At 31.9% G+C, this 209,305-nt stretch overlaps 2 protein-coding genes and 1 non-coding gene across 5 annotated transcripts; 2 read left to right on the top strand and 1 right to left on the bottom strand.

Moving 5' to 3' along the window:
- Positions 1–6,504: 6,504 nt before the first annotated feature.
- Positions 6,505–31,108, top strand: LOC124529743 (protein CLEC16A homolog). Its single transcript, XM_047103645.1, has 16 exons — positions 6,505–6,964; positions 7,292–7,431; positions 7,722–7,870; positions 8,774–8,916; positions 9,775–9,861; positions 10,406–11,484; positions 12,608–12,820; positions 13,463–13,649; positions 14,389–14,515; positions 15,149–15,287; positions 15,950–16,110; positions 16,462–16,620; positions 22,613–22,751; positions 24,984–25,086; positions 28,832–28,967; positions 30,851–31,108. The coding sequence occupies exons 1-16, from the start codon at positions 6,762–6,764 to the stop codon at positions 30,962–30,964; spliced, it is 3,279 nt and encodes a 1,092-aa protein (XP_046959601.1). The 5' UTR covers positions 6,505–6,761; the 3' UTR covers positions 30,965–31,108.
- Positions 31,109–36,313: 5,205 nt separating this feature from the next.
- LOC124529859 lies at positions 36,314–194,530 on the bottom strand. 3 transcript variants are annotated; one of them, XM_047103788.1, is made up of 8 exons: positions 194,432–194,530; positions 97,492–97,631; positions 94,663–95,986; positions 45,088–45,243; positions 44,377–44,529; positions 43,745–43,884; positions 42,874–43,090; positions 36,314–41,856 (listed from the first exon to the last, which is right to left on the bottom strand). In XM_047103788.1, exons 3-8 carry the CDS (start codon positions 94,801–94,803, stop codon positions 41,686–41,688), a joined length of 978 nt encoding a protein of 325 aa, XP_046959744.1. In that variant the 5' UTR covers positions 94,804–95,986; positions 97,492–97,631; positions 194,432–194,530; the 3' UTR covers positions 36,314–41,685. The 3 variants fall into 3 exon arrangements, with proteins under 3 accessions (XP_046959744.1, XP_046959746.1, XP_046959747.1); XM_047103790.1 differs by lacking the exons at positions 97,492–97,631; positions 194,432–194,530 and adding an exon at positions 114,888–115,076 and having other exon boundaries at positions 94,663–95,469; XM_047103791.1 differs by lacking the exons at positions 97,492–97,631; positions 194,432–194,530 and adding an exon at positions 114,888–115,076 and having other exon boundaries at positions 94,663–95,463.
- On the top strand, positions 162,459–162,531 carry Trnav-aac. The gene has a single exon. It is a non-coding gene; the product is annotated as a tRNA-Val (tRNA).
- Positions 194,531–209,305: the final 14,775 nt, after the last annotated feature.

The following is a 209,305-nucleotide window of genomic DNA, read 5'->3' as shown; positions in this document are numbered from 1 at the left end:
TCAGTATATTTTTAATAAGTCTAGTATGGTTCTAGTATCAAGTAGAATTAAGTTGGTAACAAATATTTTTATGCTTAATTATTAAAATTCTTATTTAAATAAAAATATAACGAATATTAATCAGTGTTTTATTTTAATCCCTACAACGAGAAGACACTATAATATCTCTATATCGATCATGTTATATAGCTTTTAAAAAAGCGAAGGGTTAATTTTCAGGTAGCCTACATAATAATTCAATTGTATCATATATTATAGAAACTATTAGAAAAAATCTCTACATATTTTCTTGCGATTCTTTTCAGGCGAGGGTATATTATTAATCATTGTTAACTTTTAATTTAGTGTCGGAAAATGACGATTCAATAGTGTTCGTATGATGAGCCTGACCAATGAGTTTGTGAGTTTGTTCGTCAAACTAAATTAGATGGTACCAACTTTCCGAGAGGATACCGCTAATGTTGCTATCACCAACATGAAATATCATATTATATACATAATGTACGATTCATTCTAAGCATTTGTTTATTAATAAAATTAATTGAATACATTTCGAAAAATCTTATTTAGTAAACAAATAATACGTAAATTATAAGTATAAAATAATTGTAACATCAAATTATTAAGTCAATGCTATGCTATATAAACTTATTATTTTGTATAATATTGATTTTCTTATTATTGGATTCCTCAATTCTTGGATGTCAATATTACTGGATTATAAAAATGGTTTCCGTAACATATTTAAAATTATTGTTTTACAGATTATATACCATTCGAACAGAAAATAATAGATAAATATTATGTATTATTCATATACTTAATATTTTTTAATTAAATACGTATGGTGTACGAATTTAATGTAAAATACTTTTTATCCGATTATTGCCAGCATTTTAATAATTCTCATATTATATCTAATTTAAGTCAACAAAATCTACAAGATGCATAGATGTAATGTCAAGATTGATTAATTAAAATTGTAAGCATACAAAAAATGTCCGTATTAATTAATATCTTTAGAATATTGGTTTTAAATATCGAAATTATAAACCATAATGTTTGTGATTGATATATTTTTTTTAATTTATTTCATGACTTATGAATAGGTTTTTAAGTTAATCGCAAGACTTTGTAGCCTACAATTTAGTCAAGCTAGTTTTTAAAATAGCAATTTTTAAAAGAACTTAAGATGTATTTATTTTTTAATTTAATTTATTTCTTAGAATTTAAGTACAATTTTTTAAATGGGAAACGATCCGTCCGATAATTATTAACGAGGTATATAATTATTACGATTAAGTATAATATCAGTGTGATTATAGTGATTAAATTGTCGAAAGGAAGCCTTAATTATAAGAACAAATTGTAAAAAACATTAAGTATTTAAATATTTTTGCATGAAAATTTGTCTCAAATTACAATCGAGTTTTGTAACATTATTTTATTATACTTTTAAGTTATAAATATTATATTTATTCCGTCCAATAAGAATAAGAACTCCTTAAACTATTAATTAAAAAAAAAACAGATGTACTTAATCTAAGGCCCAAATTCCAAACCGTTTTAGAAAAAGAATTTAAAAAAAAATGATAGCATGGTTGGAGTTTGCAATGCATTGTAACAAATATTTTATTTTAATATTAAGTCAAAACGCATAATAAAATACTCGTCAAATATTAGTATCTAAATAATAAAATTTTAAACAATCTTTATTTTAATAAAGGCTCAGTATATTTTTAATAAGTCTAGTATGGTTCTAGTATCAAGTAGAATTAAGTTGGTAACAAATATTTTTATGCTTAATTATTAAAATTCTTATTTAAATAAAAATATAACGAATATTAATCAGTGTTTTATTTTAATCCCTACAACGAGAAGACACTATAATATCTCTATATCGATCATGTTATATAGCTTTTAAAAAAGCGAAGGGTTAATTTTCAGGTAGCCTACATAATAATTCAATTGTATCATATATTATAGAAACTATTAGAAAAAATCTCTACATATTTTCTTGCGATTCTTTTCAGGCGAGGGTATATTATTAATCATTGTTAACTTTTAATTTAGTGTCGGAAAATGACGATTCAATAGTGTTCGTATGATGAGCCTGACCAATGAGTTTGTGAGTTTGTTCGTCAAACTAAATTAGATGGTACCAACTTTCCGAGAGGATACCGCTAATGTTGCTATCACCAACATGAAATATCATATTATATACATAATGTACGATTCATTCTAAGCATTTGTTTATTAATAAAATTAATTGAATACATTTCGAAAAATCTTATTTAGTAAACAAATAATACGTAAATTATAAGTATAAAATAATTGTAACATCAAATTATTAAGTCAATGCTATGCTATATAAACTTATTATTTTGTATAATATTGATTTTCTTATTATTGGATTCCTCAATTCTTGGATGTCAATATTACTGGATTATAAAAATGGTTTCCGTAACATATTTAAAATTATTGTTTTACAGATTATATACCATTCGAACAGAAAATAATAGATAAATATTATGTATTATTCATATACTTAATATTTTTTAATTAAATACGTATGGTGTACGAATTTAATGTAAAATACTTTTTATCCGATTATTGCCAGCATTTTAATAATTCTCATATTATATCTAATTTAAGTCAACAAAATCTACAAGATGCATAGATGTAATGTCAAGATTGATTAATTAAAATTGTAAGCATACAAAAAATGTCCGTATTAATTAATATCTTTAGAATATTGGTTTTAAATATCGAAATTATAAACCATAATGTTTGTGATTGATATATTTTTTTTAATTTATTTCATGACTTATGAATAGGTTTTTAAGTTAATCGCAAGACTTTGTAGCCTACAATTTAGTCAAGCTAGTTTTTAAAATAGCAATTTTTAAAAGAACTTAAGATGTATTTATTTTTTAATTTAATTTATTTCTTAGAATTTAAGTACAATTTTTTAAATGGGAAACGATCCGTCCGATAATTATTAACGAGGTATATAATTATTACGATTAAGTATAATATCAGTGTGATTATAGTGATTAAATTGTCGAAAGGAAGCCTTAATTATAAGAACAAATTGTAAAAAACATTAAGTATTTAAATATTTTTGCATGAAAATTTGTCTCAAATTACAATCGAGTTTTGTAACATTATTTTATTATACTTTTAAGTTATAAATATTATATTTATTCCGTCCAATAAGAATAAGAACTCCTTAAACTATTAATTAAAAAAAAAACAGATGTACTTAATCTAAGGCCCAAATTCCAAACCGTTTTAGAAAAAGAATTTAAAAAAAAATGATAGCATGGTTGGAGTTTGCAATGCATTGTAACAAATATTTTATTTTAATATTAAGTCAAAACGCATAATAAAATACTCGTCAAATATTAGTATCTAAATAATAAAATTTTAAACAATCTTTATTTTAATAAAGGCTCAGTATATTTTTAATAAGTCTAGTATGGTTCTAGTATCAAGTAGAATTAAGTTGGTAACAAATATTTTTATGCTTAATTATTAAAATTCTTATTTAAATAAAAATATAACGAATATTAATCAGTGTTTTATTTTAATCCCTACAACGAGAAGACACTATAATATCTCTATATCGATCATGTTATATAGCTTTTAAAAAAGCGAAGGGTTAATTTTCAGGTAGCCTACATAATAATTCAATTGTATCATATATTATAGAAACTATTAGAAAAAATCTCTACATATTTTCTTGCGATTCTTTTCAGGCGAGGGTATATTATTAATCATTGTTAACTTTTAATTTAGTGTCGGAAAATGACGATTCAATAGTGTTCGTATGATGAGCCTGTTATTATAAAACAAAAGGTAAATGGAGCACACGGAACGAACAATGTGCAGTGCACTTTACAATGTGTGCGTAACAACGCTTTTAAAATACTTGCGCTTGTGTGCGTCTAGGGCTGCCAGGACAACGTCAAAAAGACCCACTAATTTATTATTTGCAAAGCCTTTTTACTAACAGTCAAGTATATTCAAAACTAAAAGACTATTTATTTTTGTATAAATTATAGTTATCTTTGTTTATTAAAATAAGTGTTGGATATAAAAAGAAAAGGGAATATTATTTTCATATTTTCCTACGTTGGTTATTAGTATTCATAAACATATTTCTATAGTAAGATTTAAATAAGTTTTTTAAAATAATTATTACTTCATAATTTCATATGTTAAAACATATTTTTTTACTGATTTATTGGAGGTAATAAAGGAATCAAATGCTATAAAAAGAAGTTTATATAGTTATTATCCATGATTACAAAATAACTATAGCCATAATCAATTAACAGTTCTATCTAAAAAATGTAACTTCGCAACCACCTCATGGGTATTCAATTATTTTAGATTATATATATTGCAATCAATAAAATCTATATCCGTGAATTTCGTTGTAATCCAATTCACTCGAACTTCGATACTCTTTTACTGTAGCTTCCTAAAATTATAACTCAGACTTTAACTAAAAGCTATTATCGGTGAAAGAATTTAAAAGACATTGTTGATTCTAATTAAAATAAAAACAAAATTATATGTAGCAGACATTTTGATAATCGATACATTCTATGAGTATTATCACTCAGGCCGATAACGCCTATGTAGCGTTACCTATTCCACATCCATTGCTGGAGCAACGACATTTTGTGAAACATTAGTGCACAAATGTATGTGAAGAAAATTCAGCAAATTATTTGTAACGCCAAGAAAGCTCCTAAGTAAATCCAGGTTCACATTTGACTGGGGCGCACCATTTTGCCAAAGTTTTTGGATGTGGTAGACATCCATTGAAAGATTTTCTGACGTATTCATAGGCTTTTGAAGAACAAAAGTTTAATGTTAAGCAAAAATTTCGTATCGCTGGCGAATATTTAACTTCCTTCTTGCCGGCACTGTGTATATAAAAGATACGAAATAATTCAGTTGCTATTACATGTTGACTTAAACGATTATGAGCATCAAAAGTCATAAATTTTTTTACTAGTTTAAAAGAGTCGTTCTTTAAAATATTCTTTAATGTACAATTCCTTTCTTTTAAGCGCCGAACTGTTCCCTGCAATGTTTTCAACTTTCTCAGAGTACGGACTCTCAAAAACTTATGTTTCCTTAATTCTTTTTTTAAATTACTTTCCCGAGGAGTATCTGACACAGAATCCATATCCGGATCTTTAACCTTGCAATCCATAGGTGTATCTTGTTTTATTTCATTTATTACGCATGAATTAGAAACAGCAGTTTCATCTTCAAAAGATTCATTCTCAATTTTGCACTTAATACCATCAGTAGTAGCAGTAACATCTTTTTTATCGGTTGCTGGTGCTGAAATTGGTTTCTTATAAATTGTTGGTTTCGATTTTTTTTTAATTAACCGACGACCTTTTTCTGTGAAGTACATGTCTTCTTCTTTAAAGTGTAATGAACAGACAACACAAAATTTCGATGGGAGCCAATTTTTATCCTCTCTGCTTTCACGTATAATTTTTATCCATTCATCACGTATAACGAAATCTGTTGGAAATCTGCAAGCAAAACACATAATATGAATTGTTAAAAGTGGATATTACTATCAGTCACTGTCATAAGATAGCAAGAGGAATATTTTTTGGCTAAGTAATCAGGAAACTGGAAAATGCCATGGAAGTCAAGGAAAACAGAATATCTATATGTATATCCGTTGTCTTACTAAGAAAATCTAAACAATTGTGAAATAATCGGAATAATGAAACCAGTTTACATAATACGAGCATTTACATGTATATATGCAATTTCTTTTCATGTCTATAATTTTATGATTTCATCATTTTTAAATATAATTTCGGATGATCCTAATTCAGAGGAAAATATTTTACTGTAATCTGGCAACACTAACCGATTTCCGTCGAGGTTTTGTGTTCCTAGTCAATAGTAACAAATAATAATTGTAAATTCATTTCAAATTATTCTTAAACTTAAACTTACTTATGAAATGAAACGCCATCATCCTTTTTCAATTTTTGAGAACAGTTTTTACAATATTTAAATACACAAGACGGCATAATTAATAATTAAATTGACAGTGTTCGTGACGTATTATCAACAAGACGCTTCGTTTCGTACTACCCATAGATAATACATTGTTTGTATTTGCTTTGTTGGCCGCACTTTAGTGTTCTGTGCGCTCCATATTCATTTTTTTTAAATAAACTTGGTTGTTAGACTATTTAATATGTCAAAATATATATTTTATATGATAAGATTATATATCAAAACATGCGAAGCCTGAACAATGAAAATGGAAAAGTAATAGTTTAAAAACTTCTTTTTTTTATAATTTTTATATTCTTATATATCAAAAAGCAGATGGAAAACACATTTATTTAATTATATATTTTTTTTAATTAAGAACATTTAAGGATATGATGTCTACCTAATAATTTGTAATATCAAAACGCAAATTCATACAGTGTTGTCAAACAGCTGTCAAATTTAGATTAGCAAAAGCACGTACGAACGGGAAGTGTTAAAATAACAAGAAACATGAAAATAAAACAATAAACCATTAGGCAGATGTAGTTAATCGGGTTTGATATCAGTTTACGTATCCTAAGAAGACATTTAAGACTGTCCTTCAAAACATGCGAAGGTGCGCTCATTTGTGACGTATATTTTGACCAAACTTTATGAGTAAAATGTTTCTGATTTATTCCTAAACAGTGTGAGGAATTAGTGCCGTAATGTTTCGAAGTCGTAGTTGGTTCGGAGGTGGCTGGGGTCGACCCAAAAATCCTCATTCATTAGAAAGATTAAAATATTTGCACAATATACTTTGCAAAAACACAACTGTGTCTGAAAATAATCGAGGTATCTTAGTGGAATCTTTACGGTGCATAGCAGAAATCTTGATATGGGGTGATCAAAACGACAGTTCCGTTTTTGAGTAAGTATTGTATTATTTAAACAAATAAAATTAAGTTTTCACACAAAAAACTAAAGTAACAAGTTTGTGTGTATTGAGTACAAATCTATTTATCATATTTTCAAGGTTAATTGATTCTCTAGACAATAATAAGTGAACAGTAATCATATGTTAAGGTTACTAACAAAAAAAAATTGAGTTTAGATATTAGATTAGGGTAATGGCTTTAAACATTAGTAACATTATACATTAATAAACTTTGTTTTGTATTATGTATTTTTAATAAATTTAATACCAACAGTCTCAAAATAAATTTTAAACTTATTGTTATGATATTTATTATTACAGTTTTTTCCTAGAAAAAAATATGTTATCGTATTTCTTGAAGATTATGAGACAAAAATGTGGAGGCTCCTCGTATGTGTGTGTTCAGTTGTTACAAACACTAAACATACTCTTTGAAAACATAAGAAATGAAACATCATTATGTAAGTAATTACCATATCATTAATATCAAAAAATCATTTAAAAGAATATATGAGTTTTATTTAATTTCATTTCAAAATTGAAATTCCTTTAATTTTGCATGAAATCTGTATTTATAATTGATTTAAAAATATCTGCAATGTCCCTTCTTTCTTGAAAAGTAAAAAACAATTTTAGAAATGATTCATGAGCTTGATAGGTCTAACAATCATCACCAGCTCTGCTTAACATTATCTTGTATATCTTACATTAATTAGAAAGCCAGTATACATAATAATAATTTATATTTCAGATTATTTATTAAGCAACAATCATGTTAACTCGATAATAGTTCATAAGTTTGACATCTCCGATGAGGAAGTTATGGCGTATTATATATCGTTTCTCAAGACGCTAAGCCTTAAATTGAATAATCATACTATACACTTCTTCTATAATGAGGTATGAAGAATTCATATTTGATACACACACACACAACTTTTATGTGTGATATTATTTGATGAAAACTTTATGACCGTAAGGATAAATTAGTCTTAGTTTTATATTCATATAGTAATAATATTTCGTTATTTCCAATGTATATGTATATGTCTTGAGGTTTCACTACTTGATAGTATGTTTGAACAAGTGAGGATGAAACTATTGTAAGACTACAAATATGTGATATGGATCTTTATATAGATGGTTATATGTTTGAAATAAATTCTTATTATAAAAGCAAAAATATATCAGCATTAAAGGGCCTAAAGCTTTTCTAATCATTCAAATGGTTCATTTTTATGGGTTAAGTAACTTATACACATATAAATTATGTTGAAATAATTTCTAGGAAATGTAATTATTTATTGAATTTATATAACATACACTATATATGAATATGTAAATATGATTACATATATATTTTGTTATACTTAATAACTTTCTCTTCTTACAAGTGGCAATAACACTGTTTTAATTAAGATCTTTGCTATTCTATTTTCTTTTTTGTTTATGGTGACTCCAGAATGTGCATATATATTTTATAAACAAGCCACTTTGTAAAACCTTTAAAAAAATTAAACAAATTACATTAATATAATCTAAAGAAATTACAAATACGAATTGAATATGTATCCATATTAAATATGAATTGAGTTGTTCCATTTTTTACTTCAAACAGAGCAATGTATATTTTTGTAGAAAGGAACATATATTCTAAATAATAATCAAAGTACCTTATATCCTCCATTATCCATCTGATAAAAAGCATAATAGGATTTAACAATGGCATTAAGATATGATCAAAATATTATAATAATAATTTACATATACTTTAATTTAATTCTGATTTTTTTTTTATTACAGCATACAAAGGACTTTCCTCTTTACACAGAGGCTATAAAATTTTTCAATCATCCAGAGTCAATGGTTAGAATCGCAGTTCGTACGTTGACTCTTAATGTGTACAGAGTACAAGATGCGAGTATGCTGCGTTTCATCAGGGATAGGTAACAATAATTATTATGATTAATATAAAATTTTGTTATTTATACTATTATCTTATAGTCTATCTTATATTTTTCTTGTTGTTAGTCAAATTACGATTTGATTAGCAACAATTTAGCTGTTAATACTTAGTAATTTGTCTCTCAGTTTAAAAATATTGGTTCGGTTTATTAATTAATTATCTACTAGTTGTCGCCCCCAGCTTCTCTAAGTTTTAATTCCGGCCGTCAAATACCGGGGTTAGCAAAAATAACATAAAAAGTAGCCTGTGTCCGTCCTTAGAAGACTTCAAATCTAAAGCCTTTAGCCTAGCCAGACAGAGTTACTTTTTTAATATTAGTATAAATTATATTATTCATGTTCTCGACCTCGATTTCGCTTCCGTTTAGTTTTATATTGGTCGTCCGATGTTAGGTTAGGTTAGGTTTGATAGACCCCTTTTCTCGCTACTCAGACTATCTCCATAGCAAACTTCATCTGAATCGCTTCAGCCGTTTAAGCGTGACAGACAAGAGTTACTATCGCGTTTATAATACTATCGAGTCTAGATGGCCCAGTGGTTAGAACGCGTGCATCTAAACCGATGATTGGGTTCAAACCCAGGCAAGCACCGCTGTTTCATGTGCTTAATTTGTCTTTATAATTCATCTCGTGCTCAGCGGCGAAGGAAAACATCGTGAAATTCTGCCACATGTGTATTCCACCAACCCGCATTGGAACAGCGTGGTGGAATATGTTCCAAACCTTCTCCTCAAAGGGAGAGGAGGCCTTTAGCCCAGCAGTGGGAATTTACAGGCTGTTGTTGTTGTTGTTATAATATTAGTATAGGTGTAAATGTAACTGTTTTTATTTCAACACAGGACTGCAGCTCCATACTTCAGTAACCTTGTGTGGTTTATCGGCAAACATATACTGGAACTAGACGCGTGTGTCAGAAACGATGCTGAGTGAGTAATTTAATTTATCTTAATTTAATACTTAGCTCTCTTTGTACAGTAATAAATCATATTTATCGATTAATTAATTAAAATAATGTCTCAATAATGTCTCCAGTAAATTATATATGTACATACATATAAAGTATGGAGTTGTTACAACATTGAAATGACTTTTATTGTTTTAATTGTATCTTATTTATCTTATTTTATTTTGGAATTTTATCATATTTCAGTATTTTTTATGAAATATTAACTTGATAAATGTAGTCACTGTCACTACCACTGATCGGCACTGTCAAAAAAATTAACTACCAATATAACTTACCGGTTCCGTAAGAGAAGGGAACTAAGATGTTATGTATCTTGTGCCTGTAATGACACGAGCTCGGTTAGAGCCAGTTATGACCTTCATATCGGGACATAACAACTATTTTTGTGGTGGTATACGTGATTTTTTCCATAGAAAAATATATCTCGTAGACCTTTAAAGCCTCTATGAATTTGGACTTCAGATTTTTAGTTAGTAAACAAATTATTTTCGACAATTTTTCAGCCATCAGTCTCAACAGAAACTTGCCGATTTAGTGGCCGAACATTTGGACCACCTACACTACATCAACGACATCCTATGTCTAAACATTCCAGACCTCAATGACGTATTAACCGAGCACCTCCTGCACAAACTCCTGATACCCTTATATATTTATTCCCTAACATCGGAATCGACGAAGCGTCCCGTTACATCGTCTCCTTACAACAGAGACCATTTACAAAGCATCGAAGTTATTACGAGGAATCTGGAAGCGATATTAACAGGGAAAAGTTCGGACACGCCCCCGAGACTGAACTATCCGATGCAAAGACACGAATCTGAAGAGGAAACAAAGCCATCTGTGTCGTCAGTTGTCGCTCTCTTTCTGTTATCACAAGTTTTCTTAATAATAACTCACGGCCCAATAGTCCACGCTCTGGCTTGGATAATACTACAATCAAATTTGTCAGTATTCGAAGAGGGCGCCACTAAGATATTGGACGTGTATGTGAGTCACGCAAAGTCGAGCGTCAAATTAGAGTTTTCGAAGCCGCAATTGAGTTTGGAAAAGGCGTTGGAAAACACTTCTTGCTCTGAGAGAGATTATACGACCCCAGAATTTGCAGGTGCTAAATCGTTTGGGTATGATACCGATCATTCGAGCTGTGATCTCGATCCTGAGTTGGTTTCGAATTCTCTCCCGTCCACGTCTCATATAAGCGAAACGTCTAGCATCGCTCACGATTCCACCGAAGATTTGGTGACCCAAATTCAAACTGTCAAATCTGTTAGTTCAGTAACTCTCGTCAAAGAAAATATGCCCGATTCTCCTCTCCCCGATTCCGGCATTGAATCGAGTTCCTCAAAGGCTGTGTCGGATTTTAATAATATAACTGATGAGGAAAAACAAAAGTTGTTAGGCGCAAAAACAAGTTCTACTGAGCGCGTTACAACCGTTGAAAATGTTTTAGAAAGAGAAGCGAAGAACATAGACAAAAGACCGTTTCTGAAAACAATATTGGATTCCTTAGATTGTAGTGAAAACGATTATAAAGCGCTTTTTGCGCTGTGTTTGCTTTATGCTTTAATAAATAATAAAGGTAATTATTTTTTTTTTTAAATATAGAATACTGTTTTGTCTATAAAATTTGATTGATAATATTATATTAAGATAATGTGAAGTTGATGTTAACATTTATACTCTGTGTAATCTTGTTCCGCAAACGCATTTTTAAATAATTTTTTTTTTCTTTATTGCTGACCTGGTTATCAGTGGGTAAGATATGTTGTTTACTATATAACTTGGACATTTTAATTAATAATTTAACTTTACAGTTTTTATTTGAATAAACAATTCATTGATAGTCACAATAATATATTATCGTATCGTATTAATGAACATTCAGATAGTTTAAAGACTCATATAGGCACTTTTATAAACTTTTTTTAATCAGAATTTTTTAATAGGAATTTATTATGTATTTGTGTTTTTGTATCTGTATTTGTCCGTAACTAATGATCCAATCAAAAATTTATTCTTGCCATCGGGTATATTATATTTATATCATGTATTTTAGCTGAGATGTTCTCAATTTTAATGTAAAAATAAAACAAATTATCTCTAGAAGATATCACCGATTCTAAATTAATGGGAACCAAAAAGAACGTTCCCTGGCTGATATTTGTTGTATAAAAATTTAGATTTTTTTTTATAAATAAGATGCAAACATGCGAAGTAGAGGCGAGTTGCTAACACATAAAAATCGGTGGATTCAAGCCTTATTGTTTTTTAGAAGTATTTTTTACATTTTTTTTTATGTTATAGATTGGCGGACGAGCATATGAGTCACCTGACGGTAAGTGGTCGCCATCACCCATAGACAATGACGCTGTAAGAAATATTAACTATTCCTTACATCGTCAATGTGCCACCAACCTTGGGAACTAAAATGTTATGTCCCTTGTGCCTGTAGTTACACTGGCTCATTCACCCTTCAAACCGGAACACAACAAGAACGAGTACTGTTATTAGGCGGTAGAATAACTGATGAGTTGGTGGTACATACCCAGACGGGCTTGCACAAAGCCCTACCACCAAGTAAATACCACATTGCTAATAGTGTTATTCAATAACCCATCTTGACATGAGACCACGTGATCAGATTGAAATCTATATACATGTAGGTTTCGATATGATTTTCATATAATCTTTAATCCTTATAGGTGTAAATCCAGAACTACTGGATACATTGCTATACCCCGATATAGATGATGTTAGCAAATCAAATGCACCAACAAATTCTAATTCAAAACAAGAATCCACATCAAGTGATGATACGGAGGAGTGTAGTCAATCTGAGCAGAGGATGATTGATAGTTTCAACGCGCTTTTCATTTCCAAACTAATGGTTATAGCGAATTTGAGTTGTAAGCCTGGTGAGTTTGTATGGGTTTTTTCATAGTAAATTAAAGGTACTGTTATTAGTGCTCATATTATGTGATATCAACTTTACATCTATAACTTTCACTTCGAATGTTACCTACATCAAATATACATTTTAAGTGTATTGTGATAAATCGATGGTGTAACTATTACAATAAATGAATAAATTAGTGCTGTTCAACAGTATTCACTACATTATACTCTAATGTAAGAAAGAGATAGTTATATTTATTTCAGCTCATTTAGTTAAGATATTGTGTATGTATGTATAGATGTAGCACCGAAAAATACCCGTTGTTTTGGGCTAAATGTAAATGATTAAAATCACTTATATTGATTATACAAATTCTTATGTATATAAATATCATGTAACATCTAGTTTGTTTTCTATTACGAAGGTTGTAGTTAATTTTTCTATCCCCACCCTCATTCTGTGGACTTTTATTGTACCCAGGGAGTAGATTCGGTGTTCCAATTCTTCACACGCACACGCGCACGCACGCACGCAAACGCACACACACACACACACACACACACACGCACGCACGCACGCACACACACGCACACACACACGCACTCGGAAGCGATTTACTATAGTCATTATAAATAGTCTATTTATTAATAATCTATTTCAGCATCTAAAGTACGGCTTGTAACTTGCGAGTTAACTATTCGTCTGCTGCGAACAGCTATGCAGGGCAGCACTGGTGTTGCCAGCCCGAGGCATATTTCCACTGCAGATAATTTGCGAGGAAGAGCCGCAGCGTTAGCGCGTAACTTTTACAAGTGCGACGACATATTCCTGGATATGTTTGAAGATGAGTGAGTATTTTTTTACATACTAGTTATTGTTTTGGTTTTGCGAGTTGCGAATAAGTTAGCAGTCTTTGTAAAGGTAGAATATATGCAAGTATAGAATATTGTACGTTAATTGTTACTTTTTATAATTAGGGTAACAAAAATAATTAACCAAAAATGTTTACTAAAATCGAGTCGAGATGGCCCAGTGATTAGAACGCGTGCATCTTAACCGATGATTGCGGGTTCAAACCCAGGCAAGCACCGCTGATTCATGTGCTTAATTTGTCTTTATAATTCATCTCGTACTCGGCGGTGAAGGAAAACATCGTGAAGAAACCTGCATGTGACAAATTTCATAGAAATTCTGCCACATGTGTATTACACCAACCCGCATTGGAACAGCGTGGTGGAATATGTTCCAAACCTTCTTCTCAAAGGGAGAGGAGGCCTTTAGCCCAGCAGTGGGAATTTACAGGCTGTTGTTGTTGTTGTTGTTGTTTACTAAAATCACAGATAAAATTAATAAGTTCTAAAATTTGAACTTTACATAAGTAGAAACAAAAGTTTCTATATGATAATACTCAATACTTTATTTAAATATAAATCTTTATATGCATTATTATCCTGTCAAATTAAGATGGTGTGACAATTCTTCATGTTTGATAAGCTTATGTTCAGTTCAAGCTTCGGTGATAGTTTAACTAAGTGTTTCCACACTTATTAACATGATTTATTATTATATTATTACTTATTTTAATAGATATTGTGAGATGAGCAAACGTCCTTTGAACGTGGAATGGCTGTGTATGGACGCAGCTATACTCTTACCGCCCACACGCACGCCAATGTCTGGGATTGCATTCGAAAAACGATTACCCAGTGGAGAGGTACATTTCAAAGATTTATTAAAACATTTCTTTTTTGATTAAGTAGCTACAGAGCAATGTTACAGTTAGTGGTCATCATCGGCCATAGACTTTGGCGCTTTAAGAAAAATCTTCCTTGGGAACTAAGATGTTACGATCCTCGTGCCTGTTACACTGTGTTTATTAATTATTAAATTTAGTAAATTATTTCGTAGATCATTTTATGATATTATATGCAATTTAATACCGTACATTGCTTATATGGGTGAAGATAGGTATAGTACGACACAAATTAGATGTAGCATCGGAAAATGCAATTGAAATAAAACCGATTACTGCCGATTTACTCGACCAATAGAAATAGCTTCGAATTCGAATGGGGATTCGACGCTATTCGTCGCTATAGATTCACGAGTCAGAGAAAGCAAGTACATGTAAATCGATGCGTCAAATTGACGAATATATTAGGTCATATGATATTACAAGTTATTACGTTTGTGTAAAGATCATATTCGCATGAAAAATAAATATTGATAATTTGGGATAGCGTACTCGATTCGGATATGATCGGTTTACGAATTTTGCCGATACTACATCTATGTTGTGTCGTACTATAAATAGGTTTAAAGTATGATTTATTTCCATTACGTACAGATGGAAAGAGCCCGTCGTGCTATAAGGACGTTCTTCCTCATAAGAGATCTATACTTGAAATTAGCCGGGAAGACAGAAACTCAGCTGCCTCTCGCTAACCCCGCCCCATTCGTACCCGTTGGAGATACTTTGGATCTCAGTAAGTTGATACGACATTTCAATTTAATAATAATTACAAGAAATCTATTATTACTGATAAGCCATATAAGAAACTCAAGTTAAATTTCCAAAATATTATAATTATATTTAGAAGTTTGGTATATTCTTTCAGCAATTTTAGCTTCATTTATATTGTTTTTGTGTAATATTTTTATTTAATAATGTATCAAGAGAACTCAATCAAATGTTATGTCGCTAGACTGCCAATGATACAATAATGTCGTTTGACATACTCCATAGACTGAACTTCAGTTGAGGGGTTTTTATTTAAATTTTGGTTCAAAATGAGTTTACGGTTCATTCGTTTATATGCAATATTATTTAATACTAGTAGTCTCCCGCGGCTTCGCTTGCGCTATAGGGTGTTGATTGTCATGTGTTGGGCAAAAAACTAGCCTGTGTCCTTTCTTGGAAGTCAAGTTCGCTTCATAGCAAATTTCATCAAATTCGGTTTGGTCATGAAAGAACGGCAGACAGACAGACAGATAGAGTTACTTTTGCATTAATAATATGATTCTCAAATAACCAATATAATATCAGGACAACCTACAAATTTAAAACTATTCTTTTAATAATAGTAATACTGACGAGTAAGCATATAACTTAGACGGTATTATTAACAGTTTTCTTATTTTTTTATAGACGATTCGGATCTTATATCTTGCGATATAACACAGAAAGACGGAACATGGCATCACAGATTCCTCGCCGTTGATAATATCCAAGTGATCCTCGTTGAGCCGGATAAGCAAAGGCTCGGCTGGGGCGTTGCTAAGCTTGTCGGCAGCTTGCAGGATTTAGAGGTAATTTAAACCTCGAAAAGTTATAAGAACAATTTAAACAAACATAGAAAGTTAATTAAAATATGTTATATACGATGACACTACACGTGTTACTAATTAAAGATAATAATATTATTATCTACTCAATTGTTTTTGTTTGTATGTAAATTAGCCAAATTTTCAGAACTTATGATCTAATTAAAAAATAAGACTGGAAAAAAGCTACAAAATTTTAAAGCGCTGTAGGGCTTAAGTTATATTTCATAATTTTATATAATAATAATAATTTACACCCGCGTCAAACTGAGGTAGCTTTAGTTTATTATATATATGTATTAATGAGAAGTCGTTAGTTAGTAATTTTCATCACAGATCCAAGGCGATAAAGAAGATCCACGGTGCTTACACTTAACAATACACAAACCGCGAATCGGCGCGCACGGAGCCCTGCCTCGGACGGTTCTTTTGAGAGCCAAGTTCAAATTCGACGACCACATCCGAAGTATGGCTGCAAAACAAAGACTGACTAAGGTAATATTTATTTCGTATTTTATATTAAGAGCGCAGTCTGTAAGCGTGGGAATTTATTTTCGAACACACACATAGGTATTTTACAATAATACATTTGCATTTTTCGGTGTATCGTACGCATCCCCTGAAATACTTAGTTGCTTTTTGTCGATGCAACGAATAAATTATATTTTCATTGCGCATTCACAACGTAGGATTTATAATAATACATTTAAATACGAGCAATGTAATTAGCTATGAGGTTGTCACTCGCAAAATCAATTTTAAATTGTTTGTTAGCAAAGGGTGCGGTCCGAGTGCAATAAGATGCCTAATATACCTAATGATTTTTAGATTTTCAACTGCTTTTGTTGCTTCTAAATAAATAATTATTATTTTGAGAATATTTTAGACACATTAAATAATCACTTACTAATATTTAATAAAGAAAAATAACGGAAGCATATATTAATTATATTGTTTTTTTTTTCATTTCAATAAAATCTATTAAATAACCACAAAAAATATTACAATTTGACAATTATTACGATAACAGCGATATGAATAAAATATCTAAAACATTTTTTTTTATATAAATTACAATCAGAAGCAGAAAAAACTAATAATACATTTACAAAAAAATAAAACAAATTTTTTGGTGTTATGGGGGATAAAAAATCTTTGTCTTGGTTAAACAAGTCAATAACACAAGAAAATGCTTTTTATGAAATAATTCAATTAAAATTATTTTATATTAGGTATATAAAAATAAAGGGGTTGGGCCGTTGACGGGATCTGCTCATAAAAAGTACTAAGCATCAATACACAGAGGAATGTATATCAACATTTTTGCTTAGCACTATGTACTAACTAATGTATTAATAAAGCAGTTAAATATTTAAGAATTAAGCAGACTAACGTCATCAACATCATGAGCAATGGTATTTTAGTTACCGTTCGTTTTAAATTTGGAATTTAGAAAAAAAAATTAGGCAACTGTGAGGCAGCAAATCCTCCACAAAACAGCGGCTTCAAAGCAGTAAAACTCTCCAGTTAAGTCAACCGAGAAATATAATAATAGTTTGGAATATAATTTTAAAAATATATGACGATAGAGTGACTTTGATTAAATGATAGAGCCGTGTAGTTTTTTCTGTATGATCTGTTAGACGAGCATGTATGAGTTACTACTGTGATCACAGGTATTCCGTTAATGTCTACTGCGACGTCAAGTAACACTGAATCAAATTCCTGTGCAGCTTCTTCCATTCCATGTATAACATTAATCGTACAGGTTTTTAGATTTACAGGGTATTGCAAGATAAGCAGAAACCTGTTTTAATCCAGCATAACCAGTACCTTTCGACATAAAACCAGACACAGCAGTCTCATTTATATTCAGGTTTCCACAATTTTCATCATCACAATTTTGCATTTCTAATCCGACATTACAAATTTTGCACATTAATATTTAAGATTTTACAGAGGTAAATTCAGAATGCAAATCCTTTTTTTTCTTTTAAAAGTTGAAGATGCTTGAAATCATGTATCCAAATGCCGAATTGCGATTTGTGATTTTCTGTAATTACTCGTAAAAGTGTACCTAAAGGGGCGCAACTTCATATCAGTGCCCCAAGTCATCCACATCTGCATGTGGTGCACCCTGATCTACGAGGCGACCCTGGCGACCGATTGATGGTAGGATGAACATCTAAAACAGCGTAAATAAGTGATACAGACATAGTTACCTATGCGTGAGCGCCCTGCGATTTCCAGCCCGAAAGCCAAGCTTGGCGAGTATAGCATTTACTCCAAAAGAAGGACCAAAATGTCCACGGCTCCACTATTATACTATTCTTGATTACGGCGGTGGCCACAGTAACAGTAGGGCAGGCTCTGCCAAGAAACTCCGTGTTACGAACGGCCCCACAAACAAACTAACCCTACAACAACAACAGCCTGTAAATTCCCACTGCTGGGCTAAAGGCCTCCTCTCCTTTTGAGGAGAAGGTTTGGAACATATTCCACCACGCTGTTCTTCGGTTTCCTCACGATGTTAACCTTCACCGCAGAGCACGAGATAAATTATAAAGACAAATTAAGCTCATGAATCAGCGGTGCTTGTTGGGTTTGAACCCGCAATCATCGATTAAGATGCACGCGTTCTAATCACTGGGCCATCTCGACTCAACTAAACTTAGGTTTAGGTTTATCGTATTAACAAACGATTAGGTTTGATGAACATCTGGTGCAACTGGAAGAGGAACTGAAATATATAAGATAATACCTTTGAGGTATCTGCGAAGTCCGAAGAGAGGGAGAGGACAAAATCACTTAGATTCGGGTCCTCTTATGAACTTCAGGGAGGGAAACCAACAATCTCAAGGCGGGACCGGGTTTCTGGTGCTGAGGACCTCATTAATAACTTCAATACAAATGGGATATTTACCATATTTTTTATGTTTCTTAGATGCAGCTCCATATTTGGACATTATCTACGAATGTCTTGTGCATGAGTCTCATGATAAAAATAGACATGTTAATTTTAAATCTCATTAATAACGTTGTCGAAATCTCCAGAGAGTTGACAGGGGTTGCGTACTTCTTCAAAGTTGTACAGGTTACGCACCCAACAAGACACCTTCAGATGATGAAGAGGAAAATATGTACCAAGGCATATCAGGCAAAGCCCCGACGCAATGACCAAAAATTAGATAGATTTCATCATAAAGGACAAGCGACGCATACTAGGAGATGTCTCTTTGGTCACCGGGTCTAATACCGGAAGTGATCACCAACTCGTACGAGGCACTCTGGATATTCGTTTCAAGCTTGAACGTGCCTATTTGATGAAGTCTACGTTTAGACCTAACATGCTTCAAGCCGGAGATAGCAACCGATTCGCTGCCTTGGAAGCCACAAACGACGTTGACCAGAAACTTGCACAAGTGGTAGGAATTCTGCGAGTTGAAGGCAAGAAATTCCTTCAGCAGAGACTCTGCAGCTCATGCAGGAGCGACGAGGTAACCATCTACTTCATCAGATAGGGCTCAGACAAACTACAAAATCACGAGACTTGTGCAACATGATCTCCACAACTCGAATATCCATTCCAGCGAACGGGCGATCGAGCTACGCAATGCATCATACAAATTTTTCGATATTTATGACCAAAAATAAAAATTAAAACAAAAATTGTTGCTGAGTTTTTGACTTTTTTGATCGACATTTTCATAACGATGACGACGATGATGACGATAACGACGAACGCGAAAATGATTAAGATATCTTTGTAGAGCACAAAAAAAGGTACAAAAAAGGTTCTCGTAAAAATTTTCGAATCTCATCGGATTGCCGAGTTATTGCCGGGAACAAATTTTACCATTTTTTCAAGATGGCGGCCTGAGCGCCCCGGAATTCATGGCCTTTCATTGTCATTTATCTGCCTTTTTTTTCGACGAAATGACTGCACTAATAAGCAATGATAAGTTAAACATTAACCGATTAGCAATCATACTTGTTCAGTTCATCTGATTCCTTGAAAAGTTATGATATATCCCAATTTTGTTACTGATATATCCTGATCATTAGATGCAAGACGTGAAGTAGATGTCATTTATACGGACTTTAGCAGTGCTTTTGATAAAGTAGACCACTTAATTTTAGTTAAAAAGTTAAAGTCAATTGGTTTTGATGGTCCTGTTTTAAATTGGTTTAAGTCATATCTGACCGATCGTCCCCAAATAGTAACTATTAAAGGGTATGAATCAGCCGTATATTATGCTAAATCAGGAGTTCCTCAGGGTTCTCACTTGGGTCCACTGTTGTTTTTAGTATACATCAATGATATCACTCAATACATACGTCATAGCAAATATTCCCCTTTGCTGATGATCTTAAAATATATCAGACAGTTAAATCATGCTGTGACGTACAATTAATCCAAAAAGATTTGAATGGTATTCAGCATTGGTGTGCACTCAATAATATGAAATTAAATCCAAAAAAATGTTACCACATTCGTTTTACAAAAATGAAAATAAACGCTTGTCCAGCTGAATACACAATTAATGGAGAATCGGTTGAACAAGTTGATGACGTTCGTGATCTCGGGGTTATAATCGACAAAAAACTCACATTTGTTACTCATATTGAAACCATAGTCAAGAAGGCATCACAAATGATCGGTTTCATAAAAAGAAACACAAAAGCTTTTGACAGTAATACTAAGATTTCCCTATATAATGCTCTTGTACGAAGTCTTCTTGAATATGCGTCCCAAGTATGGAACCCCACGTATACAGTTCATTCAAAGAGAATAGAAAACTTACAACGTGCATTTTCAGATCTCTTGCTTTTAATTGCAGTCGATTATCACACAGAACACCATATGACACGCGTTTAAATTTCTTTAAAATGGAAACCTTGTCTAAACGTCGGCAAATGCATGACCTGATATTTTTATATAAAATTATTAACGGGGTAGTCAAAAGTGAGCACCTTCTGTCGTACATTAACATCTCAGTACCCGTTAGACCTCCTAGAAAGCCTATTTATAAAATATTTCATACAACGGTCTCTCGCACCAATGTCGGCAAACATTGTCCTATGAATAGACTTTGCTCTGAGTACAACCAACTATGTTTCAAGATCCCGCATCTTGACATATTTTCTGATGCCTTGCCCAGATTTAAGAATAAAATCTATCAATAAAAAATTTCGTCCGTAGTCACATTTTATCACTGTACTGTTCCTAAGATATAATTGTTCTATTTTTCATTTGTGGTTTTTTATTTGTGGTTTAACATATTTGTTTTGTTTATTATTATTTAGGTCTTATGATTTTTCTTTAATATATTTTTTTAATTATTACTTAAATTCAACAGGTAGACAATAAGTTTTATTTTTTTCTTTGTGTGAATGTTGTGTACATCTGTAATTGTCACTCATATCAGGTCCTAATTTTTTTTTGTTTTATATGTTATTTATAAGTGCTGAATATTTGTGATGTTGATGTACCTTTTAAATAAATAAATAAATAAAAGTAAAAATTAACAATTGCGTCCCACGACACTCGGGCCCCACCCTTATGTTCGCTTGTCTATGTGTGCGTAGACGTTTCGCGTAATTATAATGTTCGGCTCGAAATAAAATTGACGTGCTCTCACCTTGAGCTCTGGGGAGGGACTGAAGATTTATTGACAGCGATGTCGAATAAAAAATCAAAACCGTCAAATGATTTTCTCCATACTAAAATGTATGGACGACGAATGCAAAAAAGTAAGTAATATTTAAATAAAAAATACTAAAATATTGTGTAATATAATAAAAATGTAATGTGGTGAACTTATTATTTGCACTTTTGAGACCCTTTTTAAGCAAAAATACATGAATAAACTAGCAGCTAAATATCTCAGTAAAGCTAAATAAAAAAGGTCGATTTCAGTGTTTGGAGTCATGTTGGCGATGAATATGCTAGGTTATTGATGTATATTTTATATATATTAAGATGTAAAACTTGAGACATATCTATTAAGATACTGCATGTAATTTTTTATCCATATTCGATGCTCCAGTTTTCAGATATTTAAAAACTAGTAAGTGCTATTTTAGCGTTCCGTAAGGACGGCCCCCTTAATGGTTTTATGTTGGTGACTTTTGAAACATTAGAATTATATAATTGTTGAAATTGCTCGTAACATAAATAATTATGTTGCAGAATTATATTGCTAACCTCTTTTAGGCTTGACTTAAAAATAAAAACATATGAACTTACAAGTATTTTTATTGTCAAATCTAAAACGTGTCAACAATTTTACGTTTGTTATTGCTATTGTATATGCTTGATCTAATAACTAATTCATAACAAAAATGTGAAAAATCGGTAATGGGGTTCAGATGCAAGAAATATAAAAGGAATAATACATCCACGAGTAATGCGTATATAATATTACGTACAGTTAAATTATTAAAAAAATACGATGTTTCATGAGATTTCGTGAATCGTCTTTAGGGTCGGACGAAGTCTCGGCAAAAGAAGATGCAGCAGATCGGACGCCTACTGGAAGTGAGCGGCGTGTCCGCGCCCGCGCCCGCGCCGCGTCACCGACCGCTATTCGCGCGGCCCGCCCTCGCTGCCCGCCGACACTCGGGTAAGCCCCGCCCTCCCACAGCACGACCCCTCACGTGTCTTGAGCAAAAGATATATCTAAAAGTAAAGTAACAGCCTGTAAATTTCCCACTGCTGAGATAAGGCCTCTTCCATTAAGGAGAGGGTTTTGGAACATATTCAACCACGCTGTTCCAATGCGGGTTGGTGGAATGCACATGTGGCAGAATTTCTATGAAATTAGACACATGCAGGTTTCCTTACAAACACATCTCTCAAACAGTACTTAATACTGCTGCTTAAAAGTAGAATATATTCCATTAAAAACATAAATGTATGTGTAATGAGAACTAGCCAAGCCTTTAGACTAAGATATATTACCCTAAGTTATGGAAATAAATTATATTTTCTGTTATTAATACATTCAGGACTGGCCACTCACTTCTTTTGTCGTTGAAGTCAACAACCAAGGCCTATTACATTAATATTGTACTTGGCTCTCATTTTACATTTATGTTTTTGATGGGATATCATTACTTTTTGTGCATAAATTATTAGGACGTACTTATATCTAGTAAAATAAAAACCAAATGGTTTTCGTTAAACATCTTTTTTGTATCCGTTACGGGGTATAATTGTCATTTTGTGTTATTTTCTATAGTTTTTTTGTATCATTGAAATATTTGGAAGAATTGCCCATTTAGTATGCGGATTTTTACGCGATTTTTGTGTACATTAAATTTGACTAAGTCGGGCGGTATAATGTGCGCAGACGTTTATATTCTACCTTTGAGCTCTCTTGTGCCTTCATTTGATTTGGGTCTAAATTGATGAAATGTACTCCATCTAAGATTTTGACTCTGGAGAGTCCAACGTCAGCCTGATCTTTACTAAATATAGAGGAACCTATGAAATATATATTTTGGAGTAGTATATTTCGAATAGCTAGACGATCTTTATGGTCTTAACGTAAACGTATACTACGTTTTCAAGTTTTCGAGAATACAATACGTTATTAACGCATGAAGTATCGAAACTTACTCGAGGTACAGCTTCCATCAGAAGGCATTGGAATATTTCTAATGAGCGCGGTTGCCACTGGCTTGGACACGTTTGTGTCAACGTTTTATCGAAACGCTCCTATTCCTCTGCTCCAGCGTCGCATCGCACGCCGTGTACCGAGAGCCTATTATTTATTTATTTTATGGTTTGGCACCATTGATGTTAGCTAAATATTGAATATAATCAATACTGAATCCCAGTTAATATCGTAATAAATACGAAAATCGATTATATAAATACTAAAATAAAACTATTAGGATAAAAAAAGTAAAGGTAGTTTTTAACTCGTTATATATTCACGTGAAGACATAAGTTTAATTGAAGGTTCTTACATAATTTTTTTCACAGTTATCACAGTTGCAGGCACTACAAGTATATAAGTGTTACTAATAGAACTAATAAAATAAAAAATTATAATTAAATTATAAAAACTTACCAGTTTCAGATTTTTCCCCTTATATTCGCCTAATTATCTCCCTGTATGCCAAATTTGAACTTTCTAGGACACCTAGAAGTGGGAAATAGTTTTGATCTATAGGGTCAGTCAGTGATAAAAATGACGATTTTTGGACATTAATATCTAAACAACCGTTTGAGATATGTTTATGAAATGTGGAGTGCATATGTATCTTGCAAATCTAAATATGTGAGCCAAATTTGACACGTCAAATAGTTTTGGAGTTATAAGGGGGTTAAAAGTGGCTCCAAATGGTTCGTGTAAAATTACACACGGTGCTGCTCGCCGGTTCTCTTACTAGAACTTGGCTTGACGCGCTACCGCGTGTCTAGATGATGACCACCTATCCATATGGTTGCTATCCACGAAGCCATATTTAAATAATCTTTTTTTTATGGTATAGGTTTGCGGGCGAGCACATGGGCCACCTGATGGTAAGTTGTCACCATCACCCATAGACAATGAAGCTGTAAGAAATAGTAACTATTCCTTACATCGTCAATGTGCCACCAACCTTGGGAACTAAGATTTTATGACCCTTGTACCTGTAGTTACACGGGCTCACTCACCCTTCAAACCGGTACACAACAATACTGGGTACTGTTATTTGGCGGTAGAATAACTGATGAGTGGGTGGTACCTATCCAAACGGACTTGCACAAAGCCCTACCACCAAGTAAATCTTGTTTTATTTCGATCTTTATTGTTTTTGTGTTGCATTTTTAGATGTATGAAATGTATGGAAATATGTTCTAGGTCTCGACGGGGATGACACAGAGCGTCGCCTGCGTCGCCCGAGCGGACACGTGCTCAAGGACGGGATCGTTGTGTACCGAGAGCGTACCACCAGCAGAGAAAGGTATATAACAAATCCAGCGTCTAAATGTACCGTCGACAAAATATGATTGTATAGTAAAGCTGAAACTGCACTTTAGCGGCGCGGAGCGGCCTCGCCTAACCGCACTAGACTGCATTGCGGCTTTTTCACTAATCAGTGCGTAGCTAGACGACATTGAAGATGGACGAAACTTTTGAAAAAGTGATCGCGGTTTCTTTACTATGTGAAGAAGCAGAAAAATTAGAGAAAAGGAAATGTATGAAATCTACATGGATACATGACATCCCACGTTCTCGCTACAAAGATGGAGAATACCACAAACTTTTTCCACGGCTCTTGAAAGACACCGTTCGTTTTCATACTATTTTTAGAATGTCAAAAGAAAAATTCATATCGATATCAATTTCTCCTCGTCCATCGTGCGTCGTCTTGTTTGGCTGCTAGTTGAACTCGAACTGAGTATATTACATTCGGCCGCGCCGCGCCGCTAGCTATAGCGGTTAAGTTAGTGCCCGCTAAAGTGCGGTTTCAGCTTAAGACACAAATTAGATGTAGCATCGGAAAATGCAATGGAATGAAAATAAAACCGATTAGTGCCGATTTACACGACCAATAGAAATAGCTCCCTATCGCGCCATTCGACGCTATTCGTCGCTATAGATTCACGCGTCAGAGACAGCAAGTGCATGTAAATCGACGCGTCAAATTGACGAATATATTAGGTCATATGATATTACAAGTTATTACGTTTGTGCAAAGATATTACGTTTGTGCATATTCGCGTGAGAAATAAATATTGATAATTTGGTATAGCGTACTTAATTCGGATGTGATCGGTTTTACGAATTTTTCCGATGCGACATCTATGTTGTGTCGTACTATATTTAAGTCACATGTTATATCAAATATGTTAATATTATGACGTTATCGTAATTACAAATCTTTGTAAAGAATCAAAACAAACCTCTTACTATTAGTTACTCTAATGTGATAAAATAATTTCATATTCGCTCGTCATGTGTTTAAAATATGTGTGTCCAAGCTCGTAAACTTAGAACTAGCGCGCACTGGTAACTTTTGTCACGGTGACTTTAAAGTGTTTGTCACTGTCACGTCACGTTTCCAAAGTGGAGTGCGCTCATTAATAGAGACAGTGACAAAACATTTTCGAAATCGAAGTGTCATTTGCCACTATGGATTTCAAAGAGACGGTGGTTCTCTGTGAACTCGTGAGACACAGCAGAAAAAGACTTTAATTATCACGTGAATATCTGAATACTCTTTCAATTTTTTATCATCAAGAGCTGGTCTTTTTTCCACTTCTTCTATTAGAACATCATTATCAGTATCGTCTTCACGAATGTTTACGTTTTGTATAGATTGTACTTGTACTTGGTGGTAGGGCTTTGTGCGAGCCCGTCTGGGTAGGTACCACCCACTCATCAGTTATTCTACCGCCAAATAACAGTAGTCAGTATTGTTGTGTTCCGGTTTGAAGTGTGAGTGAGCCAGTGTAACTACAGGCACAAGGGACATAACATCTTAGTTCCCAAGGTTAGTGGCGCAGTGACGATGTAAGGAATAGTTAATATTTCTCACAGCGTCATTGTCTATGGGTGATGGTGACCACTTACCATCAGGTGGCCCATATGCTCGTCCGCCAACCTATACCATAAAAAAAAAAAAAAATTGTAACGCCATTTGCCCACGCCAAAGTCGGCAGTCAAAGTGCAGATAGCGCAATCCTGATGATGAGAGTGACAAATTTGTCGCTAGCGGACACAAATGTCACCCAATTGTCACGTCGTAACGTGCGCGCAACTCCATACATATTCATGGACTCGACAAGAGTGACGAAACAGTCACCGTGACAAAAATCACCCGTGCGCGCTAGTTCTTAGTCGTGTTTAATCTTGTATTGATGAGAATGATTTATAAATCGATAAACATGCACGCATGTAAAAGCATGACTTATTGTTACGTTCCGTCTGAGCCGAGCGTGCGAGCGAGAAGGCGAAACAAGCGATAGAGAGACACGATCGGTCTAAGTTTAGGCCTGTAATGCATCTCTCGTCCACACTAACGGCGGATGAGTCCTAGTAGTACGTTATCGCGGAAACAACGATGACACGACCGACTTTAAAAAGTAAAGTAACAACCTGTAAATTTCCCACGGCTGGGATAAGGCCTCCTCTTCCATTAGGAGAGGGTTTGAAACATATTCCACCATGCTGTTCCAATGCGGGTTGGTGGAATGCACATGGTGCAGAATTTTATTGAAATTAGACACATTCAGGTTTCCTCACGATGTTTTCCTTAACCGCCGAGCACGAGATGAATTATAAATACAAATTAAGCACATGTATACAGTGGTGCTTGCCTGGGTTTGAATCCGCAATCACCGGTTAAGATGCACGCGTTCTAACCACTGTGCCATCTCAGGTCTTTACAGACTAATGTTTTTTTTTATATTATTAATACATCATCTCTATAACTGAAAAATGTTGATGTGTTTTATATTGTATAAAAATTCACGTGAGCGACTTGTCGAGTGATTCGTTAAACTGTTCCTCTGAAGAAAAAATGTGTGATATTGCAATTCTATTTATTTTATATAAGATTTTAAATGAACATGGTTGTTTTTATTATTAAAGTTATTAATTTCGGGATATTTACCATGTTTTTTATTTTTGTTCGGTGGAGCTCGATATTTCGACATTGTCTACGAATGTCTTGTTCACGAGTAGTGTTGCCCAAATTCAGTCTTGGTCTTGCAGTCTTGGTCTTGTTCTTGCGTTTTTGCAAGACCAAGACCAAGAACAAGACCGCATAGTTTTAGCAAGACCAAGACCAAGACTGACCGTGCAAGACTTAAGCAAGAACAAGACTGCAAGACTCTTGCGTCTTGTAGCTAGGACTTAGCGCTATTTCACGGAGTAGTTAGGTATACCAGTTCGGTGTATAGGTACGCTTAGGAATTCTATGAGACGCAAAAAACTGTATCAAAGAATATGAAAAACTGAACCTATGCGCATTACGACTAATACCATAAAAATACCTACATAGCGAATAAAAAATATCCATTAAAATCAAACTGAGTGCATGCATAGTTATGTTTTAATCGTCGGCACTTTGATAATGCCGCATCACAGGTTTTGTACTTACTTCTCAAAGAAATTTGCCGTTTTTCGGAAGTACATGGTTATGATACACGCGCCGGCGGCTTCTTTTGAAATCATACACAACAATCGTTGCCGCCGCGTCGAAATCACAACATTTGACACTATAAGTAGGCTATATTTGGAGTCGGTGTCAGCCAAGAGAACCCTACAGAACAAATTTGTTTTTATAAATTACCTTTTATACAATAATATACTGGATCAATCAAGGGGCTTGTATCGCTTCTTTGTTTTGATTGTTGGGGCAAGGGCACTGTGGCTGACACCGGCTCCAAATATACCAATAACTATAACTACGTTATAGGTATAATCGTAAATCGACTTTTAAGTAGTCTAATATTTTTCATTTCATTTTACTTAGGAGGACTCTAAAAAATATGTTGAATACGCTATTATTTTTATTACTTTTAGTGCGTATTCATTTGTTTTAAAATAGTGATTTGTTTGAAGTCGGTATTTCTTTTTGTTAAAATTTTTATTTTACTTTTATAATTCTAACAATTTCTTTAAGATGTAATTTAATATCATTATAATGTCTCGAATGTTTTTTCCTTTCTAGAATGTCCAATGTGTTTAATTTCGTTCAGTAGTGTATCGCGTACCAGCAGCGCACACGCGTCACGCGAGGGCTCGCCTCGGGCGCGCTCGGAAGAAATACCGCTAGAGGATATCAGGAAAACGTCAGGGCTGGCCGCCGCCATACCTTCTACAAGCTCACAACAGGTAAGATATTCTTAAAAAAACATATTGTTTAGAATAATCACATATTAAATATTAAGCTTCAAAGGTATGCGTACTTTATTGTATTAATTCGTCGTGTTATGTGATTTGTTATAAAAGTTTGTTTGTGTGTGTGACGTTGTGTTTCTGAAATTCTATTAATTTTGTTAGTGAATTAAAATCGAACTGGATAACTTCTTCATATGTTATTTCTGGTATCGTTATATCAGTTAGAACTGACTTACTATTAAAATTCTTTGGAATTTTTTATTGTCTTTAACGCAACACACACTGTACATTTCACTAACAACAGAATATTATCCAAGCATCATTGGTTTTGTCTGTATGTAAATGTCATTTAAATGATTTTACTTGGTGGTAGGGCTTTGTGCAAGCCCGTCTGGGTACTCACAAACTCATCAGTTATTCTACCGCCAAATAACAGTACTCAGTATTGTTGTGTTGTGTAAAGGGTGAGTGAGCCAGTGTAACTACAGGCACCAGGGACATAACATCTTAGTTCCCTAGGTTGGTGGCATTGACGATGTAAGGAATAGCTAATATTTCTAACAGCGTCATTGTCTATGGATGATGGTGACCACTTACCATCAGGTGGTCCATATGCTCGTCCGCTAACCTATACCATAAAAAAAAAGAAAAAAGAAGACCAAGGTCAGTATTGAGAAAAAAAAACTATTAACCTGTACTGAATGTAAACCAATGTGGAACGATTTTCCTTGATGGGAAAATCGTCACGATTAGTCAAAAGCTATTACTAAAAGTGGGTATGAGTTTACGAAGGCTTGGGATCGAACCTGAGACCTATTCACACTAATCTAACTTCACAATCACCTCATGAGTTTGGTTAAGGTAAAATAACAAAAATGTGGAACTAATGTTACCTTTAAGCTTGTTTTAGAGCATGCTATGTTACGTGTTTTATTATCGTGTGTGTCAAAGCATACTCTCGTTTTACAGCCGCTAGAGGGCGATACTGGAGAGTGAGGTAATTATTGAGTAAAGTTCATGCTTTATCATTAACGCATATCAATAACAAAATTAATATTTATATAGTTATATCATTATAACATTTATTATCTTCATATTATCATTATTTAAATAAATATTAAATAATACCTCACTTGCCAGTGTAACCATTTAGCAGCGCATGCGCGAAATAACATAATGTAATAGTTTATTGTGTGCTATAAAAAAAACTATAAAATACATTTAAAGTATATTATTATAGATATTATATATGCAGCATAATATTGCATTTAGTCGGCATTGTATATCAGTGCTTTTTTTCTATTCATATACATGTAGTAATTTAACATTATACATATATTAGAAGTTGTTAATGTATTGCAGTATACATATAATAAAATTGTTTGTAATTAAGTATTTTTATATAATAATAGGTTCAAGTAACGCATAAAATAAAAGTTAACTCATAATTCTAATTTTGAATTTGTATTTTTTTTTCTTATTTATTAAAATACTAAAGTCTTTGAAAGTTTCACCACGGTGAAAGCCTGAATATGTGGTGTTCCTAGTATTATAAATACATACATCACATACACAAGTTATATTTAAAATTGTTACTTAAAATGTGTACTTATTTAATTTGACGACCTCCTTGGTCGATTAGTGTGTCGGTTTTCATGGGTATGCCACTCCGAGGGCCCGGGTTTGATTCCCGGCCGAGTCGATGTAGAAAAAGCTAATTTTCTAAGTTGTCTTGGGTCTGGGTGTTTGTTGTACCGTCGTTACTTCTGATTTTCCATAAGTACTTTAGCTACTTACTTTGGGATTTGAGTAATATATGTGATGTTGTATAATATTTATTTATTTATAATGATTTAATAAGTAATTATTATTTCCAGAGTGCACCCAGCACGTCACAGCATCCAAAGCTGACGAGTACGTCTTCAGAGGAAACGTCGTTCATATCAAGCGAACCGCGCTTTAAACGGAAGGGAATCGTCGAGACCATTTGATATTAGCCCAACTCTCGACAAGTGAAACTTGATTTGGTTCAATCCCGTTAAATTGATTTCTGAGGCTAGTGATGTACCATTATTTAATATTTTTCTTGTGATTCTCTATTTATATTAAAGGTAGATTTTTATTTTATCAGGTAACAGATTATTTTTTAATAATATGTATTGAACATTCTTTAGTGGGTATATAATGGTCCGGCTACACTTAACTTTTTTTTTGCACAAGTCAAAACAAGGCAACGCTTAAAGATATTGTTTGAATTTATGTATTAATTTGTGTGGGAACAAAATGATAATAATTTATAAAATTGGTATGCAAAAAAAAAAAAACAATGTAAATCGTGTTTTGCACAGGCTAACGTTTTACAGTCCGTGAGCAAACGCTTAAGTGCGCAAATAACGTGCGGCTATCATAATATCATAGATAATTTTTACAAGCTTGAGATATAGTTTAAAAAGACAGTTTACTAAATAATACCAAAATTGATAGAGAAAATTCTTAAAGAATATTAAAAATAAAAACATGATCATAATTAAACACTTATTCTAGTTCAATTGATTTTTATAATAGCGTTTATCTTGATCAAAATAAATAATACATTATTTTTAATTATTTTCCGTACATAAGAATGTTCATTTATCATTTAGAGTTTTACGAGAATCGACTAAGATGTACGAATGAATAACTCAATACTGACCGTTTAATAATATATTTTTAAATAGCAGAACATCTTGCGCAGAGCTCAGCCACATAATATAAATATTCGAGTTGAAAAAAAATCGATTAAAGATTTTTTTTTTTTACATCTTTTCCGTTCTCATGACATTCGGGCCTAGACATATAGCGTTGCTTGAAGATAAATCTATGGAAATAAAAATGTATTTAAACATAAATTAAGTTGGGAATCGCTTGGGCATTTGACGTATACTTTTGTCTCGAAAGATTATCGTTAAGTTGGTAATAAGTTAAGGTTAAATTCATAGCGTCCGTGTTAAAGTATTTTGACGTTCTGTCCTTGTCCTAGTTTCAATATATCTCTTAAATATATTAATATGATATGTAATACAGTAACGTGTATGTATGTATGTGCTAAAATATGTTGTAATATAGTATCGTAATATATATTTTTATACGGCGATTACGGCTCCGACTTTATCTCCAAAGCACCACAATGTCTTTCAAATTATAAACGCCATTCTCACATCGTCATAAGTGCTGGTGGATAATTGTTTAAAAACCTACGTGTTAGAAAATGACATATTTCTACAAATCCTCATTGAAGTAACATGGCGGGTTATAGGCTTTATTAAAAATAGATATTTGTCCAGTTATAACAAATACTCGGTATTTATACTAATACTATAAATGCGAAAGTAATTTGTATGTCTGTCTGTTACGCTTTTACGGCTAAACCAATTGAACTAGATTAGATTAAATTTGGTAAAGCATGTACCCCAAGGACGAACATAGACTACTTTTTATACCTAATATCTACGATAGTATGTTTATGTATCTATTATTAAAATTAAAATAGTAAAGTTTATGTAAATAAGTTCTTTATTATACATATGTATATTTAATATATAGACGGTATATTAAATATGCTTTGTGCGTTATATGCTGTCGCAATGTGTAGTTAAGTCATGAATCACAGTGTAATTACAGGCACAAGGGACATAACGTCTTAGTTCCCAAGGTTGGTAGCACATTGACGATGTAAGGAATAGTTAATATTGCTTACAGCGTCATTGTCTATGGGTGATGGTGACCACTTACCATCAGGTGGTCCATATGCTCGTCCGACAACCTATTCCATAAAAAAAAGAATATCGAGAGCGCTCACACTGACAGCAAGGAGTTTCGTTTGCTATTCAACCTTTGCAGATAAATTAAACTTTAATTGGTATCAACTGTTTGTTTATGATGTAAGTTTGTATAGTATAACGATCTTTTGTGATGACGTCATATAATACAGAGATCTGGGTTGATGGAAAATGTAATTGTATATTTGGTATCATTTTTACGGTTAGCTTTGACTTAACAAATAGTTATGCCAATAACATATAATATCACCTTTACTATAATACAGAGTATATAAAGTATTATACCTGAGACTCAACAAAAAAAAACTATGCAATGTTATTGAGCACAGCGGCGTTTAGCTCCGCAAACATTAAGAACATGTTATGTGTTTCAATTTTAAAGTTACGTAACTAAGAGGCAAAATAAAGTTTTTAAATAAATAAAGAATTTTGATAAATAGCGTACATCCCGTTCTGTGTGTATTTTAGAGTAAAATACCACGGAATAGGCTAATTGACTGGTTTTTAAAATCCATTCTATATTATTTAATAGAGGTTAAGGAACGCAGTAAAAGTAGATTTTTTTATTTCTAGTACATATTTGCCGAAAAATATCATATTAAAAATTCCATATTTAAATAACGCGCGAAAACGCTACTTGGATAATATGGCGCGGCAATGGGGTCGGTGACGTCACTTTGCTGTATTTTAATCTGTGGTACATATAGTAGAAAAGCAAGGTTTACAAGAAAGTGACTACATCATAAGCCCGGCCAATCGGGAGCGTTTTGTGTCACGTGACAAACGTTTGAAAAAATGCGTTTTTATTTATTTATTTTTGAATAAATTAAGTATTATTTTCAAGTTTCGTTAGTAAATAACCATTTTTAAACTCATAATATTATACACTGATTACAATAATTCACAATTTATTTTTCGCATTGTCAAATAGCCTATTATAATAATTAATTCTTTTTTTGTATATCTGTTTCAATAGTCACTTAACATACACTATTCTATTTAGTAAACCGTCCCATGGTATAATTCTATAAATTTTTGGTTATATTAAAATATAGTAAATTACATACAAATTATATTATTATAGTATAGTCTTCATAGTATCTGTGCTTATATGCTTTTGTGGTCTTTAAGGCTTATATTAGCCTCTCGTACGCTCAATATATATGTATGTGTTTGAGGTTTATATGACTTTAACAGTATTATATGATACAAATTAATGTTCAAATGTACAACGCATGTAACACAATAGAAACGTGTTCCCGTCAGAAACGCTTTCTTCGACCGTTATATAGGCCTAGGCTGCAGCGATATTTAACGCAAATTTTCGCTAAGGATTTAATCGCGATGAACTTCGCTTAGGAGGTCACACATCAATGTTCGATTAAACATTGAACGCAATAAATAGGATATCTATTACAACTTCAATTATTAGTAAATTCTCCTTGTAACTTCATATATAATATTTTTGTAAGGAGCTGTTTTCTTTAATATTATAGTAATAAGTGCGGCCTGGGCTAAGGAAAAGTTGCCAAATTTGACATTAGTTTAATTTCACGTCCAAGGGTCCACTTTAAAAGTGTGTATCCATTTACGGCTTTACCTTTTAAATGATATTTAGGGATGGACTAGTTAAACGAATCTGTCCTCTTCTTTCGAATGTAAAATCAATGCTGACAGAAAGAGATAGCTGTGTAACTAGACAACCTATGTGACCGGTAGAATTATTTATTTACAGATTTGATTATTCTTGAAGGCGCGCGTTCACATTTAATCTTTTTATATATTAATCTAATTCTTGCGAGACTTACGTACAGTGAGCGCCATAAGTCGTGACCACTTTGACTCGCGCAGTAGTACATTTTTGGTCTCATTGGTGGAATGAAGGAGCCATAGGCGCCGAGGCTGCACGCGATTGGTCAGTCAATCGACGCTTGTCGTCTATTGGACAAATTTGTCATTCAGCAACTGTGATTGGTCTAAAAGTGTACATGCACTATTGCTCAACTGTGCTCACGACCGACTCTTAAAAGAATAAACACAATAATGTTAGATCGTTTAATATGGAGGCGCGCTTTCTTATGTGAATATATTTATTATACGATTATTTTAGATTAAAATCTTATTTTTAGTTTCAATTTATTACTAGTTTGAATTGAATTTATTTAAATATGTAAATTATTTACCATTTCTAAAAGATGTTTTTTTTTTTATTTTTGATAATGTAGTCAATATTAAAATTGATTTGATTTATTTTATTATACAAAAATATATTTTTGTATAATGTTTTTTGATCTCCTTTGAATTGGCATATTATTTAAAATTTTCTTTTAAGGAAAAATAAATAACAACGTACCATATTTAAAATGGTTGGTAAATTTGCAAAATATCATTGATTAGAGTTCAAATTTGAAATAAGAATAATTTTGAATTTGATGTTTAAAAGTGTTTCATATGAAAGAGTGATTTTTCAGTCTCCCATTAGATGTATCTGTAAATATAAAAATTAAACGTAGCTAATGAGTAGTGAACAGTTTCAAAATATATTATTAAGGTTTCTGGCCAAGATATTAAAAGGAATAAATGAAACCTGTGCCTCTTTAAAGCCATAAAAAAATATATACATTATTATAGATTACTATCTCGTAGTTTCATTTTCTAACAAAACTAGATTTTTATCTACATTACTTACAGCAGTGTGCGGTTTGTGGCATGTATGGATACAAACACGTGTTCAAATGTGTGTGTAAATTATAATGCAAAGTAACACCAACGGCAGTAAATGTACCGCTAGTCTGGCACGTGACGTATCTTACCTTACACTACTGTGATTTGTAGTTGAACTTTGATCACTCCATTTATCGATTATACTAAATGCCTTAAACAATATTTTTTAAATAATAAATATTAAGTATATTATTTTAATGTTAACATCTAATTGTAGTTTAAAATTGATCTTTAAAAGTATAAATGGTTAGCCATAAATCTATGTTGTGATTTTTTTTTTAAGATTTGCAATAAATATTAACGATGTAAATAAAATATAATTGTTCACATAGTATTTAAATATTTTAGCGTTGGAATTAAATATATCAAGTGTTAAATCGTTGTTTTATTTTTTAATTACATTTTGTGTTTAGGATGCTGCTAAAAGTGTCGAAGCATCTGTGATAAAATCTGAAGCATATTATCATTAAACAAAAGAATATTGGTGTTATACTCTTAACATTACTAATACTGATAATAAAAAACAACCAGCATTACTTCATTGCATATTATTTTGACTAACAAAAGTAAGGGTTATATATATAATTATTACCTTTTAGCACCAATGATTCTGTAAGAATAATAACTTCATATCTCACTTGTAAAATATTAGCAACTGACATATGTAGATGCCACAAACCGCTCGGGTTTGCGGTGAGGTTCGAGTTTTACAGAATACCTCTACAGTATCCAGAATTATATTATAATTAAGACATACTTCATTTCGGTGGGAGGTGTTAAAGAAAAACAGACGTGAACTATATTTCTGTTCTAATTTATTTGATTAATCATCTGCTCTATACACATGATATGCACCAATGCCTATAAATAATATAAACGATGTATGACCAATAATGGTATGACAAAACAATTATATACACACCAAAACGAAACAATTGCATTCAATTTCACGTCATATAAAAACTTTTTTTTCATCATAACTCGTGTAACTTATTGAGCGCAATGACATACATTATTTTCAATTATTACAAAAAAGGTTTTATATAATTTACATATCAACACGTCATCGCTCAACGGTAAACTTTTCATAATCAACATTAAATCACAGAGATCATTCTATCAAATCGATTTCACTTGCACCGCAAGGACTACCTCGGACCGACAAAAATGTTTTAAGACACTACGATTTTGTGGCGACACCTAGAAGGAAACCATTAGTGTCCTAAGGCACTTTTGCTGGAAGGTACATAACTACACAGGACGCGTTCAAAGGCAACGACTGCTTAAGATGCAAGAAAATACATGAAATTTAAAATGTTTATCATTAGGACAATAAATTAAAAAAGAAAAATACATTTTATGTAGAGTTTGTTTTCTATACCTCTTGATATATATTTTAGTTCAAAATATTAGTTAAGTATATTATGAAGACTCAAGTAAAACCTATAATGTAGTCTAAATTGAAAACAATAACACTCAAAGGCATATTATTCGCATAAATTTACACATTGCAGAAACATCGTTGCTGATTATATCTTATTACACATTTATTTTGTTTTGAATCAGCAAATAAACTCGATTATAATTTAAAATATTGTTTAATTTAATTTATGCGTAAACTATAGACTAATCTTACAAAACTACAAATCATAAAATACACGTAAAGGAACGTTTGTACAATAATAGAGATAATCTTAGTCTTAACGAATCGTAATTTATTGTATATTGAACATTTCCTTGGTCTGCAACTTATAATAGTAGTTAATCGTCAGGCTACAAGCAGCCTTATTTAAAGAACGTAGCTACTTAAACATTTGCCTATTCGATAAAATAATTATTTAATTGCTATTACATCTAGCTTATCATTTGGAATAAATGAAATAAGTAATCAAGTGATTACCTAACCCCGTTTTGATCTGTACGAATGAAAAAAAATATTTAAATAAATCAATGAAAACGGACTCTCATTTCTTGCTTCAATCAAAACGAGGCAATTATTTAGGCCATGAAATATCTAGCCTAAATTATTGTAAGCTATACAAGCGAGTAATATTAGGAAAAGCCACTTCGCGAGCATTAAGTGGAAGCACATAATTTTTACGAACAAATAAAACACATGTTCCATGTTGTATGGTTCAAAATAATTCGAAGATTGGTGCATTAGTTTCGAATATAAATAAAAGAGTTTAAGGAGAATATATTCGTTAGACTGGTAAAGTTGTAAATCCAGTGTGATCTGTGTTTAAGACACTCAAAGCGGAGGTGTAGATAAATATGTTTCCTATAAAAGGTTATATCGTTCTATAAATAAGCAATTTTTGTAAAAATACATTTGATAAATGTGTGATATTCAAAATTTTCAGAGTCGATTTTAGGGTTTATTTACGATTTCGTGTTACGACTCTATAAAATTTAATAATTGTTCGGTGATGATTCAGATAAAAGATTTCTAGATCCAAAATACGTTTATTTGACCCTGAATACTATTTGGCGTCTGCTGGTAGACAAATATAAAATTTTCAACCCTGTCACCAGTTATGTGCGCTTGATATTAATAATAAAATATACATTGAAAGTTTGTCGTGAGATAAGCCTAAAGCAAGATATTGATAAATTGAACGTAACGGTGGCATGGTAATGAAATAATGACGTAAGATGACTTTTCTATGTACACAACACTGTTACACAAGCCAGTAAGTCTAAATAAAGCTCATAATTTTCCTTAACATCTATTTATATTGTTGATTTGATTTATACGTAGTGTTTTATAATCAGAAACGTTCGTGAGAGACACATATTTGAATATAGTCAATATACCGGCTTTATGTCAGAATTTTTTTTTTTAAATTATTTAAGAGACGTAGACTTGCGGAAAAGAGGATATTAAAGAAAATAATTTAATCATCATACTTATTAATACCGATTTCCTTTGCCATTTAAAAATGAATATTATGAATACTTATAATTGTGCTTCAGAACAGAAATCTTATGTTGTTCTAAATTTAAATAGTTTTTTTTAACAATTTGGATTGGTACGAGCGTACATTAAAATATAATAACCGTAACTAACGTACAATTAAACTATTTTAAACTTATTTGGAAAGGAAATCTGTATGAAAGTATGAATAAGTAACTCTAAATCGGAATATCACTTATTTCTTTAGACTCTTAGCAAGGTACATTTTTATATTGTATTGTAATATTTGAATGTTTCATACACATGTGTAATTATAGTACCTACTTTCATAAGGAAAAAAGTATATTTTGTTGTTATAGGCTAAAATAATGCAAAAATATCAACAAAATATTGGCAAGTATGTTACAGGTATTTAAATAATTTAGACAAATACAAAAAAGCCTTTCAACGAAAGAAGCCAATTATCAAATCTTATGCCAAAAATAATCAATAAGTAATTGACAATTCTTAGATTTAAATAATCCAAAACAACTACACATCTGATTACGAAGTTATAATTGACGAAACTAATCAAAATTTTTTACCACACGAATATTTCATTGATCATAGAAGTTTTTTTAAACCATTGAGTTATCACGGGACTATAATTTTAAAGCTGAGCCTCAAATATCGGAAAATTGACAACTTTGATGATGAACAAAAATTAGAATATCGATAATTTTGTTTCTATTTTTACTAAGTTCCTTCTGTTCTTCCTTAGATCGGTTAGAAATGTCAATTAATCAGCTACAAAATTTTAACTGATATACCTACGAATTATTGACGATTTATTTTTATTCGGCGTGTATAAAATTTAAACAATTTTATTTATTATTATTTTGGCTATTATTTATTGAGTTTCATAAGACTCTCAAACAAATTCAGTGAAAACAAACGATTACGATCTTTTCTTGGAATTAGATTTTAACTAAAATATATATAATTCTTTATTCGAAATCGATAAAGCAAATGTAAATTAAACGCCAGAAACAATGGCATAGACATAGAGTTCCGTGATAGCTCCACAGATAATAAATAGTTAATAAACACTTGTTTGAAGTGTCCCATCATAAATATATACTAGCTAAATCTGCCGATATACATTTAAATATTCACTACGAAGGGTGCAAATATTTCTAAAATATATAATATATTATATAAACAGTATTTGACTATAACGTGCCATATACATTGCACGTTCAAAGTCCAGTTATTTTGCTAAATATTATTAAGTGTCATCAAAACATGAACAAATTGTTTAAAAAAAATCGAATACTGAATTAATGATGTTAAAAAAAATGTGTTTACTTATAATTACACAAATAAACGAAATCAAATTCGAAACGTTCACATTACAGAATAGTTTTAGTCATTAGATTTTTGAACTAATTTCGATATTATAAATACTTATGAAGTATAAAATAATAACAATAGAAGTGCTTAATTACATATCAAATGATAAATCGCGATTATTTTTCGAATAGCAATACATCTAAACACGTAATAATGTACTAGAAGGTACATAGTCGTTTCTTACAAACAATAACATTACTGTCAAACAGTATTAATCACTATACACCGAATATTTTATCAGCTACTTATAAATAATTTTATATATATATTGGTGTCTTTGCGTAGTTCAGGCGCCAAGTAAAAATAAATATATCATCTGTTATAATTTCTGTTATTAGTAAATATGTCAAATCCGTGAAAATATCTATCAATTCCGTTTTATAGTATCGCGATTTTTTAATAATAAAGTTAAAATGATTTGTCAATATCTCGTATATCTTGTACAAAACGAAAACAATTTCGAATTAATTTATTTTATATAAATTGTTTGATAATTAACAATAAAATGTTCTTATTTAAATCTGAATAAATATCTTTAGATGAAAACTTTAAAAATAAAGAGTCCGGGAGATTATGAATAATATATATTGCAATTTTCTTTCGGTAAAACATAGACTAAATTGCCATAGACATTTGTATATTCAAACTTTTTTATGAACGCAAATTGAAAATATACGGTCCTCAAATTTGATGGCATAGACTTACGATTACTCAGCTGAGATTACCGCTCATGCTATGTTAATGGGTCACATGAATTTAAGCACTTGTTTCTTCAATTAATTTGTGAGCTTAGTGGGAAGTTGGACTAGATATATGACAAGTCATTGGAGGGAAAGTTCGTAAGTCAAATTTTCTTGTTGACGCGTATCAACTAACATAGAGAGGTTATGTAGAGACTTTTCTAATCGTTTTGCATAAATTATAGAATTAGCGAAGTCATAGGAAGTTACTTTATTAAAAAATAATAGTGCCAAATTATTATATCTTTGTTTTAAGTCACTTAGTTGTATCGTAAAATAGTTCATCATCAATCATAATTAAATAATTAAAATACGTGTAAAATAGAAATATACTTTAGGGATTTCAACTTTTGCCTCAAGGACATAATAATATAAATCTAATTTATCTATAAAATAAATATATGTATATTAAATATATTTAATATTATATACAAAACACTCGGCGAATGAACTACAGTCGTTTGTTTGACATAATTAAATAAAATCAACGCACATACGTCATAACACTTTATACATCAGTTAACAATCATTATTGTCAGTTATATAACTAGTTATGTATTTTTTTTATATTTAAATATAAATTCGCGCTAGTAATAGGCAGTTTTAACACAATTATGTTTATATTATATATTTACTATTTAATATCGAATTACGATAAGGTGCGGTCTTTAAAGAAATATTAATTTTGGTTCAATTGGTTTCATTAATTGAATCTTCGGTTCGAAATCATTCTTGTAAAATAAATTTCGAAGTGATGTATTAATTTGGATGTATTAAATATTAAAACGCAATAAAACCGCACCTCGTACCGTCTGAACGACGTTTGCGTTGCGATGGATGGAACTAGCACATTCAGTATTAAAACTCTACGGATTTACAAACAACGCTTAAAATACAACACGATTTCTATTAATAATTATTATGAATTATATTATCCGTTGCACTACCAACTAAAAATCAAACACTCGTTGCAAAACGCAGTCGTAATAACCGAAACTTATACATAAGAATATCAAACGTGCAAATCGAACTCGGTCTCACTTCACGCCGCGGGACGTCAGCGCTACGGGTCGAGTTAGTGATAGTTCGTATAAAAAGTATTGCGAGTGTTTATTGCTTGGTTAGGAGCGTAACTGCGCGGGGCTGAGGACGAGCTCGCCGTCGGGCGCGCCTGCGAAGGACACGTTCCGCGGGGGCGGCAGCTTGCCCCCTCCCGCTGGACCGGACCCCCCCGCGGACGGACCCGCCGCCGTCGACTGCAGCGACGGTGATGGCTTCGGCTGTGATCCCGCCTGTAATCGTAGATAGTAATAATGATCCCTTGATCGTTACTTACTATACTATATTACAACAACAACAGCCTGTAAATTCCCACTGCTGGGCTAAAGGCCTCCTCTCCCTTTGAGGAGAAACGTATTCCACTACGCTGTTCCAATGCGGGTTGGTAGAATACACATGTGGCAGAATTTCTATGAAATTTATCACAGCAGGTTTCCTCATGATGTTTTCCTTCACCGCTGAGCACGAGATGAATTATAAAGACAAATTAAGCACATGAATCAGCGGTGCTTGCCTGGGTCGAACCCGCAATCATCGGTTAAGATGCACGCGTTCTAACCACTGGGACATCTCGACTCTTTACTCTTTACTATATTAAAGTGAGCTTTAATTTGAATGGTCTGAGAACAAGACTATTCCTTAGGACCATAGAGAGAATTATAGTACTTAGATTATTTATAGTTAGATAGAATAGTTCACTATTCTCACCAGTTGTGGCGATATACGAGTATAACTTGAACTTGGGCTAAGATAATTAAATTGTTTTTTTTTTTTTTTTTTATTTAAAATACAACATCCACAGGCTCGCAGATGCCCGTGCCTTTTTTTACATTTTATATTCAATCACATTTTGGCGTTTTATATTTATACTAAACATCAGCAGATCTTCGCTGGAAATCATTTTTGTCGTCTTCTTGGGAGACGTGGCCCACACTGATTTTTTATTTTATTTTTTTTTTTTATTATTAAATAATATATACTAATGTATAATTAATAATACATAAACTATAATAAATAATATATAAATAAAAATATATAGCAGTATATGTGTTCGAATTACTACAATCCAGCGGGTCCTGGTCCGCGTTTGATCAGAGAGAGCACGGCCTCAGCGACTCTGATGTCGCGTTTATGTATAGATATCTTGAGGCTGTATTAAAATAGAATAGTTCACTATTCTCACCAGTTGTGGCGATATACGAGTATAACTTGGACTTGGGCTAAGATAATTAAATTGATAAATGTCGTACCGGCTGCACAAGCACCGTTTGCGGCTGTAGATGCGTCGTGGTCGCGTTGGCGGTGCGGTACCGGCGCAGACGCTCGTCCTCCTCGCCGCTGGAGAGGCTCGACACGTCGCAAGAGGACGCGTCGAGGCGCCTCGCGGGCGAGCATTGTGCTGGTCCAGCTCGTGCGCTTGCGCACCTCGCCAGTGGCATCTCTTCGCCTTCCACGCAACCGGACAGTCTAGAACACATTGTTATGAATGTTTATTTTTAATTTATTTAATAAAAGTGGAATTACCACCATCACACCACCGATTATAATTATCATATAATTGTGATTGAATAGTTTGAGGTATGCTATGATGAAAATATAAAACTTGTTAATTATATTATAAACTTTTCAGATCCCTAAATTTAATTAACGCTAAAATTAATTAATGTTTAGTCGATTGCTGTTATTATACATTTATTACTTAACATTGATTTCGTGTTTTATCATGAGTGATGACATCTTTTTGACCGATTTCGGCTTAGTTTGTTAATTGTCATCAGAGACTAACAACAGGATACCGTGCATAAGGGTATTATATATAAGGGCTCACAGATCCTGCAATGCTTATTCCTATTTTCAATATAAGATAAACTCAAATTTTTTTTATCTCTCTATTTAAACAACAAGAAATTCAATGTTAAATTATTTTTTATGATTTTTAATTATGAATCTCTCGTATATCCATTTATCTATTAAAATTCATAAAGTGTTATTAGACAATCATGACTACCATATAATAGTTAAATATTAAGTTAAATTTATCCCGATAGGAATCCGTGTACTAGACCAACAACAAAGTTAGTAATGTAAGTACTAGTATACGAATTTAAATACAAGTTTTACCTTCTGCTCTCCTTGTGGTTGGTCCTCCGTCTGCAGCAAGGCTTGGCAAATATACAGAACATAATACGTAGCAGGCAACACGCCAGCCCCGCCACGATAAGCGATGGGCCCACGAGTCGTAGTGCTGGCGTTTTGAAACCCTGGAACGACGCAAGTTAAAACTTTGAGGCGAATTGGCTCAGTGGTCAGAGCACGTATCTAAAACGATGATTACAGATTCAAACCCAGGCAAGCACAATTTTCATGTTCTTAATTATTTTTATAATTAATCTCGAGCTTGGCGGTAAATTTTATAATTCATTTCGAGCTCAGTGGTAAAGGAAAATCAATCAACCCACATTGGAGCAGCGTGGAGGAAAATGTTCCGAACCTTCTCCGCAAAGGAAGAGGCGGCCTTAGCCCAGCAGTAGGAAATTTACAGGCTGTTACTAAGCGACTACTACTATAAAAACTTTAAAATAAGAAATTTCTCTTTGATATTCCTATATGTTGGTCGTAAAAACTAGCAATTTATCAAAGCAATCTTGATATTTGCAACACAAATAAAATTCTGTCCCAGAATTTATGTCAAATATAAATCAAAAAGTCATATGACATTTTTGTCATTTTATAAATGTGGGTCTCCCACTAACCTTGTCTCCGGTGCCGACGAAATACACAACAAGGCCAAGAGCGAGTATTGCGAGACCTGCATACAGGAGTCTTGCAACTCCCCAGGGCTCCCCGCTCGCACCTTCCCCCTCCCCGTCGGAGTCCGACGATGAACCGTACGATGCATCGCGGACCTGTTATAATTAGTTTTATTAACTTTTCTAATATATAACGTTAATAATTGCTAGATAATTTTGTCATACATTATTATGGACTATTGTAATATAATCTAATTGTGTTTTATACATGACTGTAGGTCTGTATATCCGTAGAGAAAATATATAGATTACAGAAGAGACTGTTTTGGTCTTTTGGTATCATAACCTGGATAATTACTATTAAATTTATTTTTTATTTGATCTAATCGAAATTGCTCCTAAACGTTTTGATGTAAATTTATTATAACAAATAAGTAGGTAACTTGCTTGTATGTCGATTGAAATAGTGCTCATATTAATCTATTATTATCTTAGTAAATTAAGTAACTATAGTACAACTTATTTGTAACTATTATAGTTATTATTATGGCGTTGATTTTTTTTTCATTTTTTACGTTTTTTGATCAATAAATTTCACTAAACCCAAATAGATAAATATTTGATTCTGCTTAAATTTTTAAGTTATATTTTCATTTAACTGTGAATTTCTGATCTTAAATACACATAAATTAACTATATTAAAGAAAATCTTACTCGATTGGTACGATGCCATTTGCCGCGCGGGTCTCGTCTCGCGCCCGGGTGGTCGCCGAGCACGGAGCAGCGGCGGGCCGCGCCGCCCGCGCCGGCTCCGCCACCGCCCACCGACAGCGCCGCCGCCTCCTGCCAGGCGGCCCGCCCAGCTGCGCACTGAAACATAAACAATGAGAACTAAGTTTCAAACACATTTTTGTTATTTGCATTGTACTAGTATTTCATTCAAGAATCTAATAATTAGAAGGTAGAAGTCACTATTTTTGGAAGGAAGAGACTTATTTAGCGCAGGCAGGCAGATCAACAAATGCCATGTCTGCATTAAGGCATTGGCACTGTTGGAGCTGAAAGAGATATTAAAAATTAAGCTTGTTTGGTGTTTCATTGTATATAATAGAACTTTTCATCCAATTCTTCCCTATATTACATGCATATCTGAAGCCTAAATGAAAGTACGAAGAGACTGAACATCGTAACTAAAATTCTTCCTGTTCCGTATCTTGTACAAAAGAGATTTGATATCATTATCGAATAAATAAATTATTGTCACAGTACGACATTATCACTCGTCGTTGTAAAAACAAGTCACGATTTCGATAAACATCCAACGAGAAAATATTGGCCAATAACCAGTGGATTTGAAACATTACTCGCCTATTGGCTCATGACAATATTTCTTATTTTATTATTGTAGTCGTATTATAAGGTCGATACTTCACCGTCGTGTTTGCAGCTTAAGTAGAAATTTACGACTTTCACATATGCTTAATAAGAGCGGAGATGACCCATTGGTTAGAATACCTGAGTACACAGAATATTGTGGTTCAAATCTTGGATAATACTACTGTATTTTATGTGTCTTTTGGTCGGTGTTTCGGTGTTAATGTTATATGAAAGTTTGCGACATTTATTCACGGTCTTCACCATCGTTATCTTCGCTAACCATTTTTGACAGTTCCATTCATAACTTCATTGAGATATTTCATTGTGTCTAATCAAGAAATCTTGAGTTCCAGGTGTAATGTGTGTGAATATTTCCAGTTCTGGTATTTATCACAATCAGACGAGATTATGAGGCAGACGGAGGATATGTATGGGGATAGTAATAATAATATTTCACATATATGTAGTTATCTGAAATGACACTATGAAATAAATACTCGTTTTTCCACAAATGTGTGCCGATTTTAAGATTAACCCTTTAATTTGGAGACGTAAAACTTTAACGAAGATTACTATTTCTAAAGCCAGATAAAGCAATCAATCAACTAATCTAATTACCAGGGTTTTATCTTAATATGTGTGTGTAATAGTTTTCGTAACATTGAATAAATTGAATAGTAGGTACATTTCAACTAAATGTCAAATTAGATATATAAAAGTAACGTAGTGACGAGAAGCTTTACTCTTGGAGTAGGATTGACGTTACCGCTATAACCGTAGCGGTCACAAATAAAATCCTCTATAAGGGCGAAACACTCGTATAAACAATGTCGTCTAGCCAACGGAAACGACCACTGTCATTATTTGGAAGTCTTTCCGAATCTGTGGTGATTTATTTGGTTTTTATGATAATTTGTATTTGTTTCTCTTAAGCCCTTTGTATATCTCTAAGCTATTTGTGTACAAATTGCTTTTCTTTAGTGTGGAAAAAACGCTGCGAATTCACGCCATAAAATGATCAGTTGTTTTTACTGCATAGCAATCAATCATCTACTAATAAAGTGTTATGCTACTGAGAATTACTGAACTCAAAGTCCGATTCTATTTTTAAATCATTATCTTTGTAAAACCCCTTTTTCTAAAGTACCTTTTGTTTGGCTTACACCAATAAACGTTGTGACGGTAATTTTTTAAGATATTTACGTGGACTTGCAAATTGGCTTGATGGTAAGTAGTCACCACTAAACGTAGGGCACTATCTGCGTAAAGCACATAAAGCCACTGGTGATGCCATATTCTTTTCATTCGTGTCAGATTTGTCGTTCCATCGAGTTATGAGTTATGAATCTGTGTTTGCTTGTGACTTTCGTATTTGGTATGTCTCCCTTGAGAGGCCCGGCTGAGGCCGAATTTGACCAGCAGTGCGATTCTGTAAGAAATCATTTCGTATCTCACCTGTTTAATATTGACACGCCAATCTGATACGTGTATTCAATAAATTGTATAATTATTCAAGTCGATATCGTATAACACAATTTGTCATTTCAAGCTGGTGTTCTGCGGTGTTTTTTCTCGATAGAGAATAGCCCTTCTGGATGATAAAACTAGAATTTATTTAAAGACCCATTTTGCAGTATAATGTTTAATTATCTCATTAATCATTAATAACTTTATTGAAATGTTATAATGCACGCAAGTAACCAGTGTCTATTACATTATTAAATTGTAATTAATTAATTATCTGTGGTTAGTTTGCGAGTGAGAGTAACTGACCGAAAATAATTAATATTTACAACGGATTCGATTTAATGGCTAACTTTGTTATAAAGTTATTTTAATTAATAAGGAACTGTGTGTTATTATGATTGATGTTTTACAATTATATTGTAATAATCAACTTTATTAGATCGTCTTAGCTTAGAATTTCACTCGAAGTGTTCTTTAAATAGTTTTTTTTATGGTATAGGTTGGCGGACGATCATATCGGCCACCTAATGGTAAATGGTCACCATCACCCATAGATAATGAAGCTGTAAGAAATATTAACTGTTCCTAAGATATTATATCCCTTGTGCCCGTAGTTACGCTGGTTTACTCACCTTTCAAACCGGAACACAACAATACTGAGAACTGTTATTTGGCGGAAGAATAACTGATGAGTGGGTGGTACCTATCCAGACGGGCTAGCACATAACCCTACCACCAAGGCATAAAGCCCTACCACCAAGAAGCCCTACCACCAAGAGTTTACCTTAGGTACCAAAACATTTGACAATCTTAACACCAAAAAATGCCATGTTATGGAAGTTCATCTTCCAATAAACCTCCTTTGAATTGGCTCTTACCAGTACTGTTTAGTCGTCATATCACTTAGATTAATTAAAATTACCACAAATTCAGAATATTACCACCGCGAAGAACCAACAAGATAGAAGAGTCAGTAGTGATAGTTATTTAGTTAAGTAGTTCGATATATAATATAGTATAGGACATCGAATATCTGAATAGTATATGGCATCGACTGCGTTTCTATGAAAATTTCCAAAAACAAAATTGCTCTCTCCGGTTAAAAAATGATCTGGATTTATAGGTTGATAGCTGTTTAAGACTAAAAATTAAAACTGGTCATCGAGTGCACCTTAGAAGGATAATATAATAGAAGGTAAGATTGGGGAAAATCGCTGAACAAATTCTCATAAAAATGATAAAGAAAGTGTTGTAGACAATATTTATTCAATTATTGGTATTCGATATTACAAGTATCATAAATGTTTTTGGAAATAGTGCACAGGAGACCGACTCAAAGAATTTGTTAAATTAAATTTACAGTAAATGTAACAAGTTATGCGGAGCACATATGATAAACAGCCTATTAGATGCATGCCACTGATATGCGAACTAAAGTCCTACGGTTGCCAGCTCATAAAACAGAGCAGATGCAACAGGCGAACGGTGCTTTGAACGGTGTGCCATCATGTGCCAGATGACGCATACACTCAAATATTATTGATAAATTATAATATTCAATATTCTCTATGAATAATTAATAACTCTTCTTTTTAATAATAACCGGATACCAAACCTATTGTTTATTAAAAAAAAAGGGGACAAGTGCGAGTTGAACTCACGTGAAGAGGGTTCCGTACGATGTTACCTATCATGTTTTTTTAAATCTGAAATATTGGTCGTAGAATGCTCATTGTGGGCTTATTTTTTTCATTAAATATTCATCTACAAACCGATTCAACAAAACTTAACATTGGAGTTAAAAAATATGTTCTCCCACACATTCCACCTGCAAATGTAAGTTGATACGCACAATATTGAGTGATTTACCATGTTATTTTAATATCATGGACTTCTTATAGGTTTTCCTATAATCTATAAAGAGAAAACTAATTTCTGTATTTTTTTCAAAATTTAGGTACAGTAGTTTCGGAGATAAGGGGGGGGGGAATGGTCAATTTTCGTCTATTTTCTTGAATAACTTGGAAACTATTTATTTTAAAATTACAAAAAAATACATTTAAGATCTTCTCAACAAGACCTTTCATTTGATATGCCACACAATGCAGTTTTCAGAATTTTTTTTTAATTTTCCCCTTCCCCCCACAAATGACCCCCCATATACAGATTTCATCTGCTCACGTCACACCTCTGTATTTGGGTTACAGGAATTGATATGTATACCAAATTTCAACTTAATCGGTCTAATAGATTCGGAGATAATTGATTGTAAGCGACGGACGGACAGACACACGAGTGATCCTATAAGGGTTCCGTTTTTGTATTCAGACGTACGGAACCCTAAAAAATCAATGGCTTAGAGATAAAGGAAAAAATTGTGAAGAAAGCTTCGTCTTTCAGATATTAATCTGCTACATAATTTTATTTGCCTTTTGGATCAGCTCCTACTAGGAGAATGACAAAAGAAGAGGCCTAAGCCCAACTGTGTGATTTACATTTATAGATTAATATTTTTAATAAAGAGAAAACAAATAGCGTCGTCCCGGCTTCGCACGTCAAAACCTTTTAGTGTTTCTTTAGTTGTGCTTGTGTTGGATCAATTTATCTATTAAGAAAAAAACTATCAAAATCCGTTATGTAATTTTAAAGATCTAAGCATACATAGGGACAGACAGCAGTAAGCGACTTTTTATACTATGTGATGAATATAAAGTAAACAATGAAACAAGTCTGGGGTTTCAAGTACAGTGAAATGGATTTACCTTTTTTTAAAGAATAGGTACTAGATTAATGGCAATTGTCAAGTGTAATTACAATAGATTTACTATTCTAATTTGTATGTAAACGTAGGATAATTACATAAATAATTTATTGCTGCTAAGGGGCTAACTAAGTGAAGAACGATCGATTTGTGTATAAAAATAGTGCTAAAGTTGTACAATTAAAGAAGACTATGAAAAATAGTGTAGCTGGCAACAAGCTTGGAATACAGTTCTTCTGTATGGAGACTACCTTTAACCACGTGAATTAATCTCAAAGAAATTACCGTACAGCACAATTTATTACTATAATATTCGAACCCCTCTTTCCCATTGGGTACATTGGGCAAATGCCCAGGGTCTTGCGATCGATAGTACCTCCTTAGATCGAATAACTTAGTATAATATAAATATGTAATAGTTAATAAAAATAAATCTATAACCTTGCTTATCTAGAGATATTCTTAAGATGTCCAGTAGTTTAAAGACGGCACTGATATTAGTCCAATGAGATAACGCGACATGGGAATCGAACGTGGGACCGGAGCTATACTTGGTAAATGATCTGCAACCGTACAAGCTACGCGTTAAATCAAGGACGTAAACATTATTACGTTACAGTTATGGTATTTTTTAATATATGAATTGCGTGTGGATGTTAAAACTATCTAATATACTTAATTCATAATTATAATAAGATTAAGTTAGGCTTATTAACAGCTACCGATTAGTTTCCGAGACTGGATTTATGTAATAAAATAAGTCAATAAAAATTGAAATGTCAAAAAATATGAATTGTCAAAAAGAATCATATTTCATTATCGTTGTAATTGGTTATTTTGCAGCGCGTGCTGATTGAAACTCATGAGGTATGCATCGTTCCTCTCGCCGTCCATGGCCCGAAAACCTTGGTATTTAGTATGTGGTTTGTGTCTTAAATTTTAAGAATATAACACCATCTTATTTAAGTATTATATAGTACTTAAATAAGATGGTGAGATTAAGTAAGATTAAGATGGTGTTATATTCTTTATATTAGCTACTATAGATTATACTTGTTTATATTAGCTACAAATCTTGTGTTGTTTAGAACACTTAGAACTTCTGATAATTTGCTACTCATTCGTTTCTTGGTCCGATCTATGGTTTGAAAAAGATCTTCTGGTATATAAAATAGCGACCAAAATGACTCATGATTTAATTACTATCGAAATGAACTCAATCAAAGTCGAAAGTCGCTTAAAAGTTACGGGATAAGTAGCAAACGAAACAACGGTCATAAGTACATAAAGAATGGTAAAGGATGTCGTGTTTGTAACATGGCATTAACTCTGTGACGTTACGTTAATTTCAGCTCCTTCGTGATTATCATAGCACGATTTATAGCTCTAAAAATCCATGAAAATGACGCGTTGGGCGCGCCTCACGCCACATGAACCAAGTAGCTCCTTTAAATTCTACCTTTTTTTACTTACGTAGTATTAGTATGTACAGTGATTATGTACACCTTTCACGTGTTCACACTGCCTATGTAGTGTTTATACAACAATTTCTGAGGTGGTGAAATTGTACTGAATGTTATGCTAAATTTATGGCATATAGTTTCAACTCGTTGTATAATAAAAACGAAGCTTAACATTCTTCTAGATGTAAATTTATATATTTTACAATATTTTAAATGCGAATGGATAGAAATTTTTAAAAAATAAATCATTATATTTCGAATAAGTAATGAATAAATAAAGTAATATTTTACAAGACAAAATAAAATGTTTTTTATTCTACAAGTGCACTACAAAATGCTGTAGTCCATTCATTTTGTATTATTTTTGCCAGTTCTGTCCCAATTTTAAAAGTAAGACAAAGAAAATAAAGGCTGCTGTAGAAGGCTCTGAAATCTACAATTAATTGTTTTTACCTTAGTGCATCATAAAATCTTTTAACATTGATTGATGGGTAATAGGAAAATATTAGTTCTTAAAAATATATATCACGTTGCTTTGGGTATTCTTACTTTAGCTGTGGCCTTATGGGTACCATCCACTCACCAGATAGTCTACTACCACACGGTAATGGAATAGGATACATTGGTGATCACCAACTGTGGTCCCAATTAAATGACCATTCGGTATCAAAATAAATAGGTACTTAATATATTATGTCAAAATTAAACTATTTAAAATTTATTAAAGTTTTGAATTTTTATTTTATTATAAATGTTATGCTTATTTAATGAATGTTTTTCGTTCGAAAGAGTATTCTATCTATATTTGCATTAATGCGCCATTTTTAACGTTTATTTTTAATTGAAGCTCAACTAAGATGAACCTTTGCTTCGATTTCGAATAGCCTTCTCAATATTTATTTTATTATTTTTTAATTTGTATTATTTTTGTTGTTTTCGTATTCTACTTACATCATTATTTACATTAAACAAACCTAAATTACAAAGTCGAGTCAATTATGAGTCCGTTGTCCATATTATTTACTGTCTTACTTGAAAAATGTGTTTTAGACATGCGATGGAATTATGTTATTTCGAATTAAGAAAAAGGTTTGTAATTGTGTGGTCTAATTTACCCGGTAATGACCTATTTTCGTTCTTGTGTACTGTACTCTGGTCTTCGTATTAAAATTTTCTGTTTTGTTCAGTATCACTATATTATTCCTACTTATATCATTGTAATTATAGCATTAAATTTAAAGTTGAACTAAAATACTGATTGGGAAGTCACTGGCCCCTAAGATACGGGTTTTCCTAGTTTAGGGGTACAGGGCCTCTGTGAGATATGTACTTGATATGAGAACAATAAATATATTTTGATTTTGATTTGATTTGATTAATAAAAACAAGTGAATAAAAAAAATACTTTGATATATCTAAGAAGATTATATTTATTCAATTAAAATGGCTTAAATATTGCTACGTAATTTTTTTTTGCTATTAAATAAAACAAACTCCTACGCTGATGATAAAAAAAAATGTTTCATTAATGCCGTTGTATGATTCAATGTTGTTGCTTTTTCAAACAGAATTTTGTGAACTCGTTTTGAGCTAAAGACATTAGCGACAATCAAAGTGAAAAGGCCACACTAGAAAAATCGTGTTTTTTCACTACTTCAAAAAGATTTAATCGCTTTCAAAGCAATTCAGCTCTACTATGTTGATTAACGACTTCGAATTAATCAACAAATATTCCTAAATTAAAATAGTCTTATATGAAAGAGTGTTTATAATATAAACTGCATGTAAATTTAAGCGTATTGTTGAAGTCATAATAGCAACTATAACGATGTCAATTGAGTCAAAATTAAAAGAGCACCTTTTGCACACATTCATATCCCGAAGGAATGGCATTCCGATTCCACTTGCAAAATAAATTATGTAATTTTGGAATAAAAGGGTTATACACACTACAAACACTAGTTCTTGGATTTGACTATAAATTAAGGACTTAATGATAGATATTAAATGTTTTAATAGGAACATTTTCGTATGAGGAATAGATGGTTTCCAAATTGGAATATAATGATGATGATGCTGCCCAAACTCATTTCAACCATTCCGGGAATTTCCATAGAAGACTAAAAGAACAGGAATTACAGGGTACAAGTGTGTTTGCAATGACAATTACTCTCTATTCGCTCACTTATTATCTGTTAGGATGGCATATATGACACTAGTGGAATGATTTCAGACAAAGGATAAACGTCTATACATACGTGACAAATACTGGCAAGTTCCAAATTGACCGTGTTGACCAACATTTTTAACATTCCAACCCAGAATCAAGGATGTTCAAATGTATCGCTTAGCGACTACAAGATCATTAGTCTAAAGATATTCAAAATACGACAAAATATTTCTCAAATGTACAAATTCAATAAATGTAATAGCGATCCACCCCGGCTTCGCACGGATGCAATATTGATACTAAATACACTACACAGTGTTTTACAACGTTTATTTTTTTTTTATTACACATTACAAACTGCTATTTTTTATTTTAGTTTTATATATATTAAATAATCAATGTATTTAAGGTACTTCATTTGATAAAGATTGAAAATAGCTCATTATTTCTTCTAAAAAGTAAATAACAAAAATGGTTATTGGGTTATTCCTAAAAAATAGATATATATGATTGCAGAATTCTTTGAAGACCTTATTAAAATGTACAATACTGTAGTACATTATTTTGGTCTATCTCGTAGGGTTCATTCGGCATTTGCAATATAAGCCCAAATAATGTTTTATTTTGCGACATCACTTTAAAAACTTCTAATATTGTAAGTGTTTCTTCTATGCATATATTATACATACAAAATTTCCTCTTGAATCAATGTATCTATTGAAAAAAAACTTCATCAAAATCCATTGTGTAATTTAAAAGATCTAAGCATTCCTAGTGACAGACAGTGGTAAGCGACTCTGTTTGATATCTATGTACTACTATGTAATAATTATATACTATAAAATCATAATAACGTATAATTTTGTTTTCTATATATTTTAAAGTGTTAAAATAAACCAATTGCAAAGCTTTGTTTTGTAAAAGTAACAAGAACAAACTGCACGTCAGTTTATTTATGTAGCTATAGATTTTCCGCCGTACCAGCTATGTGCGGTTACTGATTGAAGATAACCCGGTATTGACTCGCGCTACAATCAAAGCGTATAAATACACAATGAGTGTATTTATTCCGGGTTTTTAGATAATACAGTATAACTAATGTTTGATTCAAAAAGAGTAACTACTGAGTTTGTTGCCGGTTCTTCTCGGTAGAATCTACTTTCCGAACCGGCGGTAGCTTCACTTAATTGTTAAATGCCGATTCAAAAGTGCTTGTAATAGCCCACAATAAAGTTTGTTTTTGATTTAGATTTTTGATTTTTCATAAAAAAAAACAGATTTAGAAATATGTATATGTATTTTACATAGTTAAATAAGTGGTTGTCGAAAAGCAGTTTACTAGAATATTGCCGAGGAAGTTACATTATGTTGAAGGATAATTATTATTGCTTTATTTTGAGACTCGAAATAAATTTTATAAGGTCACTAAAAGATTTACATGCTTATAAAAATCCTCTTAAAGTTATTGAAAACATGATATTTATTTTGTATTACTATAATTTGGAATTGAAATAATACAGTTATATTAATTTTTAGGTGAATTCAACATTGAAAGTTGAATAACATTTATTTTGTATTAAATAAATTCCTTAACACGCTATAAGTCAATTTCACATGAAACTCATTAATTTTACACGAAATATGAAATTTTGAACGATATTTATACGATCAATTTACCTACCATGATTTTATGAGTACCATACGACATTAAGATATTTTAGTAATTTCTCGCAGATTTATTAATTATTGACGTCGTACAGTTACATTGAAACATAATATGTAGCTCTAGCTCTTAAGTATATGACAATATAAATTTCAGCTACTTTAAACAAACTGATTGAAGGGCCATCTAGATGGATACGCCTCTCTCACGGTTATTGTACCGCGAAATAATGATAATTTGTATTGTTGGCTTCCTCTTTGAATTGTAAGCGAGCCGAGTTGGCCCTACTCCGAAATCTTAGTCCACCTTATTTCATAAAACCTTCTTCGTGAAATAATTTAATGTTTTTTTTTATAGTAGTCGGTCAAACGGTGCCAAAGAGTTTTAATATCAAAAATAAAATACGAGGAACATATATGTACGATCATTAGAATTTTTCATATGTACAATTTCATTGAAAAATCTTGAATGACGTAAAAAATTCACAGAAATATCGTGTATTATGTGAAAAATGTATGAAGTAAACAAATATGTTTGATTCAGTCGCGGCTCGGCGTCATTTAACCTGCGTCTTTTGCTAAGTAGTGCAGAGGATTACTTTCCAATTTGTGCTTTTGAAAAATGAATTTTTTCCTCCCGGGAAATATCAATACACGTAATCAGCAAACTAGAAGGTGAATGTATTTCGTAAAATGCGCTGTTCAGTTCGTATTATGCAGATGGGATGTTTGATTTTAGAATGGAATTTTGAATTCAAATTTAAACGTCTAGAAATCGAATTTTGAAATTAGAAGTTTTAATTTTTGTTCAATACTTTTTTGTCAATCGTTAAATTTTTAATAAGATATATAAAACAAAATGTAATTATAAAAATATATTTGATAGTGTGTAATGTCTTATATAACGTTTTATTTTATTTTTCTAGATTTTTTCCACTATTATTTGTTTATTTATAGATTTAGTTAGAGTGTCACACTGAAAAAGAAAAAAAAAAACAAACCAGTATTTTAGATACTACATCTTGGTGCGCATGATGGCTACGCTTGACACTTACAACGTCATACTTTATTAGTGTGCGTGTACTTAGTGATGCGTTTCAAGCTTTGGTAGTCTATCTATACATAGATATATCAAAGATAACAATAACTAAATTATTCAGAGCATTAAAATATAGTAAACTAGCCACTATTTTTAGCGAAAAATCTTTTTCGGTACATATTTGTAAGGCCTCCAATTAACCGAGAGCCGTGGCGTATTTACTGTTTCTATTTGCCTTATTCGTTCCGAACTCAGAATTCTTGATGATATTTTCCTATACGTATGCACGGAATCAGATATTTTGCTTGCATATTACAGTGATGCGCATCCTATCGATTTATCAATGTCAACACCTGAGCAAACTGCATATCGAAGAAGAATTTCAAATTTAAATTTATTTCAAATTTGTTTAACAATTTATTCGTCTTATCGATATTTCAAAAATGGAACGGAATGTTTGTTTAGATTACATTAGCACTAAAGCACACTGGTAACTTTTGTCACGGTGACTGTTTCGTCACTCTTGTCAAATCCGTGAATATGTACAGATGCAGACACAAATGTCACCCAATTGTCACGTCGTAAAGTGCGCGCACCTCCATACATATTCATGGACTCGATAAGAGTGACGAAACAGTCACCGTGACAAAAGTTACCAGTGCGCACTAGTTCTTAGAGTTACGACAGAATGGTTCGAGTATTCATTCTTCATTTGACTCTATATGTGTGTATGAACGATTGGTGTTTTCTTGCCAAATTCTCAAGACTGACTGACAACGTCGCTGGACATATATCTGTTCACAAGCGTGTGCGCGTACTTAAATGCACTCCCAATTTGTTGGATGGCAACGACTCGATTAGAAAGAATTCAGACGTTAGACCAGCGGCTTTTCACGTGCTTTCTAAAGCAGGGGAGTGTAAACACTTCCAATTTCCTGTATCCGGGCTTATACTGAAAAATTCTCGACGGAAAACCCAATAAATTTTTAAAAGCCCGACAGAGTTTTACCGTTGACTGACTCGGGATCTTCGGCCTTATTATCCCTTTCATGCTCTAATGATACGAAGAGTACTGAATATATTTTGGAATTAAGATAATCATCGTTATTTGCGTCGAAATCACAACGGCGATGTTGATTATTCAATAGTTATATTTTTCAATGATGTAGGTAGGCGAACGGAGGTAGATAAATGGGGCTATCTGGCGATAACGTCAGAACCGCCCATAGACATTGGCGCTGGGAGATATATTGCCCAAACTCAAACTCAAATTCCTATATATATATATATATATAAGTATTACACTTACTTATAGATTGTCAAATTAAACACTACCACCGTTTCGGAAAAGGAAACACCCTGACCTGAGAAGTTGAGCCGTACCTTACATCGCCAATGCGCCACCAACTTTGCGGAATAAATAAATGAACGAAATGATAATAATTTGCCAGCTAAGACATTATCTATCTTGTATCTGTATTAACGATGGCTAACTAACCTTTTATAAGTCAGTGTTGCTATTTTGCGGTAAAATAGCTATTTAGCGGGTGGTATCAACATTTACTTGTTCATAGCCCAACTAAGTGAATATTTATTGTTTTTTAAAAATGTCTATGTATGTATTTTCTTTTATAGTTTTATAGAAATCAATCAACAACCCATGTTCGTTCACTGCTGGATATAGGCCTCTCCAATTGCACGTCACTGTGATCGTTCTTGGGCTACTCGCATCCAGCTCCTGCCGTCTTGCGTGATTTTATATATAAGTATATATATTGTTATGTATAATAAATTATTAAGTACCGCATTTATAGTTTTCTGTTTGACCTAAAGGTTGAGAGAATGCCTCCGGACATTAAGCCTACCTTTTGTCCCATTTTTTTGCCAATATCTTTGGTCAATAAATTGTTTAAATAAAAGAAAAAATTATATAAAAATCCAAATGAAATCTGCTCTTTATTCTTTTGTCGCATGATTCTATTAAAATAAATTGATTCTCGACTGATTGGCGCTACGTTCATTGCAACTGGGTTGTGCTAAGCTCGCTATCGTTCGGTCAAATATTGGTTTCCCGTTCATAATAAATATTGGTATAACCAGCTGGGGTTACGTGTACCATATGTTTCTGGATCACTTGGTGCCCACTGGGTGTCAATAAAGGTTAACAAAATGTTTATTGAAGCAAATCTTCTTTTTGCGCGACGATTCCATATTTAATCTTTTTTACTCCATGTGCTGTATTAGATGTTTATTGTTATTAGCATGTATCCTTAACCTCAGTTTGAAAGAAATGCTAAAATATTAACTAAATTTAAATTTGTTTAATATTGTTGCTCTTATTTAAATTATTAGTAAGCCTTCGAATGTTTCAGCAATAAAATAAAATTATAATTCATAAAATTTATGAATTTGTCAGTAATTCTCAAATTGATTAAACCTTAATCTTTGAACTATTTTGACGTTTAGGCTACCTATAATAAATGTCTTAAAATTCTAAAATCAAATTAAAAAAATATCTTATTAAATTTGGTGGCAACTTTCCTATCCCTATAATGAATCCCGGCCTTTTTAGATTAGTTTCAGAAAACAATTCCTTAAAAAAGCATTATTATACTGTTGAGAAGTCTAGAACTCGTAACAAGTACCTAATTACTGTAACAAAAACTACTACGGTTTCGTTTTCGTTAGTACAATAGAAAAGTTTAAATGTACATTAATTGTTAAATTGCATGTAATGTAAATTTTTGTTTTGTAGTTCCGAATGCGATTTTTATGACCTTAAACAGCATAGAAGCATGTTGAATTTTTATTTGTATGTATAAAACTTAGTAAAAATTATTTAGTAATAATATTAATATGAGTATGGAAAAGAAACAAATAAATTGTAAATATGCGTTTTTTTATAATTTTTCTAGAATTATTGTTTTTGTAAGTTAATTTATTTAAATTTAGAATGTTACAATGTTAAACGTCAGTTTCGCTAACGTTTTAAAACAAATAAATACATTAAGTATTTTGATTTATATTAAATTAAGCACACTGTAAGTAATTACTAGCAAAAAGTATGTTCCAAAAAGGATTTATTACATTATAAAAAGAAAATTAACAGCATACACGAAAAATTGATATTTAAACTTTTTATATAAAACTGCACTTTTATAATTATACAAAATATATATTTAATGTGGTGAGTAATTTAGGTCAGAGGGCGTGAACAGTCAGGGTTGAAATCGAACACTAGTGGTATTTATGCAAATGTCTTTGGATGTTTTATTTAAATTCACTTGAAATTATATGAAATGCTATCCGCACTCTATACTTTAACGATTAAACAACATGAATATACAGATAACATCGGGAAATATTGCTATCAATCATGCAAAAAGTTTGACCTGCTTTTAGAGAATGTTTTTTTTTATGATACATTATAATGCTCTGCCTTTGCCTGGCTAAAATAAATTTATAATGCTCATAAAATTATTTTGAAGTTAAAAAATAAACAGGATTGTGATGTAACGTTTTATATTTTCTAAGTTGTATTCTATGTGTTGTGTGTTCTAGTCATATTTGGTTCTCAATGATACTTGCAATTTCGTTTAATGTTTTCACTCTATTAGAAGCATACTATTGCCAAAAATTAAGTTATTTTATTTGATGTACTTACTATCCCTTAAATGTTCAATTAAAACAAAACAGTTTTAGACGACCTCCGTGGTCGAGTAGTGTGTACACCGGTTTTCATGGGTACGCCACTCTGAGGTCCTGGGTTCGATTCCCGGCCGAGTCGATGTAGATTACCATAAGTTTTCTATGTTGTCTTGGGTCTGGGTGTTTGTGGTACCGTCGTTACTTCTGATTTCCATAACACAAGTGCTTCAGCTACTTACATTGGGATCAGAATAATGTATGTGATGTTGTCTCATATTTATTTATTTATTTATATTAGGAATACTAGCTATTCCAAATACAAATACAAACAAAACAGTTTCAATTGAACTTTATTTATTTTTTGTACATGTATCAGATTAGCTGGCAACTTGTAATTCTGTCGTTATTTTTTTAAAATATTTTACATACTTTTAAGTATTTTATATTACCTTATAATATTAATAAATTAAGTTTGTATTGCTTGCCTATGTATGTATTACATCATTTGGGCATGGCACCGACTTTTGACAATTTTGTAAAATATATAAAACCTTCAAGCATGAAACTCATTTGAGTGACCGTCACTTATGACTTCAGTTTTTTTTTAATTATTATCTATGCCATTAACGTTAAGGCTACTTCAGATGCTACATATCAAAATATGTATCTATAGCAAAATCTTATACTGTTCGAGGCAAATAAAATTAAAATACAATACTAGATAAATGTGAACATCTCGGTATTGCGGCATGAAGCGATTGTAAGTCACTTAACCGCGACTACAGTTACATACAAATAATACTCGTACATATAGTGTAATGTGTATTGTGTGGTTATAACCCTTTCTATTGTGACAGGAGGGCAGCGATTTAATTTAATTTAATTTTAATTTAAAATTCTTTATTGACCAACAACATAAGTTGTGACAAAAGGCGGACTTAATGCCTGAAGGCATTCTCTACCAGTCAACCTTTAGGCCAAACAGAAAGTCATGAAGGCGGTAACAATAAATTTTATAATAAATACGATAGTAATAATAATAAAACAAGAACATAGATGAAATATTGTATATATGCATAAGAATACACATTTATAATTATATATACATACATGATATAAAATAACAAAGTCGTAATAGAATTTATAAAAACACAGCGTAGTGAGAAAAAAAAGAGAAAATTAAGAGAGGTTTTTAATAAGATGATCCTGTAAACGACGCTTGAAGAATGTCTTAGTAGGAGCCTTTCTAATTTCTACCGGAAGTTTATTCCATAATCTGACAGCTTGGACAGAGAAAGCGTTGGTTACGAAACCAGAGAAGTGACAGGGAAAAGAGAGAATGAGAGAATCAATAGAGCGTAGCTGTCGATCGTGATTGTCAGAGAGAAATTTGAATTTATCTTTTAAGTAATCAGGGGAAAGAGGGTCAAAAAGAATAGAAAAAAGAGTACACAGTAGCCGTAAATCCCTGCGTTGGCGGATAGGGAGCCATTTGAGTTCGGCTCGACAGTGGGAAATGTGGTCGAATTTTCGAAGGCAGAAGATGAAACGCAGGGAATTATTTATGAGGCGATCGAGTTTGTTTAAAAAAATTTCATTGAGATCGAGATAACACACATCAGCGTAATCGATGATCGGATATATAAGGGCTTGCACTAGCAAAACTTTGGTTTTAATAGGGAGAAAATTTCTAAATCTATTGAGACACCTTAAGGTAGCGGTGACAGAGCGACTAACTTCATTAATGTGCACCTTCCAGCTCAAAGTTGAATCAATGTGCAGTCCGAGATCTTTAACATTTTGAGAGTAAGGTATGATATTATTATTAAACACGATATTTGGCAAAGAAGAAATATCGCACTTGGAAATGATACGCGAACTACCGACAATGATCGCCTGACACTTAGCTGGATTTACCATGATACCATATTTATTAGACCAGTCATATATATGAGTAAGGTTTCGATTAATTTTATTTACAGCTGAATCGATATCCTCCAACTTAGTATGAATATAGAGTTGCAGATCATCGGCGTAGAAATGGTAAGAACAGTCGATGTTATAAGTAAGAAAATTTATAAAAATAGAAAAAATAATAGGAGAAAGGATGCCACCCTGCGGCACACCAGCAGATAGATCAAGCCACCCGGAAAGAGATTGATCCAGCCTGACCGCTTGCTGGCGGCCGCGAAGATATGAGGAGAACCAGTCCAGAGCTGATGAAGAAAAGTTTAAATACTTAAAAATTCCAAGAACAATATCATGATCAACCAAGTTAAACGCGTTAGAAAAATCAATGAGGACCAGTATGGTGATCAATCTATTCTCCATACCAATCCGAATATCCTCAGTTACTTTGAGAAGAGCAGTAGCTGTACTATGGCCTGGTCGAAAACCTGACTGATAAGAGCTGAGAATATTATTGTTATAAACAAAGGAAGAAACTTGTTGGTAAATACTTAATTCTAAGACTTTTGACAAGAAAGGAAGAATGGAAATGGGTCTGTAGTGATTTAACTGGGAGGGGTTGGAAACTTTAGGAAGAGGAATAACATAAGCTCTACGCCATAGTACAGGGAACTCTCCTGATGAAATAGAAAAATTTACAATGTGAGTTATAGCTGGCAGTATATAGTCTAGAATAGATGTTATCATGTATCGATTAATGCCATCAACACCAGTAGCATTAGAAGAGATTGACAGTATAATTTTACGAATTTCTTCATCAGACACTGGAGAAAGGACGAAGTCGTTAAAAGAAGGAGAGGCCATGGATTCAATTACTGAAATAGTACGTAATTTAATATTAGGACATAATAGAGTACAAGAAGAAAAATGTAAGTTTAAACTATCAGGAGACAATGAAGGCAAAGAAAAATTATTGTTTCGCTTATTTATGCCTAATGTTTGTAGAAATTTCCATATTGAGGCCGGAGACGAGTTACTTACGTTAATATGACAATAGTGGCGTTTGGCTGTTCTTACCATTAAGTTACACCGGTTGCGTGCAGCCTTATATAACTCCCAATTTTCTTTGCACCTGTCATGTTTATATTTGCGGAAAGCACGATCACGACGAGACATAGCCATACGCACCCCTTTGGTAATCCAAGGAGCGGGCGGTCTTCTTATCTTGACAGGACTCATTGGTGCATGTTTATCAAAAAGTGATGAAATGGATGTATTGAAGTGAGAAACTTTATCATTAATTGTTGATGAATTATACACCAAAGACATTTCAAGCGATACTGCATCATTTTTTAGGTTTTCTAAGTTAATTTTAGCAAGATTGCGCATCCACACTGTAGGAGGTTTAATTTTAGGAGGCTTAAGCTTGTAGGACACATATAAAAGATCGTGACGAGAGAATCCGGGAGCTGATAATTGACCATATTTAATGACATCATTTATTGAGGAGACTATAATAACATCCAACCAAGTATCAGGCGAGTCAAAGTTATGATGTGTAGCTCCAGAAGGGAGAATGTTGAAATTAATAGAATTTAAGAGACTAGAAAGTTTTAAAGAACGTGGTGTCATTTTTAACATATCTGTATTCAGATCACCCATGATTACATGATGTGTGTAATCCGATGAAAGGGACTCAAGGACAGATTCAAGTGAAGAGAAATAGTCAACAGCAGGAGGACAATAAATAACTCCAAGAACCACTTTCACACCCCTGAGACGGATTTCAATGAATAAAAATTCAGCAGAGAACGAGAATGAAGAAGGAGATGAAAAAAGAATATAATAGGGAATCTCAGAGCGTAGGTAAATAGCCACACCTCCGCCACCTTTGCCTATACGGTCGTTCCGAATTAGCACAAATCCAGGAAGACTGTATAAGCAGGAACTAAGAGAAGGTTTTAACCAACTTTCGGATATTAAAATGGCGTCTACAGGGGCATTGGAAAAGGCTTCAAGAAAATCAGAAAAATGAGAAGGTAAGCTTTGAGCGTTAATATGACATACGTTAAAAAGGTGAGGAGAATTGAGAAGAGAACTACTAAGCAAGGACCCTAGCGTTTCAGGAACATGGAAAGAATCATCGTCTACGTCAGAGGAACAACTACTACTACATGCTGATAAAAATATATCATCATCTGTAGTGGACATAATTTTACAATTTTAATTGTAAGTTTCGAAAAATTTAATACAATATATAAAATATATATTAATATTATGAATAAGATATGCTGAATGATTTTATAAAAATAAGATAAATATGTATATACTCTTTCAATAAATATTAATACTATATCTACTAATCATTATTTCTGCACGTCCCGCCGGTTGACGGTTACATTAACACATTAACAAAATAATAAACACTGAATAAAAACAGGAAAAAAACAAACAATGTGGAAATGAAAATACAAAAATTTAAAGGGCCAAGGCAATAGGAACAAAAACAGACATAGTAAACATTAATTAATAACAGCAAGTACAAGGGTATTCTTATTTTGTTATCAAAAATATCGTGTGTTCTAAAATTAATAATTGAAATGAATACATGTTACATATAGACGGTAAAATACAGACGTTACATTTATAATCCATATTATTAGACATTGATTTCGACTTATATTCAAAGAACACCTCAACACAATAATAATTATAATGTTGATAAACGAATGACATGCTATTTAAAAGTATATAGATATTTCAAATAAAATTAAAAAAGCAAAAATATCTATTGCTTATGCTGCTAGGCTGTACAGTATAATACCTTTGCTTTCCCGACATGACCAAAGTCAACAAGTAGTTGTGTCAAATGTCAACGTCAACTTAATTATTGAAATACCGGGTTACCGGGAGTTCTTATTTGTAAACAACACATTGAAAAATGAAAATTAGTCACCACGTGAAATTAGAATTGAATTCAATTACAACATATTATCACGGAAAGCAACAAAAGTACAAAGAAATAACGTGATACGCTTAAAAATGACAAAAGAATACCCTTATTCATAAGATATGCAATGGCTCGAGAATTTTATAACAAGAAAACAAACATATGATACTATAAGTATAAGAAGGCAATAAGATTGAGGTTAATAATTATAAAAAAAAGATCATAATAATAAAATAATGAACACTATTTCTTAGCTCTCACTGCACGTTTGGGCTTGGAACTGAGACCGGTTGATGAGTTATCCTGGGTACCTGATGAAGATGCCTCACCAGCAACGTCGATTTTTCCAGTCAGCTTAGAAAGACTTTCTTCTGAGTCAATACGATGTCTGGAACCATCAGGCATCTTGACAAATATATTGCCATCTAAACTCCAACAATTCCTCATACCCAGTTTATTACGAGCAAGTAGAAATAGAGACTGGCGTTGGTGAGTTAAGAACTCTGATAGCACAAAAGAGGAGCCCTTAAGATTTGCCTTTTTCTTCCAGATGGCACTTTTTAAATTAAGGTCAACAAACCTTACAAGCACGGGACGATGCTTACCCTCAGAGTGTTTGCCGAGGCGATGACAGGCAATAATTTTATCCTTAGTTGCATCAGGAACATCAAGCTTGTTTGTACAGATCCCAGAAATAGTGTTTGTGAGATCCTCATTCGCCTCTTCAGGCACACCATTAAAGAGCAAATATTTCCTGCGATGTCTCATCTCCACATTATCAACAACTCGGCTGATTTCCATTATTTGCTGTCTGAGAAGGCTTAGAATTGACCAGACGTGATCTTTAAAGCAATTAAATTCATCAGCCAGAGCTGCGAGATTGATGTTACTCCCTGGGGTACTTGCCTTCAGCTGCTTCTCAAATTCCGACATCTTCTCCAGCAAGGAAGCTTCTAATGCCTTTTGTGTTTCCATTACAGTGTAATAGTTTGCCATGTTTGATGTAAATGGTACAAACTCAGTGTTTATAATGATGAAGTTTGTTGTGCCGGCAGGACAGTGCAGGTGATATGTTTAAATAAGCACTATATGCATATATTAAGCTGAGATAACACTTGTAAGTATATAATAGAACTTAAACTTTAATAAACTGATGAATATTGTTGACTTAGATTAAAAATAGATAATAAAATCGAAACTTATAATCCCAGAACAATGTTATAGTTTTCTTTGCCTACCGCCAAAAAAAAAAAAAAAACTGGAGGATTTAATTTAATCTGGAGGATTATCCTGAGGGTTCAGTATAAATCCGTCGGTAGTGTTTATATTTAATATTTGATTTATTTTTTGTTCCTCTGACAGTTTCGTAAAAGTTATATGCAATTTTATTGCCAATAATTATGTATGTGTAAAAAGTATTTTGTACTTTTTACACATACATAAAAAAATAAGGTTATTTTTTTCAAATTTAGAATGATTTATGATACCAAGGATTCATACGTTGCTAATTCGTATCTTGACACACGTAAAAAGTCCTTAATTGATATTTGATATATTTGAAAAATATATAAGTTTACACTGTTGACAATTATATATATATAAAAAATAATTAAAAAGTCATATTTTTATTGATACTATTGGGCACTGTAACGCACATTTCATATTTAAATTAGTTATTTTTTTTAATATTACATTTATATGTAATTTCCATGTGTAAATGTTCATTAATTTATCTCGTGTACGGTGGTGAAAGAAAACATCATAAGGCGACTTGTACTTGAAATTATCATCCTTTGCTGGCTGCTACCTCTTTTGCTACTTGTTATAATACCATCTTTAACAAATTATTGTTTATTTTTTCTACTATTTTCTTACATGTACATATACATGAATGTGTTATGCCTTCATTTAATTAGTTTATACTAATTAAATGAAGGCATAATTAATTTAATAGATACTATAAAAAATACACTACTAATATTTGAACATTCATGCAAATTACTCTATTTGATATTTAAATGCTTTCCGTTATTTTAAATGGCACATACGTCGTTAGTATTTGGAATTGTATAATTAAAGACCGATTTTGGTATGCGGTTAAATCTAATGTCGAGATAAAAAACTAATACGAGTTTCATTTCTTTTACAGCTTTAACCTAGTTTTAACAGGTCACTTGTATGTGGACCACTTAATGTATATATTACTTTTAGTTTTTGGGCTCTCAATTAATTCGAATATGGGTTGACAACATAAAAAGTTTTAGTAATCGTGATATCTATTTTAACTTAGTGTGTTTTCTTGGTTAGTGTGGTCAACTTTTTTAATCAAATTTGAATTTTTGTGAAATTTTGAGGTCATTAAATAATGAGTGCTTTGTCTTTTAAAATAGATTCTCAATACAATATATATATAATTTTTGGATCGATTTTAATTCCAACATCCAACAACAATTTTGTTCGAAAATGTATTGAAGATACATTCCATATTTTAAGAATCATGGATTTTATATTCTTATAAAATAATATTTAGGATTCTAAATAAAACTTAACAAATTTACCAAAAAATTAAAAGCAACAAAGGTAATAGGAAAGGGGAATTGATTTCATTTACATTTCTAATTACAAATAACGAACCCTCTTTGAAATAAATACTTTGCAACCAGATATTTTACGTTGAGAAAAAGCATTTCTTAAACTATTTCCAAATAATCTCCAATTTCTAAGGATTTATTTGATAATGTTTTATAAGGTTTTGTTACCAAAAAATAGTTGCTAAATACTCATAAATCATAAGTGATCATAACATAGGTGATAATAATATAGGTGATAGATGTAGATTAAAAATTAAGTCTATAGTAATATACAAAAATGTTATATAAGTCTGTATATGTATGTATATAAAAAAAATATCTCTATTTTTAAGTAAATTATATCATTATAATATTAATGTAAGTATATGTTATTATTGTAAAATTAGTTTACACGTTATAAGTTGTAAATGCTGTGTTTATTTTTATTTGATATACAAATCAGTGAATTTTAAAAAATCTATTTGTGTCTTAATAATGTAAAATATTTGTTGTAAATGTATGTTTTTAAGTAAACAAATATTAAATAAAGCTGTCTGTATTAAAACTGGTAAGATCAAAGATCAATTATAATAGAACAAACTGTTTAATACTTGTAATAGTTCTACGTAATGATATTCCTTGTAGCCGTATACAATTATGAAAATTCAACAATACTCGCTCAAACTAACAAATACAGTTTCATTTAACAATGAAAAATATTCAGAACGCTTTTAATTCACTTACATTGCTATAGCGAAAACTCTAAAATCAAATAGCGATTCCGTAAATCTACAACGTTTTCGATGACTGCTTCTAGTGCGAGTTTCAAACGCAAACTATTACGTTTGCGTTGCGTTTACGTTGGAATGGGCGTAGTCACGGGGAAGCGGTTTGGGCTCGTCCTTGGTTCATTTGTGAAATAAAAATGACAGAGTTTTTTTTTTAATTTAAGTAAATACTTATGTAGATTTTGGGAAATGCGTGTTCATAAAATGAGGTTTGAGGAAACAAGAAATGTTATTAAAATACTTTAACTTTAAATATTAAGTTAAAGTAGCTTAGTACATGATTTGATTAATTGTAATTAAATTTAGTATATATAGTGAGCCGAGATGGCCCAGTTGTTAGACTGCGTGCATCTTAACCGATGATTGCGGAATCAAATCCAGGCCAGCACCACTGAATAGTCATGTGCTTAATTTTTTTTTCTTACCAGCGGATATGATCCCGTGGATTAAGAATGTACATAGATTATATACATTATCTCGGGTTCGAAACTGGGTAAGCATCAATGAGTTTTACGTGCTTAATATGTATTTATAGTTCATTTAGGAAAATGTATCAGTGAAACATATACCCAGGCAAGCACACTACTGAATATTTATTTGCTTAATTTGTGTTTATAAGTCATATCGTGCTCGGCGGTGAAGGAAAACATTGTGAGGAAATCTGCATGTGTTCTTGTCTCCTCGTGGTGTTCCAAACCTCCTACTCTAAAAGAGAGGAGGTATTAGCCGTGGATTTGAAATGAAGAAGAGAAGCTGTAATGTAAAAACAAATGTAGATTTGGTATTTCAATATTATATAGCTATATCTATATACATAACTGCGTCTCTCTATTCTAAAAATTTTATAGATAATCGTTGAGAAATTCTAGTTGATAGTATGGCGTATAGTTGTCGTTGAACATTCGCATTGGGGGACGGTATAGAATGATGGCTAGGTCGTTCACTAAATGTCAACGGCACCACTATATAACCTTTAGCGAGTGTGCAAAGCAAAAAGGTGCGCAAAGCAAACAAAAGTTCACTAAATTATATTCTCTTTTGACGTAAAATAAATGAATGACTTGCATTTATATGACATTCCTTTTATCGATTGCATAACGTAACAAAAGTATCTCTTAATACTTTCGTAAATTCATGAACTCATACCAGTATTATTTATTACAAGTTGCTAATGGTAATTATGAAAATAAATATTGCAATACGAAATACTAATGTACGAAACATCCATTTGGCAAATGCACATGAGCTAAGGCAAACCATTATTTTCTTGTTTTTATTTTTGGTGTTTATCATATGGAAAATGTGTTATTTATAGCGAATTGAAAAATATACCTTCCTGGCTGGTTTCGCCGGAGCTATTAATGCAGGACAGCATCATTATACTGCCATAAATGTGTGCCTAAACCGTATTTATGTACTCTCTATAGTACGATTAATCACTGGTAGTTGGAGGATGGATTATACGCCTTCTATTAATAATTAAATTTAAATATCACATACATCACATACATTACTGTGATCGCAATGTAAGTGGATAAAGCACTTGTGTTATGGAAAATCAGAAGTAACGACGGGACCACAAAACCCAGACCCAAGACAACATAGAAAACTAATGATAATCTACATCGACTCCACCGGAAATCGAACCCGGGACCTTATAAAAACCCATGAAAACTGATGTACACACCACTCGACCACGGTTGTCGTATAAAAAAATATAAATATAATTAATTATATGTTATTTTGTGTAGATGCTTAAACCAATTTTGTAAATCATAAATTTGATATTTCAGGAAAGACAAAATAGTGTATTATTATTTAAATTGATTGTAAATAATATCTACTGTATAATACACTATAGTTAGTAGATAATTTTTTTATTGTATATTTTGTATTTGTCGAAAAGCCGCGGTTGCCTCAAATGACTCGCTCGAAGGGTGACACGCTTTACCCTTTGAGGGTGCTTTTTGTCAGCGTCTAATTGAAGGCTCGAAAGGCAGTTTTATTGCTAATCCGTTTTACCGAGTTTCAGCGGTATGAGGTTTTAGTATCCTTTTTGGAAAGTGTGAATTTTAATATCATTAAAAGCGTTATGTTAAAATTGAGTAAATATTTTAAATTTGATTATTTATTCAATACCACACTTATATGTCATATCTTATAGACCTTTAACAAACATTATAGTTTAAATTACAAATAATATCTTTATATAGTAGGAAAACTGAAAACATGTTTTATACTAATTAAGTACAACTCATGTATTACTTGGTTTTAAATCTTATTCTTAGTAATACTTTACACCAAAATTACTTGTATTAATGTATCATATTGAATATTTTTCCAGTAAATTAATTGAAATGAAACTAAAATTTGCACTAAACACATCTATGGGATAATAAATTTGTACAAAAACTTGTTTCCATGTATGTTTACTACAAATTATTCATTCGGACACAGCTAAAGCCGATTTTAATAGCTTTTATCAGACGAACATTATTGTATGTTTGATAAATTTTCAATATAATAACAGGCAAATATCTAAACTAATACTTCATATAAAAATCAAATAAGTTTAGAAACTAACTTTTCAAAAGCATTTATCTTATAGTGCTTCGTGTAATTTCTCAGTACGTGATATCAATGCACTAGGCATGGCTTTGATCTTGCTCCACAGAGCTTCAGAACATACGTACGATTTCATCTGCAGATTAAAGAGGTATTCGTGTGCTGTCTCAAAACATACGTAACAAATAGTCACAGTAAAACCGACAGCTTTAGATATTCAACGTAAACAAATAAATGGAGTCACAATTACAAAAACATTTGCTTAAAATCTCTATCAATTTATTAAATCGACTATTTATAGTTCTACTCACATATAGCAATATATTTTTCATTGCTGTTAAAAGGGTTGCCAGTGTTATTACAGGCACAATATCTTAGTCCTCAAGGTTGGAGAAACTGTGTATCTAAGGTAGTGGGGTAGTAAAGTACTGTAACTGGAATTATAGTGTATTTATTAGTTACAATGAAATTTTGCAAGCTGAATTGGAAATATTTTCTTTTATTCTATATAGTTGAATAATTACACCTTCTTTTCGTTTTCATCATAAATATAATACTGAATTGGCTCCATACGATGAAGCTTCTCAACGATCAACGGCATAATAATTAAATATCATATAATTGTTACGAAAGCTTGTGGTTTCAAATATTTTTTGTCATTAGATTAAATCAAATAATTACGAGTAAAAGTCAGTTCCTTGAACAACGTGTATTTTTTACTACAGTTATTGGTGACTTCAAAAGTCAAAATTGTGATGTGGTCGATAAATTTAACAATTTATATTTGTCATTCAATCGATCTACATTCAATAATAAATTCATATCTCGTTTGAATTTAGTTTTGTTTCGCGTAATTTCAAATCTATGCCTAGTTTATAGTTCGACGGTTGAATCAGAATTGTTAAGCTTAATGAAACTATATACCACTTATTAATATTCAACGCGTTTTCCTAGACAATACCATATAACATATAAACCTCAATAGCTTAACGGTTTCAAGTTTGCAGGTTCGGTGTCAATCCTTAGGCTATTTTAATCTCGAGCTGTGTATTTTAAAATTTGACATGAACTTCGGGGGTATAACATAGAATGAAATTTTTCAGGGAAGTTTGTTATAGAAAAATAATAAGTTTGAAAATTGGCGCTTAGTCTTATATTAATGATTAAAAGACGGATCTTGAGGCTTTTTTGTAAATCATCAATAAGCAGGGTGAAACTTAACATGATGGCTGTATGAAAGTGCAAATACCAAATATGGTTGCCAAAGTTGGTTTTTAGACAACGCCTAAAATATTTTTACTAATCTTAATACTAAAGCCAATTCGATGGTATTCTGTATATCGTTTCTAATGAGTTATAATATCGAGCACAACGCTAACACTTTGATAAAAAAATAGAGACGGTATTTTATGTATTAATCTGTTCCAACTTTTTCGCTTTATAAAAGAGATAAGAAGATGCACGACTTAGTGAACAATTAACATCTTAAATTTAGTTAATCTAAATAGAACATAATATGTACCTTATGGCCAACGGAAATAATGTACTTTTCAAATTCGTAATATACTTCGAATAGATGCTTGTCGATGTCAATTAGTCATTATGACTATAGATAGTAAACTCACAAAATTACCCCATACATTAGTACAGAATATGAAAGTAAAAAAGTTACATCATATTTTGTACGAACTATAAAGCTATTTTGTAAGCACAAACTCGAAACTCACCACTGAATAAAATCATGAAATTTCAATAAGTGATAAGCGAATCAAAATACCGTATTGATGTAGTCGATTTTGAACATTTTACAAGTAAGAGATGATGACAGTTTCCAACAAAATAGCAAGTATGTTGTGATCGTGATATCACAACTCTTTAACATTATTGTATAGTTTTACTAAATACGTAAGTCATTAAAACTGGCTAAGTTATTTGTTGATATCTCATTCAATTCCTGTTCCGAGGCCTACGACAACTAAGGAACTCCCCAGACTATCCACTAAAAAACCAGCGGTACCCTTTCCGCTTTTTCAGCGGGCGCCATAGGATCCGTTTCGCATGCCGCTGTAACGCCCTGATCACTCAAATATGCTGCCTAGGCTGGTCTCCTGTTGTGACTGGAAAATCGGTCACTTTTTAATTAATATATCATATGCATGAAAGTTGAATATTTTTACAGATTAACTTAAAATATTACGTTTGAGACCACTTTGTATTCAACATTGGTTCATTTCACCTCTGTAGAATATCCAAAAACCCTTAAACACGTATCTATTCATTTTCAATCAGCATCACAAAAATAAAGTTTCATGTACAAACTTTCAACCCATATTTTTTCTCCTTAGGGGTAGAATTTCTTATATTCCTTCTTCTTAGTAGATACCTGCTTAATAAAACGATACTACTCACCAAATTTCACGGCCCTATGATAAATAGTTAACGCTCAGTAATGATGAATCAGTCAGCCAGGGCATGTTATTTTATAAGCAAAGATAGATTGCTTAATTATGAAATGCAGCTATTTATAAACGGAATAATCTTTATCATTAGTTACGATCACGGCCGTCTAGAGTCTTCGGGTCACTGATGTTATTGCACGAGGGGCGGCCCCTTTGATGTCTGAAAGCTGAAGTAATTATATGATAACTTACAACTCGTATTGATTGTGGCAAAGATTATTTTATCCGACCAAGGTAAAATTGCGGTCGTATTACATGAACTTTTTTATTAGTCGTGGTTCACATCTTCGTCAATGGATCGTGTGTTCCTTTATTAATTAAGTAAATATAAAGATAATTAAAACAAACCAGCCAATTGCAAGTCTCACTCGCTTTTGAAGGATTCTATTATTTATAAAAAAAGGGAATAAAATTATGTCTCTTGTAAGGGGCCCCCAAGTTATAGCGGGAAAAGATATACATCACTTGTGAAAGATCCAACTCTTTACGTCTTTAAGACGGACGGACAGAAAATATCGATCTAATATAAAATAATAGTATTTTTAATAATATATATGTTGATATTATTTTAAAAATTAAATATCAATAATACATAGGTACGATAGGTTACTCCACTCCACCTGATGGTAAGCGGAAATGGAGTCCGGAAAAATAAACTGCGCTAGTCTCCAAGGAATCCAGATTAAAAGAGGAGGGGGATACTTCTGCTGGTAGAAAATTCCATTTTTTTGGCGTAAACATAGGAACAATTACTCTTTTCTTTTTGGCCTGTATAACGTGAAATAGTCAACAATATGCTATAAACCAATTAACACAAGATACGAGTACGTCCCATGCGGCACACGCATCCTTCATACACAAGTGTCATATAATTGTTATATCAATACATATAATTGTTGTTTGCCTGTCTTATAATTAGTATGAGGATAGGACTATTGACCTCGATGCCGAAACAGCAGATATAATACCTATCTACATACACCTATTACATGTACATGTTTTGTGCTATTATTAAAAATTAAATGAATATATTTTATTCATTTGAATCGTCAATTTATAAACGTGAATTTAATGTAATCCGAATTCACCAATTAAACGAACTTCGTATGTAAATTATATACAGATTTTTTCATTTTATAATATGTCTTGTTTAAATATTATTTTATTATAACTCCATGATTATCAATGCACGAAAGCACGAAAGATTAATTATTCATTTTACGTATAAATCATACGTTTTTGTATCTGAATCAAAACCATTAATTTTATACTAGACATAATATTAGGTTGTGTTGAAAATTTAGTAGATTTATATATTTGGCTTATTAATATTTAAACGATTGAATGTAGCTTTACATGCGGGAGTGTGACATGAAGGATACTTCATTTGTTAAAATATGATAAGCCCCTTAGGAGTTACTCTGGAACAAAATACACTAACACATATACTGTTAAAATATTAACCATTTTGCTTCACTGTAGTCGGATAAGCAGCCGGTATTTATATTTAATTCACATTTGCCTCTGATAAGATTAGGTAAGAAAAAATATCTTTTAATTTTCGTTAAATAAAAAAAGGCACCTTCGTTTTGATTAAATATTAATTTTAGAGTAAGCAATTAACATAAAGTACGCATGTTCATACATAAGATTCTAAAATCTAGTAACTATAATCATGTCTACATTGTATAAAACTTACCGAGGTCTATACGCTTCGGTCTTTTAAATTAATAGATTTTCTCCGAAAATAATCATTGATTAACCGAATGTTTAAAAAGGAGAGTGTATATGCCTAATATAACTCAGAATTTTAATGTTCATGGCTGAAAAAAGAAAAATGTTGTCAGTTTTAATTTTTTTTTAAATTTAATTTTTATATGACCCTTATTGATCAATGTAAAGCCGCGACGAGTAAATAGTTTTTATTTAAATTACAAATGTCATTACAAGTTTAGGTTACTAAACGTCACGTCATCGCTGTCAAGCGTGTAATATTTGTTGCCAATCAATCATCTCTGTTAATAATCCCATAGTTAATTACTCTGGCTCAGTTGTCATATACCTATGCTGTTACGGTTTGTAATGAGGATTTAGGTTAGGTTACCTGTGTTTAATGATTAATTAAAATCTATTCCGAAATTTACATTACGAAATTCATCATATAATACTAACTATTATAATTTAAATTTGAAGGTTACTTTTTGTAACTACCAATCAATACTAAATTGTTTATTAGGGATACAGAAAAGGTTTTCCCTTACGTCCACACGCGGGCGGAGCCTCAGGCGTTAACTAGTTATCTTGTGTCCTAATTGACTAACTATGAAGAGAGCCTAAACCTAAATTTACTTTAAGTGGACATTGACCCTTGTGACCTTGTCGTATTCTATTTTACAAAACATAATGAAATTATTGATAAGACGTATCAAGCTGAAAACTAAATTTTTTTTCGTTTTTCCAAGAAGGTAAAACTATTACAAGTTTTACTGAGTTGAAATATAAAATCAATTACTTAATTTGAAACTAAATAATACAAGAAAATAAAGGTAGTGCTTTAAATATTTTGTATTTGTTTGTTTCTCCTAAGTTATTTTAATAATATTGATTTGTGCTAATCACATTTAAATATTTGAAACCTTATTATGAGCCACTAATTAAAAATTTGTATCTACATTGATTCCTTACCTTTCAATGTAACAGAATTAAGAAACGAGCTATCAAACAAAATTTTCACATTTATAATATTAGAAAGACAACAATAAATTGATCTTATCAATTCTTCATTACATAATTCAAAGCCAATCACACAAATTAACCAATCTATACCCCAAAGACGCGCAAAAAGATGTTTAATACCAGAAATATTTGGCCATTACAAATACGGGCCTGTTAGCGAAATTAATTTTGATTAATGTTCATATCTGAGTTGTGACAATACTTGTGTGTTGTGACTTATCTCATGACGTTGAGATTCATTCCTTGGTTAATTAGTCACATCATCCTTATCCTTACTTATCGTTACATAGTATAAAACAGAGTCGTTTACCGCTGTCTTTCCCTATGTAAGCTTAGATCTTTAAAATTACGCAACGGATTTTGATGATTTATTTGATAGAATAACTCGAGGGGGCGGTTTTTGTATATAATATATTACATGGACAATATAGTAAAGAAACACTGATAATTGTAGAAGTTTCTGATGTGATGTTGAAAATAAACAAATTCTGTAGTATATTTAGTATCAGTATTGCTCCGGAGAAACCGATGCGGATCGCTAGTACGCAATAAAACACGTCACATACACCTCATGAGAATGAGATGAGATTGAGATTCACAAATGAGAATTTAATTACAATTATATTATTTATCACGTCGGTCTAAATACGAATTGAATACATAAGATAAGAAACTTTGTATTGTTCTGTTCCAGTTTAAAGGGTGAATAAATATGTATAACTACAGGCACAAGGGACGTAAAATTTTAATTCCCAATGTATTTGCAGTATTGATACGAGGTATGATTAATATTTCTTACAGTAATTATGTCTATAGGCAGTGGTGACCACTTACCCTTAGGTAGCTTATTTGCCAATCATCTTACATATTTGGCAAAAAATAAACTACAGTGAGATGTGACTGTTTGATAGATTTCAATATATTAGGTTGGGGAAAAAGTCTTTTCGCATATAGTATGTATTCATACATACTATATGCGAAAAGACTTTTTGTACTTTTGACTTGTAATAAAATCTCTTTGGCTGTACCATTTGTATCTGGCTGGTTTTGGTATCATTAAAAAGTTTTAATTTTAAAGAAGGCACTTCCAAATTCAAATTAGGAATTTGTGTGATTTTCATTTGTTTTTGTTGTTGTTAAAATGAGTGAATCTAAAGAAGAAATTCGATACTTTTATTTTTTTTTTATTTTCAAATTTTACTATAAAAAAGGTAAAAATGCAACTCAAGCCGCGAAAAAAATTTGTGATGTTTAAGGACCTAATGCAGTATCTGTGAGAGTAGCGCAAGTTTGGTTTAAGCGTTTTCAAGCCGGAAATTTTGATATCAAAGATGCATCTCGCTCTGGTCGCCCTGTTACGGACAAAATTGATGCCATTTTAAAAAAGTGGAGCAAGATCGGCATATTAGTAGTTACGATGTAGCTGAAGAACTGGCAATTGACCACAAAACGGTTTTGACTCATTTGAATAAAGCTGGGTACACAAAAAAACTCGATATATGGGTGCCTCATGAACTCACTGAAAGAAACCTAATGAACCGTGTACTCATTTGTGATTCTTTATTACGACGTAATGAAACCGAACCATTTTTGAAGAAGCTGATAACTGGTGATGAAAAGTGGATCACATACGACAAGAACGTGCGAAAAAGATCGTGGTCAAAGGCCGGTCAAGCTTCACAGACTGTGGCAAAACCCGGATTAACTCGCAATAAGGTAATGCTGTGTGTATGGTGGGATTGGAAGGGCATCATTCATTATGAGCTGTTACCGCCCGGCAGGACCATCGATTCAGAACTGTATTGCGAACAATTGATAAGATTGAAGCAAGAAATTGAGAGAAAGCGCCCAGAATTGATCAACAGAAGGGGTGTGGTTTTTCACCATGACAACGCTAGACCTCACACATCTTTAGCCACTCAACAAAAATGACGAGAGTTTGGCTGGGAGGTATTAATGCATCCGCCGTATAGTCCTGACCTTGCACCTTCAGATTTTCATCTGTTTCGGTCTCTGCAGAATTCCTTAGGCAGAGTCAGGTTAACATCACGAGAGGACTGCAAAAACCAGTTGTCGCAGTTTTTCGATCAGAAGCCCCAAAATTTTTACAGCAATGGGATCATGTCACTACCAACAAGATGGCAAAAAGTTATGGAACAAAATGGCACCTACATACTTTAGTCAAATGTAAATAAATTATAAAAAAAAACTTTTTGAATTTTCATATAAAATACGAAGAAACTTTTTCCCCAACCTATTAATTATTATCAATCCTTTTCTATACATGTTATCGCTGTTCTTATAAATACTCAATCATATTGTATTTATTATCGTAACTTGTTTTAGAAAATAGTTCAAATGAGGCTTGGATTTTTATTGTCAGTAGAATAATACTTGAGAAATATTTAGTATCGGACCAGGTGGATTTGAACAAAGCCCTAATAGCAAGCATAATTAATTATCCTTATTGTATTATTTGATACTAAGTGTATATATACTATGTTTATTAGTGGAAAGCAAATAAAAACTAGTATTATCAGCTAATCATATTGTGTTATTAATACATATGTATTCAATTCAAAAGAAGAATGTCCTTTTTTACGATACAGAAGGTATTTAAGAGAAAATATTTAGTAATAAGTCAGGCGACAGGTCGTTAGACTTAGCGACTGACCGAGTAACCAGGGCATGACCCCGACAATAATTTATTTCCTTCGTTTTTAATAAGACTGCATTTTTCATTGTTATTTTGTTTAATTAGTAAACACGTGTACGAAAAACATTTAAATAAATAATTAGTGTTTTATTCCATAGTAGATTTTTTTAAGTAAATTTCTTAATTAAATTCAAAATGACATTTAACAATGCCATAATTTGATACATTGAATTTTTACACTAAACGATACAGTTTTTGTAGTACATATATTTAAAACAATTCGAAATTCATTCATTTGATTAATTATTTTCAATAAATCCTACGGTTATTTTTTATTTATATATAATATGAAAAGGCGTTAAGGACTGCCTACACGTTAGGTAATTCCTTAAAAACCCTATAATAATGTTGGTACGAGTTCAAACCTCATTGCTGAATAACGCTTCCGCTTGTAGCGCACACGCATTTCAGTAATCGTTTGACGTGTAAACGTATGTATATATAGAGACCTAGAAGTCATCAATTGAACCTAATACTATAGACTGTCAAGTATAAGTTGGCGTTCCTGTGAAAGCACCTGCTACACCAGTGTTTTGCCACTTTTTTTTTATTTTACCAATATCTCACTAGAAAATAATTCTCTACGTCTCATTTTTAATAGATTTTGGGTAAGTTTTCTTAATAAGGGTAAATAAAACAAATAAAATATTAAATGAACCAAAAAATAATTAGTGCATGTTTTTGCCACACGCCAACTTACACTTGACGCGCTATATAAATGTATTATTGCTCTAATCAAAGAGTGAAGTTTTTGTTTGAGATTTAGGAATATATGTCTACTTATTGTCTTTCATTAAACGTTGACTCGATGGAAAGTAGGATCTACATTTCAAAATGGATATATAAAGCCCAAAATAAGTTTGTTATTTTTATCTCTTCCACAACTACATCTAATGAGACGATTATAACTGCATATACATTTCAGCATGTCTATCAAACAATTTTGGTCAATGGATAACTAACTACGCAATAATTGTAATATTCAAGTGTGTTTCCAAACATAGATACAATTCTTGTTTCTCACTCATGGTCCGATGGGACAACGTGACAGGGGATAGATAGCGGACTTTCATTTTTTTCAAACGAGACTCGACTGAGAGTCGAGTTGACCCAGTGGTTAGTACGCATCTTAACCGATGATTGCGGTTTCAAACCCAGGCAAGCACCGCTTATTCATGTGCTTAATTTGTCTTTATAATTCATCTCGTGCTCAGCGGTGAAGGAAAACATCGTGAGGAAACCTGCATCTGACAAATTTCATAGAAATTCTGCTACACGTGTATTCCATCAACCCGCATTGGAACAGCGTGGTGAAATATGTTCCAAACCTTCTCCTCAAAGGGAGAGGAGGCCTTTAGCCCAGCAGTGGGAATTTAGAGGCTGTTGTTGTTGTTGTTGTTGTTGAGCGTAGACTGTAGCTTCCACCTTGACGGAAATAATCGAATACATTTTAATGATCCAACTTATCATAAAAAACTAATATTAAATAAAGAAACAATCAAGGCGTCGCCTGCTCGTACGACATAAATCTCCGCTGTTTAAGCGCCGTGACGAAAATCTGATATATTATACACTAGCGATTCGCTCCGACTTCGCACGACCTAAACTTTCAGTGTTTCTTTAATATTTCGTGCGTGTATTATATAAACATTCCTCTTGAATCAATCTATCTATTAAAAAAACCGCATCAAAATCTGTCGTGTAATCTTAAAGGTATACAGTAAACTTAAGGACATACCACTGTGAAGGATTTATTTGTACCATGTAATGATAATATAACCTCAAAATGTCCACTTTTAAGGAATAACGTACTATACTTTACTCATATGTACGTTATATATTTTCATTGAAGCAATTTGTGCTATACGTAATAGATGGTCGTAAGCGCCACATCTAGAGTCGAACTGATGAGAAATCTACATCCTATATTAGTCGTACAAATAGCTACACAAGTCTAACTCCAAGTAACAGAATAGATTTAAAGTTCCTGTCAGTTCCGTTTAGTGTGATACATAAATAGAACTTAACAAACGTAACCGTTGTATATTAGTTTGTTTACATCGATTGCAATTGTCACAGATAAAAAATCCTAGAGAAACAGATTAAAAATATTTTTGGGTAAATGATGACCTTACTGTTCTGTTTTCAAAGAAACTTAACACACTTTTACGATATATCGCATTAAATACGAATAATACTTATATGTATATTTAGATATAAGTTTTTGCGGGAAATAATTTTAATCATTTTTTTTATATAGTGTAATTTCAGTAGTTTGGGATGGCCAAAATAATATTATCGTTTTACAATGATGCTCCAATCTCTCATCTTTTGGTAGAATGCCCCACTATCGTCCAATTATTTTCTAATGACAGCTCAATTATATTTAAAATAAGAAATAGTGTTACATGCCAGTATTAAATGGTATGCCATATGAAATACTATTCATTAAAGTTTTACAAATTATTGATCAATTAATCACAATAATAATTGTATATAATAAAGTAAATTTAATAGTCCCTGCTATATTCATAATATGTAATAGTAATGTGACATAAATTATGAAAAATCAAATCAATCAAATGTCATAGCCTTCAATACAGTGTGTATTGAAGGCTAAGGTCACTCTCGTACAGACTGTCAAGTATAAGTTGGCGTTCCTGTGGCAGCACCTGCTACACCCTTTGTCTTGCCAATTTTTTGTTTATTTTGCCAATATCTCCCTAGAAAATAATTCTCTACATCTCATTTTTAATAGATTTTGGGTAAGTTTTCTTAATAAGGGTAAATAATTCAAATAAGATGTAAATGAACAAAAAAAATTAGTACATGTTTTGCCACACGACAACTTACACTTGACGCGCTATAACAGTAGTCATTTGTTAGATAATAGCTGTTAGTTGCCCTTTTAATAAAACATTTTTAAAATAACAAAGCAAACAGTATTAATATATTAAATTTCAGATTGTCATAAGTTATCGTCATGTAGATTCTTCTAAGGGGTTTTCTATTCTGAGGTAGTGACGTCACACCGAAAACAGTTCCTGAGCTTAAGTAGGGACGCAAATTGAATTTGACTAGATTGAAAACAAATTTTAAGTGTATTAAGCGAAACTATATTTGTATTGTGAATTTCTTGAAAAGAAATCCTTGTAATGTACATAACATACCAAACAATACGTACTGTAACATTTTTGTAAGTTTTAAGTTTTTGTAAAGTATATCTTACTTGTATTTATGTTGCAGCGGAGGAGCATATGGGCCTCCTGATGGTAAGTGGTCACCACCGCCCATATACAATAGCGCTGTAAGAAAGATTGACCATTCCTTACATCGCCAATGGGCACTAACCAAGGAAACTGAGATATGCATGGCTCATTCGTCCTTTAAACCGGAACACAACAATACTAAGTAATGTTATTTGGCGGTGGAATATCTGATCAGTGAGTGGGATGGGACAGACAGGACTTGCACGAAGTCCTACCACCACGAAAGAAAAAAACCTTTTCGCTTGTCCACTTAAACATAATTAATTAAACTTATAAGTTATAGAGATTTGTCTTCTATTTGGGAAGGTTCGGTATATGATCTATCTGAAACAACTATATTCAGGTTGGAAAAGTTGGAAAATCAGTGTAATTACAGGTACAATATATAAAATGTTAAATAACTGCACTTAAATCATTTGATGAAATTTAGTATGAATCAAACACGAACTCCAAAAAAGAACACAGGCTACTTTTTTGCCTAACACATGACAACCAATACTTAATCTTTACTAAACGGATGATATATATAAATTTATAGTTTTCGTAAAAATTTAAATTAGATAAGCTGATTTTCTTTTCACCTTTTCGTTAATTAGTATTAACTTTACAAGCTTGTTAATAGCTAATGACATTAAATAGTTATATGAAAAAAAAACTTCTACTTGTGAGACTGTATTATTTATGGTTTTATACTTATTAAATTCTTTTCATGAGACATATACAAAAACTTAAAAGCATTTCGTAATGTATTTTGTCGGACTATGACCACTTAGATATATTATGGGTATATTAAAGATAAGATTATACTACTATTTATTTAAAAAATGATTACTTTAATAATAATCATTTATTCACATGAGGATTTTTACAGTATTTTAATTAACTACATTTTACAGTACAATCTGGTCAACTCAGTGTTACCAGCCATGAAATAAAAGCTATACAAATATTGGAAGCCTTCAATCCCAGGTCAAAAATGGAAGAGGTAAGAAACTACAATATTTAACACAAAAAAAACGTTAAATTGTATATATTTAACTTTACATGACTTTCCATTTTCTCTTTTTGGAAAACACATTTTTCAATAATTTTAAAATGTTCTCTATCAAGATAAAAACATCAAATACAAAAATAAGTTACATAGTATTTGTTCTCATTTTTCAAAGTATTCGTTGGTTATAATATTGCCAAATACTTTATTGTTGTGGCTTTTACAAGCACATTCCAATTATTGTTTTACAACACTGTCTTAAAGATAAATGAATGATAGATAAGATTGACATGAGCGAAATTATACGAGTATTAAACTTCGAAGTTTGCGTCATTGTATGTGAGTAGATCTATAACAATTTGCTGTCCAGCATTATTAAATCTAGTAAGCAAATTTCAAAAGATTCAGCTAAATTTTCTTATTTCAACGGATTGAGTGCACTCAATTAGCTATGGTCTTATTTTGTGCCGCAACGATTTTTATTTGACTTTTAATCGCCATCATTATATAAATTTATTTTATGATTGCATTGTTAATATAGATTTTTTTACGACAGTCACTAAAATAAATAACAGAAATAATATAATAATTTATTGAAAGCATTGAAACAAACGAAACGATAAAAAAAATTTTAACACGAAGCTTTCAATTACAGTAATGGTTGAAAATATTGTCACTTTAATTTTTTTTTTCTATAAGTATAATTGAGAATATTTCATGCAAACTTGACTAGACAAAGAATAATGTTACAATATAATTTTTCAAGGATTATTTCATAGTGATTAGACCTTTTACAAAGGACGTACGTATACGTCACCAGTCGGTAATCGATCGAGCACATTGATATCTGCATAGCGTAGAAGCCTTGACACGCCATCGGCTCAAGTATCACAGTTCGACTTATAACACTCGAAGATTAAACGTTGTAGGATGTTAGTGAGAAACTGAAACTGTTTACTAGCTGGTAGAGCTTTGTGAAATTCCGTCTGGGTAGTTTCACTCATCAGAGCTATTGCCGCCAAGAAGCAATACTTAGTATTGTTGTGTATCAGTTTATAGGTTGAGTGAGCCAGTGTAACTACAGGCATAGGGGACAGAACGACGCTTTGGCGATATAAGGTATGGTTAATATTTCTTACAGACAATGGTCTGTTGGCGATGGCGACCACTTAGCGTCAGTTGTCCCAATTGCCCGCCACCCTAAATCATAAATAAAATCAACTCCAAAAGAGAGTATGCTTTGAACATATATGTATATATTTCATAACAATAATCAGCGACATGAAACCTTAGTGGAAAAACGTCCAAAGATTGAACTAATGCTAAAGCGAAGTAGACTTTTTCGTTGTTACGTATTTATGATATCATTTTGTGGACGTACATATGTGACTCCTGATGGTGTAACTGAAACTGAAGTGGTAACTACCATACATAGACTTTACCACTGTAAGAAATATTAACCATTATAAGCGCATTGGAATTGGCGGAGTGTTGTGGAATATGTTCCAAACCAGAACCTCAATAGGAGAGGACGGTTTAGCCCCGCAGTGGAAAATTTACAGGCTCTTTTTGTTGTTTATACGAAGTAAATTCAATGGACTTTTAATGTTGAAAAGGGCTATATATAAGTTCTTGGAGCATTCCCGAGCTGACGAAACGGTTCACCTAACGAAATAAAATATTATCATAGTAATAGGTACATAAATATTCTTGTAAGCACATACAAATGCACATCAGCACATCCTTTGAAATCAAAAAGTCAGTCAGTCTCCGAGACTATAAATAGATTTGACAACTCTTATTCATGTAATAGAATCCATTTCAACATAATTTAGCTGTCTAACTTTCCAAATTGCGTTTACTGCGGGGCCTTGTCTTCTTTCTTTATTAGAAAAATATATCTGTAATAGACTTTTTTTTAATTAATAAAATATGGCATCCTCATCATCATTTATATAGCTGTGTCCGCGATTTGGCGCGAGTTTTAATTTAACAAATAGTTATTGTTCAGTTCGCAGTTATTACTACAACTTATTAATTCTGTATGAGACAGCCTTTGTGATATTATGTCGTTGGTAGGAGGCATCCAACGTGACGGCGGAGTATTGGCTGCGCGCGGTACTGGACAATATTTAAACTTTACAGCGTGATCTTATTATTATTTATATATAATTCTACAGTAAAAGTAGCCTTAGTTAATCCTTATTACATCAGCCAATAAAGGTCTCGTCAAAATCTATCCCACTGTTCTACAGATAAGCAAGAACAAACAGATACCAAAAAGCTGTTATTTTAATACTTCAAAACAGACATTCCAATTTTATTATATGTGTAGATTAATATTTATTAAGTATATTTATTCATGCTTTATTGTATTTACATATATATGTAGGTATGTTTTTGTATTTTATAAATCAGAATACATATATTAGATTGATTAATAGTGCCTTCCAACATATTATACAATTGGTCCTGTGCCCAGAGTTCGCCTGGAAGATCGCCGCTGGAGCGATAAGCCCGCCTGTTGCACTCAATTCAACTTTGTAAATTCTGATTTATTATCTACTTATGTCATGTATATAAATATCTCAATTGAAGTGCAATGAAGAGAAAATAAATATTTTATTTTGCATATATTTATGATATTTTTATTTAAATTTTATTGACTTGTTGAATATTTAAATAAAAATGTCAAAATATATTTAGATTTGAAATATTACGGTTTTTCTTATTGATATACATTTGTGAATATAAATATAAACAAGCGCGGGTACAAAACGTATCGCGGTTCTTTTCATATATATTTTTTATAGAATCTGTATGCAAAGGAATAAAATAAAACAAATGTACAAATAACAGCTGTTTTTTTTTCTCATTTAAAAACGTCCATTCATACTCTTTTAATCTATTTCACCCGACAAACTCTAACTTGTTGCAGAATATATTTAAAAATATAAAAATGTAAAGGAAATTAATTTATCTTGACGGTCGCGTCATCCTTTTGTAGTTCTATTTTTAAACTCAGACTTTCAACACTGAAGTTATACAGTTCACAAATTACAAACACAAGTGCACCAAATTCTCTATACAAATAATTGTCTGACAGGAGTATAAAGTAATCAAACGTACCACCAATAACGCACGTATATGACCTCTTTTTGTCTAAGAATTTCTGGACATTAACATGCAAAGAGGTTTGTTTAACGATTTGAATATGGAATTTTGGCGATTTGCTACCTGCTTTATGGTCTTTAATGATTTCATGGCTTACTTAAAAACGTGTTTTATCCTTAATGCCTTTTGAATCATGAATCGTGACTCGCCATTTCTCCGAAGTTGAAGGTTAATTATGATGTATTTCCATTATATTTTAGCGTTTTACTCATGGTCAAAATATGGTAACAATATTTTGTACAACATCATATTAAAAATACAGAATTACATCATTTTGTTCTTTAAATGTTTCTTATCTACATGGGAAATGTTTTGCTATGGAATGGATTTATAATATGAAGTGTAACATACAAATTGTCGATTAGGTATTCACGTCACAGGTGCTTAGACGTATAACCATACATATTTAAGTTTTCCCAATGTAGAAACTGGCATATTTATAGTATACCAATGGATAAATACTTGGTACTAGCTATGTAGTAACAACAAAACTCATTATATTTTGGCTAACGTTTAAATGATATAACTTTTTTTATTTGATTTGCTCGTAACTTTTTACCCATTATCCAAGATTTTATACAATAATTAAAATTATTGAACAACTCGCCTTTAAAATCGGAACATGAATACAAATTATCGATTTGTAGTGTATATTAAATAATGAATGGGTTTTACCCGACCTAGGCCTGCGCCAAACACTTCCAGCTGTTTCATAAGCGATCGCTTACATCGCTTTAATTATCATGACCAAGTCAGGCAAATGTATCCTGAAACTTAAACTATTACTATGCGAAAGTTTTATCGTCTTTTCAGTTATTCTGTGATTATGAAAACGTTTTTATGTACACATATAAGTGAAGTCTTAGTGTCGCGGACCATGCATTAGAAAGATGCCTGAATAAATATATAAAATTCGAATACTATTTGTCCCTTTCTATACCCCGTCAACGTGTATGAAAAAGCAGGACAAATATATAAACTTACATTCGCATGTACAACATTAGTCAAAATGAGTATTTCATAACAATTAATTTTGATTATTTGAACACAACGTTCTTCTGTAGTCTATATTTTCCCGAATATTATATAAAAGTAGCACGAAGTATCAAATTACAAACGTAGGCTGACTCTAACTAGATTTCTTAAGCAACGTCTTCAAAGTTTACCATTGAAAGTCTCATGAACTAAATTGTAATGAATCGTTCTTTTGTCTAATATTTATTTAAGTATAACCGATAACTTTTTTATTCATGTGTCCTATAGATTTCAACATCTATATAGTGTACAGGTTTTTTTTAAAGGTCAATATTTTTTCATGAAAAATGAGAGATTTTAATAAAATAATAATAAAATTGTACATAACATTCATGCCATTTGTAAAAAATCCTGATTTTAGTTTTATCTATATAGTTAGTATAAAGAGTTCATTTGTTTATTAATATGAAGGGATTAATCTCTTAAGCTAATCGTCTTATTATAAATGAAAAATGTTCAATATTAAAAAAAATGTATAACATCATTAATAGTAAACGTTTAAGGTTGCAATTTTCAACTACAAGTTTAAATAAATATGTATATCTAGCGGTAGTATGGGGCATAGAGAATAAGATAAAATAACAAGATTATATTAGTTAATATAACCTTTTTTTTTCTGAGTTTCTTTAGCCGGCTCTTCTCAGGTCAGGGTGTTTGTTTTTCCGAACCGGTGGTACTGTTTAATTTGAGCTTCAATAAGTAAGTGTAATGCTTCTACGTTGAATAAAGGAATTTGAGCTTGAGTGTGAGTTAATAGTTTTTAAAAATATTTCATATACATAATAATAAATATATACTTTCAAAAATGCTCGTACAATCAGATCAGAATCAGATTGATTGCTAAGTAAGTACATTATATTAATTAAGTCATGTCGAAAGCTACTTGAAGTATTTATCGATATCCTGTAATTAAAAATCATCCGAAGCATATAAAAATATAATTTCGTATGATAGACAATTTCAACTCTATTACTGAAATGTTAAGGTTCCATATTGTTTGCCTTTATAAAAAACCTATAACTATTTAAGCGTAAAACATTGAATTTTTCACCTCGACGCCTTATTATACGGTTGCAAATTGTTTTACTACGTTAAATGAAGATATCTGTCATTAAAGATGTGCAATGTTTATTCAATTTGCTACCGTAATTGTATGTAGTTAGAGTTAAAATTTATTTTGAATTTTTACAAAAGATATTAAGTATGGATATGGTGTGTTGTATGGGTACGTTTTGCGGCGACAGGGGCGGTAATGGTTTCCGCCTGATAGCTGAATGGGGTCTGTCAGCGCTCTTTCGCGCTGAATATTCGCTTAGTAATTGATTAAAGTAAATGTAATCGTTGGAAATGAAACCGGCATGTTTGTCGGTGATATCATTAGCGTATGAGATTTTTTTTGCATTGAATGAAATCATTTTGTACAAATGTTAAATTTGAATTAGGAATATTTGGCCGATTTCAAACAACAGCTCTGCTAATCTGTTTTTGAGTAATATTTAATAGTATTTCGAAATAGGCTTGGTATTAGTCACATGTATGGCATGGATGTTTTGTAATTCTACTAGTTTTGTGTTATTTGATTAATTACAAACTCTACTAGCGTTTCATTTTTTAATCTTTAATATGGCCAGAGTTTTTAAGACACCTTCACTTATAAATCCAGACTTTTGTACGTAATAAATTATACAATTTGGATACACAACTGTGACACAAATTATACTGGAACTAAACTAAACTAAAATCTTTCATTTCTTTCATAGTTTCAAACTACAATACGCACGTAGTAAAGGAAAACTAATTTTGGATTTTTTTTATATATACAATTTATTAAAACGTTTTATTTTCCATAAAAAATTCATTATAAAACTAGATTATATACGCTTTAAAAAATAATATTAAATGAACTATATGGGTAAAAATAACTGAAAAGAAATTCGAAAATATAGCAACATTTGGTTTAAATTATTATTGTACAGAATTTTATAAAACAAAGTAACAAATATAAATCAGAATATAAATAGACATTGAATTTTTAATTATATGTAATAGATTAGTGATTAAGTTTAATTTTTTTTATGGTATTGGTTGGAGCATATGGGCCACCTGATGGAAAGTGGTCATCATCGCCCATCCACCCAACCCACCCAAGCTTGTAAAGTTAATACTAATTAACGAAAAGGTGAAAAGAAAATCAGCTTATCTAAATTTAATTTTTTACGAAAACTTTAAATTTATATATTTCATCCATTTAGTGAAGACTAGGTGTTGGTTGTCATGTGTTAGGCAAAAATGTAGCCTGTGTTCTTTCTTGGAGTATGTTTGATTCATAGCAAATTTTATCAAATGGTTTCATTGCAATTATCTAAGATTTTATACATTGTACGTTTAATTCGTTGTTTTTCTAACTTTCCCGACGTGTACATGCTTGTTTCATATCCAATAAATAATATTCCTTATTTCCAATAAAAAAGCGAACAGAACAGAACAGCGACAAGAGAAAAGTTTAAAGGACGAATGAGCCAGTGTAACTACAGGCACATCTCAGTTTCCTTGTTTAGTACCCATTGGCTATGTAAGGAATGGTAATGACGCTGTAAGAAATATGAACTATTCCTTTCATCGTCAATGTGCCACCAACCTTGGGAACTAAGATGTTATGTCCTTTGTGCCTGTTGTTACACTGGCTCACTCACCCTTCAAACCGAAACACAACAATACTGAGTACTATTATTTGGCGGTAGAATAACTGATGAGTGGGTAGTACCTACCCAGACGGGCTTGCACAAAGCCCTACCACCAGGAATCCATACCACATTTTTAGGTTATAAATTTGACAAATTTGTACAAACATATGTGGGCCGTTTATTTTTCACGTTTAAATGTAATTATACTAGAATCAACAGAAAAATGTATTTTATTCAGAAAGGCTTTTAAAAACACTTTGAAATCGTCATTTTACGGTACTACGATATGTAAAGCTACTGGTTGAGAGCTTAGAAAACGAAAAGAACTAGCAAGAAACTCAATAATTATTACTGACAAGTTACCGACATCGGCACGAAACCAAAATTTTACTACCGTACAAAACCTACTAGAAAAATGAAACAAGATAAGTATATCTTTGTTTTTAAAAATAAATTCTACAACAAAAACTAACAACTTACTAATCGCTTTAATAGAACAATTGTAGGTTTAATAACGAAGCAGAAACGCGAAGTAATAATTTATACCACAAGCTCAACTTTAACCCTAAGTTATAACAGTCATTACGATTGATTATTAAAGGGTAGAAAAAATATTGGAAAATCAACATCACTATTATTTTTACATTAATTTAGTTTTTTTTTTAAATAATTTTATTTTATATCTAATCTCGATATCAGGCATTGTACATTATTTTATTTTTAAATACAATAATATTTCTTTGTATTTATTTATTATGATTATATCCGTTTTGCACACGCCTACCTCTTTCTGAATGTGTTTCTCCCCTCTACCTTAAGGTTGCCTGGAGATCGCTATTTTAGCATCTTGTGCATCTTTCTCAATCGTGTTTAAATTATTTATTTATTGGTGTAATAAAGGGTATGTTGATTTTGATTTGATCTCTCTGTCTCTGTCTGTCTGTCTGTTGCTCTCACGACCAAACCGCTAAACCGAATTTCATGAAAATTAGGTATGAAGCATATTTGCAAGCTAAAAAGGACATAGGCTACTTTTTTGTGTAACTGAAGACAAGCTACACTCTAAAACGCAAGCGACTACTAGCATTTAATAACGGTTTCCAACAGTCGAACGTTGTTAGAAACGTGAATGGGCTTATCTAACCAATGTACTGAGGGCCTCTAGACCGATCTTGACGTCGACCATTGTCCCTCGTAGGTCGCCCGTCTCTCAGTCAGCTGAGGGACCTAATATAGGACAAGTGTATAAGACACAAGTGTACTTTCCACCTAAATTGTTACACCCGGCTTGAGTATTTTAACTCGGTTCAAAAATAAAACTCTAGACTGTCATAATTTCCAAGGCACGAATAATAATAAAACCAACATCAATATACTCAGAATTTCTCTATAGAAAAAGTTTTTATTGGCCCAACTCGACAACGAAAAAGTAATTTATAGTTCTCTAATTAAGTACTAATGATCTTTTTAAAGTGGACTGTTTGTTCAATCGATAGTCAATCGAAAAAAGATTCACTATAGAAATGACAAATAAAACAATTGTACAAAGTTACACGGAAACTTTATCTATATTAAAAAATCCTGGCTGAAGTAAACGAAAAAACAATTTTTTATTAATATTTTATAAGATTAATAGTTTATATACATTGCTTTAATTATTTGTCTTTTTATTTCAAAGGTTTATTTATAATCTGTGCAATTTCGAAAAAGAAGAATAGAGACTTTTTATATCAAACCAGTGGTTGTCGTGCTGACTATAGGATTTTTTCTTCAGACCATTTGCAAAAACATGTCCAATGTTGGTTGTGTTAGGCAGGCGGCTTACCCAAATACCGAATAAATAGCGAGCTTAAATTCAGGCAAGTGTGTCTTATTTTTATAATAAAAATAGAGCCTAATATTATCATAATATTAGGGCATATAATGTAATCAATAAAGCGTGGTTTAATCAACTGTAAATTCTCCTCCATTATTTATTTAATCAGTGGTAAATAGATAACCTGATGGTAAGTGGTCACCACCATCTATAGAAGTTTTTAGAAATGTTTGTTTTGTTTTTGTCTTTGTTTTTGTTTTTATGGAATAGGACGAGCATATGGGCCATTTAATAGTAAGTGGTCACCATTACCCATAGACAATGAAGCTGTAAGAAATATTAACTATTCCTTACATCGTCAATGTGCCACCAACCTTGGGAACTAAGATGTTATGTCCCTTGTGCCTGTAGTTACACTGGCTCACTCACCCTTCAAATTGGAACACAACAATACTGAGTACTGTTATTTGGCGGTAGAATAACTGGTGAGTGGGTGGTATCTATTATTAATCATTACTGACATCGGCAATCGCGACAACTCCAGGGAACTAAGAATTTATATCCCTCATGCCTCATACAGTAACTCAACTGTACAAATAATACTGCTAATCGGAAACTGAATAAGTAATAGTGGGAGGTATCTACCCAAAGAGGCTTGCACATCCAGCCCTACCACTAAGTCCTACAGAGGTGGCCTCTGCCCAATAACAAACACTTAGCTACACTAGGTACGTGTATTTTAGCTACACGTAACTACGTTCATTTTACTTAATAACTAATCTTGTAATATAAACTATTAGGTGTGAAATCAGGTCGTAGAACTAGTATTATCCCATAAGTAAATCAGGTTACGGCTATGAAACCTAACGAGGATAGTTAATCTTCTGATTAGGTTTTACGAGTATTAATACAATAATATTTATTTGCATTAATTATATTTAAATGTGCTGCTTTATTTAGCACTTCTTATGTATTAATTGCTTTAGCTGATTTTTGTCCCATTGATTTGGGACGAAAGCCGCACATAGAAAATTGGTTACGATCTCATTTTAAAGAGCTCTAATCATAGATGTGCAGAAAAATAAAGAGGATTCTTGATTGCTATGTACTAAATTGTTGCGATTTAACAAAGAATATTTATTAGAGACCGGAAAAAGTTACTGGCCGGTTAGAGAGCGGTATTTCGGCTTTATAAAAAAAATGAAAAACGTAAAAAAATTAAAAGTAAAATTGGAATAGAATTTTTGAAAAAAAGAACGCGAAGTTTCCACGGAGACCCTTAGTGGGTCTCTTTAAATAATTAGAAGAATAAATATAAAATTAAAATAAAATATAACTAAACGTATTATTAACAGAAAGAGAACCCAGATATACAAATTAGTATATACCTAGATTCTATAAATAGTTTGGGCAGATCGTATGATTGGAAAAAAAAATACTCGCGTGTTAAGAAAAAATTAAAGTGAGCTAATAAAAGTGAGCAGAAACATTCTCGCTCGGTAAGTTACGTCTTTCCTGTAATTTAATATTCGTTAGTAAAAACTTCGTGAAGTTCGTGTTACAATATAAAGAAACTTTCGTATGTTTTAAATGAAACGATGTTTTGGATTATAAACTCCTTACAATCGAATGGTCCGATTTGAATTAAACTGACTAAATATTTTAGAAGCTGTGTTTAAACTTGATATTACAAACTCTTTTGTAAATAATATAGTTTACTAGCTGTTACTCGCGGCTTTGCTGGCGTAGAAATTGCTTATATTACCTGAAATTTGAAACCCTACTTCACCCCCTTAGGGGGAGAATTTCCAAAATTCCTTCCTTATTGGGTGTCTACTTAATAAATCCATCTTACTCACTAAATTTCAAGGCCCTAACTTTACTAGTTTACACTCCGCGATGATGAATCAGTCAGTCGGGACTGGTTATTTTATGTATACAGAATATTAATCATTTTTGAAGTATGACTTTGTTCTCGAGGCCAACCTACGGCGCGGTGGTTCTTCTTACGAACCAATGATATAAGATATTATAGCGGAAGCACAAGTGCTCTCCATGTTGCTTCAGTCTAATAACTTGGGTGTACGGCGCTCTTACACGAACGGTTCGAAATTTATGCGAAGGATCAACGGTTCAATAAGTATGTAAGTTGACACTTTCGTTGTGTGTTTCGTTTGTGACTAATGAAAATTTATTAACAGAATAATACTTTTTATTTTATTTCATTCCGAGTTGAGGTTCGAGTCGGGGACTGCATTTTTGATTTTTAGATTTATATTTTATGATACATAATTGATCAAAATGCACCGGATAAATGTTTTTGTGTACTGTACAAGCGTTTTTATAGTTGATCTCGTATAAATGTTCGAAACTACATTGTAAAATGAATTACCATCGAATACGTGTCAAAAGCGAACTCTCATATTAATCCATATGGAACAAATGCAAATTTATGACCTTGTCAAAAGCCGGAATCATCTGTTGAAATTCATAAATCGTATTTAGTCTGACGAATATGCAAGAAGCTGCCATGTACAAGTTGTCATAAATATTCTGGCACAATGGCTCCATAGAATATTGTATAGTATTGTTATATGGAGGGAAATGAAAACAATAGCGCGTTGAATGCAGCGGACAGCGAGAGTAACTGATGAATTACATGAGAGAGAGCATTCGCCGAACATTTAATGTAGAAACTAGGCTGAAGTTGGGAGGTTTTTGTTAAAAAATAAGGGTCAGATAGGACAATAGTGACACAATAGATTAAACAGTAGAAGCACATCGTCGTGCAATTTGAATGCTGCGAAATTTAACGAAAGAATTGCTTACCAAAATAGGGGTGTTACAGATGAGCTCCAGAAAATAGGTGACGGCTTATTTACGAGCTAACACATTATTCAACGGTCGTTTAAACAGAACGAATACATTCACATTGCGTCATGAATACAAGATAGTCGCATTCATCTATCAAAGCACGATGACATCAACGAGCACGGATCAGTACATGCAAGGTAATTAGCAAATGCAAATCTACTACGTACCCAAGAGGCTGGCGGGTATCTCGGGAACGGCGCGATCGGCTTCGTCGCCACATTGCTCGGCAGTTCGTGCTTGATCCCACGCTTCAGTCGTTGTTTTCTTCTCTCCCGCGATTTTGCTCTTAGCATAAGAGCTGCCTGCATACTTGCCAGTTTTGTGGCGGTGTATGAACGCGGGTGAAAAACTCTTAGCTCCTAGGCTAAGATTTGATCACGTAATACACAACTCACTATGATACGATTTATCACGCACAGTTTTCGTTCGACGTTTATAACTTTATTTTAATTCGAGCAATTTAAAAATCTATGTCTAGCGTGACTATTCTAAACATCAGTATATTTCGAATAGCGGAAAGTTTCATTCAAGTTTACGATTGAAACAATTGTATCACTTTTGTATTAACCTCGTCACAGTATTACAAGAACGATTTACTCTCACTAGAGAAGTTTTAGAATTGGGTCGAGATAGGCACAAGAAAAGGCGCGAAACTATATTAAATTTTTACTCTAATTGAACTTTTTATAACCTTAAATACGATATGTTTTATAGTGAGAAATCGATTGGAAGCAAGCGCAATTTGGCGTTAATGTTATATTAGAATGTCTTCTTTAACGATCGTTAAGTATAATGATTACGATACACTCATGTCTCGTTCCGCACGTCGAGTCGCAGTCTCTGATTCTTCGACACCTGCCACCGAACGCTCTCCGACAGATGTCTCTGTTTCATGGCCGGCCTACTTTTATCACTTTGCGTATCAACACTGGCCCGTAACACATGTCACTGACGTCTTTTCAAACAAGCTGAAACTACTGTACTCGTAGTATCGATAGGATTACGCGTAATCGAATTAAAGGTGACCCCAAACATTGCATTGTCTCACTTGCTCATGCTTACACAAATTAAAATAAACGGGTACATCGAATGCTATATTTACCAAACTTATTACAAGAAGCTCAATACTTAATAGTAACAGCACATAAACCGTTGAAGCTACATACGCACTCGAGCGGCTTAATCTAGTGCAAATGCAAACTGTTTGAACATAAGTTAAGCCGCTGGATTAGTGTCGTGTGTGGCTCTTTTACATGACATGCTTAAACTAGATAACATCGACACGTAGGCACAGGCACAACATACAGGCAGTACCTCGACGACGTCGCATGGCGACTGCGGCTCGAGAGCGGAGAGGGTACGGGGCGGGGGCGCGAGCAGTCGCGACTCCCAGTGCTGGCAGGAGTAGGCGCGGACGCCGGTGGGCGCGGGATGGACCGGGCTGTGCGGGTGCGGGCTCGGCGGCGCGGGCTGGCGGCCGTGTTGGCGCGCCTGCACAACAACAATATATCTGTTCCTTTCTTCCTTGCACTAACGACTATATATTCATCTCTTTCTAGTGACATATTGACAATACTACAGCAAACTTTGTAACAACTCGAGTGCTTCAATGGTGGTCAATTACGTTCGCTTGTTATATTGAACGTTACAGTGCGATGACTGATGATTAGTATGTACTCCAGTTTTTCATGGTACAATGGTACTACATCAGCAAATAGATTAATAGTGGTAAAGCTTTTACGTAGGAATTGTGATATATGGCATTCTTTGATCTACTTTGGAAAGGGTAAGTAAGTAAGGTAAGTCGTAAGTAGTCAAATTAATTGTAATAAATAATAAAATAAAATTTACCTCGAATACGTAATATCACAATACACACTTTATAACTTTCGAATAAGATTTAAAATCGATTATCAAAAATTTAGAACATTGGTTATTCTGTCGCGTTTTCAATTATAAATATATTTTTTTTATTATAATTCAAGTCTAAAGTATCATCGAGCTTTATAATTGTATATCCCCTTTGAAAAAACATAGATAATAGAAAAGCCTTTAATTAATAAATAATTAATTGGATTGTTTATTTCCTATGCAGTGCTTAGACTTTGTTAAAGTGCAATTATAATATTCTCTTTTTATAACTCAATACGACATTTGTTTTGATAATTAATTAAATATTTCAACCAATGAAAACAGTTTAATCATGACGCTTCTGATACACTTACATATATATAAAGAGCTTGGGTAACAAGTTGCGTCCTAATTTTCCTTCAGTTTGGATACTTTTTGTTTCAGAAAAATGTTTCACTTACCAAACTAATACACAACCCTGAAATATAACAATGCAGTCTATAATACTTTTTCTGTAATTGTACTTAATTTTTTTTTAATATATATATACAAATTTGCTTTAGCAAATCGGTTTGCGGTGTCCTGCACGTAATCGCTTACAAACATGTCAACAGTAGAAAGAAAGAAAAGCTTAAGCGCCAAATAATACTTTCGGAAAGTGTGGTTAAATTTTCGTCAGTAAACCTCCTTTTCCAAAAGTAAAATTCTGGTACGAAATCCTATCTTTCATTCGAGTTATATATTCATACATATAAAATAAATATATACTTAATAATATTTTAACATAGATTTGTAACCTTATTCCATTATGACTTATTCTGTAAGAATATTTTTTTATTTTTTTCTCTGTAGGCTTACAACTGACACAATCATACGTATTCAGTTAAGATTGTTACTAAAAACAATTGAACGTCATATATCAAATGGAATAAGATATTGATAAGGAGCAACAGGACAGAACTGATAACCTTTACTTTCGAGAAAAGAGCGTACACCGTTCTTAAAAGCCGGCAACGCATCTGCTAACCCCCTGTGCTGCAGATGTCCATGAGTGGTAGTCACTTTCCATCAGGTGAGCCTCCTTCTCGTTTGCCACCTATCACATAAAAAAAAGAAAAATAATAATATAAGGACGGCGGTGGTACCTTTCGGCCCGCGAGCGACGCGCCGCCCGCCGCTGCGTACATGCACCGCGGGCGATGAGAGTCACCCTGCGCGCATCATCTAGCGGAGAGCGGACCGCTCCGCCGCCCCGATCCGCATCAGAGCCACTACCCACCTACACCTATAAAACCAACTTCTTTTAAATAAGGGTTATAGATTGTAGTAATACGAATTACACATATACTGCTACATATTTTTATTATAGATTATGTATAAAAAAAAAATGTCAGTGTGGGCCACGTCTCCCAAGAAGACTACAAGAATGATTTCCAGCGAAGATCTGCAGATGTTTAGTATAAAATATAAAACGCCAAAATGTTTAACATAAAATGTAAAAAAAGGCACGGGCATCTGTGAGCCTGTGGATGTAGTAAATTAAATAAAAAAAAAATAAGCGTTATACAAAATATTATATACTAAACTTTATTTATCATTAAACAAAATCCGTAGACCCTTGTATAAAAAAATATGATTTTTTTCCGTATACATGTACCTGTAATATCTAAATATATTCCATTTTCATTATTTCATAAACACATGTATTAAAATTATTAAAATTTATATAAGTAATGTAATGTTTATAGGTGGATAGTTTTTCATATAATAATACGTAATACTTTTCATATTTAAATAAAATAAGAAACATAACAATCAAAAACAATATTAAGTTATTATGAAATAGTTAAATCGAAACTAGCAATTATATTCATTTTACTAATTACGGTATGGATAATACCATATATTTTAACCCTTTACAAGTTTATATTTGTGTAAAAAATCATACATTATTTTATGCCTGCTACGTACACACAACCAATTGCAAAACATTTTAATTTCAAACACTTTTATTTTTAATGGCAACACTTAACTTATGCGTTCCATTTATAAAAATAAAACCTACAAAATATTTAGTCAATCTTATGACGATATTAATTTCGATTTTGACATGAAGTTTCATATTAAGACCCAGTGAGGAAGCAGGTCTTGATTCTAGTTGCCTTAAGCTAGGAATACATTGAAGACATAATTGATTTTATCTGCCGTAACAATGCCTTGATTAAATTCCTAAACACTGACCGCTACGTATATCACTGTAGGCTACATCGCCTTAAAGGCTTAAAGAAAAAGATTAATATGCGTTAGTTCGGCTTCATAATATAAATGTTTTATAAACTGTTATATTTCCCAATTAAAGAAGACAAATAATATTCATTCTTCAAGCTTACGGATGTTTTCAGTCCTGTGATTCTGGCTTCTTTTTTTATTTAACCCCTCGAGGAGGTAAAACAGGATTTGATGCTTTGTGTGCTATAGGCATTTTTTTTATAAATTAAGCGTGGTTAAAGCTGGTTTAGCTAGTATTCAATAATAGTTACACATACTGGTATACAGGAGATGAAAGTATTTACTAACGATATATCTTTTAAACAAGATACTTTTACCTGTTAAAGTGTTAATATCAGATGATAAATCGAACGTAAAGCTATTTCGTTGTATTTAATCAATATTACATAATTAAATCATTTTCAACATTGTATTTATTTCACTGTAAAATTAATTTAATCGATGTAATCTACAATCCGATCGAGCAGCTTTATTATCAATTAATCCTCTGCAATTAATATTTGACGAAAATAACTTTGTCTTTTTTTATTAATATTACAATTATTATATAAAACAATACTATAAGTATAATAAGTAAATGATATTTTAGAAATTACTAAAATTCATAATTAGAATGCATTGCTGATTTAAAATCTTAATTATTAGTTTTTAAAGTCATATCTGTACATTAGTATATGCTATAGTAATTTAATTATAACAAAGTTACTCTGCATGCTGTTTCATATTTTAAATGCATTTAAATGATACATCTCTATTCCCGTAAGGTTGAAATACAATTTGTTTTATTTACATTATTAATAGCCTCCTTGCAATGTCTAAGTAAAAGTATATTTTAATGAGTTACGTTAACGAGCTAGACCATTCTTCAGCCGGACTATCCTAATGAGAACTAGCGCACTTCTCTTATACGAAAACTAAAGCTAAAGCATTTTACACTCATGAGTTTTGAAACCGCCGGCAATAGCTTAAAAGAAAATGATTTCACACATTCAATTTTTTTTTCTAACAAAATTCTTTAAATTTCTCGAAATGTACGTGGAGTGAATTTTTAATATACCTTTAATTGTTTTTACACAATGTTTTGATTTATTTTCTTACTGGCGGAGATGCTACAGTAGATTGAAAATGTGGGTTATGATTTAACATCATGGGTTCGAAACTGGGTAAGCACTATTGAGTTTAACGTATTTAATATGTGTGTATAGTTATAACATATAAGGACAGATTAAATCATCGAATTAAAAGTGTTTTAAAACATTGTTTTCTTCTACTCTTAACCTGTATAAAAAATATTTTATACTTACGTCTTAATATAATAATGATAAAAATATATAAAATAAGATAAGAATTCATCTTGGTCATAAAAATGTTTCCACAAACCGGGGGTAAGAATATAAACAGTTTAGTAAATAAACGTAAAATAAGTTAACAATATTTTATTAAACCTACCTATCTATGCCTTAGCGTACCGTTTGGGAGGTGATAAAATATATGATGTCAGAAAAATATGACTTACAAAATAATATTACAGAAAATAACATAGCTAGAACAATAATATCGTAACAGATTTTAATTTTGTATATTCCCCACAAGCTATATTGTATTATAGCTTATGTGTGTACGATTTGAAATCCTTAAATTTTTTCGTATAATTTTCCTATACGACTAACGCCACCTTTTGTATATTGATGATATAATGCCGGAAAACTTCTCTTTAGTTTCAACAACAAATGTATAAAGTTTCACCTCGATCAGATAAACGATATTAACGCATAGAATACGAACGAAAACAAGCAATAATTTTAATATGAGATAGTAGTTTGGAAAACCATGTGACACGACTGAAGTTATCTCCTAGAAGTTATTAAGAAACTGAGTCATCTTGCAGCGAATGTATTTATGTTATGAATCATCAATTGGCCTGTTTTGGGAGTGAAAGCGCGTTGCTACATTTACAGTGTGTGGGTGTGTGCATGATACTAATAATTAATATTTGTACTACATTGTTTCTTTGTGTGATTACACGCACACTAAGGTAAACCTTCTTTTTAATTTATTTATAGTCTTTCTGTAATTTAAAATTCTCATCAGATTCGATGTTTAACATCTGACTCGTGATACTCATCTTTTGAAAGGCCTTTCTTCATGTGAGTGTAGTGCACACTAAGAAAAATATTATTTTTTTATTTATTTATAGTTTTTCTATATATATATGAAATTCTAATATTGCAATATCAATAACATTCCATGACATCATCTGATTCATAAGTTACCATGCAATTGAATAATAAATGAGTAATTATATACATTCGATCAATATTTTGTAGTAAACGGTTAAAATATGTGAAAAATTAATACAACGTTATCTATGTGTTTTGTAGAAATAGAATTGGTTTAAATCATAATACATTTCTCCTTATGTAGTGTTTGTATATTATATATAAGCATATAAAACAATTAATGGAATGTTGCATTTTTTTTTGTTATAAAGTTTACGTACTCGACAAATATTAAGAATATTTCTACGGAATATATTTAAGTACAAGCTTTAACAATCACGTGACGTATGTAAGCTAACTTCAGACTTTTCTATAATCGAATTTATTAAATCAAAATCGATTTTAAAAAACGAAGTTATATGCAATAAATATTAACTCGCTTTTACAGTTTTTAATATTTATAGTATTAATTATTTTCTATGTTAATTCAATCAAAATAATCAGTTTTAATTAGTAATTTTAAATTTAAAAGTAATCAATTGTTTCAACATATATGAATTTTGTTTTAGAATTAATTTTAAAATTACTTTATTCAAAATGTTTTGAAATAAATACTCAAACTTTTTTTCATTTACGACTGTATTCACTGTAGGATATTATTATAAGTTTTATTTTATACAATATTATTAAAAGTTTTCGATTTCAATGGAATAGTTTTGTAAATGAAATATATCACAACTGCGGTCTCTTGATGGTTATAAAATAAAACCTACTCATATATTTGCCGGTTCTTAGCGGAGTCGACGTTTCGAGTCTGCGAGTTTTCGACAAGTCATAAGAGCTTGCGAAAGCTTATCTAGCGAAACAAATTTTGAGTTTCAGTTTAGCGTGCTCTACTTCAGCTACGAGTATATTACATCATTATAAATAATCTTTTTTTAATAACATGAATTAATGTTATGCAGTTTTTTTCCAGTAATTATATTTGACACTTGTTCCACTTTTGCTTACTAAAATTGTTTACATATATACATATGTATTTATCTAATAGGATACTTATCTATTTTTAAATTAAATAAAGCTTACGACTAATACTGACACACTAAACAATTTCAACAAGAGTAATGACTCTCACAAACAACAATACTTTCAATAATAATTATGAGTGAGCAAGTAGAAAGGTAATTAAAATATATATTTATATATGTTATTGTGGCATTATAGGCATAGTGATTTTGGAGTAGGACAAATTTTATTTTATTGTTTTAATAAATTAATGTTTTTTATGTATTCCGGTAATTATAGTATATATATGTTTTTGATAGTAATCAATCTATTCTGTGAGAACCAAGATCATTAAGTTGGTTAAACCTGGGCAAACAACACTGAACTTTTATGTGTTTAATTTGTATTTATTATTCATCAAACGTACCTGTCTATGTAGCAAAACATCGTAAAGTAACCTGCACATATTTGTTAACTATCTACCACTAACCTAAATAATTAAGCTTCAAATTTCCTGGCTAGTGAGAGTTTCTTCTGGAAGGTGAGGAGAACCAAAAAAGGTGAAAAGTGGTAAGGCCCGCACTTCATTTACAGAGTGACTTTTAACTTTTTTACATTATATTTCTTGTTCTCGTTTCATAAACGGTGTAAATGAATATTTAAAAAGAGAAGTAGCTTAGATCGAAGCTGGAACAGATAGAACTGTTATTTTTTTATGAATATTTTATGAAATCGAGAATCCAAAGAATCGGAAGATTCGACACTACAATGCAGATCAAAGCATGTAACCAACTTACAACATTTACTAGCATATATGTATATAAATATTAAATGTCTTTAATTCGTTCAATGGCTATAATGTCCGGCATTCCTAGTAGAGATAACACCTGCTCACACTACACTAGTGTTGTCCAGCTTTATTAAAATATGCGAAACATTCCCACTGCCGCCCACGCAAGCGCTTTATATGAGTGACATTTTTGTTCGTTGACTTATATACAACGTATCCAGTGAAAGTTATGTATATAATATTTTCATTCAATTATATTACGCAATTATTTTAAAGGGAAATCTGAAATACTATACAAAATGGTACCACCAAATAGTATAGTACCAGAGCCAATATAAAACAAAATGTGCCCAATATGACAGGCTTAATATTGTGGTCAATTAAAAGGTTTGTCCCTAAGGATCCAGATTGCTTGCCAATCGGATCCCTTACTAATCGAGTAAGATATCCCTTCGAACTATATCAGAAAATAGAGATTGCTTTCGTGTTTGTGCACTGACTTTCAAAGGACACTGTGTGTGTCGTTGCGGTAGTTGAAATTCAGTCAAAATGGTGTTATTGTAATATGTGTATTTAATAAAAGTTCCTCAAAAAGTTATATTTATATAAAAGTGCGTATAACTCAGTAAACGTAACTTGAACACAGAATTATTCGATTAAATGATGCATATTTGAGTCCATCGTACTATAAGAAGTTTTACTTCAAAAGAAACTATAGATTAAAATATTCATATAATTTTCGAAAGCAATTACTTTAACATTGAATGGTAACATAGAAGCCATTATAAAATGCCTCTTAACGTGAATCGCGTTAAGTTTAATGGAATAAATGATCAAAACCCGAGGGCCTACGCCGCTCTGAATTAATACTATTACAGCCTTCTCCGTGTTTGCCAACTACAAGACCTGTGAGGATTGTGAAAGAGATAATTTGACAAAGTTTTCAAACGTCTCGTGTATAGCTAAGCAAGTTGGGAATTCATTGGAACCATGTCACAGCTTACGATGTTACTACATGTATTTGTGAATTTTATAACAATATTATAACAAACCGAGTGGGATATTTAAAGCGGAATGGCAAATAAACTTGTTGACGAAAACTGAATCGAATTGACGTACTGTGATACGTTTAAATAAATTTTCAATAATTTTTTAAATATAATATTTGTTTTTAATACACTTAGTATTAAATGTAATTAATAAAATCATATACAGGGTTATTGGTAATTCGACGTACATCCGCTACCTCCTAGCGGATGTACGTCGAATTACCAATAACCCTGTATAATAATCATTTTCAAAGTTAATATAAAATATTTTTAATATAACAGCTTGTTATTGTTTGTATACAAAACAAGTTGTCTGTCAACTCAGTGACAACATAAGAATTAAATAGTTTTAGTCAAGTTTAACAAAATCTTAACTACACTTGGCAATCGATGGTGAGAAAGTAAGAGGAAGTATTACCGGAATCTCAGCAAGTTTTATTTCGTATTTTAAACGTGAAAACAGCGCAGACGGATTTGGCAGTATTTTGCGATCGACAAGCCACCTGCCTAACTTCTCTTGTTAACGCTTTGGAGTCGGTTTCCGCTTTCAAAAAGATTTTTGAAGTCTTTGGTATCCAAGGATTCTCTTAAAAAACTCCCATAGTGATCTGGACACCCACGGAAAAGAATGAAATAACACTAAAATATTTCAAAACTTATTTCACAAAAAAAAAAAAGATTTCCGTTAACTGCAGTAATTAAATTGACACGAGCAATACATTTTAATAACCACGATAAATTAAAATGTTCCATTCAAATTTATTTCCATTGATTCTGAATTTCCTAAGAATTTAGTTGAAAGCCTTAAACCCAGCGAAAGGTTAAGAACTTAGATTGACCGATAAAAGAATATTATATAGCGTTCAAGTTGATGGAAACTTCTGAATCTAGTAATTATTTTATTAACACTGTGTTTAAAGGTCGTAACTGTGATTAGAACTATGAATATTTACAACGAATATTTTTGTTTGTATACTTTGTTATAATCTAATGTCACTTGCGGTGTTTTTTTTTATATAAATATGTTTAACAAACGCATATATTACAGTGAGATACTAATAAACCATTTCAACTCTTTATTATATTTAATCGTGAAATATAAGAAGAAAATATATTGAGCTACTACACATTACATAGCTAGTATAGTCTGAGAATATTTTATAACAAAGTGCAGTGGAAAGATTTTTAGGATATACGATATAATTGTTAAACTACTATAAATGCTATAACTTTTAAAATCAATGCAATATACACACTTTTATGTACAAAAGAGGCAACGTTATTTTTGAGAGTGAATATTTATATTTTAATAAGGTTCAAAAAATAGTAATTTACATAGATAACTCATTTATAATAAAGAAATTGCGTGACGTGGCGTTGCCGTAGCTATGCTACGACGAACCTACGACGTAGTACAGGGTCTACGAAGTCACTAATAATTTATGTTCCTGATTATTATAAATTTTAAAGCGATTTTAATACACCTGAATTATTTATTAATAAGCATTAGCTATAACACCGATTAATACATATAAACTAGTACAGGTGAGATGTTAAAAGTCATTGTTTTGTTATATGGCTACATTTGTATGTCGTATAAAAATGGATAAAAATAAAAAAATAAAATATGTTCTGGATTTAAATGTTGTTGTTTAAATATATTTATTATTTTTATAAAAATAAATAATTCCGAATCATTCCCTTGTCTACCATTTTTATATTACATGAAAGTTTTTAATTAATACGAACAATAAGCGCGTTGAAGGCTAAGGGTGTGCCCTCGAAACTGGGTTAAATGATTTCAAGTGACGATCGAACAAGCATTGGAGAAGGCTCCAACCGAAGGTGCTGAGCGAGGCATTTTGAGGGCCGAAACGTACTTATAAAGGCCTGTCTTACAAACCTGAAGGGTTTTCACGTGAAGAAACCTCTAAGCCTAGTCTGAGACCGTTCTTGAGAGCCAAATTTAGAACGTTGAAAAGTTCATGGATAACAGTGTTATATTATCTTAGATATCGTTGGACAAAAGATTTTTTAAGCATCGAGTTTAATTTTTACACCTTTAAAAAAATACAAGCATCTTCTTATGGGTTTAGTTGCTTAAAATATGCGATGTTCAACTGTTTATTTATTTTAATAATAACTATGTTTTAACCAGTACATTTGAAGTTGTTTGAGAATAACAAACTAACAATCCTTTTTTATTTTATATAAATACATATTATGTTTTTGACAAGAACTTTATTAATACACGTGATAAAATATAACGTGCGCGCAAACATACAAACTTTATTCGTTTTGTTTTGAACTACAAATCATTGTAGATGTTATTATCAGTATAGAAACATAAACATGTTGAAAATATCATTTCAGTGTCTGTTTAACTTCTTTTTCCTGTCTGTTTATTTCAGTCGTTATAATTACTACATAACACCATAGAATAACAAACTATTGAGTTTGAGAGTATTATAATAAGAATTTTATAGACTATTTTACTTAAGTAGCATTTTGTGTTTGACCACAGATAATTAAAGAATTTGTTTTTTAATCATTAACAAATAAAAATGTTTAATATTATTTTGTGACTATATATTAAGATTTTTTAGCTCTTTGACAGAGATTTAATAGAATTTAGTTAAAATTATATACAGTAAGATGTAGAGACTGTTTTTTTTATAATAATTTAAAAATATATTACCTTATTCGAATTCGATCAAATTTCGTCAGTGGTTATTCTCGACCGACACTATTGGCGAAGATGTCACAATGCACAAGTGTGAAGTTAAGTGGTCTTTCTATTGTTTCGCGTTCATAGAACGACGGAAGATCAGGCGCGTGACCAACGTCTTTACGTGATTGTCAGGGCATGAAATTCAAGTGAAGCGCATAGTATGACTATTAGTAGACTGAGTAACAGTAGTAAGAGTACCTTTCTTCACAACTTTAAGGGAAGGCTGATAGCTTATTTCAGCACGCTGTTTTCACGATGGATAAAGATAGAGAGAACAAATTGGCAATATAATAAAAAACATAATGTTTTTGAATATGATAAACGGTATATGGCACATAAAAAATGTTCAAAATGTAGAAGCTTATCACATGAGTTAATTTATTCAACTTTAAGAGAGCGAAACAGAGCTGGTCTTTGGATGGCCGCTACTTTCACTCTGATTTAATATTAAAATTGAAAAAGAAGCAAAGCAAGCTCGCAGAGCTATAGAAATATTAATGGCAGATCGCCGCTCGGCTAACCCGCGACCTATTCAATAGGATTTGTATTAAAGTTGTGAAATAAACCGAGCTCGCCGGGTCGCTTTTCAATAGTTCGTACGTTTAATAAAAATGTAACAATTCTTTTATAATCACTATTCCATCCAAGCCCCGCATGGATCGCTAAACTCGAATCCAAACTTTCTCTTTGCATTCGAAGCCCTTAAAACTATATATTACGAAATAGTCCTGAATTTTATCTTTGTATGATATTCGTTATGATATGTACAACTGTGTGCGTTATATTATATTATCTGTGATATGAATTCTTACGATATTTTTTTATTTATATTTGAAGTTGAAGTATGCTCGTATACTTTGAAATATTAAAGAGTTTAACATTCCCTTGCTTAATAACTTGTAAATTACATTAATCATTATATATTTTAATATCAAATATATATAATATGTATTATGTCATAGGCAGTGTTATCTCATATATCTATGACTATAGTAATTTAATTTAAGCGACATATATAACCAAAACAGTGAAATTGTAATGCTGCATTATTATATTTGTAATGGTGTTTTCTTGGAATTTTATATATAAATGTATTCAGTATTAAAATATGAATTTTTCATTTGAAATACATATATAAAATTAAATATCTCTCATAGTGTTTAAAAATATATAGCACAATGTATTGGGCATTTTTTAATAATCCTATGCTCTTAGAGCAACAAGCACAGATGAGTGTTCGTTAAACATTATTCTATAAAAACTGTGATTATTTAAAGCGTCTACATATTTATTTACTTTTAGACAATACGTTTTCATAATAATTCCATTAACCAGTTTTAGTAAACATTTATGTTTTTTACTTATTTTGTTTTTGTGAGAAACAAGTTTAACTTTATTAAATGTCATAAATAACAAGGTTATTACTTCGCTAATTTGTTTCGTTACGTCATGCATTTAAAATCATCACCATCACGTATTTTTAAATTACCTGATAAATGTAAATAAATATACTACTTATAATAATATATCTTTACGAATTCCACATATACATACATATGCTTGTAAATTGCAACGACAAGTAACAAAGTATTTATAATAATATTTTAAATACAAATATAGCCGATAAATATAGAAATTATAGCATTAAAAATACCGTTACACATAATATGCAAATGAAAAATGTTTATTTATGAGCATACCAGGGTTAAAAACGTTCCACAGTTTAATTGCCGGATTCCTTCCACCGACGCAAAAAGCAAGTGGTGTTTTGTATACGAAGTGAACTTTTTATAGAGCCACTAGAATCTATTAATGTGTAATAAAATGTTTAAACACAATTACTGTTTCAACATTTCCTTATATTAATTGATTTTGAGTTGTGATTATTTTAATTTGCATTATCTTATGTCTACTTATACACATATACAGGGTTATTGGTAATTCGACGTATATCCGCTAGGGGTGATAGAGGTGACTATTTGCAATAATTTTAGCCCCCATATGCATGGTGCAAAAATAGATTTTAATTGATACTTTTTGTTAAATAATTTTTTGAAAAAAAGAACATGTTGACTAAAAAATTGATAATTTTTGCATATGGGGGTAAATTATTGCAAATATTTACCTTTATCACCTCCTAGCGGATATACGTCGAATTACTAATAACCCTGTATATCATGCTTAAATAATGTACTCTACAGGTATTCAATCTCTGTTCCCGAGCTCTCTTCTTGACAGAGAGGCATCTCTACCGTACTTAACAAAGCAAGTTATTATAACAATTTATACAGCTTTCTCATGTTGGTTGTTCAGAATTCCGTGAGTGCAATCACCTTATTGTTTTATGATACTCGCTATTCGAAAAAAAAATTGCTACTTTAAAAACAAATCATTCCATTATCAGAGGTCTAAGTTACATGTACAATCTATGCTATTACGACAAATATTTGAAAATCGAAGTTGATTACTAACTCAATCTGTGTTAATCTATAATACAGCTTTATATACAAATATTGTAAAGGAGATTATAAGTTCGAATGAATCAATTATGGCACTTTATACGGTGTTTTAATAAAACCCCTGTGAACAAAGTTCAGTTACAATATTTTATTTACTATATAAAGTACCTACTAGACTATTATAAAGTAAATTATTTATTCAAAAGTTTTGTTTTATGAAAAGTCAATGTTTTATAACTGGACCACAGATTACAGATTAATAATAGCTTTGTAGTTTAATCGGTTAATACTTAATGGAAATATATTGGGCTCGTATTGAATTAAAAATTAAAGTTAATTCTAGCTGGATGATTATGAGTTCGTTTATTTCAGCAGTAATCATTTGGATCCTGCATTTAGCCATTTTTATTATTATCGAATGTTTATTTCCATTAATATGTATAATAGTTAATGAGGAGATGATTTATATTGTAATACCTAACTATTAGAAATTAATCTATATCAGGAGCATATGTACCATAACCTGCTACAGCTCATTTTTTAATGAAATTCACTAATGTAAAAACTTTAATAAGGGTTTCAACACAAGTAAGTGTTTAGTTATTTGTGGGTTTATTGTCCGAATGATTTACAAAAAAAGTTCCCTAACTAAGTTCTGCCACCCCTAAAGCCTACTCGGCCTAGAGAGATCCCTAATCAACATACGTAAAACTTTCATCAGAAGACGCAGTTTATGAGAATGTTTTAATAACTAATATATTCATATACATCCGTTTTAAATGTAGACTATTGATATGGAATAAAAAATGTTCTTGTAGCATATTATATTGAAATAGCTGTACATGCGACTTCCTGCACTTGACTTGAGTTACTCCCTATTACATCAGATATGTGCCAGTGAAAATCCCGTTGAAATCGGTTCAGCAATTCCAGAGATAAGTCGAAACAATCAGACAAAAATTGAAAAACATGTTAATTTGTATATGTACCGTGTATAAATAAGAATCGAATAGAAGTCTGTGAAAATATGAATAAAGTCCATAAAAAATATGCACCGCCAATGATGGGATTTATTTTATGCCCTTTGTGTTAACAAAAGCTCAATCAAATTTTATGTAAACTATTTAGGTGGTAGCGATAGTCACTAACACAGGGTTAACGGCCACAGTTTTTTCTTTCTAAAATAATGTCTACGTGTGTCACTGTACAATTAATGGTAAATAACCATCTTAAAGATAATAATAATAAAAAATTATCGTCATAAATATTGAAAATAGTAATGATTACAAAATATGATTGTACAATTGTATTCAAACCAGGTACGTTATAAATTAATCTGTCTTAAGGAGTAGCTATCCTGCTAGCTACATATTTGCGAAAAAAAATCATTATATGTATATGCAGTATGTAAACCAATTTACTTTCGTATTTGTGATATTAGTGGAGCTACTAACATAAAACATTTTACAATGTCACTCGAGAGATCGATTTAATATCACGTATTGTCAAACCAAGTGTAAGTGTACACTGTCGATGTTTATTAAACATTCAAACATAAAAAAGTTTTAACGATTTTGATCGAAGCATGCTTAATGTCATTTTAATAACAGTGATTAAAAAATGAACGCGATTGAGACATATAATGCTATTTTTACCTTGAATCAAAGAAGGATTCGATCGATTGTATTTCTACTTGGTATATTTACGTTATACTTGGCTGCGATCAGCGGTTTTACTCGCGTTAAATTTTGATAAAAAATTACTATATTTCATACATTATTATATGCTTTCTAAAGATTCTAAAGATTTCCTGATTGCTTAACGATAATTTTACTGCTTTCTTTATTACGCTATAGTTATACGCTATTTGATTGTAACTGCTTATGGTGCACACTAGTCTATCACCATAGAATCAAATAGTAAGGACTGTGCGAGCGACTCACTTTGAGAACTTCCCTTTGAGAAGTTGCTGAAGATGGTTTCGATTTTGTTTTCACGAATAAGAATGCCATAGTATAGAAGTTGCAACATATTCAGTTTTATTATGGAAGAACCCACTCGCTGAAATGTCCTTACAAATGACCTTACAAAGGATCCTTGATCTCGTTGGTCTAATTCGTGTGGTTCATCAAGATAAGAGTGTCTCTAAATACGGACGGAACACTGTCGACTCGTCTCAATAACGAATTTATTTAGACGAGTGTCCTCGTGATTGGATCAACTCATCTGGAAGGTCACATCGGTAAGGAGCTACAGAAGTTACGTACTTCAAAACTGCTTTAGTAAGTAAGAGTCTCACATACAAATTTATATACTGTTTATTTTATAACCATTTTCTTTACGTAATGATGATAATAATAAGCAATAAACATTTTCGCTATGTATGCAAAATATTATGAAATAGGTTAGGTTTTATAGATGATAAAAAAGCGTGGAGTTAATACCTCTTGACTTCCAAGCAGGATATATTAATTTAAATAATTGTATTTAACTAAATTGACATTGAATTTTTTAAATGTTGAAAAAGAGTAACTACTGATTTTATTGTCGGTTTTTCTCGGTAGAATCTACTTACCATACCGGTAGTAGCTTCACTTAATTGTATAATGACGATTCAAAAGTGCTTGTAAAAACCTACTTGAATAAAGTTTATTTTGATTTGATTTGATTTGTGTAGTAGTTTTTGAGATCACTGACAAACATACAGATATCTCTAATTTTGACATACATATAAATACGTATGAAAGCTGTTTGCATTCATGTTAAAGGTAATTCAACAATCAATCACAAATCAATGATAACAAATAATTCAATGTTTATTTTGCTTGCACCGATTTGACTGTAAACAAATATTGTTTGTATTGATTGTTTTGTATGACCACCCAATGTATGACCACTAGGAGCAATTGTTGATGGAATATCGAGTCTATGATTGTATGATTTTTAGCATTACTAATAAGTGCGAAAGGGACTTTGTAACTTTAACGTTTAAACAGTATTTATATGAGAGCCCAAAGCCTTTAATACATTAAAAATCACTTCGACAAAGTCACTCAAACCAAGTCGGTATCAATATATATTGTAATAATATAGAAAATAATCAGAATTATAATAATGTTATAAGAATAACCACTTATAGTAATAACTGAACGATTTAATCTTGCCTACATCGTTCGAAGTTTATTTTTAGCTGAACGCTTGTTATAGTTTAGTGTTTTATTGCTAATGCAAATAAGTATTCAATTATTTTTTGTTGTATATATTGTTTATTTTATATTCTAAATTTAAATTTAAAATATTTACTAGAAATACACATTTAACGGACAATGTTTTGTTCGATTATCTATTGATTTACAAACTAAATTATAATACGCAAATATAATTTTTAAGAGAGCACACCAATATCATATATAGAAAAACGTGCGTTAAAAAGTAACTAAAATTATTTTCTATCTTTTTATCTCCATACGTGATACATACATATTATAGTTAGCAGGTAGCTTAGAATAGGTATATAAAAAAAAAACATGTGTGCCTTTATTAAAAGTATAAAAATAGTTTCAAAAAGAGACACAATACAATAAATCAAATTTGTTCATCATTTTTCAACTTCCTTATGTCATAAAAACGCGACAGACATCAACTTCAGAACAATGCAGTTGAGCTTTGAAAATGTGAAAATAATAGTGGGAACATGACTAAATCAGGTTGTAGAATGTGATGCAGCGCTGTCACCGACAAACAGCGCTGCAACGGTTTAGGCTTCAGCGCGGCAAATAAAATAAAAGCGATTTTTTTTGCCTTAAAACACGTTTTCAATCTGTGAACCGTTTGTTCTAGTCATTTTGTAGTCGTATTTACTCACCTTGTAAATAATGCTTTTGAATTTCATGTTTTATTTTTCTATTCAAACAATAGTTTCTATCGTTAGTGTCGGCCTCTAAATATTCGACTAATGGTTTATTGCATATTTCGAATTAAATATATAATTAAAATACATTAAAAACTCAATTTCTTTCTGACCGTATTTCAACCCCAGTGGTTAGTCTTATAGCTCAGCAAAAAAATCTTTAACAAACACCCATTAACATTTTCTGTCTGAGTGTTCCAAGTATGTAGTCATACAAAAAAGATTAGTTACTGAATAGAATATTTCGACATCAAAAATCTCAAACTTTAAGTATATGTAGATATTTAGAGTTTAAAAGGTTTAAACTGTTTTGAACAATAAATCGTGCATTGTATTTATTGACAGTCTTGAGAAATAGACGTGTTATGAAAGGTTCTAGTTGATACAAACAGCTAAGATTTTTGATAAAATGCTAAAACGTGCCGGAAATATATATTAAAAGTTTCAAAATGTTAAAATGTTGTTGTTTATATATTGGGATGGAGATTGATTGTAAAAACTATTTTATATGATATATACTTATTAACAGCTTACGACTTGGTGATTTTTATTTGCTTTTAGTAATCGTTTAAACTTATTTATAAAGTTTATATTAGAGAAGAACCACATCGAATTCAGTCAGTGAATGTTTAAATTACTCACATTGAACGATACGTCTAAGACCTCACTAGAAAAGAAAAAAGTTTTTATATTTTATACTATTGTTGTTTTAGTGAACGTATAATTTATAAATAAAAAAAAAACAAACTTACATGTTACTTATCGTTCCTCAACACATTATCACATGGGGACACAGCACTATCCTTCGTAACTGACATGGCACTATGACTCTATGGCTATTTTCTCGGACCGACGTCAACCCCTTATATTCACAAATAAGAAAATGTAGGTTCCTATACATTTCACCTTCGCATTTGACTGCTGGAATTGCTAATCGATCCTAATCCAATCTCAATAGCTTGGCGTTGGCCCTTAGCATGAATTGGAAGAGGAACGACTTAAGTACAAAATTATACCAAATACTTTCGACCTTGTAAAAGTCAACGAATACACAGCAAATTTGCGACAGAGGTATTTATTACTATAGACCAAAAGTTCTTTACAGTATATTTAACACTTTTATTTTTATTTTACAATGTTATTAGTTGTATAAATTAAATTTAAACACTTCATATTATAGCTTAATAATATGTAAAATAAATATTTTAAAATTATTATCATTAAAACAGTTCGTACAAATCAGTCATTTCAATTATAACTAATATAATACGGACTGGTCATTGATTAATTTACTTTAGCTAACGAGATCCGACTGATGTTGATTAATGAATTACTGATATACGGCACACGTCGCAAAATTTTATACTCACAATTAATTTTATCAACACGACGAAAAAGTTCTTAATATTGAAACAATAATTGTCGAAATATGACTGGTGTCATATCATTATTTAAAAAAAATGACACGTTTTTAATTTTTGGACGCCCTTTATTCGAACATGTTTTTGCTTAAACTTGTAGCACATGACCGGTGAAGGTCAAAGTTTAATTAACTTTAATGTGATTAACTTAATTATAAACTATGACACGGTCCGTTTTACTTCGTTTCAATAAATTCAGTTATATAAAGTATGTTATTAACAAAATGGACATCGGACAATAATTTAGGACGAGAGGAAATGATACATCTTATCGATATAATTTATCGTTAACAAAAATATATGGCCTAATTGTACTTTATTTTGACTTGAGATACAACGATTTATTATTTTCCTGCTTTAGTTTACACAATATATTATCATTACTTATATCATTATAAGTATTTGTATTTTTTTTAAATATATATTTCACAGAGGTATTGTATTAAACTCTTGCAGTTTAAAAACAATGAAGTGAGACAGTGCAAGTTGATTCTTTGTTCAAAGTACGTTCGAAGTTATGATTAACAATTTCATAAGCGATCGAAAGTTTGCCGCGTCAATGACGTCACCTTTTAATAGAAAAAAGTACGAATTTATGTGGTAGGGCGACAAGCTGGCCCGTGATCGGGACGGCCGTTGCCAAACCCATAATCCGTTAATTAGCCCACCGATAACATTAAAAAAAAACAATTAAAATCACTGATCACTGGCCGGTTAAACTTCGAAACTATTTTTTATCGACGGCGCGCGATATTCGATATTTTCAAATTTGGAAGGTTGTGCCGAGCGAACACGACGCGGTGCACTGTTGGGCAGTCGGGCGCGCGCGGGCGCTGTGTGCGCGGTGCTCGCGCCGCGCCGCCTCAGCCTCGACTGCCGGCATGGAAATTCGATTTTTCTGACGTTTCCTCCGCGCCTTGCTTCACCACGATCGAACTGCACGCCACATGAATAGGTGCCCTCACTGATTTTGCACGTTCGTTTACCGTAATAATTCTGAATATTTATGCCACTTTTGAAGACAACAGACCCAAGGTATTTCGTGCGGAACTAGAGCACGCAATTTCGATTGTTTCGCTTAACAGGTCGAACCGTTTGACCTTGTTAAGGTAAGCTACATGCGTTATCTTCGAGAAATAGATATCAAAATTCAATATATCAATGTTGAACAATAAAGCGACACTATTTATATCCGTTTTAATGGAGTTAATGCATTATTGGAATCATAATTAAATGTGAATGAAATTGCAACGAGCGAGCGTTAAATATGGTAATTGAATGCCGTTTTTCATGCTTTACTGTCACGAAAAATTTACAATTTTCCAACTTAAAGGTTTTGGGGGTAATAAAATACTTGCGGCGATCATTAGAGCATATTAAGGAAATCGGTATCGCTCACATCACGAACACCTTAACATTACTGAACATGAAAACAAAATCAAAATTTCTATATTTATTTCTTTGAATATTAAATATTTCCACAAAATAATTTCTATTTAATGCTTTTCGTGTTCTTGAAGAACTTTTCAAACACGATACAATGTAACTTTTTTAAGTGAAACAAAACATACATTATTTATCTTTAGGTATATAATTTTTTTTACTATATCCAAGTTAAACATAAATCATGATATAAAACTACGTACAATTATCTAAAGTTGCCATTAACAAATGCTAATCGTGTGAAAAAAACTGTTTACACAAACTTTTTTAAGAGTTTGTGCAACGAAAGTCGGGCACTAATAGTCTACAGTATTAAACGTATTTGAATGCAATATATCTTAAAAAAACGTTAGTAATTAATCCATAATTGTTAATTTTATTAATATTTTTAAAAATGGAACATCATAGTTATCATATTTCATCTTGTACAGAAAAATAAGAATAAGTTTTAGTTCGATATGATTGCTTTTCGGATCGCAATTTTGATATCCGATATCTGTTTGTGATGAGTTCGATAACTTATTTTTAATGGACGATGCTCATTTCTAGATAGCTAGTTCAGACTTAGTTCATATTAACCTAAGTAGGTTAAGCTGCTACAACATATTAAACGGATTTTAATTTGAAAAAAACCCACACATACTATAGTAAATGAAAAAGACACGTATAAATAAATATGAACGTTCTCTTTCTATGCATTTCTAAGCTATATAGCCGGTTTTGATGGAACTTTGGCAAATTGTTCTGTGTAAGCCCGAGAAGGTTTTAATCCATTTAAAAAAAAATCGTGTAGACCATAAACATACACGCTTCACGTAAATTCTTCTTCTACTCATGTGAATTCAGTTTACTTTTAACAGGTAAACAAATAAATGTCACAAAACAAGATGACGTCACTAAAAACATAACAAGATCATAGTATTCATAAGAAATAACTTATTTACTAAGAAAATGTCTGCCTACAAAAATTATATAGGTCAAATGCTGCTCAGCTAGTTTGACCCATACTATTGTAGTGTTATAATAGCGGTGCCTTTATTATACATATCCACCTGGTAACAAAACCTCCGATAAATGCTTCAGAAAACTAGAAAATGAAACATATACCTGTACATGTATATTGTACATATAAAAGGATTATCTTGTGATGTATTTATACGAATTCAATCAGGATAATCCGGTATGTCCCAACGTTGGGCAAAATTTATTTATACTATATTATATGCTTTCTCTTTCTGATATGTCATTTGTTTGCATTAATTTTAAGTGGAAACTTGATTGATTTATGTTTTTCTTATATTTGTTTTTTTTACTATTAAGTGTATTTATAATTGTTTGTTTCCCAAATAAATAAAAAATAAATTAATTTATATAGGTTAAGAAATATTTCCACAAGCTACCGAAGTATGGGCTAATTTTCTTTGTTTGAATTAGTATTCAATGAGATAAAAACTCGTTCGATAAAAAATAATCTGTTTATTATAATACATGTTTATATTTATACGCCCCGTGGATAATGTTAAATGAGTTTTAATAAAATTCATTGTGTAGAGTTAATAATTTACTCGAACGTTAAAATTGTTTTAGAATTCGTAAAAGTGATAATTAAAAAGTTTCAATACTAAATTTCAACCATTAAGGCAAGTCATGTAGTTTATACTTTGTACATTATTAACACTATAAATATATATTACACATACAATATATTAACACTGTAAATTAATATGTATATGTTATGTACTAGCTATGGCTCGGGGCTTCGCCCTCATTATTCATTCGAAATTACTCATTTATAATATTAATATAGATTATTATAGCTTGTAAAGTTAAACAATCTTTTACTTGGTGGTAGGGCTTTGTGCAAGCCCGTCTGGGCAGGTACCACCCACTCATCGGTTATTCTACCGTCAAGTAACTGTACTCAGTATTGTTGTGTTCCGGTTTGAAGGGTGAGTGAGCCAGTGTAACTACAAGCACAAGGGACATAACATCTAAGTTCCCAAGGTTGGTGGCACATTGACGATGTAAGGAATAGTTAATATTTCTTACAGCGTCATTGTCTATGGGTGATGGTGACCACTTACCATCAGGTGGCCCATATGCTCGTCCGCCAACCTATACCATAAAAAAATGAACAAATAAATAAATCATGAGGTTACTTTAAAATCAGTGAATGAGTATACCTTACTTATTCTCAAAGTTCAAAATAATCTAAACGTATACACCGCCTGTCTATTGAATATCATTTTTGTTTATTAAAACTTAATAATAAAATGTTCCTATATTTTATTTATTTAAAGGATAATAAACAGATTACGTCAACGAAAATACATTAAATATGTTTTAATTACAATTTTATAAGATATAAAAAGAATAAAAAAACACTTCTAACATTTAACAAAAAATCTAAATATACATATTATCTAAATACTAGCAATGAACGTTTCAAATATTACTTCATAAAACATCTTAAATCTCTAATAAAATCTGTGTTAACAGCCAGTTGGAATAGTTCTTGGCACGGTTCGGTTACGGAGTTTTGAACTCCATGAGCTCGATACCACACAAGTTTTGATATCATCATTATATATAATAAGTTTATTAAAAATTGTATGCTCTAATACTTTAGAAACAGCACTATCGTTTTATGATTTGTTTTTAAACGAAACTACATCCTTTTATGCGATAAGATCTCTTTATTTTAATGTTTATTCAGTATGTTATTAGTTCAATAAATTTAAATTTTCTTGGTGATACGGCTTTGTGCAAGCCCACCTGGATTAGTATCACCCACTTATCAGATATTCTACCGCTAAACAACAGTACGCAGTATTGTTGTGTTCCGGTTTGAAGGGTGAGTGAGCCAGTGTAGCTACAAGCACAAGGGACATAACATCTAAGTTCCCAAGGTTGGTGGCACATTGACGATGTAAGGAATAGTTAATATTTCTTACAGCGTCATTGTCTATGGGTGATGGTGACCACTTACCATCAGGTGGCCCATATGCTCGTCCGCTTACTATAAATAAATTAATAAATAAATAAACTACGAATTCTGTATAAAACGTAAGTTACCGCTGCACATATGTAGATACATACATTACATACATTGGTGCTGTAAGAAATATTAACCATCCTTACATCGTCAATGCATCAACAACCTTGGAAACGGAGACGTTTTGTTCCTTGTCCGTAGTTACTTTAGCTCACTAAACTGGAACACAATAGTACAAAGTCTTACTGACTGACTGTGACGAGTGCTTACCCTGACAAGCTCGCACGAAGATTTACCACCAAGTCGGCGATAACTTTTGTAACACATATGCGATTTTGGAAGCTATGAAATATTAGTTATTAGGTTAGTTTTCAATTACGCTTCATAGACAAATATTCTATCTATACATATAATACAATTGGAGTGTCTGTTTGTAATATTAAAATAGCCCTTTTTTACTCAATGCATATATAAATATATATACGGTACATATACCAAAATTATATTTTTTACAATTTTCGTCGCTCTGTCTGTCTGTCTGTTTGTTCTGGCTAATCTCTGGAACGGCTGGACCGATTTTGACGGGACTTTCACTGGCAGATAACTGATATAATAGGGACTAACTTAGGCAACAATAGTATTACTTTTTTTGTAAATTCAAATGCGTGCAACGTCGCAGGCACAGCTAGTTCGTAATAAAAACGTACTGTTTCCTGTATAAAGTACCCAAACATGATTGTTACAATCGGTTCACTACCCATTATGATACTGTAATTGTTTACTAGAACCAATAAAATAATAAATTTACAAATAATCCGCCCTCGTGCCATTCCGGAAATATCTGCGCAGGGGTGAAACCGTATCCTAATTAGGAAAAGTATAGAAATTATTAACACAACGCAGTTTTCATGAGCCAATAAACATATAAATAATTTACTAATGTTCGTACTTGTGTTTGTAATGCTTAATAAGTAATACAGTACTGTTACATGTTTCATGTGAATGTTTATTTATGAAAATCAAAATATACCCGCGGTTTTGCTCGTATAGAATATGAATATATTTACAAATTAACCTAAAATATTACGTCGATGACTGGTAGAGGTCTTACCTCATTGTATAACAATATCTCCAAAAAAGTAGCCATGTCCTTTCTCAGACTCTAGTCTATTTGTGCACCAAATTTGTGAAAGCCAGACAGACAGAGCTACTTTCGCATTTATAATATTAGTATGCGTTCAAGTTTACAACCTTTTGAAAAGTCATTTTACAAACTATATTAAGTGAAGCTTTCACCGGTTTGGAACACAGTCACTCTTTTTCTACATATAAAAATAGAAAATGTCAGTACAATTAAATATGTATGTAATATATTCTGCCTAGAAGTCTTTTTTTCTAAGTATTAACTCTACGCTTTTCTATCATCTATATATCTATCACAATCTTGTATTGAATAATATGACTTCTTTACCAAAGAATTTTTTGAAATTATTTGAATTTATTTTAGAGAATGAAGCATTGAATAGATTTGAACTTGAAATCTCAATAGATGTTCTGTCAACTGAGCCGTATCGAAGCAACAGTTAATCTCGAGATACAATGTTATTGTTGTATGGATTCACTCAATATTCTTATCAGAATACAAATATTATTGCTTTATACATATTACGAATGGATTAGGGATGAATGGCGAATAATTATGGTACCAACAAAAAACTGTATTAAAATTATTTCTCTAGTATATTATAGTATCGAATTATAACGATAATTTTGTTCACAACATATTTAATATCGATTTGTCTTTCATATTAGTATTTTTTTTTCAGTAAAATTTTCATTCAATATGTTTATTTCATATCAATCTATTTATTTCAGTCCAGTGCAGGCCAAAAGCAGCTTCAGAAACTGTGGTCGACCTTGAAAGAGTCTTCTGCATTCAGTCTGCTGTCGCCATTTTATCCAAGTTATTGTGATGAAGATGGTGGAAGGGACGGGAAATGGACCACCTAATGGTGAATGGTCAACATCACCCACAGTTTGGAACTGTAAGAAATATTAACCATTTCTTACATTAACAATGCGCTACCCGTTAATAGGAACTAAGTCCCTTGTCGTAGCTTCACTGGTTTTAACAGGTCAGTCACCCTTCAAACCAAACCACAACAGTAATGAGTATTGCTGTTTGTAGTATTATATACTGTGGAAGAATATTTGATGAGTGGACGGTATTTACTCAGACGGTCTTGCACAAAGCTTTACCTTGCTTTGTGGCGGTAGGGGCCTCGTTTTTTATCGATTAAATTGTTATAGAAAATATTTAAAAAAAGTAATTTTAAATTTAGAACATGATTTACGATTAGTGGAGCTTGACCAAATTTATATGTGTAACCTTTGTTATAAATTAATTAAACTGGCAACATTGACTCCTAATATTGACATATAATAGATACATTAAATATTTATAATTATTGCGATTTTTAACACAATTCGTTATGTTTAAAGTCGTGAAAACTATAAGCATACATAATCTACATCTAATAGTCTTACGTGCATATCTCGGAACCACTAAAAGCCATCACTGGCAGATCGCCAAACATGTCCGGCGAACCTTAGGTTACGTTTTACATGACTAAATTTATATATAGAATGAGCATTTGAAAATTTTAAATGAATATTTGCCGAGTTTTTTTTATTATCTGTTCTATATTTTTAATTAAATGTGTACATATATGTTATTGTGGATAATTTATATATTTATATATAATTTGTTTGTATAATATCATGACTTTTAAGTGTCTTCTAAGTAAATGTATATTAAAATTATTATTTAACTTAATTGCTATTTAATTTTTGAATAAACAATAATCGATGAAGCTGTAACTATATTATTAATTACTGTATTAAATAAAATCCTACACATATTACTGGTATATGTTCGCTTTAAGCAAGGCTCCAGCCAGGACCTCTTTGTTGTTGACTACGCTACCTAACAGGTCATCCACCCAAATGTGTTCAAGAACATCATCTGAAGTGAAAATGTACTTCCTATCCATCGTCATATGAAAATGTGCTTCTTTTTTTTCAACTGTCATTAGAACATCGACATAGACTAAGCTTTAAACCTTCTCCTTAAAATATCATAAAATCTTACCGGTGGTAGGATATCTCAAGACATAATATCAAGATATACTTATTTACTTTAGAGTAAATACAATCAATTATAATCACTGGCTACATAGAATTCGTATCAAACGTATCATGCTTTTTTTATTTTAAAGGCCGTTTTTCAAGTAAATTTGTAACTAAAACGCGTACACTAATTTTTGCATCCGTATGTTTGCGAAGTAAAACGTGAACGAGTAAAGTGTACTCGAATCTCAAAAAGTTTGGGTCACAAACAGACTGAAAGCCGAGTGCACTAGATCAAATTTGATAGATACTTGATTTTTGTGAAAAACCATTTCTAAACAGTTCCGATTCATTTTTGATGAAGATTTTTTTTTTCGCCGTTTATCAAAGGAAAAAATAGTTTTCAAACTTTTCAAAGAAGGAGTTCGGATATATTTTAAATGAAATGTGAAAACATTAAAATTATATTATTCATTTTTCTTATTTTTTTCTTGATTATTGTTTCTATAATCGTCTTAACTTTAATTGCATAAATTCATCATCACATCAAGATTTAAGCATGTGAATATACAGTCGTTCTTGCCTAGGCTTGACCCTGCAATCATCGGTTATCCAGCGTCCGCTGTATCTGGGTAAACATTAACACTACTTGTATCTATAAAGAGAGGAATGTTCTTATGATTAGTTAAGAAAAATAGTCCTTTTTTATGGTATAGGTTGACGGACGAGCATATGGCCCTGGTAAGTGGTCACCATTACCCATAGACAATGACGCTGTAAGAAATATTAAGTATTCCTTAAATCGTCAATGCGCCACCAACCTTGAGAACTAAGATATTATGTCCCTTGTGCCTGTAGTTACACTGGCTCACTCAGCCTTCAAACCGGAACAACAACAATACCGAGTACTGTTGTTTGGCGGTAGAATAACTGTTGAGTGGGTGGTACCTACCCAGACGGGCACCAAACCCTACCACCAAGTGTAAATAATAGACTGATTATTTTAAACAGAAAACTTACACCATAGCAGAAACCCAATCACGTATGACCAGTGAGGTTGAATTATACTTGATAAGTAATTTTACTAATTTGTTTGTATACTCCCCACAGTAAACTAAGGTAGTTAGAGGCGTACAAGTCAATCTCCTGTCAAGTTTACAAGCTGGCCCATTGAGAATTTAATTGCCAAATAAAATTAAACCTTAATGCAAGTGCATAAATTTTATAACTCTTTATTGAGTAAAAAAATTGTACGAGTCTGAATTTTAATATATTATATTTCTTTTATATTATTTCACTTAAAATTTTATTGAAATTTTATTTTTATATAGTGAACAAAAAAGTTAACAAGCTAAGAACATATGAAAATTTAAATCTATTTATGTGACTTCAACATAATCAATAAAATAATATACCACATTTGAAATTACTTAATATTATTTATTCGCAGTTGATCGCATAAATGGTAAATAGTAATAAAAAAGACAGTTGTGCCTTGAAACGAATGCTTTTTGACAATTAAAAAATCTGCCATAAAAAAGCACTGATCTTGCCGAGCTCATAATCCATACTAATATCCATACTTAATGTTATAAATGCGAAAGTAAATCTGTCTGTCTGTCACGTATTCAAGCCAGAACATTTTGGTACACAATTAATCTACAGCTCGAGAAAGGACATAGGCTATTTACTTGGAAACAAAGGGGTAAGACTTCTTTGTATACCAGTCATCGACGTAATATTTTAAGTTAATTTGTAAATATATTCATAGTATACACTTGCAAAGCAGCGGGGAACAGCTAGTACTAATTAATTGTACAAAGCAACTGTAAGAAAGGTTATGTCCCTTGCCCACTAAAGTGGGTGGAATCTACCCAGTCTGAAATCCTACCGAAAAAGTATACTTTAATATTAATAAAGGATATCGAATTCGAGTTTAGTTCAATGACTGTTAGATTACTCCTCATGTAATATGCAGTTCATTCCTTTACATTACCTGTCCGTACATATGTAGTACATATAAATAGTTTACAATCAGCATCGCAGCCATCGATTTTCTCGTCTGCATCAAGTCGGCCTACCAACCGTAGCTAATACATCTTACCGCTCGTTTAAGGCTTTCTCGTATGAATAATTTCAAACGATTTATTTATTGTATGTACCTTATATTTCGTATTATTTTATCATAGTATTTTAATTTTAAAAATGTATGATTTAACAAATAGATGACGGATGAAAAATGAAAAAACGCATGTTCAGTTTTTTTTTTCATCAATAATATATATCTCATTGTCAAATTGATAAAAATATTATATCTTACTAATAGTAATAGAGGCATTATTTGTCAAAATCAAAGTTAAAAATGCTTTATTTAATATAGAAACGTCACACTGGCTTTGATAGTCAATAATCTACCACCGGTTCGGAAATTAACACCTCGGAAATAAAAACACCTTTTCTCTTTGAAAATATAATTTAAAAGAGTATTAAATTATTCTTTTCGTGTATTCATGTGCAGTAAAAATAAACCGATTTTGGTTATTTAAATCAGCAATGAGGTATGTCAGATATTAGGTATATCAAGATAGCTAATACTTATAGTTTAAGCTGGATTCATACTAAATTTCATCAATCGTAGTTCAGTGATTAGTTCGTGAAACAGCAATAAATAAACAGTTACTTTCGAAAATGTAAAGATCCTGATTCCTACAGGTCCTCAAAACCCTAATTTAAAGTTTACGTACGTACATTGCTTAAGTTTGCCAGGGAAGCTCAAGGATTGAGTTATATATTTTTGATTGTTAGCATTATACAGTAAATATAAGCACGGTAAGGAAACCTGCATTTCGCAGATCACATTGCCTCTTGTATAATGTTTATCCAAGACTTTGCAGTTGAGTTACGTGATAGTTACTTTACTTTTAAACGAGTCTTACGCAGAACAACGCTACAACAAACAAATAAAAACATATTACAGTCTTTTAATTTTTTTATTCGATATCAACACAATATTATAATTAGACCCGGCGCGTTAATGAAATTTCATTTAACCTGATGAATTTTTTAAACTACATCCCTTACTCGGATTTGAAAGTCAAATACGAATTCTTTTAAAGTGAAACTACGCCAAATAACGGGTAATACTATGGAGCTGTAAAAAGAATAACGCAGCTGTAAAAAGAATAACGCAGCTGTTAAACATAATTACAAGCTGCCCGGGGGACGCGACAGCTTAATTATGACACTTGACGACGCGTCACTGTCATTAAAGTACATAGTTTTCTAATAAAACTCGCTTTATATTGTTCTACCTACATACATACATATATACCAACTAGTAGTCACCCGTATCTTCGCCACGCATTTAGGGTGCTTTTTTTTTCTCGCTTGAAAAACGCATTAAGCGCTTCCCCCACGTGATGGAAAGTGGGGGGGGGTGTGGGACTTCCCGGAGCCTTGAACGCCGAGTGCGCCCCAGCACACCGGGTTTACCCACTAAAAAACCAGCAGTACTCTCTCCGTCTTTCGGCGGATCGCTTCCGCATGATACCGTGACGACGCATTTAGGGTACTGGTTGTCATGTGTTAGACAAAAAAAATAGCCGTAATCCTTTCTTGGAATTCAAATTAGCTTCATAATAAATTACATCAAATTCGGTTCAGCATTTTGGCCGTGAAAGAGCGACACACAGACAGAATTACTTTCACATTTATAATATTGATAAAGATTTGAATAGCAATCAGTTAAACGATATCGAAGTTGGTGTACTAGGGCGTCATCTAGCGAAGAGCTACATCAAATTGAATAAATTAAATCATTCGATATAAACATATGTCAATTTTCCTTGTGATTGGTCAAGCTTTGTCAAGGTATATTAATCTCGGTAATTTCTGAATATATAAGATTAGTTTTCGCCCGCATCTTCGCTCGCGTATTTGGGTGTTGGTATTGTCGGGTATTTGTCATGTGTTAGGAAAAAAAGTAGCCCATTTCCTTACTTGGTATTCAAGTTTGTTTAATATCAAATTTAATCAAGCTCGGCTAAGCGATTTGGTCGTGAAATATCGATAGACAGACAGACAGACAGATAGAGTTACTTTCACATTTATAATATTAATATAAATTTGTTATAATTATCGCATCATTGAATCCAAATATTGATAGTGATTCTTTCAAGTGGCCCAAATATTTGCCCAAAATTGTATTATATTTAGCTTTGCCACTTTTTTTTAAGAACTAATGCACGACTCTTATATATAAAAGAGCGTATATCTCATACGTTTTTTCAAACTATTGTATTTTTAATATCCAACTTTAAAGAATATATAACATTCAAATTACTGGCCTTGCCTCTTTGAACGGTCAAACTAATACTTTGAAAGAGAATATACCCTGCGGTCACTGGGGCTGTGGAGAGATAGACGACCATTTAAATAAAAACGAACGTATTACAAAGACTTTCATTACCATATTTATGATTAAAAGTTAACACACCATATACATGTACATGAGCGATTTTATCCTACGAATAGACGACAGACACTCATATATTTCAGTATTATATTCGGTTAAAAATCACTTATTTTTACGTTAATTTACGTAAGCGACTATTCATCTCTTGCTCGTAACTGAATTGTTAAGTAGAATTGAATTGTAATATTTTTGTATGTCTGCAAACCCGCAATGGAACAGCGTCGTGTAATAATCTCCAATATTTTACTTCAACAAGAGTGGAACACAACTACAATAAATCGCAGTCATCGCTTCTATCTCCCGTCGGTTCTCATTCCTTCTATCTAAACTATATTTGTGCTGCAGAAGAGGGCTATTCGCGCAATCTATAACCTAGGAGCCAAGGAATCATTAAGGTATAGATTTAAAGAAATTAAGATATTGACTGTTGCTTCTCAATACATATTTTGTAATGTTTTGTATGTACGGAAAAATATTAATGTTTTTATGAGAAAATATGATTCTCACAACATTGGTACAAGGAACAAACACAATCTTGTTACTCCTGTTACTCGACTGCATAGAGTCAGTAACTCTTTTGTGGGGCAATGTATACGCTTCTACAACAGGATCCCAGAAAGCGTTCAAAATGCTTCTGTTGCCAAATTTAAAAAAATTGTTAAGGAACGCTTGTGTGCAAAGGGTTACTATACAATTAGCGAGTTTATGTTTGATAGCACACCTTGGGAATGAAACGATCGCCTCCTGGCTATTTCTAATCATATACTACTATGTACCTTATAAATTTGACAAAAAAAATAACAGAAAAAAAAGACCCGCTGAGTTTCTTTCGCCGGTTCTTCTCAGGTCAGGGTGTTCCTTTTTCCGAACCGGTGGTAGTGTTTATTTGACAATCAATAAGTAAGTGTAATGCTTTTATATTGAATAAAGGAATTTGAGTTTGAGTTTGAGTTTTGAGTTTCCAAATTCAAATGTGACCAAAAATTTAGCATTTCAATCAGACATATTTAATCGTATTATACGCAGACAGCAATAGTAATAAGTTGAAATTCTGAATCGCGCAGGCAAGATTTTTTGATTCTGGATGTATATAGTTTACAAAAAATTGATATGATTAACAACCGATCTGTAGGCATCCTAAGCATGCCCTACATCCACTCGACAGACTAACTATCGCCAACATTAAATTTTTAGTTATGTTAATTCCTTACCATTCGTTGAAGCTTATATGATTCGACGTCAAATTCACACGTTATTCCCAACGTCGACGGCTTCCTACGCCGACATTCGGCCTCAAAAGAGGCTTACTTAGAACGCGATCGTGCTATGCTCTTAAATGGGCTCCCAAACCTATATACAGTATTTTAACTCACTCCCCGCTGACGTTATAGAGGCCATGGTCTTACAGCAGCCCAAAAAAAAAAAACGAATTATCCGCTATTATAAATCCGTTTTGAAATACCAACATTTTTCAAGAAACTTTCACGTATATAGGGCACCTAGGCAGTGTACAATAGTTATTGTAATAGAGAATAAGTAAACTCATACATCTTGTACGAGTCAACTTAATTATACAGTCATACCCTCATTATGACTGATATTAAAAGTGCCCATTACGCGTCTCCAGTTTCATTCTTTCATGAAAAGTATTTCCAGATTAATCTGGTTAGTATTGGTTACTTTCTGCTCGTTAGCTTGCTACTTCCTAATTAATAAATTTAATATTTGCTAGCGAGGAATATACGGATGAATGCTGAACTCTTTAATCGTAAAACTTTTTTCCAATGTGAAAAATCCTTTACAAAAAAATCAATATATGACGCAGTTAACAGTGGATTCGAGTTCGAAAAGTATATTTAAAGTTCGTAAATATCTTACGAACATTGTACTTGTTTTTATGTTATACATATTTCTTAATGAACTTACTGTCGATTACTATAAGAGCCATTAAAACTGAGTACTAAACTATTGAAAAGTTTACTTCTATTTTAAGTTAACTTTTCAGTTCTTTTTGGTAAACGGTAATAGCTTTACATTTATTTCAACACTATAACGTTACAATTTGATAGTTCTTTTATGAATAAACAATGTTTTAATTTTGATTGCGATCGAAAATAATTGTTTTTTTGTTTCAAATATGATTTTCCAAATTGTTTTAGCTTCGAAAGCATATCCTATCATTGGATAAGTATTACATTTCTACTGCTATGTTGTGTATATGTGTCTAATTTTAGAGGTCGGTAAGCAAGTGTATATTTAGGATATAATATCTTTATTTTCAGCATACATGTTACCATGATAACGTCATAATTAGATAATGTTCCTTACAGTTCCGAACCTATGAACAGTGACTTAAGTGTTCCGTTGTAAAATACTAGTGGTCGCCACCGGCTTCGGCTCTATTTTAAGGGTGTGGTTGTCATGTGTTAGACAAAGAGGTAAATTTTCTTGAAGTTCAAATTTACTGTTGTGAAAGAATGACAGACAGACAAACAGCCAGAGTTTCTTTCACATTTATAATATTAGTATAGAGTACTCTAATGACTAAATTTAAACAAAAAAAATACGTTCCACATTGATCAAAAGTTTACTAACCAAACGTTATCAATTCCTTTTAAAGCTAGACAATATATTTCATACTTAGAACCGACTCTTTCATAATCAGAGCGTTTAGTCAATTTAAAGGCTCTGCAGTTGATGCATTGAAGCATTCATTACAATGTTATTGACGTTCAGTACATACATAATACGATTACAAATACCGGAGGGTGAATGAGCTATTATGGAAGGCTTATTACGACGTATATATCAACGTATAATCAGAGTTATATTAGACAAACAATACGGATTCCTTTAAAACAACACAATAAAATAATGTTTGTACTTATGACGTCACCTCGCATGTCAATAATTTGTGTTTTACCAACCATATTTTTAATTTCTTTTTTCAGTTTATTATATGTGACGTAGTACATGACTTTTCATATTTTATTGATTCATAAATATGTAACGATAAAATCTTTATTTGACGCGTATGAAGTCTATATCCGAAGCTACTTCATAGTAAATGAGGAGGAAAAGACAACAATAGTAATTACCACAGCTTGACTATAAAATAGATAGATAGATATGGGACAACATCACATACATTACTCTGATCCCAATGTAAGTAGCTAAAGCACTTGTGTTATGGAAAATTAGAAGTATTGTCGATACCACAAACACCCAGACCCAATACAACATAGATAACTAATGAATTTTCTTCATTGACTCGGCCCGGAATCGAATCCGGGACCTCGAAGTGGCATACCCATGAAAACCGCTGTACACACTACTCGACCACGGAGGTCGTCAAATAGTTGATGAAGTAGCTAGCGTAGCTGTGAAAAAAGGCATTTGAAATAAAAATTTAATGCAAGTAATACCGCGGAACATATCTAGTTGATAGTATATGATAGTTGATTATTACAGCGGCTTAAAAATTATGTAATTACAATTTACACATGATTCTATTTTCTATTTTAAGATCTACGCTATCCACTTACGTGTATTATTAATTGTAAATTAAAACCGATATTGCCTTTATGTATGTAAATTCAGATACGTTCAGAATGTAACTTAATTGCATTCAGAATACACCCCCACCAACCCCCTGATAGACGCCACGATACGACTGAGATCCTTAAGCCTTTGTATATAATTAACGAATATCAATAGAGATATACATATATTTTTATATAATATACATCTGTACGGTCTAATTTGAATTGGGGTAAAATATTTTTTTTATTAATGAACAACAACAAAAGCCTCTAAATTTCCCACTGGTGGGCTAAGGCCCCCTCTCCGTTTTTGAGGAGAAGGTTCGGAACATATTCCACCACGTTGTTCCAATGCGGGTTGGTGGAATACACATGTGACAGGATTTCTATGGAATTAGACACATTCAGATTTCCTCACGATATATTCCTTCACCGCCGACCACGAGAAGAATTATAAACACAAATTAAGCAAATGAATTTTCAGTGGTGCTTGCCTGGGATTTAACCCGCAATCATCGGTCAAGATGCATGCGTTCTTACCTCTGGGCCTCGGCCCTTTTTTATTAATATTGGATGTAAACAAGCATCACTGCTTTAAAAGACTTTTTTTGCACACTTTTTGCATTTAGTTATTCATATATACTCATATATTTTAATACTTGTATGCCATGTACGGTGTAATTGTACAAGCCTTATTACGGAAGATAAGTGACCCACCCCCACTTCCGAGGGTTGAAATTTATAATAAACAAAAATTATATAATATATATAAACATGGTTACAATACTCCCGAGTGTTATACACTCGGGAGTATTGTAACTTTCTGCCAGTAATTATTTTATTTTATTAAACTACCATTAATCAAATCACTTAATAGAAACAAGCAAGTCTATATCTGTATATAATATTAATATAAATAAAAGTTCGTGCTAGTTGATTTATGATGGGAGATTTTTTTTATTTTACTATGTACAATTTACTTAAGGAAAGAGCAACGGCCAATTTCCATTCCATTTCAGATCGGTAGCCATCCATACACACAAGTCCAAACGTTACACGACGAATTAAAATTAAAATCATAATTTACCGAACCAATTTTCTGAATGTTGGTAATACTTGATTTTATTTCGGTCATGTCCATACTATCGTGTCGAAGGGTGCGTCCTGAGTGAAGGCGCATCGCGCATGCGGATTGTGCGGCGTATTAATAAGCGGATGGCCGTCTGTACTGCGTGTTGGAAAGCGCGTCCGTTTGCACAGGTAATAGTGTTGTGTTTCACATATTCGTATTAATAATTCCTTAACCAAAAATTAAATGATTATAGTATCACTGAATAACTGGCGGATAGTATAGTTAAGATTATCAAAGGGTTTTTTATAGTTTAGGTAGGTCACTACCACCGTGAGACATTGGCACTTTCACCAACCACGAACCAACCTTAAAAGCTTAGATATTTATTAGCTCTATTTTGGTTGTAGGTCACCCAGAAAATCGAGAATTACAGGTGGAAGATTTTGTCACGTCAGTGAGAAAAAATCCTTTTATTTCATTGTCCAGATATCTTGAGTCAGAAATTTAAAGACTTAGGCATCACCGATAGTGAGAAAGAATAAAATAAAATTTTAAGATGTCTTTTACATTTCCATTCAATGGTAAGTTTATTTTAATATAAGAGATGTTTCTTAAAAACAACGTAATAATAAATATTTTATGTATGTGCATAATCTATACACTGGACGCATTACAGTGCATTTATTCTATTTTTTCTTTCCAGATACTGTAAAGGTTTTAATTTATAGCGACATTGGTAACGCAGGCGCCCTTCATCGTCCCTTCTTCACAAGGGCGGTCGGTCCGCTTATGACTACACTCAGAAAACGAATGCGTGATGCGCTATCACTCAGGACGCACACTAATGGGGTATTCAGAACAACGCTTCAAACCTAACAAATGTGATCATTATTCAAGAGTCCTTTGGGCTTCTTTTAATCTTGAAGCTAAGGATACATTTCGAGATATATTAAACAAATTGAAGATACTTAAAGAGCTTGATGTATATTCACAATAACGTCGGTTATTTTAATAGAAACGACGACAAACATTTGTTTAAATACACGAAACAAGACTCCACAATGTTAATTCGTTCTTCCCGTAGCGTAAATATTCATAATCTCGTAAACAGTGCAGTTAATAATTAACAAATGCAAAGTTTGCATTATAAAAATCAGCTTTACGGTATCTGTACATGATTAAGATTCCTCTTTCGTAATTAGCAACATTAACATTTATTAATGAAACCACAAATTAAGTGTTTTAAAACAGACTAACTCTTTTATTGAGTTGGCATGTAATTTTATGTTAATCAATATTTATTTTTGGAAATGAGACAATTAATGTATAATATAATCATGAGTGTAAATATTTTGTATTACGGTAATGTATGTATGTGGATTACTAAATCTCAAAAAGCATTTACCTCTAAATTAAAAACAAAATGGTTATTGTAAACACTTTTCTTTAGAATTTTGGTAAATTTTGTACACATTGAGAATAAAACGAATATTTTTAATATTTATGTATTTTTATATTTTCTGTTAAAAATTGTAAATAATTAAATAAAATAAAAAGTAATCCAATTTGCTTCTTCGCAAGTCCTATCTAAAAGTTTATTTTTATTATACTTTATTTTGATTATCAATTAGTGTATTTCTTCTTTTATAAATAAAATAATATCGAATCAATATAAAACGTCGGTGAATGTAAAGCCGATTTATTCTGTATTACGTTGACTGGAACGTATCGTGTGCTCGTTTACAACGATATTTGATTTCACTTAGCATGAACTTTATTATTCTATAAAGATATTACGGATAAACTGCTTTACAATTTATTTAATTATATTTATCTTTCGCAAATATATTTGATACTTTGTTTATTTACTTAAACTTGTAAGATTTTCTTTGCAAATACACACATCATCACATCATTATCCCGTTTTTGTCCACTGCTGGACATAGACCTCTCCAAGTGCACGCCATTGTGGTCTTTCTCCGGCTACTCGCATCCAGCTCCTGCCTGCCGCCTTGCGTATATCGTCACTCCACCGTGACCTACGTAGTGTAGGACGTATTCAGGCACGGTGGATATTTTCTTTGCATATCCTAACAATTATTTTTATATGAAAATTATTAAATCTGTTGTCATCAGCAAGACTTTGATATAAACTATTTTTGAGTACGATTACTGAGTTGCTGTTATCTGTCATCGGTCTATAAATCATTCCATCAGTATTTTTTATTGAAAAACAATTTATACAATCAAACAATCGTTTTATTTATATTGTTTCAAAAAACTTTTAGTATTTCATTAACTTAGTTTAGTTCAGTTGAATACACGAACTGTGCAATCTAATTACATATTGAAGAACAGACCTCCAAGTTCTTGGATACGTTTTGTACTAACTTAAACATGTGTAAATAATTTAAACAGTTGATAATGTTACTCAGTATTTGGAGTTCACGTGTAAATATCAAGTAATTCACTATATGTACATTCCTTTGAATGTTGAACATTTTTTACTGGAACTACATACATATATATGTAGTTTAGTTAATAGATTTTCTAAATCCTAACCAGTGATAGCAGATTCCAACTCCGAACTGAACGATTTTTTTAATTTGATTGAATGATCAATGAAACATATACGATTTAAAATAAACCGATACGATTTGGGAACCTTCAAGTAAAGCTCAAAAGTAAAGTAAAGTAACAGCCTGTAAATTTCCCACTGCTGGGCTAATGGCCTCCTCTCCCATTAAGGAGAGGGCTTGGAACATATTCCACTACGCTGTTCCAATGCGGCTTGGTGGAATGAACATATGGCAGAATTTCAATGAAATTAGACAAATGCAAGTTTTCTCACGATGTTTTCCTTCACCGTCGAGCACGAGATGAATTATAAACAAAATAAAAGAAAAGCCTACTCCTTCCTTAAAGGCCTGCAACGCACCTGCAAGCCCCCCGGTGTTGCAGATATCCATGTCCGGTGGTAAACACTTTCCATATTTTGTTTGCCCCCAAAACATAAAAAAAAAATTAACAAAACCCATGCCGTTTTTGTGTTGGCTAGAACTCGTGTGTGAACGTTATGTATTAGTTCGCATTGGTATGGCGTGATGGAATGAACGCGACAACTTCTCGGGAGGATAGAATGAGGTATTTGAATATCGGTGGATATTAACGAACAAGTACAGTACGTTTTACTAGATGTCCATTGTGCTGTTGTGGACCTATTCAGTCACAAGCCCACTCCTCCTCATCAAATTGCTATAGGCATTAGTACGAATGAATGATGTGCGTGATACGATTGTATAGACAGAAAAAAAAATAAAAATTAGCTTATATTTCTTTTTTTAAAACGCCGATAATTTTATAGAGAGGCGTAGCCTTCGTGAGTGACTGCACCTAAATGCTTCTGTAAATTTTCAATCCATACGACGTCAAACAATATTTAGACATATGTATATGTATATTATGTACATGTATATACAACTATTTAAAGTCGACTTGATTTATTTATTTAATTATATAAAAAAAAAATAACACTTAGAAGACAATTATACTGTCCGTACGCAAAACAAATTGTTGAGTACAGCAGACTTTAAAAAATATATATTTAAAAAAAGAAACAATTTTTATAATTCGAAAAAGTATCTATATAACCTTTATGGTCACGAGTCTCCACCGATATTGGCAGGTTCATGAAATTTTCACACCACTAATTCACTGATCGCCAAACCGACGAGGTTTGTAAACACCATGAATCATCTATCAGGGCCGCGGTGTTAACGGTTTAACAATCAAAAACAATGTATAAGCAAAAATACGTCTTATACTCTCGTTATAGAATCGATTATAGCGTGAATTCTTCGTTTTATATTTTATTTAAAAATGATTGGATTGATCAATATAAAATGAAAAGCTTATTTTTCTATATTGATAACTGGGTTTATTGAAGCCTTATTGATCTAGTGACTATAAGGGCAGATCCTATGGTCCTAGGTTCAGTCATCAAGTTCGATTATATTATAGTTTTATATTGGTTTATTCTAACCGGAAATTCTCAATAGTCTAGCCCGTTGTTTGAAAGTAAATTATGTTTTACAATCGAGTGTCTAGACAGCATGTAATATTATGTGACATGGCCCATTGGATTGTGAAAGTAAGGGATAGAGAACGCGTTTACGTTTTGCAAACCGTTGTTTTAAATACTATTTTTGGCAAAGCATTAAAAAAGTTAACTGTAGGTTGTTCGACATGTCGTTAGACGGCTCATTTGCCATTGCAATAAAAAACAATATTCAATAATACGTACGGATATAAAATAATAATAGTTCAAACAATGAAGCAATGAAAACCTTTTATACTGGTTACTTATAGTTCGATTTCAAATTGAGCCAAAAGAAAGCACACCACATAGTAGACTTAACCGAAGAAGATAATGAGGAATCCTGGAATAAAAACAGCACCAGGATAATACTAGCGCTCATATTTTAACTTCTGATTTACGAAAATGTATCAGTAGTAAAAAAAATATAAAAAACAAAGATAAAAGTTTATTAAAAACCTAAATCAAAAACATGGAACGAAACTAAGTGTCTATTCATCCGTATCGATCAGGACCCTTGTCACTGAACAGTGAACGCGTGTTTATTATATTACACAGTTGACTTGACCGTTACAATTTTTCACAACATGACAACAAGTTATATTTTTATAATTTAACAGAGATGATATTTTATCGGCGTAGAGACATTCGCTGATTTGAAATTGTTACGTGTATCGTGTACATTTCGATATTCCTTATGTTGTCTGAAAAAGTTTTAAGTATTTTATTAGTTTAGTTGAATACACGAACTGTGCAATCTTATTAATATTTATTGAAGATACAGAATGTTCAAAATCATTAAGACGCAATTTTAGGGCCGGGCCGCCTGTATAAAAAATTTGCAGGATCGATCTTGACCGCTTGGGGTATAGTTGCCAATTCTAACACAAACTTTAAGCTTCGATCTAGTTTTTTTTTTATGGTATAGGTTGGCGGACGAGCATATGGGCCACCTAATGTTAAGTCGTTACCATTACCCATAGACTTCAATGCGCCACTAACCTTGGGACCTAAGATAATATGTCCCTTGTTGTTACACTGGCTCACTCACCCTTCAAACCGGAACACAACAATACTGAGTACTGTTGTTTGGCGGTAGAATAACTGATGAGTGGGTGGTACCTAACCAGACGGGCTTGCACAAAGCCCTACCATCAAGTATTAGTAATTCCTTATAATGTGGTAAAAAATAATAAGGATTACCTAGCAATCATTAAATCAAGATGACTTGGTAAAATTAACGTATGAATTGACCGGAGCCGAGTAAGCTCTGATTTTCCATGTGTTGAATATACATAAGTGTTCGAAATGTGTTTTAAAGCGACGTGAGTAATAAACTCCTAATCTTCTGTCCAAACAATGTGTGTAAAATCAAAAATTTATATAAACTAAAATAATATTCTAATAATCAAAGTCTAAAATAGTGAGATAGTTGAATCAACAGTTGAGCGCCTCTGACAAAAGTCCATCAATCACTGGTTCCACTGTATCCACGCCAATCGATTTACTGATCGTTTCCACATCACTATAGAATCACGGCCAGTGTTTTTATCTAAGCGGATGATCGGGTACGGGGTGAGAGGTTCCGACATGTTGACTGCTGTGATTTCAATTACGAGTACATTCTGATTTTAAATCGAATTTTTATTTTATATGAATATTTGATATTGTAACACGATTTTATGTCATTGTTTAAATGATGGTTGTAAATGTCATACGCAAATGTGCTAGGTTAAAGTCTCCTGTCCATTTGAAGTGCAGGTTAAGAACTTTGATACCAGTTCTTGTTCTACTTCAAGGCGGTTTGATACATGTGTTAGATTTTCATCCAAGATGTACTGGTTTCCGAATGAATCCGTTTTCCGCCAAGTACAAGATGAATAGCAATATAAAAACAAAAAAAGTATGAGAATTTGAAGGGGTGCCTGCCAGTCTTCGTTAAGGTGCAGGACTAACTACTGATCCATCTAGGCAAAGCGTGGTCGTCATTCGATAAATTAAAAAACTATTTATTAACAACATATTTAAACAATATTCTTTAATATTTTCCCAGTTTTATATTTGTATATGTTTATATTTTAAATATTAATAGATATTATTTCTCATAATTCATAATTGATCATATCTTTATATTGATACTATATTGTATTGTATAATATTATTGATTAAAACTTTAGAAACATCAAATAATAAACAACCAAAATTCAACAATATCCTTTTATACAATAAAACATAGAAAAAATCATACATTTTCATATATCATCATAAAATTGTACATTATATTTTATTTAAATTTGAAAGGAGATTATCAAGTAAAAATGAAATATTTGTTTGGTTTAAACTTTGATATAATAGAAATAATTAGATAGTAAAATAAACAGCTAATCACTTTAACCAATTTATCCTTGTGCTGTATACAGCAGAATCTTTGAGTCAGTCGGCTAAACAATTAAAAAAAATAAACTTGCAGTTTTATTGGCTACGTCAGTAACACGAGGCTGGTACATTTTTCGTACCGAGAATCGGAATTGCTATCTAACGGTAAAATACTGCTAGGATTCTGGCCACTATTTCACGCGGTCATGATTTATGTATTAATTATACTAAATTTTGATGTATGTTGGTCCGTGAAACTAGAAGTTTTGTATGTTTACACATATTACAGCATATAATAATGATTTAATAGTATATTTGACTCGTTGGTATAGCTCAAAAGAAGCGATCCCGAAATACAATGTCTCAAAGCCGGTCAGCTATAATTCATAAGGTTTTTCTTTGATTTTATCCTGGAGTTAAAACTGGCCTCAGACAAAGTTTCAATAACCTAATCTTTCTTCGTAGGACTATAAGTTGCTGACGATGCTGCGTTTCTTCTCAGATCAGGGTACCTTCTGAGAAGCGGTGGCGGCAGTGTTTAATTTCGAAATCAATAATTGAGTGTAAGGTTTTATTTATATAATAAACCAATTTGATTTCATTTGAATATGCAATGCACATGTATTTGCGCACACAAGCTTGCACAACAATTATGGAAAACAATATTTTATACACTGATACAAATAATCTGCTATGTATTAAAAAATCTCTGAAAATCATTCATTTCATATATATGTAATTGTAAGAGTTGACTTACTTACTTCCTCGTTTAATATTACTTTTTATGGTATAGGTTGGCGGACGAGCATATGGGCCAACTGATGGTAAGTGGTAACCATCACCCATAGTCAATGACGCTGTAAGAAATATTAACAATTCCTAACATCGTCAATGTACCACCAACCTTGGGAACTAAGATGTTATGTCCCTTGTGCCTGTATTTATACTGGCTCACTCACCCTTCAAACCGGAACACAACAATACTGAATACTGTTATTTGGCGGTAGAATAACTGATGATGGGTAGTAGCTACCCAGACAGGCTTGCACAACTCCCTGCCACCAAGTGAATATGTTCTTATTTTTTAAATGAATATATTATGTTTCTATTTTCAGTTAAATTTAATCGTAGTCGTGAATACTGAATATGTTATTATAAAATATATTAATACTCAACAACTTTCTTTATAAGTATGGAAACAAGATTCCAACTATATTTCTTTAAAGAAACTGCAAGAAAACTATTTTGCGTTCGAGTAATTTTTTTTTTTTTGCCATTCCTGGGTTCATTCATAATCTTAGTGTGTTGAATAATTTAATTTACAAATATACTTTTCTTTATAAATAATTTTCTTTTAAATTTATAATAGTTTTTACTCCAGCATTATATATTATATACTCTTAAGCTTTAAAGCAGTAGTGAGGAATGCTGCGTTCCGGTTTGAATGGTGAGTAAACCAGCGTAAACACATTTACAAGAAACTAAAAATTTTAATTCTTAAGTTGAGTAAGAATGTTTAATATTTCTTAAAGCACCATTGTCTACGAAAGTTGGCAACCATTTACGATCAGGTGGGTCAATCGTCAGCCTGCCTACCTATGTCATTAAAAAAATATCACTATACTCTATACTATTTATAAAATAATAACAAACCATGTTATATAAGATTTGGTAGGCTTTATATATAACATGTGTGCCTGTCTGGGCAGGTACAACTCACTTATTAGATATTCTTTCGAAAAAACAATAATACTTACTTATTGTTTTATCCCGGGTGAGTGAGCTAGTGTTATCACAGGTATAAGATACCTCAGTTCCAAAGGTTGGTGGTGCATTGCCGATATAAGGAATGACTAATGTTTCATGGATATAATACCTATGCTTACGATGTTGACTCAACATAATATGACCGAATTACCCCTTACGTTACTATAATGAATGGATTCATTTTATAATAATTATTCCTACATAATACAAGAAGTATAATATATGAAGAGAAGTATGGTTTCTGAAATCAAATTCTTTTAATTATTTCCTCTTCTATTACAAGAATTATTAACATTAAGTTTTTAAATTTGTACAAATATGAATTAAAAATAGTTTCTGTTCTTGACCGCGTGGAGTAAAAAACGAACCAGCCATTCTATTACCAGTAGAGGCAATAAGGCGAGGTGTTATACATTTAACGAAGCTTAAATCAAGTAGAACTATTTAGTTTTACTATCATTACATAGTATAAAACAAAGTCGCTTACCGCTGTCTGTCCCTGTGTATGCTTACATCTTTAAAATTACGCAACGTATTTTGAAGCGGTTTTTTTTTTAATAAAGTGATTCAAGAGAAATGTCTTTATATAGTACATGGACAATATAGTAAAAAATAAGAAAAATTCTGTAGTACATTTAGTATCAGCATCGTGCGAAGCCGAGGGAGGTCGTTAGTTAATAATTAAATCAAATTCAATTAATAAACAGTCATTACTTCAAAACAATCGAAACTGTACTATCGTATACATAGCCCTTTCTTAGCACTCAATAAAGCATTGCTTTATCGTTTAAGGCACCTGTACACACTTTACCGCGGTGTAAACAAGCGCGTGACCGGCTTGTAATTAATTGCATAATTAGCTTGCGATGTAAACGGTCTTGCGATACGGCTGTGGGCTTGCTAATTGTGACGTCACAGCTTGAATTATTAAGTAAACGTAACAAGCGTTTTAAACTATGCAAAGCACGTGTAGACTGAGAAAAGAAACATAGATATAAAACATGTGATATTTTACAAATTACTGCTAAAACTGTATTCAATTAAACACGAAAGCTATGTAAGTACATAATTCACTCAAATGTTTTTAATTAAAAGTTAAGTATGAGTATGCAATGTCTAGTTTGAATAAAAACATATGAACATTTAAGTTATGACTATTTCGTGAGTTGTTAGTTTGTTAGAATAATTTATAATAATAATAATAAATACATTTATCGTTTTAAATATTAGTCTAAAACAAGATTTATAACAATTTATATAGACACAATTATTGTAGCTATGTTTAATTAATATTTTTATATATTTAAAGACTTTTTGTTAATAATTCTTATTTTAAGAAATGTAATAAAGTTTAATTCAAACAAACAATTATGCTTTATAAATATATAATAATAGAACCTAAGATTACGTAACTGATTCGATACAATTCCTTACGATTTAGTGTTCGCGGTCAGTCTTTGTGTTTGTCTGCAGTCAAGCTACCACCCTCCCATTTATTGTACCATCAAACAGCAGTGAATAAACCAATGTTATTACATACACAATAATGGGAAAAAACTTGTTAGTTCCCATGGCTTGTCGTTGCATCATTGTCACTGTGATTTTTTTTTTATGGAATATATTGGCGGATGAGAATATGGGCCACCTGATGGTAAGTGGTCACCATCACCCATAGATAATGAAGCTGAAAGAAATATTAACTATTACCAACCTTGGTAACCAAGATGTTATGTTCCTTGTGCCTGTATTTACACTGGCTCACTCACCCTTCAAACCGGAACACAACAATACTGCGCAATGTTGTTTAGCGGTAGAATATCTGATGAGTGGACCAAGAAAATTTGTTTATACTTCTAATAGTACCAATTTCAGAGGGAAATATTATCGATTACCATAAAATGATAAATTTTGAAATCTCTCTAAAATGATTTAAAAAGTTATCCTTAAGTATTATATGTAAATATAAACACGCTATAATTAAAACCAATAATCTAAGTAGATTTATGTAAAATAATCAATTAAGTTCTCTTTCAAACAAAATTAGATGTCAGTTAATTTTTCCAGTAAAGTAAAGTCACAATAACAAGAAAGCTGTATTGTCGCAAGGCCTAATAAAATCCGGCCCCTTCCGTCCGCCCATTTCTGCCAATTACGCCGCGTCTACCTACAGTTGGCAGCCCTGCATTTTAACGCCCTTACACATAGGAGACTAGCAGTGCGACAAGCGTAGCGATTTGAATTTTTATTAATATTTATTTGTTGTACAAAACTCATCACTTTGTGTGTTTTAATGAGACAAATCCGCTTTTGGTATATTTTTGTAACATTCAAACTTTTTTTATTTATATATTTTTTTTAATATATTTTTCTTAAATTACATAAACACAAAGCTGAATATGATTGACTAATCGTTTTGTGTACGTATATATAAATAAAACTATAAAAAAATATGTAATGTTTGGAATAAAAATTGTATAATTAATAAACTATCAGTCCTGGCTTCGCAAGTAGTATAAGGATGTCTTCAAAAAAATGTTTATACCTAACATAATATATGTATATCTATTACACGTCCAAACGTGTCATATAAAATACGCTGACGAATGATTGTTGGTATCATCATTGAATTTTAGTCAATTTACTCAAAAATTTAGGTGGAATTGATGCTCTTGAGTCAATTCGTCTATTAGTAAACCATATATAAATCTTAATGGTAGTTTTTGAGTTTATCGCGCCTGGACGTGGCGGTTGAACTCTATATTATAATAAATAGTTTTGATGGCAGTGTTTGGTTTTACTAAAAAAAAAAACTTCGTCAGACATTATATTTTTGTTTGTAACCTTATTCACGCAGCTTGTTTTTATAGCATTTAGGAACAAAGTTGTTGCAGATATTCATGAAATTAGTATTTCAAGAGATTATAATTAATGTTTCTAATTGATGTCACCTGTTAGAGAACTTTTTAATACTCGTATATGTATGTGTATATGTCTTTTTGATGTCTTATTACATCTTAATTGCTTATTAAAACTCCTTTTTTTATTTCTACGTTAAAAGACTCAGAAGTTGTTTTGTCTGGAATTTTGTGGCTTTTATTATTTTAATGAAGCGTCATACACTAAAATCTGTTTTATTTAAAGGTATTATTTAAATTTTAATACTCATACGATATGACTTTTGATATTAATAACATTTCTTATATGTATTTATAAAAGTAATAATTATTTTGAATGAAAATTGTGCGGTAAATTAAATAAATATAAATACTTATAAGAATTATACGTTGAAATGCTGTTAGAATTATTACTTTTAATCCACGTGGTGCAGATTTATACACTAACTCATTCTCACACAACTCAAATAAAAAAATAATAATATTTGTATGAATTAGAGAATTCATTGTTAATAATAATTATAATGTAAATATATATAATACTTGATGATACTCAATTCATTTTTATAACATATACCTCCAATTTGTAGCCTTCATCCTATAAGTAAATTTTATATAAAATCGCTACGCTTCTCGCTAAGCGCATGAATATATTGTAGGCACAATTAAGGTCTACGCCCGAGGTCGAGCTACGTTCACGTTGTAGCAGCCAGTGCTACGCAGAGAGCTGTGGCGTTCAGTCACTCGCAACTTTCTTTACGAATAATTTGTGACTTGAGCCGTATCGTTATACTTATTATAATTTTTGTACTTAAATATCGACTAGCACGATCTTTTAAATATTTGTAATGAATATTTTTTATTAACATAATTTTATCATTGTATCGTCTTAATGTCATCAGTAGCAAAACCATTTGTAGCAAATACCTATTATTTAAAAATATAGATAAAAATTAACCAAAAAAAATAGAAGAAATAATACTCTATTCAGCTTTTACAGAAAAAAAACATTACATATGAATATTAAACAAATATACATTACGAAATAGTACTAGAAAACACAAGACGTGTATTCGTACAAAAGTATAACAAAAGAGAGCCATGTGTTGCATACAAAGCCAAAATTTATAATTGAACAGACTGGCCTTGTCTGTATACATGTATGTTCAGCAATTCGTATGAGCTAAGTGATTAAATTTAAGACAGTCTATTTTATATTTATTTAACATTAAAATTGTAAAACGTTATATGTTACGCGAGTTATTACTATTATTACACGGGTATTCCCGTGATGACGCTTTTTATTACCTTTTTCGAGACACAGTTTTCGAATATTTCCTTTCGAGGTTTCAAATATCCTTGAAACTAAAAAAAATAGTAGAAATGTATATCTAAACAATACGTATTCTTATAATCTATAATTATATTATAAATGTGAAAGTAGCTCTGTCTGTCTGTCGGTCTTTCACGACCGAACCAATGAATTTGATGAAATTTGGTGTGAAGCAAAGTTAACCTCTAAGGAGGGACACAGGCATTTTTCTTACGAAACACTTGACAACTAACACTCTAAAATGCAAGCGAAACCGCGGGCGGCAACTATTCTTCTATAATTTATTCGATACCTACGAGATCTAATTTAAATATTAACTGAAATTTAATTTGTATGGCCAAAAGTGTTTTATGTCTTAACTTGAATATTCCAAAAATTTGAATAACATCGCAGAACAACTTTTAAATTTAATTAATGTTTTATTTACATGAATAATATTTAAAATAAAACACCGTAAAACAATTATATTTTTAACTACAAATAAATTACGTTAAAATTATTAAAACATTTCATTGCAATTGTAATTCATGGCGTCATTCATTGGATAATTCATAGGGACATTAATGAAAGTCTGAATTAAACGGATTACATTTAATGATAAACAACAAATGATATCTTGTTTGTGCCAAATCCAAATCCACGTGTCAAAATAGAGCTACAATTAATTACAACCTTATTACATAAATAATAAGATATTTTTACGTTAAATAACATATAGTTGCATCTAGAAACCTAAAACTGTTACTGATTGCTAAATTCATTATTCGTAAAACTCTTCACACGCTCAATGGTACAGATTATAAAACCACAAACATTTGACGATCGCCGTTGTATAGTAAATCCTCTTTTAATGAATCTAAGTGTGTACGTGTGTATCTATTCCGTTTTTTATTCCACATCAAGAGCTTATAAACGTCGAGATGTAACTGATAAAACCTATACAAAATACTGACGACTAGGTACGTCATAATTAGATCTAACGTTGGTAGACAAGTCGCATTGATAAGTCTTATTAAGTCCCATTGACATATATAGCATTGTTGACGATTTTTAAAATGGTACCTCTATTTCAATACTACTCTAGAGACTTTCAAGTTATATTCAATATTATGGTTCTATAAGGAAATAGGAAAAACTTAGAAGTCTAGTTTTTTAAGAACACCAAAATTCGAATTTTCACAGGATTCGAATCTGAATAAGAATAATATCATATTTCATGAACGTTTTAACTGCATACTTTCTACAATGGCATGTACCAAACTTTAAAAATAATTAAATACAAATCTTGACCGCGTGGAATGTTTGCAAGAACACTGGCCGCATTGTTAAGGTGAATTACCATTCCGTGAGGTCGAAAAATGTTATGTCATCCTGTGACTGATTAATGTAATGCTTGTTTTACTATTATTTATATAATAAATGATCAGTTTTCACTAATACTATTTGTCGAGGAGTTCTCGATATGTTTCGGGAAGACGACAGTCCTTATCGTCGTCATTAGCATAGAATGCGCTCAATAATAATTGGAGGATGAAATAACTGCCCGTTCAGACTTCGTAGGAATGAAATAAGATTTTTATATAGTTTTGTAAAAAAATAAAATCATGAATCCGATTGCAGTACTACCAAGAGGGTCCAATTAAAAGTACCCAGAGATTCACTTAAAATTACATAACGTATTTGACCGAAATCATTCCAGTAACAACAGGATTACAGTGAAATACGTATAAAGATTCGAGATGGGCCAGTAGTTAGAACGCGTGCATCACAACCAATGAATGCGGGTTCAAACCCAGGCAAGCTACCACTACCACTGAATATTCATGTGCTAAATTTGTGTTTATATTTCATCTCGAGCTCGGTGGTGAAGGCAAACATGGTGTGGAAACCTGCATGTGTCTAATTTCATAGAAATTCTGCCACATGTGTATTCCATCAACTCGCATTCTAACAACGTGGTAGAATGTGTGTATATGTACCTAATAATTATAAGTACAGATTATAAAAAATATTTAAAAATGACTTAACAATAAAATAAATATTTAGGATATTCTCCCTGTGTTTAAATTAAACTTGACAAATACCCCCCCGTCTTAATTAGAATACCGTACAAATATTGGCACTAGGTAGGATTCCATATTTTCCGCATCAACTCTCGTCCTTCGCGTAATTTCTCTGATACGGGGCCAATGGGTCAACGCATGTGGCTTCCCACAAAAGGGCCAGTCCCTATTTAATCCATCGGGTCGCTCTGAATCATTACGACTAATTCTATAAGACTCTTTGAGGAAAGGAACGTCGTAGCGTGTATTCTTGTAATAGTAAGAAAGCCTTGATACTTTGGATTCAGACTTTCCATTTGCACATATGTATTTGTTAGAACTTATAGATACTTGTATGATTAATGACAAATGTTTTAATTTATGACATATTTTTTAAAGATTAAAGATTAAAGATTTAAGATTTTGCCCAATTGTGGAATATTGATAAATTATATATTATACATCGCACTACAGTAATTTCTTTTGTTGAATTTATAAAGTAAAAAATATGTATTAGTAATAAACGTTATGTTATTAATAATAAGAATTAATTATAATAAAGTGCATCTGGATGTTTTATCCTGGCATAAATTAACTTGTATTTGAAACTATATTAGTGCTGCTCTAAATAGCAATATTTTAATTCCCTTAAAAACATGTAGAAAACGAATCGAATTACAGAGCAACCTACTCCGTGCTTTTGTAGGTAACCATTGCATGTATGAAATACATAACTTTTCCTGCCACATTTAATATGATTTATGCGTTATCTGTATAATTATTTTATTATAAATGTCAAGGTACGTAATCTACATGTATGTCGGTGTTTTACGCATTCATTACTAACTACTGAATCGATTTTAATTAAATTTGGTGGAAGCAATCTTAATTTCAGGAATTACCCCTTCAAGGGTAAAAGATTAAAGATTTATATTCCCTGTATAGAAGTTCTTCAAGCATTTTCTTCACAAACTAAAACACTTTTTATACTATAGGGCAAGAAATAATTTGAAAATATTTATAAATCACCATTTTACTACTATATATTATTTTGAAAATTAATTATATAAAATTTAAATAAAAGAATTTTTTTGATTATCCAATATTATTACAAACAGTCATAGCCAAGCCCAAAATAATGTACTACATTTATGTGCTTCACTTAACTGTACAAACAATTTAAGTTACATTATTAACTGAGTAACTTTTTTAGAAGATAACTAACTCCACGAACTATTTTGCAGCTTGTAATATACAATAAAGAAAATTGCTTAGAAAACTTGGTGGTAGGAATTTGTGCAGGCCCGTCTCAGTTGCTGTCTGTAAGGAAGGGTATTTTATTTAAAGGCGCTATTGTCCAAAAAAATAATCCCTTTTTTTCTTATCAGGTCCGAGATGCTAATTTCCGAATCTATGGTAGAGTTTTAATTTTCAATAAGCAAATGTAACACTTTCATATTGAGTAAAGCTTTTTGCCTTTACTTTGTCTGTAGGCAATGACCTTAACTAACCATCGAACGGCCGATATGTCCTTTTAAAAATAGAATCATAGTACAATAGGTATATGTTTATTAAAATATTTTACCAGAATGTTCCCGCAGCTTTGCCTACGTGGAAATCAATTTGTCACAATGATTACCTACATACATCATACGTTTATACGCGCAAGCAAATAAACATTATTATGTATGCAGGTCGATAGCGCTTTTTGTCTAGCTTGCTTTACAAATACCATTATTTTTATCAGATTTTTCACCTATTCATTATTCACTACACTCTAATTAAAATATATTTACATTTGGATATAATTAATTACAGAATGTACAAAGTTGCATTTGGTGCAACAGGCGGCCTTATTGCTAAAGGCCTTCTTCAACGCTAAGAAGAATATAAGACATATGTATATAAACATATTAATATACGTTATATTTCTCTTTATAATAGTACAAGAATTATTAAAGTCGTTCCAGTATTGCTATCATTGCTATCTCAAAAACAATCCATGATTTCCTATTTATATTATAATAAAAGTAATTATATAGATATAATAAATAAAATATCTTTGCAATATCACCAAAGTATCTATATATGTATGATCATTATATAATATGCCAATAAATATGTTTTAAAAGCATTTCAACTACTTAAATACTTTCAGTTAAGTTAAGCGTAAATCCTGAAAAATAACCAAACTAATTAACAAACAAGATAACGTCCTTATAATATGTATTTATTAATTGATATTATTATATCCAAGGTTTACTAACTTTTTAACTAGATGGCGTTAGTAGTTGATTCAATTATACTATCCTTATTTCATTGTTATATACTAAATTACTAAAAAAAAACATACAAAGAAATAAACAGTAAACATCTTATTTCTTCTGTTTTTGTAGATCTCTAAACGATGAATCTGAGTAATAGAATTAATTTATATATTATGCTCTTAGTATCAGCAACGAAATTACTTAAAGCACGCAAACCAATTCCAACAATTTGTTATATTTTTGCACGTTGTAACTCCGAATTAAATTTATAAAACATAACATTTACCGCATAATATATTCAAGGTCAGCTGAATTGAAGTATTACATTACGAAAACCGTATTTTATCATAATGATATACACCGCTTCGAACCTTTGAGCAAAAATTTATAGCTAAAATGATTTCTAATAACTCAATCTTAAGATTCAAAGTTAAGTACAGAGATTAAAAACCGTTGATAGAAATGTCGATTAGATATTTTCAAACTTTTAATGAGTTGTTTTATGGTAATACAGCGTACCATCTCGACTTTGCCCGTTTGATAAACCGATTAAAGAGCTGTTCTTTCTTGAAAATGTTGGTAAGGATTAATTAAATTTCGATACTTGTTAGCCAACTCGAATCTCCTAACAACACTGATTCAATGCAGGTTAATACACACGTGGCAGGTTTTATCACAACATTTTCATTCACAATACAACAACAACAAGCTGTAAATTTTCTACTGCTGGGCTAAGGCCTCCTTTCCCTTTGACGAGAAGGTTTGGAACATATTCCACCACGCTGTTACAATGCGAGTTGGTGGAATACACATGAGGTAGAATTTCTAATAATTTTGACAAATGCAGGTTTCCTCTCGATGTTTTCTCTCACTGCCAAGCACGAGATGAATTATAAACACAAATTAAACAACCCTTGCCTGGGTCTAAACCCGCAATCATCGGTTAAGATGCACGCGTTCTATCCACCAGGCCATTTCATTCACAATAAAGGACATGATTTATTATTACCCATTTCACATCGTATTGCATATTAAATGCAACAAATAATAATTATATTTGTTTCGCAGTACTTCTGATCTAAATTCTATCATACCATCTACACTAAAATTCAAATAATAATAATTGCTATATAAAAAAAAAAAAATACATATTTTTTTCACGTATTGCAACCCTACCGCGCGTTTAATTGGTGATTTATCCAAGGGAAGCTAACGAGCGCTCTATGGGCACTGAATCTTCGCACTTCAAAATTTCGAATAGCATTTTTTACAATAAATTAACAAAGTAATTGATGTACCCGCGTTTTTATTCGCTTTAATTTTAAATATGGAATTACAAATTAAATGAAAGGAGTTTAAATAATGAGTTTTTATGGCAAAATATACAACTAGTTATCGTCCTCGGCTCCGCTTGCGTTTTGGATTGTTCGACAGGTATTAGGCCTAAAAGTGTACTTCCTGTGAGTATATTTTTAAATGCCGAATTTTCTTAGATTTGGTTCACTGATTTGGTGGTAGAAAAGCAACAGACAGATAAACTTAGAGTAACTTTCGCAATTATAATACATTTTGAACTAATAATCTTATTCGAATTTTTAGCTACATTATCCCTATTTGCTATCGAGTATAAATGATATTAATATGATATAATTATCTTTATGCGCCCATACAAAGTTGGGGCGACTCACTAGTTTAATTGCATACGACATATACCATTGAGTATAGGTAAGTGAGTGAATACACTCATATAGTCAGTGAAACGTAGTTGTGGGTCTAAAGTACATTAAAATGGGCTTGTGTTTTTCGGTCAATTGCAGTCCAAAATTAAAAAGTAAGCGTTGTTATTACGGTCAAATGTATTTCAAGTCGTTTTAGTCTTCAACCTAGTCTGACGTGTCGAAACTTCGTGTCGGGTATCTCTATGACACAAATAATAAAAACATTATTCGAAGTCTGTGTTTAACATATAATATTTACATATATTAAATTATAGTTTAGTGGTATGTATTCACTCTGCGAAATTCTACCACTACACAGCAATTCTCAGTATTATTGTTCCACGGGTTAAAAGATGATTGAGCCAGTGAACCTACATCGTTAATTTAAGGTATGGTTAATATTTCTTACAAGTGCCCTTTCACCGTTTGCTTACTTATTCACCATAAGGATCGAATCTGAATCTGTGGCATTGCTGCTACCAATGACGTTTCTACTGTCATCTCTAAAATTAAAACAAATTACGGTCGAAATTTGTTAAATTCAAAGTAAAATAATTTATATTTCATTTTATTCCCTTATATAAATATTATTTGCTACTTTTTTATGTACATCACTACAAAGTATGAAACAAAGTCGCCTACTCTGTCCCTATATCCTATATATGTATACTTGAAGCTTTAAAACTACGCAACGGATTTTAATGCGGTTTTTTTAATAGATAGAGTGATTCTAGAAAAAGGTTTTTGTATATAATACATGAAAAATGTAGTAAAGAAAGACCTAACAATTTTAAAAGTTTCTAATGTGATATCGTAAAAAAATAAATTCTGTAGTACATTTAGTATCAGTATACCACCTGTCCGAAGCCTTAGGCGGGTCGTTAGTAATATTTTAATAATATTGCGGATGACTAAATGTGCCACCTGATTTACATTCACCTACCGACAATCATAAATAATCACAATTGTTATAAATATGCACAAGTTGATATGAAATATTGTAAATATAATTTTGTATTGTAACTTCATCTGTGATTGGGAATCGTCTAGAAACGGGAACGAAACTCTTTTGCTTATTTTAATAATTCAAATTAAACATTATTTATATCGTAACATTCTGTTACCCCAATGTATGACTCTTGATCCTTATTTCTAAACAGATATCGAACAATGGAATAGTCATTCACTCATGACAACTCTATTGTGTCTATGTTCACTAAATAAACGTTTTCTCTTTAAATGGGAGGCTAAGTGAAACCAAAACCCCGAATTTTCACTCTATATTCCACAAAGCGGAACTCAGTCCCCTTTAGAGTGCCTAGAATAGTTCATTATTTTAAAAAGAATTTCATATAAAGTGGTTTTAAAGTTGCAAATGCAAACGCTACACCGCGGTTGGCACCGGAAACTACTGTATTGTTCTCCGACAGGGCTGTCGAATGTTCACGAATATTGTTTGAATTTGGAATATTTAAATATAACTGGCAACCCTCCCTATGTTGTATAACTATTAATAACAACATGTAAAACTTTATAGACATACAATTTTGATAAATATAATAAAATGAAATTTATAAAGTCTTACCTAATCCATTTTTAAGGATACACATATTATTTATATGCATAGTTAAATATAGCTAAAGTAGTATCTAAGCTTGCAACATTTATCTATTAAATCCAAGGATAAAAACCCCTTAGGAATATATTTGTATATTTTTTTATTGGAAAAATATTTTCAGTTAAGCTGAATTCGAATACATTTTAGCATAAGGTCAAGCTTACCTTACCTGTTATATATTATTTGGGTCATCGTAGTTATTTTAAATATATTGAAGTAAACTTAAGTTTCATTTTATAATAGTAAATACTAAGTAATCAAATTCACCATCAAGATATTGTAATAAATAATCACAATTTTATTTTGAACAATGACACAATATTTTTAACTCTGGTAACATTTATATTGCTTTGGCAAAATGACAATGTGACACTGACTCTCATCGCAGCCACATTCGAAATGAATAGATTAAGGGATTGAATAGTTATAAGGGTGATTGATATTTCTTTATGATATGGGTTTACGGACGAGCATATGGGCCACCTGCTGGTACGTGGTCACCATCACCCATAGACATTAACGCTGTTAGAAATATTAATCATTCCTTACATCGCCAATGCGCCACCAACCTTGGGAACTAAGATGTATGTCCCTTGTGCCTGTTGTAACACTGACTCACCTTTCAAACCGAAACACAACAATACCAAGTACTGTTGTTCGGCGGTAGAATATCTAATGAGTGAGTGTCACTACATAGACAAGCTTGCACAGAGCCCTACTACCAAATATATAATATTTTAATTGCAACGGACATAATATGTATGTTAAAGTAAAGTGTTATTCATATTGCACCGAATTTGCACCAAATAGTGGATCTATTCAAGCGATTTTTGATGAAATTTTTCGACACATTTCGTAATATATTTCTTCCGTAGCAATCGTGGCGCCATCTGTAGTGGAATATGTATAGAATATCTAACAACTAAAAGGTTTATATTGGAAATGATTTTTTCGACGAGCAACAGTTTCCTCGATATTTTTATTTTACCCATTGTCTTTTCTATCTATAAACGATTATTTTCTATCTTTCTAAATGTAAACTGTTAAGGTTGCTAACACATTTTAATATTACAAATTATTTGTTTCCAAACTTAAAACATTGTAATTTTTTATAGTTAATTAACATGATTTCAATAAAGATTATGTATGCCAAGACGTGATTGATTGGTCACGGCCTTCTCGAAGGGAAGGAGAATTGTGAACACACACACACACACACACACACACACACACAGGATAACATGTATAGTAAAGGAGTTTCTTGAGTTTTTAATAAAAAGGGAATATTGTAATGTTGGTGCTTATAAACGTGTTATTTCTTTATTATCTTAATAGCAATTTTATCTTTATAATCTCCACGTACGGAGCTGAACATTTTGCTAATATTGTATGAACTATGAGTCTTTTAAGAAAGGCACTTAGCAAATTGGTCGTTAACATAGTTGTACGCGCTTATGAATAAAGAGATATGGTATTGCTTTCCTTATATTCAAAAATTTTCAATTTTCTCGTATTTTTTTACTTTGTTTCATCGAAAATGTATATATTTTAATACGGTTTAGTTGGCTGTACACAAAGATCAAAAATCTAAGTACTGTTGGAATAAAGAAGCAAGATCTGCGTCAAGTCACACAACTTCCCTTTAAAAAAAAAGGCGGGAGATTCGTGGCTGACACATTGAGATCGCGATTATGATTATAACTGTGTATCTAATATGCATTATTGATGGTTATTTGTGTTGTATACTAAATGTTCTTCTTTTATGGTAGATTGATTCTTATTGTAAATTAAAGATAATTGTTTTAGAGGTTAGCCTACTTCCTACTTCGGTTCTAAAAATACATATTATTATGATTAAAAATAATTTTACAATATAATAAATATGTGCTTTGTTTGATGACTATGTTATTATAGATTAAGACAATGATGTTCTAGTAAACAGATATGTCATTAACGCGCAAAAATTGAAGACTAGAAAACGGCCTAATTGGGACGTTTGCCTTTAGTCGTTATCATCATAATTATGCCAATAATAAGTTACAATACATCATAATTATGTAGTTATATGTTTTGCGTAATTAAAACACGTAGTTATCCCTTTGACTTATTGTTTTTTATCAAGCTATCCTTTTTACTTGTAACGAAATGTAAAATAAACGGTCCCCGGCGCGGCACACTTTTTTCTGTTTTTTAGTATGGGTATATCATATCTGTTTATTAGAATATCATTGGATTGACACTATAATCGTAGTTCAACCATGTTATTGTGTATAAAGATTTTATTTTTGTGAAATAAATATTATTATTATTATTATACATAAAAGATGTTGAAAAAAAATTAGATATGAACTATTCTACTTATACCAATCAAACACAGATTATTAAGCACATTAAAAATACATAGATTAAAAATTCACGTTCTCCTTCAATTGAGTAATATCGTCATAGTTTAATAGATAATACTTTGTAGAATTCCGAATAAAATATTAAGTACTTAGTAATTATTATCTTGCAGTGTTTGCAATATCATTGTTTGCCAATTCGAATCCCTTGTTCTTTCTATCTCTTTCACTCTCATTGATTTCTTATCTTCTGTTGCATACTACAAGCACAATGCTCTGGACTATTTCTCTATGTCTCTGGACAAAGACTACTTATTATTTACAAATTTTTTGCTTGTCTTTCTGCTAAAAATAATAATATTGAAATAGTTATTGGGAGTGAAAATTGTTTAAGTACTAAATAAATTATCATTGATTATAAAATAATATATACTGCAATATTATCAATCAATGTTTTATATTAAGATGCTTGAGAAAACAAACGGTATTACGGCTCAATTATTATTAGACTTTTGACTTGGTAGTAGGCCTTAACCCTAGCTCTTCTGGGTACCACTCGGTCATCAAATGGTCTACCAACAAACAGGGTACCTAGGTATGCAGGGTGAATGAATCTGAAATGAAAGATTGGGGGGCGCCTTAGTTATGTAAGGAAAGAAAATTCTTACAGCGCCTATGTCTATGGGCGGTTACGACCTTTTTCCACCTGGCCGACCAGTCAAAATTCTTGTATAATTTACATAAGAACAATTTACTTTGAGGCTTCATATAAGCATCTACTCTTTATACGAAGCATCTGCTACTCCTTACGAGAAGTTAATTAACGTTTATTTTTTCAATAGATAGAAATTTAGAACGGGCTATCCAACACACTCAACACTAAATTAGGTTAAACGTCGTATGTGAGTTTCAAACTCACACATATACACGTGTAATATAAAATTAAACAGTGACAACTGCACTAAACATTCCCGTAGCAAAATACCAATCGTTTTAATAGCATGCACATTGAACATACAGAAATTTTTAGTATTCATTACACAAATAACTAAATAGGGAGATTGTTTTAAAATGCACCCCGCTCTAAAAGTAAAAACACATATGATATGATTAATTGGAGTTAGTACTTGCTCACTTCCAGGCAGGATGTATTACGTATACATATATGTATTTAACTAACATGACTTTGTTTAATGTTGAAAAAGAGTAACTACTGAGTTTCTTACCGGTTCTTCTAGATAGAACCTACATTCCGAATCAGTGGCAGCTGTACTTAATATAGTTGATAAATGTCGATTCAAAATTTTTGGAAAAGCCTTCTTGAATAAAGTATATTTTGATTTTGAATTATTATTATGTTTATGGTTGATTTAGAGTACGTATCTAACTAAATATTATTATGATGTTAATTAGGTTGAGGGCCAGATTTAGGGGTTGGAGGCCCTGAGGCAACAGTGTGGAAGTTAATAATAATAAGTTCACAACTGAATTTGAACAATTTCATTTCAAACTAGTAAAGTTTTTCAATACATTTTTATGAAGTGACATTTCTTTTCTTTACAATAATTTTTAAAACATTAATTACTAAATGTTTAAATCGAATATGTCTTACAATATTTTATTTTTAGTTTTAGTTCGTCGGAATTTTCTTTCTTCAGTATAGGCCTCGAGGCAGATGCTCTCCCGTCAATTTAGCATTAGACATGTTCTTATTTTTTTTTAGAATAGACAATTATAAAACGTGCCAAGGCTGCAGCTCCGACAGGATTTTCCACCTTAAGCACATGTCCCGTTGGCTATTGGATAAATTCACCACTGCAACTGACTTTACGAATGTAAACGCTCTAAAAGGAATAATCGTCCTAAAGGAAGTCTCCCCAAACAACACAATAATTAAATGAACATATCATCATGAAACAACTATGACTATGATTCACAGATTAGGGTATGTATAGTAGGAAATTAATAACAATAATAATACTACAATCACTAATTAATTGAACCGCGGCAGTGCTTTAGTTAAAATGACGAAATTTGCGGTTCCGTATCCAGGAAAGCATCACAGAGTCCGTGTGATACCATTTATAAGTTAATAATACTACATTTTTAAATTATTTACATCAAGGAATTAATTTAACACAAATAGTGATTTAAAATAGATAATACATAATTGTAAACCGCGTGGAGTTATGGCCACATTACTAGCATAACCCCGGCATTGAATTTTCGATTTTCAATTTCGATAATGTACGCTAAAAATAAATCACATCCTCCTATCACTATTATTACTTTAACTATATGAATTAGGATACATTGCATTCGAAAATAAACAAACCTTAAAAAAACATAAATTGAGCACTACGCTGTAGTCTTAAATATTAAAAAAAAAATTGTAAGTATAAGTTACAATGTTTGTTCTTATACATGTATAAGCTTATATATGTGAGTAGTTTGTACAGTTATGTTTGCTCTAGATTATTTAAAATGTTTGGCAAGCGCTTGTGTTTATCATGGCAATGGCTGTTGGTAACCAGGAACGGCAATCGTACTGTTGAATACATAACGTGTTTGGTTCGACCCTTTAAAGTTTTTAGAGGTCAATTGAAATGAAATTCGATTGCCTGTTCAATATCTTATCGTATAATCATCGGTAAGTCGTGTAAAATTTTGGTATTTATTAGACTTTTCCATTATGACAAGTAGGTAATGAAAATCACTCTTGTCACATACAACAACAACAGTCTGTAAATGCCCACTGCTGGGCGAAAGGCCTCCTCTCCCTTTTGAGGAGAAGGTTTGGAACATATTCCGCCACGCTGTTTCAATGCGGGTTGGTGGAATACACATTTGGCAGAATTTCTATGAAATTTGTCACATGCAGGTTTCCTCACGATGTTTTCCTTCATCGCTGAGCACGAGATGAATTATAAAGACAAATTAAGTAAATTAATCAGCGGTGCTTGCCTGGGTTTGAACCCGCAATCATCGGTTAAGATGCACGCGTTCTAACCACTGGGCCATCTCGACTCAATAAATAGTCACATAAATAGTATGAATTTCAATCGAGTGAAGCAAAGTGCTGCGTCATATAAAATAATACTATATATAAAAACATTCGTCAAAACGCGCTGCAAAATCAAAATCTAAGAACTTTTGACTAGTCGTGTTAAAGTGTTGAATTAAATGTATATAGCGTTTCGGAAAGTAGATTGCACCAAGAAGAACTAACAAAAAACTCAATAGTTACTAATTCTACCCATATAAATTATATTAATTTTTTTAATGTAAGTTTTATGTATATACGGATTAAATTTTTTCTGTATAGTATTAAATATAGTAAGAAAAATCGTATCATGTAGCAAATGTCAATGACGTCTAACTAAATATTTAAATTTGAATAATTAATTTCCGGTGTTTTTAGTACATTCTTTTCCAACATATAGTGTAAATTAACATTACTTAATATATTTTATTCAAACTTCACCTTGCCTTTGCTTACTCATTTCACAGGATTCAAATGTAAAGCTACGACGAAATGTAGGTTCTACAGATACGAGTAAGTACGACTAAGTACTACGAGTGTAGTTAGTCTTTTCCACCGAATAAATTACGTCACCACTTTTATTTAAATGAATCTAAATAATCTGTAACTATCAACTTTTAAAAAATGAACAAAGAAAAAATCAGAAACAGCTGAATCAAAAATATAATGTAAATATTCGTGTCTTATATCAAATTACTTTTTTGTCCCATTTGCTGTCGAAACACTTGGCGCCTTGGAGTAATGCTTCATTAAAAGTATAACACCTTGCGTTATTGCCTCCACTGGTGACAGGAGGGCTGGTTCGTTTTTTGCCCAGAGGATCGGAATTGCGATTCATCGGAGATATGCTGATAGCATTCTATGTAGCAAGGTTTATACAGTAACTATTTTAAATTCGTATTTGTATATATATAAGCACTTGATGTTAATCACCATTTGCTACCGTAACGTTAAATTGTATACATAATCAAGCATTAAAATCAACGCATATTATCATTCGCAAACCTTAATCGATTTTTTTATTAATACCATAATGTTAATACCTTCTAAGCCTAGACAAATTACAACAATTAATTACAAATGACTATCGCAGCTGATTACAAGATGTTAACAAGATCGAAACATACGTTCAGGCTTCAGTTCAAGGTACAAGGCGAAGTAATCGCATTACAAAATCGATTTCAATCGAAAAGTATTCGTCTCCTGTAATCGGATGGCATTTTCTTCGCAATATCGTTTTTATAATTTTGTTGAGGCTAGAAAATTGAAAATAGAACGTCGTCGAACGTCAAACTTTGAATGTATTTCTTTTACCTTGAGCTTTCTAGGCTTCAGTCCGTTCCGAATAGTTGTTTAGCGTGTATTATTTCGCCATAAAACGTAATTTACAGTAATTGAAAGCTATCGAAATCCTTAATTATAGTTTACACTGAGTAACTCTAGTTCACCCTCTGTTTATCCTTACCTATTTCAACATGAGCTAAAATTTTAACAAATTATTAACTTTTCGTCAAATTTGTCTAAGTATTGAACTAAAAACAGACGCATTGGCTTTTTTGAAATTAGAATGTATTAAAACTTCGTTGATATATGTTGTCTAAAGATGGGATGTTCTTGGATAATTATATTAGGGTTATATAAAATCAACCTGATTTTCCATATAAAAAAAAAAAATTCTTACTTTATAATCATTAACTTCTGATGAGTTGTTTTTTGAAATCAAATCTTATTTAATAAATATGATAACCAGCCCTCTGTCGCCTAATAGATTCTTAGGAAAATAGAATTTAAAACAAACGTGTCAATTACATTCATCATATTTGTTTCACGAAATAGACTCCATGTATAAATAAAACTTTCTCGCACTAGTGCAAAATAAACTCCTTAACAACTCGCTTTAAGCGCTAGATATTCACATTTGCAATTCACCGCGAAACGTAGAGTCAAATTAAAAACTAGTTTAAAGCACCCATTGTTCGTAATTATTTGGATCATAATGCACATATTAACTTGGTATTATATGATTTAAAAAAGAACATAACTGATCAGTACAAAGTTATTTTAAAAGATATATTTTATCTACAGTTCTATTTTTAAAATAAACAAACAAGCAAAGACTACTAACTATTATTCAAAAAAAAATTGTATCTTTTAACGATATTAAGTCGTGTTAATAATAAAATTGATCGAAATATGCAATTTCATTTGTAGGTTTATTTAATTTTCAATTATAATTAAGGTAAAATTTAGATGACTAGCTGTTTTAAATATTATGTACTTAAATAGTACACAGTGTATGTCAACCTTTATCCGTTTAACCAATAACTAACAATCTGTATTATGTTTCTTCCCTGGACTAAGGCCTCCTATACTATCTCGCTCCAACGAGGATTAATGAATACACGTGTCAGAATCTCATCCGCCACAGGCAGGTTTCCTCACGATATTTTCCTTCGCTGCCGAACGCGATATGAATTATAAACAAAAATTAAGTACATGCAAATTTACTTTTACCCAGATTTTAACTTAGAGGCATTGCCTAAAATTAACTTTTTCTTACTAATACTAGTAAATTTTTAAATTTAGAAAAGTAACAGCCTGTAAATTTACCACTGCTGGGTTATGGCCTCCTCTCCCATTAAGGAGAGGGTTTGGAACATATTCCACCACGTTGTTCCAATGCGGATTGGTGGAATGCACATGTGGCAGAATTTCGGTGAAATTAGACACATGAAGGTTTAATCACGATGTTTTCCTTCACCGCCGAGCACGAGATGAATTATAAACACAATTAAGCACATATATAGTGGTGCTTGCCTGGGTTTGAACCCGAAGTCATCGGTTAAGATGTCTGTCACGAGTTCTTACCACTGGGCCACCTGAGCTCTTAAATTTAGAAAGTTACTTTTATATATTTAATTGATCTTACTACATATGATTTATTAAATAACAAACATATGTACAACCAAAAGCACATTCATACTTATAATTTAATCAGTATTCAAAAATGATCATTAATCCACTTACCACCGAAATGTTACTCGACTTACATATGTACAAACAAAAGTGTCAAACACTTTTGACGCTGTAGTTAACAAGTGCATACAAGATGCGAAGAAGCGCATGAAAGCGTCGTTAGCGCTGAAAGGGCGCTAAACCGAGTGTAACGACAGTTTTATTCATTCAAGCCTGTTTTTGAAACTACTTTATTAAATGCTTTTTCCTTAATAAGTGCTAATGTGTTTCCAGTGAAATGTATGTGAGCTTACAAATGAAGGAATCTCTCGGGGTTTTTTTGCAAGTGTGCGTTTAAAAGGATTACAACGCTGAACTAGTGAAACTTTAAAGTTTTCATTACTGTAAAAAGAATTTTAACATTTTCTTAATTATGTGTATTATTTTTTATGCAAAAGTTATTCAAATCGAGCTCTGTAAGAGCCTAAAAATAGGAAAATTTGTTAAGTTTGTTTTATTTAAGTACAAAAATAACTAAAATTTAAATTTCTCACAGCTTAGGGAAAACTTGACTTTTCGGTGAGGGTTTGGACTTGTTCACACTGCACCCACCCACACATATGAAATAATTTCATCCAACACATTTATGTTACATCATGATGTTTTTTTTCATCATCGAACTCGAGAATAATTAAAAACACAAATAAAGCACATAAAAATTCAGTGGTGATTGCCTGGGTTTAAACCGGCAAGCTTCAGTTAATATACATGCGTTCCAACCACTGGGCCATTTCGGCTCTTCAAATACCGTAAGCTACATATATTTGAAAATGGAACCAGTATTAAACTCCAATAAGTAAAACAACACAATAAGGGCGTTACATTTTTAAGTCACTCGACCTCGTTGTAGATCAAAGTTATAAACGTATTCATCGTTAACATCAGCTACGTAATATATGCGGGGCCATGCTTGGACATCATTTATTCAACATATTGTCACACGGCGGGGGAATTTTCTGTTTGCACTCGTCGGAACGCGTAAACGACGAAAATGTACCATTTCTTATTGAAGGCAAGCATTCGTGACATTTTGTACAATAGGCTATTTGACTGGTTTTTAAAATCCATTTTATATTATTTAGTAGGAGTTAAGAAACCACGTACAAGTTGTTTTTTTTTTTTATTTCTAGTACATATTTACCGAAAGATCTCAAATCAAAAAATCCGTATTTAAATAGTGCGCGAAAACGTATGGACAATTTGGCGCTGCGATGGGGTCGGTGACGTCACTTGCCTGTATTGTAATCTGTAGTACATATAATCCATATGGATTATATGTACTACAGATTACAATACAGGCAAGGTGGTGTGTCTACTGTGTATTACAGTAGACACACCAGGTGAACAAGCAAAATCAAAATAAACTCTTTTCAAGTAGGCTTTTATATGTACTTTTGAATCGTCATTTTACAATTAAGTGAAGCTACCACGCACTAGCAAGTTAGCAAGTGACGTCACCACAAACCCGAGCAATCACGAGCGTTTGTGTCACGTGACAAACTTTTAAAAAAAGCATTATCATTTATGAATTTTTGAATAAAATGATTATTCACTATTTTTACACTCATAATATATACTGATTACAATATAATTGTCAATTTCTTTTTCGCATTGTCAAATAGCATATTACAGTACTATGATGGCTGGGTTTAGTTGTATATTCTTCGAGTCGGTTTTGAAATTCGAATGCAGTTTTAATGTAAAGGTTACGCGGTCGCATTTATAGTCGAACAATGGAAGTTGCTACTTTAAACTGCTCCGAGTATACAGTATTGTCGTTTTATTTGGTAGCATTATGAAAATAAAACTGAATCGAATCGAAAACAGTATAGCTCTCGCCCCTTTATTGATTTTAAAACGAATTCATTATTTTGAAATGCATTCAGATAAAAAATATAATATATGTATATTTACAAAAAAGTTATAATGATATTTCAAAATGTTTGCTTTCTTTTCAAATTATCATGAAAATTATAATACAACGTCTTATTGTCTCCAATAATGACAATCTGGTTATTTTTTTATTTATGGGATCGGAATTACGATAATTACAATTTAACATTGAAAGGCCCATAGTGTTCTTAACACCATTTGATCATGATTTCTACAACAACGTTCTTAATTTTTTTTTTATATATAATAAAAACCTTAATACAATTACTTCTTATGTAAATAATAAGTTCTGGTAATTTACACAAAGACAATTTGGAAATGTACTGTTTATAAATGAAGGTTTTTTGCAGAATTGACGAAAGTACACTGTTGCAATAATAAGTGCCCCAGAAATTGGAAGTAAAATAAAATGGCGCATAATTTAAATCCACATTGATAGTAATGAAATAATCGGTAAATAATAAATTTTAAAATAATCTGTAATCGCGTTCCTTCCTTGTATGAGCCTCGCAACTTTTTATCTTACATGAAAAAAAAAACAATATTTCGATGTATTAAAGAACTAGTAATGGATTTGTTCCTAAAACATAAACTTTTCCTTTAGACATTTTGAGATCTCGGAAGTTCCCACGCTAAGTTTCTGAATATCGATCATAGTTAAGCTAGCGTTCGTCAGCCATGCACATCATGAGGATAAATGGATACATTTGTATCTACAAATTTAGGTATGGTTATTGACAAATCATGGTCTCCTACTCCGAAAAGAACAGAACTCAGAACTCAAAATGTTGAGCGTATAAATTAAATAGAGTTCACTGTTCGCCCAATAATAATAATTATTAATATATTTAATAAATATTTTTTTAAAACAAACATATTTTTTTTTTTTATTGGTCACACCACACATAGGCCTGGATTAATGTCTATCAAGGAAAAAAAATGCGTTGATAAATAGAGAGAGAAGGTACTAAACAGTTTTATCTCTGTCTTTTTATTTTATTGTATTGAGATATGTTTTTCAATAATAAACTACTAAAATGTTATCTGTTGTAACAGTTCAATATAAATAAAAATATAAAATCAATTATTTATATTACCTAGATAATATAGTTATATTATACTACAAGTAGTAATCATTTAGAAAAAATATCTTTTGACTAAATTTGACTTATTAATCAATGTTTCCGTGGTGTAGCGGTTATCACATCTGCCTAACACGCAGAAGGCCCCCGGTTCGATCCCGGGCGGAAACAGTTATTTTTTATTAAAATAGAAAAAAAAGTAACTAGTGGCACGAGAAGAATATCAGCTTAGCTCCCACGATTGGTGGCACGTTGATTATTATGTAAGGAATTATTTTGACGTTAGTGACCATTTGCCATCAAGTGACGCATTTGCTCGTCCGCCAACTTATAATCAAAAATATTTTATATGTTTTATTTGAGAAGCTATTTTTTAATATTGAAACAAAAGTATACACGCCTAATATTCTAAATCAGAACAAAAAACAGTTATAAAGAGCATAAAAAAAATTAAAGAAACAAATGTTACAATCGTGTTCTAATTGGTGTACCACTCAAATTCAAAAACCCAATGCTGATTTTCAATGATACCCTTTTTAGCCGTGACAGAGACTGTGACGATGTCTATATTACGACTTAAGATAAACATAATACATTGGATAAGATAGATAAACATAAAATAATAGATATAAGAGATACAATATAATTTGATTTAGGTATGCGAATAGCGTTTAAACTGAAACAATAGCATAGATGACAATATTAAAGCAAGTCAAAACGCTAATATGATATTTAATTCAGTTAGAGGCTGGCTCTATATCTCATTATCATGAACAGAGGTGTCATTATCTTAATGCCAGTGGCGAAATAGCGAATATACGCTAAACTAATAGGCAGTACCGTGAAACTGAATAAATGATGGGCTGAGGTGCGTGCACGGTGATGGAGGAAGCGGAATAAATTATATTTACATAAATTTTATGTAAACTGAACGATGTAGTGAATTTGCTTTTTGATCTGTATCCGCTATATACCATCAGCACGTGGATAAAGTTGATGACACTATTTTGTCACAGCACGGTAGTCATAGATACAACAAAAATATCACAGCTATTAATAAATATACGCATGGTTGATTCAATTTGCTTCTTAATATGCAATTATTTCTACTTTAAGCAAAAACAGCGGTTAATAGTATATCAAATCAAAATAAACTTTATTCAAATGGGATTTTACAAGCACTTTTGAATCGTCATTTAACAATTAAGTGAAGCTACCATCGGTTCGGAAAGTAGATTCTACCGAGAAGAACCGGTGAGAAAGTCAGTAGTTATTCTTTTTCAACATTTAAAAAAAATACAGTCATGTTAGTTAATACAATTATTTAAATTAATATATCCTGCCTGGAAGTCAACAGGTATTATACCCTTTAATATCTCACTATGGGCTTAAACATTACTCACCTCTTAAAGGGACGCAATGGCACTTATTCCATGCTGGTCGAATATGGATCAAGGCATACACATGTGGTAGAATTTTACCTAGTACAGCCTGGTTTTCCTTTTCAACTAAGGGCGATTAAATTTACAAATTAGGCAAAATACCTCAGTGGTTTGTGCTGTGGTTTTGATTAGAACCTACGATTTTCACACGGAATATGATTACTCCTATGTAGCTAACTCACCCTTCCAACCAGCACACCATACTAAGTTTTGCTGTTTGGTGTAAGGTTTTAAAACGAAATTATAAAATTCGTGTAGGATTTTATAATTTAAATCAAATTAAGTATGTGTTTTTAAAGAGAGAATATTGATAAATGCATATGCCTTAAGCCGTATCTTTTGTATATATTATCAAGTTTAAGTTTTTATTATTAATTTAAGTTATTTTTTATTGTTTTTGTGAATATACCGATGGTGTTTCAAATAAATAAATATTAATAACGATGATATTACTGTTATTGTTTATTTATTTATTTTTTATTCAAATTTATACAAATTGCCGTATAACGGATTACAAATATGGATAATACAATATAAATTTCGATATGTACATTATAAATGGGAATAAAACGATATCAAGAAATGTGAAATCCATTGGAATAGCACGAACATTTCAATACAAGAGCGATCAAAAACATTTAAGCGTCGCTTGCCAGCTGCGAGTTGGGAACAATCGGTACTTCCGCAATATCGCGATGCTATCAAACGGTTATTGATTTATGTAAAATACCACACCAGAACTCATCTCTATCGCATCTACGGTTTGCTTTAAATATTTAAACATTTACGGTTTCGACTAGTTATGTTGTTTAGTGGATTATCTTCTCCTCAAATCAATTATTACAGAACGAATTAATTAGTGGTAAATAAAATATCTGCTCCGTAGTTTTTATTTGTTTTTTTTTTTTATGTGTATGTCATGCATCTTTTAAACTATGCAACTATGTAAGAAAGTCACCTTATTATGTTTTGTTTTCATTCAAACTATGATAACAATTCATAGTGTACTACACAAGAATATATTTAATAAGCATAGTTTCACCCCCAAAGTCATAAATCAGAAACGTAACTACCCTAATCTAGGATCTCTAATTATATAAATATTTACAGTTCTCGCTTTTGTTAACAGATCATCATCAGAATTCTTAAGAACGTCGCCAAAGAGCTAAAGACCAAGTATAACAAAATCGAAATAATTAAAAATATAACAAAAGACTTTAGCTCTAAATAAAAAATAGACTTCTGTTAGCTAAAGATTCATCTTCATTTTTCTTGAACAAAAAAAACATTGTTAAGAAAACTATTAAAAAAAACAACACTAGAATACTGACGATAACTTTCATGACGGATTGCTTTAATTTTTCATTTTTTTTAATTATATGACAAAAAAAGAGAAGTCTAAATCGCTTGCGGCTATGAACGTGTACTGACTCTAAAATCATCGGTGGCTCGGCGTGATGATCGGGCACAATTCATGTTTTATGCCGCCCTGTTTGCATAATGCGCTCAGATTAAAATGCCTATTTATTTTTTATTCATCCTCCACTATTTGTGTGGTTTATAGGTCAATGCTATCGTTTGTCTCGCGTTGCTGAGCGCCATATTTCAGCTATAAGAATTTCTTTGTTTCCTGTTTTGTCGTAAACCTTTGTCGACCGATATTTGCATGCTATAGTTTGGAAGGAAATAATAGACAGTAGGTAACTACTGAAGTCCATATATCAAAACTTATTTTTTTGTACTTACGGTAACACTTATAAAAAAATAGACCTTTATTTTTCTTTGTATGTCAATCGATATTTTTTTGCTGTGTAGCTATTTAGTTTTATCGATAAACGATATTTAAAAAAATATATATGTTCGAAACATGAATTCCATCCTATATTAAGTATTTAAAAAATTATTATCTTCGAATTTTGATCACTAAGTGAACACTAATTTTTATTAAGAGAGCATTCATTTTAATATCATTTAAATACTGTAGGTAACATTTTATTATAAGACATTCCAAATTTAAATTTAATTGTAAACTTATGGAAATTATTATTTTAAACAACAGCTTATATATAATCTGTCGTTTTAATGAGCTCTATGAGATCTGCATGCAGTTAAAACTATGAATGTCTGATATTATTAATGAATGGTTTCATTGGTTTCATTTAATATAATACGACTGATCAATGTAACACATTGATGGATTTTGTGTAAACAAGCGGGTAAATTCAATGCACTCATTAGTTATTCAACTATACAGTGAAACTCTATATTGCTGTGTCACAGTATATAGGTGAGTGTGCCAGTGAAATTACAGGAGCAAGGAACTATCTTAGTATAGTGTTGCCATTCAAGTACTAACTACTATTTATTAAGTGAAGGTGAATGAATCAATGAACAAATCAATCGCGATTTACATAATGATATAAGTTAAATATTTAATTCCCTACAACTGTAGTTATTACGATACTAAAATGTAAGTATTATTTAATTAAAAATATTGAGGGTCGGCAAAATTGTTTTCTTTGAACAAAGAAGTATTACACTTACTTATTACTTTACATTGTAATAATAAATAAGTAATTTATAAGACATAAAATACTTATACTAAAATATAATAAAATTCTAACGATGTAAAACATCTTGACTTGAACCGAAAGCTTAAATTATTAAAATTTAATAGGTGTTTTATTTGTGGCTATTAATATGGCTCAGATTTACGTTGCCTGGTGTTAAGTGTCATTGGTTTGTCTTTTCATATCATTATGTCACGATGTCGCTAACCGAAGTAGTAATCGAAAATCACTTATGGCAAAGTTAAAATAAAATAAAAATAATTATAATATAAAAATAAAGAAAACAACTATGACATATGTATCAATATTATAAAATCAGTATCAGTACAGTACTAATACATGTAACTATATATAATAAATCCTTCTTGGGGCAAGGTATCCGTTTCTATAATAAAATTCCGCAGACATTTTTAACTTTGCATTTTCGTAAATTCAAATCGTTTATAAAAAATACATTGGTAAAAAAGGCATATTATTCGATACATCATTTTATAGATGATAAAAAACTCTTCTTCGTTCTACTCGGTAAAATCTACTTTCCGAACCGGTGGTAGCTTCACTTAATTGTAAAATGACGATTCAAAAGTGTTTGTAAAAGCCTACTTGAATAATGTTTATTTTTATTTGATTTGATCTGAACTGTTAACCCGTGATTATTTAATGCATTTTCATTCTCCTCAATGAAAGGCATTTATCTATAAAAAACTCGATCGATCTGATATAATTATTAATATTGTCATTACTTCTTACAGATAAGTAATCCGTACGCAGTGATAGCGCACACCCAACTGACAGGATACGGAGACAGGTGTCGCGCAGTGAGAACGATACTACCGGTTTTTAACTGACTTCAAAGAGGACCAGGTTATCAATTCATTTCAAAATCAAAATCAAAATCAAAATAAACTTTATTCAAGTAGGCTTTTATAAGCACTTTTGAATCGTCATTTTACAATTAAGTGAATAGCTTCACTTAATTGTAAAATGAACCACCGGTTCGGAAAGTAGATTCTACCGAGAAGAACCGGCAAGAAATTCAGTAGTTACTCTTTTTTAACATTTAAAAAATACAGCGTCATGTTAATTAAATACAATTATTTCAATTAATGTATCCTGCTTGGAAGTCAACAGGTATTAACTCCACGCTTTTTTATCATCTACAAAATCTTGTATCGAATAGTATGCTTTTTCTATCATTGTATTATTTGTTTTTTTTTATCATTGGCTGATTGTTACGAGAGAAACCTTCGCCTTCAATACGGTGTTATGACATTTGATTCCATATCATAATTTATATCACATTATTATTGCATATTATGAATATAGCAGGGGCTATTCAATTTACTTTATTATATGCAATTATTATTGTTATTAATTGATCAATAATTTGTTAAACTGTAATTAATATTATTTTATATGGCATAGCATTTAATACTGGCATTCTAACAAAAGATAGAGAGAATGGAGCATCATTGTAAAACGATAATATTATTTTGGCCATCCCGAACTACTGAAATTACATGATCTTGCACAGATCGTGACAAATGACAAAAACAAAATGTATATCAATGAAATTGGTTCTCAGGTGCATGTTTCAGGATTAAATAGAAAATAATGTTACTCATCGTCATATCAAATATTGTAATTATACTTACACAGTAAGCACTTCTATTATTATAGTATTTCTTGGTGGTAGGGCTTTGTGCAAGCCCGCCTGGGTAGGTACCGCCCACTCATCAAATATTCTACCGCTAAATAACAGTACACAGTATTGTTGTGTTCCGGTTTGAAGGATGAGTGAGCCAGTGTACAAGCGACATAGCATCTTAGTTCCCAAGGTTGTCGGCACATTAACGATGTATGGAATAGTTAATATTTCTTACAGCGTCATTGTCTATGGGTGATGGCGAACACTTACCATCAGGTGGCCCATATGCTCGTCCGCCAACCTATTCTATAGAAAAAGAACATTTTCATGCAACTATATAATACATTTTACTTTGTTGTAGGGCTTTGTACAAGCCTGTCTGGATGGGTACTTCCCACTCGTCAAATATTCCACCACCGAACAACAATACACAGTAGTGTTGTATTCCGCTTTGAAGAGTGAGCCAGTGTATTTATAGGCACATAACATCTTAGTTCTTAAAGTCATATGGCAAAAAAAATCCACTCATGTCAAAAAAATTACTGAGTTTCTGTCATATAGTGCTCCGTAAGCCTTGTTTATATATTGTTATATATTTAGGCGTTATATATATATATTCCTTCGACTCTGATACAGCGTTAAGTTTGTTATTCTTATTTTCATAAATTAAATTCCAAATACAGTTTAATCATCACCCTCATATCACATTCATGGCATGAAACATTAGAGAACAGATATCTAATCGGCAATAATATCAATCACGACAGTTTTTGGCAACAAATACTGCCGCGAACAATACTTGATTCGCGTCTCAATCGAGAGAGTCAACTGATGCTGTCACTACTTAAAGTACTACCTTCATTATGATATAAGTCTCATTTTTATATACGAAAACAAATTTTGACGACCTCCGTGGTCGAGTGGTGTGTACACCGGTTTTCATGGATACGCCACTCCGAGTCCCGGGTTCAATTCCTGGCCGAGTTGATGTAGACAAGTATTGGTTTTTTATGTTGTATTGGGTCTGGGTGTTTGTGGTACCGTCGTTATTTTTGATTTTCCATAACACAAGTGCTTTAGCTACTTACATTTGGATCAGAGTAATGTATGTGATGTTGTCTCATATTCATTAAAAATAGTTCTATTTTATTATAAATTCATCGATAAAAATGAGGAACCAAAAAGAAACTGCTTAACCAAGAATTATGTTATATTAATTAAACAAAGTGTTGTTTGTAATTTATGTAATTTTTATTATGAAATACATAATAAAAATTACATAAATTAGAAATTAAAATATTAAATAAGAATAATAAAAAAAACTTAAAATGAAATAATATTTACAAAAACAAAAACAAAAAAAAAAATTTTAAATAGAACAAAGTTCTATTATCAAGGACCTCTCGACAGAGTAAAGGCCTCCTCCAAGACTTACTATAACATAGGTATAACATCACATCAGATACCGTATGCTGTTAATACCCAATGTCAAAGTTCAGGATTGAAATTTACATTTTGCCTACATAATGATGATCCTTCCGAAGTTATTACTTGAATAATTTACACATTAAAATGTTTTGTGTGACGCAAAGTTAATATGGAAATTGTTTCTGTAATCGGCTGCTTATCGAAAATGAATTATTAAATAAATGTTGTTGATCTTAACAGAAAAATGCGAGCTCTAACTCAAGCAGTACTATTAAAATAATAATTCAGATTGAGGCAACATTTAGTATCGAAATGACCAATATTAAATGTATTCAATCAATACGTATTCGAGCTGTTTTGTATATAATAACAAACAACAACAACAGCCTGTAAATTCCCACTGCTGGGCTAAAGGCCTGCCTTTAAGGAGAAGGTTTGGAACATATTCCACCACGCTGTTCCAATGCCGGTTGGTGGAATACACATGTGGCAGATTTTTTATGAAATTTGTCACATGCAGGTTTTCCTCGCGTTTTCCTTCATTCCTTCATTCCTTCCTAGACAGACAGAGCTACTTTCACATTTATAATATAAATATAGATAACACTAATACAAAAAGTATTTAATCACAAACTTAATATCTTGTTTTGTTTTTGCTGATATTTCATTTATTGAAAACAAGTCTGAGAAAATGCCGTATCATCGTATCGTATATCTATAACGAACAAAACTATCAAACATCTACAAAAACCAACCAAACGAATAAATATATATTTATAAAAATCGACGGAAATATAAAACTTATTCCGTGACATTAAGATGGAAAATCCCGGGCAATATTTTTATAGTGGTCCACTACACGGAGCCGGTCATCCATCATGGCGGTACTGTTGGCTCGTTATCTCCAAAACTCTATGAAACTCGCGATATTAAGGCAATCTCATCTCTGGAAATCTCCTCATTTCATTAGGCGTAGTGGAGTATCATAAGGCCTAGAGCACAAAGGAGGGTATCAACTTAATGCTGCCTCTTGTCAGCGACTGCCAAACGTGCTTGGCTTAAATGCAAGCTGCCAAGTCAAACGGATTGCAGTCGTTATAACGAACGAGCTATTTATTTTATGTTAAACTCCATTAAACCTGTCTATTGCATTCGTTCTTAACTTAATTATGTAACAAGCGATTTGTTAACTTCGAACGGTTCACTGCTTAAAAGTATATTTATGTTATAATTTTAATATAATAAAATGATTTATTTTCTTTAAAATATGTATGTTGAGTAGTTTCATAAAAATAACCTATTATTATTTATAATATATTTAAGTTTTTGCGCAAATAAAAGACTTTTTTTCTTTCTATAATATAACACGAGATTATGTCAATTTTTAATCTTTAAGGCCAGTCACATTACGAATCATATTTGTTTATTAGTTTCATTTACAAAACCTTCACCGAATCGCACTACATTATTTTGTATTTCTATTTTTTTTTTTTAGTTCAGCATAATATTAAACATTTTCTTTGTTAACAGTAAAGACTATTTTCGAGTGCATCACTTCAATTCTACCAGAATCCTAGCAACGCATATTGTAAATATCAGTTTATATACTTAAGGAAATCATTAATATATTTAAAAAAATAAAGTAACAATCCACGAATGTAATCGCTGTCGAAATAAACAACAAAGATAGAAGCATTATTATTGAACAGTTTATCGTGAATCATTAAAATGTGTGAACATGCGCATGTAAAATCAACTTTATCCTCACACACGTTTGCGAAAACACAGCGATTCATTGTACGGTCGAACGGTTACTAAATTAATGTCAAGATGTTTGCCAATCGTATCCATTGACGTGGATAATTGAACTAAGACCGATAAGCTATTAAGAGTTGGAATCTCAATTTTGTATTCGCTACTTCGAAAACTAATTTCATTTACCTTGAAACGTTTGTGTACCTAAACATTTGAACGAGGTATCGATTAGCCGAAACATTTATTCATATTATTTGTTTTGATGTTTTCATTCGTTATAGTTCGAAAGTGTTCGATCGAGAAATATACCTCTAATTATTTGTTTTTTTTTTGTCTTATAAACGATATAGTGAGCCGAGATGGCCCAGTGGTTAGAACACGTGCATCTTAACCGATGATTTCGGGTTCAAACCCAGGCAAGCACCACTATATATAATGTGCTTAATTTGTGTTTATAATTCATCTCGTGCTAGGCGGTGAAGGAAAACATCGTAAGGAAACCTGCATGTGTTTAATTTCATTGAAATTCTGCCACATGTACATTCCACCAACCCGCATTGGAACAGCGTGGTGGAATATGTTCCAAGCCCTCTCCTTAATAGGAAAGGAGGCCATGAGATTACAGATTACAGGGAATGTTTTCAACAATATTTTTATAAATCATTGACGATGCATTGAATTTAACATATGTTGCAAGCAATGACAATGTAAACGTGTGTATGTTTATGTGATTTGAAAAGGACTAAATAAAAAATTACATTGTTTCACCGTTTTCTATTTCTACGTACACAATACGTAACGTCAAAAACAGTACTACCGATTTGACTAAACAGAGATGTGTTGAGGTGATAAAACATGGGTCGACACAATAACTAGGTCACCGAGGCCAATATTACACCCGATACGTGTAGTAATCACATTGTGCGTATTGTAAGAACAAGGAATAAACTGGGAAGGAAATAATCAGGGGAAATAAAACTATATTTATAACCTTAATGGCATACAGATCAAAATATTATTCGAGTACTTTAAAGCCTACTCGTTTAATTGGTGGTAGGGCTTTGTGCAAGCCCGTCTGGGCAGGTACCACCCACTCATCAGTTATTCTAACGCCAAATAACAGTACTTAGTGTTGTTGTGTTCCGGTTTGAAGGTTGAGTGAGCCAGTGTAACTACAGGCACAAGGGACATAAAAAACTTAGTTCCCAAGGCTGGTGGCACATTGACAATGTAAGGAATAGTTACTTAATATTTCTTACAGCGTCATTGTCTATGGGTGATGGTGACCACTTACCATCAGATGGCCCATATGCTCGTCCGCTAACCTATACCATAAAAAAAGAAAAAAAAAACTTTAGTTTAGGTAGCTTTACTTTATACAGTTTGAATCTTCATATCAAACTATATTAAGGAAAGCTAGCACCGGTTCGGATTGCAGATTCTACCGAAGAACCGGCAAGAAACTCAATAATACTAACCATTCGTTATATAATACTAGCTGCTACTCGCGGTAGCTGTGTAACACGAGCTCATACGCTCAAATAGTATTTCTTTTATCCATAATCATATAAATCGGTCTGTAATTGCCTTAAGTTACACCGGCTTACTTTTAAAACCGATATATTAAGCGATTAATAAGAATATGATCCCCACATAAAAGGCTCCCCCGTGGCTCTACAATACTCTACTACCTATACAACAACAACAGCCTGTAAATTCCCACTGCTGGGCTAAAGGCCTCCTCTCCCTTTGAGAAGAAGGTTTGGAACATATTCCACCACGCTGTTCCAATGCGGGTTGGTGGAATACATATGAACACTTAATACCAAGTAGACTAATTGCAATTTTAAAAAATAAATTTGCTTTTATTTCGTATATACATTCATATGAGATTTAATATGAAAATCTTTGGTCTGGCCCCTTTTCTTAACGCTGACAAAATACTTTGTATGTTTGTAACACCATTAAAAAGAAACTCAGAGGAATATATTTGTATTAAATGAAATATAAGTCAACTCAAATCAAGTTTCTTATATTTTCATGGAAAGAAAACACTATTTATATCGCTATATACCTAATAGAACTGTATCACGACGAAATCTCGGAATGCAAGTCCAATTGACTCAAAATTTATCACAGTAAGTCCTTTCGCGACAGAGGCCGTAACAACAACAACAGCCTATAAATTCCAATAATATAATTCTGAAAAAAACATAAATAATAATAATCAAATCACATAAACAACAACAACAACAATAGCCTGTAAATTCCCACTTCTGGGCTAAAGGCCTCCTCTCCCTTTGAGGAGAAGGTTTTGGAACATATTCCACCGAGCTGTTACAATGCGGGTTGTTGGAATACACATGTGGCAGAATTTCTATGAAATTAGTCACATGCAGGTTTTCTCACGATGTTTTCCTTAACCGCTAAGCACGAGACAAATTAAGCACATAAATCAGCTGTGCTTGCCTTGACTTGAATCATCGGTTAAGATGCAAGCGTTCTAACCATCTTGACTCTTTTTGGACCGTAACTCTATCAATTTTACCTGTATGAATTCAGGAAGGCAAGGCACCTAGTAAGAATAAATATACATGTATAGATACAAACATATACGTACTTTATGGCTTTAGTCATGAGCGTTTTCAACCATGTTGAAAGTAATTGGTGAAACTGCTAGTTTACTCTGTAATCTGAAGTGATACTTAATGTTTAAGAGTCACTTAACAAAATGATTGCTCAGCTTAATGAATATTGTTATATGACACAATAAATTAATTGTAGTATTTAACAGGGTAACCAAATGGAAGGTCCTATAGGGCAAGCGCCACAGAGGCAGACCTGAAGATATCTGAAGATGAAATCGTAAAAATCACTGGCTCCTGCTGGCTGCAAATCGCACAAGACCGAGAAAAATGGACTTCTTTAGAGGAGGCCGTAGGAGGGGTTCTTGCTAAAAATACTAAAGATTGTAAAAACTAGTATGTATTAACTTTTTTCTTCTTAATATTCATAATCTTTCTTTTTTCGAAATTGTACTAAAAGCAGCATTGTGCAAAAGGCTTTTTATTTTATTTTTATTTATTATTTAATAGTTATAACACGAACTTTGTAATGATATATGTATGATCTGGCAGAATCACCGACATTGTTCATGGTTAACTTTTTTTCAGATATTTTACAAATGGATCATTTACATGTCTTAGTCTGTACTAGCATGTACTGTAGAAGCGCCTATGTAGGCTATTATTCTGCAGTACAAAAGAGTATTCGCGAAAACGACAAACGACTTTAATACAACCATAGCTGAACGTAGAATTCTTCTAAATAGTTTTTCTTACAGTGATAGAAAACCTCCAAAGACCTTAACTTAATGGAATAACCGCAAGCGACTGTATATGCATACTTTTTAATTATAAAGGCTGACGTGACAATCTTATGGTAAGTGCTCCATAGACAATGGCACATTAGAAAATTATAACCAATTATCATACATCAAAAGAATCATCAATATAAGCATCGCCACTTCCAATAAAATTTCTTTTTTTCCCCTTTGTACGTAGTCACACTGGTTCACTCAACCTTCTAACCAGAACTTATCGATGTAGGTACTACTGTTTGGCGTTGAATATCTGATGAGTGGGTGGTTCCAACTCCAAGCCCTACTACCTAGTAGAACTGATAGTGATGGGAAGAAGAAGAAGACAGAAAATATTTACGTAAGAATTACGCAGATCTTTCTGTATTTTATTTTCGTGGTTCAGTTTCTAAGTACAGAATAAATTCCGCGTGATACGAAACGAACAACAATAAAACTTAGAGTATGATAATACTGGCATCTTTGATGTTATTTACATTAAACAAACTACATTAGAACTATGTGGAATAAGTTTAATGACACTGAAGAGAGATTAGGTTCGATTCTTGCGCGTTATCGTGCATCATGATGTGTTCACGTGAGCTTTGTGCAACGTGGAACTACGGAGGATTGTTTAAGTCACTTATTCAGATCACTATTCTTTGACTGCCCGGTACGTCATATTTTGATTATGATATTTACACACTTCCGAAAATTTTGACCGATTTATATAACCTATCTATATATATATATATATATACCGGGTTATATACAAAAAAGCGCTTTAAAATCTTACTAAAATAAATGTACTAATTGGAATTCATACAACCGGCTAGCATGGATTAAAATTAGTTGAGACTAACTTGTGTGGATGGTGATTGTTTTACCGTCGTAACTCGCAAGGAAAGAGCTAAGTCGTCAAAACAGAGCTATTTCGATGCTGACAAAGATCAATTGCTTTACCTACTGATCGCTAATTTAACCATTTAACATCGTCCATTGTATAGTACGACATAACTTAGATTTAGCATTCCTCAAATATCATGTATCACTAAAATATAGAACCGTTAACTTGAAAGACCATGACATTTTATGGAATATAGAAAAGCTATATTGGACATATGATATTTCTGAATGTCGCAAACTCTTTATTTTTTTTAATTCCAACAAAAGCATTAACAGCTCGTTTGGGTGATGCACGATGCCAACAGTCTTTATATACTTGTTCGAACATAAGTTTATATCAAACATTTTTAATAGAAATAATTTCAAGCATGTACGTACAAAAATACTAACACATTAAAAACATTTTCGTTATTACACATATGTATTTTCTCAGAAGTTACGTCGTTCTTGAAATTAGGGTATCGTACAAGGCGTGTAAAGGTATCCTTATGCATACGTATGTATATATATGGATTATTAGTACTCTTGTTTTAAATTTAAAAAATCTCAATTTTTTTAGTATCGGTTTTTTTAATGGAATAGCTTGGCGGACGAGCATATGGGCCACCTGATGGTAAGTGGTCACCATCACCCATAGACAATAACGCTGTAAGAAATATTAACCACCAACTACTAACTTGGGAACTAAGATGTCTCTTGTGCCTGTAGTTACACTGGCTCCTCACCCTTCAAACCGGAACACAACAATACTGCGTACTGTTGTTTAGCGGTAGAATATCTGATCAGTGGGTGGTACCTACCCAGGCGGGCTTGCACTAAGCCCTACACCAAGTAAGTGCCGTCCCATCAAACAAGTCATCATCATCAGCAATCTTTTTAATAAAAACATTCAAAATATATAATATGTAATATATTTATATCCGTGTATTTCAGACAATAAAATCCCGCCCATACAAACTGATACAAAGATTGAAATAAAACAGAGATTCAAATTGATATAATACATCATCGTAATATAACATTTAAATGGACATTACATTCCAAATTTTCAAGCGTATTCCATATCAGTGAAAATGACCAGAAAAAACTTTTGTCCAGTGATATATATTTTTTTAAACAATGTAGAATTTTAGAGATATGACGGTATTTAGGTTAATTTATCGCCGGCTCTTTGTTCCGTTCCCTTTGCCGTTTGTATGGTTTATAAAAATGCAAATTGAACGCTTTTGAACATGTGACTGAAACTAAAATACGTCAGCGAAAAAATGCACTTGCAAATGTAATCATAATTAAACGTTTTTAAAGTAACAATGTAACTTGCGAATGATTATTCTACAAGATTAGCTATAAATCTATACTTCTATAGTAATATTATAAATGTGAAAGTAACTCTATCGGTCTGTCCGTCTGTCGCTTCACAGCCAAACCAGCTCCTTTTTTGCCTAACACATGACAACCAACCCTTAAAACGCAAGCGAAGCCGCGGACGACATTTAGTATTACATATTTCTTCTTGTAAAACGGAGATGCGATTAAAAAAAAAACTACTATTATGAATAAACTAAATTGACTTTTATCATTGAGTTGTATAGCCTCCTGCTCTTTTGCAATTTATATCATAAGAAGCCAGGGCGAGGGTTGGGCTGTCTTAAACTCTTCGTACTTGAGATGCACAACAACAACAACAACAATTACTAGTATAATCGGTCCAGCCGATTAGAGAATTCGAAACACTGGTCCGTGATCGAATGAACGACAAAACCGAGAAGTGCTGTTAACCCTAGCCCTTCTAACAAACCATATCACCAAAAGCTATACCGATAAATATTATTTAGTGCGTGGATAAGGTGTGTTGTCTTCCTCTCACAGATATCAATACAATTCAGACAGATGAGAGAAATAGCTTTTTGACTTAACTCCGCTAAACAACGTTTCCAAGCGAAACCGTGATTTAAATTAACAGTAGGTGGTATAATTTTTCACTATATTTCATCTTTACATAAAATATAATTGGAGTGCCTGTTTGTAATATTGAAATAGCCCTTTTTAACCGACTTCAAAAAAAGGAGGAGGTTCTCAATTCGTCGGGGCCTTTTTTTTAAATTTTTTATGTATGTTACCGAATTACTCGAAGATGGCTGGGCCGATTTTGACAATTCTTTTTTTGTTTGAAAGGGCGTGTTTTACAGGTTGTGGGCGCCGACTTTGAGAGGTGATTAAAAAATCGTAAATTGGATATGGATGTAACTGATTATTTTTTTCTTTTTAGTTCATTTTTGAAGGCGGTTTTTTTTTATTTATAAAAATTTATTACTCAATGCATATGTATATATACCAAAATAATATTTTTTTACTATTTTTGTCTGTCTGTCAGTTTGTTCCGGCTAATCTCTGGAACGGCTGGACCAATTTTGACGGGACTTTCACTGGTATAAAACTGATATAATAAGGAGTAACTTATGCTTCAATAATATTTTTATGTTAAATTCAAACGCGCGTTCAAGGTAGCGGGCACAGCTTGTTTTATATAAGTTACAAGGTTATATCAGCTGTTTATTTGTGTTGTGTTACAGCTGACAGATGTCAGAAAGCATTCTCACAACCGCCGAACTTTAGTATCTACGAATAACATTTTAGGTTAGTTCGAATCGGAACCACCCATAGCAACTGCATAGTAATTCATATATTTATTCTATTCTATTGTAATAAATGAAGGGCCTTTTTTATCATTTCTATTTCTAGTGAAGAATTTTTCGTAGGTTTCATTATATAACAGATAACATTTATTGACTGCACACCTTGGGAATGAAATGATCGCTTCCAGGCTGTTTTAAATAACAAAAATATGTTTATTATTGTATATTCTAAATTTACATTATAAAAAAAAAAGAAAAAAATAGATCCCGCTGAGTTTCTTTCGCCGGTTCTTCTCAGGTCTGGGGTATTACAATATATTCCGAACCGGTGGTAGATTTTCGACAATCAATGAGAAAGTGTAAACACTTCTATTTTGAATAAAGGTTTTTGACTTCGACTATGACTTTATTTACATAAGAGTTATTTATATTAAGGCAATAATCATATCCAATAAACAATAAAACTAGTTACTGGTACCTTTTGTGGCGTAATGCATGGTGACCTTTATTGAAAGTTTTTGCATTGTTATTCCAAATTCCAAGTGTTTAAACTGCACATGGGACTTATATCATTAGTATGAATAATAACCTACCTATATATTATATTATAAGTTGACTAATACTGATACTAAATTGTCCATATATTATATACAAAACCTTTCCTCTCGAATCACTCTATCTATTAAAACAAACCGCATCAGAATCAGATTCGTAATTTTTAAGATCTAGGCGGACAGACAGCGGTAAGCAACTTTGTCGTATACTATGTAATGATAGTGATGATATAGTACATCGTAATTACATCTGATTTAAATAAAGGCTTTTGGAGTGCCGAGCGTATTAAAACATTTAAGTCAAACCACAATGGGCATACTCGTTAAACTAATCTGAAATAAATAAGAACACTCTGAACCATAATCAAACTTAAGTCTCTAGCGGTTGTCCGCAGATTCCCGTAATTTGGTATAAGTTCCATTTTAGTTTTTTAAAACATAAGTAAGCTTTTCTTTTTATTTGTATAAGCGCGTCTATTGATTATTGTTATTGTGGATTTCTGGACGTCGAATTTGTTTCTTTTCTACTTAGGGTTAAATTACTTATTAGTTATATACATTTAAGATTAGATTACGTTTTGTATAATTAGGAAACAACAACAACAGCCTGTAAATTCCCACTGCTGGGCTGGGCTAAAGGCCTCCTCTCCCTTTGAGGAGAAGGTTTGGAACATATTCCAGCACGCTGTTCCAATGCGGGTTGGTGGATGCACATGTGGCAGAATTAAGATGAAATTTGTCACATGCAGGTTTCCTCACGATGTTTTCCTTCACCGCTGAGCACGAGATGAATTATAAAGACAAATTAAGCACATGAATCAGCGGTGCTTGCCTGGGTTTGAACCCGCAATCATCGGTTAAGATGCACGCGTTATAACCACTGGGCCATCTCGACTCTATAGTATAATTAGGGAATTCGTCATAATTTAACAAAGCAAGAAGTCGTCTAAAAATTACGTTATAAAATATGATATACAAAGTTTTGATTCAATGTCTGGGATTTTCATACTAGTCACATAAATCTAATATAAATATAGTAATTAAAATTATGTCTTTGATGAAAAAGAAAACCTTCTTAATTTCTGGGCGGTTCTTCTAATGAGCTACGTTCTTAACCTGAAAGAAAGATTGAATGAAATTTGCAAATGTTTTTTTTATTAGATATATATACAATTAAACAATGAAAAACCGTTTCATCAATGTTGTTCGACTGACAAATGGTGCTCGTTTTAATTAAAGGGATCCGGACCACGTTGACCGCCACGGTTATGAAATGATAAATAGATGCATGTGAAGGGACGGATTTTATCGTGTTTATCTACATTTTTAAATAAGCTTTATTCGTAAAAAAGAGGTTTTACTCAATTCTGAATATACTCGTAAGCCTTAAACATATATTTTTTACTAATCATCTGAAAGACTTTATGATGAAAATGTCATCTTTACAAAGGAAATGAATGAAAATTAAAAGTTTTCTGTAAAATATTAATAATATTCAATAATGTATTTATGTATGAAACCGATTATTTATTAATGAAATATACCATATATTTAATTCATAAATAATCTGCCGACAAATGTTGATTATTTTATTTATTTATTTAAATAAGTTATATACACCATATTTTTTACGTGTATATACGTAAAAATTTCGACTTCATAACACTGACTTGTATGTATATCAGTTGAAAATGCGTTCACTTCACTGCTTCACAAAATGTAAAATTTATATATATTTATTATTAGTTAAAAAATACTCTGTATTCTTCTCTCAAATGTGAATTATAAATGACAGAAAGAGATGAATCTGTTTTTAACACCCGCTGAATAACTTTAAAATTAAGGTCGTTTTTAAAATTAAAATATCACAACCCACATTACATAAAATATATTCGATTTGTAACTGTAAGATTGATAATTTGGAAACTTTTCTTGTTTATATATTCTGATGGTTACGTACCATCAGAATATATAAAAAATACAATAAAAACCGTTACAACCGTTAAACCTAAACGCAACCAAAACGCACAATAACTGCATACAAAAACTATAAAAAAAATCTTTATAATTTTGCAACTTAACTTGATATAAATATATTATAACTATGTAATAAATACTTGAAACATATCAAAAATAGAAAATCATATTTAAATTTAAGCCATTTTCAGTAAATCCTCGTAATAATGGACGAGAAAAATATACGTATGGCTCAATCAGCACATCTAGTTTAGCTTGATGTAATTTAAATAGCAAATAGGTCAAATTTGAGTCAGAAGACTGACTAATTAAAGCACTTTGATTGTACGGTGAGTTACTCCTTACTCCGGATTGAAAGTTCGGAGTGTGGGATAACTTCCACCTAACAAAGGGGGGGAATGTGAATTCAATTTGAAATGGTCTTTTAATGTGTTAGGATGAACGACCACTATGGATTCGATTGTTTATATTATTACTGTTTATTTATTAAGACTAAATTAATAAATAAATCTTATTATTCATTAAAGAGTACTTTTTAGAAAGAAACGCCTGGATTTATTCTCGTGTTCCATCATAGGACACTAATTACTGTAAATGGCACATTTACAACAGCATTGTAAATCTGTTTATTTAAAAAGAGCAACTATGCTAGTTTCTTACCGTTTCTTCTTGCTAGAAGCTGCTTTCCGAAACGGTGGTAGTATTTAATTGTTGACGATTCAAAAACGCTTCATTGTGAAGTTTACTTGAATAAAATTGATTTGATTTGATTTGATTTATTACTTACTTACTAAATATATACTTTGTATCTTAGCTACATATATTTAAACCTAAAATTTACATGTTTATGTCCAGAATATTTTTAAGCTATCAAATAAATATTAATAATAATTTTGAACGCATCGAAATTATCACTTTCAATGTATTTATTTATTAAATTATTGTATTCAAAGAAATCACAGCTATTATCATTGATATTTCAATTTTATCCGCTCCAACTTCACATACATAAAAATAAGAGTTTCTATAGGATGATTACACAAAAACCAAACAAAAACAGCAAAGGGCAAGGAACCTTTGCAAGCGTACCAGAGCCACTAAAGGTAAATAACAATCAGATGAAAGGCTTATCAAGTCATAGAGGAGACACATTTAATATTTTTATTAAAAATAATAATTTTATTTTTAAAATTGAGAAGCTAATTGTTTGTTACAATTAAAAGAGATTTAATAGCGTTGACTTAGTATGTTTTTTTTTGTTTTTAGGTATGATATACACAATTCAAATTGAATTGTAATTTACATACTCGGTTTTTCTCGGTAGATTCAACTTTCCGAACCGTTTGTAGCTATACACTTAATTCAACACTGTTACATACATGTCGATTCAAAAGTGCTTATAATAGCTTACTTGAATAAATAATATTTTGATCTTAATTTTATGATTGATGCATTTAATTCGCATAGCTGACTATGCATTGTTTGTGATGAAGAACACGTACATTAAAATTCAAAAAACAATTGATGGTAATAAAATATCCTCCCTTGTTCACCGTTCCTTGTTTGAATTTCGAAAAATCTAAATCGCTGCGAAATTAATAAAATTAACATGCCCTAGAAGTTTCGCTAGTTCAGTTATTTAGGTTGGGCGATGATGACTCACTCAATAAGACTGCCTATTATATACTAGCTATTACCAGCGACGTTTCTTATGAGTGATGATACGTTATTAGGGTAATTTAAATACATCATGTTACTCTGAAAATTGATATATGTTTCATACATACCCTTCTTAAAGAAACAAACTGTAACGAAATAAAAATGATCAAAAATACGTATCAACTAGCAGATATTTTTGACACATACATATGTGCATTTCCCATGTAGACGAAAAAGATTGACTTGTCTTATTTTCACCCTGACTCTGATGTTAAGCTAACCCACATACGGTTTATTTTACTGCCATAGAAATATTTTAATTTTCCTGTACAAACATATTACAAATACAAGGGATGATAGGGTGGGTGCATTGTAAAAAAGTATGGCAAACTTTTTTACAATGGCTCAATTAACAGCTGAGATGGCCCAGTGGTTAGAACGCGTGCATCTTAACCGATGATTGCGGGTTCAAACCCAGGCAAGCACCACAATATATATGTGCTTAATTTGTGTTTAAAATTCATCTCGTGCTCAGCGGTGAAGGAAAACATCGTGATGAAACCTGCATGTGTCTAATTTCATCGAAATTCTGCCACATGTGCATTCCACCAAACCGCATTGGAACAGCGTGGTGGAATATGTTCCAAACCCTCTCCTCAATGGAAGAGGAGGCTTTATTTCAGCAGTGAGAAATCAGGCTGTTACTGTACTGTACTTTACTGTATGGCAAACTTTTTACACCAATCGTGTGTTTGGACATCATTAGCTCATCTGTCTGCTAAAAATAAACAATTTATTTATATTATCATCTTAACCAAACGAAATAAAATTAAATATTTATATACATCTGAGTTTTGAATAAGGAATACTATTTTCTACATTTAGGTTCTAGTGATTTACATAGACGCTTTGTTAGGACTTGACTGAGATACGACAGTCGTGTCCATTGTTTAGCCGTACTTTATATCTTCACAAAGACATCCGGAGGCTTCCAACCTCCTTCAAAGGAAACGTTATAATTCTGCTAGAAAGAGATCGTTTTGATTTTTTTTTCTTTGTAGCGAGTTCTATGAATAAATGGGGATAAAAATGAAATGTAAATCAAAGACTGTTATGGCTTACTATTTGTTTAATTTTTTAATTGGAGAATGAAATGTAAAAAGAGGTTTTAATGTTGGGTATATTTTAAATATTAATCACATTATTATATTTCGATGAAAAAATATTTTACATACGAACCTAAATTTGTACCTTTCGATACACATGTTCTCGCTTACATCTGATTATTTCGTTCATACTTTAAGCCCATGATTATCTGTTCATAGACAACCTTTTTTGTCATTATCACAAACAATAAAAATATATCATAGGTAAAAAATAGAAACAAAACATCATTAAGCAATCTGTGATAGTTGAACGTTATTAACAACTATTATTCATATTTGTTACACATGAGCATTATTGTTCCTCGCACACGTGTTAGACGTGGTAAAACTTCTCACAGCGAGATTAAGAGCGGTATACAATTTCTTAATTATATTTTGTTTTGATAGCCTCGGGTTAGACGACAGGCCTCCACTTTGCATTAATTACAACACACATTATACGGTAATTAATGCAATTTGAAATTCTAACCCGACTGGGATATGAGCCCACAATTTATATTGTATTGGTTACTAATGAACATGTAATAACTAACTATATTGCTATATTTACTTATTCCTTTATACAGTGGTGAGAACGCGTGCATCTTAACCGATGATTGCGGATTCGAACCCAGGCAAGCATCGCTGATTCATGTGCTTAATTTATTCTTTATAATTCATCTCGTGCTCAGCGGTGAAGGAAAACAACGTGAGGAAACCTGCATGTGACAAATTTCATAGAAATTCTGCCACATGTGCATTCCACCGACCCGCATTGTAACAGCGTGGTGGAATATGTTCCAAAACCTTCTCCTCAAAGGGAGAGGAGGCCTTAAGCCCAGCAGTGGGAATTTACAGGCTGTTGTTGTTGTTGTTGTTGTTGTTGTTATCAATATACGGAAAATACACAACCATAAAAAACTTATTAATTTTAAAATATGCAATGTTATATTCGATAATCGAAAGAATGATTACCGAAAATTATAGGAGAAATAACCGCGGTTTCGGTCGCGTTTTTGGATAATATTTGTCATGTGTTAGGCAAAAAGTATAGCCTATGTCCTTTCTTGAAGTTTAAGTTTGCTTCATACCAAATTTCATCAAATTTGGTTCAGCTGTTCGGTCGTGAAAGAGCGACTGACCGACTGAGTTATTCTCACATTTATAATATTAGTATAGATTTATGACATGGGCTGGCGGACGCCACCGGGCTTAGGAACGGAGATGTATGTCCCTTATACAAACTTGTCAACCGGAACACAACAATACTAAGTTTTGCTTGGCGATAGATGTAGATGGTACCTACACAGACGGACTTGGATAATGCTTTACCAGCGAGATTCTAGTAAACTTGCCAATTCATGTTTCACTTTAACAATTAAAAGTAACAGCCTGTAAATTTCCCACAGCTGGGATAAGGCCTCCTCTTCAATTAAGGAAAGGGTTCAGAACATATTCTACCACGCTGTTCCAATGCGGGTTGGTGCAATGCACATGTGGCAGAATTTCGATGATTAGGCACATGCAGGTTTCCTCACGATGTTTTTCTTCACCGCCGAATTGAATGAATTATAAACACAATTAAGCACATAGTGGTGCTTGCCTGGGTTTGAACCCGCAATCATCGGTTATGGTGTCGCGTTCTCTCTAACTTTAACAATTATAGACGTCTCATAAAATGTAATATGCTTTACTTACCCTTTCAGGAGCACATTATAGTAAATTTGTAATAAGTATTCCTATAGCTGATACTAAATTTTATTGTGTATATTTTATAAATAAATAAATATTGGACAAAATCACATACCTATCTATTAATCTGATCCCAATGTAATTAGCTAAAGCACTTGTGTTATAGAAAATCAGAAGTAAAGACGGCACCACAAACACCCAGACTTAAGACAACATAGCAAACTAATGAGCTTTTTCTACATCGACTCAGAAATCGAGACCCAAGACTTCGGAGTGGCGTACCTACGAAATCCGGTGTACACACTGCTCGACCACGGAGGTCGTCATATGTTTATATATTTCGACTTAACACGTAGATACGTCATTGAGTTACCTAACATATATATATGTAAGCTTTGTGTTAGCAGTTGAGTCGAAGGAGGTTGACTCAGTAAAAAAGATATCATATTATTTTAATGACATTTCTGTCAGTTAATTTTAAAATATTGATATAAGACATTCAAGTTATAAAAGTATTTTTTTTATTAATTAATGTTCATTTGGTCTCTGTTGTCTAAAAATTAAAGCATTTATTTATTTTTTATTTTATTTATTTATTTCTTTTTATAATAAAACATACACATTAATATATTTTATTATATATACGCATATACTATTTATTAAAACTAAACAATACAGGCTGTTCCCAAATGTCTCATTTAATTATATATATTTTTTTATTTATATACATACCATATACACATACACATACATACACATACACACATATACATATATATACACATATTTATACATATATATATACATATATATACATACATAGTATATTATAATTTTTGATAAAAATATTTTTTTAGGGCATTTTTGATATTTTCTTCTGTAATTTTTTCTCTAATATTTTTTGGTAACTCATTTATAAACATAGGTAGGACATAGTTAAGAGATTTTTTCCCGTATAGATTTTTGGTTCTTGGAAAGGTTAAGTTTTTGCATGAACATTGCAATTGTCGATTCACAATTTTAAGTTTGTATTACTCAGCTATTATTATTGTATTTTTTAAATGGTAAAATTTATTTGTTACTTACAAACAAAAACACTATTTTAGATGAATCAAATTGCTTAATTTGGAAAACCCATCACCTTATAAAGCATGTGTTTACATATATAAAAAAGCAGTCTCATATTAAGCAAAATCTATAGCATCCTATTTATATATTAAGAAGGTAAACTCTTAAGAATGTCACACATTTATTTATAATATTTATAAAAGTCTACGACAAGCTCATTTATGTTAGGGCTCTAAGCCTAGTTTATAAGGTACGAGTAGATTAATATCTCAGGTCAGTCCAATAAAAAGTCATTGACTTTTGTACACAAACTTCCAGAAGTCCGGATTTTGATACTGGGAGTTAAAAATTTGGCCACAATTTACTCGTGCCGCGCTAAATACGTCACGGTGGTTGAACTTTCTCTGGTTCTGCCAGGTTACCATTCCATCCCTATAATCGACCTACCTACCTGTGTTTTTGCCCAAACTTGTTTCCACAAGTTCAAAGTTGACCAATTTGGATAAATTCGGCCAAAGTACCTATGTAGAAGTATATAACTGACATACTTCAAAATATTGGAAGAAATCAATCGATACATATATTATATAGTCAAATAAGCACGCAACATTCACCTCAATCGCCGGACGTGTAAATAATTAAACAATTAAATGTGATGGTTACCATACGCCGTTATCGAGTAGGGTTAACCGCATTTAGTGACGCAGAGTTCAAGCCCCTAACCATTTATGTGTTAAATTTAAGACAGCAATAGATAATTACTTGGGAAGCTTTTTTATATCCAAATACTGTCTGCGTAAAAAGACATTCTCTAAGCGACAGATTTTTAAAAATGGAACAGCAGACGAACGCTTTTATAATATTTTAAAAATGGAATATTTATTTCTAGTAACCGATCCTTACATTGTCAAAGTGTTGCCAGTTATGACGCAGCGTTGATTCATTACAATGGAACCTAAGTGTATATTTTTCCTGGAATATGTGAATAGACTCACTGGCGCTTTATGCCGCGCAAGTGTACAGGTTCCTATATTTAGCTGCAAAATTTCTTAAATGTAGTTGTTTTGGAATGACGATTCCAAATGGCTAGTAAAAACACCGGTAATGGAACTCTGTGCAAACCCTCCTGAGAATCAACTCACTCCCTAGATATTGCATGGCTAAATTTTACTTTATTTATATTCTTTAATGTTTTTGTATCTCCGCGGACAATCTGTCCGTAGAGATACATATACTATATCTTGTTTATAAGTGTCTACAGTTTTTTGGATACCAGTCTGAATAGCGAGTCTCATTATTTATTAATGCATTTTTTGTTTAAATAGTCAATTATTAATTTTACACCTCGATGTATTTCAGATTCAAATTCGATAAGATCTTTATTTTTGTTTGACGTAAAAATTATAGAGATATCGTCTGCGGAAACAAAACATTTTTGTGGGATAACGTTTGGTAAATCATTTATATACAGGATAAATAAAAGTGGGCCTAGAATACTTTCTTGCGGAACACCATAACGGTTGAAGTCATAGCTGGATTCATACGTAGTCAGTTCATTATTTTTGTTTAGGTTCGATATTTGAACGCATTGCATTCTATTTTGTAGATAAGAATTAATCCACTCTAGAGCTACTCCTCTTATGCCGATCTTTTCCATCTTTTTTAGCAAGATCCTATGATCTACAAAGTCAAAAGCTTTCGACATATCATATAGTATAATACGATACCAAACATATAGTATAAATAAAAATATAGTTTATAAGTATATAGTTCCCAAAGTTGGTGAAGCATTGATGATGTAAAGTAACAGCCTGTCCCATTGCTGGGCTAAGGCTTCCTCTCCCTTTGAGGAGATGATTATTCCACCATGCTGCTCCAATGCTCATTGGTGATGTAGGGAATAGCTAATATTACCAAGTTTATGGCTAATAAGACCACAGAATTGATCTAATTATATTTTTGACTATTGTTTTCTGTAAAATCCACTTAACACTTGCTTTCGAAAGTTATTGTCGAAATTAAATGAATGAATGAATGAAAATCTTTTTGAGAATCATTGTTTGTTTGACATTTAATTACATTACATGCATTTCAGTTTATTTTAGTGTTTTTTTTTTAATGAAAATGAAATAACTAAAATAAACTACGGTTGAGTAAATCATAATATTGCCATGATATAAATTTAACGAATAGTCATGTGTCATGTCTTCAATAATTTTAGTGGGAGTCACATTCATTACACAAATGAATCACCTGCTGGCCTTCAATTTTATCGGCCCTCTGGCTTTTATTAATACTAGTGATGTTATAATCAGTGCAGGTTCGGTCCCAACTTTTGAAACAACTGCAAGTTCTCGGGAGGAAACGCATACTCATATGAAAGTATAGTTTGACAGCCTCGTAAGACATAGTGGCTGAGGTCCTCGGTTCAATACCTAAGTCGCCTCAAAAAGTTTTGATAAAAATCGAGGCGGTGCAATAAAAGCAAGTGTTTTTGGATTTTGGGTTAGTATTCGTATTGGGCGTGCTACTACTACTCAAACCAAAACAGACTTGGTTTTTTGAGTTAATTACTGTTATTATCTTCATTTTTTTCATAAGACACTATACCTAGCATACATTACCGTGACAAAGGTGCCAGATGCTAATGTTAGAAGAAAAAATGTAAAATCGATTGAACATTTTTTCTTAATAAATCGTTTTATTTTAAATAGCAACCAGGCTTAAGTAACATATATAACGGAGAAGCATGTCCAAGCTCGTTTTTAAAAAACATGACGTCAGCGTCGCACACACAACAACTAACATTAAAATTTTTCAAACTGATTTAAGATTTCACAATTCCCCAAAAATTATTAATTTAACAATCAAACAGTTTCAAATTATTAAAATAATGATTTCTGGACACGCGTTTTTCTTAAATTCGCGGTTTCGCGCCGACATAAATGTTATAATATGCAACTGGTACGCCTATAAATTTAAATCACACGAAAAAAAATAACATAACAGTATATACCCAGTTCTTAAAAACGGAATATTTACCATGTTTTTTTTTTATTTTCGTTTCACTTGAGTCTCGTGAAAAAGACATTCGTAAATAATTTCAAAATATCGAGCTACATCAAATAAATATAAAAAAAAAACATATTTAATAGCCCGTTTTTAATAACTGTAATAATAAAAATAACCTTGTTAATTTAAAATCTAATATATACCCTCTATTAAAATTATTGTCTTAATGTATTTTCATAAAAAAATATATATATTATTATTTTTAGCATAATACAAAACAACAGATACCCGGCACTGTAATAGCTCTTTTGTTTGTAAACAATTATCCGATGCTAGTCGCACGCCAATCGCGGTGCTGTGCCAAAAAAATTTACGCTAGTGCCAGTCACAAAAAACTCTTGAAAATGAGGTTCGCTCCGATGTTGGTTGACTTTACATGTGGTAGAATTTCATCGGAAATATTCAGACCTCTGTACGATATTTTCTGTAGGATGATAGAGTTTTGGTTGAGGCATCCACTCGTCTTGTAAATACAGGCTCAAGATCCATATCTTATTTTACAATGTTGAAGGCGCATTAGCAGTGTAAGGAATGGTAACCACTGGTCATCAGGAGCCCATTTGCTCGGAGCCCATTTGCTCGTCCTTATATCAAAAAAAATAATTTTCTTCTTTGCCAAGCACAAGATAAATTATTAACTTAAATTAACTCAGAAATGCTTGAACTCGGAATCATCCTATACGATTCACGTGAATCTGGTTGATGATCGATAGTCAAATGAACGATAAAACACGAACAAACACTATGATTAATTCTAAATTATATGACTAAAACTAGACCATATTTTTTATATTGTATAAGAAAATTCTACTAATTATTATTTCCTTACAGAAGTTATTAAAAGTAAACTGAAACGTGTGATATTAACTAAGTAATAAAACACATTTTCAAAAACTGGTCCACTTTTATAGCGATCAAAGATCTGATACTTGCTTAGCGCAAATACTGAGCTTTGCAATTCAGAGAACTAGTAACGCAAGGGTCATCTGAACACAATGCCATTTTTTATTACAATTTGTTTATTATAGTGTGTTTTGTTAACATAATTCTATGTGTCAGTTTGATCGCTATACATTTTCACCTATTTACATAAAAATATGATAATAATTACGTATTAATGAATAACGTAACAATCTACAAGTTGAGAATGAGAATAGAGGGATGGGAAGAGGACGACATAATAAGACATTAATGGAATGCGTAAGGAGGGATATGGCAGAGGTTTTTTTTATGAGATAGGTGGCAAACGAGCTGGAGGCTCACCTGATGGTGACTACCACCGCCCATGGACATCTGCAACACCAGGGGGCTTGCAGGTGCGTTGCCGACCTTTAAGGAAGGAGTACGCTCTTTTCTTGAAGGTTCAAAGGTAGATATGAAAGATCAGATGATAATGATGATGATTATGATGAAAAGATACGCTAGGCCGACTTCAAATGGAAGGAAAAATAAAGAGAAGCAATCTACAAGTTGCTACAATGATAAATAGAATGTCCAATATGGCTTAAATATGACTATATAAGCTAATGGGCTATAATGGGACGTTCATTGATGATAAAGCATTAAGGCTTTGCCAAAAAATGTAACTCATCAGAACTCCGAGCGATTTAAATATGTAATCTATGCTAATGTTGCAAAGGTTTGTTTATATGTAGGGGAATATCTCCGGAACTAATTATCAATCATATCATTGTGTTTATTATTAATCGCCCAGGGGAGTTGCTAGTGTAAATACAAAAACGTATACACATATAAAACTAGCAGTCGCCAGCGGCTTCGCTCCTGTTTTCGAGTGTTGGTTGTCATGGTGTCCTTTCTTCAGAAGTAAGTCTTTAATATATATATGAGACAACACATACATTACTCTGATCCCAATGTAAGTAGCTAAAGCACTTGTGTTTTGGAAAATCAGAAATAAAGACGGTACCACAAACACCCAGACCCAAGACAACATAGAAAACTAATGAATTCTCTACATCGACTCCGCCGGGAATCAGACATCGGAGTGGCGTACCCATGAAAACCGGTGTACACACTACTCGACCATGAAGGTCGTCTTCCTTGGAGTTCTAGTTTGCTTGATATTAAATTTCAGCAAATTCAGTTCAGTGGTTAGGTCGTGAAACAGCGACAGACAGACTCTGTCTGAGTTACTTTTACATTTATAATATTATAATATAAAAATATATTAATCTAGATTAGTAAAATGTAAATGCATGTATATAAAGTATTTTAAAATAGGGCTTTGTGCAAGCACGCCTGGGTAGGTACCACCCACTCGTCAGATATTCTACCGCTAAACAATAGTACGCAGTATTGTTGTGTTCCGGTTTGAAGGGTGAGTGAGCCAGTGTAACTAGGCACGAGGGACATAACATCTTAGTTCCCAAGTTTGGTGGCGCATTGACGATGTAAGGAATAGTTAATATTTCTTACAGCGTTGTCTATGGGTGATGGTGACCACTTACCATCAGGTGGCCCATATGCTCGTCCGCCAAACTATTCCATAAAAAATATATATTTACGAAAATGTATTCCTTAATTGTTTATTTAAGAATAGTTACATAAATTTGACATATTTCGTTTAAAAGGTCAAAAGAACATTTTCTATTGTGAGTTATGCGCGGCAAAAATTCCCTCGAAGGTTACAATGTGAAATTACTGTTGAGAAATACTAATTACCGAATATTTACTAAATAAATAAATAAAAACGGGCACACAATTAACTATTCTGTATAATTCACTGTCAAGTGGCAACTAATTACGAAATTTTAAAAACATTAAGCGGCCGTTCAAAAATCTCTCTCAGGAAACGCTAGAGTTTTCTCATTAAGGTTTTTTAGGGTTTCGTTCCTTGATGTAAAATGCATTTCGGTGTCTTCATTATACACTTGTCTGTTACCTGTCTCTGATTACACTTAGATTAATTATTATTTTCTTTATATTAAATAATCCTACCTGTATAATGTAATGTCAAATTTCAATTAAAATTGCAAATGACAGAGATCAATTAAATCAAAATGTATACAGTATATGTGTCATTTTTTTATGTAAAGATTAATCATATTTTTCATAATGTTAATTTCGAATATAAAAACCCTCTCGTTAACATGTGTTATTAATATTTTGTATTCATAGTAAACACAAATGTTCCACTCATGGACTAAGGCCTCCTGCCTATCTGAGAGGGATTGGGGCTTATTCCACCACTCTGCCCCAATAATGGTTACAGATGTGTTAGACTGAAATCCGATGCACGTAGATTCAATTGCGTTATACTTAAAAACTAAATTCAACCACCAATTGGAAGAAGGGATTAAACGCCACTTTTCGCCATATTCACTTTTATACACTTTTACAATCTTTAGACATTAGGCTAAATATTATACATTTAAGGCAGGTCTGTCGGTGAATAAATCAGGATTGATATTTTCTTAATAATCATTGATATCCTATAAGTTTGTAAGTTGAAAGCAAAAAGTTATGCATTTTTTTTTAATATCTCCGTTCCTATTTTTGGATTTATTCCCTTCTTCCAATTGGTGGTTCAATTATAAGCACAAATGATATGAAAATTTAGTAGTGATTGCCCGGCTTTCAACTCGCTATCACGCATTTGGCAATTTTTATTTATCACAGTAACTTACCATCGTTATGTATTCTTAAAATTGTACGGAACCCTTAGACCACGAGACCGAACACTAGTGAAGACTGATTATAATGCTATCAATAAAAAAGTAATCACAACGCCAATAATATGCTAAGAAAATAGATAATTATATTTTAGTCGTTTAACAATCAAATGTTTTCTTACTCCTCAGAAATTGCTTGAACAACAATTGCTGTGTTACACAAGACAAATTTAACAAGCCCTTTATAAATACTTTATATTAAAATATGGAATAGTATTCATTTAGGAAAAGAAGTAGGTGTTTAAATTCCTCGAGTATTTTAGCTGTGCCTGCGACTTTATACACGTTTGAATTCAACAAAAAAAAATAGCCCCGTCAAAATCGGTCTAACCGTTCCAAAATTAGCCGAAACAAATAGACAGACAGACAAAAATTGTAAAAAAATATTGTTTTGGTATATGTACCATGTATACATACATATGCATTAAGTAAAAAAGAGCTATTTTATTATTACAAACAGACACTCCAATTTTATTATATGTATATATTAAAACATGTAACCGTGTGCAACAATAAACTAAAATGCACTTGTATTTCACACCGAAATTTCGGTACACATAACGCATGACAAAACGTGTCAAATTATTGCAATAAATCGAAGCGTATTTATAATTATGTTTGGTTCTTAAACTCGAGTTCCAGATAAATGGATTTGACTTCATTTATGTCTAAAACCTGTTTAATTCTCGGATAAAATTGGAAACGACGCTGCTTTTAAAACTCACAAACTCAATTAACGTTTACATCAAAACTGTTTTAAACACAAAACATAACGCAATCAATGAATTATTATTATTTGAAACAGATTGAGGTAAGGGCAGTTGTGTTTACATAATATTCTATAAGTATAAAGTTTGTTTAATTATTAAAATATAAAATAATATACATTTCAGAATAATCATATGTGCTATACAATACATATATCTTAGCGGTTTTTGTTAATTAATTGATTGTGATATAAGTAAAATACAAATCAATTATTATTCTCTATTATCAGAAATATTTACGTTTATAATGATTCATTTATCTTCAGTATTTCAAATTGTTAATAATTCTTATTTATATTTCACACCAAGTACTCATCCATGACTTAATGATTTGATTATTTATCTCCCAATCGACAAGCTAAACATCAAACACAAATTGTTATCAGGAGCAAACTAATATCTACGTAATAAAGCAGGCTTTCCGTCTAGCACACAGATGGGACAATCCTTTCGGACGTTTTATATAATGTTTGTTTCGACGTGCGTTTGGGCGAACACACCTACACCACCTTCCAATAACAATCCACTGTCCTTCGATTACGTAAACCAGACGAGAATTTTATAAATATTCAGTCTAACGTGAGAAAGACGATCGATAGCTAAAAAAAAATGTCTTTCAGAAAATTTTCGGGGTCCTGAGACGAGTCACGCTCGATAAGCAGCCTTACTGTCTACGGGTGTAGGGATGAGTGCGTTACTTACGAGGTGAGGCGTTGTTGAGTCAGACACCGGTCACCTCGGGCAATCCATTGATGAGCGACGGTGTACTCGCGTTAGGGGCGGGTGGCGCGCGGTCGAGCCGGCGATCGAGGCAGGACTGAGGCACGTGGCTGGTATCAATCAATCGATGCGCCAGCGCGAGCGCGGCACATTCATGCGGCGAACAGCTGACGGGCGAGCCCGTAAACATGAATCGGCCGCCGCCCACCCCGCTCCGCTGCGCCGCCCGGCTCCACACACTCTGCGCAGCGCTCCTCTCGGCCACGGGCCGTACGGTAGCGCATGGTGCGGCGACTGTCACCTCGCTCGAACCACCTGTCAGATTACTTATCACGTATAGATTGTTAATTAATTTAATGAGCGTCAATAGCTCATTGCTATGGCAACTGTCTAGTGAAATGGAATTTGCAGCCTCGATTTGGATCCGTAAACAATTGTCCTTATTAGTCCGGTATGAGATACTAGTATGTCATTGAAAAATATGTACAATTTACATAACTATACCCTAAATTAAATATGAAAGTCGGCCGATCATTATTAATAATCATTATTAATAATATTTTTAATTTTTAAAATAGATATGAATTCGTATTATGGGAAGTTTTATAAGTATCCAAACTTTAAAAATATGCAACCAGAAACTGAATTTTTTTTTATTAATAATAACAAAACGATATATACTGTGTCGTCTATATAATCACAAAGTCAAGGATAAACTAAATACTTTGCTCAAGCAAGCTCTGCTGGTTATAAATTTGATTATACTCAGAAGAACTGGCGAGAAAAAATACTTAATAAAATAAAAAGATCGCATCGTATTGTAGCGAATGTAGTATATATATAAATGGTGGGCGTAGCTGCGTGGGGCGCGTGCGTGACGATCCTCTGACTTCACGCAACACGGATACTGTACACAGGTGCCAAATCCTGGCAACGTCATTAGAATGAGCAGAAGTAAATATTTAATGTGAAACGGGTAGTATCAGCGTTTAGGATGAATTGAAACAAATTTAATGTTGACTAAACGTGTTAGGCTATGTTGTTCCTTTTTTAAATTGAAAATTTTTCCTAAATATTTTGTTCCTTTTTTTTATTTTCGAATGAATTAATTTATTAAAGATGTACAAAGATTAATTCACATATAAGCTTTTAGAAAAGCTATTCATTTAAATTAAGTAAGTGTATTTATTATTACATACTTATATACATATAGAGATTGGTTATAATATGATAGCGGATATATTACCTTATCGACTCCCATGGAATTAGCACTGTAAAAAATATACGTATACTTCTTGTATTTCTCAAATCGTCGATGGACACAGTATCTAATAGCTTGTGTCTCTATGAACATCAGTTAACTCACCAGACCCTCGGGCACCACATTCCTCGGGGGAATATTGAACTCTTTCAGCCTCGGAAATTCTGAGCTCTCCGTTCGTGTCGGATTTGTCGTGATATCGGATAAAAGAGTGAAGACATAGTAGTTGTACTCGCGCGCTTAAGTGTGCGTTTAAATATCTCTCAGCGCACTAGTGTCCCTTAAGAAAGCTACCTTAACCGAAGTACATACAGTAAGTGATCATTAGGCCCGTTAAATTCTCATTTTTTCGAAATCGAGGTTACATATTTTTTGTCTATAACTATACAACAAATGAAGTATTCCATTTTAAAACATACTATTCTTATGTACAATGGAACATTCTTATAAATTTATTTTAAGTTGAATTTTAGTGATAATAATGAATTTGGAAAATGACTAAATACTATGAAATTTTGGGATGCAGAACGCACTTTATTATCCTACACAGTGGATAGGTCTTTGAAATTTGAAAGTGAGTCAAAAGTGACTTCATTTTTACATTTAAGTAACTTCAACGATACTAAACTTTTTTTTTATTGAATGTATGTTTTGTAAATATTTTTCAGCAGATGTCTGAATCACCAACAAATGTTACAGTCCTTTTCGGTCTAATGAAAATACTAGTTAACTAAATATCGTAAAATCTTTAAAATGAACGCTAAATAAAATATTGTCCTACATTGTTTTCTATTTAATTTATGTTTTTTTAATTAGATGTTATGCAATGAGAATCTTTTCATACACATAATACATAAGTTTATTTGTGTAAAATAAAAATAGAAAAATAAAAATAAAATACACCAATTCCACAGTGAATATCATAACTATAATACACTTTATGAAAGAGGTAGACGTATGAGCAAATTGGTAAATTGGTTACCATCGCCATTCCTTACAATACCAACATACCAGCGCTGTTCCTTGTACGTACACTGACTCACTCACCCTTCAAATCGAAAAACAACAATACTGAGTATTGTTATTGTAACTACTACTCGTATGTTTATATAAAATGAACGTTAAAAATGTATATTACAAAGTTCGCTTAACAATAATTTTACGGTTCGCTGTCATTAGTACTGATAACAATACATCAGACACGGCGTGCACTTTGTTTGATTAAAACCTCCTGAATAGAATATGTTGATTTCAATAAACTACCAGGAAGCAAATTACAAATATATTGTAGGGGTGATGAGTGTTTTTTTTTTCATGCATTAAAATATAATGAACCGAGATTAATTAAGAACTTTATTGAAACATTTGAATTTATTTTTAATTTTGTCGACTTATAAAAACTCTTTGTCTTTACCTCTTTAGTAATTGATTATAAAATACCTATGTACAGAGTATACATACCTTTGTTACATAATGTACCGTTTAATCATATTACGTATAAGTTGTTAGCTGTGATACACATCCTATATCCTAGAAATGCGATCAAGGATTGTTTTTCCCGCTATAATTTATTGCCTTGCCTTGACCCATTTCCTAGCATCTGCATTCGCTCCTTAGGTCGATAGTTGCATGTGACCTAAATTACCTTGTCTTTTAAACCAAGATTTCATCATAGAATCCTTAGCGATTTATAATTATTTACATCATATTTTTTCGTTAAAATTAAAAAATATATTAAAGTATATAGTATGAAAGTAAAAGTGTGAAACTAGATGTTTTAACGTATGTTATTCTCAGTAGTGCAGTATATTTTCCTTGTTGTGTTTTTTACATCGTTTATAGCGCGATGATGCTTATTTGAACATTTATGTAAGGAGGTCGACTTATAGTCAAACCTTATTAATGTAAATTTTACTGGCAATTAATATATATGTTATATTATGTATGAAAGGAAAAAGAACAACAAAAATCTTTCCCTGTATATTATTTTATATAACCGGAACCGAATTTTCTATACAAAGGACATTAAAACCTTATTTCAGAAGGACTGGTAATTCTTGATTTTACTCTAATATCGCAGTATATAATAACTAAAAGCCGGCCTTACGAAATGGTTTTTATTAGTGAGATTGAGCTATTAAGTGAGAACGAAAGAATTTTCTCTTTGAAATCAGAAAGGACAAGTGGGCTCTTGTTTGTAACATTCTTAAAGATACTCCACTCCATTCTGCTATCACGACGAAAATCGCAAATTGTATCGGATTTTTTCTTTGGTTCTATAACCCTAATGTAAGGTAAAAACTTATCAATTGATTTTTAATCTCGAAATTTGTAAATATTCGCATTTCAAATTGTCATCTAATTTATAATAATACATAAATTTTTTAAATGTTCCATTTTCAGCTTAATGAATTTGTAAAAAGAGCGTTCTTACAATTTTTTATGAGCTAACTATACGCAACGATTCGTCCGCAAAAAAAAATATATTTATTTATTTTTTTTGCCCAAAGTTTAAAAATCCATAAATCAATTTAGTTTTTTGCAAACGAATTTCATTATTTTCATATCGTATATAATGGGCTATTTAAAAAAATCTTATACTTGTATCTTGATAATTCCTAATATTAGTTTGGAAAGTACACAAAAAAACACGAAAGTATTCATGTATTTCAATTAATCAATCAATCAATCAATAGCCCATGTTCGTCTACTGCTAGACATACGAGTATTTATATGTTTAATCAAGGTTAATTTACTCATAGTAAGAAAACAGGCATATTGACATTTTATAAATGGCAACATTCACCAACACATTGTAAGGAGCACTGTAAGCTGCTCATCACAATACCTTACAAATAATGGGAGGTAATTCCTTACAAAAAAAGGGAGTAGGAAAGCATATAAACAAATTGATATTTCATAAATGTTAAATATCACCCAGACATTGTCATAAGCCCTTTGTAAGAATTTAATCACAATTTCTTATGAAGGATATAATAGTGTTTCAGCTCAGTGTTCCCATTCCAAAAAAAATTTTTACCGTTAAACTACACACGTCATGAAACTGATGTATGGAACCAAGTATCATTTTCAGCTCATTCGATGTTCAATACGGTGCCCACTGGGGACAAGCCAACTCACTCAACGAATGAAAACAACTGTTTTATTTTTATTACATATATAATTGAATAAAGATACCTCTTTGGCTGGATCCACGCCAAACGCAACAGTTGCTACAGATATCGCTGCACTGGGAGCACAATACTCCATGTGTTAACATTCTTTGGCAAGAGCCTGGCTTTAAAACCGCTTTATTGTTAGCTCGGCGTTTTATAGCTTAATAACAAGCAGGACTTTATACGGAATGAGGTTTTGTTAATTTGTTCGTATGGCTTTAGAGTTAAATTCTTACTTTGATTTCAGTTTAAATTCAACCATTTTACCACATATGTTTAGCGTATATTGTTTCTTGTTATATTTAATTAAAATAACAAGAATAGCTAGAACTATTTAAAATATATTAAACTATATATATTACAATTTTATTTATTCTGTGTTATAAGTTGTTTATTAAATAATCTGGAACAGACAAACAGAATTCAAACTAATAATTAAAGTATAGGCTGTTGTAGCCCTTGTCTCTATATAAGCTTTTCCATAAGTAAGAATAGAAATAAAATACGTATCTTCTAATTTGCAATACAAACTGAGTATTTTTTTATGGTATAGGTTGGCGGACGAGCATATGGGCCACCTGATGGTAAATGGTCACCATCACCCATAGACAATGACGCTGTAAGAAATATTAACTATTCCTTACATCGTCAATGCACCAGCAACCTTGGGAACTAAGATGCTATGTCCCTTGTGCCTGTAGTTACATTGCCTCACTCACGCTTCAAACCGGAACACAACAATACTGCGTACTCGTGTTTAGCGGTAGAATATCTGATAAGTGGGTGGTACCTACCCAGGCGGGCTTGCACAAAGCCCTACCACCAAGTCAAGTTTCAAAATTAATAGAACATCTTGGAGACTTTTTTGTTGAAAGGATGGTAGATAATTTGCATCTGTTTCACAATGATAATAAATAGTCACGAAAACATGAAATTACGAAAGCGACTTTCCTATTGGTTTTTCTTTCTTTCCTTTCTAATTATTTGATGTATCTAATTTAACAAGATTTAATTAAATAATTTAATGTTCATAAAAGCAATTATTACGTTGTTTACGAAATATGAATTACAGCCTATAAAATATACTTACTTTGCCATTCAACTTTGTACGAAAATCCTGCGATATTATTTCTAAATAAACGTTTTTTTAATTAGGCATTTTATTTATTTACTGTTATAAAACTTAACGTGTTTCATGCGTATATAGCCTTTTAATAGTTACCTTTCTACTATTAAGTACTAAGATACAAAAATGTATGTACTAGGTACACATCACATAATATCGTTTAGTATTATAGGAGGAGTTACATCATTATTTATTACTTTTAATTGTCATCATAAGAAAAACTTCATAATATTATATAAAAAAGAATGTATCTTTACAAACCAACCGTCAGCTGATGGGTCTGCGTAGATCCACCCATATATTATGGGTGGATATATTCTACTGTACATATATTCTACCGCCAAACGGAAACGTTTAATATTATTGTGTTCCAGTTAGGGTGAGTGGCGGGTCGAGACTTAAAAGTGTATTTTCAGGCACAAGGAATTCCCAAGGTTTTTTTTATGTAACGAGCAGGACATCTGCAACACTAGGGCGCTTGCAGGTGCGTCGACGGCCTTTAAGAAAAGTGTACATCTTTTCTTGAAGGTTCCTAATTCCAAGGTTGAAGGCGAATTGGTTATGTAAGAAATGTTTATGGAAATTTCATATCTTTATGGGCAACGATGACTACTAATTAATATTCCCGTCCGCCTACCATAAACCAAGTGATCTTTTAAAAATCACTAGAATGACAAATTAAGCGAAAATTTCACGACTTCTATATAATTACAATACATAGTAAATTTAAAAATTGTTAAGATAATTTGAGATGTTTATGTAACGAATATGACCAAAACATTTTTATTTTTGACTAGCGACTCGCTCCAGCTTCGCACGGGTGCAATACTGATACAAAATATACTACAGAATTTGTTTATTTATGACATCAAATTACAAACTTATAAAATTATCAGTGTTTCTTTACTATATTGGCCATGTATTATATACAAAAGTCCATGTATTATATACAAAAACCTTCTTGAATCACTCTATCTATTAAAAAAACTGCATAAAAATCTGTTTCGTAGTTTTAAAGATTTAAGCATAAAAAGGGATATAGGGACAGAGAAAGGACTTTGTTTTATACTATGTAGTGAAGATTCATTTTTGTTTCCTTAATGTTATACAAACTGTCCCATGTTAAATATGTTTAAAATCCAAAGGCCAAGACGAAACCTTGAAGGCCTGATGGTGAAGTGAGTTTGGCAGCCTCTCAACGACGAACCACTTAAGCTAACGAGGGTTCTAAGCCAATTAGCTCTCGTCTCAGTGGAAAATGAAGAATAAAAATTGTTCCCGTTTCGATTCATCCAAAAACAAACCGAGTCGTAAATAAGCGTAATCGTCGAAAAACATTCACACTGCTTATGTCGGCGAAGTGGCCAATTTTAATATATTATGGCTGCAGAACCCAAAGCCTAACCAAATTTAGGGTCCATATCGCGAGTCAGGAGAATATACTAATATATAATAAGGGTTATATTCTATCTGTCTAGTCCTGACTAATTAGTTTTTTCCTTCAAGATATTCTCAACAGTTCCTAAGAGTACGGAAGTGCTTAGAGTATATATATACTTATAGCACGACACAACTTAGATGTTGCATCGGCAAAATTCGTAAAACCGATCACATCCGAATTGAGTACGCTATCCCAAATTATCTAAATTTATTTTTCAAGCGAATATGATCTTTACACAAACGTAATAACTTGTAATATCATATGACCTAATATATTCGTCAATTTGACGCGTCGATTTACATGCACTTGCTTTCTGACGCGTGAATTTATAGCGACCAATAGCGTCGAATGGCGCGATTGGGAGCTATTTCTATTGGTTTTGTAAATCGGCAATAATCGGTTTTCTTTTCATTCCATTTCATTTTCCGATGCTACATCTAATTTGTGTCGTACTATACATAGAAATTCGACATACGGCTTGGCAACATTAGCTACGATATTTTTTATGTGACTGAAAACATTAAAATTGTTCAATAATTTGTATACAATGCTTTAATCACAGGATCTACTATATAAAACCTCTTCAGGCGACAGAAATCCGTTTAACAATAACCCGACTTTCATACAGTCATTTTTAACATTGCCGTTTCGTAAATTCAAATGGTTTATAATAAAATACATTGGTAAAAAAGGCATATTATTCGAAACAAGATTTTGTAGATGATAAAAAAGCTTGGAATTAATACCTGTTGACTTCCAGGCAGGATACAAACACAAATAACAACAACAGCCTGTAAATTCCCACTGCTGGGCTAAAGGCCTCCTCTCCCTTTGAGGAGAAGGTTTGGAACATATTCCACCACGCTGTTCCAATGCGGGTTGGTGGAATACCCATGTGGCAGAATTTCTATGAAATTTGTCACATGCAGGTTTCCTCATGATCTTTTCCTTCACCGCTGAGCACGAGATGAATTATAAAGACAAATTAAGCACATGAATCAGCGGTGCTTGCCTGGGTTAGAACCCGCAACCATCAATTAAGATGCACGCGTTCTAACCACTTGGCCATCTCGACTCTTAGGCAATGTATCCTGCCTTTATTAGGCAGGATACATTACATACATATATAATTGTATTTAACTAATATGATTGTATTTTTCAAATGTTGAGAAAGAGTAACTACTGCGTTTCTTGCCGGTTCTTCTTGGTAGAATCTACTTTCCGAACTGGTAGCTTCACTTAATTGTTAAATGTTAAATGATGATTCAAAAGTGCTTGTAAAAGCCCACTTGAATAAAGTTTATTTTGATTTTGACAGTTAATACACCCAAGTAATTTGTAAATGTAGTTTGTCTGTGTAATTATTTTTGAGACTATTAAACCTATTTACACACATCAACATTGTCTAGGGATATTTTGAATTTACTCAATTATTTCAAAATTTATTAAACATAACATGCAACATGTTTATATTTTTATAAAGCCCATTTATCTGACTATATTCCAGAATAAAAAATAAACCATATTATTTTGCGTAAACAATTTTATTCTTAAATAAAGAAAAAACGTAAAATAATGGTAAAACTAACAATTAATGTTTGTCTCAAGAAAATGTGAAAAAGGTAGAAAAGTTATTGTTTTTAACAGTCATATGAAAAATCAGTAGTCTGTAAAACTATCCAGGACATTTATAACGTCCTGCAACAATTTTTCATACTTTGGATTAAGTTATTCAGTCTTGCTGCGGTATATTATCCCAGGTCCGACTAAGATGCAAAAAAGTGGCTCATCCGTCGCAATATTTGCAGGAAAATTCCTCGAAGCCCTTCTTTGGAGTATGGCCCACGCGTGCTCTATGGGGTTTAGGTCAGGTGATTGAGCGGGACAGCCTAAGACCGATACGTCTTGTTCCTTCAACCATCTCGTCACCACTCCCGCTGTGTGCGGACGGGTGCTATCGTGCATGAGCGTGAATTATTGGCCCATTTTTAGTCTATGGGGCTAAATTATTGGCACTAGCATCTCGTTACGGCATTTTTTGGCCGCCATGGTATTTCTGATCCAAACGAGGTCTGTTCTTCCACCAAGATAAATTCTCGCCCAAACCATAATTATGCTGCCGTGGTATAAATGGACTTTCTGAAGATGTTGCAGACGGCTATCATGACCAGGGAATCGCCAAACACGTACTCTACGTGTATCGGGATGGAAACCGAACCGGGACTCATCAGTAAACAGCACTACAGACCACTGGTTATCATCCGAGAGCAAATTTACACGAACCCACTCTAGTCGTCGTCTACGATTTCCTCGGCGTAGTGCTGGAGTACGAAACGGTCTGCGAGCATGAAGGTTAGCTTCATGCAGCCTTCTTCTTACAGTTTGGTCACTCACAAGCAACTGGTCCTCTGGCTGGAGCCTCTGAACCAATTGAAGTGCCGTAACATTTGGTTCTCTTTTCGCGGCAAGTTGCAAATATTGGCCTTGTCGTTGATTGGTTATGCGCTTCCCACCTGGATATCTTTCAGACACTTCACCAGTAGCACGGTAGCGTGACCATAACCTAGATATGACGTTTTGTCTTGTTCCAATCTCCTCAGCAATTCTCTTTTGAGTAGCCCCAGCTTGGAGCAAGCCTCCTGCCCTTAGCATTTCTTCTCTCGTTAAATGGCACCGCTGCATGATGCACACAATAGGTTTAACTCGAAATTAATCGATAACTTGTTATAAAACTTAAATTGGACACAAAAAAATATCTTAATATGACGGGAGGTAAACGAAACCTTCGGCCATCGCTACCATTATGTCGCGTAAAAATTTTATTTTTATTTATTTTTTTCAAATTCAAATTTAGAATCGTCCAAGAAGGTTTACAAAATAGACTTTCATCAAAAGATTTTAAAACCGGATATCATTTTTTGAGTTTAAGAATTTTATACAAAATATCCCTAGACGGTGTTGATGTGTATATATTTGACTGTACCAAATATATGCTTATAATATTAATAGCGCATAGTTTTAATACAAAATCAAGACTATCTAAAACCTATCTCCTTCCTGTAATAATAATGCATATTTAGAGGGGTGATCCCCCACAAAACAAATCGCGTGTATCATCAAGTATAGTGAAGAACTAGCTGTGCTCTCATCTTCGTGCGCGTTTGAATTAGCTAAAATAGTTATTGTTGTAGCTTAAGCCACTTCTTGTTACATCAGCTTTCTCCTAGGTCCCGTTAAAATCGGTCCAGCCGTTCCAGAGATTAGCCGGAGCAAACACAGACAAAAATTGTAAAAAATGTTATTTTGGTAGGTATATGTACAGTGTATGCATAAATATCCATTAACTAAAAAGGGCTATTTTAATATTACAAACAGACAGTCCAATTTTATTATACATAATATGACGTATAGATTAGTCCTGAAATTACTTCTATATTTTTTTATTGTTTCAATGATCAATTTAAAAGTTTAACTACCGAGTTTCTTACCGATTCTTCTTAGCATTCTATCATATAATTATATTAACAACAACAACAACAGCCTGTAAATTCCACGACCACGCTGTTCTAATGCGGGTTGGTAGAATGCAAATTTGGCAGAATTTCTATGAAATTTGTCACATGCAGGTTTCGTCACGATGTTTTCCTTCACCGCTTAGTACGAGATGAATTATAAAGACAAATTAAGCACATGAATCAGCGGTGCTTGCCTGGGTTTGAACCCGCAATCATCGGTTAAGATGCACGCGTTCTGACCACTAGACCATCTCGACTCTCATATATTAAAACAATCTGTAAAAATGACGAAATAAAAGTGTTGACATGAAATCCTTAGGTCTTTTAATCTTAGTTTATCATTAACAGCCTAATACAGACACCTTTACCTCAAGCTATTTATTAACTTCCACCGGACCTCCCATAAAACTCGACCAGCGAACTCTACATTGTAAACTTTATTATTGCTGCAAGAATACTGTTGCTGTATTATATTTCTATGTGTGTGTGAATTTATTCCTATATGTGAAAACTTATACACATGCATTCTATCCCAATATATGCATGTTTGTTACTCTTTCACGAAAAAACTACTAATCGGATTTGGATAAAATTTTACAGTAATATAGATTATATATCAATACTAGCTGTGCCCGCGAACTTGCACGGGTATGAATTAAAAAAAAAAAACAATTGTAGCCTAAGTTACCCCTCATTACATCAGTTATCTGCCAGTGAAAGTCCGTCATAATCGGCCCAGCCGTTCCAGGGATTAGCCGGAACAAACAGACAGAGACATAAATTTGTACAAAATGTTATTTTGGTAAAAAAGGGCTATTTTAATATTACAAACAGAGACTTCAATTTTATTATATGTTAAGATAACAGAGTCGAGATGGCCCAGTGGTTAGAACGCGTGCATCTTAACCGATGATTGCGGGTTCAAACCCAGGCAAGCACCGCTGATTCATGTGCTTAATTTGTCTTTATGATTCATCTCGTGCTCAGCGGTGAAGGAAAACATCGTGAGGAAACCTGAATGTAACAAATTTCATAGAAATTCTGCCACATGTGTATTCCACCAACCCGTATTGGAACAGCGTGGTGGAATATGTTCAAAACCTTCTCCTCAAAGGGAGAGGAGGCCTTTAGCCCAGCAGTGGGAATTTACAGGCTGTTACAGATTTCGGATACAGACAGTATAGATAACATATAGGCTACAATTTATAATGATTTTATGTAATTTAGTCATAATATAACCTAGTATCCGTGCGATGGCGAGGCGCGTCGCTAGTTATTTATAAGGAGGAATAAATAAAAGTCATATTGTTATAAAATAAAATTTACTTAATGTTATACATATTTATAGTCACGACCACATTAACACCCATATTTAAACGATTGAGATGACAACCAATTACATTGAATGACAACATTGTTGATCCATACAACAAATTACAGTTTTGTCTAACAACACGAAAACTAGCAACAAGCTTGACTATTTGCAAGAATTGGTACTACTTAGGAATTTTTAATTAATTATAAATAAAAGTTTTTTAATTATTTTTGTTGTATGGAATTATATTTGTAAGAAACATATTTTTTTTTAAATTAAGTTTATTGGCATCTGCATTCCAAAGTAATCGAATCTTATTATTTAATTTACCTTGCAAAATGACAATTCACAAGCGTTTAGTACTAAATTTTGTTTTTTCTTTTTATAGCAATTTTATTTAATTTTTTTGTTTGCGAACATAATTATACAGCGAGACCGTTACATACTAATTCATGAAAGCAAATATTTAATTAAATATAACATATTTACAGTATAATATATATAACAATACATACAATATTAAAGAAATTAAAATATTAATATTATTGTCATGAAATAAAAATATACATAATATTATAATTTTGAAAAGAAAAAAAAACAAAGTAACATACAGCTGCATTTTTTATTGAATCTGTCCTGATTAAACTGATGTCATAGTGCACTGTTATTGTAGTTGATTTATGAAACAGATTGAAAAAAAAATTAAATGGCATTTATCGTCATTGAATTGACGACAAAATCTTCAAATTTTTTTTTTTGAAGTTAATGCAATGCTAACTTCTCAACAATTAACGAATCTATTATAGAATTTTCGTATAATTCAATATCCAGTAGAGGTTACAAATAAAGAAAATAAACAATATTATATATAAATCGTGGTCGTGCTTTCATTCAAAATGACATGGGAACAAACATATAGTACGACACAACTTAGATGTAGCATCGACATAATTCGTAAATCCGATAAAATCCAAATTAAGTACCCCATTAGAAACATTTATTTCTTATGTGAATATGATCTTTACACAAACGTAATAACTTGTAATATCATATGATCTGATATATTCTTCAATTTGACACGTTGATTTACATGCACTTGCTTTTTCTAATCTATAGCGACGAATAGCGTCGAATGGCGCGATAGGGAGCTATTTCTATTGGTTATATAAATCGTCAGTTATCGGTTTTATTGAATTTGCCGATGCTACATCTAAGTTGTGTAATACATTACGTTTTACGTTGTTTTTTTTTCAAAAGTGGCAAAATCTACATACTTTTAAATGACTACGGAAGAAATCTGTGAAGCAAATAAACGAATAGTTTGACATTGTTATATTTATAATATATATATTTTAATACTAGATACATATCTGATTCTTAAGAATGAAGTAACAATTTAAAAATAAAGACACAAACTATACAAGCAGGAATGAAAATTGAATTCGAAATACTAACTAAACTACAATGACAACTTTTTGTTAATATATAATTATCTATATAATTACATAGAACTTAAAAATAGGAAATCACTACAAATCAATATATATTAAGAACATTATAGATCTGTTCAGTAAAGGCGTACCTACACGTGTAATTATTGACATGCATATTGAATAAAACCTCATTTGTTTTATTTTCACGCACACATTGACTTGTCGTAAGCACGAGTCTCACACATACATATGCAAGCCTATAATTTGGCGTGGAGTGGGGCGTCTTCGTAAATAAAAAGATCTATAATTCTATATTTTTGTATTGTTCTATGTACAAACATGAAACCTCTAACTACGCAATGAATGACTTATGAAGAATATTACATACAATTAGTGAAATTCAATTATGATTTTTTTTTATACTATTCCTATATTTTATACAGCGAATATTTCATATATATAATTATCGAAATGATAAACCAAAAATGAAAGATGAATCTTTTGAAAAATATTTTTATTGGGATTCTTACATATTTTTTTATAATATCGATTGAAGGTTAGGGCTGGAGGCTAAGCTAGGAGTCAATATCATAAGCATTTGACTGCAATTATTTATTCAAACCAATTAAATTACCATAAAACATAAATTTATTTTCAATATAAAAAAATAATATATTAATTAAAAATTAACAACAAATTATTGACCAGTGATAAAAAATAAATCATTTTTGAAATTAAAAATAAAATTCTGTTGATTAACAATCACACATAGAAACTTTTTTTATTTAAACCAATACTAAATATGGAGATAAAAATGTATCCCATCGCATTGTTATTCTATGTCTTTTTCGTTCTTTTGTTTCTTTTTAATTTTGACACGATTTTGAGACTCTTAACATTTATTATTTCTAATACGTAGGACCACTTCATATGCCAAATTCAAAAGTTTCTCATAAGAATACCATCGCCATTCTTGTCGCTTACAAATAAAAAAAAATTGAGATATGCCAAAACAAACTTTGAATCAATAAAATTAACTATTAATGTAAATATATTTATATTTACATAGTTAATTCTCATACATACTTACCAGTAACTAAGATTTTATTTAACGGATAAATAAGACTTTTTTTAGATATATATAAATTAGGACGACATTTTATAACTAGAAAACGACATTTATTACAACAATAACATATACTTAACTTAACATTTCAAGGACAATAGAAATTGTACTCAATAGGTCATACAGTGAGGGTTATAATCAAATGTTTCATGTAGAGATGTCGTTCTTTTTATGTTCAATTAGTTAAAGATCCACCCGCTTATATCACAGAAAACAGTATGGAATAAAAAAAAAACAGAAGCAAAAATCATCGGGCGCAATGCAGTTGAATCACTTTTTTTAATGCCTTAAAAATAAGCTTAAATTTACAATAGCTTTTTGTTAGTTTATTTTTCATTTCTTGCGTACAATATATTATAAAGAATTTAAAAAACAATTCTAACTGTAGTTTTAAACAAAACGATTTCGACGAATCTTTAGCGTCGCAACAACGCCGATTATAAAATATAACGAGATCAGTAAC

Source organism: Vanessa cardui, chromosome 5 (genome assembly GCF_905220365.1).
Source record: "Vanessa cardui chromosome 5, ilVanCard2.1, whole genome shotgun sequence".
In the NCBI taxonomy this organism is placed as follows: domain Eukaryota; kingdom Metazoa; phylum Arthropoda; class Insecta; order Lepidoptera; family Nymphalidae; genus Vanessa; species Vanessa cardui.
This window is presented reverse-complemented; position numbering and strand designations above follow the sequence as displayed.

What these genes read in the sequence shown, in the direction of transcription:
- LOC124529743 (XM_047103645.1), top strand. Translation starts at nt 6,762, where the DNA reads ATGTTTCGAAGTCGTAGTTGGTTCGGAGGTGGCTGGGGTCGACCCAAA. An exon ending in TGCTTTAATAAATAATAAAG is followed by an intron (nt 11,485 to 12,607) that starts GTAATTATTTTT and finishes TAATCCTTATAG; the next exon opens with GTGTAAATCCAGAACTACTG. An exon ending in TGGAGATACTTTGGATCTCA is followed by an intron (nt 15,288 to 15,949) that starts GTAAGTTGATAC and finishes ATTTTTTTATAG; the next exon opens with ACGATTCGGATCTTATATCT.
- LOC124529859 (XM_047103788.1), bottom strand. Translation starts at nt 94,803, where the DNA reads ATGCAGGCAGCTCTTATGCTAAGAGCAAAATCGCGGGAGAGAAGAAAA. An exon ending in AATGGCATCGTACCAATCGA is followed by an intron (nt 44,530 to 45,087) that starts GTAAGATTTTCT and finishes TAATTATAACAG; the next exon opens with GTCCGCGATGCATCGTACGG. An exon ending in TCGTCGGCACCGGAGACAAG is followed by an intron (nt 43,885 to 44,376) that starts GTTAGTGGGAGA and finishes GCGTCGTTCCAG; the next exon opens with GGTTTCAAAACGCCAGCACT.